The sequence below is a fragment of the Acipenser ruthenus genome, chromosome 19, assembly GCF_902713425.1.
Source record: "Acipenser ruthenus chromosome 19, fAciRut3.2 maternal haplotype, whole genome shotgun sequence".
NCBI classification, from domain to species: Eukaryota; Metazoa; Chordata; class Actinopteri; order Acipenseriformes; family Acipenseridae; genus Acipenser; species Acipenser ruthenus.
The window spans coordinates 5,001-267,500 of NC_081207.1; the positions used below are offsets into that span (position 1 = coordinate 5,001).

Consider the following 262,500-nt stretch of genomic DNA (forward strand, 5'->3'; position numbering starts at 1 on the left):
TATTTCATATCTTTATTTCCTTGCCAGACTTTAAAATTGTTTGTTGCTTTACCCTCTACTATTTGTGGGCTTGTCTTAAATCATTTGCGATTCACTTGTGTGTAGTTTACTGGTGTGTGTGGCATTAAATTTGTTAATTGAGGACCCTCGTTTTTTTTTTGTTTTATTCGCTGTTGGCTGAAGCTTTTAGTTTCAAACCGTTACAATGTGGCAACCAATTGCAAAAGTAGAAGTTATGAGTCATGAAGATAATTTTGAGCCACCCTTTTGACTGTCTGTTCTACTAAAAATATGGTCTCTGTCTCCTCTGTATGCAAGAGTTTTGCTCAAGTTGCTACATGCCCAACTGTCACATAGACAGTTTGTGGAGGTACCTATAAATATCCAAGTTTGGCAGTGTTATGTGGGCTTGTTCTCAAACTGACTCTGCACTGAGTGTTGTGACAGGCTCCAGGTTTGCAAATCTTAATAAAGCTTGCTGTTTGAGAATCTACAGTCTCTCTTCCTTTCAATAGAATTTCCAAGACAGTTATTTCAATAAGTCAAGTGAAATCTGTTTTTTGCAAAAATTTCAAGGAATCTCCAAAAAGGTTCTTTAATTATTCAGGGGTCTAAAGGGTTAAAATGTATAAAAGAAAATAAAATGTATATCCTAAAAGGTTGAAGGGCTCATAAGTGAATGGTCATGGGTCAAGAGGCAATGGTCGGGGTGGGGGGGGGGTGGTCTATGTCCAATGTGGAGGGGCGCGGAGGATGAAGAGGGGCAAAGACGAGCCACGCGCGTCAAAAAGGCCAGCGCGCGCTGGCCTTTTTGACGCGCGTGGCTCGTCTTTGCCCCTCTTCATCCTCCGCGCCCCTCCACATTGTCCCTCTCTTCTTCCCATCTCTCCACCCACCCCCCCTTTCCTTTCCTGGGGGGCTCCCATCTCTCTCTCTCTCTCCAGCCAGCCTTCTTTCTCAGCACTGTATTTACTCACACACGTTCATCTCAGCCACTTCACTCATACCAAGCACAATCACTAGCTCAAGCCACACAGCTCTTGCTATATAATATATAAAGAGTTCAATTGTTATTTATAACTCATATAATTAGTCCAAAGTCTAATTGTGGTTAGATTTTATTACAGTATATTTCTATCTTAAAATGATAAAAAATATTATATTGTCACCAAAGTGGTCATTGAGGATTATATGGTTAATGTTTTATACAATTTAATTCTTTGAAATTAAAAAATATATATCTATATATATATATATATATTACACATAACTTTTCATTTATTCCTCACAAATCAGTATTTTACAATTCAGGATAATTGGGATATATGCTAATTACATCATTCCAATAGCTATTTATAATTCGTATAACCAAGTAAAATTCAATTTAGGGTTACTACCCATTAATTTATATATTAAAATAAGTTCAAATATTATATTGTTACAAAAACGGCGTTTGTGGATAATATATGTTCAATGTTTTATACAATTTTAATTATTAAAAATATATATTTAATTTTAAATATATGTACCTTTCCAGTTAAGTGTCACAAATTGAATTATGGGTAATATGAAAATATACGGGATATGGAGAAACCCATTGAATTATTCTGCCGTAAACACCGCAATTAACCACCAGGGGGAGATGTTCGGAAACTACATGCAATCTTGTATTTGACCAAATGTAAACAATTATCATTTTGTCTACGAACATCCGATCCAGACGCATGATACGTCTTTGGAAAGCCACAAAACGGCTTTTTTAATATAAAAAAATAACCCCTGCATATTGAGCTACAGGGCACAGCACGAGCAGTGAAACCGGGGTCCCCACAGACTTCTATCAGGCGCGTTCACGGTCATAACAAAGCCTACGTCAGCATGCGCGCTTCACAGAATGTCCGCCCCCATGCTTGCCTGGAGTTTCACATCGCAATAGGATTCTCCTCAGGTAAAACAAAACCGTATTGTTATTTATACCTGTTTAAGGGGCTTGTTTTTTGGCTGTACGGCTTCATCTCATCCTTTTTGTTTGTCATAATCGAAAGCGCGCCAGCCTCCGTTTTCTGTGTTTGTTTTTACCCTTTGCAGTCCATTTATTAAGTGCGCAACAGGCACGTCAGGTTTTCACACGCGCAGTTAATTTTAGACGCGCTGTTTAAAAGTATTTGTTTTCAGTCAAACGGGTTTAAATGGCCCTGCATATCAACAAAGCACTCACTAGGCATCTCCAGCCCCGCCCCACCCTTTCGTTTGCTATAGCGTTTACCTATGTAAGAAATAATAATAATAATAATAATAATAATAATAATAATAGTCGTACATACCGATCGATCATCTCCGGATCACTCGTTTTATCACCAAACTCCTCAATAATGCGATCCAAGTCATTATTTTATTACAATAACATCTGAAAAAAGCTCTACAAATGTCCATGATAGTCTCTGTGCGCTGACGCACTCAGCCAGCTTGTTTACTATGAACGCCCCGTTATCTGATACCTGATACCATAATCATGAGATACGCCTTTTTTTTTTTTTTCTTTTTTTCGACTTGTCTCGGCTCCTGTCGCTCCCACTCGGCAATTGAATGGTTTTCTCGGCTTTTTCCGGAGAAAAAACGACTAAACATCCGTTTATTGCGTTGCTATAATGATGTCGGACCCAGTCTGACAAAGGACCTGTGAGGAATAATTGCAATGTCGGACCCAGTCCGACAATGGACCGCAAATTAATGTTGCTGTGTTGTTTTTTGCTATGGATGATTTATCTGATTGCCCCCGCTAATGCTTTATTGTGCACACACGAGGTTGTTGCCTCTTCATGGTTTTAATATCACCGGGTGTGTGTTAATTTCTTTTTATTGTTGGGTGTTCGCTGCACACGAGTTGTGAAGGAGTGGCGTCGCTGTTTTTATTGTTGTTCTTGTTCCCTGCAGCATTGAAATGTATTGGATCATTTTGGGATCCATGGTGGTCGATTACATTAGTCACTTAAACTGTAATTTCTGATTGGAATTCACTGTGTTGTTTATGTATTTGTGTGGAGTTTATTGTTTTAATTAACATAGTTTTCTGTTTTAACAAGATATAAACTGAAAAAACACAATGTGTGGGGTTTGTCAGTGTGTGCCTCGTAATCACGTGACCCACGATTTAAGAATACAGGGGGTGCGTTCACGAGAGGCAGACTTTGTTAAGTCTGCGCAGATTCTGCAAAGATTCCGAAAATTCATTGGCTACTTGCTCCGATTCTGTGCGGATTCTGCGCAGAATGACGGAAGTCTGTGTGTCGTGAACGCACCCGAACTCTCTCCACACACAACACACAGCGTTCTTGCGCCTGCCGTCACTCCTGCACACGTGATCGGAATACATGCAGGCTAGAGTGTCTCACGCGTGTAGGGCTGTGTGTTGAAATGAACCTGGAAACAAATTCAAATCCATGCGTTTCCAGCAGATGTGTCCGTCCTCGCCTCTTGCTTTGCTCGACTACCTCTAAGAGAAATGTGTTGGGCTTGTATCTTCACCTCAGTGTTGCTATTGTGTTTAAATTGACATATTGTTTTCGGCCCTTGTATTAAATGTCGGTTCATCTGTGAGACTGAGAAATAATTCTCACACAATATTATGGCTGTAGACCAAGAGCAAGTTCATAATACTGGTCTGTGACAGTGTGAAGCACTTCCAGTGTATTTATTTATTTATTTATTTATTGCATTTATATAGCGATTTTTGTACAAGCGTTTCACAAAGCACTGTACAGTACAGAGCACAAAAAAAGAACAAACCACAATACATTTCTATAGCATGCCACTCATACAGACCATAATAATACAAAAGCAGCAGTTTTTATAAAAGTGTGTTTTTGCTCTTGACAATACTCGACCGTCCCCTCGCTAGATTGCTCTGATACTGTGTGTGTGTGTGTGTGTGTGTGTGTGTGTGTGTGTGTGTGTGTTCTTGTCTCTCGCCTGTCCGGTGAGGATGAAGATGTGGTTTCAGTGTTTAATGCTCGTCCCCTCACTGTGTGTTCTTGCCTCTTGACAGGTCTGTGAGGATGAGAAGGTCTCCACAGTCTGGAGTCTGGTCTCTGACAGGCTCAACATACCTGTCAATCAACAGGGACTCCTCTACAAAGGCAAGGCGCTGGCAGGTAGGCTGAACAGCACAGCACAGCACAGCTCACCCCTCCTCTCACCCTTCGCCTCACCCCTCCTCTCACTCCTCGCCTCACCCCGGGTCAGTGTAGCACAGCCTGCCTGCTCTTCTGAACAAACACTTCAGCCCTGCCGACGCAGTGAGAGTCTGGAGCAGCTACACAAGGTAACCTGAACACAATAAACACACACACTGCTACACACACACACACAGTGAGAGGCTGGAGCAGCTACACAAGGTAAATTGAACACAATAAACACAGACACTGCTACACACACACAGTGAGCCTGGAACAGCTACACAAGGTAACCTGAACACAATAAACACACACACTGCTATACACACACACACACACACAGTGAGAGGCTGGAGCAGCTACACAAGGTAACCTGAACACAATAAACACACACACACACAGAGTGAGAGTCTGGAGCAGCTACACAAGGTAACCTGAACACAATAAACACACACACTACTATATATATACACACACACACAGTGAGAGTCTGGAGCAGCTACACAAGGTAACCTGAACACAATAAACACACACACTGCTATATACAAACACACACACACACACACAGTGAGAGTCTGGAGCAGCTACACAAGGTAACCTGAACACAATAAACACACACACTGCTACACACACACACAGAGTGAGAGTCTGGAGCAGCTACACAAGGTAAATTGAACACAGTAAACACAGACACTGCTACACACACACAGTGAGCCTGGAACAGCTACACAAGGTAACCTGAACACAATAAACACACACACTGCTATACACACACACACACACACAGTGAGAGGCTGGAGCAGCTACACAAGGTAACCTGAACACAATAAACACACACACTGCTACACACACACACACACACACAACCACACACACACACTGCTACAATGCACACCGGATTTAAATGTATGTTCTGTATTACAGTGCCACATGTCGTCTCTTTTGGCAAGTGATATTTTCAAAATAATATTGAGTGGCAATAATGAGTGCTGACTGTATTTGAACCCGGAGTAACTGTTTGTTAAGGTAGTTAGTAACACTTGTGATTGTATTTAATGATTCTTTATATCCGTGATTGTCTTGATTTCAATGCAGTTAATTAACGCAGAAGTTGTTCTTCCCTGCAACTATTGTAAGGATTAATGCTGCCTCTTTCAACTTGGGGTGCATGCTATGTATTTTTTGGGGGACACTTGTGGGACAGGTAAAGTTGTATATAATGTCCAACTAGGCTGAAAGCATTTATAGATTGTTTAATTTTTTTATTATTTTAGGTGATGAAGTGACACTTTGAATATGGGGCCTGATGAGAGAAGTATCCTTTTCATGTGGTTTTGGTTTTGCCCTTGTGAGCAGGTGTGGGAGACAGCACCGTGTCTGCATGTGAAATAACAAAGTCATCGCAGTGGAGGGACTCTCTGAAGGCTGCTGTTTCTGGATTTGTCTTGTAATGTGAGTGATCTACTGTACTGTGATGCCACTGACTACGCACGCTGCACTGTAGGGGAGACACCGCTGGCATTCACAGGGCATGCTTGTTCATTTAAAGCACGCTGCACTGTAGGGGAGACACCGCTGGCATTCACAGGGCATGCTTGTTCATTTAAAGCACGCTGCACTGTAGGGGAGACACCGCTGGCATTCACAGGGCATGCTTGTTCATTTGAAGCACGCTGCACTGCAGGGGAGACACCGCTGGCATTCACAGGGCATGCTTGTTCATTTAAAGCACGCTGCACTGTAGGGGAGACACCGCTGGCATTCACAGGGCATGCTTGTTCATTTAAAGCACACTGCACTGTAGGGGAGACACTGCTGGCATTCACAGGGCATGCTTGTTCATTTAAAGCACGCTGCTGTGGGATGTTTGCACAGTGATCTTGTATCTTATTTTCAGGTGAAGTTTTGAATGCATCAAGTTGAAAGACTTGGCTTAAGATAATGAACTCCACTTTTCATAATGTAAATTGTTTAGTTTGCATGATTTGATAATACAGGTGGATTTAATTAGACAACAAAACCACCCATTACTCCATAAACAATGACTTGAACATTCATTATCCTGTCTGACCATGTTTCAGGAGACCTCTAGTGGTCAAGATGCGCCATGTGAGGGAATAATGCTATTTTTATTCTCAAACTTATATACCTCCCTTGAATTACTTAACCACAACATTTGCACACACACACACATATATATATGTATAATGTATGTATATATCAACACATGTATATATGTGTTCTTATCTAGTGTCGTGGTAGAACAGACTATTGCTAAGGCCAAAACAATGCTAGTACTTGGAATTGCTGAGTAATTGAAAGTATTTTATGTGTTTCACTGATCTGTCATGAGGGGTGTTTGTGCTGCACTGTGGGTCACTGATCTGTCATGAGGGGTGTTTGTGCTGCACTGTGGGTCACTGATCTGTCATGTGGGGTGTTTGTGCTGCACTGTGGGTCACTGATCTGTCATGTGGGGTGTTTGTGCTGCACTGTGGGTTACTGATCTGTCATGTGGGGTGTTTGTGCTGCACTGTGGGTCACTGATCTGTCATGAGGGGTGTTTGTGCCTCACTGTGGGTCACTGATCTGTCATGAGGGGTGTTTGTGCTGCACTGTGGGTCACTGATCTGTCATGAGGGGTGTTTGTGCCTCACTGTGTGTCACTGATCTGTCATGAGGGGTGTTTGTGCTGCACTGTGGGTCACTGATCTGTCACGAGGGGTGTTTGTGCTGCACTGTGGGTCACTGATCTGTCATGTGGGGTGTTTGTGCTGCACTGTGGGTCACTGATCTGTCATGTGGGGTGTTTGTATTTCACTGATCTGTCATGTGGGGTGTTTGTGCTGCACTGTGGGTCACTGATCTGTCATGAGGGGTGTTTGTGCTGCACTGTGGGTCACTGATCTGTCATGTGGGGTGTTTGTATTTCACTGATCTGTCATGTGGGGTGTTTGTGCTGCACTGTTGGTCACTGATCTGTCATGAGGGGTGTTTGTGCTGCACTGTGTTTCACTGATCTGTCATGAGGGGTGTTTGTGTTTCACTGATCTGTCATGAGGGGTGTTTGTGCTGCATTGTGGGTCACTGATCTGTCATGAGGGGTGTTTGTGCTGCACTGTGGGTCACTGATCTGTCATGTGGGGTGTTTGTGCTGCACTGTGGGTCACTGATCTGTCATGAGGGGTGTTTGTGCCTCACTGTGGGTCACTGATCTGTCATGAGGGGTGTTTGTGCTGCACTGTGGGTCACTGATCTGTCATGAGGGGTGTTTGTGCTGCACTGTGGGTCACTGATCTGTCATGTGGGGTGTTTGTGTTTCACTGATCTGTCATGAGGGGTGTTTGTGCTGCACTGTGGGTCACTGATCTGTCATGAGGGGTGTTTGTGCTGCACTGTGGGTCACTGATCTGTCATGAGGGGTGTTTGTGCTGCACTGTGGGTCACTGATCTGTCATGAGGGGTGTTTGTGCTGCACTGTGGGTCACTGCCACACAGGGTCACTGTATTTTGGATCATGTTTTTTTTAAAAACCTTTATTTAACCAGGAAGTCACGTTAAGATTCAAAATCTCTTTTTGGAGACAGATCTGACCAAGAGGGCAGCAATACAGAAACAATCACACACATTAACAGATTAACAGAAACATTTCAAAAATAATAATACCATGAAACAGTAATTAATCAGGACATTTCATTGTATTATTTGCAACTTTAAAATTAATTAAAACAAGTACATAAAATTTCCCCCCTGATTTTTTTAATCTGTTAATAATGAGATAATTTGACATGCTTTTGAAGGTCGTTCCATGACCAGTGTTTGCTCTGCAGTTGATAGAATGTCATTCGCTTGGTCGTTATTGTTGTCTTTGACAGATTCCTGGAGTGTGTGGCTGTGTGCCTAAGTGACATCCAGAACTTAAGAGAAGTCGTTTCAATTCTGGTTCTTTCTTGAGGAGAGGTGACTTGTAGTGGTGAGTGTCAGGGTCAGTGTGGCTCGCTCCTGTGACTCTGAGCCCTGGAGCTGCTTTTAAGGGACAGTGTCCTGCAGAGTCTGCCTGTCTGCCCTCGACATTGTGTGAGGGCGTTTGTATCTGAGAATCAGGACTAGCTTCTCGTGACGAATGGGATGCTGGCTGGAGCATTTCTTTATGTAGTTCAGCATGTTAGTTCACATGTAGCTGACAGTGTGGACATGCTCATCTTGCATTGCGAGTGTCAGCTGGTTAATTCATGACTACAGTAACCTGCAGGTCACAGCTTGCACAGGTTCATCAACATTGTCAGTTATTGTCTGTACTTGTATCCTCATGTATCCAGTGTGCACAGTGCTGTAGCAGACAGTGAGGAGTAGTGGAGCAACAATCAATCCATTTATCGATCCTCTGCCCTTAAATTTCCCGAGCTGCGATTACATATTGTTGAATCGATGCATGAGATGAGAGCCCAGTTTGGAGTCTGCTGTTGCCGTTGTCCCAGGAAATATGTTGATCAAGCTCTAGAATTTAAAGGGGAGGTTACATTGTTTCTAATGTAACCGAGCCTAGGCTAGGAAATAAGTAGATCGAGCCAGGAAATAAGTTGATCGGATATGTTAATGAAAAATAAATAATTTAAAATTCATTTTGTAGGTATAATTTATATCAATTAGTAGATCGGATTTATTCGTCAGTATGCTGCTTGATAAGATGATGTGAATATCGCTTTAGATCCGATATATTAGCCTAACAAAAATGCATAATTTAAAATGACTTTTGTACGTATAATTTACATTAACATGTAGATCGGATACATTCGACAGCATTATGCTAGATAAGGGAATGTGAATATCGCTGTAATATATATTAGCAGCAAATAAATCATTTAAAATGAATTGTACGATTGTACATTTCTGATTGTGTATTTCTGTTTGTGTAACAAACGTTAACTAGCAAAACGTGTTGCGTATTGACGTTATTTTGCATTTCTGGAGGTGTTTTTGTTTTGGGAAGCACTACAGTTTGGACAGCAGGTATGCGAGCGATTGTCCAAAAGTTAAAGCATGAGTTTCAATCATGGAAAACATTAAGCTCCATGCTGCGATCACTAACTAGGCCACGGTGCACATCAATCGCACGATGTACTTGAAAAACGTTGCTAATACAGTATTATTATTTGATATTTGTTCTTTCATTTATTTTTACATACAGTATTTTGTATAATAAAGGACAGAAAATGAACAGGAAACTGGTTATCATAGTGCATGTATTTCAATTACAAGTTTGGGAAGAAACAATACATTCATTAATTAAAATCTAAAGAGTTAACGTCTTTGCTAAACCGTGGTAAATACCTGTAGTTCAATACGAACCATGATTTTGTGTTGTGAGAGAGATCATACAGTATATGCAGGCTACTATATATCAGCATCATTTTAAAATGGTAAATCCCTGTAGTGCAACAACCAATAAGACATGTAAGGAGAAAGAGATACAGTATATTGAATTAAAGTGAATTAGCACGATTTAAAATATTAGCTATACTAATATTAAAATGTATAAAATATGACTTGCCCTGCTAATATTATGGATGCAGCATGTCATTATATTACTGAAACATTTTAATTTCGATTAAAGATTGACAACATTTTGACATGTAAAATCATTTAATATATAAATAAATCTCTGCGATCACACATAAACTACATCAGATTGACATCGATGTTATAGAAACATAAAAAGACAGGGGTTTAAAACAGTTTACCATTGAAACAGTCGTCGATCACACATTTTAAAGTTCATACGAAAAGACAGTGGCACGAACACGCACCAACATAGTACACGGGCAGATAAAAATAAAAAGCCATGCAGTGAACCTCCCCTTTAATCAAACTGTAGCCCTGCCTTACTTTTGTCTACTTTTAGAACATATGAACGTAAGAAAGTTTACAAATGAGAGGAGGCCATTCAGCCCATCTTTGCTTGTTTGGTTGTTAGTAGCTTATTGATCCCAGAATCTCATCAAGCAGCTTCTTGAAGGATCCCAGGGTTTCAGCTTCAACAACATTACTGGGGAGTTGGTTCCAGACCCTCACAATTCTCTATGTAAAAAAGTGCCTCCTATTTTCTGTTCTGAATGCCCCTTTATCTAATCTCCATTTGTGACCCCTGGTCCTTGCTTCTTTTTTCAGGTCAAAGAAGTCCCCTGGGTCGACATTGTCTATACCTTTTAGGATTTTGAATGTTTGAATCAGATCGCCGCGTATTCGTCTTTGTTCAAGACTGAATAGATTCAATTCTTTTAGCCTATCTGCATAAGACATGCTTTTTAAACTAGGGATAATTCTGGTTGCTCTTCTTTGCACTCTTTCTAGAGCAGCAATATCCTTTTTGTATTCTAGGTGAGGTCTTACTAATGCATTTTAAAGTTTTAACATTACTTCCCTTGATTTACATTCAACACTCCTCACAATATATCCGAGCATCTTGTTGGCATTTTTTTATAGCTTCCCCACATTGTCTAGATGAAGACATTTCTGAGTCAGCATAAACTCCTAGGTCTTTTTCATAGTTTCCTTCTTCAATTTCAGTATCTCCCATATGATATTTATAATGCACATTTTTATTGCCTGCGTGCAGTACTTTACACTTTTCTCTATTAAATTTCATTTGCCATGTGTCTGCCCAATTCTGAATGCTGTCTAGATCATTTTGAATGACCTTTGCTGCTGCAACAGTGTTTGCCACTCCTCCTATTTTTGTCGTCTGCAAATTTAACAAGTTTGCTTACTATACCAGAATCTAAATCATTAATGTAGATTAGGAATAGCAAAGGACCTAATACTGATCCCTCTGGTACACCACTGGTTACCTCGCTCCATTTTGAGGTTTCTCCTCTAATCGGTACTTTCTGTTTTCTACATGTTAACCACTCCCTAATCCATGTGCATGCATTTGCATCCATGTGCATCCCCTGGTCAGCTGTCCAGCTCACTGCTGCAGAAGTTTGTTTGGGGCTGGGACAATGGACTTGTGTGTTTTAGCCATTTGTTAATCTTTGAAGAGGACCTGCAAGTTTGTCTTGCAGTCTTCCCTGCAATAATGATGGACTTTATTTATTTGAGAACCTGTGTTGGAAAATGTGCTTTTTGACGATGAAGTTGTTTTTAAAAAAACAAGTAAAGAAAATGTACATGATCTCTAACTCGCAATTTGACAAATAACAATTAAAAAATGAAAGCCTGTGTGATGCTTATTTCCCTGCAAGCCCTTTTCTTTGCCCACTGGAACACACAGCCTCATATGAGGGTTTGGAACCACAAATCACTGCATCTTAAACACACAGCTCTAGAGTCCATAACTACAGCATGTACTGTACCGTTTATTGTGTGTGTTTTAATGAAGTCTGCTGCTGTACTTGGCAGCATTGGATAAGGAATAGCAAGAGCTTTGTTCTGCCTGTCTTCATAAAGTTCACTGCCTGCTTTGCCCATTGTAACCCGCTTGACAAAGCCACGCTTAATTAATCAGCTCACCGGGGGGGGGGGCGGGGGGCGTCTATTTATTATTATTTATTTCTTAACAGCCGCCCTTATCCAGGCCGACTTACAATTGTTACAATATATCACATTAGTTTTTACATACAATTCCCCATTTATACAGTTGGGTTTTTACTGGAGCAATCTGGGTAAAGTACCTTGCTCAAGGGTACAGCAGCAGTGTCCCCCACCGGAGATTGAACCCACAACCCTCCGGTCAAGAGTCCAGAGCCCTAACCACTACTCCACACTGCTGCCCATATTTGTTTGACTGTGTCAAAGACACAATAGAAGTGACTCTTTTATTTTAGATATTTTCAATGCAGTAATCACCATGTTGTACAACTCATTAGTCCAGTTCAAGTCACAAATGAGTGCAGTGGTACAGCTGGCAGGATGGCTCAGTTGGTAGAGCACAGGGTCCAGCTTCCCAGGGTTGGTGGTCCAACCCCCGTGCACAATGCCTGTTTTTCTGGGGTTTTTTTTCAAGTTGGTTAATTTACCTTGTAGGCAATGTAAACCTAACATCAAGGACAAAGGAAAAGCAATGGGGAAACGCTTTGCGCCATAATATGCTAACATCTATATGGCTGATTGGGAAGAAACAATCCTCCCCAGATGCCCACACAGACCAACTCACTATTTTAGGTACCTAGATGACATTTGGGGAACTTGGACACATAGCATGGAGGAATTTACAAATTTCATCTCGTTACTTAACACAAACCACCAGTCCATCAAGGTAAAATACACCACACATAACAGCAAAGTAAACTTTTTAGACACCACCACTTACAAAGGACCACATTTTTCACAAACACACCAACTAGACACCAACGTATATTTTAAAGAAACTGACACACACACTCTACTACACAAAACCAGCTATCACCCTAAACACACGTTTAGAGGTTTAATAAAATCACAACTACTCAGATTCCACAGAATTTGCACACAACATACTGACTTCCAGGCAGCTACCAAAGTTTTATTCACAGCACTCAGGCAAAGGGGGTACTCCCGTTCCTTCCTCAGAGGAATAAGGAAAACCTTCTTAGAACAAAAGCCTAGAGACAACAAAAAGATTATTCCACTTATAACTACCTACTCACATTTTAGTGTGGCAGCTAATTCACAGATAAAACAAAACCTAACCAACAAATTACAAGACACCAACCTTCTTACAGAACACAAGATCATCTTAGCCTACAGAAAAAACAAAAACTTGACCAACTATTTAGTGTCCAGTAAACTGCCTTCACTTAATCGCAAACCAACAAAAGCATCACGACACTTCAAGCAACTTTCCACCCTCCGGAGCCAATACACAGGCATCACATACAACATTCCACAAACCTTTACACAAAACAGCAGGAACTGCATATAAGCAATACAATGCGATACATGCAAAATAATTTACATTGGAGAAACAGGCAACACTATCTGAGTAAGACTAACACAACACATCTATAATATCAAACACAAAAAAGAATCGCAAACACCTCTAGTAGCACACTTTCTACAACACAACTTGGAATCTCTGAAAATTACAGGACTGGACAATCGGAGAAAGGAAATGGAGAGAAAAAGACTGGATCAACAAACTACAAACAACTTTCCCGCTAGGCCTGAACATTTGAAACTCCACGATAGACCTACACTAGAAAAGGAGATCCAAAACAAAAAAACAAAGAAAGAAATCCAAAAAGAGCCAGATGGCCAGTGCATTTTTCTTTCCCTGAAAAACCAACCAAGTGTGGAGTTCTTAGGGAAACAAAGTTCCTTCCTCACCCTAACCCTGACCCTGACCCTAACCTTAAACCCCAACCCCAACCCCACACCCCTAACCCCACACCCCTAACCCTAACATTAACCCTAAACCCTAACCCTAACCCTATCCTCATCTCAACAACGAGACACGACATAATCCATAAATGCTTTACAATGTATCACACAACACTGCCCGGTAGACCTGTCAGCTACGAGTGTGTGTGTGTGGTGCGTCACTGAGGAGGCGGGGCGGGAGATGACAGGAGCCAATGGGGTATGTGGTTATTTATTAAAGAGATATATTGTATTGGTGGGGCTATATAAACGAACTGCACTGCCGAGCGTCGGCAGAGAAGTGTTGGAGTTTTAAGCAGAGGTATCTATTTCTAAGGAAGCGTTAATGAAGAGTATATTAACAGCAGTTTTAACTGCTTTACACTCGCGAAAAATTATGATCTGAGCCAGAAGCATTGCCAGTTCAGGCCACTCTGGAGAGCGGAGGAAGACTCAGTGGAGTAAGCAGAGCCCACACGGGGCGGGCGAAGACAGCGATTCAACAGCCTCACTTTCAAAGAACACAAGACATTATGTATGTAATTATACAACATATTACTGTGAAATTATACAAATATTAGTACTTGTTTACAAACAAATATTACTTCATTTTTACCTCAGAGTCTATCTAATATACTAAATTATGTGACATCAATATTACAATCTTAAAGTTGTTAATATTGATGTAATCGAAAGTTACATATCCACCGTTAACAACCTAAACTCAGCTGTATACCTGTGTTTCTATCATTTGTGTGGGTGTATATAAGAGGTGTGTTCAAACAGTTTTGAGAGTGCCATACACACAAAACTCAATGTAATCATTTTCAGCATAATCGCCTTTAAGAATACAGTTTGCTCCCTGCTGGGAGTTTTAAGAGCAGCTTTACATTTCTAAAACAGCTAACAAACAAACAAACTGTTCGGACGAGCGGGGTTCAAATGGACCCCGCAATGCACGCAGCGAGACTGCTGTGAAGGATTCACCAGCCTGAGTAGACTGTGGCACTGTCCTGGCTAAAAGCCAGTTCGTGCTGGAGAGCGGAGAGAGGGACCCAGCGAAGTGCAGAGAGAAAGTGATTCAACAGTCTCCCTGACGGAGAACCAGCCATGATCGTCCAGATGTTTTAGAATACATTTCCATTTCTAAACGTCTTCTCTAAAAGAGCACAGTGGTTTTAACTGCTCTAGACTCACACGCGGTGTCTTCACTCGCTTGGAGCACACGTGCCTGAACTGACACCAGTATAGTGGCCAGCTAATGGGGATTAGAATGGACCCAACAGAAGACACACAGCGAGGCAGCCGGCAAGAAGGAGAATCTAATACAAATACCACGTCACAATTACACAAGTATTAGTTCATTTCTACCTCAGAATCTGTCTAATATATTGGGTTGCTATGGTAACATGACATTTTCTTTTCTAAATAGACCAATAGATTTAGGTGTGTGGTTTACTCTTTGAATAGTAATGCTATTAATACCTAAATTATGTAACGAATCAGAAATGTGTACCTGTGTTTCCATGTTTGGTGTGGGTATTTTATACAAGGAATGCATACAAAGACATACAGGAATGAGAACCATGGTGTAATCATTTCAACATAATCAACTTTAAGAATGCACTTTTTATATTGTTTCCTCTTCAGAGTTTTAAGAGCAACTTTACATTTCTGAAAGAGTTGCAACTGCTTTAAACTCGCATATATTGTACTGTCTGGTTTCTTTGTCACCGCCCTGCCATCCTCACCCGTTTGGAGCCACACAAAGCTGGGCACTACACTGGTGTCAGTTTGGACAAGCGGGGTTCGAATGGACCCAACAGCAGGCATGCAACGAGATCGCTGCAACAAGGATGCCCCGAGACAGAAGCACCCGCCGTGACTAGACCGTGGGCTGTCCTGGTGAAAGCAACGCCAGTACACGCTGGAGAGCAGAGGGAGGAGATTCAACAGCGTCACTGACGGACAACCAAATATGAGTTGTAAGTTTTTTTAAGAATAAATTTCCATTTCTAAAAGTCTTCTCTAAAAGAGCACAGCAGTTTTAACTGCTGTAGATGCACACGCGGTGTACTGCCTGCTTTCTTTGCTGGCTTCACTCGCCTGGAGGACACGTTCCTGAACTCACACCAGTATAGTGGCCGGCTAATCGGATTAGAATGGACCCAACAGAAGACACAGCGAGGCAGTCAGCAAGAAGGATCCTGAGCCAGAAACCAGAAAATCCATGTGGAGCTCCCAAGCCATGCTGTGATTGGATACAAGTTGAGATGCCGCAAGGCTGCTGTGATTGGACATGGAGTTTTGAATAATTAAGCACGCATCTAACAGAGAATGTAATGATATGGATATTACTTCACAAGTATTAGATCATTTTTACATCAGCATCTGTATAAATTATTAGATTGCTGTGCGGGCAGTAGTGTGGAGTAGTGGTTAGCACTCTGGACTCTTGACCGGAGGGGTGTGGGTTCACTCCCAGGTGGGGGACACTGCTGCTGTACCCTTGAGCAAGGTACTTTACTTAGATTGCTCCAGTAATTGTATGTTAAAAAAAATATATATGTAAAAAAATAATGTAATTGTATGTAAAAATAATGTAATATCTTGTAACAATTGTAAGTCTCCCTGGATAAGGGCATCTGCTAAAAAATAAATAATAATTGCTATGGTAACATGACATTTTAGATTCTAATAGTAAATGTGTTCTATTTACATGCGTCACAACGAAGTCCAGCTTCAAATCGGTACCGATGGAGTATCTTAAAACTGAAGCTACTTCTTAATTGTCAAAGACCTGTGGAGATACAAGATCACACAGTCAGGGTAATCTATAAGTCACAGCGAAATGTTTGATTGGCTAATTGTGTAGGCCAATCAGGAGCAGGTAATTAGTTTAGGGAGTATTATCCAATCAATGATTATTGATGTATGAACATGTTATTTTGGTATATTGCATTAATATAGCAGTTTCTATTAATCGCCACCGGGTGGCAGCATTGGTCAGGACTACATGAAAGAATAGTACATCCATTATGCCTTACACAATGAATTTGTATATCAGTACACCGTACCTCTTGTTAATGGGTAAGGGTTTTTTTTTTTTTTTTTTAAATACAACCTCGTGCTACCTTTTTTAAAACAATAGATTTTGAGCATTTTATTTGTATATCACTGTACCTGTTACTCGGGGTAAGGAGTTTTCAAATTCAATAAGAGTGCTCCCTTACTCAGTAATATGTAGCACGTGTAACATTGCTTTCCTTCAATATTAAATGTACTGTTAACTGCATGTGAATTATTAACATGCATATGCAATTCAATAAAGGCATCGGTAGTAAAAAGGGGAAAATAACAATTTGGAGAAAATAAGGCAAGTAGTTTTTTTTTTGTTTGTTTGTTTGTTTGTCTGTTTGTTTTTTTAACATGAAATAATAATGATACAGCAACGCATGGAGTAATAACTAACGCACAATAATCTTTGGGTCTTTGTTTTGTGCAGTTTCACCATGACATCTTAAACATATGTTTGTACATCCGTAATTTCTCCTGAACTGGGTTCGTGGAAGAATCCCAGATCTGGCTTGAAATGTTCGTTGAATGGTGCGCTGATCCTTGCGCTCTGCACTGCGGCAGTGCCCTATTGCATCACACGGGGGTTGGAAAGGGCAGGTGCTCCGATTGATCTTGCCATCCGATTGGATTAGCAGCTGGAATTGGGCCTGGTTTCCACTTGTGTTTTTCTTGCTGTATTGTTAGTTGATGACAGAACTATCGAATCGTTAGAGTTGTTCTGAAAGCGCGATTATTCTTTGGATTCGTGTGAAAGTAAGACGGTGTGAGGGCGACAGAGATCTCGGAGCCTTCTAGTCTTGTAGGGTCTGCTGACTGAGCTGACTATGAGGAGAACAGGATATTCAGGTAAGCACCAAACTAATTCAAACAAACTTTGTTTTAAGTGTTTCATACCGCCGTTTTCCATATTAATATATAGACAGGACTTGAACAATTTGGATGAGTTGAAAATACTGTAATACAATAAAATCCTTGATCGCTCAACTGAAATGACCTTCCAAGCTGTGATGAAAACTGAGTTTTCTGATACATTGGGAAAGTGATACGTGTTTGTCCCAGTTTTAGTGTTAGCCTGAAATGCCCGGTACAGTAGTATATAACAAACAGTGGACTTAGTAGCGAGTTTATTTTGTATGTGGACTCGGAGGGAGTGACAGGTTACGTGTTCTGCTGAGTAATGAGGTTATTAATTAAATAAACAATTCCAAAGTAAGCTCCTGTAAAACAGCTATTCAGTTGAGGAAGTAAATAGCCTGCTCACAAGATCGGCTGCTTGGTGGTGTTAACGTATCCAGCTTCGAATTCAATAGATACAAAGTCAGTATTAGTTGGCGCTTTGCACCGCTCTGGCTTCCTCATACCATGCTTGTGTTGGGACCTGTTGTCTGCTTGTATTATTCAGTACAGTACTATTATGTGCAGTAGTTTAACTTTAACTCGGAAAAGGAATGGTCTTTGTATTTGGTGACATCATCCTACCCCGCACATGAATGTGAAAACAAAGGGGATTTAGCTGACCCCTCCCTTCAATGTGAACAACCAACCTCTAAAGATCGAAATTCTATTCCTTTTAACGACTAAACATACAGACACTCCCAAACTGCACAGAACAGCGCTGCCATAAACACGGTGCAAAGTCTGCGCACTGGATTTTATAAAACGTACGAACCTTACCCACTGCATACGTTGTTCTTTCAATCTCTATTCAGCATTTTACAGTAAATGCTGAACTGGGGTTTTACAAAGACAGCTTAGTGAAAGAAATGCAATCGTAACATATAATGTACAAATAAGATAGAGTGGCACCAAGGGATTTCAGATGCTGTGTTTTCAAGAAACTTCTGTATTTAACAGGCGTTGACTGTACTGTTTTAATGTTGTTTTGTGGGTCAGAGTATCAATGCTAGCTTTAAGAAAAGGTAGGTGTGAAAGGGTAGTGTCCTAGCTGGTAACCACCAGGAAATAGACTCAAAGCTGCAGTTAAAGCACTATTGGACACATTAATAAACAAAAACACAGGAACAAACAAGTAGTTTAAACTAAGCAAGTCATCCAGAACAAAACACTTCTTACTATCAGCTGGGCAGTCGCAGTACCTGCATTGTCCTGGTCCTGGGTGGGTGTTTGCTGGGTGGGGGACTTTACCCCATCCCTGCCAAAATGACATTAAAAAATAATCAATGTTTATTTACACAACACAAAAACCAAGCTATTCACACAAAGGACATTGTTAATCTGAAAGAAAAATGTCTGCCTTGCCCAACCTTTTCACTTTCAGAATAAATTATAGAAGGGTTTTAAAATGATAAGATGTAATGAGCCTCGTAAAACCAGACTGTCAGATGTACATAGAATAATCTTCACACCTGATCTGAACCCTGCTATTTAAACATAAACCAGCCTGCTAAGCAAACACATGTCCATTAAAGGATAGGTGAGAACGCACACAGGGCTGCCAGGATCCCATTCATCTGCAAGTCTTGTTAATGAATAACTTCCCCAGTTGACAGGTTGATTTACTCTGGGGTTGAATACAGTGATGGTCTGACAATAAAACATTCTGCAACAAAAACTCAGATTGTTTCAGCAAAATGCAGCGCTTGGTTCATTGATGAAAGCATGCACTCAGCACACTAAAGCTCCCTTAGACAAACTGGTACAGAAATCCCTTGTATGGTAAAGGTTGGCCATTTTTGCACATAAACAGAAATTGAATGTAGGGCAAAATATCTACTTCTATAATAGTCTTCCAGTTGAGGTAATAATACTATCTGATTGTTTTAACACACCACAGCTAATTCCATTTGAATGCATGTTTTATAGCAATGTCGCTTGCAGCATCGCTGGTTGTTCAAAGGTTAGCTAAAACATACCTTCTTTCCTTTTTCAGGAATGCTATTGGAAGCTGTTTTTATGAGCTCAATGTGGTTGGTTTTCCTTGATACTGCAATTGTGTAGCAGCACATCAGTGCCAGGGGTTTATTTGTGAAATGCATTGCCACCCAAGTGAAACAGTTAAGAACATAAGAAAGTTTACAAACAAGAGGAGGCCATTCGGCCCATCTTGCTCGTTTGGTTGATAGTAGCTTATTGATCCCAGAATCTCATCAAGCAGCTTCTTGAAGGATCCCAGGGTGTCAGCTTCAACAACATTGTTACTGAGCTGCACGTTAATGCATCTGATCAGTAACAAACTGTACAGTGACAAAGAGACTCTGACACAGGTTTCATGATGTTTCAGTTAAGACCCAGAGTCATTGCTAGGTTTCCTTGCATTTTGGTAGCAGTGATCTGATCATTAAAGACATATTGGCCTGTCTGAGATCCTGCTGGTAGATCCTGCTTTTGCACTTTGTGATTTATTGTTGGCTTGCTCGCTGTGTCTCTATGTTTGGTACCCCATGGTCTGCAATGATGACAGACCCTGTACATCATCAGCACAATGAGGGTAAGATACACACTACATCATCAGCTCAGTGAGGGTAAGAGACACATTGTACATCATCAGCTCAGTGAGGGTAAGAGACACATTGTACATCATCAGCTCAGTGAGGGTAAGAGACACATTGTACATCATCAGCTCAGTGAGGGTAAGAGACACATTGTACATCATCAGCTCAGTGAGGGTAAGAGACACATTGTACATCATCAGCTCAGTGAGGGTAAGAGACACATTGTACATCATCAGCTCAGTGAGGGTAAGAGACACATTGTACATCATCAGCTCAGTGAGGGTAAGAGACACATTGTACATCATCAGCTCAGTGAAGGTAAGAGACACATTGTACATCATCAGCTTAATGAGGGTAAGAGACACATTGTATGTCATCAGCTCTATGAGGGTAAGATCCTTGGGTCCACAGTGGGGGAGTGACTCGTATTGTGTGTCCTGGCCTGGAACGCTCTGGGGCCTGTCTGCAGTCTCTGTGGCTCTGATCTAGGCGCTGCTCACTGCAAAGTGAATTCCAGTCACTAAAACCAATGGGCCTCTGTGACTAGTGCCTGCTGGTCGGGGTTCAGGGTTCAAACATGCAGCATGTGTTTCATACTCCCACAACAGCCTCATTCCCTTTCCATTGCTCATCACTTTGTTTGGTGCTGAAGGGCAGAGACACAGAAAGTAACACTTGAATTGTTCTGTCAGCTGTCTTTATCAGTATCGTACCGTTCAGCTTGGAGATGAAACAAGTTTTCATGGTCCTGTAGAAACTCCTCTCAAAGAGATGGACTATAAAAAACCTTTCATTTACATCACTGGCCTTTAAATGTGAACAAAATAACCAATTCAGGATGTTCATCTAAAACGTTTAAATAAAGTCATGTTTTAACAGTGACATAACTGTCACTCACAGAAGAAGAGCAAAAATGTGTCCAAAGTATTGCACAGAATAACGATGTCACATGTAAGAGGTGTATCACCAGTACTGTATGACTAACTTTGTATTTGTTCTAGGGATTGCAAGGACTCCTAGTGGGAGGTTAAGGAAAATCTCAGATCCCACGAGTCCAAGTAAGTCAAGTGTTTTATGCCTAATCCATAGTTTTTATTTTACATTTCACTACTAATGTCATGTTTGTGACGGCACATATTTCTGGATATTTCCCTTGATTGTCCCCCGTTTTCATATTTAATGGTGTCGTGTTGCTATTGGCTGTTGCTCAGATTTGATATGCTTGTGCAACATGACCCAGAATCTTTCTGAGCTGTCCAGTATGCAGCCCAAGTTTACACAAAGACATATTATGTAAAAACATGCTTTTACTGTGAGTAGTCTGCTTGAGTCATCTGCACAAAACCCCAGGAATCATGCTGCTAAAAGTGAGTGTCTGTATCCAGCTATTTGTCCCACTAATTGCAGACTTGGGTTAACTATGGACATTTAGCTGCAGTTAAATTGGGAGTCTGTCTCAAACCAAAGTAGCATATGAACTGAAACACATCCAGCTGAACTGCTAAAATAAACACATACAGCTGTGCTTGTATTTCGGGTTGTCTGTACTGTGTGTTTTTAAATAACCCTCTTGGTCTCTGTGAAGTTCAGAGGATCACACTCTAGTGCTGTTTTATTCATGTGTTCTTAAACTAACCAATTAAACCCGAGTCAGGGCCTCATGCAGTTCACTGATACATTATACCTGCTCTACCTGGTGTAGACTGGACCTCCAGGACTGGGGTTACCCATCATGCAGTTCACTGATACATTATACCTGCTCTCCCTGGTGCAGACTGGCCCTCCAGGACTGGGGTTACCCATCATGCAGTTCACTGATACATTATACCTGCTCTACCTGGTGTAGACTGGACCTCCAGGACTGGGGTTACCCATCATGCAGTTCACTGATACATTATACCTGCTCTACCTGGTGTAGACTGGACCTCCAGGACTGGGGTTACCCATCATGCAGTTCACTGATACATTATACCTGCTCTCCCTGGTGCAGACTGGCCCTCCAGGACTGGGGTTACCCATCATGCAGTTCACTGATACATTATACCTGCTCTCCCTGGTGCAGGCTGGCCCTCCAGGATACTTAAAGCCCACATTTTAAACTGTTTTTATTTAAATAGTTTTGTAAAATTATTTGTGCTGAGTGAAACAGCATTGTGGGCAAAGGGTCTGTAGAGGCGTGTTTCTAATCGCCTCACAGAGGAAGCACAGCTGCATCATCAGGAGTTTTCTGAGCAGAGAGGGTTATTTTAGGTTGAGGAGTACAAGTCACGTGACCCTGGTTTCCATTTAAGACACAATGCTGCTTCAGTGTCAGGCAGAAAGGGAAAAAAAAAGGAACTCCATATGATCAGCACATGGCAGTGCAGTCATTGTGCGTGCCTTCAGTATCCCAACAGATTGAAGGAATTAGACTATGAAGGGATAGAAAGAGAGAGCGAGTGCATGTGCGTGTATGTGTGTGTGTGAGAGAGAGAGAGGGAGAGAGGGAGGAAGTGAGAGAGAGAGGAAGTCTCTGAAGAAAGAGGCATCGCTCCATGTGACTGGTTGATTGTGTAATCCAGTTATGGAGGGGGACAGGATTGCAGGTAGGCTCTGGGTATAATTGTTGCTTCTGATTTAGTGTAGAGCTGCTGCTGTTTCAGTGTAGAGCTGCTGCTGTTTCAGTGTAGAACTGCTGCTGTTTCAGTGTAGAGCTGCTGCTGTTTCAGTGTAGAGCTGCTGCTGTTTCAGTGTAGAGCTGCTGCTGTTTCAGTGGGGAGCGGCTGCTGTTTCAGCGGGGAGCGGCTGTTGCTGGTTTGAGTGGGGAGCTGCTGCTGTTTCAGTGTAGAGCTGCTGCTGTTTCAGTGGGGAGCGGCTGCTGTTTCAGCGGGGAGCGGCTGTTGCTGGTTTGAGTGGGGAGCAGCTGCTGTCTCAGTGGGGAGCAGCTGCTGTCTCAGTGGGGAGCTGCTGCTGTTTTAGTGGGCAGGCGAGCTCCTTGTCTGGATTGCATTGGGCTGCATTGTGGAGAAGTTCAAACGCCACACTGTATGCTGGAGCAGGCAGAGCCAGTCTGCCTTTGAATGCCACTAACTGGGATTGTACAGGCTGGGTTAACTGGTGATGTTGAGGGAATTTAGAAGGAGACTAGATGGAGCCATCAGACGTAGGGGACTGTGAGTACACTATGTGTTTCATTCATTTGTTCTATAAATATTTAAAATGCTGTCTGAACATCTGTAGTTATTTTAAATGATTTATTTGTAGCTATAGCCATGCACTTATGGCTGTCTGTGTGTATGTATACTAAAGCTATGTTTTTGTACATATGCTGTGGGTACAAGACTGGTGGTTAGTGTCCTTGTGAATCCCAACACATTGAAATGTATTTCCTACGAATGTGGATGTGTTACAGTACGTGTCATTTTATAGATTTGAACATGTAAAATGTACATTGAGATTCTGACTTTATGTAACAGAAACTGCTTCAGAAAAAGACTTTACTGTTCCTGTTACTGGTATTGACAAAACAGTATGAGCGTTGGCTAAACATGGGAGAAAAAAATCATAAAATTGTACATTAAAGAAATGATGTATACGTGTGAGGGAACAAACACACAGGACTGGGTGAGCAGGCTTTAGGACCCTGGGGAACTCAGCAGCCTGGAGCCATCCCAGCACCAGCGGTTCTACAGAGCCAAGATGGCTGCCAGCCACAGAAACACACATTTCAAGGTGCAGGGCCTCTGCGCTGACACCGTCTCCCAGTACTTGTGCGAATTCTGATTTATGAAGCACATTCCCAGCTGTTGCGTGTGTCTCCAGTGAAGAGTCTGCATTATTGGATACTGAACAGAACTGAAGAAAGAAGAGTGGAGTCACACAATACTGTACAATCTGAGAAGAGCAGAGTCACACAATACTGTACAATCTGAGAAGAGCAGTCACACAATACTGTACAATCTGAGAAGAGCAGATTCACACAATACTGTACAATCTGAGAACAGTCACACAATACTGCACAATCTGAGAAGAGCAGAGTCACACAATACTGTACAATCTGAGAACAGTCACACAATACTGCACAATCTGAGAAGAGCAGAGTCACACAATACTGTACAATCTGAGAGGAGCAGATTCACACAATACTGTACAATCTGAGAAGAGCAGTCACACAATACTGCACAATCTGAGAAGAGCAGATTCACACAATACTGCACAATCTGAGAAGAGCAGAGTCACACAATACTGTACAATCTGAGAAGAGCAGATTCACACAATACTGTACAATCTGAGAAGAGCAGAGTCACACAATACTGTACAATCTGAGAAGAGCAGATTCACACAATACTGTACAATCTGAGAAGAGCAGATTCACACAATACTGTACAATCTGAGAAGAGCAGAGTCACACAATACTGTACAATCTGAGAGGAGCAGATTCACACAATACTGTACAATCTGAGAGGAGCAGATTCACACAATACTGTACAATCTGAGAAGAGCAGTCACACAATACTGTACAATCTGAGAAGAGCAGAGTCACACAATACTGTACAATCTGAGAAGAGCAGTCACACAATACTGTACAATCTGAGAACAGTCACACAATACTGTACAATCTGAGAGCAGTCACACAATACTGCACAATCTGAGAAGAGCAGAGTCACACAATACTGTACAATCTGAGAAGAGCAGAGTCACACAATACTGTACAATCTGAGAGGAGCAGATTCACACAATACTGTACAATCTGAGAAGAGCAGTCACACAATACTGTACAATCTGAGAGCAGTCACACAATACTGCACAATCTGAGAAGAGCAGATTCACACAATACTGCACAATCTGAGAGGAGCAGATTCACACAATACTGTACAATCTGAGAAGAGCAGAGTCACACAATACTGTACAATCTGAGAAGAGCAGATTCACACAATACTGCACAATCTGAGAGGAGCAGATTCACACAATACTGTACAATCTGAGAACAGTCACACAATGCTGTACAATCTGAGAACAGTCACACAATACTGTACAATCTGAGAAGAGCAGTCACACAATACTGCACAATCTGAGAAGAGCAGATTCACACAATACTGCACAATCTGAGAAGAGCAGAGTCACACAATACTGTACAATCTGAGAGCAGTCACACAATACTGTACAATCTGAGAAGAGCAGATTCACACAATACTGCACAATCTGAGAAGAGCAGATTCACACAATACTGCACAATCTGAGAGCAGTCACACAATACTGCACAATCTGAGAGGAGCAGAGTCACACAATACTGTACAATCTGAGAAGAGCAGAGTCACACAATACTGTACAATCTGAGAAGAGCAGAGTCACACAATACTATACAATCTGAGAAGAGCAGAGTCACACAATACTATACAATCTGAGAAGAGCAGTCACACAATACTGCACAATCTGAGAAGAGCAGATTCACACAATACTGTACAATCTGAGAGCAGTCACACAATACTGTACAATCTGAGAAGAGCAGAGTCACACAATACTGCACAATCTGAGAAGAGCAGAGTCACACAATACTGCACAATCTGAGAGGAGCAGTCACACAATGCTGTACAATCTGAGAAGAGCAGAGTCACACAATACTGCACAATCTGAGAGCAGTCACACAATACTGTACAATCTGAGAAGAGCAGAGTCACACAATACTGCACAATCTGAGAAGAGCAGATTCACACAATACTGCACAATCTGAGAGGAGCAGATTCACACAATACTGTACAATCTGAGAGCAGTCACACAATACTGCACAATCTGAGAAGAGCAGAGTCACACAATACTGCACAATCTGAGAAGAGCAGATTCACACAATACTGCACAATCTGAGAGGAGCAGATTCACACAATACTGTACAATCTGAGAGCAGTCACACAATACTGCACAATCTGAGAAGAGCAGAGTCACACAATACTGTACAATCTGAGAGCAGTCACACAATACTGTACAATCTGAGAACAGTCACACAATACTGCACAATCTGAGAGCAGTCACACAATACTGTACAATCTGAGAAGAGCAGAGTCACACAATACTGCACAATCTGAGAAGAGCAGAGTCACACAATACTGTACAATCTGAGAGCAGTCACACAATGCTGTACAATCTGAGAACAGTCACACAATACTGCACAATCTGAGAGCAGTCACACAATACTGTACAATCTGAGAAGAGCAGAGTCACACAATACTGCACAATCTGAGAAGAGCAGATTCACACAATACTGCACAATCTGAGAAGAGCAGATTCACACAATACTGTACAATCTGAGAGCAGTCACACAATACTGTACAATCTGAGAAGAGCAGATTCACACAATACTGTACAATCTGAGAACAGTCACACAATACTGTACAATCTGAGAGCAGTCACACAATACTGTACAATCTGAGAGCAGTCACACAATACTCCACAATCTGAGAAGAGCAGATTCACACAATACTGCACAATCTGAGAGGAGCAGATTCACACAATACTGTACAATCTGAGAACAGTCACACAATGCTGTACAATCTGAGAAGAGCAGATTCACACAATACTGCACAATCTGAGAGCAGTCACACAATACTGTACAATCTGAGAAGAGCAGATTCACACAATACTGCACAATCTGAGAGCAGTCACACAATACTGCACAATCTGAGAGGAGCAGAGTCACACAATACTGCACAATCTGAGAGGAGCAGATTCACACAATACTGTACAATCTGAGAACAGTCACACAATGCTGTACAATCTGAGAAGAGCAGAGTCACACAATACTGCACAATCTGAGAAGAGCAGAGTCACACAATACTGTACAATCTGAGAAGAGCAGAGTCACACAATACTCCACAATCTGAGAAGAGCAGATTCACACAATACTGTACAATCTGAGAAGAGCAGATTCACACAATACTGCACAATCTGAGAAGAGCAGAGTCACACAATGCTGTACAATCTGAGAAGAGCAGAGTCACACAATGCTGCACAATCTGAGAAGAGCAGAGTCACACAATACTGCACAATCTGGATTAGTATAACATCCTTTTTGGACCAATTACAACATCTCTTTGGTGCCTCACCAGGTACGCACGAGGGAGGGACGTTAACAGAATAATGTTAGACTGCTGCTGTTTTGTTTTTTGTCTTCTGAGTTTACGATATATACTGTATTATTTAGATTTTGTTGCCCTTTGAGAGAAAAATTGAAATAATAAAATGCCTCTGTAGTTGAGCTCCATAGTTGCGAGGTGCCATGTACAAGTCAGCTGAGCAGAGTTGATGTAAGTCTTAATGTTCATGCTTGAAGCACTTTTCTAGTGTTCAGGCATCTCTTTAATACTTTGATTGGAAAGGCCTATCTACTTTGAAGACGTGCTCTGAGAGCCCGACTAACTCTGCTCCACATTCAGAAAAGAGCAAAGCAAGCATAGCAGGCCCGTTCTGTGCACTGCACCTGTGGTTATAAGATGCAAATCACCCTTGACTCCCACCTCCACCTCATACCAGCTGCAGTTCACCTCTGTTGGAAATCAGACACAATTAACCAGGTAGCTTGGATTCCCTCTGACCTGACTGCTGCTGTGCAGCACAGAGATTATTATTATTATTATTATTATTATTTATTTCTTAGCAGACGCCCTTATCCAGGGCGACTTACAATTGTTACAAGATATCACATTATACATTATTTCACATATCACATTATTTTACATACAATTACCCATTTATACAGTTATAGAGATGATGTGTTTGAGAGATTGTGCTTTGTAGAGTTGCCTGCAGCGGATGCACAAGTTGTTATCTCAGCAGTCATAATAGACTCATAGAAAAAGGAATTGTGCAGTCCGTTTCTCAAACACTTGTTCTTGTTGTTCCTGGACCACATGTTATTAACATATTGAAAGTTAAAGACAGATGCAAGAAAAATGAGAACTTAATATTGCAGCAATGCTAGAACCATCACACAATAGACAGGCCATCCACTCTCACGCAGGACTGATTAGTGAAACACCATTGTAGCATATAGCTAAAGCACAGCCTGCTTTGTCTGAATGAAACTGATCCACAAGGTGTCACTGTTCACCAACACTGCTGAGAGCGCACTCCGGTGTTTTCTCTATCATTCACGAAGGCTTCCGTGTTCTCCTCACAGTGGTTGTGGATCGGCATTAAGCCCAGATAAAATTTTTAATCCGAAGACTTTAAACACTCTTTCACAAGACATAGTTTTTCTAAAAGATTATTTAAACACATTTAAGCACTGCAGACTAATAGTAAAAGTGTGCTTAAGGCATTTGGATAAGGGCGTCTGCTAAGAAATAAATAATTTGTCTGACGTCTGTTTTCCATAAAAGTATAGGATTTCCTCTATGACTCATTTTGTGCACAAGTCTTTTCCCCAAGTAGATGAAACACCTTCAGAAATAGTTTTTACTATGCAGGAAGCCGGGGCTCTGGGGACTTGGAAGCAACACCTTTGGCAATGAAAACAATGTTTGTTGCCACTATTCTTTTAAAAGGGAATAACAGGTGAATCCCACTCTGTTTCACTGGAGTTACTGGGAAGGGGAAAACACTGTGATGAGGGAAGTGGGGTGTTGTTATTTACTTACAGTTACAGATTTTGTGCTTGATGGTGTAAAGGCAGAATCTATTAAGTCTGTGGTGCTTCAATTAAAAGTATTTAAATCCACTGATGCATGCTGATCTCATTCAGTCTGCAACTCAAACACATATCCGCCAGTTGAGAAATAAAACAACTTCCTTTTGTTAAATACAAGATCAAAGGGAATGATAAGCATGAACAAGGAAATGACCTCAATCACACCACAGATAACATCGATGAATTGCTCTGAACAACTTAAACAATCTTACCAACTAAGTCTGCATCAAGTGTGTATGGCTGACTATTAGTGGAGACTAGATTGTCTATTATACTTCATGTACAATGTGTTAACTGAGCCAAAGTTAAGGATAACAGCAGTGTGGAGTAGTGGTTAGGGCTCTGGACTCTCAACCAGCGGGTTGTGGGTTCAATCCTAGCTGGGGGACACTGCTCCAGTAAAAACACAACTGTATAAATGGATAAGCGTGTGTAAAAATAATGGAATTATATCTAAAAATAATGTGATATCTTGAAACAATTGTAAGTTGCCCTGGATAAAGGTGTCTGCTAAGAAATAAATAATAATAATAACTGCAGTATATATACTGTAAAGTTTGTTTAAAATAAATCCTTTTTTATCACAATACATTTTCAATGCAATTTTCTGCTTTGTTTTATTCTCCTGATGAATTTGCTGCAGCTGTACTAAGACCCAGCCAATGGATTTAACCATGAGCCAATGCTAGCCTGGGCACTGACATGTTTGTTAATGCATGTTCCAGATCCTTGCTTGCTACTATTGTGAGGGTCTTTAAGGTGACTGGACAGAATCAGTGAATCTTAGTTTCTCTAGTAGTGAAAGTCTGGTCGTCTCATGATGAAGTCAGCTGTGAAGCAAAAAGCTTAGTTCATCTTAGTTCAAAAGCAGTTCAGACTCTGACTCTACATGAAGAGAGTTAAGGGGGTGTATCAGGTCCCCTTAAAAAAGCAAACAAATCAGATCTTCAGTTTAAAACTAAAGCCTTTTAAGAGCTGTCCTTATTTTTGTTTCGACACGCACACATACTTCCTGCATAAAGCTGTACATTCGTGCACAGCTTCCTCTGACAGATAGCTCATTCCACCAGTGTACTGCAGTGGCCAGTTCTTTATAAACGTAAGTGTGTGTGAGTGTGTGTGCGTGTGTGTGGGAGGCAGGAGGGATGGAGTACTTGCTGGGTCAGTTCCTCCCTTCTAAGAGGGGAGGGAGGGAGGGAGGGAGGGAGGCGGAAGGGGGGGTGCCTTCTTTCACTGCAGATGTGAGGCTGCAACGTAGAACAAGAGGAAGAGGAAAGAAAAAAGTGTTGGACCTTTAAGAGAGTTTGTGGGCTTGGACCTGTGAGCGTCTGCGTGTGTGGGGGGTGTTTTTTTGTGTTTTTTCCTAATTTGGGATTTGTTTAAATCCAGTGTGCTCCTGTGAAGTGTTCCTTGATTGGAAGAGGATTTCTTTCCATGTATTCAGATCTCATTATTTATTTATATCTATCTATATCTATCTATATATATAAAAGATGTCTGATTCCACTGTTAATACACACTTGGAAGGAATTATATCAGACTTTGAAGGTTTGTCATTTCTTTTTCTATTTTAACCGTGGATTGGATGAAGGGCTGAAATGTTTTGGTGGTTGTGTATGTGAGTGTCCAGATGATTGGAGTTTGTTATTTTTTTCTTATTAATGTAATTGCAAGCTTTCTCCATGTGTTTAAATGTGTTTCTTTCAGCTGGCATGTACGTCTGTTTGCACTGTATGAAGCAGTGATGGTGCTGCCCTCATGGATTGTGAACTTTTTTATAAAGAACTGTAACTGCGCCCACATTCCCCAGATTGGAATGTAATATAGAAAAGCATTATTTAAAAAGTGTGTCAGAGTGTGCTGAGTTTTCAGTCACTTTTGAATTGTGTTGAATGCTATGTAGTGGGATGAATTATAGTGCTAAGCCCAAGGCAGGATATGCCCCAGTGCAATCTGTAACATGAGAATTTAACGAGATCAACACAGTTGGAGCTTACTGGATAACTAGCTTGCTTCTCCACTGCTTCCTATTTTTGGATCCTTCGTTGTGTTTTGGCTGTGTTGTCTTTTACATCTCAGTGCTGTTTTTTGTCTATCATCTTTAAGATCTTCTATTCACAATAATCATATCAACAAACTACAGTGATTTTTATATTGAAATGCTGACCCTCACACAGCAGTATCACAGTAACTATTGTATTATTATTATTATTATTATTATTATTATTATTATTATTATTATTATTATTATTACTATTATTATTGTTCTATTGAAATGCTGACCCTCACACAGAAACACTGCAGCACTCGGATGGGAGGAGAGTTGGGGTTGGAAAAGGAATTTCCATGGGAAGCACACATTCCGCGGTGCACAATGTCTGGGTCGACGCGCCTTTTCAATGCTTTATGTTTCCTGATACATTTCTGTAAATGGAGATGACTCTTATATTGGCTCAATAGATATGATACTGCCCACTGATTTGATGAGGCAGTTAGATTTCTGAAAGGGAGGGGGAGTCACCTTGTGTCTTCTTAGATAAAACTACCATTGCTTTGAATTTCCTTGGATTTCTAATGATAGTCTAACTGACTGAAATAATGCCAGCATTTAATACGGGTCATTTACTGATTCTTAAAGGGTAAGAATTGTCTGCTGTTTTTTATGGAGCCCTTCGTGATATAAATGTTTCTCACATTCAGTGCATCAGTGTTTTTATCCTGTGTATCTTATGAAGAAGCACTGATTGCCAGTTCCTACATGCCATGCATCCAATATGGAGCACATTTATATCGCTCAGCTGACCTTAAAAAACTATTGGACTCAAAGTGTAAAAAAAAAACACAAATATTTTACCAGGTGTTTTTTCCCAGATTTAACTTAAATCATGTCATGGTTCCTAGATTTAACCTTTTTTTTTTTTTTTTTTAGGTTTTGCTTAATACTTAAGCAACAAAACCTTATGTTAACAAAACCACACTTAAAAGGTTTGAAATGTGTACTTTCAGATATATAATTTATAAATATTGAAAATGCGTATCACCAATTCAACATTTAAAGTCACTATGACAATTAAATCTGGAAAAAAATGCTTCTGCCCTGTCTAAAGGGGAACATGTTCGTTCCTCTTCTCTATAAATTCGATTATGTTTTTTTTTGTAAAAAGAGACCCAAGCTTTTAAACTCTTCACGCTGTCCCTATGAATTTACTCATGTTTCCAATCATAGCATAACATTAAGTGCAGTAATGCTATTTCTCTGGTGCAGTAATGCTGCTTCTCTGGTGCAGTAATGCTGCTTCTCTGGTGCAGTAATGCTGCTTCTCTGGTGCAGTAATGCTGCTTCTCTGGTGCAGTAATCTCTGGTGTTCTCAGTGATACAGACTTCCCCACATTCAGGTTAGTGTGAATTTGTGTGAATTTGAGAATTTGCTATTGTTTTGTGTGTTTCTTCTAAACTGAAATAATTACTTGACTTTCTGCTTTTTTTTAGATTGAATTATCAAGGCAAAGTCCTCTTTGCAGTCTGTAGTTTAAGCATGAAGTATAAAGTAAATGTCGAATGCAAATACTGAACGAACATATGGTGTTAGTCCTCAATATCCCTGCTTTTAACAGGGAGTGTGCACAGATCACCACAATGCAGACACACACACACACCCTCACACACACACACGCACTCTCACACACACGCACCCCCACACCCACACCCTCACACACTCACACACATGCACACGCACACACACACACCCTCACACACACACTCTCACACACTCACACACTCACACTCACACACACACACACACACACACACACACACACACACACCCTCACACACACACACACACACACCCTCACCCCCCCCCACACACACACACACCCTCACACACACCCTCACACCCCCCCCCACACACACACACACACCCTCACACACACACACACACACACCCTCACACACACACACACACACACCCTCACACACACGCACACACACACACACCCTCACACACATCCTCACACACACACACATCCTCACACACATCCTCACACACACACACACCCACACACACGCACACACCCCCACACACTCACACACACACCCTCACACACACACACACACACTCTCACACACACCCTCACACACACACACACTCACACAAACGCACGCACACAAACGCACGCACACACACACACTTCTCCCCAGAGAACACAGAGGATGATAAGGAGCTGCTGTGTACAGCACTCATTTCCTTTCACTGCAGTTGAGATTGCTATCAGATTAAGAAGTGATGAAAGGGATTTCAATCTACAGCTATGGCCAAAGGTTTTGTAGCACCCTGTAGCATTAACAAAGTTTGCTTCATGAAGTCAAATGAAACCTGCTGAAAAATGTTACGTTAACATATTGAATTACACACCGCTTTGTAGTTTTGAAATATGTGACATTTTGAAATCTAACATGAATTACTGTACTATTATTGTGTCTTCCGGTAGTCTTTTGCAATGTCATTGTGTAGTGTCCTTTGATTACATGATATTAAATAAAATATCTAAATTATGTTAATTTAGTTTTTTAGTTATATCTCAATCCTAAAATTCTAGGTGATGCAAAGCTTTTCACCTTTACCACAAGAAACACAAGCCTGCATTACATATGTCCACTTCTTCAGCAGGGCACTGGGTGAGGGTTCACTTTTGAAAGTATTCAAATCTCTCCTTTTATTGGAAGAGACATGATCCTTCCAAAACAATGACCTGCTAGTGTGCACTTGATAGGATTTGAGATTGTGCAATGTTAAAGGATTGCTGAGATAAAGTTTGCCGTTGTCTATGCTGAAGGTCTGAAGGACCCTGGCAGATGTGCTGAAAGGTGTAGGATTTGAAATTCCTGTCCCAGTTGTTTGGGAGAGGAATGGCTGGGTTTCTGTTAAGGTACTGGAATAAGTTCACTTAGATTTTTACACTTTACACTACCCTTTATAAACATGTCTGTGTGCTTCAATGAAATGATGTATAACATGATTAATAGAATATGGTACATACAGCATATGTTATGTGAAGTACTGTGGTATGATTTAAATTGATTGAATATGCTGATATTAATATATTTAGATGAAATGCCCCCTGGCACAGTACAAACCCTTAGTGTTGGTACACAGAAAGGGCATGTGACTGCTCTTGTATGAAAGCAATAGAAACCTTTCATAACCCTGAGGGCTTGTGCAGACCCAAAGGGATGGGCTGGATTAGTTGCAGTTGTATTGGATAAACTAAAACCCTGGCTGCAGTGTTTATGGCCCTGACAGAAATCAGCTCAGTATCATGAGGGTATGATGTAGGCTGATTCCCATCCAAGTGCAGCTCCAGCACTCAAAACATGAATCCGCTTTGCACTTTTCTAGTCCTGCCAGTGAATCCAGTCAAAGAAACCAGCACAAAGTAAGTGTTGCCTATTATTCACTTGTTTCTTTTGCTACTAGAGGCAGGATCCCTTTGGTGGGGGTTCAACTCATTTATTACAACAGCGAGATCGATCCATGGCACGGAAATATGTTTTCTGTTAAATAAAACCACCCTTCTGAATGTGGGATGATAACTTCATTTCAAACAGACCTCTCGTAGAAGTCCTTCAAGGGAACTGAGCGACGGGATGCAGATTACAGAATCATGATCACCCTTGGGAAGGGTCACTTGATCAATGTGTGGCACAGACTTCCCAGCTTAAAATGGTCTAGAGCCACACCTTTCTTGGGCTTTTCTTTGTAATCATTGGGAGTGATGGTGAATAATATATTTTTCTAAAACCATTTTGTGTGTGTTTTTATTTCAGCTTTAAAAAGATCTTTTGAAGTAGAGGAGGTTGACACCCCAACGCATCCCTCCCTCCCTTCCAGAAGAACAGCAAACCCTCTCCTGAGGTCTGCAGTGTCCAGCTCCGCACAGAGATTCCAGGACTTGGGAACCAAACACTCCTCGGAGCTCTCAACACAGAGATCCCCCAAGACGAGCCTGAGGAGAGTGGAGCTGACAGGCTCCCGGCTCCCTGAAGCAGCCTCCCGGCGCACTGAGATCTCCATTGACATCTCCTCCAAGCAAGTGGAGAACACCAGCCCAGGGGTATCGAGATTCGGACTTAGGAGGCCAGAGGCCCCGGGTCACAAGCCCCCGGAGTTGATCCAGAAACGGGCAGAGATATCCGTCGGCAAGCCCCAGGAACCCCCCCTGAGACGCACAGAGCCTCCCTTCTCCAGGATCCCCGACCCGCATCCCAGGAAGACAGAGTTTACAACAGCCACACAAGCTGAGGTGCCTTCAAAACGTGTTGAGGTTCAGGTCACAAAACCTGAAGAGCTCCCTGCTCCAGCAAGGTCAGCGCCAAACAACCTCCCTGCTGCCATCAGTGTGCAGCAGAGCCAGCCACAGCCTGCAGATAAAGAGGTCTTAATCAAGAGTCGAGACGGTACGTACTGGCTTTTCTACTGCTTCTCCATCGTTTCAATTCAATACTGTTTTAATTTGATTGTGTGCAGAATATTAGCATCCAGTTCATGGGTAGTGGGGATCATTTCTACAAGCGGTGCAGTAATGCTGCTTCTCTGGTGCAGTAATGCTGCTTCTCTGGTGCAGTAATGCTGCTTCTCTGGTGCAGTAATGCTGCTTCTCTGGTGCAGTAATCTCTGGTGATCATTTCTACAAGCGGCAAGTGCATTCTGGTTCAAAGATGAATCCATGTTTTAGCAACAGAAGCTGTCAGTATGTTTTTGTATTCGCCAGTATCTTGTTAGGTGGGTCTTTTACTATGTATGCATTGATTTGTTTTTGTGAGGTATTTGCTACCTTTTTTAAACCACCAATGTCTTTGAGCACTGGCAGCAGACAACTAGACTGGCCCTTAGAGTATTCTGCTCTGAAATGTTTGGTTGAATTGTCATGATAATGAAGACAGTTAGAATTTATCCTCTGAAGTTTGCAGACACTTGGTCTGCTGCTTCTTTAGCAAGGGCTTCATCAACAACAGCATTGCTATGAATTATCAACATGCAGTAAGGAATAGGCTGCTTGCCTTTTGCACGCAACCCACAATAGCTGAAGGGTTAGGTAATGCTGTCCAGGCCGCTCTGAAGAAAGGCTGGAGTAATATGCACTGAAACACTCGCTGTAGAAAGAAATGACTCTGTGGCAGTCTTCTTATTTGATGTCACAGGACCAAGCTCCCTGATCACAATCATTTGCAGTAATCTGAAATCCAGGAGTTTTGGAGGCTGTCTGCTACGTGTTTAAATCAGATGTAACCTTCAATGGCTGTTTTGGCTCTGCAGTAGGAAGAATTATTATTATTTATTTCTTAGCAGACGCCCTTATCCAGGGCGACTTACAATCGTAAGCAAATAATGCTTCCTGTATCCCCAGTTTGATTAAAACTCAAGCAGGGTCACAGTGTAACACTTTGTCTGAAGGACAGTCCTGCTGGGTTTGTTGCTGAACTCTGACCCAGTTCCTCCAGAACCAGATGTTAATGGTGGTTTCCCTTTCATCCCTCCACTGATCAAACCCCTCTCCAGAGCAGCCCTAGTTCAGCCCTGGTTAGTGCTTTGTTGTAATAGAAAGTAATGCTATTGTATTAAAAGCTACAGCTGGACGATAGTCATTTATAAATGTATTAATAAACAATGGAGTGTAAGATCAAGCTGTGATGCTGAGCACTGACCAGCTGTTCCATCATTTTCTGGAAACTTCATTAAACAACAAGCCAGTCCTGGTTTTAGTCCTTTGGCTCACAATTGCAGAAAGTATTAATATGTCAACTCCTTGGCAAGCTGAAGTCCCTTCTGATGGTCTGAAGAGAACTTTTCTTCCATTTAAAGAGAGCATAAACAACTTCCCTCCAGCGTTATAATCTCTGCATATCTGTATCTGTGGGTTCATTTCCTTCAAAAGCTGTAGTATTGCTGTCAAGCTTAAACCCCAAGAAACAGAACTACATCTACCACAGTTTATCTGGGAATTACATACTGGAAATATACAGTAAACTGCTATAAAGACTGGCATTTCTATAGATGCACAATAGGTCAGATCTTCCAGAGTTAAAAAAAAAGGTATGAGACAGAGGAGAAAAATGTGGTCCTTAGGGAAACGTTTGAAAAATGTTTAAAACAGCATCGGACACATTTGGGTTAGATTACTGATTGTGAATTTCACTGATCACAGCTTGAGAGGGAAAGAAAGAAGAGAGCCAAATGGATTTGTTTAAACTTCAAAAATTAATACAGTAGAGAGCCAAGCATGAGCTAATGTGGCAACATTGTAAAGAAAACAAGCATAAGAAAGTGTGAGGTTGCAACGGCTTGCACCTTGTCATCCCTAACCCTGCCCCAATCCCTTACCTCCCCTAACCCTGCCCCAATCCCTAACCTCCCCTAACCCTGCCCCAATCCCTAACCTCCCCTAACCCTGCCCCAATCCCTAACCTCCCCTAACCCTGTCCCAATTATTAACCCTGTCCCAATCTTTCTAGTTTATCAACTTGCAGTTTGGATATTTGTATGATGGGGATGATGCTGATGCAATTCTAACAGGAAATGGCCTCACACACACACACACACACACACACACTTTGCTTCCTTCCCCTCTGTGTCTGTGGATCTCTCACAGTTTTGACCCTTTGCTCTGATGACAAGTGGAAGTGATTACACCGTTTCCTGCTCTCATATACAGCAGTGCTGTTGCAAAGAGGTTGCTGTTTTTTTCTTTCCATGGAAACACTTGTAATATTTTGTTTTCTTTTTAAACTTGTGATGGTGTTGGTGCATATTAAAAGGTGACAGATGACTGAACTCCAGATTGAAGAATGTGTGTCTTCATTGAGAAGACTGGGCATGGCCATGCCAGTACAAAAGCTACCCAGAGACTGCCTCCTAACCTTACAACACAGCACAGAGACCATGAACCACACTGACAGAGTTCACAAGGGACTAGACTAAGACTACCAGGCCTCGTTTCACATTCAGTACAAGGGCTGTTCAAAAAGTATAGCAGAAGACAAGCACTCTGATTGCATGCAGGACAACAGCCTTTGGTCCCTATACCACTCCTGTCAATGTACCAAGCTGCATGAGGCTGAATTCCACACATGTAAGGTAACTAGAATGGCATACATGGTGAATAAGGATGCTTTCAAGAGTGGTAGCATAGGGACCAGCCACATGCCATTAGTTTAGTACCAGCCTGACTGGATACCCAGAGTGTTTTGAGTATCTCATTGTCAAGCTGTGGAAGAATTAGATCATGAGGTCAGACTGAGCCGGCCTGCTTTCCCAGGGGCAGAATGGTCATTAGTCATCAAGAAGGGCATGAATGTGACGAGTATCATTACTGACTCCGCTGGGAAACGATTTAACAGTGATTGGCACCCAGCTGGGAAAATATCTTCTCAGAATGATTTATTTGTGTCAGTTCTGTGCCTTTAGCACAGGAGGTGATCACTGATTTTAGAGTCGGAATAAAAGGTCACCAACACCAGACAGTCTAACCAAAGCTCAAACTGATGCATGAAACAATGTATCACATTTTACTGTAGTAAATGAAATGTGGCTGACCTAATAGTTTAACAGTGCAATTGTTCTACAGGGCATTGAACAGACCAGAAACTATGAGCAGACTTTTATAGTGGTCATAGATAATGAAATATTTCACCTACAATACACTTTAATTTTCAGAAATATTAGGTACCGTCACCAAAGTAAGAAAAAAATAAGCTGTGTTTTACAGGTAGTGCTGCTTTAAGTAGTATAGCTAATGTTACTTCACCTGGAGAGTGATGTTGTTCTTCAGCACCTTGTTTCCTGGAGTTTCCCCTGATGGCTTGTATGGTTTGTAGCCAGAGACATGCTGAGCTGAAACAGTAACGATTACTTGAATGTAAGGCATGCAAACAGATAGATTTCCAAAACATGGCGGGGTACCAGATAGGACTTTTAAAAATGAAAACACATATTTGTCTGTGAAAACTGCGCATGTGAGCTCTTCATAGCTTATGGAAAGGATTTAGGGAACCATTGAATTTGCTAAAATACCTTTAGGTTACACTGTGAGTCAATGGGCTTAATTGGGATTTCCTCCATGATCTGCCACAGCCCAGTTCTTGGCTCTAGCGCATCCACAAGATAGGTGTGCAAGATAATATCAAATGTATATAATATGTACTCATGCAAGTGTGTGTGAGGGTTGGTTTAAATGAAACATTGTGACAGAGACAGAATGATTCTTGGTGATAAATCTCTCTCCCGACCTGTGAGGGTGCTGTGTAAAGGGAACAGAGTGCCCTGGAAGTCGGCCATCTAGAAAGGAGGCTGAGCTACGGTACACTAAATCATCGACCCGGAAGGGAAACGATGTGGCAGCCGCAGATTGGAGGAGTGGTTGCAAGCATTAACCAAGGGGTCATGATTGACAGTATATAAGGAGACGTAGCGAGGTGATCTGTTCCTTTGTTATGGTTAACGCTAAACCGGAAAGAGACCCGTATTGTAATCGTGAGAGTTTGTTTGTTGTTATTAGATGGCTAACATGATCCGGAGCTGTTGCTAAAGGCCAGCACCAAACCCAGACAACAATGCACTTGTGTCACGATTAACTGTATTCGCACCACAAGCACTATAGCACTCACTGTGGACTTGTGATCGTGATTGTGTTACGTGTGGGTGTTTAAATATCATGGATTACAACAGAGCAATACGCAAACCATTGTGTATTGTCTGTTATCATTATTGTTTACTGTTTTGTCATCAGACTTTGGACTATAAAAATAAACCTCCATTTCACCAGTACTTTGTTGTCTGTCATTGTCTTGAGCGCTGCATCTCCCCTACACCTGCGCACTGCCACCACTTTGCCACAGACATACATTACAGTATACTGTGAATGATATGCAATATTACATGCACAGTATACTGTTGTTTGTTTTCACAGACCCTGATTAATCTTGTACTGCCTATTGTTACCTTGGGTAAAATGGTTAAAGATTAATGCAGATCGGGGTCTGTGAAACCAGCCTAATCTGTAATAATATCTGATTCCATGAGCCACATGACTGGTCCATCTGGGAGCCTGAAAGTTGGTGAAGCCACGTCTAGTCAAGAATGGGCTGCTAGTCTCAGCTGGAACTCATTTGTCCGATGCTAGTAATCACAGTGTTTAATTGTATGCCCCCATTGGTCTCAACCTATTACTCAGCAGCATTCCAAGCAGTATAATTACACACATGTCCTGGAAACTCTGTTTGTGACTTCCCTGAACCAGCTGCTTAACCTTCATGTGAACACCAGAGATCTCAGATGAAGGGATCAGCAGTATAAATACAGATCTCAGATGAAGGGATCAGCAGTATAGATAGAGATCTCAGATGAAGGGATCAGCAGTAGTGAGAGATCTCAGATGAAGGGATCAGCAGTAGTGAGAGATCTCAGATGAAGGGATCAGCAGTATAGATAGAGATCTAAGATGAAGGGATCAGCAGTATAGATAGAGATCTCAGATGAAGGGATCAGCAGTATAGATAGAGATCTCAGATGAAGGGATCAGCAGTATAGATAGAGATCTCAGATGAAGGGATCAGCAGTAGTGAGAGATCTCAGATGAAGGGATCAGCAGTAGTGAGAGATCTCAGATGAAGGGATCAGCAGTATAGATAGAGATCTAAGATGAAGGGATCAGCAGTATAGATAGAGATCTCAGATGAAGGGATCAGCAGTATAGATAGAGATCTCAGATGAAGGGATCAGCAGTATAGAACACAGTCTTTCCAGAGGTAAGCAATTGTGGAGCCAAGAGCTTTACAAGCACAGGCTATCAGTCACATGAGAGGGATTTATAGAGAGAGTGTCTGGAAAAGCATAGCTAGGCTATAGTCCCTATTGGTACAGAAGTTCATGTACTTATAGATGTTCCTGGAACCTAGATACTTATGCAGCGTTTGCCTCTGGATGAAGTTACAATGCGTGCTAATATTGAGTTTTAAATATAATTCTTCTGCAATACACGTGCCACACTTTCTGTATCAGTCACAACTCATGCTGTACCAGGACCTTGTCTTGAACCCCAGTGCTTTCTCTTTGAACCGCAGTGCTTTCTCTTTGACATGAACCCCAGTGCTTTCTCTTTGACTGAACCCCAGTGCTTTCTCTTTGACTTGAACCCCAGTGCTTTCTCTTTCACTTGAACCCCAGTGCTTTCTCTTTGACTTGAACCCCAGTGCTTTCTCTTTGACTTGAACCCCAGTGCTTTCTCTTTGACTTGAACCCCAGTGCTTTCTCTTTGACTTGAACCCCAGTGCGTTCTCTTTGACTGAACTCCAGTGCTTTCTCTTTGACTTGACTTGAACTCCAGTGCTTTCTCTTTGACTGAGCCCCAGTGCTTTCTCTTTGACTTGACTTGAACTCCAGTGATTTCTCTTTGACTGAACTCCAGTGCTTTCTCTTTGACTGAACTCCAGTGCTTTCTCTTTGACTGAACCCCAGTGCTTTCTCTTTGACTTGAACCCCAGTGATTTCTCTTTCACTGAACCCCAGTGCTTTCTCTTTGAACCCCAGTGCTTTCTCTTTGACTGAACTCCAGTGCTTTCTCTTTGAACCCCAGTGCTTTCTCTTTGACTGAACTCCAGTGCTTTCTCTTTGACACACCAGCCAGGTTCTTTTGTAGGTTTGTCAAAATGGGTTTTTCAAATAGGCCTTGAAATTGATAGCATCGTATCAGCAGCATTTTGAAACACAAATGCAAAAATCTACTTTTGCTTTGGATTTCATCATGAAAATCCCATCTGTGCTGTAAAGTGATGACTTTTCACCAATTCCCTTCTAGTTTAAATTTAGACTGTGCACAGGAAAAAAACTAAATACATGGTCCTGTGCCACCCTATGGGTTCAGAGGAAGTCCCTTAGCATCTCTGTAACAATGTGAAGAGGCTATTATTAGCAATCCCACAGGGATTCCACAGGGAGGGGATTACTCTTGCAGTGTGACAGGGAGGGGATTACTCTTGCAGTGTCACAGGGAGGGGATTACTCTTGCAGTGTGACAGGGAGGGGATTACTCTTGTAGTGTGACAGGGAGAGGATTACTCTTGCAGTGTGACAGGGAGAGGATTACTCTTGCAGTGTGACAGGGAGGGGATTACTCTTGCAGTGTGACAGGGAGAGGATTACTCTTGCAGTGTGACAGGGAGGGGATTACTCTTGTAGTGTGACAGGGAGAGGATTACTCTTGCAGTGTGACAGGGAGAGGATTACTCTTGCAGTGTGATAGGGAGGGGATTACTCTTGTAGTGTGACAGGGAGAGGATTACTCTTGCAGTGTGACAGGGAGGGGATTACTCCCTCAGTGTGACAGGGAGGGGATTACTCCCTCAGTGTGACAGGGAGGGGATTACTCCCTCAGTGTGACAGGGAGGGGATTACTCCCTCAGTGTGACAGGGAGGGGATTACTCCCTCAGTGTGACAGGGAGGGGATTACTCTTGCAGTGTGACAGGGAGAGGATTACTCTTGCAGTGTGACAGGGAGAGGATTACTCCCTCAGTGTGACAGGGAGGGGATTACTCCCTCAGTGTGACAGGGAGGGGATTACTTTTGCAGTGTGACAGGGAGAGGATTACTCTTGCAGTGTCACAGGGAGGGGATTACTCTTGCAGTGTGACAGGGAGAGGATTACTCTTGCAGTGTGACAGGGAGGGGATTACTCTTGTAGTGTGACAGGGAGAGGATTACTCTTGCAGTGTGACAGGGAGGGGATTACTTTTGCAGTGTGACAGGGAGAGGATTACTCTTGCAGTGTCACAGGGAGGGGATTACTCTTGCAGTGTGACAGGGAGAGGATTACTCTTGCAGTGTCACAGGGAGGGGATTACTCTTGCAGTGTGACAGGGAGGGGATTACTCTTGTAGTGTGACAGGGAGAGGATTACTCTTGCAGTGTGACAGGGAGAGGATTACTCTTGCAGTGTGACAGGGAGGGGATTACTCTTGTAGTGTGACAGGGAGAGGATTACTCTTGCAGTGTGACAGGGAGAGGATTACTCTTGCAGTGTGATAGGGAGGGGATTACTCTTGTAGTGTGACAGGGAGAGGATTACTCTTGCAGTGTGACAGGGAGGGGATTACTCCCTCAGTGTGACAGGGAGGGGATTACTCCCTCAGTGTGACAGGGAGGGGATTACTCCCTCAGTGTGACAGGGAGGGGATTACTTTTGCAGTGTGACAGGGAGAGAATTACTCTTGCAGTGTCACAGGGAGGGGATTACTCTTGCAGTGTGACAGGGAGGGGATTACTCTTGCAGTGTGACAGGGAGAGGATTACTCTTGCAGTGTGACAGGGAGGGGATTACTCCCTCAGTGTGACAGGGAGGGGATTACTCCCTCAGTGTGACAGGGAGGGGATTACTTTTGCAGTGTGACAGGGAGAGGATTACTCTTGCAGTGTCACAGGGAGGGGATTACTCTTGCAGTGTGACAGGGAGGGGATTACTCTTGCAGTGTGACAGGGAGGGGATTACTCTTGCAGTGTGACAGGGAGGGGATTACTCTTGCATTGTGACAGGGAGGGGATTACTCCCTCAGTGTGACAGGGAGGGGATTACTCTTGCATTGTGACAGGGAGGGGATTACTCTTGCAGTGTGACAGGGAGAGGATTACTCTTGCAGTGTGACAGGGAGGGGATTACTCCCTCAGTGTGACAGGGAGGGGATTACTCCCTCAGTGTGACAGGGAGGGGATTACTCTTGCAGTGTGACAGGGAGAGGATTACTCTTGCAGTGTCACAGGGAGGGGATTACTCCCTCAGTGTGACAGGGAGAGGATTACTCTTGCAGTGTGACAGGGAGGGGATTACTCTTGCAGTGTGACAGGGAGAGGATTACTCTTGCAGTGTGACAGGGAGGGGATTACTCTTGCAGTGTGACAGGGAGGGGATTACTCTTGCAGTGTGACAGGGAGGGGATTACTCTTGCAGTGTGACAGGGAGGGGATTACTCTTGCAGTGTGACAGGGAGAGGATTACTCTTGCAGTGTGACAGGGAGGGGATTACTCCCTCAGTGTGACAGGGAGGGGATTACTCCCTCAGTGTGACAGGGAGGGGATTACTCTTGCACCACTACAGAAAGTAAGGGGTTCCCAGAACCTGTTTGATGCTGAGAAGGGATTAGTTATCTCAGGCAGTGTTGTGACAATATTGTACTACCAATATATAAATATGTTAAGGCTACTGGACCCTTGGTTGTGACTCTGACTACAGCTGAGTTGTGTTTTACATGGACCTGGTGCCCCTGCAGTAACGTGATACACCTCTGACAATCCTATAGTATTAAAAGTCTTCATTGCTCAAGGCAACAAAACCCCCTCTGGTGGAGTCATGCGAGATTTGCTATGGAGAAGGTCCGCTTGCTTTCAAGGTGATTGCCAGCCATGTAAGTGCACTGTCAGCAAGCTCTGACACAGTAGAACAGGTCATGGGGGAGATCTATAGGAATTCCACATTATTAGGGTCTGTTGGCCGATCCACAGCAGCACATTATTGCACTCCTGTGATTTCAATGTGCAGAGTATGTGTGTGGGTGTTCTAGACACAGGCTAGATCACAGGCAGACAATAGGGTTAAAAACTCAAGGGCTTCACAAATACAGCTCTTCAGCAATACTAGATTTAGATTTCGGTACACATTCATCATAGTACTGAGGACACATCTTAGGGATTGGTACTACAATGCTATCATGCTAGAGTGATGAAACAAAGAGAAGTGCAAACTAACGGTACTGCTTTCAGTAAAGGACAGCATGGTGATAGCAATGGGGATGGAATTGTAATTCCAATGCAGTCCTGTGTGGTTTAAACAGGATTTCTGTTTTACTCTGTTTGAGAGATCTTAGTAAAAACATGTGTTTCCAATTAATGTTAACCGTCTAAGGCCAGGTTTGGAGCTGTGAGTCTTTGATAAAGTGCAGCTGAGTCTGAGCCCTGGGTTAACATGTTTCCCAGCAGGTCTCCTCTCTGGCAACATCAAGCAGAGCTTACAAAACAGCAGTTCATTATCACTTACATGCAACCCAATGGAGAGCACTCATCTCTCTTACAAAACTGCAGTTCATTATCACTTACATGCGACCCAATGGAGAGCACTCATCTCTCTTACAAAACTGCAGTTCATTATCCCTCACTTACATTCTGCTATGACATGCCCTTTAATATACATGACAATGGGGTACTTGTCTAACTGGTGGCACCGTGTTCTAAGTTAAAACACAAATAAATGAAACTGTCGTTGCAGTGTGTGGTCACAGGGGGCAGACAAACTCCTTCTGCCTCAAAGGATAAAACTGCAAACTGACTTTGCAAATGGAACTGAATGGAAATGAGGAGCTCAGCTACAAGTCCATACAGTACCTTGCTCAGGTGTAAGTGAAAACACATTCTTCATTCACTGCTGAACTGTGTGGTCTTAAAAGTGAGTTCTGTTTCTCCACAATACATATTACTTGAATGTATTACACCCCATATGAAATCAAACTGAAAGCTCACCCGGGCTGTGAGAGGATGAACGGAGATGCCCATTCTCTGAGCTCTAACTACTCGAGCGCTTCATTGCTGGGTGAACAGATACAGGAGAAAGAAAAGGGATTCTGTATATTGAAACATGGTCATGTGATCTCCTGCCACACGCTCCCAGACAGTAAACAGGGCTGTGCGGTCTGTGTACTGTATTGTGTGTGTCCAGTGGAAAGAGCGATAAGAACAGAGCTGCCTTTTGTATCTGCATCAGTAAATAAAATCTGGACTCGCATTGCCTTTCAAGCCACTGCAGAATCTGCCAGCAGCTCTAACAGGAGAGACCCATAAAAGAAGAACATACAGAAAAAACATCTTCAGGATTTGAATGAAATCTGATGTTATAACAGTTATGTCAGACTTCAAGAATTGGACCTTCATTTCAAAAGAAAAGTTTTCTCTTTACCTTTTCAGTTTGTGATGCATTAGTAGACTGCCATTTAATAAAATAAATCGGTAGATTTGCAGCAATTGTTTGAGAAATGTTGAAGACACTGAAAAAGACTTCTAGTCAAAATATTTCTTTTAAGTCTTTCTCAGTGTCTTCAACATTTCTCAAACAATTGCTAAGTATAAAATGGCCTCCGTGCTGGTTATCTTCAGAGCCAGTAGATGCAATACAGGAATTAAACTCTCATACCTCAATGCCAGCTAATTCAGTTTGGAAAGTGGAAGTAGAACCAACAAATTATATAGAAACAAGTTGTCAAATCTAATGTCTTCAGTATTTACTTAAGATGCAAAAAGTTGCTTCCAGTGGGGTCCAGCTTAGTGGAGTCCATTGACTGTGAGAATGTGAGGGGTCCAAGCTAGAGTCTGCTCCCTGTGAGCTCCCCAGTAACGATCTCTACCTCACGATTCATTAACACACAGATCCAGTCTAGTCTAGTCAGTTACAGGACTGTGATCTGTGAGAGGCTGTCAACATGGAGCTGAGCAAAGATGAGCTATCTGTGCACATCTCTCCCTGTTCCATTAATGTGCACTGACTGTAGCACAGTGACTCAGAAGAAATTCCTATGGGTTGGTACGGGTGACAGCAACTGATTCATCCAAAGCACAAACTAGGGAACTGAGCAGCTTGAAAAGCATTCAACTGAAACAGTAAAAACTGGAACGGTAAGCGTTGGTTATTCTACGATGTCACTTGATCTACACTCGAGAATGCACATGCCTGAGCTATCTGTAGCCATGCTGCTCAACAACAGAAGACAAAGGTGTGGGAGCAAGAATAAAAACAATCTAACAATTGTACTCTGAAGGTCCGATGCCTGGCCTCAGTGATTCTGTGTCCTTGTTACAGTATGCAGCACAAAGCCCTATTGATCAGTGAATCAGGGGTGTGGTGTATGTAGCTCCACTATCTGTCACATGCTTAGCTGGTGGGAGGAGTCTGCCTGCTTTAGTGTGTCTCTCTCTTAAGCGCACAGGGAGGATTCAGAGATAGCAGAGCTGGGTGAGTGAGTTTTCAATATAAATCCTTCTGTTACATAGCATTCTGTTTCCGCACAGCTGTCTGCCAGGAATGCTGCTGTACAGTTTCATGTTGGAATGGTTGTGTTTGTTTGTTGCAAGTAAAGGATTATCATCTGTGCAGCAGGGGAGACAGGCAGGACATGGTTGTTATTTCTAATCCAGCTGAAACACGATTCCTGCTGGGTTCATTCAGCAGTCTTGTTGTAAGAATTTAACTTTCTCTTTAAAGTCTCTTCTTAAATGCTCTGTGTGAACTGCAGGAATAGCAGCTTTGAAGTCTTGGGTTGCATTGTTTTGTTCCTGCAGCAATGCAGCTGGGGCAATTAGGGAAACATGCATGTGTTTCACAGCTAATTATCTTTTGATTAATTGTATTCAGTAGAATAAGAATACTTGCGTTCGCAATTTCTTTATAGTCCAGTGATTACATCTTCTCTCTTTATCCTTAATCCAAAAGGATTGTCATTTTCAGTGTTTTGTTCAGAGTAGATTGTATTGGCAATTAAGCATCAATTTGCTAGATATCCTGTTTGTAGACTTTTACCTGAATTCTGCTCAAAGTGGCAACACCTGGGATCTGTGTTGCAGAGTGAGGTTTCTACCAGTGTTCCCTGTTGCAGCACACTTCTGTATTCACATGCGTTCTTATATTAAGGTTTCAGATCACTTCTGTATTCACATACGTTCTTATATTAAGGTTTCAGATCACTTCTGTATTCACATGCGTTCTTATATTAAGGTTTCAGATCACTTCTGTATTCACATGCATTCTTATATTAAGGTTTCAGATCACTTCTGTATTCACATGCGTTCTTATATTAAGGTTTCAGATCACTTCTGTATTATTATTTGTTTATTTAGCAGACACCTTTATCCAAGGCGACTTGCAGAGACTAGGGTGTGTGAACTATACATCAGCTGCGGAGTCACTTACAACTACGTCTCACCCGAAAGACAGAGCACAAGGAGGTTAAGTGACTTGCTCAGGGTCACACAATGAGTCAGTGGCTGAGGTGGGATTTGAACCAGGGACCTCCTGGTTACAAGCCCATTTCTTTAACCACTGGACCACACAGCCTCCTATTCCCATGCACTTTCAGATCACTTCTGTATTCACATGCATTCTTATATTAAGGTTTCATATCACTTCTGTATTCACATGCATTCTTATATTAAGGTTTCATATCACTTCTGTATTCACATGCATTCTTATATTAAGGTTTCAGATCATTTTCTGCATACATGAACAGTAAAGCCAGCTCAATGTTTCATTGCCATTGCTCCACATAAAGTACTTCTCTGTTTGTACTCTAAATGCAACAGCTTAATGTTTTCCTCATCACATCTTCTAAAATAAAGTAATAGAGAAAGCCTTGAGTTCACACCCACAATTACCATCAATTAACCTCAATGTGTTATATCTCTACAGGAAAGGCCCACACACACATTAGTATGATTTTCATTTTGCATGAATATAATTTTCCTATTTAAGTCTGTACTATGTGTCTTCATGTATATGTAGAAACATGTTGCACACTAGATTGTTATCTGATACAGCACAGCAGTACTCACACACAGCAAGACCTGCACACCCTTCTCTGTGTGGTGAGAATGTGTAAATACTCAAAACAGTGTTCAGTATTTCTGACTGAAATGGTTGGGTAGAGAGTGCAGATTGCAAAGAGATAATAGGAAGTGCAGCAGATTGATGGCTTCATTCTGAACTGGTTATCTAATTCAGTCTTCTGCTCATTTGTGGCTTGGAACTGCAATGTGCCTGCAAGCTGTGCCTTACATACTGCATTGCAGCTTAGGGAGGCGGAGCGTAATGGATTGCATGTATTAATAATTGTATTATAGTACCGCTTTGTTGGGCTGATTCCCTTCTCCAGCCCATTTTCACTTATTGTATAAGATTCAGCTTGGACTTTCTGTTTGTCTGGCTAGCTAGCTACAGTGAGGAGGCTGTCCATAGGGCTTGTGACCATTCTGACAGGGAAGGCCACATAGTTCAGTAAGTCTGAGTTCAGCAGAGTCCATCTACCTGATAGTGACAGATTGCTCAAGGTGGGACAAAGCCGTTGCTGTGTGTCGGAGTGTTATTGAGGGCGCAGTGGCTGCTGGGAACCATGTCTACTACTTCTTAAAGAGCCTAGAGAGGCTTCAGTGTTTGAAAGAACCACTTCTTTCCATTTGTAATGCTTAACTTCAATGCAGTAGCTGAATACATGTGGAAAGTGAAGCCCCTCTGCTGAACTACATTTCAGAGATAGGTTTAGTTTCGTGACCATGCCTCAAACCACTGGCTCCTCCTTTCCTGTTGCATCTCCAAACTCCACTGGGAATAAATCATTGCAAACATGCTGGGTTCCATGTTTCATATCAATGTTTAGTAAACTTACTTCAACACAACTAAACACAAAGAATTATTACAAAACGGTCTACACTTCACTTAGGGGCCCTGGCAGTCTGTCTCTTAGCTTACTGTGCTTTTAGAGCCCCTGGCAGTCTCTTAGCTTGCTGTGCTTTGGTATCTTTGTGGATTTGAAACACTACAGTAAAGGATAGCCTGGTGTAAAATGAAAAGGACTTGCATGGTCTCTTTCATAGCTGTACTTGTTTCTGTTTACCAGCTTTGTTCACTCTGTAAAGAATAGATAGATTGAAACAGAGTATGTATGGAGGACCTGTCCAAGGAACAGCATAACAAGCCCAACTCCTCTGCTTTGGATTGCAAAGTGGATTTGATCCCAATCCAATGTGCATGAGTAGAAACCTCCACAGATAGAGACGTGCACAGAAATGTTGTGCTGCAACACAATATTGCAACAGCCAAGAGGTGGTATCGGGAACGAGGCAGAGCTGTCTAATGAACCCTTGTTTTAAAAGGGACTTTCTCTTGTAGCCCTCTCGCTACCTGCATTGAGGGGTTTGGTTTGCATTGCCATCCCCTTTTGCTCACAAGCTCTCTGATTGCATTGGCAGCAGTGTTCTGGATTGTTGAACGTTAGCTATTTGTTAATGACCAGTACAGATTCTCCAACTAGTTTGGAAGCTGCCATCATCCTTATTTGAATGGAGGATGAAGCTTTGTTTTCAGCAGTTTCAAAGCCTTGTTTTTGCACTGCATCGTTCTATTTCCCAGTTGATTGCACGACACATTCGGTGGCTCATGTTGAGTACAGTGTAGGAATGACTGATTGATGTATTGCCAGATAATGACACATTTACACACAATGATTCCTGGAACGCTTTACTAGAAACACGCAGGGCAGGTAATTGCAGGTAAAGCAGAGCTGTTTGTCAGATTAAATGAAGTTATTCGACTTGCCATTTACTTTCCAAACGTTCTCCTCCACACATTTAACTGATACCTGAAAACCGTGGCTTGCAGAATAAAACTAACATTGGAAATGGTGCAGTATGATCGCTGTCCTATAACATATTCAGCAAGAAGGATTTCACTCAAATAAATATGCCTGCAAAATAAAATTGCATTGAAAGATGGCAGGCCTCAATGGTATTAGTAAATGTACACTAACCCTAATCTTGGACTGTCTGATGTTAACTTGGGTAAGGTAGTGCAGGATTACACTATGAAGGCATGGCACACTCCACACAATTGGTTTTATATTTGCTGCTCATCCTTTGGTACCCCTGCTATTGCTAATGGGGACACTATCTGAAGCACCCTCAGCGAATGTATTTATGCCTTTTATTTATGAAATGATCTACACAATGTGCATTTTAACCAAGAGCTGCTGCATGCTTCAGATACAATTGAAAACAACTTAGCTAATGTGTTCTTCAATGGGTTTCTTGCTATAGCTATTCGGTATATAGCATATAGTAATATGTTATTGAAACAGAACACAAAAAATCAAACTAGCTTGTACTTCTTATTGTTGATGCATGCTACATGTTCACTGTGGTTTATTAAGGGGAGCAGCTTGTCACCTGACTGTGTGAGAGAGTCGTTTAGTTTAGCGGAAGCCGGTCCTGACCGCGTGAGGCTTGCTGCTTCCTGCCTAGTGTCTAGTTTTGAACAAGCAAGGGTACCTGCTACTAAAAGCACTGCAATGGGATTTCATACGTGGCTTTGAAAATCAGGAAAGTCTTTTCAATCAGTCAGGATTAAGAAGCCCCACACAAAAAATCACTGTGGAGAGCACAGCCTAGTCATATAAACGTGGACCACAGAACCCTTGACCTCACAAAACAAAAATGTCTAGTTTTATGGGTTTCTGTTCTTTCAAATAAAAGCCATTGAAAACTAACTGAGGTGCATTTAGTTTACAAAAGCTGGGAATACGTGGATAGTTCTATTAAGAGGAACTAGAAAATCACCTCCAAGCCAAAAGAAGCCCTCCCATGTATACTTGCAATGAAAGAGAGAGAGAGAAAATGAAAAGATAGTGCTTGGGGTGGTTCATTGCAGGCTGTTACAGATCAAACCTAGCTCTTCATAAAGGACACTTTCATTTTCAATTTAAGAAAATACTCGTTGTGCCTTTTTGAAAGTGCTGCATGGTTATTGGTGGTAGACAGCGGGAGCCACCAGATCCGTTAGCTCTTCCTGTTCAGGCACCTCCATTTCACAACGGCTCGATTCTCTAATCAGGAGGAACCTGCGCTGGGCAGCTGAGCAGCACAAGGTGAGGTCAGCATGGAGCTTTCTATCCGCAAAACTATGAACACGTTGAAAAGTCAAGCCGTTTTATATGTACCTATTGTTTGTGCGATTGCTGCAGTTAAAATAGCACACTTTGATGTAATTGTTTAATGGGGTGAGAGCGCGTGCCTGGTTTCACTGAGGCTGTGCTGATGCTAGGAGCAAATGATTTAGCTGGAGGGATTGTTACCTGCATCTCTTTGCATTTACAACAGTCAGTTTATTCGACTGTCACTGTTGGTTATCCGCAGCAAATGAAGTTGGCTGACTTTCCGATGGAAATCTTGCTTTTGTTTGACTTGTTCCTGTTCGTGATGTCTGTATGTGGAGCGTGGCATGCTGTAGTTTAACAGAAGGGACTGCACAGCAGTTTCTGCCCACTCTGTCTGTTTCACAAAAAGCTTTGAACCCCTCCTTGTTAACTAGGGTTAACGGTGGTCATATCTAGCATTGGTGCACAGGACTGTACGACGCTTCTTAAACAAGCCTTGTTCCAGCGTCGATGGCTCCACTGTGTGGAAAGTTTCCTCCTTTCCTCCTGCCAGTATTACTCTGTGGGTCGGTTAGGGCTGGGCACTGAACCTCAGGGGGAGAGAGACAGTGAAGATGGCCAGGGTGATGTAATAACACAAACTAAATACAAGGCCGGTATGTGCGTGCGTGTGTGAGGACACTCACACAAGAAGGGTTTATCATTTACTGCCTAATGTATAAACAGTTGTGTTTCTCACTGTGGGAACGAGCTGTAAAAGTTTGACTTGTGCCCCATGATTTGTAGCAGCCAGTGACAGGCAGCTCATTAGACAGAGGGGTTCTGGAAAGCCCTTCAGTGGAGATCTGTTTGCTCTGCTGTGGTAGGGAGGGGAGGGGTCTTGTCTGTTCCAGATGCTGTTGTTAACTTCCAGTGCAGAACAATGCATTCGGAACGTCAACTCCAATATGTTAACCCAGACTGCTTAAGAGCATCTCTGTTTCATTTCATCCAGCAAAATTCAAACCAATGTAGCCTCTAATGAAAATGTATAAAAAATAAAAAAGCAAACGAATGCGAGGAACGTCGGTGTTCACTGGTAACATCCTTACTCAATTGCATTTCTGTTGCTGTACAGCAGCAACAGCATAGAAATAGATGTAATTGGGGGTATACCCTAAGTGCTGTAGAACTTACCTTTTTCAAAATGCAAAAGAATGCTAAAGCAGCAATATACAGTTTTACAGGATTATTACAATTGTACAAATATGAAGTCTTTATTTCGTGAAGTTTTGGGTTCACGGTGAGTATGTTTTGTAATTTGAGTTTAATTGGATAGTCTTGACAGCATCTATACAGCTGCATTCAAGCGCTACTCTGTACCAGAAAGCAGCGTTAAACTCTCTTATCTCTGTCCTATCTTCTCATTTCCTGCTAGCTCAGCAACCACAGCTCTGACAGCAGGCAGCAGCCCGGTCTCTCCAGCTCTCGCTCTGACTAGCAGCTGCACCATTCTGTCTTGCCAATGATCTGCATCATAGATCCCAGCGCCATTGAAATGGGCTCGTAACGGCACTCCCCTTCCTGGTGTACTCCCACCACCGCATTGTGTTGACACTTTATAATTGCTTCATTTCTGATTTCTATTTCAAAATAACCACACCATGCTATGAAAGTTAAAAGTAATTATTTCATAAATGACATGGCAAATAAAGAAATAAGGTGAGCTGCCATCTATAAAGCAATCTTTATTGGGGAAGAACCAGTCAGTTTTAGAAGTTTTGTTGCACTCAGTTTGATACCAGGGGCGCCACACTATTAGGAACCCTTGCTTTGTTAAGGCAGTGTTTACGCTGCCATTGTGCGTAATCACCCTTGTTCTTTCCACTGATCCAGTGCTGGTCCATGTGGTTTGTGAAGCAAACATGCTAATTAAATAGTTCCATTGACCTTGAACATTGCTTTCAAATATTCCAAAGTCATACGCAATATACATAGTGAGAGAGACCAACAATCTGGCTCTCAGAACTTCCTTAATGGGGGCAAACCCAGATCTCCCTAAGAAGGATTAAGAAGCCTTTACAACATAACCCACAATGCTTGCTGTTTTAAAGCTTCCCTTCTTCCATCCTCTGTTTCCCAACAGTGCCAGAGGTAATTCCCTGCAACACAAGCACCGCCATGGCAGAGCCTTCCAGAGACCCGGCCAGCAAGCCAGTCCCGTCGGTACGTGGCGAGAGGCTGCCCCCCGACTTCAACTACGTGGGTATCGATGCCATCCTGGAGCAGATGAGAAGGAAGGCCATGAAGCAGGGCTTCCAGCTCAACATTATGGTTGTGGGTGAGTCCCTGCCTTGCATTCTCCTAACTTTACAAAGCCTCATTCGTCACCCAAACACAGTAACTGATCTGTTTAATCCTCCGCTACCCAAGTGTATTCTTTCAAAAATGGGAATTTTATTTTATTTTATTTATTTATTTATTTATTTTTGGGGAGACTTTGTTTGTTTGTTAAAGTGGTGTAACTGGGGCGCTTTGGCATCTCATTTAGTTTTATTCTAGTGAGTGAAAGTTGAAAAAACTAATCGGTAAAGTCACTAATATAGAAACTGATATAAAAAAAAAGCTTTTAGTTTTATTATTATTTCTGAAAGCAAAGGCCGTAAAAGTGACGACAAGGTTACAATTAACAAATAACCGTACACTATAGAGATTGATAAGTGAGCTCTACCCTGTTATACAAAGTTGAGGCCATCCCTGGGGAATTCATCGAGGCAACCACTTTGCCCCCGCAGTTTATCTATCAGGATTTGATGTTGAAAAATAAAAGCTGTTGCTTTTTAACTGAACCAAGTTTGCCCTGTAAGGCTGGAAGTTTGAGCAGATTTCTGATGGGAGCTCAGCTGCGGGCGCCGTGAACCTCAGTGAATGGGCAGCCTGTGCTGTGGGTGATTAGGAGAGGGATCTGGCACATGAACGGATTTTAATGGGCCCAAAATTCAAAAGCTTCTCCGTAAAGTTTCATCACACTGGCGAGTACATCTAGAAAGAGTAATAAGAGTCTCTCTGTCTCTCTGTCTCTCTGTCTCTCTGTCTCTCTGTCTCTCTGTCTCTCTGTCTCTGTCTCTCTGTCTCTGTCTCTGTCTCTCTCTCTCTCTCTCTCTCTCTCCTTCTCTCTGTCTCTCTGTCTCTTCTGTGCGCAGGTCAGAGCGGACTGGGAAAGTCCACGCTGGTGAACACTCTCTTCAAGTCCAAGGTGAGCCGCAGATCCATGCAAGCCACTGCCGAGGAGAGGATCCCCAAAACCATTGAGATCAAATCTGTCAGCCACGGTGAGAGCATCACACAGCCATGAGCTTCCACTGAGGCACATGTTACTCACACAGGCTTTTAGAAAGATGCATTCACATTCAAACCAGAACAAAATGAGCCACAGGGCTCCTGTACTTCTCTGACCATGCCTTCAGTGAGTGTGTACTGAATGTGAGACTTGTGTAGGGTCCAGTTTATGCTGCTTTTAACTAACTAATAGATCGGTCATAAGTAAAATACAATACAAATCAATGAAATATTCCTTGATGCATTGTGTTCCTGCTCATCCGTGCTCTCATTCTTTCTCTTATCCTCCCAGATATTGAGGAGAAAGGAGTCCGGATGAAGCTCACTGTAATCGACACGCCCGGATTTGGAGATCACATCAACAATGAGAACTGGTAAGTGTGTTTTGGAGCAGGTCTTTGTTCTCCTGAATGATCATTGATCCACTTAAACCACCACTTAATAAGTGAACTATTACATGATATAGCAGACTTGCCAAGCCCTTGTGTCTGGACTATATGAAGAGTGTTTCTCTGCCTGATTCCTGTTCTCTACCTCTTGGAAGCTGGCAGCCCATCATGAAGTTCATCAATGATCAGTATGAGAAGTACCTTCAGGAGGAGCTCAACATTAACAGGAAGAGGTGGATCCCGGACTCCAGAGTGCACTGCTGTATATACTTCATTCCCCCCACCGGACACTCGTGAGTACCCCACTGTCATTAACACAGTATGGAGCATTTCACACTCGCGAGTACCCCACTGTCATTAACGCAGTATGGAGCATTTCACACTTGTGAGTACCCCACTGTCATTAATACAGTATGGAGCATTTCACACTTGTGAGTACCCCACTGTCATTAACACAGTATGGAGCATTTCACACTCGCGAGTACCCCACTGTCATTAACACAGTATGGAGCATTTCACACTCGCGAGTACCCCACTGTCATTAACGCAGTATGGAGCATTTCACACTCGTGAGTACCCCACTGTCATTAACGCAGTATGGAGCATTTCACACTCGCGAGTACCCCACTGTCATTAACGCAGTATGGAGCATTTCACACTCGCGAGTACCCCACTGTCATTAACGCAGTATGGAGCATTTCACACTCGCGAGTACCCCACTGTCATTAACACAGTATGGAGCATTTCACACTCGCGAGTACCCCACTGTCATTAACGCAGTATGGAGCATTTCACACTCGCGAGTACCCCACTGTCATTAACACAGTATGGAGCATTTCACACTCGCGAGTACCCCACTGTCATTAACACAGTATGGAGCATTTCACACTCGCGAGTACCCCACTGTCATTAACACAGTATGGAGCATTTCACACTCGCGAGTACCCCACTGTCATTAACGCAGTATGGAGCATTTCACACTCGTGAGTACCCCACTGTCATTAACACAGTATGGAGCATTTCCTTTCCACAATATTCAGAGATGTGAGAGAGCTCTGGGTATGTGAGAGAGCTGTTCTGAATTCTACCCTGCTGGTGGAGCTGTGGGTATGTGAGAGAGCTGACTGTGCTGTCAGCTGCTCTGAAGGCTTAGCTGTGTGTTCAGGCTTAGCTGTGTGTTCAGGCCTGTCTCTCACAGGGCTGTGGTTTCCTGTCCATGTGACTGGGGAGGACACAGCTGGCTGTAGACGAGCCGAGGAAGCACAGAATCATGGAAACTCTGAGCAGGACGTCAGGAAGCAAAGAGGGGAGAGGAGGGGAGGGGAGGGCAGGGACGGGGGGGGGGGGGGGGGGGTTTCTTTGCCAAATGGAGTCAGCATGCTCTGTGTAATTTGATGTTGAAATTTCAAATTCTGTGTTAAAATGACTCCTGACTTTTACGGTACCTGTGCTTCATTGAGCACCACCTCTGTTAAATCTCGACTGCGATATTCATGGTGCACGGATTGCTTTGTGTGGAATATTCATGGGAAGTCTGTTCATGTCACTGAGTGCACAACCTCCCAAAGGAACATACTTTCTCTGGCTGACGGGGTGCATTGACCCTTGACCTTTTCATTTGATTATCTTCTGCCTTAACATCTGCATGCAATTGTGTCGACTCTGTTCCACTCCTTTTCATGCAACTCGTTTATCACTACATTAAAAACCTGAGCCTTTAATCCTTTGGTTAATATAGGCAGGTAGGTTGATGCATGCCATACAGTCAGTCTAATAGCCTTCTTGAATTCAAACAGACTCCTTGTAGGGAGTGAGATCGACACTCTGCAGTTACACAACCCTCCCATTCCTCAAGCCTGCTTGACAGTAACTGATCAGATTACACACTTGGATATTTTACCTACAGGCTCCCCTGTAAACATGAAGCCTGCTTTCATATAACCTAGATGGTTTCACGTCACCACTGAATGGTGTCTGTAGCCTCACACCTGCACATGACTCTCAGAACACAGGCCAGGTTCAGTCACAGTTCAGACCCCAGTAATCGGGTCTGAAGCTCTCCTCTGCAGCACTGCAGATTGTATGCCAGACTTGCTGACTTTATCATGCACAGAAACTCAGAGGATTATCCCCACTCAGACTGAACACAAAATAGTGGCACCTTTCATTTTCGTGAGATTGCACATTTCGTTACTGCTAGGAAACATAATGATCTAGAATCCTCTTGACTGAGGCCAGTAATAGTAGAGATTCCTAAAATGGAAGTCCCATTTAACATATTCCTGTAGTATTCAATGTTTATCCAGCATCATAGATTTCTATCTCAAGAGTAAAAAGCTACTCAACAGCTGCTGGGCTGCTTTGAACTGTGATACTAATTGGTGGAAAAAGTCTGCAATAACCAGATCCAGTACTTTACTGGCATTATATAAGCTAGTGCCAAGAGTGAAAGAAAGAGAGTATAAAAAAAGGATGAAACAAACAAGCCTTCTAATATTTGGTGGATATTCGACAGTCATAGCAGGGGCGCAGTGTTCAAATCTGGATGAAGAATCTGACCCTTTACATGAAGGATCTCTCAATACACTTTCATTGCATGTAATGACACAACACTGTGTTAATGCAGTGGAATTACAAAAGACACTTGGTTGCAACTTAAGCATGTACTAAAATTACTGTGCTATTACAGTATAAATAGGGTCATCTACTTTCGCAGAAGGGAGGATCACATCTGTGAGCTTTACGCTAACTGCATCTGTTTTCAAGTAACAAGAAGATTTTATTCCTGTATATATCTACTTTGTGTTTATTCAATTTCCACGTAAGTGCTCGTATGTACATAAGCAGTGGTTCAACTGGAACTGTGCCACAAAAAAGCTTTCCTCTTGTACAGCTATGCAGCGCATACACATGTGATTGTTGCTTCCACACGTGCTTATTTACCAAACCAAGTGATTGATTCCCTACCGTCTGTTTTCATGAATGACTGATTTTACATACAAATGCAGGCAGTAGCGTATGGGTTCATAGGATCACGTGTTTAAACTCAGTTGTTTAGATTCCATTGCTGACTAACCTGTGTGTGTTTTTTGTTTCCCTGCTCAGCCTTCGACCCCTTGATGTGGAGTTTATGAGGCGTCTCAGTAAAGTGGTCAACATTGTGCCTGTGATCGCAAAGGCAGACACGCTGACTCTAGAGGAGAGGGACTTCTTTAAACAAAAGGTACATGACTGCTGCGAACCTACCAGATACACAGCACTGTGTTATAGCAAATCCATGGTTCAGTGTGCATGACTGCTCTGAACTTACCAGATACACAGCACTGTGTTATAGCAAATCCATGTTTCAGTGTGCATGACTGCTCTGAACTTACCAGATACACAGCACTGTGTTATAGCAAATCCATGTTTCAGTGTACATGACTGCTGCGAACCTACCAGATACACAGCACTGTGTTATAGCAAATCCATGGTTCAGTGTGCATGACTGCTCTGAACTTACCAGATACACAGCACTGTGTTATAGCAAATCCATGGTTCAGTGTGCATGACTGCTCTGAACTTACCAGATACACAGCACTGTGTTATCGCAAATCCATGGTTCAATGCCAGACTTTATTCACAAAGCTAACAATATGCAGGAAAGGGTTGAGTCGTCCCGTCCCTCCCCCCCATCATGTGTCTCTTTAATAATTAACGAGATACAGTAAAAGATATTCTGAGTGGGAGTGCTGCTCTACAAGTAACCTTTAAAAGTCCTGTTCAAACACGGGGCACAGTGCCATCCAGTGCCTGTTTATCTGACTCCATTCACTGCAGTGTGCCTGCAGGCTATAAAAATAACCCCTTCCTTGTGTTGCTCTTGGACTGCACTCTGAGCTGAGTGAATGTGAAGCAGAGCTGGCATTCACGTCTTGCTCGTTCTGGCTCTCCCAGCACAGCTTTACAGTAAAGGCTGCTTTTGGGGTCTGTTTGAACTTTATTTCCATGTGCTCCTCTGTTGTCTCACTTACTCCTCATTGCTGATGTGGCAGTGGGCGAGGCCTGCTGACATCACTTCCTGGGAAGCTGGCCCAGTCATTCCTCACAGCATGAAGCCCAGCCTGCCTCAGTGCATTGGCTGTACATTTGAACATGTTTATTAATAGCAGCATGCCTCTCACATCATACTTCATTAATCAGGGAGCCTGTATCTATCTAGGTGTTTTTTCTTCCCCTTTTAGCTGCCATTTCACATGCTGCAGCTGGTGATGGCAAAACAGTAAAGTGTTACATTTCCTGAAGCTGAACAGTCCATGACTTCAAATGGATTACAATCCCACACATTTCTATGAGCTCTTTGTTTCCTTTTTCCTGGTGTGTGTGTGTGTGTGTGTGTGTGTGTGTGTGTGTTTGTGTGTGTGTGTGTGTGTGTGTGTGTGTGTGTGTGTGTGTGTGTGTTCTTTTTTTTTGATAGCTGTGTTAACTATTAAAATAATCGACTGGTAACCCTTTGAATGAGGGCCTGTGTTGGGATCTTGTGAATAGGAACTGTATTGCAAGTTCCAGCAGTTCTAATATACTCGACATCGCCATTTTGACACAATGGCAATAAATGTGAGCAGTTTGAAGAAACATTCAGTTGTGTGTTTGTGCAGATCGGGGAAGAACTCGGAGCCCACGGCATTGACGTTTACCCACAGAAAGAGTTTGACGAGGACACTGAGGACCGCATGATCAATGAGAAGATAAGAGTGAGTGTCTGCCTGATCACTGAAGAGACACGGCTGTGTGCAACTAGAGACTCATGGAGAGGCGAGCTGGCCAGCAGGTTTGGCTCCAGTGGCTGCTGTGCGTTACAGCACAGCACAGCACAGGAAAGAAAAGGAAAGCCACTTTAGGAAATTGATTGATTTGATTTCTTCATGTAAATAGTCAGATAATCATTTTTTTTTGGTTCATGTGACAGTTTCTTTCTCTCTTACTCACCCGCCTCTTCATGCTTCTGTTTCACTCTCCAGGAAATGATTCCATTCGCTGTGGTCGGCAGTGACCAGGAGTACCAGGTGAATGGGAGGAGAATCCTGGGGAGAAAAACGAAATGGGGCACCATTGAAGGTATGTTAATGAGTAAATATGAAACAGGATGCGCGATGCAGTGGGATGTGGTCTGTATATGTGCTCATTTCAGGCTCTGCTCTGCTTAAGGATAAGGATTCTTTTCTTGGGCTGGCAAAGACAAGTTACCAATGAATAAGCTTATGTTATTACACAGTGTGTCTCCGGGTGCCGCACGCAAAGTGCAAGCTAACCTGACTCCACACACAAGCCATGCACAGCATGTGTGCAGTTTCCTTTGTTCAGAACAAAGTTCTTATCAGTAAACCGTACCTGTAGTAATGGAAGCAGGTACTCTGGGCCACTGCATTACTGTATATGGTTATATAACTTTACCTCCTCCCTGGAAAAGCAATGGTCTGATTCCTGAGAAGTGGTGCCAGAGAACATTCACAACATTATACTACTGCCAAGTATCCACCGAAAATGAGATGTGAACACGCTGTAGAGCGATCCTACAAGAACAGCTTTTTAAAAATAAATCAGGTCTGACAATGGAAGCCAATTAGAACGGGGAGAACATACAGACTCCTCCTCCCCCCATAAACGCTGTTCCCAGACCCTGTTTGTCCAGGTTTGTCAGAGCTGCACATGTTTATACAGTTAGGAGATGAATGAAGCCAGGAGGATGCCTCAAGCAAAGAGAGAGACTCGAGACTTGCACTGCTGTGTGTTCTTAGAGAGTACAAAGACTCCTTTTATAACCAGCCAGCCCTGCTGCTCTATCAGTGCAATAAACAACCCTTCACTACAGAGGCTGTGTCCCCATCGGACTGAGTCTACCTGTTAGGGGTCCCAGCCAGGCGCATCCTGCATATCAGGCAGTGCACCAAACCTTGAAGGAAAGAAATGCAGTTGTCTGCAACATGATCTCAATTTTCTTCACTGAATGTGTTTCTCAATGAGAATTGTTTGTCTCAGGGAATGTCCTTAGATTTTTCTGCAACGTGTGAATTGTCTTGTCTATTTTCATTCAAAGAATGTGTATTGTCTCTGACAGAAGGCTAGTGTACACTCAAGCCTTTGTCTGGGTGGATACTGTGTGTCTAATATAAAGATACTATTTACATTATCTGACTGTATTCCATCATAAGGCCACTGTAAGCAACAGCAATGTAACTAACATGTAAAATCTTACATTCCTGCCTATGTCCTAGGTGCAGTTATACAAATATGATTTTCATTTCCAAACTGACATCATCTAAAATGCATACATGCATTCTCACTTGTGAAGCTAATGCATGCTTGTCCTGCATTTTGTCAAGCCTTCAATCCTCTCTTGTGAAACGGTTTCAACAAAATGAATTGCTCAGAAGTTGCTCTGTGATTTCTGATCTTTGTGACAGGAATCAATGTTAATTGCATACATTTTCTTGGTCTGTTTTGCATTGCAAGACTGCCCTCTAGTGACAGCTTTGGAATGGTGCAGTAAAACGAATTCACAGTCAAATGCGCCACGTGAGTCTTCCCACAGCATCACAATAGCAGCTAACCGCAGGGATGCTGCTCGTCTTGAGAATCTGCTCATCATTTTTAGAAAGCAATATTTCATTTTGTAATTTTTTGTAATGTGCAGCATTGTATGTTTAAGTATTAAGCTTGACTTTCCCTTGGGTAACTGGGTCAGTCAAACTGCAGCCTAGTGACTGGGGTGGAGCTGCCACAGGGCAGGGCTGGAAATACAGATCTGCTTGTGTCTTTAACAGGAGCTCATGATCTCTTAAATCTTTGTTTTTCAGTTGAGAATATTGCACATTGTGAGTTTGCATATTTGCGAGACCTCCTGATAAGGTTGGTATTCATTCTAAATTGTACTTTGAGAATAATGACCCTGTTGCCTGGTTTTTTCATAATGAGCTCCCTCTAGTTTTAATGATCCATTATAAAACCTCTTTAAATGAAAGACAGGTTTTATCTGTCTAATGTTTATAACATCTTGTATTAAACATTCATGGATTCATTTGATTGTTTAACCAATACTTAAAAACTTCAGTGTAGCCTAAAAAAACGAAACAGTGTGGTCCCTATTATAAATGTATACAATATTTTAATGGCATAAAAGTAGCTAGGAAGTATAATTAAACTGCTCAGACCCCTCTGACAGTTTGCCTTTGCTTCACAATAGGACCCAGTGTGTGTGTTGTAAGACGCTGCTACATTGACAGCAGTGACTGTAGCGGTGGCTTTAAGCTTCGTGTTGTGTTTGTTTTATTACAGAACACACATGCAGAACATAAAGGACATCACCAGCAGTATCCACTATGAGATGTACCGTGTGAAGAGGCTGAACGAGAGCAACGCGTACTCCAATGGGGTTTCTGAACAAGACGCTTCGACCAATGAAATGTAAAGCAGGCTTCGCAGGCCACACCCCTCCGTCCGCCTGGATAAGCCAAAAAGAAAACCAACTTGAACAAAGTGCCAAATGTGACCAAATGTGTGTGTAGAGTAATAGTGTCTATGAGCTCCCACTCACTCTGAAACCCGCCTGAATCGCACTGGGGACAAACTGCAGCAGCCTGACGAGAGTCTAGAGGCTGGGGCCGGGGCAGACTGAGGTTAAGCTTTGCTTTGCTTTGTGTGTGTGTGTGTGTGTGTGTGTGTTTGTGTGTGTGTCCATGGCATTTTGAATTTGAATTCCTAGTGGATCGTTTCCTCAGAGCAGTAAGAGATGTGTTCATAGAGGGGAATGTGGCAGGTCGTGATGTGGGGTGCTTGTTTATAAAAGTTGCTGTGAGTTTTCAGCAATAATGTTCTGTTGCGTTTTATAACAAGTTTTCTGAATGTTGGGCAATTTTCTAATTTATTTGTAGTACTTTGCTGTTAAATAAATACTTTTAGCAACCAGTATAACGCAGCTTCTAAAACACACACAGCAAGCTTTCCTAAGTAAGGCTGTTGGGATGGTTTGAGTTGAGGGGGAAAGAGAGCTTGGTAAAGGTTTTGGTGGATTTAGTAAATTGAGAGATGGGGACTGCTTGTCTAACTGGACAGGTGAGTTCAGAGTGATTTTATAGAATTGCAGTGCAGACAATTGGAAGAAACTGAACGGTGTAATGTGTGTAGCATTGTGAGGAGGTTTGTGTAGCAGCGCTGACAGGGCTGTCTTGTGTGTAATGTGTTTTGTTGACAGGGCTGTCTGATTGTGTGTTGTGTTGACAGGGTTGTCTGGTGGTGTGTAATGTGTTGTGTTGACAGGGCTGTGTGATTGTGTGCAGACAGTGTAGAGCAGCATTTCATTCATTGTTTTCTGGACCTTGTTGTAAACTGTCTGATTGCTTCTTCAGTGCTGTTCAGTTGCATTTGTCCTTGAATATTTGTCCTGTTTTGCGAAGGACGGGGGGGGGGGGGGTCATAATAAGTTTATTGGTTCTGCTTTCTGTGCCTTATGTAATTATTACCTAATAAGAGCTGTGTTATTTTTCCTCTAAAGTAAAACATCTATAATTTGATGTAATAAAAGATCAACTCTTTGTACTGAATGGAAAGGTATTGCCTCTGAATGCAGATCATGGTTGGTGAGATCTCCTCTTCCAGGCGCACTCTTTATGATCTGTACTGATGATGACTCGCTCTTATTTATTTTTCCTTTGATTAGCACCTTTCTTTTTCTTTAGGGGGCGGGGGGGGGACTAGCTCGAGATGGATCCAGTGTGTTTAACATGGTCTTCAGCACAAAGGACACACTGTTGGATCACAGTACAACATGATGCGATTTGCACAACCTGTCTAGCTGTGCCTTGCATACTGATCGTCGTGCTGCTTCGATGTACAGTGTGTTTCAGTTCAATAGCTATAGAAGTGCAGCAAGCTCCTCTGTGGATCATGTATTTGTCAGTGTGCATTTCTGACATCTTGAATCTGTTTACTAAACATGATGTCACCTCACGCCCTTCCAGGGGCATTGCATCCGAATGCAAAGCTAAGAGCACTTCTGGCGGGTGGGGGGGGGGGGGGGATTCATTGAGAGCATTTTCTTGTTAATTTCTTTTCTGTTTTTGTTTCAGCAATTCAAAGATTTAAGCATATCTTAAACTTTTCAGTATGGAATCTATTAATTGTGGGTAATAATAATAAAAGTATTAGGCTTTTTTTGTTAACAAATGATGATAAATAACACATTTTTATGTTTTTATATCATTTCCTAAAATAAACATTTGCAAATTGTGTTCTGTTTTATTTATTTATTTTTTGTTAACCTATAACATTTATCCCAGATGCAAAACTATGGGACTTAATTTAGCAAACCTGGCCAATTTCCGTTTCTGTCCAGCATTGCTGCAGTGGTGATGAAAGAAAAGGCAACAATAACATCCTTCTACAGGAGGTGTGACCAGTGAATACGTGGCTGTATGTATTGCATGCTGAACATATTTCCAGGTAACTGGCATTCTTAACGTGTGTGTGTGTGTGTGCAACATCTAATCAATCTGCAATGGATTTCGGACAACCAGTAGGTAAGTGTCGTATCCACTGAAACATTCAATAACATCACTTAGACTATAGTTTTTTCCATTATTTGTAGGCATATTTAAAAATGGGATGAACACATTGATTTTTCCTCTTGATCATGTTATTGTATTGGCGTGGTCATGCTGCCTCCTGGGTGAAGTACTATATATTCAATTCTGTTTGCTGTCTGAATGCATTTTTCCTCAAGCGTTACTGTGTTGCTTTCAAGAGCTTCTTGAACATGTATGCATTCCATTAGGATTTTAATCCTGACAAGAGTTAGAGAATGCGTTAAAGACTAGAGCCTGGCCTGGGAAACCTCAGCCTCTGTTTGAACACCTCTTTGTACTGACCCTGAACCTGTTTCCAGTCCCCTCATACTGATACACCTGCCACGCCACTGACACCCCTATCAGTGTATTGATTCAAAGCACATGTGATTGCATTGTCATTATTGACTCGTTTCCTTGATTGCTTGCCTCTCAAAACTCATCAGCTTTGTGCACTGGGCTATTCTTTCATGGGAGGCAGATAATCAATTCAAGAATGCAGTTTAGTATCCATCTGGCTAAGGGTAAGAATGCATGTGCTCAGTGAGAGCACCACAATGAGCAGCTTTGTCTAAATGCGATCATCTGGTAACACTCATTAGGAGACCTGACCTGCACTAAGCATCACTTTACAAATTGACTTCCAAAGGCAATCCTTCCTCCAATCTGGCTGTGTGCGGGGGCCAGGCAGGAGTCCTAGCAAGTGTAGTAAATCTAATAATCGGGGCGGCCTTCAGTTGCAGCACATGAACATATCCAAGTAGTCATGGTGTAACCCTGCTTATTCGTTCTCCTCGTTCCAGGATCCTGCTCTTCAGGATCTGTACAGAAACGCTGTTCAGTGTGGAGACGTTCTCCTCGTTCCAGGACCCTGCTCTGCAGGATCTGTACAGAAACGCTGTTCAGTGTGGAGACGTTCTCCTCATTCCAGGACCCTGCACTGCAGGATCTGTACAGAAAGGAGGAGTAGGGAGTAGGGTTATTTTCTTTCTTTTCTTCTAAGGGAAGTTATGCACGTGTGCAGATCATGTTACAGCAGTAAGTAGTAAGACTGCACACTCATTGGATGAAACCATATAATAGCAGATGCACTTTCCACAGATAGCAATGCGTTTAATGACTAGATGGCAATACAGTACTTGTTACTAGCAATGCCAGCTATTCGGCACTCCTGGAGAGCTGTTTGAGCAATTGGTTGGGACAGACTGCCAAGGGAATCAGAGACATGTAGGAGTTCTAATTCTGCTCTGTGCAGATTTCCTGAATTCTGTCTTGGATGAGATGGAGGGAGAAGAAAGGGGGGGGTCTTGGGGTCTGGAACTGGCTCTGCACTTCAGAAGGGACGGATGCCGAACTCTGATTTGGAGGGGCCACAGTTTGGTCTGAGGGATGGATGGATTGCACTTGGATGATGAAGTCCTCTGATTTGGAGGGCAACAGTTTGGGTTGAGGGATGGATGGATGGATGGATTGATTGGTTGCACTTGGATGCTGAAGCCCTATGATTTGGAGGGGCAGCAGTTTGGGCTGAGGGATGGGGTCCTAGAGATTATAGTTTAAAATCCCACCACAGTCTCTGGGTGACTGTACCAGACTACAATGTTTTGGAGAAATAAGGAAAGCAGCGAAAAACAAACTCATGGTGGCAACTCCAATGTTTGAGAAATTACAAGTTCCTTCAAAAACAAAGCCAATGTTGCTTGAATAAATGCATCATTATTGTACTCATTTGATCAAAATTGGATCAGTTTTCTTCTCATTCATTATGTGTATTGATTGCATTTATCATTTCCCAACATGCTTTTTACAAGAGAGAGAGCAGAATGTTGTAAAGCAGTCGGAGTGCAAGCACAATGAAAGGCTGCTTTGAGCAGAGTGTTTCCAAGGCTGCTCTAGGCAGCTGCTACGGCAGGGATGCTCTCACAGAGCAGTGGCTGAGGGTGATGGGAATGCAGTCCTTTTATATGCGCTGCTTTCATATGCAAGGGATTCTTCCCTCTGGAGCAGCTTCACTCTGGCACTCCTTTCTCTTCTATTTCCATTTTATTCTATGATACGCAGGAGCTACAAAAAAGAAATTACGCAGAAAAAAAACCTATAGAAACCCCCGCCGTGGAGCTGCTGTGAGCCTGCCCAGCTAATCTGCATGAAGGTAATGCCTCACTAATTAATTAGCGGCGGCTTGTGGAGGGCCTTGGAATCTGAGCATGTTTTGATTATTTATATATTTTTTAATAAAGCCACTGAAACACTAATAGTTTGCAGCAGGACAACACACAGGAGAGACAGCACTTTCACATCGCTTCCTCTGCTTGTTTTCTAAGCTCGTCTGCGTTTGCTTTTCTGTTTTTGTTTCTTCCATCCATCCGTTTCATTATTCGTTTTTTTTGTTTTGTTTCTGAAGCCCCCTTTGGGTCCCTTTATGCCAATCTCTTTGCATCAAGGCTATAACATCCGCCTCGATTAATCGAGTAAAAGGCCGCTGTCAATTCAATTCAAAGAAAGGGGGGAAAGTTGCTGGACTGTTTAACAGTTCCAATGAAAGAGAGAGAAATGAATGCGTAATCCTGCCAATGAAAGAGGGGGAGCTGGGAGTGGGCTGGGTTGCATGCTGCTCGGGGATTCAGGAAAGTTGGGGTGTCTGGTGCTCTTTAAGAGCTGATAGTTCTTTGTAAGAAGGAAACACTTTGACTCCTGTTTTGACACCCAGTACTTCCTGGATTTCCTGTTTTATGACTGACTAAAGATCAAGAATATTAGCTCAGACTAATATTGCATTCTTTTTTCAAATGTACTTTAATTGTGTTATTGGCAGCTGGGGTTACCAATACCAGGTATAGACCCCACTGCTTCATTGCCTAGCACTGTTACCCCAAGGGTTCATTTCCAGTGCGAGAGATGGAACATATTCAGACATCAGCCTACAGTCAGGATGCAAGATGCTGGCATCTATCCAGGGTCCTAAGAATGTACAGTGGGGGAGGGGGGCTGTATAATGAATCTGGCAGCTGAGTCTGGTGTGGAGCTCCTATAGGAGAAGGAAAGAGATGATGGGGTGGGGAGGGGAAGGTAGGGGGGCTTCGAGGTTCTGCTGGAGAGAAAGGAGCTTCTTTTTCCCCACGGAGCCACAGTGCGGCTCCCTGGATTTATGATGGGAGGGGCTGGGATGACCAGATAAACATTATTTATGTACAGCATGTCTGTGTGTGTGTTTTCATTCTGATTCAGCTGCAGGATCTGTCTGGGTTATGAAAGACTTAAGCCACTTTACATACATTGTTTGATTTCTTGATTTGATTTCGGTTGCAATTGTTTTTACTTCCAGTATGTTTCCTTTCATTGTCACATGGGTTTGAGTTTGGTTTTGAGTGCATATTACAAATGAAGGGTGTGCTAGCTGAAGTATAGCCCTGCTTGAGTAATACAGTGATTGTGGTTTTTGAACAGGAACACAGTTCCTCCTCCAGTCCAGTCTGGAGTTGGCTGATGTTTCTCAAAATGTTCCCCAAAAACTCAACAACACTGCCACCCAGTGGTATGGCTTGACTAGTGCATTGTGTTTGTTTGTTTTGTGGAAAGCTGTAGATGCTATTAAACATTTAACAGTGGTAATGATCTTTTTTTTATCATAAATGTATTATTTATCATAATAATTGTAGCCTTTGAGGAGAAGTACTGTTTTTCTACCTATATATGCATATATAGGCCTAAGAACAGCATTAACCACTGTCTATGTTTTTTAGCAGAAGTTTAGCCAGACAGTTTGGTGTTGCTTTGAGGCGTAATGACCTTGTACTGAGTAACAGATTCAGACAACAAATGGTTTGCCTTCTGAAGTTATTGGTAACATCAGCATTGTGGCAGAGGTGCTTCTGTCAGTTTGCATTAGTCACGTCTGCTAATAACAGGGCACATGTGTACGATGATATTTTAGGATTACAATAACATCTTTTTTCCTATAGAAGAAATATAAAAAGTATGCAGGCTCTACGGCACGGTAGCTGTTGAAATCACTGTGTCTTATTGAATGAAACACAAGCAGAGGGTCTGAGCTGTATGAAATCCACACAGCATGAAGCTACACTTTGTTCTCGTCGAGTAAATTGGTCTCTGTGAGCATATGGGCCACGCCAGTCTTTATTCTGGAGAACAGGAGAGATGTCTCAGGCTGTTACTTTAACCGGCACTCTGAGCCAAACCTAATAATATGATCGGCTAATAAGGAATTCATTTTCCACTTGACTGCTCCTTGGGTAGAGTGCTGATAATTGAAGCTGTGGCAGCTGAACCAGGGCTTTGCGTCTCCTCCCTGCTCACTTACAATGCAGGATTCAGGTGAGCAGCTTTGAGGAGGAGCGGGGCTTCTTCTGGTGCTCAGTGGTGCACAGATCAGTAAGTGTGCTCCTCTTGTGAACGGTCCTGAATCGATGCCCTGCTACCTGAAGCCTCAGTCTGCCAATCAGTTTTGCTTTTGCTCTGCACTGCTCCACCAGTGCACCGTAATTCTAGTCTGGAGAAGCAGGAGTATTGTACCCTACACAGTGCACAGTAAATTCTATAGCATTAACTGCTTAATAATCGAATTTAATTGAAGTGTTGCTGGAATCAAAGTGGTGACCTTCATGTTAAAGGCCTCATGTCTATTGTGAATACAGTCTCCCCTCAGCTCTGTGCTCCAAGCTTGGCTTCACAGTCCCACTGGTCTCCCTGAGCCTGTGAGCGCAGTCAGAGCTCATAGCATTAGACTATCTCAATCCCTAACCCTGATCCGGAGCGATCCCTCCTTCTATCTCAATCCCTAACCCTGATCCGGAGCGATCCCTCCTTCTATCTCAATCCCTAACCCTGATCCGGAGCGATCCCCCCTTCTATCTCAATCCCTAACCCTGATCCGGAGCGATCCCCCCTTCTATCTCAATCCCTAACCCTGATCCGGAGCGATCCCCCCTTCTATCTCAATCCCTAACCCTGATCCGGAGCGATCCCCCCTTCTATCTCAATCCCTAACCCTGATCCGGAGCGATCCCCCCTTCTATCTCAATCCCTAACCCTGATCCGGAGCGATCCCCCCTTCTATCTCAATCCCTAACCCTGATCCGGAGCGATCCCCCCTTCTATCTCAATCCCTAACCCTGATCCGGAGCGATCCCCCCTTCTATCTCAATCCCTAACCCTGATCCGGAGCGATCCCCCTTCTATCTCAGTCCTGGCCTAGTGTGTCTTCCCCTGCTAGATTCACTACGAATGCTGCTGTGAATGCAGAGAGATCAAATCAATGTATTTTTCTTTTAAACACAGGAGATGGAACTGCCTGCGTGTAACATAAATGCTAAAGAAGATTAAAGCCTCTCCAGGAAAGAGCAGGTATTATTATTTTCATATTAAAAGAATCGGCACGCAGGGAGATAATTCATTATGGGATCTGTGTGCAGATTCCTCAGACAGCTTTATACACAGGTGTGATGTTTCAGGTTGACAGTCATGGTGGAGAGGTATTCATTCAGTGCCTGTGCTGCACAATACACATACTGTAGATAAACACCAAGTCACACGTTCATCAGCACAGTCTGTGTTCCTGTCTGCCTCATCTCAGTGTCTACTTGTAAACCTGTGGCAGCCGACAGAAGCACAGAGAGACTGGGAGGAGTGACACCATTGGTGATTATATTGATTTCCACCAGGCTGGGGGTGTAACCCACAACTGCCCTTACTCCTTGTACTCCATAGCCATTGGCTGCTTGCTGATACAGTGCCTTGTGCAGATCCATTAAGAAACCATCGCCAGGACTGCGGCTCCGATGCTCCCCAGCCAGTGTTTAAGAGAATATCAAACCTGTCGTAGCTCATCTTTAAAGTGTTAATTCCTGCAAGTGCTTTTGCTCAGGCCATTTCATTTAATCCTTAAATAAAGTCCACAGCATGCGGCTCCCAGCAGCCTGTGTGTTTTCATTGGAGCTGCAATCCGCTCAGTCCTTGAGGGGAGTTCATATCGGAGGAAGACAACTAGAAGATATTAAGCAATAACAGGGACTCTCATAGCCAGCAGGATTGTAATTTTTATTACCAAGACACACATGCGCGCACACACACATTCACACATACACAGACACTCCCGCACACACACATACACACACATTAAACATACTGTAAATGTGCTGGGTACACATACTTTTCTTGGTAGGTATTTAATTTTCTTGCATGGCTTGAGGGGGCACTGTACTTTTTACAATGAAGCCCCAAGCCTTGGTATACAGTGTGCCATGGTTAAATCAAAGCACAGATATAATAAAGCTTAGATAAGCATGGCTATATCGTTTATATATAGTTTAAGGATAGTAAACTGCTAAATTTCAATGGCAAACTTTCATAAAGGCTGAAATAAAATCCCAAAAATGGAAGTGCAGAGCACAGCATCTATCCCTTCAATAAATGCATTGTGGTGAATCAACAAGTGGATCCCGCTGTCCCTAGTTTATACTTCAGAAGCACCTGGACTATAAATGGAACATGAATCAGGATCATAATATTTCAATGGCCCTTTCATTGACTGCCACTCATGAGCAGAGTTTAGAAGCAGGACAAAAGACCGAGCTCTTTAGCTGCCTGTCCTGAATGCCTGTAAAATGATCCAAGCTTGATAGCCAGGGACATGGTTCCAGCTAATCGGCTCCCGTCCTCCACTCATTTCTGACCTGAATACTCTTGGAAATTGACCCTGTTTCTGCTGCTCACTATGATATTTCTCAGTGTCAATAAAAAGAAGAGAAGGGTCTTCAATGAACAAGAAGAGTGTGGAGTGGAGGACTGATGAACAGGAAGAGCGGGGAGTGGAGGACTGATGAACAAGAAGAGTGTGGAGTGGAGGACTGATGAACAGGAAGAGCGGGGAGTGGAGGACTGATGAACAGGAAGAGTGTGGAGTGGAGGACTGATGAACAGGAAGAGCGGGGAGTGGAGGACTGATGAACAAGAAGAGTGTGGAGTGGAGGACTGATGAACAGGAAGAGTGTGGAGTGGAGGACTGATGAGCAGGAAGAGTGTGGAGTGGAGGACTGATGAACAGGAAGAGTGTGGAGTGGAGGACTGATGAACAGGAAGAGCGGGGAGTGGAGGACTGATGAACAAGAAGAGTGTGGAGTGGAGGACTGATGAACAGGAAGAGTGGGGAGTGGATGGCTGATTAACAGGACTTTATATTTCTAATTGAATCTCTTATTCCTGTCTTGCTGGCAGCAGCATTATTATGTAGCCGCTTATTATTTTTAACAAGGATGTGATCTTTGATTTTTTTGATGGGACTGTCAAACCCCCAAAGTGTGAATGAAGAACAATGATTAATGTAGATGTAACCCTGCAGAACGTATCAGATCACGCTTTGCATTTCAACAAAGATGACAGCTTGTGCCTGGCTGTGCTAAAAGGGCTCCGCTTATAAAACTGTACCAGGACAGAATACCATGAGAAGCACTGTGAGCAAAGTATCGAAGCCTCATGATCTCGCTGTTGATATACACTGCTGTACCCACGCTGAGCTGGCATTGTACACCACACTCCAGGAACATGATCTCGCTGTCGATTATACACTGCTGTACCCACGCTGAGCTGGCATTGTACACCACACTCCAGCAACACTTCTTCCTCAGTTTGGTGCAAAAGAGCTTTGGTGCTTAATTGATAAAAATCCATCTTTTATTGTATTGCTATAATTGTTTTAATCTAATTTAGTGATTTTGTATATACTCCAGAAAACGGTTATTCAAACTTTTGTTATAGAAGAGAAAACAAAATGCAATATTGAGAAAATGTGTCGCATCCAGAATAAAAGTAGGACAATTAACAGACTTGTTCAGTTTGGAACAAAGCATTGCTAATGGATTAGCAAATATGAGTGTGTGTTATTATTATTAATGGACTAGCAAATATGAGTGTGTGTTATTATTATTAATGGACTAGCAAACATGAGTGTGTTTTTATTTTGGTAATGAACCCTATTGTAGCCATTGTGCTCTCCCAGCTTTTTAAAGGATACAGGGGATAGGTACATTGATGGGAATGAGTGCAATGAGGGGAACTGACTCTCACCCAAAACGATGTTCACTTTAATAAGTCATGTCTCCCATGTCCTCTATGGTTGTTAAAAGGTGCTGTTCTGTTGGCTGATTTTCATAAGCAAGCCCAACTGGAGCAGTCAGAACTGGGCAGACTTATTGATTTTAAAAGTATTATAGGCTGAATGCCATTCATAAGCAATGTGTTTTAAAATACTGGCACATAGGAATTTATTATTATTATTATTATTATTATTATTATTATTATTATTATTATTTATTTCTTAGCAGACGCTCTTATCCAGGGCGACTTACAATCGTAAGCAAATACATTTCAAGTATCACAGTACAAGTAATAATACAATTAAGAGCAAGATAAATACAATGACTTTAGTTCAAGCAAGTACAAGTGTGACAAAATACAATTGTATTCAACTGTTCTTATCCAGACTGTTGTTAAACACCTCAGTGCCATTTTCTCAGTACTGGATTTCATTATTCACTTTGCCCACATTGCTACCTGGCTAACTATTTTGTGATATTATGCCCTTGTATTTAGCAAACCTGTTTATTATTTGTTTCTGTTTTTTGTCTGATGAAAGAGAAAATATAATTGTGTCTTTGAGAAAACTGGGAGGAAAGAAGAGAAATGTTGCTCTTCGAGTTTCAATTTGTCTGTGGGTAGGGAGAAGTTTTAATATCTCTAAAGCAGTTGTTCTATATTGAAAGTGTCACTAATTGAAAATGATTTAGTGCACTGTGCTACATGGCAATCATATAGAAATTCAGTAGTGAAAGCCATTTGAAACTCTCTGCATTTTGACTTCATGAGCCATTTGCATGTGAGTCTTGGAGAATATAAACCATGGAAATTATCTTGTGTGTTGCATAGTGACCCCCAGGAGAAATCCAGGCTGCTCTGTGGGTTTATAGCATTAAGCCCTTAACTATTCCTATGGCACTGCCCTTGGACTCATATAGACAGACAGCCTTACCCAGCTGGAATACTAAATCATTGGGTCAGCTGTATGCAATTACTCTGTGCATGCAGTTAGCACCACATAATATGTCTCTCTTTATCCAGCCCCAAGTTCCTCCTACACAAGCGCATTCTCTCTGTCTCACAGACGCACACACACACACACACACACAGACGCACACACACACTCTTGAGCAAGGGGCCTATGTGTGGCTGAAATTTACGATCCAGATAAACCATCTCCAGCAACTCCTGGCATCCCAGAGCTGTCAGGAGGGGTAATAAAATGAGCCTGAACTCGATATCCTCGTGTAACGGCCTTTCAGTCCCAAGGGCAAGGACATCATTGCGGTAACATAGGCTTGACACAGATCAGAAATGCTGTCCCTTATAAACCTGCAGTGAGGGGATCACATTTGGTGACTGTTCCTGTGAAATAGTCCCTCAGCTGCAGATGCAGTCGAATCTCCTGCTGCTGCAGTCCATGCCTGTTTACTTCACTCAGAAGCCATGTGAATAGGTTTGAGTTCAGGTTGAACTTGTTTAGAAGGGGAAACTATGGAACAAAGTAGCCAACAGTAACCCAGAGATCACACTGGGGTGCAGAAATAATGCTGATTGTTGGACACACTGGCTCCTTTAGAAAGACCCTTCCAGGACACATTTCAGTGATCCATTGATTTGTGAGGGAGTACTTGAGTATCCCTGCTCTCACAAGACGCTTCTCATTGATTGTACAGCAAAGCTGCTCTTGAAATGCAGATGTCCATGAGAAATCGTTTCATCTTGCACATCCCAACATCGCAGTTAGATGGGCCTGGGCTCAACCAGGGCTCCGACAGGGGTGGAATAAGCATGGGCACTTTTACTGGATTTCAAGGAGCCAAAAAGAAAAAACAGTAGGTTAGTATGATGTCTTGTACTGGGCCTTCAAAATGAATGAGGTATAGAAAATAATCAGAAGAATGGGTCCTTCCTGTATGGTCCCAAAGCACACTGCTGAGCAGATCAACAAGGGTGTAAGCCACCTGCTTTTCTCTTGTGTTCTGACACACTTGAAGGGAAAGGAGCTTTTCTCCGGTGCTATGATATAAATATTTTTTATATTTATATATTTATATATCTAAACACACACACAATACAAATGTCAGAATGGCAGATGCATCCTCCCACCATTCTCCTCTTCATCACAAATCAATAGACTTTTATTTTGGTGCTCGGCTATAAAACCACGACATGTCCACAAGTTCACCCTTTTCAAGCTCATCCTCGTTTTGACATTTTGGAGGGGAAGCAGCAAAAACCAAATCTCCCAACACCTTGACAGCGACTCAAATAAAACACAATTACTTTAGATGTTTTGAAAACGATAGCCATTCGTTTGAAATGTTAGTTTGGAACATTCCCCAGCGTATCTGTGCTGTATGTGTCGGTGGAAAGATTGGAGTTGAAATGATACGCGGCAGCTGTGCGGTGATAATTTTAAAGGATGGGCTGCATGCTGTGGTGACAAGTGAATTCCATCTCCCAGCTCGACACATTGCTCAAGAACAGACTTGTTTCCAATAAGCACCAGTCCTTGGATTAGATTACCCTTTTTCATAAGGTAATTACAGTAGAAGTCAATATTTGTGTGGTAATGTAAGGCAGTAAACTGAGAAGGGAATTCAATAAAGAGTCTATAAAGGAAACGAGTGGCGCACAGTGCAAACCGTTTACAATGTGTAATTCTTCTCACTTCTCTGGCCTTGTTTTCATTCCCAGTTTCATTGTAGTGGCTATGGAGTACATTGTAATGTGTGCTTCCCCAAAAAGAGCAACAAATGTCACTTTAGCCATTCAATAGATGTGATACATGAATGATTGTACTGCAGAACAAGTTACTGTGGATACCCAGTGCATTAATAATAATAATAGTAATAATAATAATAATAATAATAATAATAATAATAATAATAATAATAATAATCAGATAGAATAATCTCTAGAAACAATATTTACTTCACCCAAGATTCTTTACTAAAAGCCCACCTTATCAAACTACACATTAGTCACAGCCCTAACTTTATTACGTTGCAGCTAGGCAATGGCTCCCATAAATAATTCACTAGCCTGACTCTCAGAGTGGCTGATTTAATTCTCCAGAATGGAGTGCTGAGCACGGCTGCATTATGAAATAAGAGCATCTCACAAACCTCCTATTGGTTGTATCACCCTGATGACTTTCTGTCGCGCCACATTCCCAGCCGCTAGGTAGAAACACTGCATCCACACACACATACAGACCACATCAATCACCAGCTCAGACATGACAAGGAGCGGAGGGAAGGGGGCAGAGACAAAGAGCAAGACCTTACAAACAAGTTTAGGTCTGAAAAAGTATTGCACTTGTTTCAGTGTGATCTTAATAAACCATGACTCTGACAATGATGCATTGATGTGGTCCAATCAACTGGAATGCGGTAGTCAGATGTTTTTATGATGAAATCTGAACACACTGTGTCATGTAGGCATTGCTGTTTAACTTTACTGCTAATAGGAGTTTTGCTGAGATCACACAGCTACAGAAAGAATTTATTATTTGTATTATTATTCAGATTTAGAAAATATAAATTAAATCAATAGAAAATACCATTTCTATACTATACACTCACATTCTTCTGTGATTAACTTAATCACAAAGATCATTGCAGTAATAGCCTAAGCTAAAGTAAAGGAGAATTGTCTGCAAACCTTCTTGATTGCTGTTTTTCACTCTATTCTTCCAGTTCCTTCTCTGTACGTCCCGTCTTTGCAGAAAGACGTAGCAAAACGATCAGCTTTCATGAACCACAGCAATGCTGATGATGTGGCAATTCCCTGGCAGCTCTGCAGGCAGTGTTGTAAGAAGAAGAAAACACAGCAGCAGAGTGAGAGTAGCTGTCCCTTATTAAACAGCAACAATATGGCACAGCACTGGCAGTCCTGTGAAAGAGATCACATTCATTATAAAACAAGGAAACAGTGACAATACGGCACAGCACTGGCAGTCCTGTAAAAGAGATCACATTCATTATAAAACAAGGAAACGGCGACAATACGGCACAGCACTGGCAGTCGTGTAAAAGAGATCACATTCATTATAAAACAAGGAAACAGTGACAATACGGCACAGCACTGGCAGTCCTGTAAAAGAGATGATGTGCATTATAAAACAAGGAAACAGTGACAATACGGCACAGCACTGGCAGTCCTGTGAAAGAGATCACATTCATTATAAAACAAGGAAACAGTGACAATACGGCACAGCACTGGCAGTCCTGTAAAAGAGATGATGTGCATTATAAAACAAGGAAACTGCGACAATACGGCACAGCAATGCAAAACACTGAACTTCACAAAGCAACAGGGCTGCAACAGGGAGCCATATTAATACTTCTTAATCATCCAAAGCTAAACAGGAAAGCATTCCTTGTAATTCCAGTCCAGTCCATTTAGAGCACTGAGTAATTCATCTACATGGTCCTTAATGTTTTATGTTCTTGTTCAAGTCATCCTCTGGAACCCTAAAGATCATTGACGTTTGTCATTGTTCAGGAGAGCCTGCATTTAATAACAATGTGTTACAAGCCTTTAGGAAGACAGTGTGTTCTTCTCAAGCTGCTGAATGCTATACAAGTGTGTATATATATATATATATATATATATATATATATATATATATATATATATATATATATATATATATATATATATATATATATATAATCATGTCTTTGTGCATGCGGGTGATTGGGTGCTTGTGAGAATGTACTTGTTTCCTCCTGGGATTAGTAAGAGCACTGATGACCCTAATGCAAATGGATTCAGTACTTCAACATTCTCTCCCCTAAATCAATGTCTTTTGGTAGCAAAGAAGCAACCAAACCTAGTTGTATTATTCAGGCCAGTGTTGAACCTTTCAACAGAGCTGTCTGCAATGCCCTTTTGAAATGTGCTGCTTTTTTATTTAAACAATCATTGGCTTGTCTGCTGAAGTCAGGGAGAGTAAAAAGCAGACTGGTTATGTGAACCTACCTTGCAATGCTTTTTATTTTAATGTCCATGAAATAGGTAATGGTTATTAAATTAATTCTAATTCTCGGCTCTCTTCTAAGCAGACTGTGAGAGACGTTCCTTTGCCAGCTCGTAGAACAGAAATCTCTCATTAGAGATACAAAGCAGGCTCTCAGGAGAGGGCAGTGAGTGCAAGAGTTGGGATAGGGAGGGGTAATTAAGGGTAACAAAATAATACAAAATAATGCGTTATTCTCCATAACGACCACATAATTGTGTCCCTGACTAATACTGATTACTTTATTGACTGTAAAAATCCATTCATGGATTCAGATATGGCAAAGTGCACTTGTTTCAATGGAATTATCTGACGTTTTTGTTCATTCATGTTCATATTCTCTGCTGATACGGGTTCAAGCTGTTTTGTTCTCTGTTCCTGCCCTTCACTCCATTGCTGCTGCACTCTGTATTTACCCTTTCATCCTCTCAACATCAGCTGGAACCTGCCTCAAACACTGGCTGCATGATCTCTGCTACCAGAGAAGAGGGTTCACTCATTTCATAGTCACAAATGTAAACCAAACCCTAAACCTAACCCTGGACACATAACACATTGCACTGTATTGCAATGGTTTGTATGGTCATCGGAGGGCTTTCTGTGTCCGTTTTCTGAGTGGAATCTTGTAGATTTTGTACCTCCTGCTGCTGCTGGTGCTGCTGCGCGCTTCCAGTATTGAAGGGTGTAAAGCAGCCTACTATTCAGTGGCAGGCCTGCATGGGCACCCCCTGAAGATTGCAATGCAAGCAATAGCAACAACATTAGGGGGAAGGGAGGCACTTTACAGAGAGCCTATGTGCAGTTTCTGATTTGTGTTTTCCTTTTCTTTTTTCATAATGGTGTTATAAAGATATGCTGCCAAAGCCTTTTAAAGGCCACTCTCCATGGAAGCCCGCTGAGATGTATGAGTACCTTTAGGGCTATGGGTGCAACAGCAGAAATATCAGCATGTTATGCAAATTTAGATATTAAGAACAATATATTGCATTATGAGCAATAAATCTGCCTCAGCGTCGCCACTGATAAGCTGCCGTGCAGTTAGGTATTGAAGGGAGGCATTGGGACCAGCCCAGCCATTTCATATTAATAAAACTGAAATATTGTGTGCCACAGTGGATGAATTGGGGGCCTGGTGCCCTGATGGAAATGAAGTATTGATGAACAGTCTTTCAGTTTTGCCCGACTCTTTTCTCTTTATATATTCCATGCTCTTTTCCACCATCGTTTCAATGCTAGTTGTGTGACAAGATTATAACCATTTCATTCCCTTGGGGGTGACTCTCATGAAAACGTGGGTTTAGGGTTCTGGGTTTGCTCCAATGAAAATAGAGGATGTTTTTTTTTTTCTTTTTAAGAATGCACAGCTGGTATTTTTCAACGGCAGAAAACACTATTTCTGTAACACTTCAATCCATTTTTAACATGGGCATTAGCAGATGAGCTACTTGCCATTATAGAGGATGAAACATTTCCAGAGTCTGCCTCAGAGCTGTTTTATTATAAACAATTTTCAAATCTTACATTAATCATAATAGCCAAGTAGTGTGGAGTGGCTGCATTGGAACAGCTCATCTACAGAGAGTGATGTTTCAGTGGTCCTTGCATGTCACATTCTGTACTGCATACATTATGGACAATCTCGTCAGCCATGTTTGGAACATGAGTTTAATGACCCTCATGTCCAGTACCTTAATAAAGCAGCCCCAGCCCCACAATGCCAATGTATTCTCGTTGGAAAGCAAACAAAGCTCCCCTCTGCACCAGCACCTTGTCTAGAGAGATGCTGCAGCACAGCTGAAAGAATGGCATGCAGGATGTGTCCTCCAGACTCCACTATCTGCTTCCTGTTTAAGAATGAACACACATGACAGCGGAGGGGCACCCAGCACCCTGCAGGGAGGCAGTGCTCTGGGATAGGAGCTGCACCTCATCGTTTAGGATCAGAGAATCACATTGCAGGGAGGCAGTGCTCTGGGATAGGAGCTGCACCTCATCGTTCAGGATCAGAGAATCACATTGCAGGGAGGCAGTGCTCTGGGATAGGAGCTGCACCTCATCGTTCAGGATCAGAGAATCACATTGCAGGGAGGCAGTGCTCTGGGATAGGAGCTGCACCTCATCGTTCAGGATCAGAGAATCACATTGCAGGGAGGCAGTGCTCTGGGATAGGAGCTGCACCTCATCGTTCAGGATCAGAGAATCACATTGCGGGGAGGCAGTGCTCTGGGATAGGAGCTGCACCTCATCGTTCAGGATCAGAGAATCACATTGCAGGGAGGCAGTGCTCTGGGATAGGAGCTGCACCTCATCACCTCATTCAGGATCAGAAAATCACATTACAGGGAGGCAGTGCTCTGGGATAGGAGCTGCACATCATCATTTAGGATCAGAGAATCACATTGCGGGGAGGCAGTGCTCTGGGATAGGAGCTGCACCTCATCGTTTAGGATCAGAGAATCACATTGCAGGGAGGCAGTGCTCTGGGATAGGAGCTGCACCTCATCACCTCATTCAGGATCAGAAAATCACATTACAGGGAGGCAGTGCTCTGGGATAGGAGCTGCACCTCATCGTTCAGGATCAGAGAATCACATTGCGGGGAGGCAGTGCTCTGGGATAGGAGCTGCACCTCATCGTTTAGGATCAGAGAATCACATTGCGGGGAGGCAGTGCTCTGGGATAGGAGCTGCACCTCATCGTTTAGGATCAGAGAATCACATTGCAGGGAGGCAGTGCTCTGGGATAGGAGCTGCACCTCATCGTTCAGGATCAGAGAATCACATTGCAGGGAGGCAGTGCTCTGGGATAGGAGCTGCACCTCATCGTTCAGGATCAGAGAATCACATTGCGGGGAGGCAGTGCTCTGGGATAGGAGCTGCACCTCATCGTTTAGGATCAGAGAATCACATTGTGGGGAGGCAGTGCTCTGGGATAGGAGCTGCACATCATCGTTTAGGATCAGAGAATCACATTGTGGGGAGGCAGTGCTCTGGGGTAGGAGCTGCACATCATCGTTTAGGATCAGAGAATCACATTGCGGGGAGGCAGTGCTCTGGGATAGGAGCTGCACCTCATCGTTCAGGATCAGAGAATCACATTGCAGGGAGGCAGTGCTCTGGGATAGGAGCTGCACATCATCATTTAGGATCAGAGAATCACATTGCAGGGAGGCAGTGCTCTGGGATAGGAGCTGCACATCATCATTTAGGATCAGAGAATCACATTGCAGGGAGGCAGTGCTCTGGGATAGGAGCTGCACCTCATCGTTTAGGATCAGAGAATCACATTGCAGGGAGGCAGTGCTCTGGGATAGGAGCTGCACATCATCGTTTAGGATCAGAGAATCACATTGTGGGGAGGCAGTGCTCTGGGATAGGAGCTGCACATCATCGTTTAGGATCAGAGAATCACATTGCAGGGAGGCAGTGCTCTGGGATAGGAGCTGCACCTCATCGTTCAGGATCAGAGAATCACATTGCAGGGAGGCAGTGCTCTGGGATAGGAGCTGCACCTCATCGTTTAGGATCAGAGAATCACATTGTGGGGAGGCAGTGCTCTGGGATAGGAGCTGCACATCATCGTTTAGGATCAGAGAATCACATTGCAGGGAGGCAGTGCTCTGGGATAGGAGCTGCACCTCATTGTTTAGGATCAGAGAATCACATTGCGGGGAGGCAGTGCTCTGGGATAGGAGCTGCACCTCATCGTTCAGGATCAGAGAAGCAGTGTCTCAGAGAATTGCAGGGAGGCAGAACCAGGGGCCTGGGGAACTCAAAATGAGGAAGTGGAGATTGCTCTACCTGGCTGAAGATAGATCACTTGAAAGGGAAGTGCGTAATCGTTAAGAAGTGAAATGGTAGCAATCTAACAAATCCATTGAGAAACCATCCATGAAACAAACTGTGTTAATGTCATCTGTCAGAACAGGCACAAACACAGAGGAGTGCTGACTGTGAAAAACAGGCTGAAAGTGCAGCTGGCTGTTCTGTTGGAAAGCTACACATGATCTTCATTGTAACTGCACACTAGATTATATATGAAAGTGAGTTCAGTCACCGCTAATGAAGCTCTCTAGCTCTCTTTGTAATGAGTTTTTTTTTTGTTTTGTTTTTTAAATAATGAATTCAAAACAGAATTTAAATTAAGAAACCCTTGGTACATTGTACACGCTTGGCTTGTCTTCGCTGTGCACCTTGGCCCTTTGATAATGCAAAGCTAGCTTCCCAGGCAGCGCTGCTCACTCAGTGGTGCTTCACAGGCGTAACCATGGCAACAGACATCAGGCCCACTGCCATAACCAGGAGCACCTCTGGCTGTATAAGGCTGAGAAAAGGCAGTGCTGTTTGTGAATGGCAAGGTAACAAGGTAACAAAAAGCAGGTGATAGACAGTGCTGTATTACATACTGTACAGCAGTCTCCCTCCTGCAGCTAAGCACTGACCGTGTGTAGAGCAGGGCTCTGTAACTCAAAGGATAGATGGAGAGATCCTTGAGCTTGAGTTGACAATGTGTTTAATCATTTACACAGCAGTGACAAACGTGAGCAACACACAACACACAGCCTGTACAAGTGTCTATTGTGTAATTATTAAATGGGTGTTGTGGGCTGTGTCTGGTTTTACAAATCATTACCTGGCCGTGTTTATCATGATGCAAAATTCACTATTCAATAGTTATGGTGTGTCTTTAGTGTTACTTTTATGTCTGCCTGAAAGCAATGGTTGAAATAACTAATAAAGAGGAAATAAAATAACTATAGAACACTGTTGTCTAGCTGAACTGGGAGCACAGCGTCAGACTCCCACCCCCCCACACGCGCTTTATCTCTGGCTGGCAGTGTCCGTGCCCGACGCTTCATCAGGTAAAACCCCTGCAGAAGTGCCATTGTGCCGCAGGTCTGTCGCTGTGGAGATTAGACCCACAATCGCCTGGAGCGATGATGAGGAGACCAGATCACTCTTATTGATATCTACTTTCAAAATGAGCTTCATCCCCCCTAGGAATACACTTTAAATGAACATTGCAATTACTATTGATCAGCTGCTTGAAGTGCAGTCTCTTCCCCTGTCCAATGTCTTGTGAAGTTTCCTTTGAAAACTAATATAGGTACCGTTTCTAATATATTCTCCAACATGCCTCACATTGCAGCTCCCATGAAGTAGGTCTTTTATTACTGTGGACTACCCAGAACCTGGACTCCAATCTCAAGTTCCAAAAGATTTCCCCCAGATCAGTTCATCAAGAATGAGAGATCCGAACCTAACCCTAACCTGAACCCAAACCCAGAGACTGGACTCCAATCTCAAGTTCCAAAAGATTTCCCCCAGATCAGTTCATCAAGAATGAGAGATCCGAACCCTAACCCTAACCTTAACCCAAACCCAGAGACTGGACTCCAATCTCACGTCCCAAAAGATTTCCCCCAGATCAGCTCATCAAGAATGCCTAAGCTGGTAATGCCACAGTGTTATTTAATGAGCGTCTCCAACTGCAGACCTGGAGAGATGGCTTAGAAGAGCTTCTTGAAGTGTTGATGGGTTATATATATATATATATATATATATATATATATATATATATATATATATATATATATATATATACAGTGCCTTGCGAAAGTATTCGGCCCCCTTGAACTTTGCGACCTTTTGCCACATTTCAGGCTTCAAACATAAAGACATGAAACTGTAATTTTTTGTGAAGAATCAACAACAAGTGGGACACAATCATGAAGTGGAACGAAATTTATTGGATATTTCAAACTTTTTTAACAAATAAAAAACTGAAAAATTGGGCGTGCAAAATTATTCAGCCCCTTTACTTTCAGTGCAGCAAACTCTCTCCAGAAGTTCAGTGAGGATCTCTGAATGATCCAATGTTGACCTAAATGACTAATGATGATAAATAGAATCCACCTGTGTGTAATCAAGTCTCCGTATAAATGCACTTGCACTGTGATAGTCTCAGAGGTCCGTTTAAAGCGCAGAGAGCATCATGAAGAACAAGGAACACACCAGGCAGGTCCGAGATACTGTTGTGGAGAAGTTTAAAGCCGGATTTGGATACAAAAAGATTTCCCAAGCTTTAAACATCCCAAGGAGCACTGTGCAAGCGATAATATTGAAATGGATGGAGTATCAGACCACTGCAAATCTACCAAGACCTGGCCGTCCCTCTAAACTTTCAGCTCATACAAGGAGATGCAGCCAAGAGGCCCATGATCACTCTGGATGAACTGCAGAGATCTACAGCTGAGGTGGGAGACTCTGTCCATAGGACAACAATCAGTCGTATACTGCACAAATCTGGCCTTTATGGAAGAGTGGCAAGAAGAAAGCCATTTCTTAAAGATATCCATAAAAAGTGTCGTTTACAGTTTGCCACAAGCCATCTGGGAGACACACCAAACATGTGGAAGAAGGTGCTCTGGTCAGATGAAACCAAAATCGAACTTTTTGGCAACAATGCAAAACGTTATGTTTGGCGTAAAAGCAACAGAGCTCATCACCCTGAACACACCATCCCCACTGTCAAACATGGTGGTGGCAGCATCATGGTTTGGGCCTGCTTTTCTTCAGCAGGGACAGGGAAGATGGTTAAAATTGATGGGAAGATGGATGGAGCCAAATACAGGACCATTCTGGAAGAAAACCTGATGGAGTCTGCAAAAGACCTGAGACTGGGACGGAGATTTGTCTTCCAACAAGACAATGATCCAAAACATAAAGCAAAATCTACAATGGAATGGTTCACAAATAAACATATCCAGGTGTTAGAATGGCCAAGTCAAAGTCCAGACCTGAATCCAATCGAGAATCTGTGGAAAGAACTGAAAACTGCTGTTCACAAATGCTCTCCATCCAACCTCACTGAGCTCGAGCTGTTTTGCAAGGAGGAATGGGCAAAAATTTCAGTCTCTCGATGTGCAAAACTGATAGAGACATACCCCAAGCGACTTACAGCTGTAATCGCAGCAAAAGGTGGCGCTACAAAGTATTAACTTAAGGGGGCTGAATAATTTTGCACGCCCAATTTTCAGTTTTTTATTTGTTAAAAAAGTTTGAAATATCCAATAAATTTCGTTCCACTTCATGATTGTGTCCCACTTGTTGTTGATTCTTCACAAAAAATTACAGTTTCATATCTTTATGTTTGAAGCCTGAAATGTGGCAAAAGGTCGCAAAGTTCAAGGGGGCCGAATACTTTCGCAAGGCACTGTATATATATATATATATATATACAGAGTTCAAAAATATGTGATAATAAACAGAGAATATTATAAAGAAGGACCTCAATGAACATAAATATGACCTTGTAGAGATCTCCTTTATCCAGGATGGATGGAGAGATCCTTGAGCTTGAGTTGACAATGTGTTCAAATAAAGTCCCTCTGAGCATGTTCCTCAATCACCCGGCACTGTGTAACAGAAAGGCCATGTCTGTCAATAGTGGCGATGTGTATGGGAGCCAGGGCTCCAGCTTGCAGCTAAACTGCTTGTGAACTCACTCCAGTGCTGGGAGATTATTCACCCTGGATACTGCACTTCAGCACAGGCACAATTAGCCCCAGCAAAGTAATCTTGTTAGTGTGATTCACAGATAAATGGAACTTGATTAAATGGGGCTTTCTATTGCCACAGCTGGAGATGGAAAGCGTATAGCAGGAGATGAACAGAAAGGAGTAGCAGGCATACACCTGCATGTGGACAAGATAACTCGTCTTTGGACTACTGTATAATGCTGAGTTCTAACCAAGGGTTAAATCCATTTTAACACAAGCAACACAAACTCCCCTGATAGTAAAATTCAAATAAAATAGGGGCTCCCGAGTGGCACATCCGATAAATGCGCTCAGCGTGGAGTGCAGGATGCGCCCTATAGCCTGGACGAGTCCAGGCTATTCCACTGCCGACCGTTGATGGGAACTCTCAGGGGGTGGCACTCCCAGGGTGTCCTCGGCTCACTGCGCACCAGCGACCCCTCTAGACTGGCCGGGCACCTGCGGGCTTGCCTGTAAGCTGCCCAGAGCTGCGTTGTCCTGCGACGCTGTAGCTCTGAGGTGGCTGCATGGTGAGCCTGCAGTGTGTAAAAGAAGCGGTCGGCTAACGGCACACGCTTCGGAGGACAGCATGTATTCGTCTTCGCTGCTTTCGAGTCAGTGCAGGGGTGGTAGCGATGAGCTGAGCCTAAATACAATTGGACATTTCAAATTGGGAGAAAAAATGGGGTAAAATTAATTGGCGACTACTAAATAAAAAAAAAATACAAATAAAATAACAAACTATAGATATAGGGCAACCTAGGGGAGCTGTATCTTGGTCTTGGAGTTCAGAGCTGAGGATCAGGGTGCTGTTCCCACAAGAGATGTTTTTATTATAGAGGAGCTTGCAGCTGTGTTTACACTCCATCTTTAATGGAATGAAAAACTATGAGTATTAATAGCCTCAGAAATTGTGAGTCATAATACATGCGCTCCCTCGTTATCTCACTGCTCGATAACTCACTCATTGGGTTCATTCACTGTGAGAATGTTGACAGGACTATAGTACTGCATTGTCCTTATTTACTGTTTCACAAATCAGATTTGCAAGAACAGCTGCCAATAATACCACAGTTAATTAGGATTAAACCGTTTTTTAAAAAGTAAATAGTTTGAAATTGAACTAATGGAGTAATTTCTTCTTACTATTAGATTCTTCTGACATTCATTTATTATACAGCTCTTTGATGTGAGACGCGTTCCATTTTACTGATAAAGCAGCTGAGGCCAGATGACACAGCAAGCACAGGGATGAGATTCTAGTCTGATATTCCCTTGCTACCATGTCTTTCTCTCTTTCAGCTGCACAGAGGCACAGAGGAGAACATGCATCAAGCACTCAGGTAAGAGCTGATGAGCTGCCTGCTTAAAATAATGTATCCCACCATGATATAGAAGCAGAACAACCAGGGGAGCTGCTTCAGTACAGCTGTCTGAGAGAAAGAGCCCCGTACAGCACAGTCCCTTTCGACCCTTATTCAGATGCACTCCCTGTTAGGGGAGCTGCTTCAGTACACCTGTCTGAGAGAAAGAGCCCCATACAGCCCATCCCCTTCGACCCTTATTCAGATGCATTCCCTGGAAAGCTGTACGCATGGATGAGGAGGCTGGGTTACGGCAGCAATAATGTCAGCAATGGAAGGTTCTGTGCCCTGATGTGCTTCTCCCAAGCCATGCAGCCGCTTGCTGAGTTTCACACAGTGCTGTTCATTCAAGCTCTCCTGCAGGCCACACACATACACTCCGCTCATTGGATTATCAGACAGTAATGCACTACTGGGCTTTGCACAAACTAACTCATACGCTGTGAACAGGAATTAGGCATATCAGTTGTGAGAAGAGATTATATTACAATGAAGTAAGTGGCAGCCCCTTTCTTAATTTAGTCACTTACTCCTCTATGAGCTACTGTACTCCTGCAGTGCCAGCCAGACAGCAAACACAGCCTTCTTACTGCAAGAGGCGTTACAGTTAAACCTCCCTAATTATTGGCTGTGAATACAGTCTGATTATTAAATACAACCACATTCTCAACTGTCGAATCTCATCCGAGTCTAGCATTCACATGGAGGAGGTTAAAAATAGAATATATTATTCATCAATGTGTGCATTCAATATTATATTGTACATGTAGCTGCAATTCCTCAGTCTGGGTATTATAAAGGACAGCTTGAATAAATACATTTAATTGAACAGTCTGGAATGAATGGCATGTCTTTTTAATTAAGTATAGGGAACAGTTTATAAAATAAGGATCTGTCCCAGGCTGTGTCCTGACTCAGCCCATTAAAGAGAGAACATAATGCCGGAATTTCAGGTTCTGTGTAATTAGGATGTGAAGAGATCAGGTGCAACAGAAAAGCAGAGGGAGAAAGCGTGTCACTCAGATCTGTATACAAGAACTAAAAGCATACCTTTTTTAATGGCTGGAGAACCTACTTATAAAATAATGACCCCCGCCCTTCTCTTGAAGTTATTATTTGAGATGTAATTACAGATCGCTTTTCGCTCCCTCTCCCACCCTTTCAGATTCATTGTCAATCAAGATGAGAATGTTGTAATTTGGCTTTGTTAGAAAGCTGACACTGAAGCCCGTATGTTGTTTAATTGGGGAGATGCCTGGCTGATTTCGCGCATATCTGGAAATAGGAGTGTGGGAGGTTGCTGTGCCAAGGGGACTGCATAATAACTGTGCAAAGTAGACACTCACATCCAGATCAATAGCTCACATCTTTTGACGTGCCTCTCACTTGTATGCCAGCATTTGTACCAAGAAATAAAAGAGCTGGCCAGAATCATGTTTGTTAGAAATTCCATCACACTCCATCGCTGTCCGGCGCTGTCCAACTCTTGGAGGTTTGAAGCAGATCATAATGGTAAAAGTGCTTTTGAACAGGGTTTGAATAATTCTTAAAATCAAACAAACAAAAAACTACAACATCACACACTCTGGAGTGAAAACTTTTCTAGAACTGCACCACTGCAGTCTCAAATGCAAACGACGGCATCACACACTCTAGAATGAAAACTTCTCTAGAACTGTACCGCTGCAGTCTCAAATACAAATGACAGCATCACACACTCTAGAATGAAAACTTCTCTAGAACTGTACCGCTGCAGTCTCAAACACAAACGACAGCATCTCACACTCTAGAATGAAAACTTCTCTAGAACTGTACCGCTGCAGTCTCAAATACAAATGACAGCATCACACACTCTAGAATGAAAACTTCTCTAGAACTGTACCGCTGCAGTCTCAAATACAAATGACAGCATCACACACTCTAGAATGAAAACTTCTCTAGAACTGTACCGCTGCAGTCTCAAACACAAACGACAGCATCTCACACTATAGAATGAAAACTTCTCTAGAACTGTACCGCTGCAGTCTCAAACACAAACGACAGCATCTCACACTCTAGAATGAAAACTTCTCTAGAACTGTACTGCTGCAGTCTCGAATACAAATGACAGCATCACACACTCTAGAATGAACACTTCTCTAGAACTGTACTGCTGCAGTCTCGAATACAAATGACAGCATCACACACTCGAATGAAAACTTCTCTAGAACTGTACCGCTGCAGTCTCGAACACAAACGACAGCATCACACACTCTAGAATGAAAACTTCTCTAGAACTGTACCGCTGCAGTCTCGAACACAAACGACAGCATCACACACTCTAGAAAGAAAACTTCTCTAGAACTGTACCGCTGCAGTCTCAAACACAAACGACAGCATCACACACTCTAGAAAGAAAACTTCTCTAGAACTGTACCGCTGCAGTCTCGAACACAAACGACAGCATCACACAATCTAGAATGAACACTTCTCTCTGTTTTCAGCTGGCTTATTAACTTTGCTTTCTCAGGGAGCCTATTCATTTGCAATATGCCCTGAGGGCCCATCTTGTTCTTTGAATCACCTTCTCTGCTACATCGTCTGACCAGCCTTCTCTTGGTCTTGTAATAAGTTCCTTCTCTTGGTCTCGTAATAAGTTCCTTCTCTTGGTCTTGTAATAAGTTCCTTCTCTTGGTCTTGTAATAAGTTCCTTCTCTTGGTCTTGTAATAAGTTCCTTCTCTTGGTCTTGTAATAAGTTCCTCCTCTTGGTCTTGTAATAAGTTCCTTCTCTTGGTCTTGTAATAAGTTCCTTCTCTTGGTCTTGTAATAAGTTCCTTCTCTTGGTCTTGTAATAAGTTCCTTCTCTTGGTCTTGTAATAAGTTCCTTCTCTTGGTCTTGTAATAAGTTCCTCCTCTTGGTCTTGTAATAAGTTCCTTCTCTTGGTCTTGTAATAAGTTCCTTCTCTTGGTCTTGTAATAAGTTCCTTCTCTTGGTCTTGTAATAAGTTCCTCCTCTTGGTCTTGTAATAAGTTCCTTCTCTTGGTCTTGTAATAAGTTCCTTCTCTTGGTCTTGTAATAAGTTCCTTCTCTTGGTCTTGTAATAAGTTCCTTCTCTTGGTCTTGTAATAAGTTCCTTCTCTTGGTCTTGTAATAAGTTCCTTCTCTTGGTCTTGTAATAAGTTCCTTCTCTTGGTCTTGTAATAAGTTCCTCCTCTTGGTCTTGTAATAAGTTCCTTCTCTTGGTCTTGTAATAAGTTCCTTCTCTTGGTCTTGTAATAAGTTCCTTCTCTTGGTCTTGTAATAAGTTCCTCCTCTTGGTCTTGTAATAAGTTCCTTCTCTTGGTCTTGTAATAAGTTCCTTCTCTTGGTCTTGTAATAAGTTCCTTCTCTTGGTCTTGTAATAAGTTCCTTCTCTTGGTCTTGTAATAAGTTCCTTCTCTTGGTCTTGTAATAAGTTCCTTCTCTTGGTCTTGTAATAAGTTCCTTCTCTTGGTCTTGTAATAAGTTCCTCCTCTTGGTCTTGTAATAAGTTCCTTCTCTTGGTCTTGTAATAAGTTCCTTCTCTTGGTCTTGTAATAAGTTCCTCCTCTTGGTCTTGTAATAAGTTCCTTCTCTTGGTCTTGTAATAAGTTCCTTCTCTTGGTCTTGTAATAAGTTCCTCCTCTTGGTCTTGTAATAAGTTCCTTCTCTTGGTCTTGTAATAAGTTCCTTCTCTTGGTCTTGTAATAAGTTCCTCCTCTTGGTCTTGTAATAAGTTCCTTCTCTTGGTCTTGTAATAAGTTCCTCCTCTTGGTCTTGTAATAAGTTCCTTCTCTTGGTCTTGTAATAAGTTCCTCCTCTTGGTCTTGTAATAAGTTCCTTCTCTTGGTCTTGTAATAAGTTCCTTCTCTTGGTCTTGTAATAAGTTCCTCCTCTTGGTCTTGTAATAAGTTCCTTCTCTTGGTCTTGTAATAAGTTCCTCCTCTTGGTCTTGTAATAAGTTCCTCCTCTTGGTCTTGTAATAAGTTCCTTCTCTTGGTCTTGTAATAAGTTCCTTCTCTTGGTCTTGTAATAAGTTGTTCGCTCTTTATAATTTATTTCATCCTAAAAAACATGTATGCAATCATTTGTTCTGAATGTTGTTCAAGAAAATCTTTAAAAAAAATTATTCTAGTTGCATGGATGTGCCCTGGGGCAGTTTAAGATGTATGAAAACCTACTGAAGGAATTCAAAACAGACTGCAAGAGACAACCTCTCTCTAGTGAGACATTGAGCAATTGGCTCTGATCAGGAAGCCTCATGTAAAGCATTAAGAAGAATGAACCCCCCTAAATGTAACCCAAACCCTAACCCCCACACACATGTATTAATAACCCTACCCCCCCCCCCACACACACATGTATTAATAACCCTACCCCCCCTACACACACACACGTATTAATAACCCTACCCCCCACACACACACACGTATTAATAACCCTAACCCCCCCCACACACACACACACGTATTAATAACCCTAACCCCCCCACACACACACACACGAATTAATAACCCTAACCCCCCCCCCACACACACGTATTAATAACCCTAATCCCCACACACACACACAAACACACACGTATTAATAACCCTAACACACACACACACACACGTATTAATAACCCTACCCCCCCCCCCCCCACACACACACACACACATGTATTAATAACCCAGCAGTATAGCAGTTTTAGAGCTATTGAACTTCAGTGTTATAAATCAGTACTGTGAAAAGCGGATTTCCTGAACTCAGACCTAGGTTAAAAACTCTTCAGGTAATTATAAGATGTTCAATTAAGCAGCTGCCTACCATATAATATAGTACAGTATTATACTGATATTATAATAAAGATGCTGTACCACACGAATCCTGTGGACTCTACAGGTAGATCTGCAAATCCTTTAACATGCTCTGAGTTCACATATACACATATAGGGTGGAGCCAGTGGCTTGATAAGGCTGGACTGCTTTCTCTTTTTATTTCCTTGTGCCTGGCTGTTCCCCTTGTTTAATACCTCGCTTTAAAGCCCTTTTTGTGTGACTTTAAGAGGGAGCACTCTTTTATTGCCAGCATTGATTGCAAGTCTGCACAGTGGAGCGCAAGATCAATATTCACATTAGGAGCAGTGCGCCTCTCTCTGTTATCTGCCCTCTAACCTTGTCTCAGAACCTGAATGAAATTGTAAGAAAGGATGGGGGGTGTTTTCCAGGTAATGGTACAATAACAGATCCAGCCAGCGGTGCTTCAGTATCTGATCTGATCGTATTCGTCAGCAGTGAACATTACCCCCCTCCCCCTCCCCCTCCCCCACTCCTCGCTCTGTATTCTATAAGCTTAGCTACACTTTATCTACATGACAGGTTCTATTTCTCCTGCTTGTTGTTGCCTAGGAAACACTCACGGGGGCCTGAGCTGGTCGCTGATGCCCTTTGGGTTGCCTGTCTCCGTGTAACCTTCTAATAACCTGAAAAGGGTGATAGGCAGTCCTTAGAGAATCTTAAAATGGAAAGGAAAGAAATGTGTTTGTTTTATCCAGAAAAAAAAGCACAGCCCACTGGCACCTCTTGCAGGGGTTACAATCAGGGAGTGCGTTAGACTTCCCAGTGTTGATCCTCCTCCATGAACCCTCTTATATATCAGATCTTCACTCACCTCCTGAGCCACACTTGCTTTGCATTGGACTTCTGGAGACAAAACATTCTATTACTGTACACAAAGCTACAACCGATGTCTTACATGTTGCATCCCTCCATGCTGTAATGTTACACTGCAGTATTTACCAAAGTAGAGCCACTGTAGAAGTGTGGAACAAGGGGAGTGGGCCAGTACTGGGCTAGGTGGCTCTGTGGAAACTGATCAGTACCTATGAGCCGAAGGTGTTGCTGGCGCACCCTGTTTGATTTGGTCTGAAAGACTGTACAAAACATCTTCAGGTTGGGTTTAAGTTGAAACAAAACAAACCCCCAAGTACCTGAATGTATTTTAAAGTACCAGAGCTAAGAGGAGTGTTATCTCACTATGACATGCATGTTGTTTTTTGCTGCACATCTCATTTGCATTAAAGGCCCTGTTTCATCCCATCTAGAAGCACGTGTGAAGAGACACTGGTTTCTGTTTATGGGGGGCAGACCCATTGTTTTGTCATCTGATTCGGGATATTCTTCAGAACCTGCATTTGTCTTTTGCTCCATTGATTCAGCTGGATTCAGTTTACTGTGCATTGATGCTGCTCTTCTTTTATGTCACATATTTATAAAGATGGATAATTAGATAAATATACCGAGTAATCAGAGGCTGTTAAACAGATATTGCATAATTTGCTTAATGTGAAAGCAGCTTATTAACATTTAATTTCATTTGCAAGAGAAAAGAGCTCTTTATTAGTGTTCAGGTGGCCCAGATTGGTTATTTGCTTTGAAACCTTGGATGTATCTTATTGCTTAAAATGCCTCCCATTGAAAAACTAATTCTGAGGACATGTGTCCTGCAGCCTTCCTCTACACAAGCGCTCTCGCCTGGGTTTCCTGAAACTATAATTAAAGGCTGCAGCGCTCATCAATTGCACAAAGAAGGGCAAAGCTTGCAAATAGTGGAAGAAGGTCTAAGCAGCTTAATAAGCCCTTCTTTCCTGCTCAAATGGAGACATCAAAGCCCTTTCTAATGGGGAGGAGAGGGGGCAAGTAGCAAAATAAACATGTAACCATTTGAAAAGAGTCTGTGGTGGAGTAGAAATGACCTGGAAGGGAGCTGGCTTTCTGCGGTGGGTCTGAATGACATTAATGAGCTCAGGCATGTGCCAGGAAGGCCAGATTCCTTTCCTCTCTGGGCACTTCTTCCTCTTCAAAGCCAGCGCTCATTCTAGTGGAGCAGTGTTGCTTTTCACAGTTGATGCTGTGACCCCAATATTACCTGATAGCTACGGCAATGCTAATTAAACAGGTGCACCACGCCTTGCAAGGAGGACTGGAAGGTATCATGCAATTACAATTGAGTTATCCTTCGCACCTAAGATGCAGCATCTCCAGCTTGAGGTCATGTAGCTTTGAAAGGAATCATTGTGTGCATCAGAAAGCTGTTTCATACCCTTATTGTTTTATTTAATTTCCTTTGGTACTGTACAGGAAATGCTGAAACGGTGGATGGAGAACTGTACTGTACTGTGTATTCTGTATTATTATTATTATTATTATTATTATTATTATTATTATTTATTTCTTAGCAGACGCCCTTATCCAGGGCGACTTACAACCGCAAGCAAATACAAATACATTCAAGTGTTACAATACAATACAGTAATACATGCCAGAAAATGAACTTTATTTGTGTTGTGCTCCACTGGTTCAGTACTGAAAATGCTCAGGTTTGACCCGCATCATTAAGGCATCCATTTGATGGCAGTGGAAACTCTCTGTCCTTTTTCAACATGCTTCCATGAAAGATGGATTTAGCAACAATTTGTCTGATACATAATTCAGAAAAAGATCCTGATTTCTGCAGAAGCATGTATGAGTGATTAGGCAGGCTGGCATGCTAACTCAATACGCTGAAGTGGGGGACAGGCAGCGGAATAGCTTGATCTCCACTTGATCAGCTCACTTCAGAACTGATAGCTGGCGGTTAGCGCTAATTTAAAGGGCTGAATTTAGGATTACTTTCTAAAATGATACTGAAATTGAGCAACATCTGGACTGTAAGTGGTTATTTAGATTAAAAAAGCCCTGACTGCAGTTTCTGAATGTTTTCTATTGAACCCATCCCCACATTGCACTCAAGAGCTAAACTGGTGAGCTGGAAGCTGTCTGGTCTGGACTGTCAGTTTAATCTTACTTAGTGAAAGACAGAAAGCTGCTGTTCTTTAGCGTTACCTGGTTTTCTTCATTATTTTGCACTGGCATTAGGCAATCTGTTTTTCTGCTTGATTTCCTTGTAATTTTACAGTAACTCTGATCTGACAGCTGGTCTGTAAAGTTCACTCTGATCCAACATTAAGCTTTAAAGCACAGCATCTGTAAGTAGCTCTGATTACAGATTCAAATACATGTTGGCTCCCAGACAGCTAGGAACAGCATTCCTGTTTAAAAAGGCTTGTGGTTAACCACAGAGCAGTTCCTGCCTCAGCGCTCAGCTGGAGATGAGACATGGCTGCATCGCACCCCCTCCAGGGAGCATTGCTGTTGAAGGAACAGACAGCATGGCTCATCCATAGCATTGCTGAGAGCCATACAAACAGAAGCAATGATGTGCCTCTAAACAAAGTGACAACACAAGGGGTTGAGTCACTCCTTTAGAAAACGACACCACTGCCAGCAAACAAGTATAGCACTGAAGACAGTGTGTGCACTGACTAATAGGAAAGGATGGCTTGAGAAAGCGGAGGTGTTTGCTAGGGGACTGCTTTAGACATAGATATACCAGTACTTTAAAAACCTGTATTATTACTATAATGATAAACTAAAGTCCCTCCCTGTGTTAGCGAATGCCCCACCACACACACGCACACGCACAGGATCCCATTTCTGCTATATCCACTAACTCTGTGCTGCCTCACCCTGATAGAGAGCAGTGAGTGGTGCTGAAAGAGCCACACTTCAAACTGGCACAATCCATTTCTGTGAAGCAGAGAGGCTGCGCTGGTGCCTGTCAGCCCGTGAAGAAGTTTAATACATTTCATGTCATTCTAAAGAGCCGCTAGCAGAGAGAGGCCTGAGGCTATTAGAACAAGATAAGCCTCTGGTACTAGGAAAGGGCTTGCATTCACTCGTATGATTGTTCCTTAATACCTCTGAAATTAGATCCGGTGTCGGCAGCACCCAATGTGCAGCGGTGAACCCGAAATCTACTGTGAGAACTAAGGAGTGCCAGTCTGATACCAATTTATTCCTATTGTCTGAGTACATAGGGACAGGCTCTATGGAAGGACTTGTTTCTGCAGCTTTCGCTCATCGAAGTCCAGCCAGTCTTCCACCTGGCTCCTGTCACTATGCTTCTGTGCACCCATGTAGCTCAGCGACATTCTCTCATTGTATTCATTGTTAAAGCACAATGGTATTTCTAAGTATAAGGATGTGTTCGGAGAAAAACATGGCCTACATATTTCAAATACTAGCGCTGTACATTATAGGTGCAAATCTTAAATTGCGTTTACCAAATTCCCAGCAGGCAAGAACATGTTTTTAACATGCATCCTGGTCCTCACATAGTGGATGAACTGGGCACCTGTGGGAGCCAACCTCAGCAAAATATATCCGATAATCAGGATACCAGTGGGCATGCTCGTGCAGCTCATACTACTAATAGTGCCTTGGCCAGCGGGGGTGGGGGTCTGGTCGTTGTGGGTTAAAGGGAGGCCGTGAAGAATCAGTTACCCATTCCTCTCCAGCACATTGTATTACACACACAGTCTGAAGAATCGGTTCCCTCGTTCCTCTCCAGCACATTGTATTACACACACAGTCTGAAGAATCGGTTCCCTCGTTCCTCTCCAGCACATTGTATTACACACACAGTCTGAAGAATCAGTTCCCTCGTTCCTCTCCAGCACATTGTATTACACACACAGTCTGAAGAATCAGTTCCCTCGTTCCTCTCCAGCACATTGTATTACACACACAGTCTGAAGAATCGGTTCCCTCGTTCCTCTCCAGCACATTGTATTACACACACAGTCTGAAGAATCGGTTCCCTCGTTCCTCTCCAGCACATTGTATTACACACAGTCTGAAGAATCGGTTCCCTCGTTCCTCTCCAGCACATTGTCTTACACACACAGTCTGAAGAATCGGTTCCCTCGTTCCTCTCCAGCACATTGTCTTACACACACAGTCTGAAGAATCGGTTCCCTCGTTCCTCTCCAGCACATTGTATTACACACACAGTCTGAAGAATCGGTTCCCTCGTTCCTCTCCAGCACATTGTATTACACACACAGTCTGAAGAATCAGTTCCCTCGTTCCTCTCCAGCACATTGTATTACACACACAGTCTGAAGAATCGGTTCCCTCGTTCCTCTCCAGCACATTGTATTACACACAGTCTGAAGAATCGGTTCCCTCGTTCCTCTCCAGCACATTGTATTACACACACAGTCTGAAGAATCAGTTCCCTCGTTCCTCTCCAGCACATTGTATTACACACACAGTCTGAAGAATCGGTTCCCTCGTTCCTCTCCAGCACATTGTATTACACACACAGTCTGAAGAATCAGTTCCCTCGTTCCTCTCCAGCACATTGTATTACACACACAGTCTGAAGAATCGGTTCCCTCGTTCCTCTCCAGCACATTGTATTACACACAGTCTGAAGAATCGGTTCCCTCGTTCCTCTCCAGCACATTGTCTTACACACACAGTCTGAAGAATCGGTTCCCTCGTTCCTCTCCAGCACATTGTCTTACACATACAGTCTGATTGCATTTAAGAGTAGAGCAGCGTGGCTCTCGCCCATCCTGCAGGGAGGAGATGATGCAGCCGTTTCCCCTTCTGGTGCTGTTGGAGAGGCTCCATTCCCTCTATTCATGTGACCTTGGGGGTCATTGAAAGGAAAGCAGCATTAATCAATGTGACACAGGGACGTGAGGCAGACTCTCAGCACAGCGGCATGCAGATCAAGCAGCTCCACAACCCTGCCAATGCAGGGATCTCATTGCACACCTCCTAAAACTAATGAGATATAATAATATATATGCCATGCCTACAAACTGGAAATCTATCTATCTGAATGCATCTAATTATCTGGCTCTATATACAAGAGTGGACAGGGTTCACAAGGGTGGTGTGGGAAATGACTGAAGCAGCACATTAATCTTATCTGTTATTAAAATATGTAAGCAAATAAATGAATATACTAAAACATGAGAGCTTTCATCCAGTAACAATAATAAAAAATACATTGGAATGATTCGAAATTGCAGCAAATGTAAATACTTCCACTGCTTAAATACATGAAAGCAGGATGAAGAATGGATCGAATCATAGCCACAGATTGATAGAAAAGTGTAGCATCTACAGTAGACACATCTATTATTATTATTATTTATTTCTTAGCAGACGCCCTTATCCAGGGCGACTTACAATCGCAAGCAAATACAAATACATTCAAGTGTTACAATATAAGTCATACAATAAGAACAAGAAATACAATAATTCTCAAGTGTGACAAACCACAATTCAATAATACAGCAGATAATAGTGAAAGTTACATCAGGATATGATTAAGTACAAAATACTACAGATTAAACACTTGGCAGATTACAATATTCTGAGGTACAGGATTAAATGCAGTAAAATAGGGGGCGGATAAGAGCAAAATAAAGCATATTTAAATGAAGGGTGATAGTGTCCCAGGATACAACAGAGGAGTTCTACAGGTGCTGTTTGAAGAGGTGAGTCTTAAGGAGGCGCCGGAATGTGGTCAGGGACTGGGCAGTCCTATAACCTGCAATAGAAGGCACTGCTACATTCTGTCTCCAGTCTAATGTAGACATTTACTGAAACCCACATATTAAAAACTGACAGGAGAGTTTATCTTCCTATAATGCCAAACTTGCTTGTTGGAACTTAGGGAGGCTTTGGAGATGGAGTCGATCCCCTTTATAAATATTTTGTGTCCCTGTCTTTAATTGAAGAGAGAGACAAACACCACCTTTATCTAAGAACACAAGACACACCAATAAATCAGTCCCCATACATCTAGGAACACAAGACACACCAATAAATCAGTCCCCATGCATCTAAGAACACAAGACACACCAAATAAATCAGTCCCCATGCATCTAAGAACATAAGACACACCAATAAATCAGTCCCCATGCATCTAGGAACACAAGACACACCAATAAATCAGTCCCCATGCATCTAAGAACATAAGACACACCAATAAATCAGTCCCCATGCATCTAAGAACATAAGACACACCAATAAATCAGTCCCCATGCATCTAGGAACACAAGACACACCAATAAATCAGTCCCCATGCATTACAATGCAGTGAATTCATCAATATGAATGCATCTGAATTGCTGGCAGGTCTTTCACTGAAGGAAAGTGGCAGGATTAGGAAATGCATGGAGCTGCTGATGTGCTGAAGATTGTGTTTAAAGAATCTCCTGCTCTTAGATGCTGTAGAGGTCAGAAATTTCAAAGTGGTCACACGTGACAGAGCCTGGTTCATTACTAAATCAATCACCCATTGGTACAGCTATACAGATCTGCCTGCTATCCAGCACTCATTCAGCAGCAAGGTGTACAGTCAGTGTCATACAGGGATCTCCCATAGCAGAATGCTACTGACACAGTCAGTGTCATACAGGGATCTCCCATAGCAGAATGCTACTGACACAGTCAGTGTCATACAGGGATCTCCCATAGCAGAATGCTACTGACACAGTCAGTGTCATACAGGGATCTCCCATAGCAGAATGCTACTGACACAGTCAGTGTCATACAGGGATCTCCCATAGCAGAATGCTACTGACACAGTCAGTGTCATACAGGGATCTCCCATAGCAGAATGCTACTGACACAGCAAAGAGCAGTCTTACTGAAGAGGCTTCATTAGTCAGCCAGTCAGGTCAACACACTCATTATTATAAACACACACTCACAAGTAAAATGATAGTGTGACTCCACCTGCAAAAATGCTTGTTTGTTAAGAGTGTTCCTAGTAAATTGCAGGATTTGTTTTGAGCAATGCTAAATCAGAATAACCATTACCCTGCTTGATGAAGGTCAGTCTCAAGGGGAGCCTGTGTGGAAAGTGAAGGTTTACAATGAAACGGGTTCAGAATACAATGAAACACCTCGCAGAGAGCACAATACGCTTTGAAACAACAACAGCTACAGCTTTGTTTGCATGACCCAGTGCGACTGGCTCTCTCACTAAGAGTGTGTGGGATCAGCAGAAGCAGTGAAGCATCGAGCTCTGGCCATGGCTGGGATTGCTAACAGCCAGCATGCAAAGTCAGGTATTAGGAACTCATGGGGAGCAGTAAACACAGACCTGATTAGCCTGCTGAGAGTCCTATCCATTTTATTTGATTACTCAATGTAAGTTACCAGACTGTGTAAATCAGGTCCATACCGGACACACATCCATTGGGATCATGTTGACTTGCATGTAGATAAGCTCCTGGAATCAAAGCAACCCCTCCTTACTCCTTAACCACCTGGGCATCGGAGTGGAAACAAATCACAAAACACTTACATATGATGCAGTTTGCTGAAAAAAAATCATTGCTGACAGTTAATTATTCATTTAGATTCATAAAGGCAACCCATGTAGTTTAAGTATGCAATAAATGTGATTAAGCAGCCCCCGAGACATTAGGGTTAGGGTTAGGGTTGCATTGGAATGAACAGTCTGGGAGGGGTGAGGGTTAGGGTTAGGGTTAGGGTTAGGGTTGCATTGGAATGTACAGTCTGGATGGGGTGAGGGTTAGGATTAGGGTTAGGGTTAGGGTTGCATTGGAATGTACAGTCTGGGAGGGGTGAGGGTTAGGGTTAGGGTTAGCGTTACGGGTGCATTGGACTGTACAGTCTGGGAGGAGTGAGGGTTAGGGTTAGGGTTAGCGTTACGGGTGCATTGGAATGTACAGTCTGGGAGGGGTGAGGGTTAGGGTTAGGGTTAGCGTTACGGGTGCATTGGAATGTACAGTCTGGGAGGGGTGAGGGTTCTGCTGCAGTGAGTTGCATTGGAATATACTATCTGCCAGGTAACAATTCCTGGTTTACCTTCAAGTTCAATAGTTGAAATAGTTCACGTGATGAGCAGTATAGAATTTGGTATAAATAACTACTGCACTCTTGAGGGTCTGAAAAGAGTAGATGGAATCCAAATCCTAATCATTGGTACCACATTTAATAAAGCTACCTGGTTTAACCGCAAGCCCGCAAACCCAGATACACCTTTGAATTAAACTGTCCAGCATGCCCTCGTCTCCATAAACGTGAAACTCCTTCCTTCCCAATAACTGGCAGATTAATCTCCTAGGACTCTGCATTCAGCTGAAATGCAACTTTCCACCAGCGCTGCCTCCCGAGGGAAATCAGCGAGCTGAGACGCTAGCTACACTCAAAAGGCTGTAAAACATGTTTATCTTCAGCCCTGCCAGTAACACAGTTTGATTCCTTACCTACAATAAGTGCCTTGGGTTGATTTGCTTTATGTAAAAAATACAAATTTAAGTTTTTGCAAATTACCTTTTTTATATCTATTACATTACCTAATGCTATTTGTTACACTACAAGTCATATAACCATTACATCACGATCCTTACATTGTATTTATAATGCTGACCTTGTATTAATAACCATTACATCACGATCCTTACATTGTATTTGTAATGCTGACCTTGTATTAATAACCATTACATCACGATCCTTACATTGTATTTATAATGCTGACCTTGTATTAGTAACTTTGACTCTTCCAACAAGATTGCATCTGAACTCTTATACAACCAAACCTAGCTAGCACTAATCATACAGCACTTTCCTAACCCTAACCCTAACCCTAACCAAACCTCCCATACAGACATTCACAATAGCTAGCACTAATCATACAACACTTTCCTAAGCGTTGTCCCTTACCTAATTAAACACTGACCCTCTCATTGTGTTTACATCAATCATAATATTTACATTAACCAGTGGCATCTTACCCATGACTTGCAGGCACTTACACCAGTGGCATCTTACCCATGACTTGCAGGCACTTACACCAGTGGCACCTTACCCATGACTTGCAGGCACTTACACCAGTGGCACCTTACCCATGACTTGCAGGCACTTACACCAGTGGCACCTTACCCATGACTTGCAGGCACTTACACCAGTGGCATCTTACCCATGACTTGCAGGCACTTACACCAGTGGCACCTTACCCATGACTTGCAGGCACTTACACCAGTGGCACCTTACCCATGACTTGCAGGCACTTACACCAGTGGCATCTTACCCATGACTTGCAGGCACTTACACCAGTGGCACCTTACCCATGACTTGCAGGCACTTACACCAGTGGCATCTTACCCATGACTTGCAGGCACTTACACCAGTGGCATCTTACCCATGACTTGCAGGCACTTACACCAGTGGCATCTTACCCATGACTTGCAGGCACTTACACCAGTGGCATCTTACCCATGACTTGCAGGCACTTACACCAGTGGCATCTTACCCATGACTTGCAGGCACTTACACCAGTGGCATCTTACCCATGACTTGCAGGCACTTACACCAGTGGCATCTTACCCATGACTTGCAGGCACTTACACCAGTGGCACCTTACCCATGACTTGCAGGCACTTACACCAGTGGCATCTTACCCATGACTTGCAGGCACTTACACCAGTGGCATCTTACCCATGACTTGCAGGCACTTACACCAGTGGCATCTTACCCATGACTTGCAGGCACTTACACCAGTGGCATCTTACCCATGACTTGCAGGCACTTACACCAGTGGCACCTTACCCATGACTTGCAGGCACTTACACCAGTGGCATCTTACCCATGACTTGCAGGCACTTACACCAGTGGCATCTTACCCATGACTTGCAGGCACTTACACCAGTGGCACCTTACCCATGACTTGCAGGCACTTACACCAGTGGCACCTTACCCATGACTTGCAGGCACTTACACCAGTGGCACCTTACCCATGACTTGCAGGCACTTACACCAGTGGCACCTTACCCATGACTTGCAGGCACTTACACCAGTGGCATCTTACCCATGACTTGCAGGCACTTACACCAGTGGCACCTTACCCATGACTTGCAGGCACTTACACCAGTGGCATCTTACCCATGACTTGCAGGCACTTACACTGTACAGTCAGTGTGCTGAACGTTTTTTTTAGTCACACTCTTGACTCTCAAAAGTCTCCACGTATAACTTTGCTGAATTCACTTAAAAGAAATGCACTTCAAGCTGCCTGACCTACAAGCTTGTTAGATGACTGAGGGTTCTGCTTGTCATCAGCAGCTTCCCCTGTGCTTTCTTCTTCTGAATGGAACTGGTTGAGACTGGAGGCAGTGCTGGTGAAATTGCTGATGTTCATTGGTAATGTGTCCCTGCATAAGAACGATGAATTCATTTGCAGCCTGTGAATTAGCAGCGTCACAGGAATAAGTTCCCTCTGGAGACAGGAAGGATGAATGAGCAGGTGAAGCAGCAATCCAACGTGCCATCAAACCTTTCATGCAGATCGGAGCGCAGTCTTAATGAAAGCGTGGTGGACAGCTGGCCGTTTCAGTTAAACCATCCAGGGCTGTATCAAGAACTTCAGGATTTCCTTCAGAGACCTCCCGGGCCTGATCTTGAACCCGAGGTCAGTGGGCATGAAAAGATGAGTGTTCTTGCAGAGACACAGAAGCAGAGATGTTTTCTTTATTACAGCTACAGTTTGGGGTAGCCCTTGAGGTGCTATAGTAACACAGGTTAATACCTCTGTATTCCATTGAAGAAGAGCATTATTATTCTCACACATTTCTTTTTAGCTTTAAATACATGGAAGATTCTTCATGCTGTATTGCACTTTGTTTTCACTGAGTGCTTTTTTTATTTTATTATTTTTACCAGTAATTCATCTTTTATGTATTTATTTATTTCTATTATTGCTAAAATGCAAAAGTGACTGGACGCATGAAGCTACACTTGATTCACATTTTCGTGCTTTGTTATGGTTGTGCCAGCTGCTTGGTTTGAGACATAGATAATGTCAAGTTGCTGTTTTGATAACTTTCAAGTACTCATTTCCTGGACTTGAATCGACTGAAAGAGACTTCACTGCTGGTTCACTTAGGCAGTACTGAATCAGATTCAAAAAAAGAAATGTGCATTCCACAGGAATATGGTCTGGGTTTGTTGCATTTCAATACAGCTATAAATAAGTGAGCGTTTCAAGATTGTATCGTGCCAGGAGGACTCGAGTTTGCAGCCTGTCTAGTGCTACTACTGGCTTTCTATAAGGGACGAGCATCAGGGACATCAAGGAACAGCTCTGTCAGATTAGCGCAATTGCGCGATTACTGCACGGGGTCATTTGTAGAGTGCTGCAGCTGACAAAGCTTATTTTTGCAGCCGAGAGAGAGGTTGGCCAGACCACAGTCGTCAAGGCAAGTACAAGGCGGAGCGTGTCGGAGGAGGTTTATTTTGAGAGCCTAGTTTGTGTGTTGGCTGCGATCACGTGATGAGCCGCTGGAGCAGGCGGGGGGGAGGGGCACTTCCTGTTTGAGTTCATCTCAGAAGCGAGCTGCTGTTGTCAGTTACTACAAAATGGCTGCAGGAGCACCGTTACAGATAACTCAGTGACGCTTTCTCATTGGGATCTGGGGAGACTTTAGGCTCCAGCAATTGGACGCTTCAAGAATTCGTCTCTCGGATATAAAACGTGCTTGTGTGTTTTTTTTTTGTTGTTTTTTTTTTTACATTTTTTTGCACTTTAAAAATGCATTTGATTTCCTTAATGTACATTAAGTAGAAACTCGGCTTTAAGAAAAAAAAAAACCTGACTTGTTTTTCCTTACTCTGCGTATGATTTGCTTTAACAAATAAACATCTGATGGGAATTCGTTTTTTTTTTTTTGTTTTTTTTTTTGCACCCGTTGTTCTGGCTTGTCGTCCCCAGGGAATTTGAATTTGATCCGCTTCGCCAGCTTCGGATACGAATATTTCATTGCGATTTCTTCTCTGCCACATCGTGAGCATAGGAAAGAAGCGCTTCAGTGAATATACGACTGAAATCCTGATCTGTCAAATTACGGGTACTTTTCAGAAGATTAACGAAAAGAGTGTTTCGTTTTCTTCCGGAGAATCTGAATATTAGACTGCCAAAGCTAAGCCTGGGGTAGTTGAGATTAAAAGAATAACGAGGTAAGAAGTTGACCCGGGTATTCTGTAGTAGCTGGAGTAGAGAACTGTGAAGCCAGGATTTAAATGTATTTTTTGTAGCAGATGTGTTGGTGGGCGGGGCTTGCTAAGTAACCTGCGGGTGCTCGTTATAGTTTCTCATGCAAAAAAACTGAAGAGCAGGTATCGAAGCGTTATGGCACGCCCCGTTGTTTATTTTCATCATGTGTTAATGGAAGTTGGTGTGTGTTTTACTGGTTCACGTTATTATATACGCATTGGTTTGGTTAATTGTGGTACAAGGTTATAAATCGTAATTTATCAATGTCAAACTGCTTTTGAACCAAGAACTCGAGATTTGACCTAATCCGCGTTGTGGATGAATCTGGATCGGGTTGCTTTGCATGTGGTTTTGGTGGTCAGATTTGACCCGTGCTGTTCTCATACGTGAGTCATTGGTTGAACCATGTGCTGCTGTACGATGTATTAACACATGAAGAACAACCGAGTCACTGCGATTTAAAGCTCCATTTTGACGCGGAAAACGCGAGCAATAAATGCCAGCCTTGGTTTCTCTCAGGGTAGATCATCTGGGGTCTGCTGTGTATAGTTTGGGATGTTGCTGTGCTGTAGCCTCTGCTGTATTAGTTTTTCAATGTAGTATTAAATCCGCGGTTCAGTCCAGGGATTTGCAGACCGACTGAAAACGAAATCACTGCACTATTAAGATTTTATTTCCATTAAAGTGCTGTATATGTAGCTTAGTCTAGCACTCACCACCTCGCTCTTTGTCTCTCAAATATATTAACTTTGCATTTAAATATTATGGTGTTTTTTTTTTTTTGTTTTTTTTTTTTGGGGGGGGGGGGTAATTATTATATGCGGATAATGGCATAAACCTCTAGACACCTTGCAGACTAGTTCAGAGTGGCGCACACACCAATGTTATGGCGAAGTACTTTTTGATAGAGATTCGTTTACTCCTTCTGGGGAAAACTTGATAGTCCATTGACAGGGCCACTAGTTAAGAATTCTTTTTGTTAATTTTTATGATGTAAATATAACTACGCCGTTTTAAGACCAGTGTAACTGCTTTCCTAATACATTGCACTAACCGCATGATTCAATGCCTCTTTATCTCCGGATTCAGAGAAGGCACTAATAAATCTAAGCTGTAGTGTCATTTATGCCCAGTGAATGGTCTGAGATTCTTGGTAGCATTTTCATGAACTGTGGTTTGTTGGTTGGTTTTGTACAATGTGTATGGTCAATGAATGTGCTTATGTGCTATGTGCACAGTAGTGCTTATGTGAAGAGATGGGGTTAACACTGCAGTGATACAGAGCTACTACTTCCACTCCAGTCTCCCGAGCAGGATGCTGCTGTTGACAGTCACACAGATGCTTGTGCTGTTAAAGTCTTTGCTCATCACTAGGTATCTATCTCATAGACACCTGCAGGGCCAACCACTGGCACATGGTGACAAGTTAAACAGAAAACATCCACATTGCACAGGCCGTCTTCCCTCCTCGCAGGATCCTACACGACTCTGCAATACTAGCGGCAGCCTTGTTTAGCTTGTCTGTTTTCCCTGTTTCTTGAAATCATAAAAAAGCAAGTGGAAGAAAATAAATAAATAAATAAATAAATAAATCGATTTCTTCAAAAAGTAGACCATTTGAAGATCTTCTCACGTCAGTGTGGCCGCTGGTACTGGGATATTGTAACACGTGTGCACGAGTACGGTTGGGTCTCGGTGTTTAAGCATGTCCAGTTGTGTTTGTAGGTAGTGGTAAGGCACAGAATGTGAGCGAGCCGCTGTCTGATTCAGTGTGGGGCCCTGCAGCAGTGCAGTGTAAAAGACACTCCCGGCTGAACTGGAGTGAAGCATTACAGCTTGGACAGAAAGTCTTAGCCCAGGGGACTTTGAAAGCATGGTTTGGTCACACATGAAAGGATATTGTTGGCCTCAATGCAATCCTAGATTCCGTTCCGTTAAGCCATTTCATGACTTGGTAGGAAAAGAGTTAGCTGCACTTTGTGTAGCACAACAATCTCAGGTGTGCAATTGAGCTCAGGTGTGTTCATTGCTCTGCAGTGGGTGGATTGTTTCCATGACTGTCGCAACTGCTGTGGATCAAATCAGACAATCCAATCGCACTCTAACCCAAAGAAACCCCTATCTGTCAGTATATCACCATGCTGCTGCTTCATCGTACATGTGAGAGTTACCAGTAGAAACTCACCTGTACTGAAGCGCTCTCGGGGTCAGCGCTGTGGGTTTGTTGAGATTCAGTCCTCTCCTGGATAATCTGCCTGTACTGAAGCCCTCTCGGAGTTGGCGCTGTGGGTTTGACAACAGAAACTTTTAATTAAGAGGCCTGGTAGTTGTAGTGCCTGGCGGTAGCAGTACAGACATGCTCTGCAGGTTGCGAAGAGCCAGATAGGGAAGGCAGAGGAAGATATTGAGATATGCACATGAGATTACTGTCACCGAAACAGCTGCACCTGCTGGTTAGTATTTGTAAAAAAAGGTAAAGTGAACCATTTGAATAAGCAGCATTTTCTCAGATGCATATCGCCCTGTGCTGCAGTGTAGGCCTGTGTACATACTGCATGTCACACTTTATTAATGAATTTCAGTAACAGCAGGGGGTACTGAGGGAGACCTTCAGTATGGTGTGTCAGACACATATCAGCTTAAATCTGAGCTTTAAAATAATAAAATCCCCCCCATGTTTCAGCCTCTTGCTTGCTTTCTGCTGCTTTGAGGCATGAAACCGATTTTCATGTAAGCAAATGTTCCCTTTCATCCTGAGGCCTGAGTAGCCATATAATGCCTTGATGCAGACAGACAAAGCATGCAGATATACAGGATTATTAGTATTATTATTAGTATTATTAGTATTATTATTAGTATTATTAGTATTAGTATTTTATTTTTTTGTTGAAGATCTTTGGACTTTTGAGGGGAGAAACAAATGGTACTGCAGAAAATTGTGGATGTTTATCCCTTGCACCATGCACATGCTAATAGAAAATAGAATCCCTGTTAAGTACCCTGTGATCTGCTAATCTGTCCTGGAATGTATTCTCTCCTGGATCAGGCCGGTTCCTCCCAGCTTGTTAAGATGCGCAGGCCACGGTTTATTTGAACTTGGCACTTGGTGTGTGTCGTAACTGACTGTCTGGTTGGCGAGTCTGTGCATCTTTACACAGGACTAGGACTCGCATTTTGCAGTATGCTTGTTTCTTAGTGACTCTAAACAGTGTTGCTCCTCAGGCATCAGCTTATTGTTTTGAACAATTGAACCCCTTTTAAGGTATGGTGGGTTACTGTAAGAGTCGAGGGCAGGGAGGCGGGTTACTGTAAGAGTCGAGGGCAGGGAGGCGGGTTACTGTAAGAGTCGTGGGCAGGGAGACAGGCTGGTCAGACAGCGAGATCCAGGAGCTCTAATGGACTGTGGGGGAATTGGTGCTTTCTGCTCATTCCTCCAGGCCATCAATACAAATTAAATAGTAATGCAGAGTTCTCACAATAAGGATTGTATTCATGAGACTACGACACTGCTGTAAACGCCTTGCAGAATCTCTGGGTTTACCCCTTGCCAGCGGCTTCCTCATGTGAGAACATGGCACTGGAGGAGCTGCCATTGATCGCTGCAGAGTCCATCCTTTCTGCGTTGTTGTTTCTAGCCAGACAGCTCACGGGAATGCAGTGCTCAGCCTGTCTTGCAGCACTGGCATGTTTGGCCCTCTGCCCAGAATGTCTAGTTGCTCTGCACACAGCCCTCTAGTTTGTCTCTTGCTCACAGAGAAACACACACGGCATGGCTGAAGGTGGAATGAACTCTTAATAAACCACCTTGCCACTGCTTCTCTCTCCTTCTCTTCCAGTCTCCAGCATCGCACAGCCAGCCTCGTATTCCTTCACAGTTTCTCTGTGAGACCCCGACCCCTGAATAAAAAATGAATTCCATTCCCCAACTGATTCACTTTCCTCTGCTCTTACCATTATTATAAAACTAGCAATAAATAACTGAAGCATCACCAATGAAATAGCTGAAGCATCATCAATGAAATGAATGTTAAAAACTGGGGTAGCATTTAGCTTCAGATCAAATAAAATTCCTGCATGTGTTTACCAGGCTACTTTCTGAAGTCATCTAAAAGTGAGTGCTTTGCACTGGCTGCAGGGATGGCTTCTGCTTGATTCCCTGGTCCGTTTCCTCCAGGATCTGTCTTCTGTCCTCTGCAGCTGTTAATCCATCAGTCAGTCGGAGATCTGATAGACAGTCTGGAATCTAGGAGAATGCATGGGAGCGAGATTGAGGCCTGCTGGCCAAAGCACTGCGAGACGCTGTGATACCGGCCGTTCAGCACGTCCTTATCCTGTCCTACAGGATTCCCCAGTCTCCTCCAAACCATACAAACAGGCTGATGCAGAGACTAAAAGTACAGATGTCTACTTGAACAGCTGGGTTATAAATACTTTCAAATCTGAATCGCTAGTATAAAAATAGCAGTCGCCGGGTGTCATCGTGCTGAAGAAAAGTCGCGTGTCCGGTCCCGAAGGTACTCTTGCGTCCATCATCAGGTTTGCAGCACCCTGTTCTTATGGCTCCTTCATATGCATTAGGATTGCTACCTGTTTTAGATCTGCTTGGAAAGGTTATACTGCTGAAGGCAACCCTGGGCTGGATTAAACCCTGCCATTGCAATCCAGAGGCTGTTCCAGGGTTAAACCCTGCCATTGCAATCCAGAGGCTGTTCCAGGATTAAACCCTGCCATTGCAATCCAGAGGCTGTTCCAGGGTTAAACCCTGCCATTGCAATCCAGAGGCTGTTCCAGGATTAAACCCTGCCATTGCAATCCAGAGGCTGTTCCAGGGTTAAACCCTGCCATTGCAATCCAGAGGCTGTTCCAGGGTTAAACCCTGCCATTGCAATCCAGAGGCTGTTCCAGGGTTAAACCCTGCCATTGCAATCCAGAGGCTGTTCCAGGGTTAAACCCTGCCATTGCAATCCAGAGGCTGTTCCAGGGTTAAACCCTGCCATTGCAATCCAGAGGCTGTTCCAGGGTTAAACCCTGCCATTGCAATCCAGAGGCTGTTCCAGGGTTAAACCCTGCCATTGCAATCCAGAGGCTGTTCCAGGGTTAAACTTGTATTTCTTTACCTCTGTGGATATGATTAGACACCTAATGCTTTCCCAGCCGGTTCCACAGGGATCATAGGGTTTGCAGGTGGAACTGTACGCTTAGCCTGAGCTGCTGCTGCTGCTGCTGTCAGATCTCAATAACTCCAGATGAACTTTACAGGCTAGTAGTTGGAGAGGAATACTGAGAGCCAGGTGACACTGGATTTGAAATCACCTGTAGAGCTGGAAGCAAGCGGAGGTCTTATGGAACTGATCCTGAGAGAACCTGATTGTAATAATGCAGTTTTGTAAAGTGTTGTCTGTTGGTATTTAGTTCCATTTGTATAGATACATAATGTTGGAGAACTCAGGGATAATGATTCTAGGACATAAAATATTCCATACCTTGACCAATGGTTTGGATGTCTTTATGCACATTTCCACCAATAGGAGATTGGCAGTGTGCCCCGCCCACGTGTGTGTTATGTGTTAATGTTGGTGTATAGGTATTGGTGCATGGGATATAAATGGGTCTGTGTAGCGAGTGTTTTAAAATATATAGTTGTATTTAGGCACAGGGATTGCATAATCACGTCACGTTCAGATAAAGTATGTAATAGTATGTGAGCACGGGATTGCACAAATTAGTTCACGTGTCGAGATTCACGTGAATGATTAATTTGGAATTGAATCTCGGCACAGCTGTATATATAGAGGCACGAAGCACTCACTCGGGTTTGTGTGTTCGAGAGTGGGGAACGGGAGAGAAAGAGAAGTAGAAAATAATTAAAAGCAAAACAATTGCTACTCATTTGAGAGGACTCGCACGATACTTGTTTAGTGGTGTCCACTGTCTGTTTTGTTTGTCTATTTTGGCCTCTAGTGCCGTGTTCTGTTTTGTTCAAACCTTTTTTTCTGTGTGTGTTAATAAAACACTGAGTGCCACAGCGTCTTAGTTTCGCCCGCAGTTGCTGTGTGTTTTTGGTTTAATTTCTTGGCCTGACGTCACCCCTACAGCCAGCCTGTTCACAGAGATATGTGACCCAGTCCAGACTGCAGGTAGAGGATCCCGCAGCTGCCTGTCCATCATTCTGAGGGACTCCAGTATTACTGTGGCAGCCCGCTGTCACTTTTACTGCTGGCCCTCTTGTCCCTGTGGTGAGGCTGGGTGAGAAGAGGAGTTTAGGGAGGGCATGTTTAACCATGATCGCTGCGCTGCTTTAGCTGTCAGGAGAGAAAGCACAATGAGGCCTATTGTAATGGCCAGGCCTGGGTCTCGCTTACAGACCGGCCTGAACAATGGGGAGCTATTCCTGTCGTGGTGTTGGCTATTGAGCTGCAGGCAATTGGGTTTCTGGGAGCTGTTCTGTTGTGTAAAAGCAGGAAGACCCAGGTGGGGTGGGGGGTGGGCTGCAGATTAAACAGTCCTGTCAGAACTGAAGCATTTAACCTGGCAATCTGAAAGAGAACCATGCCATGTTATGTGCTGTATAAGCTTGCAATATGTTCTGGATATTTTTTTTTTTTCTTTCACTGTGAACCTTACAGTGTACTGAGATGACAGACAGACCTTTGGCTACCAGCAGAACTGACTACGTTTGAAGAAATTTGCAGATGCTTGATCTGTATCACTGCGATTTTATCTCTTTCAACAGCTGTTTATTTTCAACAGAGAGAAGGAACAGGAAACGCAAGAAGAGAACCATTTGATGGAAGAAAAGAAAAAGAAAAAGCAAGAAGAAAAGAAAAAGAAGGAAGCGGCTCACAGAAAGGTCAGCGAATTGGTTTTACTCCCCATTGAAGGGCTGTGCTTCGTCCACAATGTGAACCAGCTGCTGCTGTGAGCGTGCCATTGCAGGACATGTCTGATTGTCATGTTCCTGCTAGAAAGCAGTGCCTGCTGTTGTGGAGGGTTGCACCTCTGGGGCGATTGCTTGTTGATTGCTATACGAGCCTTGAGAAGCAGTCATTAATTAAGGGTTTAGTTACTGTGCTCTTGCAGTTTATTATTCTGAGATTACTGGGTAAGAGGAGTATTGTGCCAGTGCAGTTATTACTGCCTGTAAGAGAGTGCTCAGCCCATATATTTCCCTTTGATTACTGGAATAGGGCCAATATAAAGTGTATTCTTTAATGACTAGACCAGAAATTAAATGGTTTTAGCAGTGTGCTAATTTACTGTTAATATAGGCATGCTGTATCAGAATCTGTGTTTTTTATACTTCTCATTTATCTGTGTTTTTATACTTCTCATTTAAGGTTTGATTTTGAATCTTATTCTGTAATCTGATCAGTGTGTCTGTGGGGCATTTCAAGGCAGATTTCCTACTAAAGATTGAACCCTATCGATAATCCCTCCTTGAAATCTCAACATGGACACAGCTGGATTCTCCGTGTGTAAAATTTGTATTTGTTTTTGTTTCTGTTTCAGGCTGCGGAACAGAAAACCAAAGGTGAGTTGAAATATCTGTACTACTCTGACTGGCATTGTTTGTGTATGTCTGTAAGTTCTATTCATTCTTTTTGTGTATGTTTGTGAATTCAATTCAGGAGACAGGATGATGGTAGTTAACTGAAATGCAGTTAAAATAATGATTTAGGGTGATCCAGCAAAAAGCTAAATTAACTTCAAAAGCTGTTTTGGCTATAAAGCCTTGATAAGTTAAACGTGCCAGGCCATGTGTAAGTGATATACAGAGACTGGTAAATAATCACTCTAAAGGTTATCGTTGCCAATTGATGCTGCACAAATTAATTATTTAGAGATTTGCAGCAGCAGTTGTTTTAATTTTGTGTGAGTGTGCAGAAAAAAAAAGACATTTTGAGAAGTTATATTTATTCAGATTTTATTAAGAAATGATCAGTGATGTGATTATTCAGTCCAGATAACCAATGAATAGGAAGCTCCGTGTGCGTTTCTGGGATGTGGTTTAGTTTTTGAAGGCAGGGCAATCTGATTCCTGATGCAGCCTCAATGGATTTCAATGGATTCACCAGAATGCCTGCTTACCTTCGGCAGAAATTATCCATTCACCCGGTTGTATGGCATGTTAATGAATCTGCTGGGACAGATTCTGGATCTGGGTCCCATGTGCGCTGTGCTGCGCTGTGACTGCAGGGGTCTGTACTGCGTGTTCACTAGCACCTCCATGTGGTGTACTTGTGGTATAACCCTAACCCTAGCCTTGGGTCAGGGCTGTAAGGAAGGGCATTACCAGCATGTTGAAGTAGCTGCTGATCCAGGAAACCCAGCCTTTGTGTCGTCTCACTGGGGGAGTCGTTTAGTGTCGTGTCGTTTAGTGATCCAAGAACGTTTTTTGTGCGTTACGTTATGGAAGTTTACCATGTTATTTTGGGATGTTAAAGTCTGTGTTTTAATTTAATGTCAGGAGGACAGACAGCAGCTAAAATCTAGAAACATTAGGGCAACTTTGCAGTAAAAAAAGCAAACATTAAAATCATATGCTTGAGTCCAAATAGTCATGTAAATGAAATAATTATGTGTTTGCATTTTTGTCCCTCGTGAGACTTCAGCCTCTACAAAGTGCTGCACAGTTACACAGAGCACATGACTTGTAACAGCATTACTTCATAGCAAGCATGTTGTAATTCCATATTGGATTCATTTGCAATTTCACATTCAATTAATTACATCAACACTTTTGCACCAGATTTCATGAAATGCAATCTAATTACAAGCTAATTACTGTAGAAAGTTCTTTGTAACTGTCGCATTTATAAATTCAATAAATGAATCTCGTACACACAGTGAATGATGTTTTCCAGGTTGATTAGTGCGTGTAGTGATTCTGTTCATTCTGTACGCATGTGAAGTGAGAAAGGTCTCAGATTTGAATAATGCATTTCTGTCATTGCTGCTGGTGCTATTGCTGATACTCGGATGAATGCCTTTTATAAAACGGTTGCACTTTGGAGGAATTGCAGGTGCAGTTCTTTCGGTTGTATTCGTGCTGGTGTGCGTTTATTTATATGTGAGTGAGTGTTGGCCCTGTGTGTGAGTGCAGCTGTGGGTGTGGTTTGGTGCTGGTTTAAGCGTTGTTAGTCTGGAGTGGGGTTGGTTAGTATGTTTACCTATCTACTGTACCGCATGGTGTTGGAGAGGCTTCCTTCATTGTGTAGAACACTGCACTTATTTGTGCATGGGGATTGTATTTGGTGTGTGTGTGTGTGTGTGTGTGTCCCTTTCTCGGGGATTGTAATTGGTAGTTAAACACTAGAATAGCATGATCAGTAAGTGTAGTAGATTTATTATTATTATTATTATTATTATTATTATTATTAATTTATTTATTTGGCAGACACCTTTTTCCAAGGTGATTTCCAGGTGTTACAGGGCAATACAAAGTTACAATGCAAGCTTAATATATAATAGAGTATAGTTTACAGTAAGTGCAAATAATACCACTAAAATACAATGTGAACTAGGATGCAACAAGCTAGGAGCACAACAAGTTAAATCAACGATGACATACTCATAGTGCAAGGATAGTGCATTAGCTGAGGATCCAGTAACGTGGTGTGTAGATCAGGGAAGTCCAGTGCATAGTAGGGGAGGTAGATCAAGAGATCTACAAGTGCAGTCTAACAGGGGGGACAGGGGGAGGTGGCGGAAGGCAGTGAGAGACGGGATTGTAATAAAGCACATAAAAGGATGGTGAAGCATATTTAAAAAAATGACAGTTAATGCAATAGCATGTAAGGTGTGGTGACCTGTGAATCTACCTGCTCAACATCTCTTGGGGGAACTATAAGACTACAGTAGAAGGGAGGTTCCAAGCGGGTCCTGCTTTTAGACACAATGCACACCCCAGGTAAAGAGCCTTGACACAATGCACACCCCAGGTAAAGAGCCTTGACACAATGCACACCCCAGGTAAAGAGCCTTGACACAATGCACACCCCAGGTAAAGAGCCTTGACACAATGCACACCCCAGGTAAAGAGCCTTGACACAATGCACACCCCAGGTAAAGAGCCTTGACACAATGCACACCCCAGGTAAAGAGCCTTGACACAATGCACACCCCAGGTAAAGAGCCTTGACACAATGCACACCCCAGGTAAAGAGCCTTGACACAATGCACACCCCAGGTAAAGAGCCTTGACACAATGCACACCCCAGGTAAAGAGCCTTGACACAATGCACACCCCAGGTAAAGAGCCTTGATAGAATGCGGTTTCAGCTTTGCCACCGCAGGAGAAGTGCTTACTCTGAGGACAGGGGGGTTCACAGGGAGCAGTGAGCAGCCAGCATTTCCATGGCAACAGCCTGGTATCTGGAGAGTTGTCTCGGCCTGCATAACAAACAGCAGGGCTCAGCCTCTCTCAGTGCTGTCCAGGCCGCTGCTCTGCAAACACACTGACAGATGGGCTCTGTTTGCTGTTCACACAGGAGCTGTTTTCATGAGTGCTGGTGCAGTCAGGCTGCATGAAAACCTGCCTACGCAGGGTGATGAGGGCAGCGGCAGGGCCTGGGCTGGAATGACTGGGGCTGGAGCAGATCCCCCAGTTACACAGATCCATATACCAGTATACACACAGGCATCTGTGCCATTGCTGGAATATATCAAAGTGTGCTATCAGTAAAGAACAGGTTTCTAATGTTATTTTTTAAATGACTTTACATGAACCCAACCCAACAAATTCCTTTCATTATGTATTATTTATGCATCAAATATTCTGTTTTAACATCATGTTATCAGATTCACAAGTAAGGAAGCAAGCGTGTTTGAAAGAGCCGTGCCAAGGTGAGCATGCTTCGAGGGTGCTGCTGTCCCGGGGCGTGGGCTGACAGCTCTGCAGTGTAACGCAGGTCTCGTCTGACCCTTGCTCTCACTTAAAATATTTTGTTAGTTTTCCATGTGCGATTACTCTGTAGAAAATGCAAGAGGCACAACAATGAAATCTACTGGGCTGTATGATTGAACACTTTGTCTGCTTGTGAGTATGTAGGTTGTAGATGCTATAAATAGAAAGCTGATCAGTGATATTCATTGCCCTGGTGTTTAATGGGCTCTTCAGCATCGGCAGACCATTCACAAGATTGGAGAAGATTGGGGAGAGTACTTCAGTCAGACAGTTTCATGGAATTGACTGCATATGTGTTTTAATGTTACATTAGATAATATTAAAAGCTTTGGTTTACCTAGGTGGAAATTATATATTTAGATCAATATTTATAACATCAAAAACCATCTCTCTCAGTTTGGCTTAGTGGAGGTCAGTCTTAATCTTTCCAATGGGACAGATAAGGGTTTGAACTGATAAGATTATTTATAAAAGCAGATTTATGCACATTTCTACACATTATAAAACTGTAATTTATACCAACAGTAGAGCTGCCTGTTTGTTTATTGAGAGGGCAGGTGCAGGTGCTGCTAGTGCTGCTGGTGCCTTCATCATAAAGGGGAGCCCGAAGACCTGACATCCTGCCATTTCACATACATACTTCAGTGACAATAAAAAGAATGCATTGTAAAAACAAAGCAAGTTCATGCACATTGATTGTAATCACGCTTCTAATAAAATAGCAATTACACCACTACAGAATTACATTTTTGTTAACGGTGTAATTGCTGGGTAATTACTCCACCTAATATAAAGTGTCATCAGTGAGAACATGTTTTTTTTCTCCCATGGGGTGAAACGCTGCACACCATCAATAAAGGGGTGAAGTATACAGTAAATACTGGGGGATTTCTTTCTGCTTCCCTGGGGTGTGCCCCTCCCCTCCCTGACCCCGCAGTCGCTGTGAATGCAGGCTGTGCCTCTGCTGGCTCGTCCCCCCCCCCCACTGTACCACTCTGATTGGAGAAGGAGGAGGCTGTCTGCTCCCCCGAAAGCTTCCAGAAGGATCCACGGCGGAGCCAAGATTGAATTACCGGCTTCAGTGATGAGCTTTAAAAAAAGAAAGGCAAAGAAAGCAAGCAGGTTGCAGGTTGTCCAGTAGAAAGCACTGAATTATGGGATCCATCTGCTTCCTGTAATATATTCATAACGACCTCGAACAATGAGCTGATTGAAATCCTGTTCGTTTCACCCAGTGAGGGCCTGGCCTGTTATTAATCAGGGATTCACTTCACATACAGCTCCCTGGGATGAAGCTACTCTGCAGGTTAGAGCCTGGTAATGAATCCTCTGTGAAGGCAGGGGATTGGATGATGAGAGTGTGATGTGTGCGTGTGCGTGTGCGTGCAAGGTTGGGGGTGTTCATGCTTTAGCCGGGTTGCAGTATTTAGAATTCTCGAAGCTCAAGATTTTTGCACAAACCAAATTGTATGGGTTGGGATTTAATGCTTTAGCTGTGCTGCTGATATGCAACACTGCCTGAATGGTAGACTTTACTTAATGCAGGTGTGTATGTGGGGGCTTCGTCTAAAGTTTAAGCTTAACTATTTTCTAAGAATACCTCCAAATGATAGCAAGTTTTCAGAGTTCTATAGCTGGTGAATTCATCATATGTCAGACTGCGCTTCTGTCTGTGTGTGTTTGACATGAGCTAAGATTTCAAGTTCTCCGAACTTGAGAGTTTACTACATTATGTCCTTGCACACATACTGAGGGAAGTGCTTAGATAAGCCAAGGTTAAGAGGCACAGGAGCTGGAGATTTCAATATAAAACTGCAGAAACCCCCTCATTTTGAGCTTCAGAACAGCCTTGATAAGGCAAGTGATTAAAGCAGTTACCCTGGGTTTGTGTAACAGCTTCCCAGCTGTCATTTAGCTGGGCTCTGAAGGCACTGAAATGTGGGAGCGTGGGGTGGAGTGAACAGGGTTCTGTAATGACTGGCTTGTTAGGGAGTTCCTCACCCAGTTCCTTTATTCGCTCCCAGGTGGCTACATGCTCTTGAAGACCAGGTTCATATTGATGGAGCTTCTTGTTTTTACTGGAGGTGTTGCAGGGGCTGCTCTCAAGCAGCTGTGTCTGTGAAGACCGCTCTGGCATTTTGAAATTCATCGTCTCTCTGCCAATCTCATGGAGCCCCAGGCAGGCACAAACGAAGTCTGGGATACTCAGTGCTTTACAAAAGAAAGAAAGAAAGAAAGAAAGAAAGAAAGAAAGCAGCTTGTTCTGTATAAAAACCAGGCATTTCTAATGCACGCTTACTGACAGACACACTTTACTGAGTCGTACACAAGCACACACACGTATGCATGTGAACATGAAGATTTGCTGACCTGTTGACACTTGCTTGCATGCATTCTACGTTTGTTTTATTATTGATATTTTTAATTGCTGTGTAGTTTTGTAATTGCTTTGCCAAGTGGAATCATGCCTCAATGTCTCACCTCTACCTACGAAATGCAAACGCATTAATAACGTTGCTGTCTTGTATTCACAGTGCCAGTATCTGCCAAGCTCAGCCCCAGCTCTCCCCACCCTGCCAATCCCAGCGTGACTCCTCCCATCCCCACGGTTAGCAGCAGTGGCAATGGCAAGCGAGCTCCTCCCAGCGCCCAGCAGCAGCAGCAGCAGCAGCCGCCGCCGGCAGCCCCGCGCTTCCCTCCCCGCGAGGTCCCCCCACGCTTCCGCCAGCAGGAGCACAAGCAGCTACTGAAGAGGGGACAGCCACTGCCAGCAGGGACTCTCGCCACCACGGGACAGCCAGGGGCCAGCTCGCCCCCTCAGACCCCCGCCAGCCCCAGCAAGCAGCACACAGGTGAGGACAAGGCTGCATGTTCTTCAGTCTCTGCACTCTTAGAACAGGCTTTAACAGAACATGCATTTCTACATTTACAGCAACTTGCTTATTCCCCTGCACAGTTAAAAAAAAAAAAAAAGTTTGAACATTTTGAGTACTGCTGAAACCCACTCAAGCTTTAAAACCACAGCTCCTTGTGTTTTGCAAATTATTGACTATGGGTTAACAAAACTGTTAAAACAGGTGATTTCTGATGCAGGGTGAGACACTGGAGGTGTTGAACAGAGCATTTGATAAGTTCCTCTGGTCAGAAAAGGATTTTATAGTCTAGTAGTTTGTTTTGAGGTTTTTGAATCCGGTATCTTCATCACTACTGTAGTTAGGGTGGCACTGTATGTTATGTGTAGCAGCAGTACAGTTACCTGTGGTCTATGAGGTTCTAACACTCTGCATGGGAAGACCTTTCTTTTTATAAGGGACTGACTTCACAACCACCCGTATTATATATCACACTGTGGATGCTTGTGCTCTGAGCAGCTGGCCTTGGCCTTTTGAGGAACAGTGGCTCCCAGTGAAGGGGAAATTCTTATATTTCAGTGACTCCGCAGACATGCAGATCCAGCATGCCCAAAAATGAGATGCCTAGAAATCTGTGGCACTGCACCAGCCTTGTGGATCTTATGAGTCAGAGTTTACTGTGAAAGTGTGTGATTCATTCAGCTGAAGATGTCTGCCTCTGTTCTGGTTTGTGTTCCCCTGAGCGAGGCAGCAGTCCTGTTGAATAGTGGCACACTCTCCTAAGGCCTTGCAGGGAGAAGGCTGTCCTGGGAGTGTGGAGGAGCAGTGAGGGTTTACTACGTCCACATTCCATTAGAACGCTTCTGTAAAAATATCTGGGCTTGATTGACAGAACAGGTGTGCCTGCATCCACCCGTGCCCCACCCCGGCTCCTAATTCAGTCCTGAAAGTAAGGATGCATTTCATTAGTTCAGCACTGAAAGAGCAAGCCCCCTGTGGTGTTGACATGCTGCCCTGCCCTGTCTCTCAGACTTGAGTTCCCACCACAGCCAGCCTTGTTAATATCTCATGGAGGTGTCCCGGACCAGCAAGAGGGGACTGTGCTGTCTGGGTGTTCTGATTTGTGTCGTCCTGCATTTTCATCATGTGACTGGGTGTCATGTGACTGGGCTCGGCTCTGTGCTGCTGTGATTAGAGCAGTGGTTTTCAAACTGTAGGTACACGAGCTCTCATCGGGGGGTACGCGAGAAAAATCCTGTAATGGCGGACAACGTATTTTTTTACCACATTGTAGTACTTTGCGACTTCTTGGGCGAGGTTAACTCTATAAACACCCAGAGGGAGTGAGCGTTGAGCACACACATGGCTAATTTACATATTTAAACAGCAGGGCGGTGGTTCTGCAGTCTGTCGGCTATCATTGTATGATGTTTCTTCTTTTAAAAATGTGTAGTATTTACTAGGTAAGTTTACTTTCTGAAGTTTAACTGTTCAGTGTTTGTCGTTTAACCAGTTCAGTGTTTTATCTATGTTTATATTTTTAAATAACAGTATTATTGAGTTGAGCAGGCAGCTGCCGCCCTGCTTAGAGACTCACTTGTTCTGCGCTGGAGTGACAAGACTGTTCTCTTTACTTGCAATGTTTGTGTGTTTTTTTTTTTTCATTAATAATGAATTAGTTGAACTCTTTGTCATGTGAGGGCATTACCCTATGCCTCCACACCGGTAAGTATTAATAAAAGCAAACGCAATAAATATTGGTTTGCGGTCTAATTGGCCTCATTCTAACACGCCATTGGCTTCTAGAGTTAAGAGGTTTTGCAAGTGCTGTACTTAATTTAGTAGTTAGAAAAGACCATATTCTTTCCTGTTTTCATAGATATATTATGGGGGTATGCGGTAGACTAGATTATTTGGAAAGGGGTACGGGCCTAAAAAATTTGAAAACCACTGGTTTAGAGGGAACTTCATTGTCTTTGCATATCCAGGCAACTCTGATCAAACGAGTTTCATTGAGACCCAGCTGAGACCTACTCCTCATTCAGCTTCATTCAGTCTGGGGAAAAGAAAAACGCCTTCCTGATCCGAGAGGCTGGGGATTGATAAAAAACGGGGATTTAAACACTTGGCAGTAATTTAAAAAAGTAATATTACATCAGTGCATGTTTGGCTTGGGAAGCATTGGCACTGAATTAGCACAGAAGAAAGGCCTCCTCTCTGTAGCCTTTAATGAATTGTTTTTGTGAGGCAGTGGAATCACTTGTATACAATGAAATCCTTCATGCTGTAAGCCAGCTCTCTGTCCCTGGCCCCCTCTCTCCACTCACTCACTGTATGCAAAACTATTTAGCATTTGGCCCGGTGCCCATTTCTCTTCTATTTTTTCCTGTTTTTAAAAAAAAAATAAAAAGGCAGCACAGGAATTCAGAGCATACTTGTTTTGATATGAACACAGAACATAGCTTTTCTGTGTGTGTGTATCTGTGTGTGTGTGTATATCTGTCTGTGTGTGTGTGTGTGCGTATGTGTATTTTGGGAAGGAGATGAATTAAGCAGAGTCTCGTTTTGAGGACACCCAATCAGAGAGCACAGCAGCTTTGTTTTTGGCTGTTATTCAGAGAGTGAGTGCTGGCTGTACCTCTAATTGCAGCCAGAGTGGAGGAGGATAAATATTCTCTGACAGCACAAAGTAAAGGGGAAAGCAAAGGAAGCCCTTTGTTTTGTTTTGGTTTAGACTGGGTTGTTGTTGTTTTTGTTATTTGTCTGGATCGTGCCATAAAAGTTCCACCAGTGTGAAGGTATTCTTACCCAGAGCAAAAGGACACCTTCAGCCTTTAGACTGTGATAAACAGAAAAGGAGAGAGAGGGAGAGGGAGAGGGAGAGGGAGAGGGAGAGGGAGAGGGAGAGGGAGAGGGAGAGGGAGAGGCTCTGGGGTTGGATCAAGCCAAGCCAGCCTGGGAGCTCTTGAGGGGCTGGCGTTTGCACACAGAGCAGCAGCTTCTTGGCAGGCTCACAGAATTAGGTTGAGATGCTGTGCAGCAGACACATTGAAGCAGGGATGGGCACAGCTTCACACAGAAGGTATCCTCTCTCAGGACAGTCGGGTGGCACCGCTCAATTATTTCATCCCTATCACCGCCCCCCCCCCCACCCCCCAATGTTAGCATTTCTTTTCTTTTTTTCTTTTCAGTATTTCAAAGTTTAAGTAATCAAACATCTGCCTGCGTTCTGTTGTATGATTAATTTATCGCTCAGCCTTTCTGAGTGAGAAGCAGCAACTCTAAGCTTTTGGCTTCCGTTTAGGTTTGATAAAATGGCGTCCTTACAAACAGAGTCGCTCGGAGGAGGACAGTGTGTGTCTGAAGTGTGGAGTCCATTTCCTGTTTTTTCGGGGTAGCGGGTAAACATGGTTCATTGTTGCTGCTTCTGGTTTTAATGAGAACAATCCCATACACGCACGCACGCACACATTCACAAAAACCTGAAACAATGCCAAATGCCAGGGGAGTGCTTGCCAAGTGTTTAACACTGCAGGAAATAATGTTGCCATGATGTAATAAAGGGCATCTTTTTTGTTATCATTTTTCAGATGGTTAGGAATGTTCTGATGTCAAAAAACATCTATCAGTCCTGAGCTGAGGAAGCGGGGGGCTAGGATTCCAGTGACAAGAATCTAGATCAGCAGAGCCTAGTGGATAGAGCTGAGGGTTAGCGTTAGGGTTAGAGCTGAGGACTAGGGGGCAGTGTGGGTTAGAGCTGAGGACTAGGGGGCAGTGTGGGTTAGAGCTGAGGACTAGGGGCCGGTGTTAGAGTTTTGAATATATCTAGAGAAGCGCTCGTCCAGCAGAGAGGGGGGTGGGGTTGGATATTTGGATTCTGACCACAAGGTTTTATAGGATCTCTTCTCTAATGATGCTGCTGATGTTGAACTCATTTAAATAGGTCCCCTGGTGCATGACATGCGTTCCTATCCTGTGGCTTGTTAGAGATGCTTCTATAACCATGGCCCAAGATCAGACCAGCTGCAGTATTGGATGTGCTGCTGTGTAGATTATAAACAGGGCTTCTGTTGTGTATGTATGTGTGTGAGAGTGCTCTAGTGAAGTGGAAATTCAGACAGAACCCGCACTTCAGAAGCAGCAGCAGCAGCATTGCAAGCCTGCAGCTCAGAGTTGTGATTGGCTAGACTGCATTGCACATTGCCTGTCTCCCATCTTCCACAGTGATGCTGCTGCTGCCCCCCCCCCCCCCCCCCCCCTCCACGCCGGCTTGGTTACACGCCAAGCACAGCCTGTCACACTGCTCCCACTACCATTATTAATAAATACCTGCACCTGCAGTCCGGTCCGTTCGTTAGGTTATTTATTTTTTTAGTCAAGTTAGATTCATTTGTATGGCCCTCGCAGAATAGTCTTATTTGCTAGGAAATGTAGTAGTGTTATATATATATATATATATATATATATATATATATATATATATATATATATAATATATACATACTTTACTTGATTTATGCATGTAAACCCAGACAAACTGCAGTGGCAATGTGCTCTATTAATACAATAGCATTTCTGCCTGTTAATTGACTAGCTGTCCCTTGGCTCCTGATTTGATTAATGATGTGGTTTGCAAAGCACTTTTAAGCCAGCTTATATATTTATTTTGTATGTATTGTTGGCCAGTCGAGCTAGGGAGCTGTGTCAGAAAAAGAAACATTTTATTTGCAAAACAACTGGTCTGTATCCTCAAGATCAAGGGGGTCAACAGGGCTAGGCATGAGCGATATTCTCCTCTATCGTTTCTTTTCTTTGTGTTGCAGAGTTGCCACACCAGAGTGGCCTGGGAACCCAGTATGAGAATCTCCACTGGGGACACCAGCCCAGCAACCGCATCTGGGATCAAGTAATCATCGACCAGAGTGACACGGAGGCGTGGCCTTCCATTTCCTACAGCGAGAGCCACGCCGCTCCAGAATGCACCACAGATATTGACTGTACTACAGAGATAAGCAGCAGCAACATGAGCATAGCCACGGGGGCCGGGCAGCAAAGCCACTTCTCGGCCCACCACCCCAGCAGTAAAAACAGCAGCAACCACTCTGAAAACATGGTTTCCAACCAGGGCGGAGCCAGTCGGGGCTGGGGCGCTGGGCCCACCCACTGCCCCTCTGCCATTAGCAGCGAGGGGAAGACAGACAGCATGCCAATGGGAGGGAGGGGTCAACCCTGCTGGGGGTCCTCCAACTTTAACTTGAACCTGAACCCTAACGCCAACCCGGCTGCGTGGCCAGTACTGGGGCATGAAGGGGCTGGAATGGGGGGCGGTGGCCCAGGAGGCAACAACCCCCCTCCTCCCCTAAACCTCTGCAGCCCAGCTAGTGCCCCGTCAGTACAGGAAAGGGGCGGGAGTATGGGCAGCACCAATGGGAACCCTGTAGGGGGCAGTGGCAACAGTGCCTGGGGGAGCATACTTCCGCCAGACCCAACAGAGTCACGACACTCACCGTCCACGAATGTGTCTTTCAGCGTCGAACCTCAAAACCTTAACACTGATGGACCAAATAACACTAAACAGCAGTCCCTCAGCCCCATCCACGGCCTGCCAAGCTGGGGTTCTGTCCCTGTGGACATGGGGCCTCTTGTGCAACCACAGGTCAATGGAGAGGGGGGCTCAGTGTGGGGTAATGGAGACGCCAAGCCAACAGGTTCCAAGGATTCAGCTTGGGATTCTGGGCCACCCAGTGGCCCTGGAATTCTGACGCCTTGGGGCCAAGGCGGCAGTAATGCAGGGGCCTGGGGCCGATCGGCCTGCAGTGGAGGTGGAGACTGGGGCAAGCATTCCAGCGAGGCCAAAGGGTGGGAGACATCAGACTCCCCCCGGCAGGAGCAGTCCGTTTCCTGGTCCAACACCCCCGCCAGCGAAGGAAGCAACGACAGCCTTGAAGGGAGATCCCGCAGGATGGAGAGGCCACATGGGGAGCTCGATGCTCCCCCTTCCCTGCCTAGGCAAGACCTGGACCCACGGGTGCTGTCCAACACCGGCTGGGGCCAGACCCCTGTCAGGCAGCACACAGCCTGGGAGCTGGAGGAGATGGCACGGTCTGATCGCAAGAACGACACGGGGGCCGACTCCTGGAGCACAGGGTCATCTTCATCATCCTCGTCCGGCCCCCCACCAGCGCCTGCAACCGTCAGCGCGAACCCTGCTGCTGCTCACATGTCTAACTCAGGTGGGAAGGGTAAAGGGTCCAGTTCCAATACCTCGGCAGCTCCGGGCTGGGGAAACCCTGCCCTGGTGATAGCCACACCAGCCTCCAGCCAGCCCAGCTCCAGCTGGGGTGAGGCCCTCAGCAAGAAAGCACCCAGCGGGCCTGGAGGATGTGCAGGGAGCTCCAACTCTACTGGACCCAAAGGTGGGATGTCCTGGGATCAGGAGGAGAAGTCTCCCAGCTGGGATGACCCACCTGCCAAACCCAAACCTCAGAGCTGGGGCGAGGGACCCAAGCCTGGACATGGCTGGGGTACAGGGACGAGTGGGGGAGGGGATTGGGGGGAGCCCAGGGAGGAGAAGAAGAACGATGTGACTGCAGCCTCTTGGGAAGAGAACCCCCGGAATGCTGGGTGGGGAAAGCCAGGACAAGGAGCAGGAGCAGGAGCCGGGGTTGGGGGAGGTTGGATGGAAACACAGAGGCCCAGTGCTCCGGTGCAAGGATGGGGAGGCAAGCCCCAGGACAGTAGTAATAGCAACGTAGAGTCCTGGGGGGGAGCAGGCACAGTGAAGCAGTGCGGAACGGGCTGGGGGGGGGGAGGGGGAGGAGGAGGAGGACGAGTGGGAGGGGGGGGTGGGAGCAAGCAAGAGCAAGGGAGCGAACCTACGGGTTGGGAAGAGCCCTCCCCTCCCTCCATGCGCCGCAAGATGGAGATCGACGACGGTACCTCGGCTTGGGGAGACCCGAGCACCTACAACAAGACTGTCAACTTGTGGGACAAAAACAACCCTGTGATTCAGAGCAGCCCTGGCAACGCTGCTGCCAGCAACAACCACGGCAACGCTGCTGCCAGCAACAACCACGGCAACGCTGCTGCCAGCAACAACCACGGCAACGCTGCTGCCAGCAACAACCACGGCAACGCTGCTGCCAGCAACAACCATGGCAAGCATGCTGCCAGCAACAGCATCCACCACCATCACCACAGCAGCCACGCCCAGAACCACAGCCATGCCCAGAGCCATTCCCAAAGCCACAGCCAGACCCAGAGCCACAACCACACCCCGGGCCACAGCCAGAGCCACACCCAGAACCACAGCCACACACCCAGCAACACCCACAACAGCCCGCATGAGCAAACCACACCTCATCAACCAAGTGCCCCCCAGAACAGATCTGTACTCGCTGGGCCAGGTAAATCCTCAGATCCTCTGATTTCATTGTTTCTGTACTCGCTGGGCCAGGTAAATCCTCAGATCCTCTGATTTATTGTATATTCCTTGCATAGTAATGATGAAAAATAGAATATTGCTTTATAACCTATATTACTCCCCCTGCTTTTTGGAGACTTTTTCCAGAGTGGAGTTACACCGATGTTTTCAATGAAGAGCTTATCCAGAGGTTTGTATTCGTGCTTTTGCAGGGCTGTGTTCAGAGCATGTTCTCCTGTGTCTGGCACTAAAGCCCAATAGAAAGAATGTGGGATCCCAAGTAGGTCTGGATTTTTGTCAGTGTGTATGTGGGCCAGCATGAGGTGGCTGTGCTGAAGCAGGACAGTCTGTGTTCCTGCTGGCATGGGCAAGTGCAGGGCAGCAAGCTGGCCTCTGTCCAAAGAGGTGCTGATAGGGAAGTGAAGCCGTGGGCTTGGAATACAGACAGGTTTAATTTAGCATGTACCAAGATCCATCATTAACATCTGCAGAGCAGCCTGGAGCCTTGGTTTAATGTGAGCTGCAGTAGAGGGCAGCACAGACAGCACAGTGGTTCCCAGCTACCAGATCTGCTGCTAATAAAGTACACTGAGTAGCACATGAAATAGGAATGTTGCATCTGTATATATAGTACTAGAAAACTGGAATACACTGTCCTGTTCATAATAGAAACAGCAAATTACGAGCTCTGTACTAGTAGACTGCCATCTGTAATTGGTCATGTTCCCATTGCATTGAGCAGACTCCCCCTGCTGACTGAAGTGCACCTCAAGCCAATTGAGGGATTAAGTAACCCATGCAAGCGGAGGAAGGCTGCGGCTCATTCAGTCTGCACTGAGCAGTTTATGCCAGCATCTCGCTGAGAGTTCATTTGGCACAGGACAGGTTTTTTAAAGTTCAAATGCATTAAACTGAAGCAGCCAGACTGGGGATTTGAACAGGAGAGTGCTACAATGCTGCTGAGAATCTGTTTTTATTGGCTGAGAGGGGATTCAATGATATAAAAGAATCTAATGTGAGAGCAGCCTCTCATGGACCTGTGCCTCTCTTTCAGGATGGGGAGACTTGCCCAGCGCTCGGCCGAAACCCGAGCCCTCGTGGGGGGAGCCCGTCTCCCCGGCAACAGCGGTGGATAACGGGACCTCGGCCTGGGGGAAGCCCCCTGGCAGCTGTGGGGGGTGGGGGGACAACCCCTCCGATCCGTCGGGGCCCTACGGCAGGGTGAACCCCCCCTCAGGACCGGCCCCCTGCAAGCCAGGTACTGTGAAGCTCCTGAGACTTGCATTGCTTTCTGTGGGTTAATACTGCCATCAGCTGGCAACAAGGTGTAACTGCTGAACCACATTTATACAAACATCTGTACTGCTTCATTATTATTGCATGAAAACGAACTGTGAGATAAAAAAACGTGTGAATTGACTTATGGGATTGGTCCATGTTTTTTAATCACAGATAACCAATACCTTAAGATACATCTCATGAGTTATACTGAGCTGTTTTTTCATTCCCTGCACTAGCCTCCAAATCTATGCAAGATGGTTGGGGAGGCAGTCCGGACGAGCTGGGCGGTTGGGATCGGGAGGAGGGGGATGTGTGGAACAGCGCTACTTCCCAGGAGAGCAACTCGCCCTGCAGCTCCTGGGGGAACCTCCCCAAGAAGGGACCGCAAAAGGTGGGAGAGGGCCGGGGCTTGCAGGAGGGGCGCTTACACTGGAGCCTGTTGGATTGTAAAGACCTTTTCACCTTGTGTCACAAGCTTGTGCATTTAGCACACGTATCAGTCCAATAAAACGTATCACAATCCCACTGGTAAAAAAAACTTTTTGTGTTCAGTGCGTATCCATTCAAGGCCGTAGCATGTGAACTCGTAAGATAACAGACCTACCATATGAACCCATTGTGTTAAACGGGCAGCGTCTCACAACACATGATCTCCGTCCCATCTCCCCAGGTCATCAAGGTCCCCAGCAAGCAGGACGAGGCCTGGATCCTGAGCCGGCTGATCAAACAGCTCACAGACATGGGCTTCCCGGTGAGTGACTGCGCCCCGACAACTACACTGACACTGTTAACTTGAACTGCCAGTGGGGTGACATTGAATATGCTGCTGGGCCCCGGTTTGCTCTTTGATTGTCTCTCTTCCCTGACTGCAGCGGGAGCCGGCTGAGGAAGCCCTGAAGAGCAACAGCATGAACCTGGACCAGGCAATGAGTGAGTGACTGCAGCAGGGTTAGAACAAAACAGCATGGTGGAAGAGCATGGGGGGCTTGAGTCAGTTCACGTTAAAGGTCTGATTACACTGGGCGTGGTAATGGAAAGCGGTAATTTCCATCTAGACTAATCAACTGAATTGTTGTTGTCTTACCTTATCTGCACTGTGTACAGTGAGAGATGGCAAACAAAAGACTGGTTTTACAGAGTACAAAACTGGGGGGTCGTGGGTTCAATCCCAGGTGGGGGACACTGCTGCTGTACCCTTGAGCAAGGTACTTTACCTAGATTGCTCCAGTAAAAACCCAACTGTGTAAATGGGGAATTTGTATTGTTTTACACTCACTCTCCCAGGCGCCCTGCTGGAAAAGAAGAGCGAGCTGGACAGGCGGGGGATGGGAATGTGCGACTACAACGGCCTGCTGTCCAAACCGCTGGGCTGCCGCCCCCCCGCAATCTCCAAAGAGTCTTCCTCAGACCGCTCCCCTTTCCTCGATAAGGTAGGCAGGTTCTTCAGCCCCTGCAAACACACACAGTCGTCAATGTAACTGCTGATTCCTGGACTCTTTCACGACTTAATGCCTTGTCTTTGTCCTCCGATCAGGACGGCGGCCTAGTGGAAGACGCCCCAGCCTCACCGTTTTTGCCTTCTCCGAGCCTGAAGCTCCCGCTCTCCAGCAGTGCCCTGCCCAACCAGGCCCTGGGCGGGGTCCCCTCGGGGCTGGCCATGCAAAACATGAACAACAGACAGGTAGGAGAGAGGAGAGAGATAGAGGAGGGGAGGAGAGGAGAGGAGAGGAGAGGGAGGAGAGGAGGGGAGAGGGTTTGTTTCCTTGTTTCCACAAAGACGTTCACATTTGCCAAGACGGGAACATTTCCTGAGCACACAGGGGAGAGAGGGCAATGGGAGCTCTGTGTTACAACAGCGAAGGGATCACGACCTCGGTTCTGATCTCATCTGAAGGACATGTTTGTGGAGTGCGTAGGGAGAGAGGTAGTTAAATACCCACATGCAACATTACAAAACTGTGTGCAACACAATCACTGTCAAAAATAGAAACAGTGGCGTACGTTTATTTAATTTTCTGAATTCTTTCTTTTTTCTTACCAGTATTTGTATTTATTACAAACATTCCACTAGGAGAGAGTCACTGAGAGGAGAACATTTTGATTCCACAAGCATCCCAGGGGGGCAGCCTGGACAGAGGAGCTCACAAAGTCATAGCACTGCATTCAAGTAATGCAACTTCACACTCAGCACAACACAACACGATCTCTCACACCTGACACTTTATTATACAGTGCAGCCAATATCACAAAACCATTTGTACAACACAACTAGAAGAAATGAAACCTGATTCAGTTCTTGGGTACAACTGAACTTCTTCACTCTGACCCAGAGAAAAATCCTCTTTTAAGAGAAGAAAAGAAATTCAGATGTAAAACAATAAAGCATCTACAATATGCAACCACCAGGTGTCTGCAATCTAGAATTACAGTTTTCTCAATTGCTAAAGCACAATTACTAAAACTATTACCACAGTCACCAAAACAGATAACACAAAAACCAAAACCGTTCCCTCATTTAAGAAACTGTTCATGCATTTGCAAAATGAAGTACCCATTTCGAATTGTATTATACTTCTTGCAAAACCAAATACTTGCACCAAATCATCAACTCCACAGATATGTTGTATTTAAGGTTTCATAATATCATATTAGATTGACACTATAATGAATATGAATTCTAGATCAATTATAAGCAGTGATTAAGCAGGCTACTTACATTAAGCAATTTAAATGATGCATATTTATACTCATTCAGGGTCACGAAGGCTCTCAATCCTTTCGGAACACACATTTGCATCCACATCTCGGTGGATAATCTCTCTGGCAATGCACCGAGGAAAGAATCGTCTGGCGTGACGGATCCAGCCTTGACTTTCCCTTGCCGTGATGTCATTACAAGCCTCACCCATGGCCTGGAGAAGTGTGGCGTGTTCATGGGGATTGTGATCATACACCTTCCACCTCCAGGAGGAGAAAAACTCCTCGATTGGATTGAGAAAGGGGAATAGGGTGGAAGGTACACCACAGAGGAGCGGGGATGTGCAGCAAACCACTCCTGCACCAGCACAGCCTGATGGAAACTCACATTGTCCCCAACAGTGGCAGTAGTTGTGGGCTGTGTTCCTTTCCTGCATTCCAGGATTGCTTCGTCGGCTTGGACAAGACGATCGTGTAATTCATCAAGAAAGACTAGCAGCTGTTCTGTATGGTATGAGACAATCATCAGACTCAGTTATGTGAGATGGCATCACACACAGTGATGTTCCCTCCATGCTGTCCAGGCACATCCACAGGCATCACACACAGTGATGTTCCCTCCACGCTGTCCAGGCACATCCACAGGCATCACACACAGTGATGTTCCCTCCACGCTGTCCAGGCACCTCCACAGGCATCACACACAGTGATGTTCCCTCCACGCTGTCCAGGCACCTCCACAGTGGCATGCTGTCAGATGATGTTTCGACCACGTTTGCGTCTTTTTGCTAAAGTGCAGCCTGCCTCATATTGACATGTAACAAAGGTGAAATGCTGGCATCAAGCTCCATAATTCTCTGTAAACATAGACAGATACTTTCTGGTGTGTTGTTCATCAGAAAGTAGGTTGAGACCAGCAGAACTCACTTCACACTCCTGATCGCAATTCCTTCTCTTTCACTGTTCCTTTCAAAAGGAACGCTGTAGATTTGTTTCATTTGAACATTGTGCCTCTTCAGGACGCAGTCAGTCGTTCACAAGCTGACATTGTTTACATCATGAAATGCATCGTCGTCGTCTTCGGTCTTGCTCTGTATCTCACGAAGGTGTCATTTTTGGTAAGGACCATCTCTTCTACTTCAGTGAGGTGATGACCACGGCCACCACTAGAAGATTTCTTTTCAATTCTGAAAATTAACACTATGCATATTCATAATTACAAATTGGTACGTTCTGGAAAGTGCACTTGCCTATTCTCAGTATGAAATGTACGAATGATAAATGCAACCGTTGATCTCTTCAGATTAGGTACTAGCCCTGCTTCTCTCGTTGTCACACCTCTGTTGATGACAGGGTCAATAATCGTTGCCCGTATTTCATTTGAGACGGCAGGACGCTTTCATCTCCCCTGTCCGGGCTGTCTCCTGCCCAGAATACCACAACCAGCTTCTTCTGCGGGCTCCAGGGCTCCAGTCACATTGCAACGTGTTCCTTCCTTCAGGGTTCACTACCTTTTATTCACAACATTAACATTAAATACAAGAACTAGCAGTTGTGCTATTTGTAGTTCAGGAGCATTGATTGTGAGCAACAGCAATACGATGTACATGTTTAACAAACAAGACATCCCCCTGTGAAACTTGTATTGGTGAAGTGCATTAAGGGAACCCGATACATATATTGGAATTTTGTTTGTAAACTCATGAAATGTGTGAATAGTTTTGTCAATTAGCACTCAGGTTCGCTGTTTGTGGGAAATGTTTTGAGAATTGTGTTAATAGTTTCAGGAATTAGCAAAGGGTGGAGATTTTAAGAGATGGCTATGCAGACTTCAATTTGCTGGAATTGACTCCTGCACAGAAACCGAGGGACTGTTTGTTTTGATGGGACATTTTTCAACATTTGGATTTCAGTGGTCCTGCGCTCCTAGCAGCTGCCCCTCTGTTCCAGCGCTGCCTCTAACAGCCCCTGCCCCTCTCCCCTCTCTCCTCTCCCCCCAGATGCAGAGCAGCATGTTTGGCAATAGCGGAGCAGCACAATTCAGGGCCATGCAGCAGCAGCAGCAGCCAGCAGTGCCGCCTCTCAACTCCTCCCAGCCTAGTGTTCGCGCTCAAGTGCCTCAGTTTCTCTCCCCTCAGGTCAGTGAGTAGGACTGCACGCTGCACTTGTAATTCTTTCTGTGTGTTTTCCACTCATTGCTTTTCTAACGTGATTTCTTCCTGTTTTCAGGTTCAAGCACAGCTCTTGCAGTTTGCAGCAAAAAACATTGGTCTGAACCCTGCACTTTTAACCTCACCAATGAACCCTCAGCACATGACCCTGTTGAACCAGCTCTACCAACTGCAGCTGGTGAGTCCTGCCCTGCCCTGCCCTGCCCTGTGTGATCTGCCTCTGCCAGGCTCTGTCCCTGTGTGATCTGCCTCTGCCAGGCTCTGTCCTGTGTGATCTGCCTCTGCCAGGCTCTGTCCTGTGTGATCTGCCTCTGCCAGGCTCTGTCCTGTGTAATCTGCCTCTGCCAGGCTCTGTCCTGTGTAATCTGCCTCTGCCAGGCTCTGTCCTGTGTAATCTGCCTCTGCCAGGCTCTGTCCTGTGTAATCTGCCTCTGCCAGGCTCTGTCCCTGTGTGATCTGCCTCTGCCAGGCTCTACCCTGTGTGATCTGTCTGTGTCCCTTCTTATAACAAGTGCCTTCCAAGTATGCCAAATAAATGTGTAGTTCAGTGAGGAAATTTTAAGGCTACATCAGATACCATATTCCTTTGAATTTAAGACTTTTTAACCATTTTCTGCTTCTCAAAAATAGCCTGCATCTTTAATTCAAGTACAGTATAGAGAAGCATGTATTAAAATCGCCAACAAGCAACACGACTTTCTGAGTACACAAGCAGCAAAGTGACTGACTGCCGAAAAAAGACGAACCAAAACATTACTGCCCGAATCATCCATGACATACAGGCAGCCATTTTCAAAGAAGCGTCATTAGCTTCCTGAGGAATTCCAAGAGAAGCTTTTACAATTTCAGCATTTCTAACAAATGGTACCAGCTTGAACAGATCAGAAATGCTGATCAGACCCCCGTATTTGACATGCCAAGCAATACCACAGTTCACAAATTGGGAGAAAAACAGGTGTGAGTAATCACGACTGGAAATAAGCATAACTGTAATGCTCTGTGCGATTAGCAGATGGCCTCAAACTGCCTCCATATGCATCTTTGAGGTTGTATCTTTGTAAATGCATATTTGATGTATTTTTTTCCTCAAATTTGAGGGTGGGAAATTTGGGCTGCGTCTTAAATTTGATGGAATACGGTAGCTTTGTTATGTATTTATTCCCAGCACTGAGCACTGTGCCTGCACTCTTGTGATCTCTCTCTCTCTCTCTCTCGTCTCTCTCTCTCTCTCGTCTCTCTCTCTCTCTCTCTCTCTCTCTCTCTCTCTCTCTCTCTCTTTTCACAGTCGTACCAGCGTTTACAAATCCAGCAGCAGATGTTGCAGGCTCAGCGCAGTGTTTCCGGTCCCATGAGACAGCAAGAGCAGCAGGTGAGCCCTTTCCGATGCAGCTCGGTTATCAGAAGCAGAGCCCTAGACCAGTCCATCCACACGTATATTATTAGTATGATTCTTATTAGTTGTTGCAGTTCACAATATTTTGTGATGAATGATGTTCAAGTATTGTCCACAAGGGAGAGCACTCTCCTTAGAAACTAAGTAGTGTTACATAGTGTTTCAGAACCTTCTCATTACAAGGGATGGTTAAGTAAACTGGTCTTAGCTAATTCTGAAGTTTTTTCAATTCTGTTTCGGTTTGTGGTTGAGGACCAGCCCAACGTTCTGTGGTTTCCCTTTTCCCCACCCCAGTAAACAAACTACATTGTTGCTTAAGCTGGTTTTGTGTTCCGCCTGCCGTTAAGGGACATTAACACTCTGCGTCATTAAGAGGTTATGGGAGGCGTCTTTGTTAACAACACAGATGGAGAAAATAAATTAAGTCAAACTTAAGTTGAGTTTTTGAATGAAAGTTTTTGAGTATGTTATATTCGTTTGCTATCAGAGTGCTGATTTATAATATTGGTTTCAGTGTCATAGTGAAATTAAGTGGGGTGGCTGTGTATATGTTCCACCACACCCCACAGTGTCGGTTTGTTGTGTGAATTTCTCTCTGCTCTTCTTGCACGTAGGTCGCACGTACAATCAATAACATGCAGCAGCAAATCCAACAGCACCAGCGACAGCTGGCCCAGGCCCTTCTCATGAAGCAGCAGCCTCCACCTCATCCTGGCATGCACCCTGGTACAGGAAAATCAGCCCTGGATAGCTTTCCACCCCACCTCCAGGCTCCGGGCCTACCTGACCTGCAGACCAAAGAGCAGCAGTGTTCCCCGAACTCCTTCTCCCCTCACCCACTCTGTGAGTATAAACCCTCCCCCTCACCCACTCTGTGAGTATAAACCCTCCCCCTCACCCACTCTGTGAGTACAAACCCTCCCCCTCACCCACTCTGTGAGTACAAACCCTCCCCCTCACCCACTCTGTGAGTACAAACCCTCCCCCTCACCCACTCTGTGAGTACAAACCCTCCCCCTCACCCACTCTGTGAGTACAAACCCTCCCCCTCACCCACTCTGTGAGTACAAACCCTCCCCCTCACCCACTCTGTGAGTATAAACCCTCCCCCTCACCCACTCTGTGAGTACAAACCCTCACCCACTCTGTGAATATAAACCCTTGGTGTGAAACACACCACATTGTAACATTCTGACTTGTAGTTTTTATCCCTGCAGCTGGACTGAATCCAAACATGAATGTAAACAGCATGGACGTGGGTAGCGGACTGTCCATGAAGGACTCCTCTCAGTCTCAGTCCCGTCTCCCGCAGTGGACACACCCCAATTCCATGGAGAACCTCTCTGGCACTTCCTCTCCTCTGGAGCAGAACCTCAGCAAGCACGGTATGGGTGGGTGTGTGATTGAAGAAATGTGATAGGGGGCTTCTTTATGCACCAGGACACCAGCAGAGCCCCAAACACATCCGAAATACGGGATCTATTGTGCACAAGCCCCTCGAGGTGAACACCCCTGCTAGTATTGGGGATATTACCAGTTAACCATGATTACCCCTTAATGCAGCATGAAGGGCATCTGCTTTTCTACTGGCAAGAATAACGGAGGGGAATGCTGCAGAATCACTTAGACAGCACACATACACATACTCATACACATATACACACACACACACACACACACACACACACACACACACACACACACACACACAATAATCCATTGTTATTCCTGAGAAGTCAGTGGTTCCAGTTTGGAAAGGTATGTATTTAGGATGTAATGCATTGGGATGTGGGTCTCTTCCCACGGTGTCTCGGTACAGGGGTGCAGGAAGTCCCTCAGAGTCCATTTCCAGCTCTGTGTCTGATTGTGTGAGTGTGTATTAAACAGGGCCGCACCCCACAATGTGTGTGCTGCTGTTGTGTCCTGGGAGCTTCTCCTGCTTGGTGGGGCAGAAGGTGGAGTGGTTGCAGCAGGTCAGACAGTAAGTCAGTGTCTTAGCCTGGGTTTCAAAAGAGGATCAAGGTTTTCTGAGCTTATTACACAGAATACCTCTCTGTGTTCCCAGGGGTCCTCGGCCAAACCTTCATGTGTAACCACACTGCCACTCTATGAATGTGTATAGCAATGTCTTTACTCTAGACCTCCCCACACAGCCTTCTAGTAGAAGTGTAGTGAACGCTCTGTTTCGTGTTGCGTTTGTGTTCCTCTCAGACCTGTGTCTCTGTTCTGGCCTGGTTCTCAGGTGCTATCCCTGCAGGTCCCAGCATCGGCCCCCCAGGGAAGTCCCCCATGGATGACTCCTACAGCCCCTACAATCTAATCCCCAGCAGCGAGTCTCCGGCCAGTCCACTAGTAGCCCCAGACAACTGGACACAGGCCAAATCCGCTAATGACAAAATCTGCAACGGCACCAACATCAGCTGGCCACCAGGTTGGTAAACGCGACAGCAGGGGGGCTTGTTTAGTTTACTGGATTTGAAAGAGCCCCCCCCTCTCTCTGCACTGCTTTTAGATGTGTTAACCCTCCCCCACCCACCGCCTTGTGATAATTAATGAATTATAAACCCAAAATTCAATCATACCGCCATGGGAAAGGACACACGCACAATACAGCAAGAATAGAGCACACATTTCTGGGCAGGTCCGTTGATCTTTTAGCCAGTATGTTGGGTGTGTCTGAAAGAACACGATTGTGTGCTGGTGAGGAGCTACACAAAGTCTGCTTTAAGCTGGAATTAAATATGTCCTGCACTCCAGAATAGTGTTGCACGGTTAGTACACCACACTTTATATGATGCTGTTCCCATATGTGGAGACTGTGAAACTGAAACTGTGAAGTCCTTCTTCTGTTTCCCATGTGGTGGATCTAGGTTTGTCACCTAACCTTACCAGCCCCTAGGTAGACCCGTTAAGACCTCTAAGACAGAGTCTCACAGCCTCAGCTCTGACCACTGGGCCACACTGCCTTACTGTCTTCAGCTCCAACCACTGAGCCAGATTGCTTCCCTGTTTTACGCTGTAAACGGAAGGCTACAGTAGTTTCCTGCTTGCTTTGTTTGCGTGGTGTGTGTTCTCTCACTCACGCTTTTCTGAAGGTTTTGTTCTTGGTGTGTTTCAGAGTTCTGTCCTGGCGTTCCCTGGAAAGGACTGCAGAATATTGACCCTGAAACTGACCCCAATGTGACCCCAGGAAGTGTTCCCAGCGGCCCCACCATCAACACCAATATCCAGGATGTAAACCGCTACCTGCTCAGGGACAGGAGTGGAGGTAGGGGCACAGAGGATCTCTGATATACTGAACTGTGCACAGAGGATCTCTGATATACTGCACTGCTGCACAGAGGATCTCTGATATACTGCACTGCTGCACAGAGGATCTCTGATATACTGCACTGCTGCACAGAGGATCTCTGATATACTGCACTGCTGCACAGAGGATCTCTGATATACTGCACTGCTGCACAGAGGATCTCTGATATACTGCACTGCACAGAGGATCTCTGATATACTGCACTGCTGCACAGAGGATCTCTGATATACTGCACTGCTGCACAGAGGATCTCTGATATACTGCACTGCTGCACAGAGGATCTCTGATATACTGCACTGCACAGAGGATCTCTGATATACTGCACTGTGCACAGAGGATCTCTGATATACTGCACTGCACAGAGGAGCTCTAATATACTGCACTGTGCACTGAGGATCTCTGATATACTGCACAGAGGATCTCTGATAAATTGCACTGTGCCAGGCTGCAGCACAAAGCTGTATGCTGGGGTCTCAGATGCTGTGAAGATGTGACACACAGCTTTCAATACACTTACAATACGCTGTGATGAGGTTACACTGTGAAACTGAAGCAGAGGCAGCAACTTGAGGTTCAAGTGACTGCAGAGACGACACAGAAGCAAGTAAGGTTTCATTTCATCTACACCAAAGGGTGATTACTAACCATGTTGTAACTTCAGTGTGAAATTTGATCCAGCGGACCTGTAGGACTCATTTGTAGGCCTTTCATTATAAAAATTCATTATGGAGAAGAAAATAATACTTTTGAAATAATTTCCACATTCGTCTGCTTTTTGTTACTTGCATTACAACAATTTCTTACTTTTAAGGATCCATTAAAGTGGGATTCATTGCATTCTGGTCCTGTTCATTCACAGAATCAGTTAGGATTCATAATATTCAGTGTTTTTTATTGGGATGCTTTACGAAAGCACACCATTGTATTGTACCACAGCAAGATAGATTGTGTCTCTACACTGGGTTTAGCCATCACTTGCAGAGAGCTAATCCTTTACATGTACTGCAGTAGTGCTGTGAAATCTGGGATCTTAGTTTAGTCCTACAGTATCCTTTCTTTTTCTTTTCTTTCTTTTTCTTTTTTGTACTGCATCACCTCCCCCTTCGTTCTGGCTGAGTGGATGATAGAGGAATCTTGGGGTCCTTGTCTCCAATTTCTTGTTTTGTTTTTTTTTTCCCCATCGCTGGCATCATAGGCTCATCCCCCACATCATCTCAGAATACCACGCTGCCTTCACCGAGTGCCTGGCCTGTCAGTGCCTACACTAGCTCTTTCAGTATGTGTGAGTCTGCAACCAACACTGCAGGTACTAACACCCCTCCCACCAGCCAGCCAGCCAGCCAGCCAGCCCCCTCCAAACCCCCTCGCTCCTGACCCCCTCTCCAAACTCCCTCGCTCCTGACCCCCTCTCCAAACTCCCTCGCTCCTGACCCCCTCTCCAAACTCCCTCGCTCCTGACCCCCTCTCCAAACTCCCTCACTCCAGATCCCCTCTCCAAACCCCCTCGCTCCTGACCTCCTCTCCAGATGCCCTCTCCAAACTCCCTCGCTCCTGACCTCCTCTCCAGATGCCCTCTCCAGATGCCCTCTCCAAACTCCCTCGCTCAAGACCCCCTCTCCAAACCCCCTTATTTCTGACCCTCTCTCCGAACCCCCTTTCCTGACCCACTCTCCTGACCCCTTCGCTCTTGGCCCCCTCCAGACACCCTCTCCAAACTCCCTCACTCCTGACCCCCTCTCCAAATTCCCTCGCTCCTGAACCCCTCTCCAAACTCCCTCGCTCCTGACCCCCTCTCCAAACTCCCTCACTCCAGATCCCCTCTCCAAACCCCCTCGCTCCTGACCTCCTCTCCAGATTCCCTCTCCAAACTCCCTCGCTCCTGACCTCCTCTCCAGACCCCCTCTCCAAACCCCCTTATTCCTGACCCTCTCTCCGAACCCCCTTTCCTGCCCCCCTCTCCAGACCTCCCCTCTCCTGACCCCTTCGCTCTTGGCCCCCTCTCCAGACACCCTCTCCAAACTCCCTCGCTCCTGACCCCGTCTCCAGACCCACCCCATCCCAACCCCTCCTCCACTGCTGTACCTCCCATCTGCCAGGAAGCAGCGAGGGGCCGAGCTCTGGGGAATGTGCAGTCGACCAGCTACTGCATTGCATCACAGTTTATACATGACAACACATTGTTCTGTAGCGCCTTGTATACATCTGCAGAACAGGTATCTCTTTTCAAACATTCAAACTGCTCAACACATGGGCACTCACAACATCCAATCAAACTACATGGAAGACAGCATGCAAGAGGTTTGAGTAAGAGATTAAGCATTCCGTTTTGCATGTAGACAGATAGATTGATCAAAGGGGGGTGTCGTCACTTACTGTACAGTAAGTGTCTTCCAGTAACAATGGGCTTGTTGCACCTTTGACAGGTAAACTATCAGACATGAAGTCGACCTGGTCCCCTGGCCCCATCTCTCACCCCCAGGCCTCCCTGTCCCATGAGCTCTGGAAGGTGCCACAAGGCCCCCGAAACCCTTCTGCTCCCACGCGGCCCCCCCCAGGACTCACCAACACCAAACCATCATCCACCTGGGGGGGCAACTCACTGGGCTTGACGCCAGGCTGGAGCAGCTCCTACACCTCCGGTAAGCACCAGTGTCTTCCCAGATTACTGCCACCTGCCTGTGCACACAGCTCACTGCACCTGACATGACCAGAACAAGCTTCTTAAAAGTGTTGTGTTTTGGTGCTTGATTTGTGTCTGGAGTCTTGCTGAGATTCAGTCTCTGATTCCTATTCCAGGGACCACCTGGAGCACTGACAGCTCAGCAAGAACGAGCAGCTGGCTGGTTCTGCGCAATCTCACCCCCCAGGTAAGAGACACTGCCCTGCCACTCACACCAAGCAGCTCTGTTCAACATGCACCATTCCTTATATCAAATAAGATGTAGCATTTCTGGCATATTTCTTTCTTTTTTAAAGAGGTTAAAAAGTGTTGTAATAAAGTTCTGGAACAGGACCTTGTTTGGTTCATAGGTATCGTAGGCTCCAGTACTGCCAGTCTCGTCATTCCTGAGCTTACCAAGAATTTCCTTCCTTGCATTTGTTTGCTGCAGATTGACGGCTCGACTCTGCGGACGTTGTGCATGCAGCACGGCCCTCTCCTTACATTCCACCTGAACCTGACTCAAGGGAACGCCGTTGTCCGCTACAGCTCCAAGGAGGAGGCAGCCAAAGCACAGAAATCCTTGCACATGTATGCACACATCTCTCCATGTGTATTCTTCTGCCATTCCTGTGTGTATCATTTCTTCAAATCCTTGTGGGGTAGATAATTGTTCTTTTTCTGCCCTGTCCAGGTGCGTTCTGGGTAACACTACCATCCTGGCAGAGTTCGCCGGGGAGGAGGACGTGAACCGCTTCTTTGCACAGGGTCAATCTCTGACCCCCACCACCAGCTGGCAGGCCCATCCGGGCACCAATCAAACGCGTTTGGGAGGGGCGGGGCACTGGAACAGCGGCGGAGGGAAGGGGGGCAGCGAGCTGCTGTGGGGAGGGGTCCCCCAGTATTCCAGTCTCTGGGGACCCCCTGGAGGGGAGGACTCCAGGGGGATCGGGAGCCCCACCCCCATCAACACACTGCTTCCGGGAGACTTGCTGAGTGGAGAGACCATGTAGGGATGGAAAGCTAGCCAAGCAAATCACATGGAGATAATCCGTGGATGAGAAAGGAACCATTGCTCCGACTCGCCAATGGAAACAAACGGAATGTGGCGGGCTGGAGGCTGCTGACTTCCTTTTTTCATTTTATAAGTATTCAAAACTATTTAAGAAGAGTGGAAAAAATACATAAAAAAGGAAAGAAAACATTTTAATGACGTATTTCTACTAATTCTGACATTCAGTTTGAATTGTGTTTTCAGGAGAACTGATAAAACAAGCTGCCATTTTGACCTTTCCCTCTAGCCCCTCCCCATCATGACCCCACCCCTTCAAGCCCCTCCCCTCAATACTCCATCATTCTGAGCACGCCCAGTAGGAATGGTTCACGTACTGTCTTCAGCACTAATATTAGCCTTAACTGCTCTCCAGCCCAGTTCCTCATTTTTGTTTTTTTGTTTGTTTTTTTAATTTTGAAGAAAATCATTGATTCAGTTGTACAGTCCCATTCTGAGTCAGCACATGGAACAGAGAACAAGTTTTAACAACAGTGATGCTAAGATTTCTGTTACTTCGCGACTTGAGGGTCTGTATACCTATCGCAAAATAAGCTGCAAGAAATGTAATCAAAAACGGTGTCTTATGTGTAATGGGTGGGATGTGTGTGGATCCATATGTACCACTGTCTACCCATTTATGGGAAACACATCTGAAAGCTCTGCATTGGCGTGTTGGCCTTGTTCTCTCAACGCTGTCACATGACCTACATCTTCAGGGGACGTGCAGCAGCATCTTCATTTCCAGACTCTTCCGTCCGCAGCTTTCCTGGGCAGACGCTGCTTTCTGTGCTGCCATCACCGCACACAGGGTTTTTGAGACACTCCGGTGGACTGCGAGGCAGGAGTTTAGTCACATGACCACCCGCTGCCCGTCCTCTCCCCCTCCCTGACTGCAGTGTTGGTCACATGACCACCCGCTGCCCATCCTCTCCCCCTCCCTGACTGCTGTCCTGGCCACATGACCACCAGCTGCCCGTCCTGGTCACATGACCACCAGCTGCCCATCCTCTCCCCCTCCTTGACTGCTGTCCTGGCCACATGACCACCACCTGCCCGTCCTCCCTGACTGCTTTTAGTGTGAAACTTTCTACTGGACTGGCTGCTCAGCAGCTTTGGGAGTGGGAACAGTAATCCGCCGTCAAACCAAATCGAGGGTGTTTCTTATAAAGGTGTAGGCAAGAGTGCATATATATTGCTTACGTACAAATGTGTAAATTGAGACTTTGTTCAACCTTTTCAGTTGATTATAGCACTTACAAGAGCAAGACACTCTTACTCTGCGATGCCAGTGAGTCTAAAAACAAGCAGTGCTGTAAACCGTGAAAGAACCACTCTAGCGGATCAAGCTGCTGAACAGAACGACTCCAGCGGATCAAGCTACTGAACAGAACGACTCCAGCGGATCAAGCTGCTGAACAGAACGACTCCAGCGGATCAAGCTGCTGAACAGAACGACTCCAGCGGATCAAGCTGCTGAACAGAACGACTCCAGCGGATCAAGCTGCTGAACAGAACGACTCCAGCGGATCAAGCTGCTGGTTCCACTGTGTTTTCTGTGCACTCTGTTGGTTTGAAACTACTTGTAGAAGATTATTGCAGAATATGTTTTTAAAATATCAAAGTAAATACCACTGTTACATCAAAGATTTGGACTCCTTTGAGATGCTGCACTTGTAACGTTACACAGAAGATCAAGTCCCTGTGACTCTACCTTGTACTGTAACAGCTGGTCATCGGGTGCCTGTCTGCTGTGAAGCCTCTCTGAAAATTCACTTTGATTAGTGGCACTCCCGCTCAAAGCATTTGGCTGCCATTCTGTGTAGTGAGGCTGATCTGGGTTCAGCGAGGCTGCCAGTCCCAGCTCAAGATCAGTAAAGTTTCCATTGCTCACTTCACTTTAACGATCAATTATAACAGGCTCCAGTGTTTTATAGATGAGTTCAGTGTATTCAGTGTTTGCAGCTCATTGGCTCCTCACAACAGTACTAATCAGGGTGTTTAGCAGTGTGCTGTACCTGCTCGATCTCATGGGACTATAGTGTTAAGCATGACCTAGTGCTGGAGTGACATCTCCTGGTTCCAGTGAGGCAGGGCATTCAGGAATCCCAGGGCTCTGATTGGTGGGCCAAACTGCCTTACAGAGCTGCACCTCCAGTGAAGATTACTAGGCTCGATATCCAGATCAGCAAAGTGGTCTTCACTGGTTATCAGCACTGCAGCCTCCCGGACAGTGGGGGGCTAAAGCAGGGCCACCAGAAATGAAACAGAGGCTGACCTTTATATATCTAGCTGGTGCTTTTACAACGTTTTGAAAACATTAAGGATTTGGCCCAAGACAGACATTCTCAGTTAAACCGACACAAGCCTCTGTTTCTATGCATTGGAGTTAGTGTGGACAGCACCACCCCCCTGTGATCATGTGCCAATACCAGCTGCTTTGAGGAGACACTGTTACTCAAGGATGCTGGACACGCTTGTGCATACTCATCTCTTATGTGAAAGTGGTAAAGCTGGGGTAGAAACTTGAAAAAAAAAACTGTTGTTAACTAATGTGGTATTAGATAGGTGGGGTCCGCACCATCATTTACTTTAGAAAGAGATCCCAGGGGACAGATAGTCCGTTTCCAAGTGCTTGGCAAGCAGTGGTAAATACAGCTTCCTGTTTTCATGCTCGTCTAGTTAAATGATCTTTGCACAAATACACTTGGAGCCACGCTGCAGGCGAGTGGAGGCAGGAAGCAGCATCCATTCCATTCCAGTGCTGGGAGGCAGTGAGGCCCATTGATTAGAGTCAAGCAGGCAGAATGTTTCATTGGTTGATGGCAAGGTTGTTAAAACAAAGCTAGAGTGATAGCTGGGAACTATTCATGGCAAGGGGAAGGAGTGATCAGAGTTGTGAAGATGACTTTGATAACCTTCTCATTCTCTACAATAAGAACGCACTGTTGTAGGCGGGCTAGCCGAGTACATATTTTCTTTATACCAAAAAGATTGTTTTCATTTTGAAGTTTGGTGTTTGGGCTCTGCCATTGCTGGAAGGGGGTCCTAAGCCTGTCCTTCCCTAAGCAGTGTCAGTGAGCCCGCATGAGCCAGCATGCAGAGTCCGAGATGCCCTTGGGAACTGTATTAACTATATTATTCTGTCCCTAGGGTAACGCAGCACTTACCTCAACTGCAGTGTTCTGCAAGTTGCATTTAGAAATGTCTGTTTTAAAGACGCTGTACTCCCTGCCCTGCCCAGGACTTCTCCAAGTGTCAGGCTTTTGAAGCTTTCCTTGATGTAATGACTGCACCAGCAATGATAACCTGTCACAGTCGCACGTCACATCCATTAAGGATTGCAGTTCTGAAAGAACAGGTGTGTGATGATGCAGCAGGAGTTTGATATGTTGAGTGCATGACCCCCAGACTCAGTGGGGTTCTTCACCAGCAGTAGTTTGGTATGTTGAGTGCATTACCCCAAGACATTAAGAACCTCATCTTTCTTTTTAAGGGCCTGGGTTGAATATGCATGTGCTGATTATTATTATTATTATTATTATTATTATTATTATTATTATTATTATTATTATTATTATCATCATACAACTCCCCCTTCCTTTCCCCCCAAAAAACTAAAAAAAATCATAAACATATCAAAACAAAACAAAAAAATACAAATACTTGAATCAAAAATGAAACGCCAATAATGTAATGTGAACACTTTTTGTAATGATCTTGTCACTCGTATACTTCCGAGCTTTTGACACACCAGTTCAAAGGGGGGTAAAAAAATTAATCTGTTTGTGAGTGTTTGCACAGAAGTGAGTGAGAGAGAGAAGAAGCGTGTGAGTGTGTGTGAGAGAGAGCGCCTGTGGCAAGACACCAGTATGAGTGTGCCAGGGTGGGTGAATGTGTTTGTGTTCTTATTCAGCATATGCTTTTATTTGCTTGTTTGTAAAGAAACGCAGTGATGGATATTGTTATTCTTGTCATTAGCACTGTGTCTGCTGCCCCTCAGTCGGCGATCGTTAAGTACAGAGGGGACTCAATGACACTTCATGTGGAAATGTTTACTCAAGGACTTAACCAATCTGTAAATGTTTATCTACCTTACAGTGGCTTTTATTGTGGAAACGGATTAGAATAAGAGTATTGCACCATTTAATTTCTTTTTTTGGATTATAAAAATAAAAAATAAAAAAAATAAAAAATTCTTATAAAAAAGACAAAAAAAAAAGGATTTTTGAAGAACTGTGGCCATAGCATGTCCTTCGAGAAGGAGGAAGGCTCTCTGTGTTGGACAGCAGAGTGAGGCAGGGAGGCAGGACTCGGGTTCCAGAATGAGACTCATTTCAGAGGTGCCTACTTTTTTTTTTTTTTTTGGAAGGCCACCTACAGTTTACAAACATTTAGTTTTTCTGAACTTCACAGAAAATTTATTACAGGAGCGTTTGGAAAACAAAAAGGACAGATACTCTTCCAAGAAAATGAAAAATGAACTTGTTTTCAGAATGAAGATTCTGCTACTTTCAGAACTCTGGGATTGAACAGTGTTGTTGTGTACTAGTTCACTTTGATTTTGATCGTGTTGTGTTCTAGTTCATTTTGATTTGATTTGATCGTGGTGTTGCGTGCTGTTTCACTTTGATTTGATTGTGTTGTTGCTATTGATGTTATTGATGTTACTGATTTACGGACTATCGAGCCTGTATGTTTTAATTGTTATGTTATTTTCCTTTGTAAAAGAAAACATAACTTGCTCATTATCTTGCACACAAATAAAACGTGGACGATGTCTCAGGAAGGCTAGGGTTCCAGAGTACCAACTCCACGCCATTTTAATGTACATTTTTATGAAAAGAAGAACAACATAATAAAAAAAACCCAACTCCAAGCACTGAAGGTTATGGATTTTAAAATACCATTGTTTCTGAATCCGTAGCAGTTACATATTTACCAAATAATGGACTCGAAATGAACTTTTAAACAAATTGAGGAGTACTTTATATATAAATCTATATATTAAAATAATTGCTTTACATTTTAAACAAAATGCTCAATGCTATTTGATTGTTTTTAAAGGACAGTGAACTAACATACCATGGCTGTATGTTTTAAACTGTTGTATTTTCTTACACAGAGGTCCCTTGCCTGCTTGATCAGGAACATTGTGCTTTACTTTTCTTTCTCTCTGTCTGTCTCGTAGTGTGCCGGGTAATAAAGAATACTTTATGAAAAGCTGGGTTTCTGCAACACATTTGACAAAGCTGGTTTTAAATGGATCGTGAACTATGCACAAACTGGGGTTGAAGGCCTGCACTGTTCCTTATTTATCTCTCTTCATTTAGGGTTGTGTTCAAGACTCTTGTTTCTGCTCAGAAGCTGTTTCATTCTCCTCCCCCTCACCCTCTCTGCTCAGAAGCTGTTTCATTCTCCTCTCCCTCTCTGCTCAAGCTGTTCCGTTCTCCTCCCCCTCTCCCTCTCTGCTCAAGCTGTTCCATTCTCCTCCTCTTCTCCCTCTGCTCAGAAGCTGTTCCGTTCTCCTCCCCCTCTCCCTCACATCAAGTTGAATCTTGCATCACATCGCCGTGCTGTATATTTCCAAACCAATGACGATTTCTCAGACTGTAACGGTGTGTGTGGGGGGGGTTGAGGACGGCCCAGCAGTTTGGAGGGCTGTGTGTTATTTATCGGTTTGAGGGGGGAGGTCTTTTTTGCCTTTTATTTTAAAATGTACAAATGTCTGTACTATGAGATTTAAAAAAAAAAAAAAAAAAAAGAGAGAGAAAAAGTGTGGCTTTTAATGTGTTTTTTTTCTCTTCTAGAATGTGATTGTTAAAAATGTGCACTGAAAACGTGTTTTCATGAACTATGGCGCTTCTTTCAAACTATTAATAAACTGCAGCTTTTTCTTGGATGTTGAAAAACAATGCAAATAATTCAAATGGCATGCAGGCTGCTGTTACGGTATTTAAGCATGTTACGAAACGTGTGCTGTATCTTGCTTTGACGTTGTTTTATCCATTTATACGTTTTATCATCACCCAATTATCCAGCTGTCCATCTTGTACTGTCCTCACTGACCGTATAAGATGGGCGCTGTTGCTTCTTGGCTGAAAATGAGAGTTTTACCAAGCGGTAAGTCGATGCTCACAAACACGAATACACAAACCCACATGAGGCACTGCTGTCGGTTCTCTGAAAGATGGACAAAACCACAAGCAATTCATTTCCTGTGCTCCATCTGACCACAGGCAAAGTGAAATGGAACATTTCTGAAGACATTGCCAGAAACTTCTTGCAGCCTGCTTGTTAAAAGCATGACGTGACTTGCCACAGTGCTTCAGGCAACTGTTTATTTAGTGTTGTAAAACTATTGAGCATTGACTTGGAGGTAGCAAACAAAAACAAGCATTCAGTCTGATGAGCAGTGCAGCAGTGTGGAGTAGTAGTTAGGGGCTCTGGACTCTTGACCGGAGGGTCGTGGGTTCAATCCCAGGTGGAGGACACTGCTGCTGTACCCTTGAGCAAGGTACTTTACCTAGATTGCTCCAGTAAAAACCCAATTGTATAAATGGGTAATTGTATGTAAAAAATAATGTGATATCTTGTAACAATTGTAAGTCATTCTGGATAGGGGCGTCTGCTAATAAATAAATAATAATGATGCTTTAACATGAAGCTCTACACATTGAGAGGTAGATGTACGAAGATGGGCCAGTCGCAGCACAAGCATAGCGCAACTTGTATTTCTGTTGCAGCTATAAGCAAAGTATACATTTTGTCGTATGTACTAAGAGGAACTATGTTTATAAAGAGAGCTGCAATCTACTAATTGAATTTTTGTTGTGTCATCTTAGCGAGATCTCTGGCATTGCGAGAGTCGTGCAACATTTTTTCGGCTAAATAATGAAAGGCAGTTTAATCGGATTTTACAGTAGGCCCCCCACCTTCACCCCCAAATAAAAAATGTGTTTCTATCAAAAAGCTTTTCCTAATCATACAGTAGCCCCTCGCTAAGCAGGACATGTTTTAAATGTATAAATCATTGCGCTGAAATAACTTTCATGTGTTTTGGGTAGGCTACACATTTCATTATGATTCTGTTCAGTAGTAAAATCAAATTAATGCATAGCACACTTTTTACTTTAGCCAGCAGGCTACCGGTAACACAAAATAAATCATGCTGCTGCATTGTATACATGGGTGTACAAAGATCATTTTTTTATTATTATTATTAAATAGGTCATAGTGCCTTATTGACAACTTATGATACTTATAATGATACTTTATGATACTTATTACGAATTTCAAGGGACCTGCAACACATTTTGCATTATACCACTAATTCATATTATCATTAGTAGCCTATGAGCCAAATGTATACTGTCAGTTCATATTGAAGTTAGTCAGGGGTGCTGTGCTAAATTGTGCACAATTACAACCACCTGCACATTAATAGAATATGTGTGTTTCCTATTCCTATACAGAATGAGCTGGAGGGGTTAGCAGCACCTGTGTGCAGTCTAACATGTTGGTGAGTCTTGTTCATGTAAACTAGTAAATGTGGCTTTTAATACAACTATTACTATTACTGCTCATTAACAAACCATTAGTGGTTAGAAAACACCCCAGGTGAATCCTTCAACTCCAGACATGTTTATATGGGATCGCTCCACTATACTCTGTAACGAATGTTACTGTTTGCACTCCACTATACTCTAACGAATGTTACTGTTTGCACTCCACTATACTCTAACGAATGTTACTGTTTGAGCTCCACTATACTCTGTAACGAATGTTACTGTTTGCACTCCACTATACTCTGTAACGAATGTTACTGTTTGCACTCCACTATACTCTGTAACGAATGTTACTGTTTGCACTCCACTATACTCTAACGAATGTTACTGTTTGCACTCCACTATACTCTGTAACGAATGTTACTGTTTGCACTCCACTATACTCTGTAACGAATGTTACTGTTTGCACTCCACTATACTCTGTAACGAATGTTACTGTTTGCACTCCACTATACTCTAACGAATGTTACTGTTTGCACTCCACTATACTCTGTAACGAATGTTACTGTTTGCACTCCACTATACTCTAACGAATGTTACTGTTTGCACTCCACTATACTCTGTAACGAATGTTACTGTTTGCACTCCACTATACTCTAACGAATGTTACTGTTTGCACTCCACTATACTCTAACGAATGTTACTGTTTGAGCTCCACTATACTCTGTAACGAATGTTACTGTTTGCACTCCACTATACTCTGTAACGAATGTTACTGTTTGCACTCCACTATACTCTAACGAATGTTACTGTTTGCACTCCACTATACTCTGTAACGAATGTTACTGTTTGCACTCCACTATACTCTGTAACGAATGTTACTGTTTGCACTCCACTATACTCTGTAACGAATGTTACTGTTTGCACTCCACTATACTCTAACGAATGTTACTGTTTGCACTCCACTATACTCTGTAACGAATGTTACTGTTTGCACTCCACTATACTCTAACGAATGTTACTGTTTGCACTCCACTATACTCTGTAACGAATGTTACTGTTTGCACTCCACTATACTCTAACGAATGTTACTGTTTGCACTCCACTATACTCTAACGAATGTTACTGTTTGCACTCCACTATACTCTAACGAATGTTACTGTTTGCGCTCCACTATACTCTGTAACGAATGTTACTGTTTGAGCTCCACTATACTCTGTAACGAATGTTACTGTTTGCACTCCACTATACTCTAACGAATGTTACTGTTTGCACTCCACTATACTCTGTAACGAATGTTACTGTTTGCACTCCACTATACTCCAACGAATGTTACTGTTTGCGCTCCACTATACTCTAACGAATGTTACTGTTTGCACTCCACTATACTCTAACGAATGTTACTGTCACGGCTGACCCCGAACCAGTTATTATGTGTAGTAAGAAATTGGATTCCTTTGCATGGAGAATTTCAGTGGCTAGAGTTCAGGGCTCCTCGATTGATTCAGATTCAGTTGTATTAAGTCTGCCCACTAATAATGTAGAGCAAAATAGGTATTGTGGTGTTTGCAGAGCCGACCCGAGCTGAACCCAAGACAGAAGTGGAGTCCTGCTGGGAACGAGCTGAAACATTGGACACGGACTGGATGATTTAAAAATGAAATGTATTAATGAGATGATATGTGCTGTAACCATTTGTAATGTTTGAATAATCTTTAGTCTGTAACAAATACTGTAAAGTGCTCTCTCTGTAAGACCGAAAAACAGAATCTGGTACAACTTGATACACTGGCCGGCCTTGAGCAGTCTCTTATTAAAATTGGCACGATTCCCAGAATTTAGTGCTGAAATCTCTGTTAAGACTTTTCAGCTTGAATACAGAATAATGCTGTACTAATAGATGTATGTTAATATGTTTGCTTTAAATGGTATAGATTGCTGTGGTAACATATAATCATAGGTAGTGATAATTATTGTTAGTATGAAATACTATGAACAATTTTTATGTATAAGATCATATGATTCACTTTGCTTAATATGATAGCATACCTGAAGCTGTTTTCTATCAAGATGAGCATAGTTAAAAACTGAGTCCTAATTCAATGAAAAGAATTACTGTGTGCTTACATTCAAGAATTATAACTTCTGAATATAAAGGGAAAAGGAGTTAGGAGTATTCTTAAGGGAAAGAGAAAAACAGAAAAGGATTAAAAGACCTCGCTTTGAGTAGGTTTCTGCTTGTAATTCAGTTTTAAAATAAGTAGGTGGGTAAGAACAACCTAGAGTAAAAGCAGACTCTAACTTAAGAAAATAAGCATTGTCAGAAGATACACCACAACTAGAGAGCAGAAAAATTGAATAAAATCCTATTGTAATATTGCGGATATACTGCTGCTAGCAGAAAGTAATAAGGTTAGCAGCCATACGCTATAAGAAGTAATGTACTAGTTTGACTCTGAAGTTAAAAGACGCAGCATAAAAAGATGTTGTGTTTAAAATACAAAATAAAAGGATTGAATAAATAATGAAGAATAAAAGCAGGAGATCGGTTTTAGGAGAGTAAACTCTATGTGACCTGTCTTCTTGAACTCTCTATCAGCCTGCCCTTGGAGAAATTAATATTAGCTGCTGGAAGGCCTCTTTGGTGGGAAGAAGCCGGAATTTTTTTATCAGAAGGCTTATAGTATCGGGCCGGACTGCAAAAATAGGGAGTTAGAACGGATGGTCTTAGCACCTAAGATAGTTAGTTGCCGGGCGGAACAAGCATGTAAGATACAGGTGTAAGGAAAGTTCTAGGGAACATTAATCACTATTAAACTTGGCAAGAAAAGAGGTGTCTTCAGCAAGCTGGTTTTAGCCAGTATGTGTATAGCTGAAAAATACAGGGTCATCTGGATGTCAATTAAGTTCAGGCAATTGGGGCCCATAGGAGAGAAAGGCATTACAGCTTTACAGCTCAGTAAAATAGTTAGGTTTTCCATAAGGAGAAAACTCTACATTAAAAAGATATAAGATGGAAGTTCCCTATAATACCTGCTAAACACACACCTGTAAGGAAAGAATGAAATTAATTTGAGAGTGAGATGACATGAGGGAATATATTTTTGAAAGCCAAGTTCATGTAATCAATTATAATCATTATAACTATAACTGCTATATTATGATATAACTATTGGTGTTGCATATATTCAAAAAAACACCACTTTTCTTATATTGGTGTTGCATATATTTAAAACACCACTCCTTTTTATAATGCACCCATATTAAGTAGTGAATCAAGGTTGCAGGGATTTTGTGAACTCTGCTTCACCTAACTTTTCAGATGAAGGAGGGGGGCCAAGAATGAGTGGATGAGAACATGGGCTAGTGTTGATTTGTTGGCATATGACTTTAATTGAGTCTGAGGAGTTGGTTGAATTCTTTAGAGATTACTGTTTGCCAAGAGATAAGGACTGTCAATATAGATTGATGACTGGATCTAATTGGGGCTTCCCATTGCTTTCAATGGGACGAAAATTGTATAAAAACCCTGGGCCGATCACACTGAGACCACCACAATCAAGCTTGGCAGAGCTATGTGTGGTCCATCCTTTGCAGATCTCTACAGAACAGTCCTTCTCTTTTGTTCACGCTACTCTTCCTTATAATAGGAGGTAAGCATATTAATGGTATTATTGTATCTCGCATTTATTGGTTATATTGCTATGAGGTTTTGAAACTATGTTTTGGTATTAAGAGTGTTATATTGAATGTGCTAAAACATAGCAGTGGGTGCTTGTAGGCTTTGTGCTTAACCAGCCTGAGGGCTGCACTGAATACATATAATTGTATTATGTTATTGAAGTATTAAATGCTGAAGCTTGTAATAAACTTAGGATTGCTAATTATTGTTACATGTTTTCGGGTTTTGGTAGTATGCGCAAACTACTAAACCAATATTAAAGGCATTTTAATAAAACGAAGGAGCGCTGATGTTGCTCTGATTCGTGAAACTTTGAATAAATGAGTCTGAGTGATTTTCTTGATTAAATAAAAAGGTTTTAAGGACACACCGCTCGTCCAGTGCTCGAACATAAACCACTAGGAGTTTTAAACATCTCTGTCCTCCTTAACGTCTCCCCTGAGTTAAGAGTGTGTGCAGAGCAAATAATATAATAAAAGAGAACGTGAAAAGTGAAAACGTGACAGTTGGCGCCCGACCGTGGGGCGAGCGAAATAAACGGTCCGCAAAATAAACCTAATCTAGAAAACACTAATAAATACAATCGACCAATAATAATTAAAATTGTTTAACATTTTGAAACGCGTTACTAAAATAGTTTAAACATTTTAATTCCATCACGTAATTTTGTAAAGTGAATTGCGTATGGGTATTTAAACTCCGGAAACCCGACGTTGTGACGCAACCCCAGATGCGGCAACCTCACTTGTGCACAAATCTTCCGGTAAAATAAAGTCTAGCAAAAGAGGGCGTTGAACGGGCTATTATAAATAGTAAAAACGGGCTACTCTAAATGGCATCTACAGGGAGATTCATAGAAAAACTCCTTGAAATAATTTTGTGGAAGAAAGGGTTTATGCAGTTATAAACAGATTGTCTCAGACTATAGACAGAGAAATGAATATTGATGATAATCTGGAAAGCGCTTCGGATAGGGGGGAACAGGATGAGATGGAGTCTCAACTTTCCTCCTCTGAGTCAGAAATGGGGGAAGAAACTGCTAACAAAAAACGAGTATGTGAAAGTAAGCTGTTACTTGCCTTAATGTGTCCAAAGAAAGAAAGAAAAATAAGTTAAGCAAGCAAAGGAATAAATCTGATGAAAAAAAAAAACTGCAAGAGAAAACTCAGTAAATCTGCCTTGGGAAGCTGCAACTAGCAGAGAGGAGAGAGCACCGGCTCCACCCACTAATTCATGTGACTTGCGATCATCAGGTCCTAAAGGGATACGAGCACAGAAAGTAACAAACTCTGAAAAACTTAGAGCGCTGAATACGTTAGACAACCAATGTATAATTTATTGGCTGTTACAGCTAATGTCTGCCAAGAAATAAATAATAATGAAAACCTCTTACATGGAGGAGGTGTGGTTAGAGCCCTGTCTGATGCAAGCGGTTTAATAATTCAGGAAGAAAGTTACGATTGGATTTAAAAAAAAAAAAAAGGTAAAGTTAGAAGTGAGGAATGGATGTAACTGCAACCAGTTTGTTACATGCATTTCACTTGCTATGATTCATGTAGTCCTAGAGAAGGAATGCTGAATTCAGTTAAAAAATTTAAGTGAAGCAGTGTTAGCAGCCTTGATACAGCCTCTGCTTGTAATGCAAGTGAGGAATGTTTAGTTCACCCAGAGGGGCGGTAACCTGCAGGGAGAGAGAGAGAGAGCTCACAGACTGGACCAGCTTGTGAGTATGAGGAGGGGGTCTTGGAGAGCCCAGAGATCGGGAATGCACAGAGAGCAGACCTAAAATAACAGACTGAAAGACATAGCAGACGTTCGATTTTTAACCCATTAGCAGCAGAAGCAGCTGAGATTATGATAGAGAAGGTGGAAGATTATTTGAAATATTGGAATTAATAAAGATAATGATACAGAAACAAATAATTATATTACATTAAATAATTTAATACATTTAAATAAAATAAATAAATAAATAAATAAATTAGAATTAAATTAAATTAGATTAAGCATCAGGGTATGAAGCTGAGTACAGCCTTTAAAGAAAAAGTTAGCAGTATTTCTTCCCCAAAAACAATAAAGCAACTCCAAGCCGTGATGGGGTTGTTTAATTATGCGAGAAACACTGTAACAGGATACTCAGTCCTGGCAGCCCCGTTGTATCGAAAGATTTCCCACGGTAACGCTGAGGGAATAGGGGTCTCGTGGACAGAAGAAGACGAACTTAGGCTAACGCAGCTTAAGACGTTAATACAAGAAGCGCAGGATATTACCACTCGAGTCAGTGGTAAGTCCTTGGAAGCCTACTTCCATATTGGTGAACAAGCTGCAGTAGGGGTGAAAAATAAAGGGGATGAAATGCCAATAAAGAATTGGGGTTTCAATTTCACCTCACAGAACAGCAGTTTTGTTATGAAAAAAGGATGCTAACCGCTCTTGCTAGAGTAGCACCGTCCTTATTCAACCTAGCTCAGGATGATCTTATTGAAGTTTTCAGTGATACCCCAGGTCTAGCTACCCTAACAAAGGGATCACTGATAAACACGAAAGCGCTTAAATTACGGTGGGATAGATGGGTCACTTTGCTAGCAGACCCTAGAATAATCTTCACTACCGTCTCCGAGCTAGCCTCTAACCTCAGAAGTAAATTCCTTCACCTTCCCTCGTTTGAAAAATGGGAGGAATGAACTGCCCCAGCAGGACAGCCGTTTGTGCCTGACTGGTTAATCTTCTCAGATGGATCCATTCCAGTTTGTGGAATAGGGATATCCGTCGGAAGAAATCGGAATGGAATTTATGAGGAAACGTAACACCACTCTGAAGTGGTATCAGGTCGATCCGCTTAAGTAGCAGAAGCTAAAGCCCTATTGAAGGGATTACAAATGGCTCAAAGTTTGGGGACGCCCAGTGAGACCATATTATTGATTACAGACTCAAGTTACTGCACCCAAGCATTCAATATTCACTCTCTAACATGGAAAGAGAATGGTTACTCTGACCATAAGGGTAAGCCCATAGCGCATGCCAATATATGGAAAGAGATTGAAACATTGAGGAGCAACAGGATCAGTGTTCAGCATGCAGCAGGTCACCAGAAGGGGAAAGAAGTAACTATAGTGGGAAATAATCGCGCTGATGAATTAGCGCAAGGAGCAGTACAAGGTCATCAGCATCAGCAGCAAAACTGATCAATTTGCTAGCTGATAGCCAGCTGTTGTCTGAGTTCCCCCTGGACGGGGACAGATACCAGTTGGAACAAGGGAATTCTATACCGACTGTTTAAAACAAGCAAAAGGATAGTACCCCCTAAAGCAAGCTGACAAGCCATAGTACTGGCAGCTCATCAAGGAGCAGGTTCCTTGCATAGTGCACTTAAGGGAACTTTGCATCAGTTGCGAGATTAATGGTGGACTGAACTGCATGCTGAAACTGTGGAGATCTGCAGAAGATGTTTGCCCTGCCTACAACACATTCAGAAACCAAAAGGAACAAAGTAAGAATTGCACCTGGAAATATTTCATTAAATATTTTCATGAATGAGTTTTTAAGAATCAAATACATATTTGAATTACAGACTGCATGAAAAATCAAAGACTTTATTCATTTGACAATGATTAAGGAAAAGAAAATATACAGTATACTATTTAACTCTAGAGTATACATTAAATAAATGTAATTCTGTTTATAACAATTTAAAAAGAAAAATGTTATTGCAGTTTACTAGTAATTCTGTAATGGTTATAAGTAAAGCCTAGCATGGTTTCATCTTATTTTATTACATGAATTGGAAAAACAAAAATAAGAATAAAACTTAAAAATAAATAATTAGTAATAATACATTTGAACAGTAATGAAAGTAAAAACTTTTATATTATAAATGTGATTATTTTACTGGTTACATCGTTAAAATAAAACTAAAGCTTTTGTGTTTTGTTTTTGCAAAAGGAATGTAACAGAATTGTTGTCTTGACTTGACAGGTAAAGCAAAACCATGCAATGAGAATGATAGGGATTTAAGAGAGCAGTTTGGAAAGTACAAAATGCTTATGACTGTTTATTGAGAAAGTGTGTTAATATACACTTTGCTTTTGAAACACAGAACGCAGCTTTTGTATTGCAGAACTATTGAAAAAAAAAGTACAATGAATATTTTTTTCTTTTAACACTTTCTTAAATTCAGTTTTGATGTACTCTGGGTGTTTTTGACAAATGGAAAAGATAAGAAGCTTGGTCTTTGTGTCTTAAATATATACTAACTTTTGTAAGTCTGTAACCAGAACTGAAAGGAGTGAACCTTGCTTGGAAACCATGACAACACTGATAAACAAGTCAGCTGAGAGCCACTTTAACTCTTTAGGTGCAGGTATAGTGGAAGAAGTTGATAGGTATGCTATTGCAAGCAATGAAATGTTATACGTTTGAAAAAATAACTTTTAACCTGTCTTGGTTTTAGTGATTATATATAATTGATTAACAACTATGGGTTTTTGTAACATCAATTGATAAAATAACATCAAGAAATGTGGAAGTTTATTCTTTAAGTCTCGGTGATATATTCATTTTAACAGATATATCTGCTTGTAATAAGACAAAGAAAAACTTGCACTCATATTTCAATAGAGACCTTGTGAATAAATAATCAAACGATGAAACAGGTCATTGAAGGAGAAGCAAGCGCTTTTTTCTCTGTTACGAGCTGATTTCCAAGAGAATAATAATAATAATAAAAATACATTTAAAAATTATAATATAAAATAAAATAAATAAGCAAGAACCCATAGCATAAGCATTGGAAATTGCTGAACAGGTTCCTTATGACCCGGTGATTTATAGGGATTCATTTACATAGGATGATATTTAAATACTTTTCCAGCAGACCCTACTGTATAGACAGACATATATTTATGAGCAGGGAATGACAAACATCCATTTCATAAAGCAGCAGGGATTCTGGAAACTGTTTGAAATATTTAATATAACAAGAATAATGAGAATAAAAAAAAAACATGTGAACAATGTTGTTATACTGCACCTTGGCTTTCCTCTGTTCGTGTTCTTTATGAGGAGCAGGAGCCGGTGTTTGAATCTGAGTCTCTCGAGGAACCTGAAGGGGGATCTGTCACGGCTGACCCCGAACCAGTTATTATGTGTAGTAAGAAATTGGATTCCTTTGCATGGAGAATTTCAGTGGCTAGAGTTCAGGGCTCCTCGATTGATTCAGATTCAGTTGTATTAAGTCTGCCCACTAATAATGTAGAGCAAAATAGGTATTGTGGTGTTTGCAGAGCCGACCCGAGCTGAACCCAAGACAGAAGTGGAGTCCTGCTGGGAACGAGCTGAAACATTGGACACGGACTGGATGATTTAAAAATGAAATGTATTAATGAGATGATATGTGCTGTAACCATTTGTAATGTTTGAATAATCTTTAGTCTGTAACAAATACTGTAAAGTGCTCTCTCTGTAAGACCGAAAAACAGAATCTGGTACAACTTGATACACTGGCCGGCCTTGAGCAGTCTCTTATTAAAATTGGCACGATTCCCAGAATTTAGTGCTGAAATCTCTGTTAAGACTTTTCAGCTTGAATACAGAATAATGCTGTACTAATAGATGTATGTTAATATGTTTGCTTTAAATGGTATAGATTGCTGTGGTAACATATAATCATAGGTAGTGATAATTATTGTTAGTATGAAATACTATGAACAATTTTTATGTATAAGATCATATGATTCACTTTGCTTAATATGATAGCATACCTGAAGCTGTTTTCTATCAAGATGAGCATAGTTAAAAACTGAGTCCTAATTCAATGAAAAGAATTACTGTGTGCTTACATTCAAGAATTATAACTTCTGAATATAAAGGGAAAAGGAGTTAGGAGTATTCTTAAGGGAAAGAGAAAAACAGAAAAGGATTAAAAGACCTCGCTTTGAGTAGGTTTCTGCTTGTAATTCAGTTTTAAAATAAGTAGGTGGGTAAGAACAACCTAGAGTAAAAGCAGACTCTAACTTAAGAAAATAAGCATTGTCAGAAGATACACCACAACTAGAGAGCAGAAAAATTGAATAAAATCCTATTGTAATATTGCGGATATACTGCTGCTAGCAGAAAGTAATAAGGTTAGCAGCCATACGCTATAAGAAGTAATGTACTAGTTTGACTCTGAAGTTAAAAGACGCAGCATAAAAAGATGTTGTGTTTAAAATACAAAATAAAAGGATTGAATAAATAATGAAGAATAAAAGCAGGAGATCGGTTTTAGGAGAGTAAACTCTATGTGACCTGTCTTCTTGAACTCTCTATCAGCCTGCCCTTGGAGAAATTAATATTAGCTGCTGGAAGGCCTCTTTGGTGGGAAGAAGCCGGAATTTTTTTATCAGAAGGCTTATAGTATCGGGCCGGACTGCAAAAATAGGGAGTTAGGACGGATGGTCTTAGCACCTAAGATAGTTAGTTGCCGGGCGGAACAAGCATGTAAGATACAGGTGTAAGGAAAGTTCTAGGGAACATTAATCACTATTAAACTTGGCAAGAAAAGAGGTGTCTTCAGCAAGCTGGTTTTAGCCAGTATGTGTATAGCTGAAAAATACAGGGTCATCTGGATGTCAATTAAGTTCAGGCAATTGGGGCCCATAGGAGAGAAAGGCATTACAGCTTTACAGCTCAGTAAAATAGTTAGGTTTTCCATAAGGAGAAAACTCTACATTAAAAAGATATAAGATGGAAGTTCCCTATAATACCTGCTAAACACACACCTGTAAGGAAAGAATGAAATTAATTTGAGAGTGAGATGACATGAGGGAATATATTTTTGAAAGCCAAGTTCATGTAATCAATTATAATCATTATAACTATAACTGCTATATTATGATATAACTATTGGTGTTGCATATATTCAAAAAAACACCACTTTTCTTATATTGGTGTTGCATATATTTAAAACACCACTCCTTTTTATAATGCACCCATATTAAGTAGTGAATCAAGGTTGCAGGGATTTTGTGAACTCTGCTTCACCTAACTTTTCAGATGAAGGAGGGGGGCCAAGAATGAGTGGATGAGAACATGGGCTAGTGTTGATTTGTTGGCATATGACTTTAATTGAGTCTGAGGAGTTGGTTGAATTCTTTAGAGATTACTGTTTGCCAAGAGATAAGGACTGTCAATATAGATTGATGACTGGATCTAATTGGGGCTTCCCATTGCTTTCAATGGGACGAAAATTGTATAAAAACCCTGGGCCGATCACACTGAGACCACCACAATCAAGCTTGGCAGAGCTATGTGTGGTCCATCCTTTGCAGATCTCTACAGAACAGTCCTTCTCTTTTGTTCACGCTACTCTTCCTTATAATAGGAGGTAAGCATATTAATGGTATTATTGTATCTCGCATTTATTGGTTATATTGCTATGAGGTTTTGAAACTATGTTTTGGTATTAAGAGTGTTATATTGAATGTGCTAAAACATAGCAGTGGGTGCTTGTAGGCTTTGTGCTTAACCAGCCTGAGGGCTGCACTGAATACATATAATTGTATTATGTTATTGAAGTATTAAATGCTGAAGCTTGTAATAAACTTAGGATTGCTAATTATTGTTACATGTTTTCGGGTTTTGGTAGTATGCGCAAACTACTAAACCAATATTAAAGGCATTTTAATAAAACGAAGGAGCGCTGATGTTGCTCTGATTCGTGAAACTTTGAATAAATGAGTCTGAGTGATTTTCTTGATTAAATAAAAAGGTTTTAAGGACACACCGCTCGTCCAGTGCTCGAACATAAACCACTAGGAGTTTTAAACATCTCTGTCCTCCTTAACGTCTCCCCTGAGTTAAGAGTGTGTGCAGAGCAAATAATATAATAAAAGAGAACGTGAAAAGTGAAAACGTGACATTACTGTTTGCGCTCCACTATACTCTGTAACGAATGTTACTGTTTGAGCTCCACTATACTCTGTAACGAATGTTACTGTTTGCACTCCACTATACTCTGTAACGAATGTTACTGTTTGCACTCCACTATACTCTAACGAATGTTACTGTTTGCACTCCACTATACTCTGTAACGAATGTTACTGTTTGCGCTCCACTATACTCTGTAACGAATGTTACTGTTTGAGCTCCACTATACTCTGTAACGAATGTTACTGTTTGCACTCCACTATACTCTGTAACGAATGTTACTGTTTGCACTCCACTATACTCCAATGAATGTTACTGTTTGCACTCCACTATACTCCAATGAATGTTACTGTTTGCGCTCCACTATACTCTGTAACGAATGTTACTGTTTGCACTCCACTATACTCTAACGAATGTTACTGTTTGCACTCCACTATACTCCAACGAATGTTACTGTTTGCACTCCACTATACTCCAATGAATGTTACTGTTTGCGCTCCACTATACTCTGTAACGAATGTTACTGTTTGCACTCCACTATACTCTAACGAATGCTACTTGAAGAGAAAAGGTCACAATTACCCAATTTACATGGTAAAAATATTCTGGATTCCAAACAAATATTCAGAATATTCTGTTTGCTGTACTTGCCAACCTTGCACTGAGCAAACTTGCACCAAAGACATAGAAAGTGACAGATTCGAATTATTATTATGATTTGGAAAGGAAATGAGGTTTCACCCAGACCACAAACCACTTGCACAGCAAAGTACAGCACAGCACAGCCCTTCCTCCTGTGCTATCAGGACCACAGATGTTTGTTAGGGGCGTTCTCTTCTCTAAATGGGTTATTTGTCATTCAACTTGCTTTAACTTTAGATTGCTGATTATATTTACATAAGGTGATTTTTTTTTTTAAGAATACACTTAAAACTACCTCCAGACTCAACCATGTGCATAAAGAGCTCAGTGCAGTACATGGGATCATTGTAAACACAGAGATGCATCCATATTGTAGGTCTGGAAAGCTGTGAAATGTGCAGGCAGGCTGGTGCAGTGAAGCCCTATGGAAATGTGCAGGCAGGCTGGTGCAGTGAAGCCCTATGGAAATGTGCAGGCAGGCTGGTGCAGTGAAGCTCCATGGAAATGTGCAGGCAGGCTGGTGCAGTGAAGCCCTAAGGAAATGTGCAGGCAGGCTGGTGCAGTGAAGCTCCATGGAAATGTGCAGGCAGGCTGGTGCAGTGAAGCCCTATGGAAATGTGCAGGCAGGCTGGTGCAGTGAAGCCCTATGGAAATGTGCAGGCAGGCTGGTGCAGTGAAGCTCCATGGAAATGTGCAGGCAGGCTGGTGCAGTGAAGCCCTAAGGAAATGTGCAGGCAGGCTGGTGCAGTGAAGCTCCATGGAAATGTGCAGGCAGGCTGGTGCAGTGAAGCCCTATGGAAATGTGCAGGCAGGCTGGTGCAGTGAAGCCCTATGGAAATGTTGCTGAGAGGCTGGTGTCGGGAAAGGGAATAGTCAAGATGCAGAAATAAGGTATTTCAAGTATTTTCCCCCTAAACAATCAGCTGTTACGAAGGTCATGTCTCCCCAAGTCTGCTCTTCTCTAAATGGCTCTAAGAACTCTATAAGAACACATCTGAACCTGGCTAACTCCTCCTCCCCTGGCTAACCGCCACCTCTGGCTAACTCCTCCTCCCCTGGCTAATTCCTCCTCCCCTGGCTAACTCCACCCCCTCTTGCTAACTCCTCCTCCCCTGACCAACTCCGCCTCCTCTGGCTAACTCCTCCTCCCCTGACTAACTCCGCCTCCTCTGGCTAACTCCTCTTCCCTTGGCTAATTCCTCCTCCTCTGGCTAACTTCTCCTCCCCTGGCTAACTCCTCCTCCCCTGACTAACTCCGCCTCCTCTGGCTAACTCCTCTTCCCTTGGCTAATTCCTCCTCCTCTGGCTAACTTCTCCTCCCCTGGCTAACTCCGCCTCCTTTGGCTAACTCCGCCTCCTCTGGCTAACTCCTCCTCCCCTGGAACAAACCTTCAAATAAGAACTGTACATTCCCACTAAATACATCCATTTATATTAAAACAAACAATAATAACTTTTCCCTTTTAAAAAAACTACTCTATTACTGAGAACTGTACGCTTTCATAGTAATGGTCACACACCATACATTCACTTTCTCTTTTGCAGGAATCATTCGGAGTGGCAAGACATCACATTAAACAGGCAAGCATTCATTTTCTCCATTTACATTTGAAGCATTAAGTAAAATGTAATCAGTTTTGTTCATTGAGTTATCCATTATACCATACACAAGGAATAGGGAGAATAAGTCCAGCAGCCTTAATAAGCATTGGCGTGTTTCAGAAAGAACTGACCCAATCATCAGCGGGGGTCCACTTTGGAATAGAGTTTGAAGTCAGTGTGTATCGTCACTGGGCTGGCATAGTGGGTGTTCTCCAGTCCCTTGAAGTGGTCCACAGCGCCCCCTCAGGGTAGCCCTGTCATTATTATTTGTTTATTTAGCAGACGCCTTTTTCCAAGGCAACACACAGAGACTAGGGTGTGTGAACTATACATCAGCTGCAGAGTCACTTACAACTACTTCTCACCCGAAAGACGGAGCACAAGGAGGTTAAGTGACTTGCTTAGGGTCACACAATGAGTCAGTGGCTGAGGTGGGATTTGAACCGGGGACCTCCTGGTTACAAGCCCTTTTCTTTAACCACTGGACCATACAGCCTCCCTCATTACCTCATATATTGGGACCGGGGCTGGAGGCTGGGGGCGACAGCACCGCTGAGCCTGAAATAAGAAAGAAAATCAAGCTCTCACTTTGGTGCCATCATACAAGAAAACACTAGTGTTGGGTAAGAACACACACGCACACGCATACACACACACTCACACTCACACTCTCACACACACACACACTCACACTCTCACACACACACACACACACACACAAACGTATTCATCTCATATGTGATTACTCAGACCATCAGGAAATATCGGCTAAGAAAAAAATACTAGTGTTATCCAACAGGTTGCTTTGAAGCCAGCAAGCTTGTGATGCCCAATCAACACTCAGGACTGGTTATTAAATTAATATTAAGCACATTTCAGCTTTTTGTTCTTATGGATTTTAGACTACAGAACCGTCTTTTGTGTTTAAAAAAAAACCATTGTGCTGCTTTGCCAGCTTGATGCAATCATAATTCACATGTTGATAGACTTCATCACCATGACAAGTGCAAATGAGAAGAAAAATATCACTTATCAGAATGAAGGACTGTGGTGTTTATGAGGGGTTTATCTTTTAATATCAAGCAGCTTGCAGTGTGAGTGTCTAATTCAGACCTGAATGTATTTTCCATTTCAAATATCGGCAACATTTGTGCATATTCCTTCTCTAGTGTCTCTATCACATGTGGTCATACTTACGAACTTTACCAAAGCATGAGGGTGATGAGAATGAGGAACAGGGCCACTGCTCTGGAGATGGCAAAGAGCAGCATGGAATTGTCTGAGCAGGGCTGAGAGATCCTTGTAGAGCTGCACAGAGATCACAGACACAGAGAGTACACAAGGAACTCAGTGTGTTGTTTTCATCTCACTTGTGTATTGATGTTTTGCTTCTTTCAGATGCAAGAGATTGGGAGTCATTATTTATTTTTTAATATTAAATATTCATAACTTCTTTAAACAAAAGTGTTACAGATTGATCTAACTTCTATAGTGTTACAGACTTCCCTTGAAACCTGGGAAAGAACTGTCAGACCAGCCCGCCCAGGGAACTTTGTTCTTGCTGCTTAGTGCCCTCACAGGTCAGGAGGGAGATTTACAACCAAGAATCATTGTATTTCTGTCACAATTGTATATAAATCCAGTACCCTGTATATGTGTGGGTTTACAAAATCACACTTTTACACGAATAACAACTGGGTAAGACATCTCTCTATAGATTGGAAACACAAAGGATTGCATTCATAAAGTACAGTCAATCTATAGAACTTATCATTTCTAATATAATTACTGCCATGCTGTTTGTGTTAATAAACTCAGCCCTAGTAATATTCAATTTGAAAACACTTTTATTGAGAAATGCAGAATATCAAGATCACAAATATACATACCACAATTTATTTCAAGAAAATATATATCAAAAGTTATTTACAGTGCATGAAAGCGTACAAAGTCAAATTCTGAGATGTGTTTTGCCACACACAGGCCCTAAAAACCAGTCCCTCACTTTGTGTTTATTTGTGAAGGCTGTGAAGATGAGAATCCCACAAAGCAAGCCTCCCCATACAAGCAGGGCCGCCGTTAACCCCTTCTTGGAGCTCGCTCCGTAGAGACTTGCCTGAGCGCAGGAATTCCATCCTAGGATAGAACAGAAAAAACGCCTCCAGCTTCAGAGAGAGACAAGACTGCTCACAAACTGCTAGGGATCCTACATAGTCATGTGGGCTCAAATATGGATGTGCTGAAATTCATTTATTTCCAAATCTCCCTATATAGAAAAAAACAAGCACTTCTCCAAACATACAGATATTGTAGGATTAGGAGCATCACAGCTTCCCTATTGTCTGATACTGTATCTATATTACTCCAATGTGTTTGTCTGGAACACACTTACCTGAAGAGATTTGCTTGGTTGCTGAGTAACCTGCAGACCTTGGAATCCACAGGGAGCAGTTGTAGGAATGGGATGAATGGTTTCCTATGTGGTAGGAGCTGCTGATGTTAAATAGACCCTCTCCTGTCTCGCTGCAGTTGTTGGAAGCACGGTCCGTTACATTGTTGCCCTCCTCGTCAAACCAGTGGATCTCACCCTTTGGATACCCTCCAGAGAAAACACACGTGAGCTCTTTCACCTGGATCATGCAATCGGGTGAGGAATCACTGTAGGGGGCTAACAGAAAGAGAAACGTTATCTAAAGCCTCTTTCACACTGGCATGCTCTACCCAGGTCGGGATCCGGTGTCATGCAGGTGGGCTATGCGATGTCACACCACTTTTAATAAAGCAGGGTTGACCTGGGTGACAGAAATAAATGCACAACACGTGTATCAATGCCCCAGAAGCAGCACGTCACATACGCTTCCATCCAAGCTTCTCTGGATTGAACCACAGCAGTGGGTCTGAAAGGGCTCATTAAACGACTGCAGCAGGGAATACTGAACGAGAAGAGATCTGCTCGGACCAAATACACAAGACATTCACTTCATCTTCATGAAAAGCATTGGAGACAAACCCAGCTGAGACTCACCCTCCAGCTCCACCGTGACATTTTTAAATTTCATTCCATGCCCTGTCCTCACTTTGCATGTGTAGTTCCCTTCGTCTGAGGGTTTCAGTTGGTTAATCGTAAGAGAGACCTCAAACCCTTGTTTGACCCAGGATATTCGTGGGGAGTGCTGGGTTTCATGCCCTTTTCTGAACTTGTACAGGATTGTGTTCGGAGGGCGTAACCACTCAAACAATAGCAGGGTCATGTTTCCTTTGGACACGGCTTTGCAGTGCAGAAGGACGCTCTCGTTGTATCGTGCGATCACTGAATTATTCAGCTCCAGTTCCATCAGAGCTGCAAATCAAACAGGAGATATCATTTACTCAGCTTTAAAACAATGCAAAAGCTTCATGCAAGTGGGAGACTTTTCCCACTTCAACTTGAGTCAAAGTAGAATCTGTATTAGAAGTATATTATAATCCAGATTATAACCAAATTAACTTTTAAAAAATCGAGTCTGTTACCCCCCTGAAAACAATCCATACAAACATCCATTCAGTGTTACCTGCATATACTTGTAAACTTTCTTATGTTCTTATACAATACTTCTGTTTCAGCAGTCAGGTTACTTCAGTAACATAAGATCCTTTTGATGCAATTCAACAAAGACTCTTTAGATTTATAAACAAAATGTTTAAAATAGTTTGTCTGAATGTACTCTTTTAAGAACTCAAATTGCATGCATACGAAAAATACTTCAGTATTGATACATAAGTATGTATCTACAAAATACATGTGTATCTATTACGTTAAGTCATTTATCTAACACAATGTTTTATTTACATTATGTCAATTTTTCCCAGCTAACGCTCACTATTCTCTTCTAAAGAGCCTCTGTGTAACTTGTTTTTAATTTTTATATTCCTTATGACTTGCGCACAGTCATACGTATTGTAATGATTACAATTTGCTATATCCAGTACGTTGTTCAGAGTGTGTTTGTTTGTTTTATGACAGTCATTTTAAAAACTTGTTTGACACGTTTCATAAATGAATTGCCAGACATACAGTTAAACGACTGTTTCGCAAGACAAGAGAAATAAATATACAGAGTAATATACCAACGACTAATATAACGAGCAATAGAACGCTGTGCTTTTTAATGAAGCAATAAGTCAGGACATTATATTCGTTTTTTCTGAAGTAACGAGTAATAAATGACTTTTTTTCAGTAACGTGACCAACACTTGTTTTCAATTCCAAAGTAACTATGAGCATTTCTTTAATGAAGTGTACAGCCCACTTCAATTCTGTTCTACTCACTCATCTCAGCGGAAGCAATGTAGAGAAAGGACAGGAGGCACAAGGACTTTGTTTTCCAATCACTCGTTTCCATTCGAGCCATTGTCTGGACCTTATCTGCAATACAGATTACAATATTGTAGCTGTAGTTCTAAAATGGCATATTCCTGAACAAACAAGACCAGTAAATCTGCTCCGTTTTACTGTCAGAAATGCTAACCTTATGCACAGAGAGGTACAGAATTCCTGTCTGGTGATCTTCAGAGAGGTACAGTAACCCTGCTGGTATGTTCCAAGCAAAGGGTGCTCCTGACATGCCCCTCCCATTTATCCTGTTCACACTTCTGAAGATGTTTGTACTCCTAAGTTAACAGGCAAAGACAAGCAATTACGCTTTTGTTATTGCCAAGAATGTGAAAGATAGCCTGAGAGTAGAAGGCAACTTTCCCAATCCACATTAATGCAGAGAAAAAGGTCTAGCTCTGCTAATAGCAGAAAAATACTTGAACTGAAATGTTTAAACTGAGGTAAGCGTACATTTTTGTGTAAAATAGCTGCAGTAATGGCTACCAAGGTTTTGCCTCAGTGAAAAGTTTGCTGCACTTGTGAGATTTAAGAATTCGCCCCAAAAGAAAAGGTAGTTTGAATGTGTCTTCAGTGAGGCCTACAGTGACTCTTCCTTTAGATTCATATATTATCACTTTACCACAAAACTGCTCTTGTGTTTAGTAACTTTGGCAGGATCCTTAAACCGATTTACTGAATTTGATGTCTTTCCGTGTTTGTTTTTTAATAGCAGCGCTTGAAGACACCCCCGAAACAGTATCAGCTGTAGAATTAGTAGAACACATACAGTATTATAGACGCAATATCAACGGTCACACTTTATACTAAACCAGCAATAAACTACAGTCCTCCACAGAACAGCCAGTCGAGTGTGTGTCTCTGTTTCCAGTATCACTTAATGACTGTTAGCCTAAGATAAGGACAAACATGAAAGGTAGAGCAGTACAATGGTATAAAATAGGATTTATTGTCTGAACTTTGATCAGACATTGAGTTCGAGTTTAAGTCCTGATGATTGTTATCATTTCTAGTAAACCAATTCATTTCAAAACAATGTATTCATAAGAGTTGCTTTCACTTTGAATGGAACAGTTTTACGTGGGCAAGTGGAAACAAGTGGGAGGAATGGAATGTGGAACAGCGACAACGGCTGGCAGCACCACTTACTGCTCAACTAGCAGCACATCAATCTAGATCGCAATCCTAATGCAATCACAATCAGATTACACAAATTGCCCAGTCTTCACGTAAGAACATCTTGTTGTACAATACTTCTAAGAACATACATTAGCTTCACACAAATATGTTATTTGTGTTCAAATTATTTACGGCGCCCGAACCGCTAAGAAGCAGTAAGAGTTTATTCACCCTGGAGAGGTGCTGTGCAGCTGGAAGTGGAAGTGTAAGGACTGTGTTGGATTGTGTGCACAGCAGAACGTATTCCCAGGCTCTTTCACTCTGCGTCTGCTGACACCAAGTGGCCATTAGAAAGCATTGCCTCTATTAGACACTGGAGCCTGCAGAGCGAAGGAATTGCTCTGCACACAATAGAAAGCTGATTGTACTTTTAGCAGGCTACTAAAAGTGTTTCATTGATTGCTCAACTGTTAAACTTCAATAGGAAAGTCTTTATTCTCCACCAGCTTTTCAAGAGGAAATCCAGGCTTTAGTAACACCTAGTCCTTGATAGAAACATTGCTTTTCAATTCATCATTTCAGTTAGTATTTGCAGTTAGTATTTGCAGTGATTCGAAGCGCTCAATGCAGACTAGTCTGTTTGAGAAAGAATCGAGTCCTAATCCTAGATATGATGATAGTGATTCCTCACAGGAAGGTATTTTAGATATTAAACTACCAGGAGGGTTGGGTTATTGTGGGTCAGGGTTGCGCAGTCGGCGGGTCTCCTGGTTGGATGATCACTGTGACTCTGCACCCAGGAGCATATTAGACACCCTGACTGTGACACTGCACCCAGGAGCATGTTAGACATCCTGACTGTGACTCTGCACCCAGGAGCATGTTAGACACCCTGACTGTGACTCTGCACCCAGGAGCATGTTAGACACCCTGACTGTGACTCTGCACCCAGGAGCATGTTAGACACCCTGACTGTGACTCTGCACCCAGGAGCATGTTAGACACCCTGACTGTGACTCTGCACCCAGGAGCATGTTAGACACCCTGACTGTGACTCTGCACCCAGGAGCATGTTAGACACCCTGACTGTGACTCTGCACCCAGGAGCATGTTAGACACCCTGACTGTGACACTGCACCCAGGAGCATGTTAGACATCCTGACTGTGACACTGCACCCAGGAGCATGTTAGACACCCTGACTGTGACTCTGCACCCAGGAGCATGTTAGACACCCTGACTGTGACTCTGCACCCAGGAGCATGTTAGACACCCTGACTGTGACACTGCACCCAGGAGCATGTTAGACACCCTGACTGTGACTCTGCACCCAGGAGCATGTTAGACACCCTGACTGTGACTCTGCACCCAGGAGCATGTTAGACACCCTGACTGTGACTCTGCACCCAGGAGCATGTTAGACACCCTGACTGTGACTCTGCACCCAGGAGCATGTTAGACACCCTGACTGTGACTCTGCACCCAGGAGCATGTTAGACACCCTGACTGTGACTCTGCACCCAGGAGCATGTTAGACACCCTGACTGTGACTCTGCACCCAGGAGCATGTTAGACACCCTGACTGTGACACTGCACCCAGGAGCATGTTAGACACCCTGACTGTGACTCTGCACCCAGGAGCATGTTAGACACCCTGACTGTGACTCTGCACCCAGGAGCATGTTAGACACCCTGACTGTGACTCTGCACCCAGGAGCATGTTAGACACCCTGACTGTGACTCTGCACCCAGGAGCATGTTAGACACCCTGACTGTGACTCTGCACCCAGGAGCATGTTAGACACCCTGACTGTGACTCTGCACCCAGGAGCATGTTAGACACCCTGACTGTGACTCTGCACCCAGGAGCATGTTAGACACCCTGACTGTGACTCTGCACCCAGGAGCATGTTAGACACCCTGACTGTGACTCTGCAACCAGGAGCATGTTAGACACCCTGACTGTGACTCTGCACCCAGGAGCATGTTAGACACCCTGACTGTGACACTGCACCCAGGAGCATGTTAGACACCCTGACTGTGACTCTGCACCCAGGAGCATGTTAGACACCCTGACTGTGACTCTGCACCCAGGAGCATGTTAGACACCCTGACTGTGACTCTGCACCCAGGTGCATGTTAGACACCCTGACTGTGACACTGCACCCAGGTGCATGTTAGACACCCTGACTGTGACTCTGCACCCAGGTGCATGTTAGACACCCTGACTGTGACTCTGCACCCAGGAGCATGTTAGACACCCTGACTGTGACTCTGCGCCTCGCTGTCCCTGCAAGGCAGAGACTCTCATGCAGCTCCTAGCTTTACTGTGGCAATGCTCCAGAACGTCACCCTTTCCATTGCAGCCCCCAGCTCCCTGCGGGCTCGAACTAATTGGAAAACTTTGAAATGTCTTAATGCTATTTGAATTCCTCTGTCGAAAACTTCAAGTCATGAAAATTGATCACCAGTCTCCCGTCATCACACTCCCACCTCAGCAACCCACTTCCAGACTGAAGCAAACACAGCAACTAACTCTGCCCACAGCAGAGGAGGTGATGTATCTATTATTATTATTATTATTATTATTATTATTATTATTATTATTATTATTATTATTATTATTATTATTATTACTATTACTCATTCATAGCCATTGCTCTGCAGCTTCTATCTGATTTCATTTTTAATTAAAAGCAACATGTTTTAACCTTTACTCTCAGTCTTTTCTATGTTCAAAATAAAAATGCAACACAATTTTAAATCCCATTTTTTATGTTCATAAATACTGATCCCCCCATTCCAAGAACACTCATTTCAGTAAAATTACATTTGAAACTGCTGAGTTATTGACAACACAAAAATCCATAACATAATGAAACTAGGACTGGGGTCTGATTCGATTTGTATCCCTGATCTGTAATGGAGGTTTCACTTATTTAGCAACTCCAGAATATAGGAACTGTGTTCACCCCTTTGGAAAACCACAAAATGACTAGAAGTAGTTTCTGCCAACGCCAACAAAGCCAGTCAATAAAACACTATTGCCCTTTGACATCACAGGCTTAATAGAACAGATATTGACTGGAGTTTTCACATTATAGTAGAACTATACGCAGTACTATAAAACATAAATAGAATCATGCCATTCTACAGCGATGGAACTGCATGGCTAGGTCTTACACCTATACGTGTGTATCTGTGTGCCTGTGTTTAAACAAAGACGTTTTAAATCTAGACTTTTCTTTCTAGCTTCCCTAAGTTGGAGTGTTCTAGCCTTGGGATTGCTGCATTGTTTATTCCAAGCTGCAGTAAAACAAGGATTTTCAATTCAGTGGACAGCATCTGTTCCACTGCACTTGTCATAAAGGATGTAAGCATTGTCTTCATAGCTGATAAAAAGAGAACACTTGCAGGGAGGCTGGGCTGCAGCTTTATGGTCACTGAAAAATCAGCAGCGTTGGGGATAAATCTTTCAATGGACTTAAAGTTACAGTATCCAGATTCACAGTTCTGGGTCTTCGACTCGTTTAGACACAGACTGGACTCAGAAGGAATGATTTAATAAATGTTAGAGTGCATCGTGAATGCCTGTTGCATTTTTACAAGGAACAGCCGTAACCTCTAAAAAACAGGACCAAGACATCTGAGAAGATAGCAATGGAACGTGTGCAGCGTTACATAACCTTTGGTCCAAGGGCTATGAATATCATGAAGATGTAGAAACATTATCACAGCTAGTAATCCACTCCCCAGGCGATTGGCATTAAAAGGTGTTTATTACTGTGATGGGAGGATATCTAGTCTGGAGGTGTACATATAATTGAATTTTAGAGGGGTTGGCCATGTGTCTTAAATATCTGCATATGGGACCTGAAACCGTTCCTACGGCAACTAATGGGAGATTGGAATGAATCCTGCAGTATAAGGTTTGGCTGCTAGCTCCATGGATCCTGAAAGATGGTTGTCCAACCTGAAAGAGCTGGCTGTTAGCCCTGCAGGATGTTGGCCACAAATAAAGGTCGTATTTACCAAAATGAAATAGTCCAAATTGCTGCCATAGCAACTGTGTCTGACATCATCAGTCAAAGCTATTTAGAAGAGCCTGGACCCTACAGTATCCCCTCTGAGGCACTGCATGCAAACAGAGATCACGTGGAACCACTGCAATCCACAGTGTGAGCTAATTATATCTCAGTGCTGTAAATGAAATGAAAACAAAAGACCTGCATGTTGTAATTGCGATGCTCCTCCTCCCCCGACCCATTCTGATTCCACTCTGTTATCAGCCTAGCCTGGTGTGCTTTGAATGGACATTGTGTTCAATTAGATAGCAGCTTCAGGGCTGCATGCAGGCGTGTCTAACACAGGTAGGACAGCAGGTCTCATTGTCTTGCTGTGAAAATGGAACCCCAGTGTGACCCATGACTGTCCTCCCACGTGGAGCATGCATGCGTGTTGTTTTCTAACAGTGAGGCTTGGACCAGTTTGCATGTTAATATCGCTGCTTGCTTGCATGCTTCCGCAGTACCATTTTATTTTCCCGTTTCCCAGGCTTTCCGTGTGATTATTGTGCATTACCAGTGCTTTACGCTGGCTGTGTCCACAGCAAGACCATGTTATTGGAACACTGGGTGATGTCCTTTTAGTTTCACTTTAAATGGTCAAGGATCTTTACTTTCAAATTGGGTTTGTTCTCAACATTATACAGCTATAGTCAAAAGTTTTGCATCACCCTATAGAATTTTGCTTCATAAAGTCGGATGCAACCTTCTGAATAATGTTACGTTAACATATTGAATTATATGTCGCTTTGTAGTTTTCCATATACTTAACAAAATCTTTTGCGATATTATTTTGTTGTGTCTTTGATTACATGAGGTTAAATAAAAGATCTAAATTATGTTCATTTTTTTTTTTTTTAACTATGTCTCAGTCCTAAAATTCCAGGTGATGCAAAACTTTTGGCTGTATCTGTAGAGAAAGAAGCAGCCAGTCTCGTCTGTTTGTCTTTTCACTGCCACAGTGCACAGCACATGACGGGGCGGGGAGGGATAGTCCTGGTAGGGCAGCAGGGCTGGAGGGATAGTCCTGGTAGGGCAGCAGGGCTGGAGGGATAGTCCTGGTAGGGCAGCAGGGCTGGAGGGATAGTCCTGGTAGGGCAGCAGGGTTGGAGGGATAGTCCTGGTAGGGCAGCAGGGCTGGAGGGATAGTCCTGGTAGGGCAGCAGGGCTGGAGGGATAGTCCTGGTAGGGCCGCAGGGCTGGAGGGATAGTCCTGGTAGGGTAGCAGGGCTGGAGGGATAGTCCTGGTAGGGCAGCAGGGCTAGAGGGATAGTCCTGGTAGGGTAGCAGGGCTGGAGGCTCCAGTGGTACCCTTTGCTATTCTGCAGGCAGCTCTCCTTTTCAGATCTGTTTTAGAAGATGTTAAATCTTAGGGAAAGACAAGATCAACTGCCACCCTTTCACAGGCAGGTTGCCAAGTCAGATTCATTTATTTCATTTCCTGCCTGTTGGGACGGATGCATTTCTTCTTTATTGACCTAATGTAGAAACAAACCCTTTAGTGCATTGCCAGTGATAACAATCCTCACCAGTCACTGTTCATTTGGGATGTTGATACATCTCTGGCTGCTTCACCTGAGTCTTCATTCATTGAGAACGATTTCATTCTAGAAATGCTGGCTGAGTGAGTGCTTAGTCTACAGATACAAGTGTTTAGGAGATGTCATTTTGAACCTGTGTGGAACGTTCCTCTAATATGATATCAGTGTTTAATAAAGCCTTTAATAAAGACTTCTGATTGAAACCATTTGACCCCATATAGAACACACACGCACACACCCACCCACACACAATCATGTACACACCCACAAACACTCACGCACACACACACCCACCCACACACATGCATGCAGAAGCACACTCACACACGCACACACACACACACACACACACACACTAAAAGATTTCAGAGATGCAAAGATTATGTTCAAGGTTCAGGGATTGAATCTTGATTATGCCACTGCTATCCTTAAAAGCTCATGTTCATTGGCTCTTTTTGCAGTTTCAGTGTCATCTCCTCTTTGCACCGGTGATGCTGATTGGGCACTTCTTTAAATGGGCTCTATGGGCAGCGGAGGCACAATTGAAATCCCAGATTCTGTGCACAGAATCAACAACCTTCAAAACTCAATATGAGTACAGCAGCTTCACTCAGTCATTTATGAAAGTGCTTTCATTTCATATTGTTAATTTAATGAAAGATTCATATCAGCTCAGCCGGTACCAAGTAATTAATGGATTAGGACCCCAAATTAGACTAGCAACGGATTTATAATTTACTGCAGCACATTGTAGCTGTCAGACGAAGTCTTCAGGGATCCTCCAGTTTAATTGTGCTGTGAATCTGGCAGAGGCATCACGAAGCCTGTGGATTACTGCGCTGGGGCCCCTATTCAAACTAAAGACAGGGACTTCTCTGTCTTTGAAAAAGCATGGACAAGGAGAGAACGCATTGTAGAATGATGCACTTTGCTTGGTGGCAGCCACACCTTCACTGATCTCCATGTGCCTGATTACCTCACACACGATACCCATTGCTATATACTGTGATGCCTTCACTGGGGTAGAATGCAAGAGGCGCCTGTTCTAGAAGGAATGTACCCTGTGGCTACTCAGGCATGCACGTCATACACAGGGGGCACCTTCTCATAGCTGCTGTTCTGTTATCACAGAGAGGATGATAAAACACGTCGAACACAGGGAGTGCATTGCAGCTCAATACAACTAAAGAACTGCCGTGGACTGTGCATCTCAATCTCTCTGATCAGGTCTGAGATAGATGCAGACAGAGCAGGAGTGTGCTTGCACATTATTACCAGACACCCAAGGCTTTGGCTCCTATCAGTTAACCAGTGTATCTTCCTGCTTTCCTTGGCGTAGTTCCAGAAGTCAAGGAGATGAGCTTGATACAGGCTGTGGGTTCTTTATGTCCCGGAGTCTTGGACAAATGAACTGCATGTAATTCTCTTCAACATGGTTGGTTGTATTTCACAAACTGGTTTCTATTACTGATTTATAAATGCAGTGGTAAGAGATTTATTGGCCACTAGAGGGCATTGATTGAGGCTGTAGTTGCAGGATTTTCTTTGAAATCCACAATCATTTTAATGGGAAAGAAATTCTAAATGAACAATTTTCACTGCTATATTTAATTGAACGTATTTGGACAACGTGATGAGTTTTATTTTGTAAAGGAAGGTGTGACAGTATCGCAGTAATGTGTCAGTCTCGCTTCACTGACCTCTTTCTAATCAGAGCAAACCTGTTATTATAATGATGGATGTAATTATGAGTTCAGGTGCATCGCAGAGTGCTCACAGCTTGGCTTAATACAATCTCCATGCAGATTTAATAAAACCAAGCCCCACTAAACATACTGAAGTCTCTTTTACTGACACTTTCTATGTTTCTTCTTTAAGGTGGGGATCACCTGCAGGAGTCAGAGTGCATCCTGCTCAGCTAGAAGCTTCATTAAACAAGCCTGCTCCAGGGAATGAAGAAGTCAGTGTGTGTCCTGCACAGCTAGAAGCTTCATCCAGCACCTTTCTATAATGCGCTGTTGTTTCAATTTAGATCCTTCTTGACCTGACCTCTTATCTAATGTCCTTTTATAACCATAGGGCTGATTCTGAAAAGACTCCAACAAGCTGAATTTCTGAAGACATGTCATTTTTATAACTTAACACTAGGGGGAGGTGCATTCGTGATTTCGGCCCCCTCTGTAACGGAGTATTTTCAGAAGCAGACACAGTTGTTGGATTTTTATTTCCACTGGAATAGTTAGTAAACCTTGTAAATATTGAACTAAGTAGAAACCATAGTGAAGAATTACAGAGAACACCACTAAAATAATATTTAAACGGGTAAGAAATGACACATTATATATATATATATATATATATATATATATATATATATATATATATATATATATATATATATATATATATATTCCTTAATTGAAGCCACTATACTGAATTCTTGCACATCCCATCTCTGTCGCTTCGTGTTTCAAAGCCAAACTGCCACATTACTGTGCATGTCTGCATAGCGCTGGCTCAGGCAGCGTGGTAAACAGCAGGAAGCACATTTCTACATCAAGGCTCAGAGCATTCACCCAGAAGACTCTGCTCTAACTCACTTAGAAAAGTAACCATAAGGGAGAGGGATTGGCTGTCTAGTTGCCTTGGTAACAAGGATCAAGGTGTGAAGCACACAGCATGAGGCTTTATTGGTGTTCTGTGTTTCTGTTTTCATGCGTAGAGACAGCTTGAAACCACAGATCATTCAGACAGAGCTCTTGTGAAAGTGCAAAAGTGCAATTTTGACTTGTGTTCACGTTTCATTATCTGCAATACCATTTATTAGCATCTTATTATATTGTGGATTACTTTATTGCTTTAAAGAAAAAAATTGGTTCAAAAAATAAATAATAGAAACTGTGCAAACTAAAAATACCTATCAATTATGAATATCTTAATGAAAAATAATAATACAATAAACTATTGTACCTCACTGTTTTTAGAAACAGAAGAAGAGGAGTATTTTTTCTTGAAACTTTTTTTTACAATACGATTTGGAATCTATTAAAATCTGTCATCGTAGTTATTAAAGAAAAAAGAAACATAGGCACCTATTTTAATATCTGAATAGCACCATCATAAAACTTAGAACGTCTAGTTACATAACAGTGTGGAAATCAAGTGATTCTGTGGAAGGATGGCCCGTGCAATGCTGTCAGCACAGCCTCTTGGTAGAATCACAAACAGTTTGCTGATGTTCACACTGGGATGTAAGGGTGCAAATACTGTGCAATCTGTTCAAATTCGTTTCTATATTCAGTGCAAACATTTTTCAAATGGATAGCAAACAGAGTGCTGGACTGCATTATATTTGGAATACATAATGCATTCTGTCATTTACCAATAGGGTTACAAAATACACTGAAATTCACTTCAGCGTTTCCCCCAGTGTTAAACGTCACTTCAATTCTATACAGATCAGGAGCAGCAGCGCATGTGCCTTTCCCCTCTGGAAGCCTGGCTCTCTGCAGGAGCAGGGCTGTGAGCAGAATCAAAAGGCTTGGAAATGGAGACAGTGGAGGCAATAACCTGGAAATGCCAGCTTCATTTAACTTCCATTTCAGGCTAACAAGGGGGTTGCTGTCTGCTGGGCTGCTCTCGGCTTTGGTTGATCGCTGAATAATAATTCTAATGATGTTAGCAGCCCATTATCTTATCGGCAGAGTCTACAGGCTTCTCAGGGTTTGATGGATGTTGGTGTTTTCCTGTCACTCTCTGAGAGAGAGAGAGAGAGAGAGAGAGAGAGAGAGAGACAGAGACGGAGAAAGGCTTGAAATCTCCAGTGCAGACAGAGCCTCTGCATGACTAATCTTCTTCTCAGAATACATTCAAGTGTTCTCTTTGTCAGGTTTCCCAGTCCTGATCCTCCGGACCCACTGTGTCTCCTGGTTTTCATTCCAGCCGAGTTCTCAGTTGCTTTACTGAACCCTTAATTCAACTAATCATGTGTTTAATTAGACCTTTTTAATTGTTCTCAGCCCCTAGAAAGTTACTGATTTCAAGTTACTTCTAAAATTGTAGAGTTAACTTGAAATCTCCACCTAAGCTGAAAACAATTAAAAGGGTCTAATTAAGCTAATGAATAGTTAAATTAAGGGTTCAATTATGTAATTGAGAACTCGGTTGGAATGAAGAAAAGAGCATGGAGTTGGGTAGGATCTGGATACTAAGCGGCCGCAAGCATTATAATGTGATGTAAGAATTTTGCCTGCAGAAAAGGATAAGCCAATACATATCATTTCCTAAGGTTACTCGCATAACTGATGTTGGCTGTGGCTTTTCCAAACAACTCCATTTCATGCTGAGTGACCTCAGCCGTAAGGACTCTCAGCTCCTTCTCAGAAAACTTTTCTTTTTTTCCTGTGCGCCAAGAGGACTTTGCTGGCCTTCCTCTGACATATATATATATATGTATGCATGTTGAGTAATATGCATTGCTCTTAAGCTTACACAGGCCACAGTGCATCACCCCCATCGTGTAGTATCCGGGTCCTGCTGAGAGAATTGATGTCTGTGCAAGTCTCTTGATGAAGCTCAGAAGCAGAGGGACGCCCCTGTTCTGCTTGCACATCAGTCTGCTCAGGCAGGGATTTTATTTCTGCTGTTCGTTTCAGTTTATGGAAATGCACAGCGTGAGTCCCGACAGACTAGATTGGATATTGTTTTAGTATAGAGCATCTCCAGGGTTATTTATTCTGATAGTACTGTGGTCTTGTTTCAGTATAGAGCATCTCCAGGGTTATTTATTCTCATAGTGCTGTTTTGGCAGCCTGCTCTACCTGTGTTTTCAAGCAGTTTTCTACCCCTGTGAATTGTTTTGATGCCTCCATTTGCGGGCCCCATACATCGCAATGCAATTCATAAGCAGACAGGAGACCCCAATGGGCCTCCCTAACATGTCTCTCACTGATTTGATGTGTGTGTTTTTTGAAACGCTGTGTTTTGATAAGAGGAAAGCTGTGTTGTGTGAGGAATGATGCCTGCAGTGTGGTTATGGAAGTGAGGTGCCTTCCAGTTGCTCAATCCCCAGGGTGGAAGCAGATGCCTCTTCTGTAGTACTGTAATCATCTTACAAGAGTAAAAATAGACAAATACAAAACGCTGACATCGCTAAGTGATAACCCTCAAATGTTCCTCAGGACACCTAGAGAGTTTAGAGGAGGCTTCGTGATGATTTATTCTTTTAATCACTTTTGTGAGGGGAGACGGTGGAGCAGGAGAGCAGAGCAGCACTTTTTGACACACTGCCTTGCTGGGGACCAGTTTTTCATTTCTACATTTTACAACAGAGAAGAATTGACCATCACAGGGAGTGTGTGTGTGTGTGTGTGTGTGTGTGTGTGTGTGTGTGTGTGTGTGTATGTGTGATGTGTGTGTGTGTGTGTGATGTGTGTATGTGTGATGTGTGTGTGATGTGTGTGTGTATGTGTGATGTGTGTGTGTGTGTGTGTGATGTGTGATGTGTGTGTGTGTGATGTGTGTGTTTGTGGTGTGTGATGTGTTTGGCTATGTGTATTGGGATATGTGTAGCTGACCTATAAGGTTAACATGTTTTGATGCTGCTATTTTGTCTCAAATAAAACAGAACCTAATCTGTAGCCATACAGATGTGCTGGAACACAGTGAGGGTTTCAGCGTTCCAGTAAGAATCTTGCAGACCTTCACACTCTAACCCACTGCTTGGATTTGAACTGGATTGAATTAGAGGTCCACGACTGGTCTGATAGATACAGGATAAGTATCAGCAATGTCTGTCCAGTTTATGTAAGGCATGGTGTATCATTGAACTTTCACACTTCGTAGAGTTTGTTCAGCTAATTATACATCATATACAACTGTGTCTCATATAGAGAAAAACGGCAGGGCTTTGTTAATGAAAGACATGCATGCTCTCTTTGCACTGGGGAACCGGTTTCCAGTTCTGAATCTGAGGTGTATCCGAGACCGTGTAAAATAGATAAAGCTGTTGCCATACAATAGCGTCCAGTTATTCATTTCTGACATTGAGGACACAGTGGCGGTGTCTTATTTCAAAAGCGCTATTCTCTTTCCTGAATGTTTTATCTTGCCTTCTTTTGCAAATGTCATAGCTGCGCTAGTCCTTTAAATTCAGCCAACGCAGATACTTTCATTTGCTTCAATCTATTTGTCAGTTACTTGCAGCTAAACCACTGCTCTTAGTCCTTCCTTTGAAGAACTTGTTAATCAATGTGCCGCACCAAGCAAACAGCATTCGAATACTGAGTGCAAGTAGAATTACATTGAAGCAACTGAAAATCAAAAGGACCCATGACTGAAGAGTGTGCTGAAACTTCAGTGTTTTAGAACTCAACGATGGAAGTTACATTTTTTTGTTGTGCAACATTATGTGCCATTTATCAAGCTTGGTTCTAACCCATCTAGCTCCTTGTGTTGACCTGTACCGCGTGGCACATGAAGAGACTCCACTGTCACTGTGCTGGCACTGCTAGCCCCTCGGACAGGCTAAGCAGTCTGGCCCATGCAGTTCTCTGTTCTTCAGTTTGAGAACAGATCTTTTCTCAGATATTAAATTATTTAGTCCTTGATGTGCAGATCTGGCGGAGTCAGTGTGTTAATTAAATGACTTCATCTCGCATGCTGTGTGAAAGTGTTGGGAGCATTACCATTGCAATGTGGAATTCTGTATAGTCACCTCTTCAGCGATCATTCCAGGAGCCGTACAGGACTCCCATTAAAAGACTGTTCTTGAAGAGTTTGTGAAATGATCTGTCTCCCAGTTCTATACTACAGGTTGCAAACCTGCACGCACACGTCATGTTATTCCATGCTTTCCCACTTTGCCTCACTCATTGGAAGTGCCTAATCCATACACTATGCAGACAGCTTCTTCACTTAGGATAAGTGCTAATAATGTTCCGTTAGCTTTCTTCCTTTAAAAGGCTGGTTATAAAAGTGCCTGGCTGTGCTTTTAAATCTTATTTATGGTAAATCCCAACGCTGTTCATCCATCAGAGCCCAGTTTAAAACATAAGGACGAGTTCTCCCTCGGGAGAGCTTTTGATTTGCATTCTGTCTAATAGTTTTTATTAGCCACAGTTGTCGTGCTTATTTTGCAATTCATTTAATGAAGTTTAGGTTGGTTTTGTCGTTTCTTCTTCAGTCCCAGTCATGCATCGCCTCGTCTCTGTGAATCACAGCAAATCTCATTCCGCAGTTCGTTCTTGTTCTTTTATTCCCTCGCCTCCAGATGAATTGTCAACAGCAGCCCCTTTATTGAGAGAGAGATCATTAAACATATAGGGGGGCGGTCCAGACACTGCTGGTATGGGCTATGATGGGGGGGGGGGGGGGGTCCAGACACTGCTGGTATGGGGCTGTGATGAGGGGGGGGCAGACACTGCTGGTATGGGGCTGTGATGAGGGGGGGGCAGACACTGCTGGTATGGGGCTGTGATGAGGGGGGGGGGCAGACACTGCTGGTATGGGGCTGTGATGAGGGGGGGGGGGTGATGAGGGGGAGTCTGCTTGGTATCTCATTGCTTGGGGGTAGTTTGTGGCCCACTATACCCCTGGGACCCCATTGTAAACTTGATGAGCAATTGTATCTATACAGAAGTACAAAAATAGAAGTTAGTAATATATTTAAGCCTTTATCTTAATATCATTAAATTACCAAATAGTTCTTTTTGAAACATGTGTCTAAGTGTATTACTAACACTGAGAGACAAAGGAGCCATTTATTTCTAAAGAATAGACATACTGGAGCATGCTTACCAATGCTGCATGGACCTAGTGGGTTGTGAGAGAACAGTGAATTCAAGCAGCATCCAGGCTGTGACTGGCAGGGCTCCGATAGCAAAGGGCCTGTCTGGTGATGTGGACTCTTCAGAAAACAGGGACGCAGAAAGACCTCAGGGTCTACTGTAACAAGATGTTTAGAGAAAGAAAAATAGCAAGAATGGATTTGGGTGCCGTGCCTTAGAGATACATTAAAACTTCTTGTATAATAAGCACAATTAAACTGGCTCAGCAGCTGCAGAAAAGTCCATCTTGGCAAACACAGATTCCCCAGAGACAAAGTGACAATGTTTATCACACCAGGCAAGGGATCAAACTGCTCATTTAAACACTCAGCTTGTCTGGTACGGCACCTTCTTTTCCAAGTCCATAATCACTTTCCACAGAACACAGGGATGAAATACGCTGTGGGATTTCAAAGCAATTTGCTTACTTCTTTGTATTCTGATTCAGCTGCACCTGTACTAAACAGAAAGCCATTGCTTTGGCTCTAAATCAAATCATAACCTTTGCTAAAAGAAAGGGACTCCGGTGAATTAGTTCTAGTCTGGAAAAATCTGAACACAGGAGATAAAAATGAATTTGTCTCTCCTCTGTGCTGATCCACACTGCCTCTTGTAAAGTAACAAAGCCAGCTTGGCTGTGTAATTAAGTCCACAATGAAGGGACAGCTGTTGGCACACCTGTGTTTGTGTGTTTTATTGTCTATTTACTGCCTGGAGAATGATGGTAGAAAATGAGGAATGTGATAAACAACCACATTCATTCTCTGAAGGCTTTAGTAATTAAACAATAAAAAAATTAAGGATGCTAACACGATACTCACTTCTAGAATGATTTGTACATGCTGCTTGTCAAGCAGAGAGATCCTTCATTTACTGTGGCTTATCATTCTTCATGAGCAGTGAGATCCTTCATTTACTGAGGCTTATCATTCTTCATGAGCAGTGAGATCTTTCATTTACTGAGGCTTATCATTCTTCATGAGCAGTGAGATCTTTCATTTACTGTGGCTTATCATTCTTCATGAGCAGTGAGATCCTTCATTTACCGAGGCTTATCATTCTTCATGAGCAGTGAGGTCCTTCATTTACTGTGGCTTATCATTCTTCATGAGCAGTGTATGACACTCACCCTTGATGGAATTAGGAGGAGGTCATGCAGAAACATTGTTGATTTTTTCATGGACTTGGATTGCTTTGTTCAGCCAGTTATGACCGACAGCCTTTTTTGAACTGCCATAGGCCTACTGGACAATTCCAGTCATAAATGCATGACTGTGGTGATTTGGCTACCATCACCGCTGACTGCTTTATAAATCCTATTCATACAGTGCCGGTGTGCAAGTCCTCTCACCACTGAGCCTCTGCTCTGGGCTGAGATGGCAGACCAAGCCCTGAGGGTTTACACAACCTTCGTAAAGCTTGAACTGTTTTCAACTGCAAAATATCAAAATACAGAGCTTTAAAAATGAGGCCATAATATCACCCTGCCTGTACCCTTACACATCTCATAACATCACCCTGCCTGTACCCTTACACATCTCATAACATCACCCTGCCTGTACCCTTACACATCTCATAATATCACCCTGCCTGTACCCTTACACATCTCATAACATCACCCTGCCTGTACCCTTACACATCTCATAACATCACCCTGCCTGTACCCTTACACATCTCATAATATCACCCTGCCTGTACCCTTACACATCTCATAATATCACCCTGCCTGTACCCTTACACATCTCATAATATCACCCTGCCTGTACCCTTACACATCTCATAATATCACCCTGCCTGTACCCTTACACATCTCATAACATCACCCTGCCTGTACCCTTACACATCTCATAATATCACCCTGCCTGTACCCTTACACATCTCATAATATCACCCTGCCTGTACCGTTACACATCTCATAATATCACCCTGCCTGTACCCTTACACGCCTCATAATATCACCCTGCCTGTACCCTTACACATCTCATAATATCACCCTGCCTGTACCCTTACACGCCTCATAATATCACCCTGCCTGTACCGTTACACATCTCATAATATCTGCTGTCTCCAAGGTCCAGCCCAGGCTTGAAAGAAGAGGTACAGCTGTTCTGCATTCCTGCCTCCTGGAAGCCTTCGCCTGCTGATTTTCACCAGGGTCTAATTAACAGAGCTGTTGATTTATGTAAGGATTTTAAATTACCCCGGTGCTCTTACTGAATCTCGGGTAGATAATCACAAAATGGTTGATTGTGTTCTGGTAGCTTTCGTTTATAATGGATCTGTTTTACCGTTCTAGTTAAACAAACGTTTTTATTGATTTTTTAGTTGATTCTGTGGAGAGCAACTCGACAGTTCCTACAGATGGCCAGCAGGTGGCTCCCCCTACACCCGCACAGTTACAGCAGTCTTAGTAAGAGAGCTGTCCGTGGTGCTGAACCTGTGTTACGCGAGTCAGATGACTTAACCCCGACTTCACCGAGAGGTACAGCAGCAACACAGTTCCAGACCTGTCACAAATATTTACTATACCAATTCTTTCTTTCTTTCTTTCTTTCTTTCTTTCTTTCTTTCTTTCTTTCTTTCTTTCTATTAAAATGTTACACTTTTTGTAGGACTTTGACTGCAGTGGTAATAATTGAGTAGAGAGCATTACAGGGGGTAGCCGTATTAGTGGTGTATTTAAAGGAATAGCTTGAACAACGCGGGTAGATGGGGCTGTACCTATATTTAAATACGAGCATCCCCATCTCACTTACGCTTTCTCTCTCTCTCTCTCTCTCTCTCTCTCTCTCTCTCTCTCTCTCTCTCTCTCTCTCTCTCTCTCTCTCGCTCGCTCGCTCGCTCTCTCTCTCTCTCTCGCTTTCATTCGCGTGCGCGGGAGAAGGATCGTTTATAGTGCAGTAAGAGCGGAACCAGCACGGGACCGGAGCTCCGGAGGAATAAGGAAGGTCTAGTTTGTGTGCAGGGGTATCGCTGTTGCAGTTGCTGTTGGGTTGATTGGACAGCAGCACACCAGCGTGCGGTTAAGAGCCGCTTTCAGGAGTACCTCACCTGTGGTGGATGTTTTTCTTCTGCTGCACTAGACTAGCGGGGTAGATTGGGTACTCCCCCACCGGTACGGGTAATATTAGAAGAAAAACTAAACTAAACATTGTGGCTAAACATTTAGCTCGTTTTTGAGGACTGTATTATATTATCAAACCAAGAAGCACTGACCTCTGCAAATGATTGACACGACAGCGCTGATCTGCCCCGCAGACAGAAGGCTTGAAGGTGTATAATACCTGCCGTGCATCCTGTCGGTCTGTCTGTCTTTACCTCGGAACATGGTTGCAGTTCCACACATAGACGGTAAAATAATGTTCCGAAGATGCCTGGTCACGTTCAAACCTTTTCGGTAAGCACGCTCTTCCATTTCTTCAACTATTCTGATAAATGTGGAAATGTGAGGGTGTCATGTTTTGAGAGACATGCATATTTGCGGGACTGTTGCTTGTTAGTAATACATACTGTACCGTCCCGTAAGGTAAGGCATTGAAGAATAACAAAATACATCAAGAGTACAATGTTAAAACATTTACTGGAGGTAATGAATAAATCATTGTCTAAATGTAATGACTTTAATTGCCATTGCATGCACAAAACCAAAGAGTAGGCATGTTTCCAGATTATTATTATTATTATTATTATTATTATTATTATTATTATTATTATTATTATTATTATTATTATTAATTTCTTAGCAGACGCCCTTATCCAGGGCGATTTACAGTCGTAATAGTACGTTTTTAAAAGTATTACTAATTACTAAAATAGTGAGTTTTCAGTTTGTTACCTTTCTTCTTCGTTAGTAAAGACCTGGCTATTATATTAACAAGAGGAGTGGCACTTCGTAGACTTGGTGATACTGGCACAGAACATCACAATTAGACTCATCATTGTGTAGGGCATGTGCCCAATCGCCAGAGAAAACTCCACAGCATCCAGAACACCTTGCTGTTCAACTGTACATTTGTGTTATTGCTTTTCTTGATGATGTTAATGTTACTGCTACTACTGAATAACTAAATGCTTTGTGCACAGTGTGGATAGGACAATGCACACCTGGGTATACGTACATAAGTCTGCTGTGTAATCTGTCTAATCCATACTGTAATGTCACAATGTGTTTGGAGTTTTGCTGAGAGCACCAGTTAAATTCTACATTTCTCTTAACCGTGTGTCTTCAGTTTCTCTGCTCAGTTCCTTTCAGGAGTCTCACTTAATGAGTGCTGAGGGTTTTTTTCACCCACACAGAACAAAGCAGGTTCATGAGAGAAGTCTTCCCAGCCTTAGTGGTGACATCCCGATGCTCCCAGAACTCTGAGATCAGTAGTGTCTATCAGCACTTTAGGAAGCCAATTACACTGCCATTAAATTAAACACCTATAAGGTACCTAGTTATAAAATGGTTTGAGCTTTCAAATAACCCTGTATTGACCTGTTACTGCACTGTGGGTCTCTGAAAACACCCTGGTCATCACCATAGCTCTTGTTATCAGTGCAGTCAGCTAGTCTCTTTGCCCAGCTCACTCAATAATATTTCACACATCTCACTGACAGCCAGGTTATTTCAGGGTCTAATGAGAGGTTCTGAATTAGCAGCAATGGGGCCTCACTGAAGTGTTTGGGATATAAGGCATTTAGCCCTAAGTTAACAGCTTTTTCTAAACAGAAACCAATGTGCATGTTAAAAAGCTTCAAAAGCTTCAAATGAATTCAATTAAAGGAGATCTATCTATCTATCTATCTATCTATCTATCTATATATATAGACCGCTATCTATCTAGAGTAAGTTTAAAACACAGGCTTTTAGAATCGGATCCCTTCCTTTTGAAAGTGAAATTGAGAATAAATTGTAAGGACTGCAGTGAGGAAGTTCTGCACCATCATCATCTCTGCAAGCAATCTCTCTGCACAGCAATGGGCAGCCTGTTTACTTTACTGATTTATTTTAATGGAAAGTTTAAACTATATTAATACCTAATACACTGTGCTTTTTATTGTGTTTTTTAGTTAATTACACAAGACTTGGGCAGGAATGCAACATTCTTTTTTTTTCCTTTCAACGTTGCTTAATTGTGATGGATCATATCAGCATTGCTGTTTCCTGAGCAGCTGTTCTCTGATGCTTTTTGTTGAGTTAAATAGGAGTTGTATTCCCAACTTTATGTTCAATCCAGGCCTTCTAATTAATAATATACAACACTCCCAACAGTATGATACATAGGTATTGAAATGTAATGAGGCTCCCTGGTAAGAGTGTGGCATGTCTCCAGGGTAGAGGAGCGAGGATGGAGTGGGCGCTGTGAATCTCACTGAATCCAGCATTACTGTGTGTGTCACTCTCTTTAGGAAATAATGTAAGAATTATTGAAGTGTATTTTTTCATAGAATGACATTGTAGCAATCCACCGTGAGCTTTCTGACAGGAGCACATACACAGAACAAAGCACTGTTGGGACTAACAAATGATCAGCATGAGATGTAGAAAAAAAAGCAATAGTTTATATCTAGACACACTTACCCTTGACACATGGGGCAAATTGCAAATATTAGTTGATGGCAAGCTGTGAATAAAGAAAGGAATGTTTTGTCTGAGGTAGCAATAAATAACCCTGCAGACGTCAGCCTTCACAGGACAAATGTGTACAAATGCCATTGCCATTTAGGAAACAAGATTTTAGAAAATAGAAACTATAATATAAACATACATCTCAGCAGAATAATCACATTAAACATTAAAATACAAAAACAACAGTGTGATTATACAATGCAGTCATGCGTTTAGTAAAAAAAAAAAATTGAACTAAAGATAAACAGTAACACTCTAAAGGTAATAGATTTTATGTAAAACGTGGAGTCCCCGATAATAAAGAAGGGTGTGAGCCGTTGATTTTCTGATATGAGAATTGCAGGTGTTGAGCTCACTGTTCTAGTTTTAGATTTCAGAGCGCTTTGCCTTTAACAGATTGTTTCACGCCTTTTTTTTTTTTTTTTTTTTGCAGGATCTTTGTGGTGGGGATCGGATTCTTCAGCCTGTGCTTCTTAATGACGTCTCTGGGGGGGCAGTTCTCAGCCAAGCGACTGGGAGACTCTCCCTTTACCATCCGTGCAGAAGGTAGCTGACTCTCGCTCTGTTTCAGGCTGTGAGCCTGTTTGTTCCCTCACAGCTCGGAGCTCGCTGTATGTTTGTGTTGCTTCTGTTTGACTGCAAAGAATGGTGTGGAACAGATATGAAAGGGAAGGGGGAGGAGACCTCGGCACATGGAGCATTTATTTATTCACACTTTTATTTTGAAATCTTTTTTTTTACTTCATATTGGGGGACTGCCACTTAAAATATCACAGACTGGGTCAAAAGGAAAGGCAAGGGACTTACATGTACAGGTTTATAGCATCTTTTACATGAGAAACGTCACTGTCACTGATTAATCACTGACAGGAGGCCACCCCTGTGCATCAATAGTGCCGGTTTCTGGAACCCGGAAGGGGTGTGCTTTAGCCAGGACAGAGCGTGCCATCCCTGCTCCGCAGGGGGAGCCAGCAGGACCTCGCTTAAACATCTCATCCCAATTGCGAGAATGGAAAGCCAACAACAAGTGAATTGGCATATTACCCAAAAAGAATGGCTCCATGTGGGAAAAAATGGGTTTGACATCTTTTCATTTCTCTGCAAAGGCACTGAAATAAATATATTGTGATTTCCTTTTTTTAACAGGATGGCAGGATTGTGGGGCTTTAGTGTGGAGAAAGTGGATGAGAAGCAGTGGAGGGTTGCAGCACTTATCTAGCATTCAGTTTAGGGAGATAGTAAAGCATTCAGAGGAGGCTGGGGATCATGGCTGAAACATGGATCTCATAACGTTTTAAAAAGGGATCATGGGTTATACATCCAGTGCATATTGTTTGAAGACTTGGCTTTGTAGAAATAATCATTGATGTTAAATCACTGAGCTCTACCACAGATTCGAGGAGCCTTGAGAAGTGGATAATTGTTGCATTCCGGGTGTTATTATGTGCCATCATCTAGTTTACATGCATTGCCACATACTGTATTACAACTGTACTAGTTTCAACACGGATGCCTTGTAGTGCTAATGCAGGTTTATTTTGTATTACAAACCCATTATAGTTATTTTTTAGTACATTCTGAACTCGGTAGACTGTTTGCACCACAGCAAGCCTGAAAATAGACACTGCGCAATAACTTTGTACTTCATCCATAAAAAACATATAATCTCCTTGTAATATATGCTGCTGCTACTGTGCCGGCCAGTTATGGAGCCACCAATGCCTGATTAATGAACTCATCAACCACTGAGCCAGCAACGCCTGATTAATGAACTAGTCAACCACTGAGCCAGCAACGCCTGATTAATTAACTTGTCAACCACTGCAGTGAGGGGAAACACCTGGACTGGGCTCATCAGTCACAGGACAGGGCTGGACCTGGGAGACTGGTACACAGGCTGTGTGTGATAAGCACAATGGATGTTTACAGTACTGGCATCAGGATGCTCTTGTAACCCAGAATGGTAGTGACCATAAGACAAATATGTCTGGTGGCATAGGGCTGTCCTAGTCAGGGATCTGCTAATGCAAGCTGTCCTAGTCAGAGATCTGCTAATGCAAGCTGTCCTAGTCAGAGATCTGCTAATGCAAGCTGTCCTAGTCAGGGATCTGCTAATATAAGCTGTCCTAGTCAGAGATCTGCTAATGCAAGCTGTCCTAGTCAGAGATCTGCTAATGCATACTGTCCTAGTCAGAGATCTGCTAATGCAACCTGTCCTAGTCAGAGATCTGCTAATGCAAGCTGTCCTAGTCAGAGATCTGCTAATGCATACTGCCCTAGTCAGATATCTGCTAATGCAACCTGTCCTAGTCAGAGATCTGCTAATGCAAGCTGTCCTAGTCAGAGATCTGCTAATGCAAGCTGTCCTAGTCAGAGATCTGCTAATGCAAGCTGCCCTAGTCAGAGATCTGCTAATGCAAGCTGCCCTAGTCAGAGATCTGCTAATGCGAGCTGTCTTGTGTCCCAGTGGCCATGTGAGGCTCCAGCTCCTGTGGATGGTTAGTTTCTGTTTTGCTAATGTGGAAAAGACTATTCTTGCTCAGAGGCACAGTCATCTGATTACTTCCCTTCTGGCTTGCTTTTTAAATGAACAGCTTTTTGTAAAGGCATCATGACAAATTGATGTGTGAATCTGTGTGTGTTATTGTTCACAGTGAAATATCATCTGCTGTTGTCTATAAATAAGTGGAGTTTTGATTTTCTGTCTAGCGCAAGTTAATGGAACGGAATCCATTAAATTCTGTGTGCACTTTGACTTAACTATTTGTGTGCGGATATCTTTGACTAACAACTCAGCTGAAGTTTTGACTTGTTGCCTCCTCAACTGAGCTTCAAAGAAACGCCGTTCTAACAGCCCCACCCCCGGGGAACAAAGAACCAATTAAGTGAAAGTTCCTTCAGTCATACAACCAATAGCAAGACACTGATGTACCACTAGATCACTGCAGACTGCGAGAGGACGCATCATAGTCCCGATTCACAAACTGAAGAAATAATGAAAAATAAACATAAGAAATTAAAAGATACATAAAGCAACTCAGTACAAGCAATGTATAAATGTAATGTGCCACAGCCCAGGTCAAAATATCAGATTTCTTTTTACTCTCGTTAACCTGACCTCTTCAATCTTACTGTGGCTTTGCTTCGCTCTTGAAGGTAAAGAGGCCAAGATTAACTTGGGCCATGGCACATCCTACACCCTGTTGGATATATATATATATATATTATATATATATATATATATATATATAGATATACACACACACACACACACACACACACACACACCCAACAGGGATCTGGATAGTATTGGATCGTCATATAGTCTTCTTTATTTTCTATGCAGAACACCTGCATGAAGAACTCCTTAGCAACTCTACATATTGGATAAACACTGCTGATAGTGACTGGTAAGGAATCACAGGACCCACTTACAGGAATGCTGGTGTCTTGAAAGCAAGCTACAGCTTTTGCTTTGCACAGACAATGGGCAGCCACAGTCCATTAACCTAGAGACCTGATGTGTGGGTGTTCCTGCCCTACAGTATCTATTTGCTCACTTGTTCTGATTCTGCACAGTCTCTGGGAGAACGGCACTCTTTTTCTTTGGTTTTGTTAAATACTGTGAGTTGCCAACCTTTGATTCCCCTCAGAGCCATTATCATTTAGAAGGGAGAGGAAGAGTGCTCCCTGAGGATCAATGTTTCTGAAATGGATTTGGAGGTTAGAGCTCTGGTGTGTTCTTTACTGTAATGATCGAATACACATTTCCAATTGAGTCTCAGTGTGTGTGTGTGTATGTGTGTCAGTGTGTGTGTTTCAGTGTGTGTGAGTGTGTTTGTGTGTGTGTGTCAGTGTGTGTGTGTCAGTGTGTGTGTGTGTCAGTGTGTGTGTGTCAGTGTGTGTGTGTGTGTGTGTGTCAGTGTGTGTCAGTGTGTGTGTGTGTGTGTGAGTGAGTGTGTGTGTGAGTGTGTGAGTGTCAGTGTGTGTGTGTGTGTGTCAGTGTGTCAGTGTGTGTGTGAGAGAGTGTGGCTCAGAGAGAGGGTTATTTAGTGTCATGTTCCAGAGCTGCTATGCTTCATACAGGTAGATAATAATTAGAAAGGCTATATCACTATAAAAAGCATCCAATAAATCCTGTCAGTATCCCTGCAGGTATAAATGTCAAATTAAATTAAAATAAAATTGCTATTCATTTTGTCTGGAGCATGATTAACAGAGGGCAAAAGCAGGCAGGTTATGAAGGAAATGGTTCAATCTTGAAGTTGTTCTTAGCTGACTGTGTTAGGTGGTGCAATACCCTGACTTGCAGGGCAGAAACTGCAAATCTACCCGACAGCCCAGAGTCTGGACACTCAGGATTCTAAGGGCAACTGACCATCCAGTATAACAAAGTTTAATACTGTCAGCTGGGTTTATAGTAACAGGCAAAAAGCATAACCCATGTGTTTGGGGCGAGGAGAATGATTGAGGCATACAGTGTACTGACTGTGGTGCAATAGTTCAGATATACCTCATGAAATCTATAGCTTAAAGATCATTGTCGTCGGGTCCCAGCTGCAGAGTATATCTTCTTCCATGGTTTTTTATTTGAATAATTGCATGGCTGTGACAATCAGTTCTGTGAAAACTGTGTATCTTTAAGGCATTCAAGTTTGCAGCTTGCAGCTATATTGCGAGTGCCTCAGGCCCTCAGTGCAAAAGAACAACCAGCTCCTATAAATCTGCTTAGGAAACACATCCCATGATGCAAAGCTTAGGAAGCCTGCATGTCCACTTCTTAATGGTGATGCAAACCAGTGCAATACACGGCAACAAACATTTTAAATGCTTGATATATCTTTTAGTATTGGATGTTATTTATCATGCTATATCTAAATGTGGTAATTGGGTCCTTTTTGTAAGCACTATGTTGTGCTGATGATAGGCACAGGAACATTGTGCTTGGCTCGCTTTAGCTGCAGCACTCCAAAGCCTGTTATTTCAGCCCCTTCTCCGTAGTAAAGAAAGCCTACAGATGCAGGGTATTCAATGCCTTTGTCAGCAGCTTGTTTAAATGCATCAGCTCCCCGTTTTCTCGCAGTGCAGGTCTCTGTTGTCGTTTTGATGCCCTGCTCATTAGGGACCGCTTAGAGCGAGCGTCTTTTAAACAAAACAGAAATATATTAAAAATAAATAAATAAGGCGAGGCAATGATGTGTGTTATTTGGCATAATTGAGGAGCATTGCCAAGGCTTTTAGCAGAGCCTATGTCTGACAGTTGCTAATATATTCACTGAAGGGTGAATTATGATGGGAAACGGGGGTGGAAGCAAAGGAGGGATTAAAAACTGCAAATGTGACAGAGGAAGGAACAGCAAAAAGAGTGATGTGGGAGCGATGGATAACCCATTGAATATCTTTCAAACAAGCAAGACCACTCACTATCTGACAGACACACCATGTTAGTGTCTGCCCAAGCTTCAGCAGGGGGAAGGAAAAGGGGCACCTCCCCCCCCCCCACCCCCCCCCCCCCCCGCCCCCACCACATGTTTACTGGGCAAGCTGTTTTAAGGAGCCTTGATAAACTAGGGTATTGGACATGCATTTAACTCCTTCCAGACTCAAAAAGGAGACCACTCTCCCCCGCAACATGTACAATAACCAACGTGCATGTGCCTGAATCAAGATCTTACAAGAAGCCCCTTGTTTCATAAAGAGTTAAGCGTTGTTTAACTTGGTAATAAATGACATGTGAGTGGATGTAAAGGTTTCTTTCCTTTAGGAAATATTTAGATTGTCCCTGCCAAGTGTAAGAAGGTTTGTTTTACCCACTACCGACTCTGAGGCTCTGAACAGCTATTAAATCTACTTAAGCAACAGCAAGCGGTGTACACTGGATAGTCCTCTTGGGAATGTGTATTTGATAAGATTGCTGAAATGATTCAAGCAGCAGGAGACATCATGGGCTTGAGAGTTCCATTCATTCATCTCTAACACAAAGCATGGCCAGGGGAGTGAAGCCCTGAGAATGAGGCAGAGCTGCTCAGAGATCAATTGCATGAATGCAGGTAATTGTTTTTTCTTATGTGCCGTCATCTGCTTTGAAAAGAAATTATACATAAAGGATACATGACAGGAGCTGTCAGCTCTAATGGACCAGGTTCTTAAATGTTCCCCAGGTTTTGCAGAGAATAAAGAAACTCAATTAGTTATCCATCTAATGAGTGCATTAGGAGGGGAACAGGTACACTGACAGAATGTTTGAGGGGCTGGGTTGGTGGGTTGTGTTGACAGAGTGTTTGAGGGGCTGGGTTGGTGGGTTGGTTGGTTGTGTTGACAGAGTGTTTGAGGGGCTGGGTTGGTGGGTTGGTTGGTTGGTTGTGTTGACAGAGTGTTTGAGGGGCTGGGTTGGTGGGTTGGTTGGTTGGTTGTGTTGACAGAGTGTTTGAGGGGCTGGGTTGGTGGGTGGGTTGGTTGGTTGTGTTGACAGAGTGTTTGAGGGGCTGGGTTGGTGGGTTGGTTGGTTGGTTGTGTTGACAGAGTGTTTGAGGGGCTGGGTTGGTGGGTGGGTTGGTTGGTTGTGTTGACAGAGTGTTTGAGGGGCTGGGTTGGTGGGTTGGATGGTTGTGTTGACAGAGTGTTTGAGGGGCTGGGTGGGTTGGTTGGTTGGTTGTGTTGACAGAGTGTTTGAGGGGCTGGGTTGGTGGGTTGGTTGGTTGGTTGTGTTGACAGAGTGTTTGAGGGGCTGGGTTGGTTGGTGGGTTGGTTGGTTGGTTGTGTTGACAGAGTGTTTGAGGGGCTGGGTTGGTGGGTTGGTTGGTTGGTTGTGTTGGCAGAGTGTTTGAGGGGCTGGGTTGGTTGTGCAGCTGGTTTCTCTCCACAGGGTGGATTCTGTCAGTTCCTGGAGGTTGTGCTTTTGCATGTATATAAAGTTACCTTTGCCTGATTATTGATGTAATCTGATCTGCATCATGAACTAGTTAACTAATCCTTAAGGGGCACTTCCTATGGAGAAGCTTTTCTTAATCGACTTCTCATATTCACGTCCCTTGATGTGTGTTTTTTAAATTGTATTATATTATTATTATTCTCTACAGGTTTAGTGGTGCAATAATTATTTTTCATTTGAATTTTTTTAAAACAGGAGAAATGTGCCTGGTTGGAAGTTAACTACAAGCTCTCACTCTAGAAATAAGTCAATTAATAGACATTTCCATGTTATCATTAGGTCACTCGAGCTCCTTCTAGACCAGGGAGGTACCTTAGAGAAGTGTTGTTTTTCTTTAAAGAAATGTTTAATGTGCACCCATTAATCTGTGCTTGAAAAAAGTTTCATGATTTGTATTGCACTTGTCATCATTTCTAAAACCTGTGTTGAACCTGAGTATGGCAAGTCATGTGATTTACTAGGTCTTGTAGGCAAGGTTAATTACATAAGCCATCCTTCATGAGAACCCGACTGTGTGCCAGAGGCTCATATTTACCCGATTAAAGCTGATATTCTTTGATGCGCTTCTCGGTCTAATACATCATTATGTCCCTCTCTAAAACTCCTGACACAGACACATTTCTGTGGTTTGATACAGAAATAGCTATTGAGACACTTGATCCAATAAATTACAGTATCATAATGTGTGCGTATCATCCAACAGTCCCCTAGTGTGGTTTGAAAAGCGCATTATAAATACATTCCTGTTGAAATGACCCAGTTTCCTTGTTTCCTTCCAGTACTCGGGGGCCTAGAGTCCCGAGGGGTGCTGCGGAAGATCAGCGACATGCTTGAAGTGATAATGAAGCGAATCGACTCCCTCTCGAAGCGGGACAACATGAGCGACACACGCATACTGGACGAGCTGAGCTCCGCCATAGACAGGTACAGGTGAGGGGGGTTGAGCAGCGTCCCTTAATCACATGATACACAGGTACAGATGAGGGGGTTTGAGCAGCGTCCCTTAATCACATGATACACAGGTACAGACGAGGGGGTTTGAGCAGCGTCCCTTAATCACATGATACACAGGTACAGACAAGGGGGTTTGATCAGCATCCCTTAATCACATGATACACAGGTACAGACGAGGGGGTTTGAGCAGCGTCCCTTAATCACATGATACACAGGTACAGACGAGGGGGTTTGAGCAGCGTCCCTTAATCACATGATACACAGGTACAGGAGAGGGGGTTTGAGCAGCGTCCCTTAATCACATGATACACAGGTACAGACGAGGGGGTTTGAGCAGCGTCCCTTAATCACATGATACACAGGTACAGGAGAGGGGGTTTGAGCAGCGTCCCTTAATCACATGATACACAGGTACAGACGAGGGGGGTTGAGCAGCATCCCTTAATCACATGATACACAGGTACAGACGAGGGGGGTTGAGCAGCGTCCCTTAATCACATGATACACAGGTACAGACGAGGGGGGTTGAGCAGCGTCCCTTAATCACATGATACACAGGTACAGGCGAGGGGGTTTGATCAGCATCCCTTAATGACATGATACACAGGTACAGGAGAGGGGGTTTGAGCAGCATCCCTTAATCACATGATACACAGGTACAGACGAGGGGGGTTGAGCAGTGTCCCTTAATCGCTCTGAGGCTGTGAACTGAAGCCATGAGTTCAAGAACAGGTAATTTCAAGTCTTATGAGCACGTTGTGTGAACAAGAGCCTCTGGTGTTAAGATATCAAAGCATTCTGAGCTGCGTTCTGGTACCTAGTCAGGACAAGCGCAGTCCATCTGAAACGCTCAGATGTGTTAATCTTTGCTCCTGAAAAGCAGGACTGTGGTATCAAGTACTTGCACTGGTGGTTTCACAGGGATTTTTACTTGAAAAACGTGAGCAATTCAAACTGTGCCACAATGGAAATGAAACACAACAGAAGACACAGTAAACTGCACTGAACAACTATGAAGCAGATGGGACGTCAGCTTCGTTCCCATTCAAAGGGTCGCCGCCCCTGTGTGCCAGCACATGTGGTGGTTGGTAGACTTATTCATTTTACCCAGAGATGAAAGTGCTAAATAAAGTGCCACCAGCATCCACTGGCTTGCAGGGTATGAGCTGCTGCATAAGAGCTGGTCATTGTAATGAGCCTTTGGCTTGTGGCTCAGGCAAGCAGAGCAATGCAAAACTAGTGTGTTGCCCTGAAGGGGCAGACATGGCTCCACCAGGCAAGGTCAAAGAGCAGATTGCACCCCATCTATGTGCTGTACTGGCTGGACATGGACTTGTTAATAAACAGCTTGGTTCAGCTGTATCTGTGCACAGAGCTCTTTATCCAGACTATTCCCACAGTCCTTTGTTTTGAGCGGCCAACAGGATCCTGGGAAGAAATGCCCAGTCTGAATTTAAATCTCCTTGCTCTGAGACTGATTTATCTTTAATTAGAAAGTAAATAGATAAAGTCTTGAAAGGGTCACACTGGTCATGCTCCAGATTTTTGTCATTTTGACAGTCCTTTTAAAATACCATCAAAGTGCAATTTAGTGCCTGGCCCCATTCCTACCTGTCTAGCGGGGAATCGATCGAGATGCAGACAGACAGTTAAAGGTGACTTTATGAAGAGAGAAGAAGAGAAAGGGACATGGGGAGAGAGGAAATGTTTGTGTTGGATTATTTCAACTTCAATTGCTTTAAAAGCATCAGGGTGTCTGTATTTGAAGCTGTCTCTGGCCGCGTCTTTGAAGTCAAAGCGCTGTGGCTCCTCCCCCTCTCTGACAGTCGAAGCAGCTACACTGTATCTTTCCCTGCGGAGATGATGGGGCTGCACTGATAGGCTGGGTGTGTTTAACACTATATCTGATAGGACTTGAAGAAAGGAGAAACAAAAAAGTGTGTCATGCATGAAGATAGTGGAGCGCCTCTCGCTGAAACACAAACACACACACACACACACACACAGACCAACCACAGGACAGGGTGATCCCAGGAATAAACAGACTCATACTGTACAAGGACACCAGGTTGTGAAGATGAATTATATGTATTGTTTTGTTTTATTATTGATTAGGTTAAGGATAGAATTGACGCTCGAGTTAATGGAATACAATGGGACACTTGTAATCACTGCCCAGTTACATTGTGTTAGTGGTCTCAGCTCCGCTCAAGACTCCAGTTTCTATGGTTGCAGAGCACCAGATCTCTACAGTCTCACCTGCAGCTCCCCCGCTGTTTGCTTCTCTGCGGCTCTATTTTTGTATTGAATGAGTCCTGTGAATATCGCATTATTCACTGTTGATTAGCTTCTGTGATCCTGGTGGACACATCATAATGAGAAATAAAAGATTATCAACAAGCCTCTCCTTGACAGCAATGTCTCCTGCTCCCCTGTTCTGTGTGATTAACCATCTGTATTGAAAATGAAATCCTAGCTAGATGGGATGCACTATTCTAGTACTACTATGCCTTTGATCTGAGCATTGCACCACTATTAAAGAGATCTCAATGATGGAGGGAAAAAGAACAATGTAGCTGAGCGGGCCTGACCTGCAGTACCACGCCTGCCTGCCTGTGGTGTGAACAGCTTTCAGAATGCTTTGTACACGATTCCTCCTCTCTCTGTTGGTGTAGACATCAATGCCTGCCTGCTGTGTGTCCCCAGTCTCTATGGTAACGGAGCCCATTCAAACATGGCTGTCTGTGAGGGTGTGTCACCTTTACTGCTGTGTGCTGCTTTCTCCAGCCCCTCCAGAGTGTCTGTGACTCGGCTTCACTCTCCTTTACTGCTGTCTGCTGCTTTCTCCAGCCCCTCCAGAGTGTCTGTGACTCGGCTTCACTCTCCTTTACTGCTGTCTGCTGCTTTCTCCAGCCCCTCCAGAGTGTATGTGACTCGCCTCCACTCTCCTTTTCCTCTCCTCTCTGAGTCAGATGCCACTTGTACTGGAATGGGCTTGATAGCACAGTAGGGTCTCCGCAAAACGGCCACTTCAAATCCTATTCAAGTACTCTGGGTCTGTTTAGCAGGAGCTGTGTGAAGAAAAGTCTGATTCAATTCACTTACTGCTGATGGCTGTGTGAAAAGCATTCTTCATTCCTGCCTATAATGCTTCCACAGATGTCTGTTCTCCAAAATGAGAAGCAGCTATTTTGCATATTGCAGAATGCGTGTCAGGATTGCATTTGCATACCTAATTGCTCCTGTGAAGGCCGTTTCTATACTGCTCATCGCAGGTGGTTCTGAAACAATGTGTTGAATGGACGGATCATGCTGCATGCTCTCCCTCTTTTTCGCTAGGTTGTTATTTGCTTCGGATTCCTGCCCGGGAGCTCTGAACCTGGGCAGCACTGCTATACTGATTGGCCCTGACAGCACTTGGTCCCCACGCAGTTACAAATGAACCATCTCTGTCAGGGACTCTCATTGACGCTGACACATTTGCTTGTAAGGAGGAATTGGATGTGATGTCGGAAGTCTGTGGCTGTGATTTACCTGCACGTTTGTTGCCTGCATTAGGAGGAAGTGAGGTGCAGAGGGAGGCACACGAGCTGCTGCTGCTGCTGCTGTTTCTGCTTCCTGGAAGTTTTAGGACATTATAGGGATAGTCTAGAGCTGGTGTCCAGAAACAACAGAGCTTTTATTTGAATAAGTGATCAGATGAAGAGAGAAGATGATGTCTGCCCACACATGACTAGCTTCCCCAGCTCTGAAAATATCAACCTTACACAAGAGTGGTGCCCATGACTGGCATGGCAGTCGAGGAGTTAAAATTGTTTGTATTTTTATATTTTTTACATACAGTAGGCTCTTTGTGTGTGTGAGAGAGAGAGAGAGAGAGAGAGAGAGAGAGAGAGAGAGAGAGAGAGAGATTACTTTTCTTTGAGTACTGCATCATTTCCCAAACTGACAGGGAATTGGAGTTGGAAGTAAATGGGTAAGTAGGCTCCAGGAAAGGCAGTGAAAGTTAAATTGAATCGAGCAGAGAGGCGGCAGGGTCCTCCACTGTGCACGCCAACTGACAGTCTGCATTACGAGAGGTCACCAGTGTGGCTCGCAGGGAATATCTGAAATCATCAATTTAAGATGATGTAATGCCAGCTGTTGAACTGGAGAACTGGTGAAAAAGGAGACACATTAACTGTGAAATTATTTTGAGGCACCCACTGTTGTGACTGACACTCAATTTGAAAAAGAAGGAACGCTGAAAGGCTTGGCTCTTCCACTAGGTAGTACTGAGCACTGCAGCCGAACATGTTACACCTACAGTAAACGCAACACAAACAGTCTGAGAATATCGAGAAAGTTTAGGAGGTCAAAATGACCAACAAGCTCTTTAAACCTGCAGAGCTGCTCATCCCTATGTCCTGTTGTAATGCTGCGTTTCACATCTTGGTAAAGCATGATGCCACACTCACGGACCCCGCAGTCCAGAGGGTGATGGAGCACTGTGTTCAAATACTCATGGACCCCGCAGTCCAGAGGGTGCCGGAGCACTGTGTTCAAATACTCATGGACCCCGCAGTCCAGAGGGTGCTGGAGCACTGTGTTCAAATACTCATGGACCCCGCAGTCCAGAGGGTGATGGAGCACTGTGTTCAAATACTCATGGACCCCGCAGTCCAGAGGGTGCCGGAGCACTGTGTTCAAGTACTCATGGACCCCGTAGTCCAGAGGGTGCTGGAGCACTGTGTTCAAATACTCATGGACCCCGCAGTCCAGAGGGTGCTGGAGCACTGTGTTCAAGTACTCATGGACCCCGCAGTCCAGAGGGTGCTGGAGCACTGTGTTCAAATACTCATGGACCCCGCAGTCCAGAGGGTGCTGGAGCACTGTGTTCAAGTACTCATGGACCCCACAGTCCAGAGGGTGCTGGAGCACTGTGTTCAAATACTCATGGACCCCGCAGTCCAGAGGGTGCTGGAGCACTGTGTTCAAGTACTCATGGACCCCGCAGTCCAGAGGGTGCTGGAGCACTGTGTTCAAGTACTCATGGACCCCACAGTCCAGAGGGTGCTGGAGCACTGTGTTCAAGTACTCATGGACCCCGCAGTCCAGAGGGTGCTGGAGCACTGTGTTCAAGTACTCATGGACCCCACAGTCCAGAGGGTGCTGGAGCACTGTGTTCAAGTACTCATGGACCCCACAGTCCAGCGGGTGCTGGAGCACTGTGTTCTTCTCACAGGGCAGCTGACAGGGCAGGATGGAAGAGACCTGGATTGAGAAACAGCGCTGTACTGATCCAGCTCTGTGACGCTCATTTGGACTTTGTGTTCCTGTGGGGGGCACCTGGCAACAGCAGCTCACATTCTTACAGCTCATACCGATGGAGAGATATAAATTCTTAACCAATGACTAAGAGCAGTAGGGTTCAAATAGCATCTCTATTGAAATTGGTCATGTTTTAGTTTAAGGGTCTATTTTACATTCTGAAAATATTGTGCCAAAACGGCATGGATTCGTTGTCCATTGCAAATGACAACAATACTGCAGCATCAATACTGAAAAACAAAGTGGATCTTGCTGGGAGTCCCACACGCTGTCAGCTTGGTTGTGTTAGTGCAGAGCAGACACTACATCAAAGCATTGCAGCAGTAATTGAAGGGCATGCTGCAGCGCTGTCACTGAGAGCCTGACCAGGAGAGGCGGGCTGGGGGGGCTGACAGCACCTGAACCACTGCAGAGGTAATTGCTGATCCGGGTACCATGCCCGCCCTGGTCAAGCTGGAATAGGGCTGCCATCAGGAAGAGCAGCCACTAAACAGCCAGTCCTGAGCCCAGAGCTTCTTCTGCTCTCTGTCTCTCAATCCCTCGATTTTCACGTACCCTTATATTCGCTCTCTGTTCTTTCTCATGCATCTTGGTCCCTCTTTTCATTACCCCTCTCATATCTGAATTCATTATTTAGTTTTTCTCTTATTTTTTTAAAAGCAGAAGAGGAAAGCGTGCACTGCATGCTACATGACAAGAGACTGATGCCTTCACTGCCACTGCTGCTCTCCAAGCTGCTGACCCCCCCCTCGCTCTGTGTTTCAGGTTCCAGCCGGCTGGTCTGATCGAGCGAATCCAGGCGATCGCGCAGAACGTGTCCAACATGGCAATGAAGGTGGAGCAGATCCTCCAGAACAGCCTGGCTGCAGGCAGAGGTACTGTCATCATAGTACTGTCCATGGCATTCACACACCTACCAGAGCCCCAGACACATTCAGTTCTATTCAAAGCTGTTCACACTTCAGATCTGCATTGATGCAGTGATCTGCACATTCACAACGAGGCAGCCACACAGGCACAAATCAAGCAGCAAGTTTGTAACAAAGGTGTTGATGATTCTCTGGCTCAGTAGACAGGCAGTCAGAAGCACATGAAAGAACATTTTAACAGGAGCCCTGCACGTGAAGTGTGGGTTTTGTGTATATACTGTAAATAGTATTGCGTAAATATGTGTAATTATTATAAATGATTAATGAAGTACCTGACGCACCTGGGAGAGCCTGCCTGCTGGGTGTGATTACCAGCTGTGGATAATCAGCGGGTAGGTGTGTTCCAGCACGGCGTCGGGTATAAAGAGGTCCTGTTTGTTCACCTCGGGGCTGCTGCAAAGCCACGGACAACGGGCTGAAGATCGTCCATGCTACCCGAACATAGAGACATAGCGGAATACATTGCTGAAATCCTCCTGATGTCCCACCTTGCCTCGGCAAAATGCAGCGAATTCCACTTCTGACACCACATGTAACAGGGTACTTGCTTGTGGGTGCGTGCATTCGTTGCTGAGTGACAGGCAGGAGATCGAGACAGAGGTTGAATTTGACACGCCCCACAGGCACGCCGGTTTATTTACACACACACACACACACACACACACACACACACACACACACACACACACACAGTGAGAACAGCTCACGTGACACTACCAACAATGGTAGCTCACTGAGGACATACGGCCAGCATACAAAAAGCAAAATAAACACAATACAAAAAACTATAAAATAAAGGTGCCGTAAAAATGGTGTGTGCTACTCCTAATGCATGGAGGTCCCGCCTGCACTCCCTAATGCATGGAGGTCCCGCCTGCACTCCCTAATGCATGGAGGTCCCGCCTGCACTCCCTAATTCATGGAGGTCCCACCTGCACTCCCTAATGCATGGAGGTCCCGCCTGCACTCCCTAATGCATGGAGGTCCCACCTGCACTCCCTAATGCATGGAGGTCCCGCCTGCACTCCCTAATGCTGCTTCAAAAACTTTCCTTATTGCCACATAAGATGCTAAAATTGTTATCCAATACCATACCTGTCAAGGTCCCAGGACAGTTGACCAGGAGATTTTATGTAACGGATAGTGTTAAGCGGGTAACGAGGCACGGAGTAGAGTTAACCCCCTCCTGCAGGCAACCTAATGATGATGGTGTTAAATCATGGCTGTGGTCTGTGGTGCATGTTATATGCCCAAGTGGCAGACTTGCAGTCTCTCAAGGCTCTGTCACTGATGTTGGAATCATAACAGCGGGTCCTGACCTGAAAACGGGAGGGTCCTGGTCAAAACGGGAGACTTGACAGGTATGCAATACTGATAAATAATTGAAAAGCTTGGGTCAGTCAAATGCTCATGTGTTCAGTTAAGATCTACTTGTTGCACAGATAGGCTTTTCTCCACACTGCCGGCTCTTAATCACTGCTGTCCCATCACATCTTTTGCCCTGTTAACAACTCTAGCAAGCAGTAGATCTGTGCACACAGCCACAAAACATAGAAACACAAATATTACTTTGTGAACCCCATTAATATAATTCCTGGAGTATTTAAAACTGATTCACACACTTTATAGAGTTGAGGCTGTATATAAAAAATATATGCTACTGTACATTATTCCATTTACTGCTAGACTTTACAATGGGCCAGATTGTTCTTGTAAACACTTTGAGATTCCCTTCCTTCTTCTCAGTCCCCTCACTTCTGTTTGCGTTCCAGTTAGAGATGGAAGAGCCAATCGCTGTGAGGCTCCTCAAGATCCCAAATACCCCGACTGCACCAGCAAACTGGATGTGAGTAATCAAGCCTGTGTGTCTCAATATCTGTGCATGTGTCTTTCTGCACACCCCAGCACAGGACTGACTGCCAAAGCAAGGGCTCTCTGTGTCAGGATTTTACAATACGCTGTGCTATTGTTCACCTTTCCTTTGAACTATTAGGTAATTACATGGTATGACACTGTAACAACAGTGGAGCACAAATCCCTGATTTAGCAGATCAGTGTGCACTGTGTTTCAGTGACTGTGGTTACTAAAGAGATCCGCTGGGTTCTGTGTGTGTTTCAGTGGATGAGAGCCCGCTGGACCTCGGACCCATGCTATGCTTTCTATGGGGTGGATGGCAGCGAGTGCTCCTTCCTGATCTACCTCAGCGAGGTGGAGTGGTTCTGTCCGCCCTTGCCCTGGAGAAACCACACCGCTCCGACCACCCCCAAACCCAGGGGCAAGCGGCAGGTGAGGCTGCCTGGGAAGAGAAGCTGTGCTACAGGGACACGGAGACAGCACAAAATCACTAGAGACTGAAGCTGACATTGCCTCCTAAAATCATTGAAAAGCATTTTATACTTATATATAATTAGTTTACATTGCCAGGGGGTTTATTCCTGAAGGAAATCATGCATTTCATGGTCACACCACCAGCACAGAGCAGATTTGCCAACTCTTTACTGACTATGATGTACACCGACACCATGCTGGTCTATCAGTCAGCGTTTATCAAACTCCACACTGTAACACCAGAGGACACAGTTGGAAATTAGTGGTGGTGATAGACATGAGATTAGAAGACACTTCTTTATACAGAGAGTGGTGAGGGTATGGAATGGGTTATCTAGCCATGTTGTTGATGCTGAATTATGCTGGATCCTTTAAGACCCAGCTTGACAAAGTTTTGAGATCAGCTAGCTACTAGGAACCAGACTTGCACAGATGGAATGAATGGCCTCCTCTGTGGTTCGTACGTTTTCTTCTGTTCCTGTGTGTATAAATCCTGTGTGCTTCCTGTGCAGGCGGCGTTCCGCACGGATATCGGGGCCCTGCTGGAGCAGGTGGGCACTGGGAAGGAGTCTCTGATCTTCATGAAGAGGCGGATCAGGAGGCTGGCAGGGCAGTGGGGTCAGGCTGCAAACAGACTGGGGGAGAAACTGAAGAGGAGCTGGAGGGAGAGGAAGAAGGTGAGAGCTTCTAAAATCCTGAACTCTCCTTCTGCCTTTCAGACAGGCATCTAGGAACCCGAAGCAGCGAAAAAACTAAACTCGCAGGTGGGAGGTGTTTCCATTCTAGACAGTTCAATGAAACTGTGAGGGTGTCACTGTGTCTCTCTCAATCTGATTGCGTTAAGGAGGGCATTAAAACCCACCCTTATTTACTTTGGTTTGCAACACACATGCTTTAAAAGTCATAATAAGTTTAATCACATTTAAAATTAAAAGAATTATTCTATGTTGAATCAGTGGAATAATCAACCCTGTATTATTTCAGAGATCGATTCTTGTATATGTGCCTCTTAAACAATTTGTAATTGAACAGAAATGCATTAAAACGAGTGAGCACTTTACTGTACGTGTTGCACTGTGTTTACACCTAGACCGGGCTGTATATGCACTGTGCTTACACCTAGACCGGGCTGTATATGCACTGTGTTTACACCTAGACCGGGCTGTATATGCACTGTGTTTACACCTAGACCGGGCTGTATATGCACTGTGCTTACACCTAGACCGGGCTGTATATGCACTGTGTTTACACCTAGACCGGGCTGTATATGCACTGTGCTTACACCTAGACCGGGCTGTATATGCACTGTGTTTACACCTAGACCGTGCTGTATATGCACTGTGTTTACACCTAGACCGGGCTGTATATGCACTGTGTTTACACCTAGACCGGGCTGTATATGCACTGTGTTTACACCTAGACCGGGCTGTATATGCACTGTGTTTACACCTAGACCGGGCTGTATATGCACTGTGTTTACACCTAGACCGGGCTGTATATGCACTATGCTTACACCTAGAGCCGCCTGTATGTGGGCGTGTTTATTAATTGCTCTCCTACCATGTAGAGCCTGTGGGGCCACTAGCTGGGCAGCTCTGATATAATCGACAGCAGCAGCGCACAGCTGTGGGGTGCGAGAGGAGAGATTTCTGAGCTTGGGAACAGATGTCGGCACCAAATAACAGATGGCTATGCCTAAGCAATGCCCCAATAGCACAGCTCTTTCATGCATGTGCGTGTTGAAGTGTATTCGTTTTTCTAGATCAATGAGTTTCACCATCCTGTTTGTGATACATCTGCAGAGTGTAAACCAGATCAGGCTTTTTGATAACTCCATCATTTGATAAATTCCATCTGCCAATAGACACAGCTTCAAGCTGTAGCTTTCCTCCCAAAGCAATCAAATGCTCGTGGCTGTAATAAGTGGCTGTATCACTGTAGATGAGTAAATGAAATACATTCATTTTATTTATTTAACCAGTCGATTTACCCATCGAGACCGAGGCCTCGTTTATAAAGGGGTTCCGTTTTACCCTCCAGCTGTATCTCTCATTCTCTGATTCAGGGTGCGATTTGTCAAATTTCCAGTGGAGGGATAAAATGGACAAACAACAAAACATCATGGCAAGCCTTGATCCATCTGTAGTACACAATTTAAACAGTTAAGAGAATCACTAAGCTACTTATTTATTATACCGAATCAACTGCTAAAATCTTTAGGAATCACACATTTGCCATCATGCAGGATAAATGCAGTTACTTTTTATGGATACGGTCATACTTGCCAAGATTTAGAAACTGTTCAGCAGGACATTGATCATATATATTATCAAATAATAGACGTATCCCCCAACTCAACACCACACCACCATCATGACAGTGAAAATAGACACAATGAAGCGCTCTTACCTTTGTATAAGTTAGTGATCAGCAGATGTGTCAGCCACACGAAGAGCACAGCGTGTGGTTTTCACTAACTCTACTGTGCAGAATAAATGACTTTTTTCTATGGGTAAATATCAGGACTCTCTTCCTATGCATCGGGACGAGGGATATTTGCTAGGAAATCGAGACTGTCCCGACCATATAGGGACTGTTGGCATGTATGTACGGTATCAAAAGACAATAACAAAAACTACCTACATTACAGCAACTAAAATAATGTTAAAACGCCTTCATGACAAGTACTTGCATGGCTGCACATAACCTCATTGATAACTGCACAGAGTGTAACAACAATAAATGGAACATAATACAACATCCGTATTTTAACAGCTCAATCTGCAGGAGTTCATTGCTGTTAATCTTGGCCTTTTTTCCAGTCTGCTCAGCGGGTGATTCAGTGGGTAAAAGTTCCAGTCTTTGGCTCTAGGGCTGTTTAACAAAAGCTACTATGGATTTTTAGTATCCTGTCTCCATTTCTTTTTTCTTTAGTATAGTATGCACTTCCGATGATAATAAAAAATAACAGTTTGAAATACAGCAACTGAATGACGTTGACGTACTTGATTTTCATTGGTTAATTTGCCTTGCTACGGTGTGTACAGCACTACTGTTGGATGACAATGACGGGTGAGTGGAATCTGAGTCTGATCCACTTTATACAGCCAAACTGTATGATCCGGCTCCAGTGAAACTAAACTCCATTCCTTTTTTTTTTAACTCACATTAATACAATGTGCTACTGATCTTAGGTCTGAAGTGCTTAAACCAAGATTTTTTTTTTTAAGTCAGTTTGCGTAAAAACGATGCAGCATACATTTATCATTATTTATTTATCATCATAAAGTTCCCAAAGAAATCATTGTAAATTCAAAATCTTTTATTGGGGGGGGGGGGGGGGATTTAACCCCCCCTGGGGTTAAATTCCAAAGCACACCTCAAACATCTGCTGTCAAAACAAACATCCTCTGCAAAACTGGAACTGAGGTACCACTTAAACAGAGCCCGTTTGATATAACAAAAGAAAACAGCCGCAAATGTTGTTCTTGACAACCAAATAAATGTTAACATATTGTATAGAAGAAGCAACAATTCCATTCCATGCATGTGTCCTAAATCACTAAGCCGCTGTGACTTGTTTAGAATGTCAGACATCCCCCTCGATTCTGAGACAAGCCTGACGTTCTCAAAGTCAGCACCGTTAGAGAAGTTCCTGGTTTCTGCTCTCGGGAACCATATCCCAGTGCGCTAATCCTTCTGACTTTATTAGAAACCAATCAGAAAGCTATTGCACCACACAAGCAAAACACAAATCTATCTGGAATTGAAATATGTAGATAAGGTTTAAAATAGCAGTAAAGGCTCAGTTTACTGGTTTCTAATTGCAATAAAACCTTGATTGCCAGGCATTACGTTAGCTGAACTTGCAGTAGGCCAGCACTAGACAGTATTGACCCTACTGGTCCCACTGAACCCCATTATAGAGCAACAACACAGTTTAAAGAAGTTTATTAAATCAGCACAGTACTCATTCTAGTGCTGTTCACAATAACCTGACCTGCAGGCTTGTTGAAACTGCTTCCTACACAGCCTGGATTAGGATTATTATTATTATTATTATTATTATTATTTATTTCTTAGCAGACGCCCTTATCCAGGGCGACTTACAATCGTAAGCAAATACATTTCAGAATCACAGTACAAGTAATAATATAGCTGCAGTGAGTCAGAAACGCAGGCTCCAGGATTAGAATTGAAAGTGCTCTAAATTAGTAGGGCAGACAGGGGAAGCTCTCAGCTAACAGCCCTACTGATGCAGAGCCACAAAGGCAGCTTCAGAGGAAACTCCTGTGCAGAAGTATACATGCAAAGGTGTTTTTTTACCACACTTGAACGCTGAATTCTCTAGAGACTCTACAAGCTCTGTAACGTTTTCCCGATGTTTTGCATATCGTTTTGGTTTTGTTTCTGTAATGCAGTCCCTACTATTTTCCTTACCGCGCCCTCTTACATCATGACACAAGGACAGTCAGACAGTGTATGTGGATAAAGAAGTTACTGTATGCATGCTTTTCACAATGATGCATGACTTGGGTTCCTCGAGTGAGAAACACCATTCTAACTCAGCGCAGGAAAAACCTCAGGGGATTTTAAATGGACGTTCCTCACGAGAAAAAGTCTTGTCTCTTAGCAACAGGCACAGTATACTATTCTAGTAAGCTTATTGACGCCTGGTCTCCTGGTCTCCCAAGGACCTTTCACAATGCATTGTGGTATAATCCGATCCTGTGGACTCTCTGCTATGCACGCAATGGTTTATATTGAATTTGAATTCATGCATGTTGATTGGGCATCATAAAGGTTTTTGAGGAAACCTGTTTATAAAATCAGGCAAACTTCTGTACTAACTGCTCTTATCTGTATTATGATATTCTGTAATGTGATATTTTATAATTTGTAACAGTTATAAGTAGCCCTGGATAAGGGTGTTTGATAAGAAATAAATAATAATAATAATAATAATAATAATAATAATAATAATAATAATAATAATAATAATAATAATAACACATATTTATGCATTATTAATTGTTTATAACATGTGTTATAACATGTGTGTATACATTGTAATATGCTTCTATATATAGATGCACTGGTAATGGTGTTTATCGTACCTGTTATAACTCATGTGTATTTGCATTATTAATGGTTTCCCTTTTGTTTGGCTCCAGATTTTGGTGCACATTGGGTTCCTGACCGAGGAGTCGGGGGACGTGTTCAGCCCCAAGGTGCTGAAGGGGGGGCCGCTGGGGGAGATGGTGCAGTGGGCAGACATCCTGACTGCTCTCTACACACTGGGGCACAGCCTGAAAATCTCCATCTCTGCCAAGGAGCTGCAGGGGTGAGTGTGCACCACTATCTTATTCCCCGTCCACATGTATAATACATACAGGAATATGTCTGTGTTTGTGGGGACCCTCTCAATGAAATGTCTTGTTGTGGTCATGCTTGTTAGTGTTTATATATATATATATATATATATATATATATATATATATATATATATATATATATATATATATATATATATATATAATATATATATGGGTACATCATTCTGTCAGCGTTAAAAGATTGTAACCTGTGCAGCTGGTATGGTGTCACAACACCATTTAGGATGTATATGTTGCTTTGTATGGAACACTATTGTTTAGTGTTGTGTAATGCTTTGCAATGCCTGGCATGGGTCATTTTCTCTTACCAAGTGCATTGCTTTTGGTCGGGTTTGCAAAAGCACTCCAATTAATTCTGTGATGTCAGCAGTCAGTGGTTCTGCAATAACAGAGCAGCTTGGGGGAGCTCTACTCAGGCATAGAAACACTTGCAGCAGCTTTTATAGAGTCGGAGTCATGAAGCATCATGCCAGGCAGGGCCATGCTCCCAGAGTAGAAGCTGCAGAACATGAGAAATCATACCCAGAGTTAGAATAATTAATGGAGCAGTACAGACTGGGGGACAAGCCTGACTGGATACAGCGTGCCAGGCAGGGCCATGCTCTCACAGTAGAAGCTGCAGAACATGCTTGTTCATTTTCCTCATAAAACTCTGTAAAGAACTGTATTAAATGCTTCTGGTTGGTAATTCAAATAAGAAATAAACCGGCATAAAATTCTGAAGGAGGCATTTTGAATGGGTTTGCATTACTAGGAAGCCCCCCAAGGCAAAGTCTGTTTTAAAAATCCATTAGAGCAAGTTTATGTCATAGACATGTGAATCTACAAAAGAGTTCACTCACTGTGACAGGCAGTGCCGGCTATGACTACTGCAGCAGCCTTTTCATTGAACAGACACATTATCACCAGTTTCTCCATCCCATGTGGTTTATGTACCATCAAGAGGAAACACCTCATTTAAAAGTGATCCACTTGAGCTGGAATGACCCATACTATATATGTGTGCACATGTTTCATCACCTGAACATAAATTTAATGGCATGCAAAGAGAAGGAGGCTTATAGAGATTCATTGTGAGGCAATAATCAGTAGGTGTGAAACAGAAAGATAGCTAAAAGGAAGGTCAAAGAAAACCCACACATGTGAATCCAGACACTTCCGTTCAACAAAAGAACCTGGGCTCAGAGACTGAACCAACCCCTCACAGAGAACAGTGGCTTTGTCCTTTCTACCTTCGCCAATTAAAACGATCTATTCTGCTTGTTATTATTTACTACTTTAAATATCTCATGTTCAGTTTTAAATACTCAGTAACAAGGTACACAGTGCGGCAATAAACCTGGCTGTAAAATCAGGATTGCATTATGCATGTTACGTGCAGCAGCACAAACCAATGTGTATCTCATTTAAATGTTCTTCTACCGCTGTGCAGAGGAATGTGTATATATTACCAGGGGGCCCGTGGATCCAGCAAATTCACCACAGGACCGGTTAAACTGTAGATTGAAAAAAAAAGACCAATATTATGAAAATGAGCTTCAATTTGAAGAGGAATTGGATTTCAGAGATGTAAGGAGTGGAATAGGAAAGAAAATGATAATATGTCCTTTATATTTACAGCCCTACCTGCCTAATAGACAGGAAACAGAGTAATTCATGCTGCCCATAACCTCCCCTGCCGACCCAGTAATGAGCAGAATCAAATTGTTTCTCTGAACAATTCTGTTCAATTCGCTCCTAACTGACACGTCGTTATGTAGACTGACTTGGTGCAAAGTGGCCAAGGGGAATATCTATTTCAATTTCATTTCCTGGATTTATTCTGAGGTGGAATAAAGCTTGAAAAACATGCCATGGCCATTTCCAGTATAGTGACATTAACGATAGCAGCCTCAAATAATAATTATACTGCACAAAACAGAGGCTGCTGATGGGTGTGGAAAAGCACATTGAACTGTTAGTCTGTGTTGCTATATTGTGGACTTCTTTATGCTGTGTTGAACCTGGTTTATCAACGCTCTCTTTTCCTTTGTGTCTGCCTGATTAATGTAAACGACTGGAAGTGAAGATTGAGAGAAAGCTGTTTAACAAGTGATCAATCGTGAACAACTGCAAAAGTCTCTGAGAAGAGCGCCTGCATCAATGGAGCTACTGCCCAGTATCTGTTCTCTTTAACTTTATGACCATTATCTTTGAGGCTTGGTGTGGACTTCACAAACAATGTATGAGTGCTCTCTGGATATTTCTCTGATATCTCGATAATATTCTGGATGGGTAAGTCAGCATCAGAAAGAATGTGATCCATCCACACTTAAATTACAATGCCGACTGACCCACTTTCTTGTCTGATGGATCCCTCCTGTCGTGCAAAAGCTCAGCTATTCAAGGGGCAAGGGTCTCATTGAGAATGAGGTTTGTTAAAGTTGATTTTAATGTGTTTGACATTTTATATGCTGCTAACAAAAATGGCTTGAAGCAATTCAGTCAAGCGGCACTGATAGCTGCTCTTTGAAACCGAGGTAATCTCACATTGTCTGGAGAAGTGAAATAATTAGAGAGAGGCAGTAATTGACAGGTGAGTTTTCAGCATTTACAGAGATGCATCAGAATTCCTCAGATTCAGGTGTCTATTTTCTAGAAGTCTCTGCTTTACTACAGGAGAGCCGGGTTCTGATTTTTACTGCATTCTTTTCTTTTCTCAAACACAAAAGCATTGCATTAGCTTCAAGTGCTAGCACAATACCCCCTGACATGTTCTCTAACATTCTCACCCCGGAACATACTGCTGTGGTTTCCAGTGCACTAATGCGTTTGAAATGAAATTAAATGCAGAGCGGTATTAAGTGGCTTAAGGTAACAGAGCCAGCAGTTGATTTGCATAAAGTATAAACGCGTTAATGAGAATTTCAATTAGCAAGGGAATAAAGGATTTGCTGCTAATGCGTACACTCCCCAGAAGACAGTGCCAGAGTAGGTAATGTTTTGTAAAGGCTCTGATTTGGTGTTTTTCCATGCAGGTACAGGTTTGTGCATCAGAAATGTTGGATGTGGTGTATGCATGGATATATGTGGGGTGTGCATGGATATATGCGGGGTATGCATGGATATATGTGGGGTATGCATGGATATATGTGGGGTGTGCATTGATATATGTGGGGTGTGCATGGATATATGTGGGGTATGCATGGATATATGCGGGGTGTACATGGATATATATGCGGGGTGTACATGGATATATGTGGGGTGTGCATGGATATATGTGGGGTATGCATGGATATATGCAGGGTGTACATGGATATATGCGGGGTGTGCATGGATATATGTGGGGTATGCATGGATATATGTGGGGTATGCATGGATATATGCGGGGTGTACATGGATATATGGGGGGTATGCATGGATATATGTGGGGTATGCATGGACAGCCACACGTCCTTTCAATGTAATGGTTGAACAAAAAGAGAATTAAACATTGGCGGAAATACACACTATGTTTTACGTGCCAGGAAGCAATGAGCAAATGTTGATTGTGATTCCCACCATGCCAGATACCCAGCGTCTCGCTAGAGAAGATTTCACAGATCATATTCAGCGGGACTCTGTTTCTCTTTGCCCTTGAAAACAAATTCACACAGAAGGCTCTGAGCTCAATGCTGCTTCACTTCAGGAGCTGGAGCACTCAGGCACTAAATGGAACTTGGGCAGGAAATGGTACTTGCAGCAGGACATCTATCAAAAGCAATGCACAGAACTGCATGAGCAACCCGAAACACCAGCGATTCCCTGGTGCAGAAATGCTTGAAAGAAAATAAGACAAGTGGAGCAAGGGGATTCTTAATGTGCTTCTGGTGGATCAATGTGCGAGTTGTATAGGCTCATGGTAATTGCTGCCTTTGTGTTTATTTCTTTATTAGTTAGGGCCAGTCCTTTGTCATCACAGTGTTCTTTATATGTAGTTTATTGCCTGACAAGCATACCTCAAGCTCCACTGAACTTTTGTACGGGGGGGCAGATTCAAACCCTGTCCAATGAATGTACAGATTCTAACCCAGGACTCCACTTTCACTGGATAGTATAATGGAAACATTACACCCTTAAAAATGATGGATCATGTTATCCTTCAACAATGGTGGAAGTTTAGTACAGTGAGCATTGGAAGAACACAGATCTCTTCCTCGCTCCACTATATTGAATGAATCATTGTGCTGGGATGTAGAAGATATCGAATTCGCTATTAAGGAGTCCAGTGTTTATTCCAAGAAACACACCATTTCTCATCAGGATTTCCCCTCAACAACTGTTACATGCATTCAAAATGATCTGCATGTTCTACCATTTACTGCATTCGGATTAGACTCTAATCAGCAGTGGTTCACATAGAACTCCTCCGAATGCATAGTAAATGAAACCAGTCCAATTTAAACCCCAGTAATGGCACACTTTAACATCAATCAGCATGTAAAGGGGAGAAGCAGCCTAACTGGCAAGGATTTAAACCCAGCCCCACAAATCGAGCTGCTGTAAGGATCATGTGTTTGCTTCCGGGCAGCAGCATCTGGTGATTCCATTTACATAATAATTACATAATGAAAGAACTGAAACAGGTGAAGAGTGAATAAAAATCCTGCACCTCTCAGCAAATGTTATTATCAGTTCAGCACCAATTTCCATTGCTCTGTATAAAAAAACAGCCCCATTGTAGCTCAGCCAGGCTTGAAATGAAGCTGAGCAGGAGATGTGTTGATTCCAGTTACTAATGGGTCTGGCACTTCCACATGCACTGGCTTCAAACTGTGTCTGTAATTGAATTATATACATCAAAAATAATATATATATGACAAATAATAACTCTCAATATTAAAGAATCTTAAATATAAGTTTATTTTTGATAATTCAGGAACAGTGAATTAAACTGGGTAGATAATGAATTGCAAAAAATAATGTATTTTTAAGGAAAATGTGTTTCAATGGGGTATTCTTTTTTTTTTATTCGCTGTCAGAATCTAAGATTTGTGTCACTCGGTTGGTTGGTGCTCCCGTTGGTGAAGGATGATTGTAAATCTTCACAGAGACAGATTTGTCAAAAGTGCCAAAAAAAAACACGAATTGTGGGTGTTGTCGAGTGATTGAAATTTTGAAATTCATTGACAAGAATGTCTTTAATTTCCTGTTCCTCTCCAGTTTCTCATTTTGTTGATCATTCATGAACATTTCTCTACTGTGGGTGTTGTCAAGTGATTGAAAACGAGACATTTTGTGTTTAAAATGAAAGTGATGGTCTCAAGGGGTCAAATGGGTCAAAGTTCAAGTATATTTTCCTCAAGAGGAATTGTGACATTTTGTGGTCACTGCTGTGCTATTATGCCTTTTTTTTTCAAATGACTCAGGATGCAAATATAGCCTTCATCCATGTATTATATATATATATATATATATATATATATATATATATATATATATATATATATATATATATATATATATATATATATATATGAAGGAAAGCTAAACAGCAAGCCAAGCGCTGCAACATTATTCAGAACCTCCCAGGCTCATGATTGCAATGTGCAAAGCACTGATCATGAACCCATGAAGGAAAGCAAAACAGCAAAGCACTGATCATGAACCCATGAAGGAAAGCGAAACAGCAAAGCACTGATCATGAACCCATGAAGGAAAGCGAAACAGCAAAGCACTGATCATGAACCCATGAAGGAAAGCAAAACAGCAAAGCACTGATCATGAACCCATGAAGGAAAGCGAAACAGCAAAGCACTGATCATGAACCCATGAAGGAAAGCGAAACAGCAAAGCACTGATCATGAACCCATGAAGGAAAGCGAAACAGCAAAGCACTGATCATGAACCCATGAAGGAAAGCGAAACAGCAAAGCACTGATCATGAACCCATGAAGGAAAGCGAAACAGCAAAGCACTGATCATGAACCCATGAAGGAAAGCGAAACAGCAAAGCACTGATCATGAACCCATGAAGGAAAGCGAAACAGCAAAGCACTGATCATGAACCCATGAAGGAAAGCGAAACAGCAAAGCACTGATCATGAACCCATGAAGGAAAGCGAAACAGCAAAGCACTGATCATGAACCCATGAAGGAAAGCGAAACAGCAAAGCACTGATCATGAACCCATGAAGGAAAGCGAAACAGCAAAGCACTGATCATGAACCCATGAAGGAAAGCGAAACAGCAAAGCACTGATCATGAACCCATGAAGGAAAGCGAAACAGCAAAGCACTGATCATGAACCCATGAAGGAAAGCGAAACAGCAAAGCACTGATCATGAACCCATGAAGGAAAGCGAAACAGCAAAGCACTGATCATGAACCCATGAAGGAAAGCGAAACAGCAAAGCACTGATCATGAACCCATGAAGGAAAGCGAAACAGCAAAGCACTGATCATGAACCCATGAAGGAAAGCGAAACAGCAAAGCACTGATCATGAACCCATGAAGGAAAGCGAAACAGCAAAGCACTGATCATGAACCCATGAAGGAAAGCGAAACAGCAAAGCACTGATCATGAACCCATGAAGGAAAGCGAAACAGCAAAGCACTGATCATGTCAGTAAACCAATAAAAAAAACAATGGTTCACCTTGAACAAGTCAAGCAGGCGTCACACGTCGAGCAACAACAATAACAAAAGGTTACACAGTAGCAACTTTTCAGTCCAGCAAATAAATGTAATTCGATGCAGGGATCTTTGAAAAAACAAATTGAATAAAGGGAAATGAGTTCTGTTGTCTTAGACCTAGCAAATGTGAGAAAAATGTACTGTTTGATATTTGATTTTACGAATTGCTTTGCAACAATAATGAGCAAAACACAAAACAGTTTGAGCACATTTCCGAAACTCATTAGAGATCTTTTTTTGGAATGCCATCAGGAATGAATTAGTCTGACAGTCTTTATTGTATTGATTCGGGTTATTAAAATGAAATCAATGTTGTGTTACCAGGAACAATAAAGCTAACGTTTGCACTGGTTTCAATGCGATACAAAAATGTTGGATGTGATTTTAGAATGTTAACATTATTAATAATATATCTATAAATGTGATATAAAGATGTTAGATGTCATATTAGAATGTTAACATTATTAATAATACATCTATAAATGTGATATAAAGATGTTAGATGTCATATTAGAATGTTAACATTATTAATAATACATCTATAAATGTGATATAAAGATGTTAGATGTCATATTAGAATGTTAACATTATTAATAATACATCTATAAATGTGATATAAAGATGGTAGATGTCATATTAGAATGTTAACATTATTAATAATACATCTATAAATGTGATATAAAGATGGTAGATGTGATATGTGATATTAGGATGTTAACATTATTAATAATAGAGGATCTTGTTACAGCTTTATAATCTGTGTAATTAAAGCATTGTAAGAAACATTATATTTCATAAGATGATATGACTGCAACTTTCCCCCTTTCAGATTTAAATGGCTGTCCCTTATTAATAATCTTCAACACCTTAATTAGCATGTGTAGAGATACTTAATAATAGATGTTTAAACTAGTGTGAGGGACTATTTCAGCTAAGTGCAACAGCACAATGGCACCTAGTATTGGTGATGTTTTGTATGTGTTCTGCTGGGATTATACTGAAATGCATTGCAATTATGTGCAGTAGGCTTACTGTTGGTGATTTCAGTGGTGCTGTTTAACCAAGACCTTAGCTTTGATGTTAGTAGGATCAATACAATGATTTCACTATTGAGGTCTTTAGAGCTGTACTGGTGTATTCAATACAGTGAACTTGGAATCTCAGTGTTTGTAAATTTAGAACAGGGAACTCAATACTGCAGTCTTAGCAAATGCAATACTGTGTTGAGAACTCGGTGTGAGTAAATTGCAAGCATCCAATTCAATGGGGGAAAATTCTGCAGAGGGATTTTAAAGGCAGCAAATCCAATGAGTGACACAGGCACACAGTGCTGGGATCTCGGTGGATGAAAGTTAATAGAGAGAACATACTGTAGAATTGGGATTTTAGAGCATGATAATTCAATAGAAACAACATTGTACTGAGGGTTGAAGCCAGGGAATGTAACATTGAAAATGCCGTAATTTCTTAGAGACAGAAAATTCAATAGTGACAGTGGAGTGCTGAGATCGCAGGGCTACTAAATGCAATACTGAGAACTCAGTCAAGGGTCTTAGAATCAACAGATTCAATACTGAGAACTGTCCAGCGCAGATTCAACACTGAGAACCCAGTCCAGGGTCTTAGAGTCAGCAGATTTAACACTGAGAACCCAGTCCAGGGTCTTGGAATCAACAGATTCAATACTGAGAATTCAATCCAGGGGTCTTGGAGTCATATTTTCCATTTTCTCTTAAATGACAGTCATTTCCATATTGCTTCCTATTTAAACATGGATAGTCAACTCAGATGATGGGGCATTTTCCACACAACTTAATAAAGGAGGGTGTAAAATCCAGGCCAGTGTTCCGTGTGATGGATCTTGAGAATCGGTATGTTCTCATTGATCCAGGCCAGTGTTCCGTGCGATGGATCTGGAGAATCAGTATGTTCTCATTGATCCAGGCCAGTGTTCCGTGCGATGGATCTGGAGAATCGGTATGTTCTCATTGATCCAGGCCAGTGTTCTGTGTGATGGATCTTGAGAATCGGTATGTTCTCATTGATCCAGGCCAGTGTTCCGTGCGATGGATCTGGAGAATCAGTATGTTCTCATTGATCCAGGCCAGTGTTCTGTGTGATGGATCTTGAGAATCGGTATGTTCTCATTGATCCAGGCCAGTGTTCTGTGTGATGGATCTTGAGAATCGGTATGTTCTCATTGATCCAGGCCAGTGTTCCGTGCGATGGATCTTGAGAATCGGTATGTTCTCATTGATCCAGGCCAGTGTTCCGTGCGATGGATCTGGAGAATCGGTATGTTCTCATTGATCCAGGCCAGTGTTCCGTGCGATGGATCTTGAGAATCGGTATGTTCTCATTGATCCAGGCCAGTGTTCCGTGTGATGGATCTTGAGAATCGGTATGTTCTCATTGATCCAGGCCAGTGTTCCGTGCGATGGATCTTGAGAATCGGTATGTTCTCATTGATCCAGGCCAGTGTTCCGTGCGATGGATCTGGAGAATCGGTATGTTCTCATTGATCCAGGCCAGTGTTCCGTGCGATGGATCTTGAGAATCGGTATGTTCTCATTGATCCAGGCCAGTGTTCCGTGCGATGGATCTTGAGAATCGGTATGTTCTCATTGATCCAGGCCAGTGTTCCGTGTGATGGATCTTGAGAATCGGTATGTTCTCATTGATCCAGGCCAGTGTTCCGTGCGATGGATCTGGAGAATCAGTATGTTCTCATTGATCCAGGCCAGTGTTCTGTGTGATGGATCTTGAGAATCAGTATGTTCTCATTGATCCAGGCCAGTGTTCCGTGTGATGGATCTGGAGAATCGGTATGTTCTCATTGATCCAGGCCAGTGTTCCGTGTGATGGATCTTGAGAATTGGTATGTTCTCATTGATCCAGGCCAGTGTTCCGTGCGATGGATCTGGAGAATCGGTATGTTCTCATTGATCCAGGCCAGTGTTCCGTGCGATGGATCTTGAGAATCGGTATGTTCTCATTGATCCAGGCCAGTGTTCCGTGTGATGGATCTTGAGAATCGGTATGTTCTCATTGCTTGAAGTGCAGCCAGGTGGAGAGCATATTCTTCTTTTGGTGCTGAGTCACTGGATGAAATCTTTGGGGTCACTGGGACATTCCCCGCGGAGATATTAATTAAGGGTGTCCCAATACTTGGAGGGTAGTGTATTGTAGTGAGATCTCTATACAGAATCGTTCTAAAGATGAAACTCCTTCATGTATAAATGTATCAATGTTAACATGACAAAACTTTTGAAAGCTGGTGTTCAGCGGGGCCCTGCAGGGAAGAGAAATCTCTGCATGTTAAATCAATGAAAGAGTAAAACAACTGCTCCTGTAAATGTTTAAACAGATAACTGATCTCATGGCTGTGACTGCAGTCTACTCCTGAAGAAATGCGAGAGGTTGAAGTTAAACATATCAAAGGAAATAGAAACACACAAAAAAAAGAAAATGGGTCAATCGCTGACCATCGTTCTACTGTAAGAAAGAATCTGAAGTGAATGTGATGAATCAGGAATGAATTATACATCATAAGCAATCAACATGCAACAACTGAGTTAAAGCATGCTGTAGACTATTGCTAAATTACAATTATAACTGAGTTAAAGCATGCTGTAGACTATTGCTAAATTACAATGATAAAATATTAAAACACCAGATAGATAAAAACACTTGAACAAAATGTGCGGCAGTAATTTGAATTATGCATGTTCAGCAAACAATGAACTGCATAGTGGAAATCAAATTAAATTAGCATTGCGATGCACTGATCTAGGGTTTCCAGATTCCTTTAGAACAGTTTAATCTCCTCATCTGTCTCTATGCATGAATAAGAACACCCAGCTATAGCAAGTGCCTTTGAGTGTGGTATTGTAAGTTTCTTACTTGGATTCAATGGAAGCCAAATAGTTAATGAATTGACTGAATAATTTAATTGTTCAAGTTGCTGAATTTATTGATTAAAGATTTCTGAATGTTGAACAAGGCTTGTCAAGTGCAATGATGGTCAACAAGCTGGTCAATACAAGTGAACCCTTGACTGCTGTATGCCTTATGAGACAGAGAGCCCTGAGCTGGTCATCAAGGTGTGAGCTCACAGCGCTGGTTACCCATGTGTCTTTGAGCTCACAGCGCTGGTTACCCATGTGTCTTTGAGCTCACGGCGCTGGTTACCCATGTGTCTTTGAGCTCACGGCGCTGGTTACCCATGTGTCTTTGAGCTCACGCGCTGGTTACCCATGTGTCTTTGAGCTCACAGCGCTGGTTACCCATGTGTCTTTGAGCTCACAGTCCTGGTTACCCATGTGTCTTTGAGCTCACAGCGCTGGTTACCCATGTGTCTTTGAGCTCACAGTCCTGGTTACCCATGTGTCTTTTTGCCCACAGTCCTGGTTACCCATGTGTCTTTGAGCTCACGGCGCTGGTTACCCATGTGTCTTTGAGCTCACAGTCCTGGTTACCCATGTGTCTTTGAGCTCACGGCGCTGGTTACCCATGTGTCTTTGAGCTCACAGCGCTGGTTACCCATGTGTCTTTGAGCTCACAGTCCTGGTTACCCATGTGTCTTTGAGCTCACAGTCCTGGTTACCCATGTGTCTTTGAGCTCACTGTGCTGGTTACCCATGTGTCTTTGAGCTCACAGTCCTGGTTACCCATGTGTCTTTGAGCTCACAGTGCTGGTTACCCATGTGTCTTTGAGCTCACTGCGCTGGTTACCCATGTGTCTTTGAGCTCACAGTCCTGGTTACCCATGTGTCTTTGAGCTCACAGTCCTGGTTACCCATGTGTCTTTGAGCTCACAGTCCTGGTTACCCATGTGTCTTTGAGCTCACAGTCCTGGTTACCCATGTGTCTTTGAGCTCACAGTCCTGGTTACCCATGTGTCTTTGAGCTCACAGCGCTGGTTACCCATGTGTCTTTGAGCTCACTGCGCTGGTTACCCATGTGTCTTTGAGCTCACAGTCCTGGTTACCCATGTGTCTTTGAGCTCACAGTCCTGGTTACCCATGTGTCTTTGAGCTCACAGCGCTGGTTACCCATGTGTCTTTGAGCTCACAGTCCTGGTTACCCATGTGTCTTTGAGCTCACAGCGCTGGTTACCCATGTGTCTTTGATCTCACAGTCCTGGTTACCCATGTGTCTTTGAGCCCACAGTCCTGGTTACCCATGTGTCTTTGAGCTCACAGCGCTGGTTACCCATGTGTCTTTGAGCTCACTGTGCTGGTTACCCATGTGTCTTTGAGCTCACGGCGCTGGTTACCCATGTGTCTTTGAGCTCACGGCGCTGGTTACCCATGTGTCTTTGAGCTCACAGTCCTGGTTACCCATGTGTCTTTGAGCTCACGACGCTGGTTACCCATGTGTCTTTGAGCTCACAGTCCTGGTTACCCATGTGTCTTTGAGCTCACAGTCCTGGTTACCCATGTGTCTTTGAGCTCACAGTCCTGGTTACCCATGTGTCTTTGAGCTCACAGTCCTGGTTACCCATGTGTCTTTGAGCTCACAGCGCTGGTTACCCATGTGTCTTTGAGCTCACAGCGCTGGTTACCCATGTGTCTTTGAGCTCACGGCGCTGGTTACCCATGTGTCTTTGAGCTCACAGTCCTGGTTACCCATGTGTCTTTGAGCTCACAGCGCTGGTTACCCATGTGTCTTTGAGCTCACAGTCCTGGTTACCCATGTGTCTTTGAGCTCACAGTCCTGGTTACCCATGTGTCTTTGAGCTCACAGTCCTGGTTACCCATGTGTCTTTGAGCTCACGGCGCTGGTTACCCATGTGTCTTTGAGCTCACAGTCCTGGTTGCCCATGTGTCTTTGAGCTCACGGCGCTGGTTACCCATGTGTCTTTGAGCTCACAGTCCTGGTTACCCATGTGTCTTTGAGCTCACAGTCCTGGTTACCCATGTGTCTTTGAGCTCACAGTCCTGGTTACCCATGTGTCTTTGAGCTCACAGTCCTGGTTACCCATGTGTCTTTGAGCTCACAGCGCTGGTTACCCATGTGTCTTTGAGCTCACAGTCCTGGTTACCCATGTGTCTTTGAGCTCACGGCGCTGGTTACCCATGTGTCTTTGAGCTCACGGCGCTGGTTACCCATGTGTCTTTGAGCTCACTGTGCTGGTTACCCATGTGTCTTTGAGCTCACGGCGCTGGTTACCCATGTGTCTTTGAGCTCACAGTCCTGGTTACCCATGTGTCTTTGAGCTCACTGTGCTGGTTACCCATGTGTCTTTGAGCTCACGGCGCTGGTTACCCATGTGTCTTTGAGCTCACGGCGCTGGTTACCCATGTGTCTTTGAGCTCACAGCGCTGGTTACCCATGTGTCTTTGAGCTCACAGCGCTGGTTACCCATGTGTCTTTGAGCTCACTGTGCTGGTTACCCATGTGTCTTTGAGCTCACGGCGCTGGTTACCCATGTGTCTTTGAGCTCACAGCGCTGGTTACCCATGTGTCTTTGAGCTCACGGCGCTGGTTACCCATGTGTCTTTGAGCTCACGGCGCTGGTTACCCATGTGTCTTTGAGCTCACAGTCCTGGTTACCCATGTGTCTTTGAGCTCACACGCTGGTTACCCATGTGTCTTTGAGCTCACAGCGCTGGTTACCCATGTGTCTTTGTTTTGTTTTGCAGCTTCCTGGGTGTGCCACCAGGACGAGGAAGCTGCCCCCTGACTGGACCATTGCCCTTTGATCTCATCTACACTGATTACCACGGGCTGCAGCAAATGAAACAGCACATGGGCCTGTCCTTGAAGAAGCACAAGTGAGTAGACAGGAGGCAGATTGAACCCAGCAGCTTGGGAAGGTGCTCTCAGTGAACATGTGCAAACAGTGCTGTGGTAAAATGCTTTACCACACCTCTTCTCAAGCACTAACATGCCATACTTCTCAAGCACTATTAATGATGTCTTTAAAATAAATGAGGAATGTGCACAGAACCTCAATATCAGTGCTTAGTGATTCCTCCCTGTCACAGTCACGTCAGAGCAAGTCAGGTGTTCACTTAAGATTATTTTGGTGCGAAGGGCAAGTTTAACTAGTGAAATTGCAGACAGCCTACATATTTTTTTTAAACCTGCTGTAATCGTGATCCACATTTACAGTCTGGCACAGACATCATTTAATATTTGGTACTGGAGTAAAAGTTTATGATCATTTTATGTGCTCCTGAAACAGAGCTGTGAAACACTTGAGGAATCATGAATCAGACTCTGTCTGGGGCTGAAGGGCTCAAGTTTACATCAGCCTTGTTAACATTTGTATTCCCTGAGAACCTCTTTTATAGTTTGACAGATAAATGAAAATTGCTCCACAGACTACCTTGTAATTGCCTGCAGCGTCATGTAAAATCTAGTAATGCGTTACAAAGGATGTTATAATAATAATAATAATAATAATAATAATAATAATAATAATAATAATAATAATAATAATAATAACAGCTGCTGTACATTCTTTAGATTGTGCAGGGATTCCTCACATTTCTGACTCAGTGGTATTCCCTTCTTCTTCTTCTTCTTCTTCTTCTTCTTCTTCTTCTTCTTCTTCTTCTTCTTCTTCTTCTTCTTCTTCTTCATTTCTTAGCAGGCGCCCTTACAGTTGTTATTTACAGTTGTTATTTCATGCTAACAATCATCAGGTTCTTTAATAACACATTTCTATGTATTTTGTTAATGGCCTCTGAGCTAAAGTGCTTAAATATTGTCCCAATAAAACCCAATATCGCAGATTTCAATTCCAGTGCATCCTCTTTTTTTTAAAAAAAAGTTGTGACTCAGTGTATAGGAGCTTCAACACTGTTAATTACCTGTATTTATGTCCACATCCACCGAGGTCTATTCATTGTGCTTTCAGAGTTGTATATATCCCATACTTTGATTTCAGCATGAAATGCACAAGCTGTTTAAAGATGCTGAGTGTGATAGAAGGCAGCCCCAAATCAAAACTAACTGATAACAGCTTCAGCTTATTGATCAGTGTGCAATGAATGTAGTTCACTGATAAAGAGGGCAGCAGTGCTGGCTGTGTTATCTGTCAGCTCACAGGTCTTCTTTAACCCCTGCACTGCTCAGAGTGCTTCCAGTCCCATATAACTATCAGCTTTATTCCATATTGCACAGCTGCAGTGTACCAGGCAGCTACAGAGTGATTACTGAAATGGAATGATCTTGTAAAACTGAGTTATAAAGGCAATGTCATAATCAAGTATAATACAAATATTTATATTAAATAAAAAGCCTGCATGTAATTTTCTTAGGGGTCTGCCCACCATGAATAATTCATTGAATAATAAAAAAAATAAGGCTTTGAAGAAGAGATGAGAGAATGGCTCTCGAGAGACAGAATTAATTTAGCAAAGAAGCCATTGTATCTGTAATGTTTATAATGTATTGTGTAGCTCATCAGCCCCAGCCAGAAGCTTCATTCTAACAGAACGTACCCTGCTTACATGTTTCCAGTGATTTGTACTAAAGCACCCGTTCCTTTATCAGAAGCAGGTGTAGAGACAGCCATTGATACTGTTCTGTAATTATGTAGGGAATGCAATGATATGCTTGAGAGCTGAAAGTGAGTGAAATTGCAAAATAAACAACCTAGAGCATTACAGAATGTTTCAGCCTTATCGTATTGCAAACATGCTTGGAAGGAGTTTTCGTCAGGTTTCATAGCTCTGTGAGTGCTGGCTTTGAAAAGACTGAATCGTTCATTAAGTTCAGGAGGTGTTTTCTGCACAGGCTGTTTTGTGACTGAGTCGCATGGGAATGCGTTTTACTCCCATGGATTGATGTGCTGTTAAAATCAAATTGGTTTTGTAATATGTTTTCTTGTGTTAAAGTTTTGGTTCCGTGATTGATTTGTAAACAGGAAAGCAGTTTTTATATATTATTATTATTATTATTATTATTATTATTATTATTATTATTATTATTATTATTATTATTATTATTATTATTATTATTACAACTTCCTGCCTTTAGAAAGTGTCTTTATTGTGGATTTAAATCTTTAAAATTATAAAAAAAATATAATTGCAGTTCTAACTCTTATATATGGGTTCAACACTCATTTATTTAACGATACTGAAGTTGAAATCCCAAGCATTGCCCCTCATTTAAGCAGTGCTTTTAATATCAGAGGCTAACCCAAATCAACTGGCTACCCTAGTGCTTCCAGAACATGTGACTGACTTCATGATTACACTGCCTCCCTTTACTCTTCCCTTGAGGTGCCACATACGAGTCATTGACACGTTTGGAACGGAGCCCGCATACAACCACGAGGAATACGCCATGCTCCACGGATACCGCACCAACTGGGGTTACTGGAACCTCCACTGCAAACAGTACATGACCATGTTCCGTGAGTACAGCCTGCAAACAAAAACACAAACCAGTGCTGTTATAAATACCAGCATCGTGGGCGGTCTGAGGAGTCTCAGCTTCTGTTAAAAACAATCTGAGCATAAGGACGAGAGCTACACGATCTGCCACTCTAGTACTTTGTGCTGAAGAGAGATGGATGCTGCCAGCTGTACAAAGCCAATGAGACTTCACACATTTAAAGTGTGCAAAGCCCATATGTTGCTCAGTGATACATATTGAGACTCTGGCCCGAGGGTGCAGGAGACAGGGATTGTGGGGAATGGAATTGTGCTCCGAGATGCATTCATGTGTGGACAATGGAATAGTCTGGGATCTCCGAGGATTGGGGACCTGGAGAATAGAGAGCTCTCAGTGTTACTCAGAGAGCAGGGCTGTAGCTGTGTGTTCATCTCGCTTCTAAGAATAAACAGAAGCATGCTCATGTGCTCTTTCCTCTCCGACAGCTCACACTCCAGATAACTCCTTCATGGGGTTTGTGTCGGAGGAGCTGAACAGGACACAGAAGGAATACATTCAGAGGAATAAAGTGAACAACATGGCTGTAGTGTATGGGAAGGAGGCCAGCATGTGGAAGGTATGCAGAGAGATGGGTGGGAAGACAAGTTGAACAGAACTCCGAATGGCAGCAGACAATCCACTTGTCTCCACTGTTGCTTTACCTGCTGCTCTGCGCTGTTTTAGATACATTTTCACTACCAAGAATTACTTTGAGGTAGATTAATAATTTAAAAAACAGCTCTGTATTATTTCTGTGCTTTATACCAATATATCAAACCTCAAGAAACAGGCCCAGGGGATCCCTGACAAAACCTCAAGGTAAAATTCAATAAGGTCATTATTTAAAAAAATAAATAAAAACACAGGTATAATATAATGTATGCATTGCTAAACTGAACTGGCAATGCAGCGTAAAATTCCTGCATTAAAAAAAAAAAAATAAATAAATACGCAATTAACATTAAGAATAATTGCCTTCATTTATTATTAATAAGAGAAATGGTTTAAATGCACAGTGGCTAATGTAACAGAAAGCATGAAGGACTCTGTGCTGGTCACAGCATGCAGAACACAATGTTTAATACAGTATCAATACCAATTCATTTTATTACATAACCACACAAAGTGGGTAGCAGTGTAATGTAACAGAGGTAATATGAAGTTCTCCTAGTTAGGAAATACATTTAAAAGATTCTGCACCACGGGGCTCCCCTTTATTGTACATGGAGCTTTCAGAGCCGTTAGCCACTTCGAGTCAAAGGGGTTCAGAAGGGATCATTATGGTTCTATCCAGAAGAGAAAGGCAAGGGAAGGGCTATTGCAAGGCTCCACCCTGACCCAGATAAAAGGACCTTTCAAAAGAATGAGTATTTAATACACGCAATGGCAAAGGTGTAAGGTGCTGCCTCTTCCTCCAGATATCCCTCACAGAATTCATCCCGGCTCTTAAAAACCCAGAGCCTTCAATGAATTATTCTCTGCATTGTGCAATTGACTGCTATGTAAGTGTAGAACACCTACTGTCACTTATTTATTTCTGCATTTATTTATTCATTTATATCGTTTCTTAATTGTTTTCTTCCTTTGTCTCATCTTCATTCTTCTCAACGGACGGCATTCAGCTTCAGGTAAGGACATTTTAAACTTCTTATGTTTCTTGCTAACTGGTCTTTATGTAGTGTGTTTTTTTTGTTTGTTGGAGATAATACTGTGCAGTATTTAAACTACTAAGAGTTAATGATGCACTAATGAAACATATAAAAAAACACCTTCTGAGGCTTGCATACAGAGGTGACTGAAAAAGGAAGGAAATAACAACCTAGTTTTCATTCCTGACCATTCCCTTCCATGTCCTTCTCTGGTTTCTAAAACTGCTTTGTGTTCAAACCCTTCAGAGAGGCTGCACCCTGCAGACCCTCTGATTCGGTATGGTTCCAGTTTCGGCTTTGTGTTAATTGTCAATTACTGGATGAAAACAAAAAGGCACAGATGTAGCTTCTTAAATGGCTCCCTGACTGTGATCCTTACTCCCAGCATTGAAGAAGGATTTTCAACTAGGTGACAAGATTTGAGCATTCATAATGAACCTTCAGGTACGCTTCAGAAAGATCTTTTTCAGCGGTTTCATAAATTGATGACATAGCAAACGATTTGGGGCCTGCAGTAGACAGAAGGCAGAGCATTGTGGAATTACATTAGAATGGATCTCAAACTCTTTGGGGAAGCTGCTGTTTTTTTACTGGCATATACTGTAGTGTCGTTCTGCTTCTTTGTGAGTTCTGATTTTAAAAGATTTTCAGGTACACACAGTGAGCTAATGAAACACCTGAGGCTTTAGAGTGATAAGCAGATATCTCTTAATAATACACATGGGCAATTTAAACTGTGTGACTGACAGGAGCTTGATGCTCATGATTAATAGAAATGGCTTGACCTGGACCACTGGCTTTAATTGCACCGTTCTGGCAGGGGATGTGCCTCAGCATCCAGTCTGTCACTGCGAGAACATGGCATAGCGACTGAAGCCTCTTATTTTATACAATGTGTTTCCTGTTTTATTGAGCTTTGTTTGAACTTGGTGGGGAAATGAAATACAAGGTAGTGGGTTGGGGGTGTAGCAATACAAATGATGTATCACAGTGTTACCTCATCGTAACGATAGAGTCGGGAACCACAGATAAGACACTGTACAGTACAAGAATAATAAGTGCATTGGCAGTGTGGGGCAAATATATAACCTGCTCCGCGGTGTAAAGAGACAGCTTATAAGCAGGGAGCACTGTACTGTATAGTACAGTATATATCACAATGCATTTTGTCGTTCATGCCCTTTTCTATATGTAATCTATAACCCTTGGGGTATCCCCTCCAGGCTCTCTCGCTGGGGATTTTCATATCCTTCTCTATATGTAATCTATAACCCTTGGGGTATCCCCTCCAGGCTCTCTCGCTGGGGATTGTCTCCGACACAGACACTCGAATCTCCAATCCGTACCCAAAGGCTCTCTCCAGGAATATGTTTTCCATTGGTTCAAATAAAATAAAGGGGCCTGCTTGTTAGACATTTCATTATACCTTTAATTTTGAAGCAGTCCCCGTGGCTTGTTATCCCAGCAAAACATGTCTTTTATTTGAATTCATTCTGCCTGGCAGACTTAGTGGAGGAGATAATCTCCTAATTGGCTCTGCAAACCCTCACAGCAGAGTCTATCGATCCTGCTGCCTCCCATTACAACCACAGGCCATACAACAGAGTGAAAATAAGCTTCTCAAAAGCTAAGAGGAAGTCAGCAGTTAGAGAAAGGCATTCCCAGCCAAAACAGAAAAAGCCCATCTATTGTCTGCTTAGTTCATTATATATTGAGGTATTTTATATTTTTTATCAGCATTTTTTATGTATCGCCATATAGTTGAGGATCCTTGTCATAGAAGCAGTATTTGGGATTAGGAAATAAGCAATGGGGACGAGATTAGTAACTGCAATGAATCGATCATTTTTAAAACTGTTGATTCTAAGCTGTTCTATTCTTGGGTGCTGAGCAGGGGAAGGAGAGGTTTCTGCAGATCCTGCATCGCTCCATGGAGATCCACGGCACGGTGTACTACGAGACGCAGCGCCCCCCTGAGGTCCCCGCCTTCGTAAAGAACCACGGCCTGCTGCCCCAGAATGAGCTACAGCAGCTCCTCCGCAGAGCCAAGGTGAGCCTTCGAGATGGGCTGCTGCCCTGGGGAACCCCCAGCCAAACTGACTGCTGCCCTGGGGAACCCGCAGCCAAACGGGCTGCTGCCCTGAGGAAACCACAGCCAAACGGACTGCTGCCCTAGGGAACCTGCAGCCAAACGGGCTGCTGCCCTAGGGAACCTGCAGCCAAACGGACTGCTGCCCTAGGGAAGCTGCAGCCAAACGGGCTGCTGCCCTGGGGAACCTGCAGCCAAATGGGCTGCTGCCCTGGGGAACCCGCAGCCAAACGGGCTGCTGCCCTGAGGAAACCACAGCCAAACGGACTGCTGCCCTAGGGAAGCTGCAGCCAAACGGGCTGCTGCCCTGGGGAACCTGCAGCCAAACGGGCTGCTGCCCTGGGGAACCCGCAGCCAAACGCCCTGCAGCACAGCACACAACACATGACACGCTTTTAGTGAATTGCATGCTTTGTTTGTTTTATTATTATTATTCATTTTTGAAATACTAAACTAAATAAATCAATGACTTATGTTGTCATTGTCTTCAATATTCTATGTTTTCTCTGCTTTTGTATTTCTTCACATCGTGCTATTAGCTCTGTGCTGGCTTTGTAAGAGCAGGAAGTGACCTCTTTCATTGTCTCCCCCAGCTCTTTATCGGGTTTGGGTTTCCCTACGAGGGCCCCGCCCCTTTAGAAGCCATAGCCAATGGATGCATCTTTCTGCAGCCCAAGTTCCGCCCATCCCACAACTCCCTGAACCACGAGTTCTTCAGAGGAAAGCCCACATCGAGAGAGGCAAGTTGGTTCTTGGTTGAATATTTGTGTGTGTAGAGAGGAGGTTGTCACAGATTTTCTTTACAGCGGTTACTCAAAGTCATTGAGCAAATTAAATCCTGATGGTTATTTTTCTCAGCTGTGTTTCCAGACCAGCTCTGTAATGTGATTTCTGTACAGTATGTACACAAATGCCACCTGCTGGTAATTAGGAACAATTACAGCTCAGTCTTTGAAATTCATTATTTCCATGTACCCAAGTGGATATGAAACTATAGAATACCACTATCTGCCCATAACATTGTGGTCGTTGCTCCCCAGGTCTCATCCCAGCACCCCTATGCAGAGCAGTACATTGGAAGGCCCCATGTTCTCACTGTGGACTACAATAACTCCGAAGAGTTTGAGTCTGCCATCCGAGAGGTCATGACAACCAAGGTACCAGCCAGCAATCTGGGACTTCAATGACAATATTCATTTGATAACCACTTGAATTATATTGGGCCCAATGTCTCATACTTCTCACCGAAGAGCAAGCATTAATGATTGGTGGATCGGGGTAAACTTATAGCTATTCACTCCAACAGGTGTCGCTAACAACAGTTGTGCTTCAGGAGTGATGGTGAAGGTGATGCTGTACATTTTAGATATGAAGGACAACAGTACAGTGCAGTTCATAGCACAAATAGCAGACATGTCATTTCTTCTATAAATTGACTAATTAGCTACAATGGAATTGAAAATTGGTCAGAAACTGTTCGTATTCAAGTCCTTAGAAGTGATATTAAATTGAAATATGAAATACATTCAGAGATGATAAGACTTCACAGGAATAGGAGACACTTGAGAACAAATGAACCGTATCATTTTTTTTTAATGGGAAATGGCAGTCGCTGTGCTTTGAACAAAAAGAAAGTGTAATATTAATGAGAGAAGGAGCTAGAAGCAGGGGTCAGGGGAGAGATTAAATGCTTAGCGCTGCCTCTGTTCATTTTCGATTATCCTGTACATATTCTCTGCGGCTGATTTAATGGAGCCAGCATTGTGCGGTTTAGGTGAGTGATGAGAGTTCATGTTATTAGAGGCGAATGAACCGCAGCCTATTGGAGAATCAGACATTCACAGCCATGCTTCACAGATTAGCTTCAGCGGAGCATCTTCCAGAATGTCACAACACTGAGAGCTGTTTGTTTTGGGAACTGCTCTCTATGCTAGTGCTGTGTGTTTATTATATTAAATGTACACTGGTAGCTTCATAGATACGCTTCTGCTCAGTGTTAACCAGTAACATCCACTGCCTACCAGTGGCGCTAACCAGTTAGACACAAGCCTCCCAGTCCGTGTCCCTTCAGTTGTGTCCAGTAAGACCATTTGTCCCAAGCCATTGGTAATACTGACCACACTAGACCTATTAGGTTGTACTACTACCCAGACATCAGCTGAAAATCCAGCTCAAATCACTGGGCCACATTACAGTATCTGTAAGCCTTGTCCTGTATCCTGTACCGGTCACACTGACTCACTCCGCTCTGCTTCATGTTGCCCGCTAGGACACACCTTGTCCTTAATCGTGAAGACTATAGACAGGATCTTCCAAGGTGTTTCACACACTGCAGTCCTGCCTTCTCGTGTTCCATTTCAGTCTCCAACCTTGTCCTGCCTCGCCTGAAACCTATGTCTTACTGTGTCTAGATTAGCTATTGAAACGCCACTCTGAGAGGGAATTGAATTCATGCTTCAGTAAGTGTGTGTGCAGCAAGAGGCATCTCTTATTTGAAGTTCTGTGATTGTGTCTCTGGCTCCACATCCTTTAGCAGTTTGGTTCACCTGCTAATCATACAGAGAGCCGGTGTGCCCCATCCGTTACCCCTGGCACCCAGGATCAACACTCTCTTCACTCACAAAGGACGGGAGTTTCTTTGGTCTGGGGTCAGAACCGATGCTGTGTGTGGAAAAGTCTTCATGGTGCTTTTCCATTCAGCAGTCCAGGTGCAGAACTTCAGATACCCGCTTAACTCTAACACTCAAACATTTGTTACGTATACTGGAATCACTGATAGATAGGTGCCATATTTATGCAGTGGCACTCTGAAATAGAAGTTCCTTTTATTAGGAATGTTGCACAGTTTCAGCTTTTGAATCTGCAGTGAATCCCTGGGAATGCTCTGTGTGTTTGTGCTCCTCAGGTGGAGCCTTACCTGCCCTATGAGTACACATGTGAGGGGATGCTGGAGCGGGTCCACGCCTACATCCAGCACCAGGTCAGTATCAAGCACTGTCCGCCCCCTGTCCGAATGATCTGCAGTGTTAATGAAGAGACACAATGGTACAAGTCATTGGTAGAATGGCACCACAGTGGTGAAACATGCATATATAAAGATACTAATGCTATCCAGATAGTAGAAATCATTGTGCAGTAGTTGTTCCAAAGCCATTGTTGTGCCACTGCTGGTATTGCTGCTATGCCCTAATGATTTAAATAGGGCTACAGGTTAAAAGCGTTGGTAGTAAATGCCATTACTACTGTGCCTTAAATATTGGATACACAAATGCAGTCTTAATCCCAACAGTGTGTGAGCAAAGTTTTGTGGTGTTAGTGCAGGCTCTGATCCCAGCAGGGCCACTGTGAAGCCAGCTGTGCAGCTGTGAAGCCTGACCTGCTTGATTAGCCTCAAGAATCCTGGAATTGAAGCACAAAGTTTTGGAGATTCCAACGCCTGAGCTCACCAGGGCTGTTTGCTCAGCAGCCTCATTCTAAATGAGAAAAGCACTGTGTTCCACCATAGCCTCCAAGTATACTGAAAAGGAAAAGAAGTAAAGTTTCTGTGTGACTGCAGTGCGTTCCCAGCCGTGTAGTGGGAATGCCACACCTTTCAATTCATAAACTGCATCTTATTTCACTTTAACGTCTTAGTGATTTGATTTTGAGATTTTCAACACATTATCTAGGTTTTGCAGGGTAAAGATTTCTGCCTTTGGCTTTTTTTAACAACAGGACTGGAAGTTAAGCAGAGATTTCAATAAATAACTTCATGCTGTGGGAGCAGAGAGCCTTTTAATCTATTTGTGTGAGAATCCTCCTTTAACAGCTCGTCAACAACACCACATGGGGAAGAAAAGCTGCCTCAACAAATATACAACATAGAAAACACTCAGTGTCTAAGGAGCTGTAACACTACTGCTGTACATATTGCTCTCTTATGATATAAACCCATCTGGATATCACCATGAGGTTTCATTTTTCTACTGTGGTAAACCATGCTTGAGAACATATCATGTGCAGAAGTGATTTATCTGTTCACTCTCCCTCATAGGATTTCTGCATCCCAGGTGTTTCCATCGGGAACGATTCTAAAGTCTGGCCTGGGAACAGCTCCAGTCACTTTGTCCGTTTGCCAGACTCCAGCGGCCTGGCCTGGGCTGGGAGTGTGGCCGGCCCCTCCACCTGGCCCCCCCTGAGTGCCATGAGGCTGCTGCTGTCGGAGGAGGGGAAGTCCTGCATTGACCAGTGCCAGGACCACAGTCTGGTCTGTGAACCCACCTTCTTCCACTTCATCAACAACAAGGAGGCTTTCACCCAGTGAGTTCCTTCTCTTTTATCTTTCAGTGAGGTGCAGACCTTCAAGGGGTTGCTCTGCAGACACACCTTCGGCTGGTTGCAGAGGTCATGATTAGCAATGATCTTGGACAGCCTCAGCTACCATCCCATTGCGTGTTGTGTGATACGAGAGATATCTGCTTGTAATTTACATAGCCTGTAAAGCAGAAGCACACAATCATCCTTTTACCAAACCTGGATAATAATACCAAAGGTGATGACAATAATAAGAATAATAATCTTCAGATAAAGCCATATATAGCATCTTACACGAGTGTTGTGGACTGAGAGTCGTCATAATGGGGTGGGCTGCAAGCTACTGAGATCTATCTTCTTTCCTTTCAGGCTCCAGATCCAATGCGATGCTCTCGAGTCTGAAATGAATCACATCTACCCAGCATTCTCCGTGAGCAGGCGGGACTGCTGCCTCCAGAAGGAGCCTTTGCTGTTCAGCTGCGCCGGGTTCCACAGCAAATTCCAGAGACTGTGCCCCTGCAGAGACTTCCGCAAGGGCCAGGTGGCGCTCTGCAGGGACTGCTTATGATGGAACCCCTGAGAGCAGGGCAGCCCTGCAACACGGGGCTCCTGGACAGCTCTGAACCCCTGAGAGCAGGGCAGCCCTGCAACACGGGGCTCCTGGACAGCTCTGAACCCCTGAGAGCAGGGCAGCCCTGCGACACGGGGCTCCTGGACAGCTCTGAACCCCTGAGAGCAGGGCAGCCCTGCGACACGGGGCTCCTGGACAGCTCTGAACCCCTGAGAGCAGGGCAGCCCTGCGACACGGGGCTCCTGGACAGCTCTGAACCCCTGAGAGCAGGGCAGCCCTGCAACACGGGGCTCCTGGACAGCTCTGAACCCCTGAGAGCAGGGCAGCCCTGCGACACGGGGCTCCTGGACAGCTCTGAACCCCTGAGAGCAGGGCAGCCCTGCGACACGGGGCTCCTGGACAGCTCTGAACCCCTGAGAGCAGGGCAGCCCTGCGACACGGGGCTCCTGGACAGCTCTGAACCCCTGAGAGCAGGAGGGTCTGTCCACATGGGTAGCTCTTTGAAACTTTGACGCAGCTTGACAAGCCAAACTGAAAGTAACAACAAACTCATGAGGTCATCACACAGCTGGTTCTTCCACTATTTCAATCCCAGTTCCAAAACACTGCTCAAGCTGGATACAACCTGGGCATGATCAGAGCTGCACTGATGCACACTGTCCCTGCCCGCAAGGGCTGTCTGACCCCCAGGGATCTAGGCAGCTGCTGGAACCCCTCCTGGAAGCATTACACATGAAACATCACTGTTTCCTTATCAAAGAAGGAGCACTTTGTTACTGTAAGGAAAAGGCTTGTGGTACAATTTGAACCTTACAGACTGAGAGAAGATATTTTTGGAAATCGCACGTTGTCTCTGAATTGAACTGAAGGATTTGGAATTTTGGGTTGTACAGAACAAAAGGGAACAAATATTATTTTATTTTATTTACTTTAGTGCTTCCAGTCAGTGCAATAATGATAATATTGATAATAATAATAATAATAATAATAATAATAATAATAATAATAATAATAATAATAATAATAATAATAATAAAAAGTATAACTTTTTATGTAATTAACAATGTCATAAAAATGTCTTTTTGGTTTTAAAAGAAACTGTCTTTGTCCTTCATTGAATGCTTGAAGATTCTGGTGTCCATCAAGCACTGCATGCAAGTTTTAAAATTGGCCGATGCTTTTCAGTAGATTCCTGGTGTCTTTAAACCCCAAACCTCCGAATATGTCAGGATTGGGTTTACCTCCAAGCAAATGATCTTCCATGTCAACTCAGTGGCACTGGCAATGGCAGCAGCCACAACATGAGCCATGGGTTCAAAGATACAGCAGTGTTATTATGGTTATATTTCTGTGGTAATTCAGAGTTTGCTAATGGTTCTGCGAGGGATTCTTCAGCACAGCACACTGGTGTTACAGTGGTATTCCAGTCGCATTTTGCCGTGGTGGAAAGCTACTCTCTCACACAGAGAGATAGTAATGTATTGAAATGAATCTCCAAGCTGTGTTAAGAGTGAGGCAGCAAGCCGACGAGAAGCCGAAGATTAAGAATTCTTCAGTCAGTTTGAAATAATGGATAAGGAAAAAGATTCAGAAGCTCAAATTGCTCCTATTACTCTAATCCCAGTGACCTGATTCTATCAGCACTCACATTTGTCAAACTTTTCTGATCTTTCAGGCAGGCTAAGAAAGTGAGCGTGACTTGCAGGGTAAACTAAGGGCTATGATATTATCTGCACTGTACATTTCATTATGTGTTTATTTAGCAGACGCCTTTATCCAAGGCGACTTACAGAGACTAGGGTGTGTGAACTATGCATCAGCTGCAGAGTCACTTACAACTACGTCTCACCTGAAGCACGCAGCACAAGGAGATTAAGTGACTTGCTCAGGGTCACACAGTGAGTAAGACGGGATTTGAACCGGGGACCTCCTGGTTACAAGCCCTTTTCTTTACCTACCACACAGTCAAGCATGACCCATTTCAAAGTCACCCTGTCCCTCATGCTGGGTTGGAATTTATAAATTCATAGTCTACATGCTTTTATATTATTTTATACAACAGCTGGACCCTGAACATATTTCGGTATGATACAAGACGTGTTTCGGCTTTGTGCACACATCTACAAGGGATATTCATCCAAGGCATTCCATTGATCTCCTTGGGGAGAATCCAGTCAGGGCATCAGAATTCATCCTGTTCCTCAGCAGAAACTAGGGAATGTATGCCAACCACTGAGCAGACCAGACCAAGCAAACAGGACAGATCTGTCCTGGAAAATGGTTCATTTACACAAAAGCTAATCTTAGAACAAAGCGTAGAATAAACCCATCAAACCTGGCACTGATCCAGCCTCATTGTGTGTGACCCATGAGTAACTCCTCTCGTTAAACAAGGGAAGCAAGTGGAGAGCAGGGTTGACCTTTCTATAATCTCTAAATTCAACAGTCCTGAGCAAGTCTTTTTGTTTTGATTAATAATGCAATTCCTGGCTGTGAGTCTGCATGTGTATGACATGGGATTGATTCTACTGATTTCTTACTGTCAGTCCTAGGGAGTATTGAGCTGGTGCATCATGAGACAGTGAGTGCTAATCCCAGCTCAGCTGCTCAGCAAAGCGCTTTGAAGAACATTCTCTATTCCCCTTCCATACATCTGTATTACTGCCTTACTAAAGAAGAAGGGGAGGGGAGTCCTAATCCCCACCAAGTTCAAGGATGAGGATCCGGTGTCATCAAATAAGATGTTCTTTAAAGAGCGGAGTTATAGTTTCAGTCCAGAAACAACCAATACAGTGAGGGATGAGTGGAAAGAAACATCTTTGTGGTCAAGAAAGTTTCTTTTGTTTCAGGTTTTATGCCAGAGTGTTTGAGTTAAGGATCAATACTGATGGCATTGAAAGATTCATTGCAAATACAGCCAGACAAATCCAGACAGACAATACAGACAGACAAATCCAGCCAAACAATACAGACAGACAAATCCAGCCAGACAATACAGACAGACAATACAGACAGACAATACAGACAGACAAATCCAGCCAAACAATACAGACAAACAATACAGACAGACAATACAGACAGACAATACAGACAGACAATACAGACAGACAATACAGACAGACAATACAGACAGACAATACAGACAGACAATACAGACAGACAATACAGACAGACAATACAGACAGACAATCCAGACAGACAATACAGACAGACAATACAGACAGACAATACAGATAGACAAATCCAGCCAGACAATACAGACAGACAATACAGACAGACAATACAGACAGACAATACAGACAGACAATACAGATAGACAAATCCAGCCAGACAATACAGACAGACAATACAGACAGACAAATCCAGCCAGACAATACAGACAGACAAATCCAGCCAAACAATACAGACAGACAAATCCAGCCAGACAATACAGACAGACAAATACAGACAGACAATACAGACAGACAATACAGACAGACAATACAGACAGACAATACAGACAGACAAATCCAGCCAGACAATACAGACAGACAATACAGACAGACAAATCCAGACAGACAATACAGACAGACAATACAGACAGACAAAGCCAGACAGACAATACAGACAGACAATACAGACATTTATTTTCACAACAACTTGCTCTAGCTAATAGGAAGAACAATTCCAAGTGGAAGACTGGAAAAAGATTTGTCTGAAGACAACGCAAACCCAATGATTGGTGTCTATAAACACATGTCTTGCAAAGAAGAGGTTTGTGTCTTTGCTAATCCATTATTACCAGGAGAAAGTGATACCTAGCTTTTCTACAACAATGTGTAATACACCTGGCTTCAGTAAAGGCTGTGTTGTATCTCAGGGGGGGTTGGGTCCTCTATTGTAATCACAATCACTGTTTTGGTGTCATGGCAACCATTTCCAGTTCATTTCAGAAATGGTACACTGGTATATCAATACTATGTGCTTTGTAGATTGGGAGCAGCTTTAAAATGCTGTAGCTATTTCTGTCTGAATTCTGACCAGCTCATTGGAAATACAGGAGACACGAGGAATGTGCTTATGAGAATGAAATGATCTACTGATTTTCATTGTGATATTTTTCTCATTACTCTGAAGCATGCAAGTTGGATAATGCACGATGGGTATCCTTGACACATTTTGAAATACAATAAAAGAACCAATTCAGCTTAATCACAAAACTAAAAAGGTAGCGATGCAGTCAGATAAAGGACTGAAGAAAATGTGTGATGCAGACAGAGAGCTACAAACAGATGTATGAACTTGACAGATAATCATGCACCATCACTAAAGAGAACAGTAGGGAAAAGAAACAAGTTCAAGTTATTTTTAAAAAACTGCATCAAACAGTAATCAATGTGTACTGTGTATTTGTCAAGGTTTCTACAGACACTTCAGCACTGTAGCGAAGTACAAGCGAACTCATCACTGTCCTTAGGGGAACAGCGGCAATGACTGCTGATTTCAGGTAGTGTAGACAGCAGATTACAAAGAGCCGCACAACTAAAAAGAGAGACTCGTGCTTTAAAAAGTGTGCAATACACCTGCAAAGATCATTCCTCCCGCAACTGAAAACCCATCCAAATCCAGTGCATTTTGAACAATAGTGTCAAAGGCTCCAGTGACTGCAAGAAGCAAGCCTCGCTTTGCAAGGTAGGTGGAAGCAGGTTTGTTGTGCAGGGAGCAGCCATGTCATTTTTCACAGCACCTGCTGCTCTTAGCAATTGCTCAGCAGTTACCTCCAACTTTATGTGCTGCTAAGGGCAGCTTGTGTCTGTAGTCTGGCATGTAGGGAACAGAGTAATAGATTAAATGGGTACAAGATACTGATAAAGGAGTATACTGCATGAACAAATATAAGAGAATCCTGATTAGCTAACCTTGAGCCTCTGAGAATCCTTCCCATCTCAGCTCCACAGAACTGTGATGAGAAAAAGACTCATCATCATGATTAAATAAAAGTAGCAGAAAAATAGCAGGCTAATGCAGAAATATTGACAATTCCCCAGGGCATTGTCCCCCAAACGGCCTGGAAAGCATCCAGTTTATATTGCAGCCGTGCTCCAATCCGGTCCCGCAGCTGGCAGCGCAGTCCGGTAATGCACATTATTAAAAACAACATTGTAGCTATTTTAAGTGAAAGCCTCAGGGGACTTTGTGCAATCGTACCACAATAAGCTGCTTTTATTTAGTGTTTCATTTTCTGCTTTTTTTCTGCTAAAAATCTAGGACAGCAGGGACCTAAGACTTGAATTTACAATAATATAGAAGAGAATTGGTATGTGTGGCTGATAGCAAGTGGTGTTCTGTCTCGTAATTACATTCAAGGTTAACAAGAAATACAAGACATTTCATATCATGATTTCCCCATAGAACATCACCAATAATTAAATATGATCTATTGCTGATTAATAAAGGAAAGACCAGGAGTTCCACGGGGATCTTAAACCAATGGCAGGAGTTTCCCATCCCCTAAATCTAGCCCCATTTCTAACATATGTAACCTCATTGTGGGAATATGCATGAGAAGATTTCTCAGAATGTCTTATATTTTCACTACTAAAGGAGTTACTGTAATGACGCAGTGACTGTGTTCACATTTACTATGGGTAAGTGGACGGTTTTTAAATAAGTGTTTGAAAGTCCATTCCTAATCTGATCGCTGCAGCAGTGTGTTTCACATGCTAGCAGGTCTACGCAAGCTCTTCTCTTTTTACCTGTTTCCACTGTTTGTTTGCACAGCATTGGTCAAAGTCCTTCGCTTGTTTTTTAAGCAATGTTTTGTTGACCTAGTTGTGCTATGAGTCAGTCTGTGCAGCGTGAAATTCTGTGATTACTGTGAAGATGACTGCAGCCTTCCTCGGGGAGAGGGGCGTGCACTGAAGGCTCATTCCAGGTCACTCATGTTCATTTCATTTCTATGTATTGGTTTAGCTCATTTGCACAAGCATATAATAATAATAATAATAATAATAATAATAATAATAATAATAATAATAATAATAATAATAATTGAATCACTGCACAGTGCAACACAAAGGGATCCTCTGCTTGAGAAGGGTCCAGAACAAAACTCTTTCTTCCAATGATTTCTGTCGACCTCACCTCACAAGCTTGCTTTGTTTTGAGTGGCAGTTCCACTTCTCTCCCCCGACAGCATTGCAGAAATGATCCCGATGTCTCCTATATCTCCAGCAGCCATTGCTCTTGATGAGTAATAGGCACTGTCGAATCCAGACGAGATCCATCCTGCCGGCAAGCTGCAGAACCAGCTACCGTGCACAGTAATAAATAGGGATTCCACATCTTCCTGCATACAGCCAATTGATGTCCAAAGCCTGTTTGTAATTACTCAACGACAAGCGACAGGAATGCAAACATGATCCCAAGAGTCACCATGTCACCGGGGCCAAAAACAAAGCAACAAAATAAAATGGTGAGCTTCTGTCTCTTCTAAATGAAACCTCCATGTTCTATTATGGGTTAGAAAGACCAACATTAAAAAGATGATATTTTCTTTTCCTTTTGTTATACAACTAACGTTCCATACGTTGCTGATCTAAACCGGTTTGTGACATCACACCTGTAAAGAGGCTGCACTTGCCTGCCTCTGATTGGCTGTGCAGAGCTCCATTCTGCTGGTAATTATTTTGAAGGACCCTCGCTCTGGCAAGGTCTGTAGAGCCTAATGTTCCTATTGTCATTCCGAGGCAGTCCAGTAACGCACTGGCCAGACACAAAGTGATTTGTACTGTAAATGCTTTGATAACACTGAGCCGTGTTTATCCCAACCAAAATCAATAGCCAGGACTGGATTCCATCTTAACCAATGTGTTTTACCCAGTCCTGTCCAAATCCATGGAACAGCCGCAGTTTATATAGAAATAGCAGGGTGCTTTCAGGGCACAGTCTCGTGAGAGAGAAACATCTTTCTCTTCTTCGAATATTGGGAATCTGAATGAATAAGAGTGAGAAGGTTGCATCCTAGCTCCTGTCACACAGCACTGGAACTGGTTTGAAATGATACAGAGAAAGGGGTCATGTGTAATTTCTTTGTATTTGTTTTGAATTAAAAGGATGCCCAAGATTCCAGGCATTGCATTTGGAGAGTCCGATTCAGGTCTGGTTTAATAATTGCACAAGGTGTGCAAGCTGGCTTTCTCATGCTTGGCTGCTCCCTGACCAGTTACTGGACTGCTGGACAAAAGAACCCTCAGAACAGTAGCTTGCACATTTCTGTTTCATTCCCAGTGGTTACTTTAATCACAGCCTCTTCCACTCCTCCACAGCAGATCAGCCACCTTGGTCTTATCACAATGCATTTCTCAGGCATCTTTGTGTTGCTGATGGGAGTGTGAGGCTGGCTCCAGTTATTTAGAGAGTCTGGAGTTCATTACTATCTTAATACTGTAAGAGTCCCCTGTGAACTGTTTTAACAACATGTAGAAAAAAGAAACAGGTGTTTCCTCAGCAATCAGAAACCTTTAATAAAAAACAAACACACTGAGCACATTCGTTTTCCAGAGCATGAACACTTGAAACCCTGTTTTCTCCAGCGAGCTCCCCTGGGGAGCAGCCATCTCTCCTGTTCTCCAGCATTGTTTAAGTTGTTTTGTATCGGAACATGTTTGCTTAAAAGCCAAGCAGATGGGTATTGGTTTTCAGTCACTGCATTCAGCGCATTATTTCAGCAGATTTGGTCTTGGTGATGCAGAGACACCTCCATCTTCCCAGGGAGGATTGGCCATTGATCGCCTCACTTCTGATTGGCATTCTTAAACTCAAAGACTTTGAGCTGGTGTCAGATCTGCTGTGCTGAATAAGGTAGGGTACGCATAACTCTGTAACCAGTAACCTATAAATAAAACCAGATCCTTACCTTCATTGCAGTTCTGTTCACCTCTAGCCCTTCAGCTCCCCTATTTCTGCCCTTGCATTGCATAACTTATTTTCTAAACAAAGAAGATAGGGGGTTTCAATTGCCTCATCCAATAGCAAAGTGTGTTGGAGGCAAAAATGTCACTGTAGACAGCAAGCTTTGCAGTGTCTGTGCTTCCTGCTGTGGATTAGAGAGAGTGGGGAGAGGTGTGGATCTATGCTCCATGCTGGCAGGTTTTAGATGCTGTGAGGTGTGGATCTGTGTTCCATGCAGGCAGGTTTTAGATGCTGTGAGGTGTGGATCTGTGTTCCATGCAGGCAGGTTTTAGATGCTGTGAGGTGTGGATCTGTGTTCCATGCAGGCAGGTTTTAGATGCTGTGAGGTGTGGATCTGTGTTCCATGCAGGCAGGTTTTAGATGCTGTGAGGTGTGGATCTGTGTTCCATGCAGGCAGGTTTTAGATGCTGTGAGGTGTGGATCTGTGTTCCATGCAGGCAGGTTTTAGATGCTGTGAGGTGTGGACCTGTGTTCCATGCTGGCAGGTTTTAGATGCTGTGAGGTGTGGATCTATGCTCCATGCTGGCAGGTTTTAGATGCTGTGAGGTGTGGATCTGTGTTCCATGCAGGCAGGTTTTAGATGCTGTGAGGTGTGGATCTGTGTTCCATGCTGGCAGGTTTTAGATGCTGTGAGGTGTGGATCTGTGTTCCATGCTGGCAGGTTTTAGATGCTGTGAGGTGTGGATCTGTGTTCCATGCTGGCAGGTTTTAGATGCTGTGAGGTGTGGATCTGTGTTCCATGCAGGCAGGTTTTAGATGCTGTGAGGTGTGGATCTGTGTTCCATGCTGGCAGGTTTTAGATGCTGTGAGGTGTGGATCTGTGTTCCATGCAGGCAGGTTTTAGATGCTGTGAGGTGTGGATCTGTGTTCCATGCTGGCAGGTTTTAGATGCTGTGAGGTGTGGATCTGTGTTCCATGCAGGCAGGTTTTAGATGCTGTGAGGTGTGGATCTGTGTTCCATGCAGGCAGGTTTTAGATGCTGTGAGGTGTGGATCTGTGTTCCATGCAGGCAGGTTTTAGATGCTGTGAGGTGTGGACCTGTGTTCCATGCTGGCAGGTTTTAGATGCTGTGAGGTGTGGATCTGTGTTCCTTGCAGGCAGGTTTTAGATGCTGTGAGGTGTGGATCTGTGTTCCATGCAGGCAGGTTTTAGATGCTGTGAGGTGTGGATCTGTGTTCCATGCAGGCAGGTTTTAGATGCTGTGAGGTGTGGATCTGTGTTCCATGCTGGCAGGTTTTAGATGCTGTGAGGTGTGGATCTGTGTTCCATGCAGGCAGGTTTTAGATGCTGTGAGGTGTGGATCTGTGTTCCATGCAGGCAGGTTTTAGATGCTGTGAGGTGTGGATCTGTGTTCCATGCAGGCAGGTTTTAGATGCTGTGAGGTGTGGATCTGTGTTCCATGCAGGCAGGTTTTAGATGCTGTGAGGTGTGGATCTATGCTCCATGCTGGCAGGTTTTAGATGCTGTGAGGTGTGGATCTATGCTCCATGCAGGCAGGTTTTAGATGCTGTGAGGTGTGGATCTGTGTTCCATGCAGGCAGGTTTTAGATGCTGTGAGGTGTGGATCTGTGTTCCATGCTGGCAGGTTTTAGATGCTGTGAGGTGTGGATCTGTGTTCCATGCAGGCAGGTTTTACATGCTGGGGAGGTAATACTCTGTGTTCTATGGTGTCTGGCGTCTCAGTTTACTGGATCCTTGCACTGCCATATGGACGAGCTAACACACTGCATGCACAAGCTTATGGTTGCACACCTGGTGCCAAGAAAATACAGAAGACAATTTATATACCCAGCATTGTTTTGTTACAGAAAGAGAGCAGGTTAATAACGATTACAATAATTGTATACAAAAAAAAGGCCTTTGAAAATGTTTTATTCCCCATAAAAACATCTACCAATAAAATATAAAAATGTAATATTTTGCTTGATTAATTTTAGTGTAGTCGAAGTATGAGATTCTAATAATAGTACAATTTGAAGCAATTAACACAGCATGTAAAATGCTGCAATTCATTTGCCACACGCTCCATGCTGTGCTTTTGACAGTGTCGTGAGTCTGCCTGTCCTGTCTACTGACTCCATGGAGACGTGCCCTTCTGTCCTCGGGGGGGTGTTCTGCCACTCACACTGTCCCTCATGCACAGGCTTTTAAGCTCTCAGAGGGCAGGCCCTGTCAGAACAGAGCCCAGGCTGCAGCACATTGCTGGACAGTTTCAATGTGATTAGGTATGCAGCACAAACACTTGCACAAAGCTGTCATATTTCTAGATTCAATTTACAAGATTAGATTTTTCTGCTGGGAAATTAAATTGGAAAGAGGATTTTTTTCCTTGGTGACTATTGTGCATCTTAGCCGTGTTGCTTAGTTCTTTCTGAGCTGCATTTAAGTTTTTTTTTACTCATTTAGCCAGTAATAAATTAATTAGGGGTCAATGTATGTAATGGGTTGGAGAGGGTTTGGTTTGAAACCAGAGCTTGGTATTAACTTGGCTGTGGTTGAAGTCTCAGGTTGTGGTTGAAGTCTCAGGGGTTTGGAGGGCCCTGCCTCGCTCGTTAGGAAGGGAACCCCCTCATTCTGCAGAGTAGATGCCACTGGGAGCTGTAAAAACAGCATGCGGTCTGAGCCTTCACAGTGCTGAGTGACATGCCAGCAGCAAAGGAAATATATAATATGAAAATGAAAAGCACAATGGCTGCTGTGACAGGGGGGAATAGCCAGGCAATGTTCTGCAACTTAGCGGGGGAAAAAATGATATATACAAACGCCATTTATCTTCATAAGCATGCAAATACATGAGTGTGACAGTCAGAGACAGGCAGAGTTTGTTGGATAATTGCCGGGTGGCATGCCTGGAGTGCTGTTTAAGTGCAGTGCCATGGCAGGCTGTCTGCTAATCAGAGTAGTTGAAGATTGTTTCTGAATTGCTGTCTGTCCCGTCTTGTCAGTGACCTCCCTCTTACTGATGCGCACACTTCACTGTATGTGTGTGTGTATATATATATATATATATATATATATATATATAGACAGATAGATAGATAGATAAATAGATGTTTACTGGCTGAAAAACACACCGTTTCTCGAGATGAAAACAGAAAGGCTTCACACAGTACCTTTTTAATACGCTTGAGCACACTATCAATCAGGCTTCTCCACAGACTGAGCAGACTGATGGATCTCTATAAATACCCTGCACCTGGCTCTAATTTACAATGATAGCCAGGTGCAGGTGATGGCTAACAATAAAATAATAAGACAATACACGTTTGCACGTATTTTGGCAGGGGGGATTTTAACCCCCTCCCTGTTGTGCTACTATATATATATATATATATATACACACAGTAGATATAGATATAGATATACAGTATAGATAGATAGATAGATCGATAGATATACACAGTAGATATAGATATAGATATACAGGATAGATAGATAGATAGATAGATAGATATACACAGTAGATATAGATATAGATATACAGGATAGATAGATAGATAGATAGATAGATAGATAGATAGATAGATAGATAGATAGATATACACACACACTGGGCACAGATCAGGTGATAAGCACAGGCAACACGATTAGCTCTGCCATGTATCCAAAACCACTTTAAATCAATGTAAGTAATGCATTTTTTTTTTTTCTTCACATTGTGGTGAAAGATTGCTTCTCTTTCATACGGACCGTTGCCACGGGATACCTGTGGTTTTCTTCTGGAACCTTCTATAATCTCAGAGCTGTGCACCTAATTTAGGGGAAAAATAGCTTATCAAGCCAAAAAGTAATATAGATTTCCCATTATGACTTGGAAAATAAGCTTTCAAAGCTGAGTAATGAGAATCCCATTATCACACTATTGAGTAACATGCTGTTATATCACGGTGTCTTTCAAGCTGTAAACCTAATTGTAAAATGAAAAGGGGTGCATAATTCAGACAAAAATACATTGCAAAAAATGAACTGTACAGTGCAGTGCAGTACAGTGCAGGTACATAGGAAACAAAGCTCTTTGTCTCAGGTTATGTTTTGCAACTAAAATTTTAAACTAAAATAATTTAGTAACAAGCAAGCACCACACACTTGTGTGACACAGACACACTCACACTGACACTGACACACTCACACACACACTAACACACTCTCACTCACACAGACACACACACACTCACACTGACACAGACACACACACACTCACACTGACACAGACACACTGACACACAATCACACTGACACACAATCACACTGACACACACACACACACACACACACACTCATACTAACACACTCTCACTCACACTGACACACTGACACACTCTCACTCACACTGACACACTGACACTCTCACACTCACACTGACACACTCACACTCACACACACACACACACACACACTCACACTAACACACTCTCACACTCACACTGACACACTCACACACACACACACACACACACTAACACACTCTCACTCACACAGACACACACACACTCACACTGACACAGACACACTCACACTGACACAGACACACTGACACACAATCACAATGACACACGCACACTCACACATACACACACTCACACTAACACACTCTCACTCACACTGACACACTGACACACTCACACTGACACACTCACACTCACACACACACACACACTCACACTAACACACTCTCACTCACACTGACACACTGACACACTCACACTGACACACGCACACTCACACACACACACACACTCACACTAACACACTCTCACTCACACTAACACACTCTCACACTCACACTGACACACGCACACTCACACACACACACACACACACACTCACACTAACACACTCTCACACTCACACTAACACACTCACACTCACACTCTCACACTGACACACTGACTCACACTCGCTACTGAATTGGATGAAGTCTCCTCTCCTTCTGCATGGTTTCTAGACACATTAAACCAGAAGAGAGGCTATGTGTTAATTATACAGTGTGAAATTTGAATGAATTTACCGTGCCATCCTGTATTAGTCCACAAGCTGTCTGTCTCAGCGCTGGAATTGGAGGTGCATTCACATTAGGGCACGTCTCAGGATTTGTATATTGTTAGTGGCGCTGCAAAACCACATTGGATGTAGGATGCAGAGTTAATTCCATTAACTGTAATGGAATGTGCAATAAATCAATATGAGTCAAATAATATGTGGTTATTATCAGAAATGAACGTACAGCTATGACGTCTGGTGGCGTATTTAAATGAGGGACACACATTGAAACACGTGGATCTCTCCAGTTCAAATAAATATAGTACAGCTTTATAACATGAATTTGAAAGTAGGGAACTTACAGTTATTGTGCTTTCCTGTGTGAGATCAGAGGCCAAATGAAAGTAATTAATATTGAGCAATATGCCAAGGGAATGGAGACAAATGGAGGTGGTGAGACTTTGAGCTCCATTACTGAGATAGCTTTGCTGTAGGAGCTGTTGGAAGCAGAGCACACGACCCTGCACTCAGAGCCAGGAGCAACTCATTCACAGGGTCACCTTTGAAAAGAAGACACTGCAACTCAGCAGGTCTGATCCGTTAAGATATCCTGAAATAATGACATGAATACTGGTGTAGTTATCCCTCATTACATTTCTACTTCATTAGGTACATATATTTCCAATACAGTGCCTCTTAGTGGCTAAACAGTGTAATTGTGGCAAAAAACAAAAACAAATTGTGTGTCTCAAGTTACCCTGTTTGAGAGGAATCCATTCCAAACACTGACGTTTTATACACGTGCACACACACACACAGTGAGCTTCATACAACCTCTCACACAGACACACACACACACACACACACACACACAGAGCTTCATACAATCTCTCACACAGACACACACACACACACACAGAGCTTCATACAATCTCTCACACAGACACACACAGAGCTTCATACAATCTCTCACACAGACACACACACACACACACAGAGCTTCATACAATCTCTCACACACACACACAGAGAGCTTCATACAATCTCTCACACAGACACACACACACACACAGAGCTTCATACAATGTCTCACACATGCACACACACACACACACAGAGCTTCATACAATCTCTCACACAGACACACACACAGACACAGAGCTTCATACAATCTCTCACACAGACACACACACACACACAGAGCTTCATACAATCTCTCACACAGACACACACGCGCACACACACACACACACACAGCTTCATACAATCTCTCACACAGACACATACGCACGCACACACACACACACAAACACACACACATCAAGAAGAATTCTATCTGAATTGATTTTTTTGTCTCATTTTAAGTTTCTCAGAAGCACACTATCCTGTTTTCAGCCCCACAGTTAATGGAGTTCTATTGTTCGGGGCTCGTTTATACCTCATAGGATTAAACCATTTATTTGACAGGCAGCCCAAATAAAAACCAATCTCGTCGGCGGCATTTATGAGCACAAAAGAAACTTAATGAACTGAAAAATGGTGGAAAAGAAAAGAAAAAGTAGAGCGAGCCCTCGGCTCCCCCCAGACGTGATCTCTTATATCTGGCAAAAGAGATTGAAGTCTGTTTGGGCCCTTACGAGAAGCCATTGAAAGTGCTGATCAATACCAGCACACACACAAACACACAGAACAGTGCACTGACAGCACGCACACACACAAACACACAGAACAGTGCACTGACAGCACGCACACACACAAACACACAGAACAGTGCACTGACAGCACGCACACACACAAACACACAGAACAGTGCACTGACAGCACGCACACACACAAACACACAGAACAGTGCACTGACAGCACGCACACACACAAACACACAGAACAGTGCACTGACAGCATGCACACACACAAACACACAGAACAGTGCACTGACAGCACGCACACACACAAACACACAGAACAGTGCATTGACAGCACGCACACACACAAACACACAGAACAGTGCACTGACAGCACGCACACACACAAACACACAGAACAGTGCACTGACAGCACGCACACACAAAAACACACAGAACAGTGCACTGACAGCACGCACACACACAAACACACAGAACAGTGCACTGACAGCACGCACACACACAAACACACAGAACAGTGCACTGACAGCACGCACACACACAAACACACAGAACAGTGCACTGACAGCACGCACACACACAAACACACAGAACAGTGCACTGACAGCACGCACACACACAAACACACAGAACAGTGCACTGACAGCACGCACACACACAAACACACAGAACAGTGCACTGACAGCACGCACACACACAAACACACAGAACAGTGCACTGACAGCACACACACAAACACACAGAACAGTGCACTAACAGCACGCACACACACAAACACACAGAACAGTGCACTGACAGCACGCACTGTCTCTGTTTGAGTCTGGTGTTAGGGATGTTTCAGTAGCTTCTGAACTGAATGAAATGAGTTCTCATTGTGCTTGGTTTCTGTGCAGTTTAAGAGCAAAGCTCTCCTTCGCCCTTCCTCCAGGGCATGCGGTTAAACAGGCGTTTCTATTTCATTACATTATTAGAAAGAGAGCTGGACGCAGATTCTTTCCTGCTGTCAATCACAGGCTGGCAGGTGAGGCTCAGATGTTTTCATATCCTTGCTAAAGGAGAGAAACACAGAGAGAGGCACCTCTGTTTAACCTACTGTAAGAGTTTAGAAACTCCTGTCCTTCAATAAAAAGCCCTTCACACATTCTGGAGCGTGGGCGCTGGACTTCACTGATGGCTTCTGTCTTCAATTCCTTTCTCAGCAGTATTTGGTCTCATCTAAATCAGCTGAGGGGATGCGAATGGAATTGGTAGCTGGAGCTGTTTTCCATAAGAAATGTAGTCCATGCTCCTTGCACTAGAATGACGAGAAGGGACAGACCCCAGCTGTTCATGGCTGTCGTTGCACTTTTTGCACTTTTTCCTTTTGACCTGGCCTTGGCCAAAATAAAGTGGTTAAATGCATCTGTAAATGGAATTCTTTTCCTGTGATGTACTACAGATAACCCTGGAGTGGCTGCAGCACTCCATTCTAAGTAGCACTGAACACAGGCCAGGTAGTGTGCAAGTACACTGGGGTTACTTTAGTATTGAATGTAAGTTTTATACAGATAGATTGCACATGTGTGCATTAATATCCATAGTGTATTTTATTTTTATAAATGGCATATACAGGATGTGTCAGTATCAATAGTATTATCACTGTATTTACATAGAGCTACTGTGGATTTGTCCTAATGCAATAAGTGGAGATAACAAAGGCGCTGCATGTTCCTAAAGTTACGCTGATGGAAAGTATTATGAAGTAGAACCCAATGGAGGTCATGGATGCCTTGACCCTTTGCACGCACTGTTAATTGATGCAAGCCAGTGACACACTCAGATAATTAAACTAACCTCTTTTTTCTACTACAGTTTGCACCACTGTCTGTTTTTATTTCTCTGACAGTTCACTCGGTGACCCGTCACCTCTCACGGTTTCAGCCTCTGGAGAAGTGCGTTGGCTTTATTTCTTTGTTAGCGAGACAATCTCTTGGAGGTATCCTGCTTCTCATGCAATAGTGTTTCCAGAGTCCCAGGTGACCGTGGAGGTATCCTGCTTCTCATGCAATAGTGTTTCCAGAGTCCCAGGTGACCGTGGAGGTATCCTGCTTCTCATACAATAGTGTTTCCAGAGTCCCAGGTGACCGGTCACAGCAGAACAGGCACTGACTGGAGCCAAACAAGAGCACTGCAGTCACTGCACTTACAATGAGCTCCTATCAAGCCTTTCACTCAAGAGGAGAAACATACAAACAAACACAGAGGCTATTTGATTGAAGGCAGTTTCACTACATTGGCTTGTTTATTTCCCATGAATTAGCAGCAGTGTGGAGTAGTGGTTAGGGCTCTGGACTCTTGACCGGAGGGTTATGGGTTCAATCCCCAGTGGGGGACACTGCTGTTGAGCAAGGTACTTTACCTAGATTGCTCCAGTAAAAAAACCCAACTGTATAAATAGGTAATTGTATGTAAAATAATGTGATATCTGTATAATGTGAAATAATGTATAATGTGATATCTTGTAGCAATTGTAAGTCGCCCTGGATGTCTGCTAAGAAATAAATAAATAAATAATAATGAACCTTAAAGCTTTGAAAATCATTCCCAATGTTTTCGCTCTTGGGTACAGAACTAAGAGACGATGGCATAATCTCATTTCCTTCGAAAAAAACAAACACAAAAAACTGCTTAGCAAAGCAAGTGTTTCCCACTGGAGATTCACAGGCGCATCCAGCTTGGATGTAAAATAGTATTGGGAAATGGGGTGTCGCGGTATCTATAGATACTGGGGACAGATTTCAAGGCTATTAGCAGAAGGCTACATTGCTTTGGGTATGAGCTTTCTGGACAGACTCTCTACAAAGGCAATGCCTGATAATCAGGGTTCTAGTGCCATTATAAACCATTGAAATGCTTTAAAAAAGTCAAACTTCATTCCAAAGTGGAACAGAGAAGATGCACGTGGCCTGTGTTGATAGCACATAGATTCCAGCTTGTTTAAAAACCAAAAGATAAAGCAGACCCCTTCACTGGCTCCACACGCTCACTCTATTAGCCTCGCTGTTCTCTTATTAGGTGTGGACTCTGGCAGCTGGGATAGGGTCGTTAGATGCTTATTAACATTCATTTTGTGGTGAAAACAGTGGCGGTCGATTTCTTATATGACTCTCAGCAGCACGTTGGACCCAAATGACCTCCAGATGAGAAGGATTGAACTGAGCTCAGGCTGTGCCTAGAATTAAACAAGAGCAACAGCTAAAGCTAAGATATTAATACATCTGGGGAAATATTTTCCGATGAGCTTGCTGAGTTCAGTGTTTTATTTTTTAAAGAAACAAAGCTTCTTAGTTCCCTCCAGCACAAATCTGTGTAATAGATACATTCTATACAGCCACGTGTGCAGAATCACTCCTTTCCAGTCTCTAACGGAAAGCCCTGCTGAGAAGTGTCAAGCTGATTGTTTAAAAGTAACAGAAGCGAGGAAGCATCAGGGCCATGTGAATAAGACTTGGCATGTGTTTCACATGCATAGCTGACAGATTGCTCTTTTCCTCTGATTGCACAGAAACCCCATTACAGGCTGCACAGGGACCTGTAAGGTAAGAGGGCTGTTTAATGGCACAGCACTGAAAGGAGTTCTTTTGCCACTAGAAGTTCTTAGTTTTTTCTCATTTTCAGGTTTTTCAGCTTTTGAAGTTGTTTTAATTGGCTCCCTGCTATTCAAGCTGAGCCCCAAATAGCAGCATTGAGCCCTGAGGTAGAGAGAGGTTGAGAAACACATCAACAACAGGAAGGCTTGACGATGCACTAATAGATTCATCTGTTTGCAGTACTTGTACTGTGTAGAAGAAAACTCTTCACGTGTCAATTACTGTATTTTACTAAAATATTGTATTACTGTATTTTAAATTATATTTTACATTCTTTCATAAGAAATCATTTGTAGTTGCGTTATCGCTTTAATATAGACCTTGCCCCCAGAAATATTTGATCTGTTTTAAAAAAAAGGTTTGAGATAAGCAACAACCAGCCTATATATAATGCATTGCATTTGCAAAATCAAAATCAAAACCATTAACATCTGAAAGATGTATCGCACCCCTTGCAGTTCCTGAATGCAGTTAGAGGCATTCAGGGGCTGAGCTGCACACGGATAGCAGAGCAGCAACGTGATTTCAATGGCCTGCTGAGAGTCCCAGCTTTAATTCTGCCAGACCTTGTGGCAGTGTGGCAGGGCTTTCACACGTGTATGTGTTGGTGTGGGGAAGAATGAGTTCGCAGGGAGGGGGTTAAATTTTTCCCTGTCATAACATGTGGAAATGTGGCTGGAGACGTGAATTGAATACTTGATTAAATCGTGAATTGAGGCTCCAGCCACAGGTGTATAAACAGGGTGATCATCACAGGTGCTGGACAGAACGGTTAGCGCTGGTGTTGGTCTGCCCCGTCTTGTCTGTTTACGTCCTCGTGAGTGTTTTTGTAGACGTTTGGTTTTGGCCTTTGTGCCGTTTTATTTTGTTAATGTGTTTTGTTCTGTGTTCTGTTTAGTGTTTGTTTATTCAGTGTATTTTGTTATTAAACGTGCGCCTTGAAACCTGCCTTCCTGGTGGAAACAGTGACGCTGTCCTGTCACAGACCTCAACAGCAAATAATTCAAATTAATAATAACAATAGCACACGCTCCCTGAGAAAGACATGTTAACTACACCGTAACGTGAGTGGTACCTGTATACTGTGGGATACGTCTTCTAGACAGTAATAATAATAACAATGCAACACTCTAAAAACAAATCTAATAAGAAAATAATTATTAATAAGAATAACTTTATTAACATTCCTGCTTTCAGCACCACCCGAGTGGACAGCTCCATGTAAAAACCACAAGCAAATGGCCAGGACTGCTTTGTTGTCGATGGTTAGTGAACCCTACTGTAGCTTTGATTGTTAACAGCGCTTTACCGGTGGTCTTAACACAGACTTGGGGCATACCTGTATGTGTATTGTCTTCTCAAACTTACTCTCTGTCTCACTAGTCAGGGCTTGAAAAGAGCTTCTTTCCATAAGCGAAGCAGAGTTATTAAAGCATTCTGTTGAGCTGATAGGACAATACCCAAGACACCGAGGCACAGGTCACACCGCGGGCACTGAAGCTTTTTCTTTCCATGCGGCACCAAAGTACAGATCTATAAAACCTGTAACCCAGCTAGGAATGCAAGGCAGAGCTTGTGAGAAACACAGTGATTACTCACACAATTTGCACATTAGAGTCTGCTCAGGCAGGCATGAAGACGATGATAAATACATTGCGCTAGGATGCTTTGTATAAGGTCAAGACCAATTTGTCACCGTCTTGTAATTCAGATCCCAGTGGGCGAGCAACTAAATTATTGTTTGTTGTGGTGTTGATGCTGTAGGGGGGGAACACATAATACAGCCCATCAAGTGAAATAGAGAGTTCAATACAGTTTAGTTTTTGCTGTTTAGTTTAATAGCTAGAAAACAATCCATAAGGGTTGCTGCCCAGTCCGGTACTCTGGGAAAAGCATTCTACTTCTTATCTAGAATGATAATGAACTTGCAGTGCAGTGGGAATAAGAGACAGTTTGCTGTTGCTACTGTCTGTTAGTTATATATTTATATATTCATTTACACACCAAGCCAGCTTTACAAAAATGAAACAACATTGAATCTGTTCTTAATGTTAGTGTTGTGTAATAAATGAAACAACATTGAATCTGTTCTTAATGTTAGTGTTGTGTAATGTACTGCTGATTACAGTGAGGTTCGAATGAGCCTGGTGCTTTTGTACAGCGGTTAAGAGTCTCTCTTGCAGGGGGTGTGTGTGGCCCGCGCTGGTACACTAGCATTGCCTGTCTCACTGTGGCTTCTATGGTCATCTCTTTTAAAAATAAATGTACTTTCCTTTCACTGTATTAATCATCTCAGACTTTACCACCAGCACCTCTATTGGATGACCTCTCTAATCCAATCAAAGGCATGACTGGAAGCTGCGGAGAATGAAGTTCATTAATCCCTCTACGATACATGAGGTGAGTCGAGCCCCAAATATTCACCCCATTCATGCAGCTGGATGGTCACTTCATCATGTAGTAATAGTGGAACTGAAGACTGTAGACTGCAATGGAGCAGACATCAATCTATCAATCAATTTTTATTTTATATAGCGCCTTTCATAGTGGACCACCATCACAAAGCGCTTCAATGTCACACGCGTGCTGTTCTCAGAAGATACTGAGATAGCCTGGAGGACTGGTTAGCACAGAAGAGCTCCACAATTCTGTCATCGTCTTTTCTTTTTACAGGATCTGGGCTCCAGTCATGTTCAGGCTGCAGAGAGCAGGGTTAGTCTTTTCACTTGGGATCTAACACAACATTGGAATTATTTCTCATGATGACTTTCTACTCACCTCTTACCTGGATGACGTTGCAGAGAATGCTTCATTATGGACAGTGGGCAGCAGGGTACAGGACAAGGTGTAGTTAATAAAGTGAAGTCTGGGTTGTCTTCACTGTAAAGTAAGACACTAATGCTATGTAAACGGATTTCTACATTCACGAGGTTCGTTTCTATTAGAACCGTGAAATTCTCATTAAAATGAAGATGGGAAAAAATGATAAAGTCTAATCTTCTCAATAATCCATAAAATAATTAGATAGGATTTAATTGGTGCTGGGGGGGGGCACTTTCTGCAAACTGAACTCCTGACGAATTACAATAGCTTGTGTTTATGTACTGAACACAAGACGGCAAGCCTTATCCCTCTCCAAAGAATCTGGAATACACACTGCACCCCTACCATGAATACTCTGCAGCATCAAATACTTCTAATCTCTGCCTTTGATCAAGCCTAATGCTCCTTATCTGAGTCCATTAGAAAGCTTTGACTCGGTGCCCAGTGCTGCTGTAGATTCGTCAGTCCCTCGAATTCCGCACTCAGATTCTGCATTGTGTTTCATTTACCTGGTTTCTCTAGTCCTGTTTGTGGTTCATTCCTAATCGCTGACCCCCCCATTAAAAATACATTGTCTTTATGTCTCTTCAAATATGGCCCAAGGGAAGCACATAGCAGCCCTTTGTGGCTTTGCTATTGGCATCAAAGACCCTGAACATCATTTTCCACTGTAGACATGCCTCATCTCTTTATTTAGAGTGAGATGGGTCCCCTAAGTAGCCGGTGTCTTTGTGGCTGCAAAGGAGCTGGATTTCAGATAACTATCCCTTCAGGAATTCTGCTTTGTTTCTGTGAAAGATGAAATGCACGTCACGTGAACAGATCATCTGAAACCCTTCATTTGATATAAAGAGCCTGTTTTTTTGTGTTGTTTTTTTTTTTTGATGACAGCATAAACACTGGGAAATGGGAACAGGGCAAATGAAGCTGAAAGAAAGAGGAAAGGAGATGAGGGGTCATAGAGAAAAGAGAGGAGGGATCTACAAAAAAAACATATTTGAAAAAGGAGGGCACAAAATTGAAAAGATGAGACGAGAATATAATATAATAATAATATCTTAAATTTTATATAGCGCCTTTCATAGTGGACCACCATCACAATGCGCTTTACAGAGGTAGGCTGTGAACTTTGTGTTATATGCAGAGTCACTTACAATAGGACATTGATTTAACATCTCATCTGCAGGACGAGTCAGTCAGTGGCAGAGGTAGGATTTGAACCAGTGACTTTCTGGTTACAAGCCCTGGACTTTAACCACTGGACCACAGTGCAACGTCACCCAGTAAGGGTGAACACTGACAATGCAGCTCTCCCTAGGACCACACAATGTTTCAAAGCAGGGCCACACACTGGAAAAGCAACACTTAAAACTGCTCATACAGAAACTAAACCACAAGCAACGACAGCATTGTACAGTAGCAATACTGTAAGCACGTTGGCTTCACATTAGCAATTCCATGCAGAAGAATAATGATCAATGATGTTGCTTTACAGGGGCAGTCATTTCAAGGCAAAAATACAACAGTGTTGTCTGCTATTTTGTAAATGGTACAAGAGACTTTGTCAGAGAAGCAGTGTGGCATTTACAGTACCTGATAATTAAGACAAAATGCAATGCTCAAATGGAGATCATTAAAAAAAAGAGCTTTAAAAGGTCAAGGTAGCAAACGATCTCTCCTGTTTATTGAGTCTTGGAGGTCCTTCTTTCAAACCTGTCTTATTAATTGGTATTTCTCTTGTGTCAACATGCCCAGGACTCAGTCCTCGCCCCCCCCCCCCCCACCCCACCCCACCCCGCCCCCCCCCTGGGTGAACTTATTATTCTTAGTGGCTGTGCTGATATCACATTGCTCCAGAGCTCTGCTCAATATATTTCTAGTAAATTATTCAAAGCCCTTAATCAGCTTTTATACAAGCACAAAACTGTGCAATGTGTTACTTCTCTTAATACTTTGCACTGATTGGCTTTGTTTTGGTCTGACGAGCATTACGGAAGCTTTGTCTCATAAAGGGACAGTGGATCAGTTTCGGTACATGTGTGTTTGGGTCAGCACTGGCGGGACGGGGCACAGAGGTGTACTGCACACTCCCTCACTTCTCTGAATTCCTCAGTGACTTCAGCATTCCTGGGGTGAGCAGTCAGGGACTAACAGAATTAGTTCAGTATCATTCACTGTGACGCTGATACATCAGGCAGTTAAAGACCTGTCTCGGGGAATGAGATGGAAGATTAGAGCATTAGAGGAACCGTTTCACTACAGAGCCCCTGATTCTGCTTCTATGTCTTATTGAACATGTTAACCTCGTAAGAAACTCCATGATGTTCAGAGAGCGTTCTCCAAACACCCAGGGATCAAACTGGAAGGAAGCTGGTCACACGATAGCCCGCAATGGCAAGTCACAAGGATTCAATGCTGTGCCTGACAAGACAACCCTAACCAATGCTCAGATGAAGAGGAGTCATGTGATGGCAGATGTGTGCTGATGGCTTTTATTCCCCCAGTCTGCCTGCCCAGTAATCAGTTCTGTGTCTTGTTATCTATTCAGGAGCCACACACTGCTCTGCAGGCTTGGGCATGTGCAGGCAGCCAAGATAACAGCTTCTGAAGAGTCCTACCAATTAGCTACCGCAAACTCAGCACCACATGTATATACATATCTATATAGATACTGCAGATATGCTGCACCTGTCTCCAAATTCAGAGTCTTACTGAGCAGTGGAAGCGAATCTGTTCACATGTACATTGAAATCTGCTGTAAGCTTGCAGTGTTCATTCTGCATTGTCAGAATCATCGTTCATGTCAGTTAGACGACTTTATTTTCATGATGATATAAAGATGTTTTTTTATTATTATTCCAGGTTTAAAGATATTTTTATGGCAGTGAAATATTACATTTACAGTTAAATAAATAATAGAATTTATTTTCACAGACAAAAAAAATTCCCATCACATCTTCTGCAGCATATATTAATATAACTCTATACATCCCACAATTAACTGCATACAGTGTCTCAGGGCATTTAACCTGCTTAGCAAATGAAAGGAATGCTTAATGCATCATGCATACAACCTCTGGGTGTTCTTGCTCTGAGGGGGCTCCTTTCTAATCTGACCTGTCTGGATTTTATTACTGAACTAGGACTGGATGAATACGAGCGTCCCTGAGGTACCAGGCAGTACATTCCTCAAACCGCCCCCTCGGTCTCAGGTAGGAAATGTTTACACTGCTCGCTAATCCGCTCCCTGAGGACATGCAGAGAGAGGAGTTTGTAAAATAGCAAGCTGGGTTTCTTCAGCAGGAGGCAGCGCTGGTACCAGACTCTACCCTGGTCACCCAGCCTGTGTCAGGAGAGCTGCTGGTGTGGACGCTGGGAGCAGATCAGAGGTGTGATCCTTCCATACAGATTGGACTGCAGTCAGATATAACCTGGACACAAAGAAATGCCAGAGCATTCTAATAAAAGACCTGTGAGACTTGTATCTGACTGGATTCCTCAAGCGGTGGAACTGCTAAGGCACATTTCACACATTAGTGCTGGCTTCTTACTGAATAACGATGCAAAGACCTGACACTTCGCTAATTTAACACTAAAACTGCAGAGCACAGATCTGCAGCAAGAATGCTTCATCTGAACAAACAGGACCTTTTAAAGCAATTCGAGACTGCTGACAGATTGAGGGCAGTGCCCCGCATGGCGCTTTAGCTTCGAGGACCCATGAAATCTGTTCCAAAGCTGTCCACTGTAAATGCCAGTTAAATATTGCAATGCTTCTCTTTCGAAAGCTGTGTGGTTATCTGTTATGAGATACAATGGGTGGAGATACTATAATGAAGGCACTATTGTAGCCCATGGCACAGAGCCGCTCATTCTCAGGTGTTTCCTCTCACTTGCGAGAGGACACACATTGGACCTGTACTAGGATTTACCAGTGATATCAGTGATGACATGTAATTAGTGCAGTGCTTGTAACAGGATTTACCAGTGATATCAGTGATGACATGTAATTAGTCCAGTGCAGTCGGTGGTTCTGGTTCCAGTGCAGTCGGTGGTTCTGGTTCCAGTGCAGTCAATGGTTCTGGTTCCAGTGCAGTCTGTGGTTCTGGTTCCAGTGCAGTCAGTGGTTCTGGTTCCAGTGCAGTCGGTGGTTCTGGTTCCAGTGCAGTCGGTGGTTCTGGTTCCAGTGCAGTCGGTGGTTCTGGTTCCAGTGCAGACGGTGGTTCTGGTTCCAGTACAGTCGGTGGTTCTGGTTCCAGTGCAGTAGTTCAGGTAAGTCTCCTTTTACTATATTCCCAGTCCTGCTCAGTTACCAGCTGTGAAGGGCTTTTGTAGGACTTGACAGAGTAATTATTTTCCCATTAGCTCCCAGTCACGCTCACTTCATTACTAGCAGAGTTATTGTTCATGCAGTGACCCCTGCGCATGCATTGTCAGTGGAAGCAATAATGTTTCAAGCTGAAATTAAAGTGCAGAACAGGTGTAATAACTCACTTTTCATACAGCTGTTTGCAGTGTATCCAACGCGTACTCCTCATTGAGCAGAGCTCTTGGTTTTTGGCTTGCATGGAGACACTGCAGTCTGCATACAGAAGGGCTGCCGGGAGCAGTGTGGCTCCATTGTAGCGCTCGGTGGAAGTGACTGCTTTGAGATCTGCACTCGTTTGCACAGGGTCGAGCTGCAAGGGAGCCAAGCACAGCAGCAGCAGCAGCCTTGGGAAGCAAGCTCATTATAATACAGCGGCTAACTGTTAATTAGAAGATGCTATGCAAGTCAGACCACATGCTATTTTAAAATGATGTTGTTTTTTTATATAAATGCTGTACATATACTTTGGTAAACTTTTATAAGGGTGATTAAATAGTAGGGTAGTTTCTATTAATGCTGTATTCCCTGCATTGCAATGCAGAAGCTGTGCTGTGTTATATTAGCGAGTGACTAGTTTCAGCTCTTCCCAGCCAGCTGATACACTAGTATGATTTCTCTTGGCAATAAAATGTGTTGATATTTTTGTCCAGCCCACAGGGATTGTTAGGCAGTGGAAAGCGGGTTCTTTTTATTATGTTAAGATTGGTGTTTGTTAAAGCTCTGCATGCCATTAAGACAATAAGCACAATTATATAACAATGCCACTGAACAATGGGCTTGATTTTCAAAAGCGTTTGCTCTAGTCTGTCATTCTCTCCTGTGTCTTAATCATTTTAGAAAACAAGAACCAAACAATGAAGTAGCATGAGTCTCTTAAGAACTCGGCTGCTCTTTACTATCATTTGACTGCGAGTTCACAGGTATTTTAGTGGATTAGCTGTTTTTCTGCTGTGTTCCACTTAAATTCATTAGGAATATATTCATTTCAAATGAACCTCAAAACTTGAGCAATTCAGACTCCACTGAAATCCTTTGCAACTCTATTTAAATTCACATGAATTTACTAACTTTATTTTCAAGTTTAGGATCCCCAGGTGGCTTACCTGGTAAAGGCTCGGCCCGTGGTGTGCAGAGGGAGTCTTACACACAGGGTGGAGTGCAGGGATTCCAGAGGGAGTCTTACACACAGGGGGGAATACAGGTATTCCAGAGGGAGTCTTACAGTATTACTGTCCTCTCCATGTATTCTTTTCTAGTTTCTCTCTCTATGTAAGCTGTCTATACAGTGCAAGCCAGTGTGCAATAACAACACTCTCTACTGCAATCACACAGAGGCTCAGCAGAGCACAAGAAAGCTGATTGCCTCAGCTAAGGAAACCATCAGCTCTCACTGTACTTCATTGCACTTGTCAAAACTGACTCCGATTTATAATTATCTGCAACCAGAGAGCTTTTCAAAATGAATTTTAATGATGCTCTGTAGGAACATTCACTGTTACCTGGGAAGCTCTTTGGGATAAATGCTGGCGAGTAATCAGTGCAAAGTGCAATGCAAAAGGGTTCTGTTGAGACGAGCAGTGAGGCATCAGCACCTCCCTTACAGGCATGTCCAGCTGCCCAGGATCTGCAATCTGATGACTGATTCCCCTGTCGTGCTGCTGCTGCTGCTGGATGGGTATAGGGATTGGAATCAGTCATCCGCACTGCCATGGCATTTCACATTAAATACATACAGGACTGGAATGTCTTCCTAGTAGAACAGAACAGTAATCGCCTGAGCTTCTCACTGACGAAAGACCTGCTGAACAGGGAAGCTGAGAGATTACTTTCCCTCGGGCGTTCGCGGCTACCAAGGAGATGATAAATGAAGAATGTTACCAAGGTGATGAGAATGTCATGTTGCCAGGTGGATGGGTATTAAAGGAAGTCATTGGGATCTGAGAGCAGCTGCACTGTACAGGGAAATGATCTGAGAGCAGCTGCACCGTACAGGGAAATAATCTGAGTGCAGCTGCACTGTACAGGGAAATGATCTGAGAGCAGCTGAGCTGTACAAGGAAATGATCTGAGACAGCTGTGCTGTACAGGGAAATGATCTGAGAGCAGCTGCAGCGTAGAGGGAAATGATCTGAGAGCAGCTGCACTGTACAGGGAAATGATCTGAGAGCAGCTGCAGCGTACAGGGAAATGATCTGAGACAGCTGAAGCTGCACAGGGAAATGATCTGAGAGCAGCTGCAGCGTAGAGGGAAATGATCTGAGAGCAGCTGCGCTGTACAGGGAAATGATCTGAGAGCAGCTGCAGCGTAGAGGGAAATGATCTGAGAGCAGCTGCACTGTACAGGGAAATGATCTGAGAGCAGCTGCGCTGTACAGGGAAATGATCTGAGAGCAGCTGCTCTGTACAGGGAAATGATCTGAGACAGCTGTGCTGTACAGGGAAATGATCTGAGAGCAGCTGCAGCGTAGAGGGAAATGATCTGAGAGCAGCTGCACTGTACAGGGAAATGATCTGAGAGCAGCTGCAGCGTACAGGGAAATGATCTGAGACAGCTGAAGCTGCACAGGGAAATGATCTGAGAGCAGCTGCAGCGTAGAGGGAAATGATCTGAGAGCAGCTGCGCTGTACAGGGAAATGATCTGAGAGCAGCTGCAGTGTAGAGGGAAATGATCTGAGAGCAGCTGCACTGTACAGGGAAATGATCTGAGAGCAGCTGCGCTGTACAGGGAAATGATCTGAGAGCAGCTGCGCTGTACAGGGAAATGATCTGAGAGCAGCTGCAGCGTACAGGGAAATGCAGTAAAAGTAATTCAAGCCAAGTTGTAGGTTTTCTCCCCCCTTCATGTGATAAAGTGTAAAGCATGCAGCAGACCCCTTTACTATTATATCCTGCAGGTACTGCAGTGCAATCCTGCCTCTGTTATTAAGCAGGACAAACCCACCAAACGTCATGAACAAAAGCAATAACAGGGATTTTCTTCTGTTTGAAAGTGTGTCACTAATGCAAGCAGAAAACTCGACTCGTACAACCACTGCAGGGGATGACTGTCTTTAAAGGGGAGGTGAGGGTTAGGGTTAGGGTTTCGGTTATTTCTAGAAATGATTAAGCACTGTGATGTTGTGCAGTCAGTTTCATTACATACAAGAACTTTAATGAGCTGTTCCTTAAAAACAGGAGATCACAGGGACAGCCTGCCCTGTACCTCCTGCACCGAAATGCTTTCAAAAATGTGCGTCAAATAGCTGATCAAAGTGCAATACAGGTGACAGGCAAGGTGCAATCACACACACACACACATACATACATATATATATAGATATATATATATATATATATATATATATATATATATATATATATATATATATATCTGCAGCAGCCCATTGTATCAATCCAATATAATGAAGACAGGGATTTGCATATAATAATTACAATAATAAAATAAATAATAAAGTGGAATTGAAGCAACATTGCAGCCCAAGGCTTTCCTTAGGAGGTGCCTTTGAAGAGAGCCGAGAATTGGGTGAGAGTCGGCTGCAGTGTGAAGGGTACTTATGGAGGAAGATGAAAGAGAAGAGAGAAGCAGAGGTCAGGAAACATGTTGAGAGGAAGGGGGGGCTCAGCTCAAACAATTTATTTGTATTTATTTATTGAAATGTATTACACCAGCCGACAGCCCGCTGAGACACAGCTTGTTTCAAAGTCTGAATTCCACGCAGGACAGCAGCCGCAGAGCACACACTGATACTTTAAAATGTATAATAAGGATGAGGCATTATAGTAGCAAGAGAGTGAGAGTGAAAACGATAGATAGATAGATAGATAGATAGATAGATAGATAGATAGATAGATAGATAGATTTGTACAGTGTGGAGGGTCAGTTTATAAACAGCTTGTGGATAAAGCACCCAGGAGACCAGAGAGAAATCTTGCGTTTGATTTATTAACTGTCTGAAGTGGCGAGATGAGTTTGCTTTATTAAATATGCCGGCTGTTTACTGGTTCAGGGATCACAGAGCTAATTAAAATGGGCCTGTCTCAAATTATTAAAAAAATGAAGGTGGCTCGAAGGAGTTCTTATATTCAGCGTTTCTAAGAATTTTGATCTAACAGCAAGTGTCCCCAATCTATCCCGCGGATGGTGCTGGCATTCAGAATTAGACACTATACAGTATTGCACATGGTCCAGACTGGGAGGAATCACATGTAAAGAAACTCTGCAGTGTTATGCTCAATCATCAATTAAAGGCTGGCTTTAGGTTCTATCTACTACATATATGATTATGCCAGTGGTTTTGTAAAGCAATGCTAAGATGTT

At 43.2% G+C, this 262,500-nt stretch overlaps 4 protein-coding genes and 1 long non-coding RNA gene across 16 annotated transcripts in view; 4 read left to right on the forward strand and 1 right to left on the reverse strand.

Moving 5' to 3' along the window:
- Positions 1-11,393, forward strand: part of LOC117968859 (uncharacterized) — a 12,036-nt gene extending 643 nt beyond the window's left edge. Inside the window, exons 2-4 of the long non-coding RNA XR_009307730.1 lie at positions 4,046-4,151; positions 5,447-5,624; positions 10,341-11,393. This is a non-coding gene — a long non-coding RNA (uncharacterized LOC117968859). The remainder of the gene's footprint in view (positions 1-4,045; positions 4,152-5,446; positions 5,625-10,340) is intronic.
- Positions 11,394-17,188: 5,795 nt separating this feature from the next.
- LOC117424542 (septin-9-like) lies at positions 17,189-64,399 on the forward strand. Of its 7 annotated transcripts, XM_058992210.1 has the most exons (12): positions 17,189-17,435; positions 21,043-21,099; positions 34,528-35,157; positions 53,552-53,746; positions 54,609-54,737; positions 55,037-55,118; positions 55,289-55,426; positions 58,239-58,356; positions 59,771-59,866; positions 60,134-60,230; positions 61,970-62,021; positions 62,448-64,399. In XM_058992210.1, the coding sequence occupies exons 1-12, from the start codon at positions 17,414-17,416 to the stop codon at positions 62,578-62,580; spliced, it is 1,749 nt and encodes a 582-aa protein (XP_058848193.1). In that variant the 5' UTR covers positions 17,189-17,413; the 3' UTR covers positions 62,581-64,399. The 7 variants fall into 7 exon arrangements, with proteins under 7 accessions (XP_058848193.1, XP_058848196.1, XP_058848195.1 ...); XM_058992213.1 differs by lacking the exon at positions 21,043-21,099 and having other exon boundaries at positions 17,190-17,435; XM_058992212.1 differs by lacking the exons at positions 17,189-17,435; positions 21,043-21,099 and adding an exon at positions 22,463-22,626.
- A 39,557-nt stretch (positions 64,400-103,956) lies between these two features.
- Positions 103,957-147,225, forward strand: LOC117424435 (trinucleotide repeat-containing gene 6C protein-like). Of its 5 annotated transcripts, none has more exons than XM_058992219.1 (23): positions 103,957-104,153; positions 111,417-111,516; positions 112,176-112,197; positions 118,107-118,424; positions 123,248-125,830; positions 126,902-127,105; positions 127,365-127,519; positions 127,799-127,879; positions 128,001-128,058; positions 128,413-128,558; positions 128,663-128,809; positions 131,826-131,963; positions 132,055-132,174; positions 133,282-133,365; positions 134,004-134,232; positions 134,607-134,774; positions 135,632-135,820; positions 136,508-136,657; positions 137,895-138,005; positions 139,123-139,338; positions 139,496-139,566; positions 139,810-139,949; positions 140,053-147,225. In XM_058992219.1, the coding sequence occupies exons 2-23, from the start codon at positions 111,454-111,456 to the stop codon at positions 140,369-140,371; spliced, it is 5,712 nt and encodes a 1,903-aa protein (XP_058848202.1). In that variant the 5' UTR covers positions 103,957-104,153; positions 111,417-111,453; the 3' UTR covers positions 140,372-147,225. The 5 variants fall into 5 exon arrangements, with proteins under 5 accessions (XP_058848202.1, XP_058848200.1, XP_058848201.1 ...); XM_058992217.1 differs by lacking the exon at positions 103,957-104,153 and adding an exon at positions 104,170-104,629; XM_058992218.1 differs by lacking the exon at positions 103,957-104,153 and adding an exon at positions 104,170-104,629 and having other exon boundaries at positions 111,421-111,516.
- Positions 147,226-161,772: 14,547 nt separating this feature from the next.
- LOC117424037 (butyrophilin-like protein 2) lies at positions 161,773-166,338 on the reverse strand. Of its 2 annotated transcripts, XR_009307731.1 has the most exons (6): positions 166,257-166,338; positions 166,058-166,153; positions 164,774-165,088; positions 164,141-164,416; positions 162,946-163,884; positions 161,773-162,306 (listed from the first exon to the last, which is right to left on the reverse strand). XR_009307731.1 is itself a non-coding variant. In XM_058992222.1 (4 exons), the coding sequence occupies exons 1-4, from the start codon at positions 166,137-166,139 to the stop codon at positions 163,700-163,702; spliced, it is 858 nt and encodes a 285-aa protein (XP_058848205.1). In that variant the 5' UTR covers positions 166,140-166,308; the 3' UTR covers positions 162,807-163,699. The 2 variants fall into 2 exon arrangements, 1 of the variants encoding a protein (XP_058848205.1); XM_058992222.1 differs by lacking the exon at positions 161,773-162,306 and having other exon boundaries at positions 162,807-163,884; positions 166,058-166,308.
- A 17,199-nt stretch (positions 166,339-183,537) lies between these two features.
- On the forward strand, positions 183,538-233,867 carry LOC117424748 (alpha-1,6-mannosylglycoprotein 6-beta-N-acetylglucosaminyltransferase B-like). Its single transcript, XM_058992224.1, has 18 exons — positions 183,538-184,065; positions 186,716-186,828; positions 193,993-194,137; positions 200,243-200,352; positions 202,179-202,252; positions 202,526-202,693; positions 203,248-203,412; positions 207,910-208,079; positions 221,434-221,565; positions 224,029-224,162; positions 224,629-224,759; positions 225,805-225,810; positions 227,723-227,881; positions 228,514-228,660; positions 228,961-229,077; positions 230,826-230,900; positions 231,954-232,219; positions 232,583-233,867. Exons 1-18 carry the CDS (start codon positions 183,995-183,997, stop codon positions 232,779-232,781), a joined length of 2,382 nt encoding a protein of 793 aa, XP_058848207.1. The 5' UTR covers positions 183,538-183,994; the 3' UTR covers positions 232,782-233,867.
- The last annotated feature ends 28,633 nt before the right edge of the window (positions 233,868-262,500 follow it).

What these genes read in the sequence shown, in the direction of transcription:
- LOC117424542 (XM_058992210.1), top strand. Translation starts at nt 17,414, where the DNA reads ATGAGGAGAACAGGATATTCAG. An exon ending in TGATCAATGAGAAGATAAGA is followed by an intron (nt 59,867 to 60,133) that starts GTGAGTGTCTGC and finishes TTCACTCTCCAG; the next exon opens with GAAATGATTCCATTCGCTGT. An exon ending in GAAATGGGGCACCATTGAAG is followed by an intron (nt 60,231 to 61,969) that starts GTATGTTAATGA and finishes TTTGTTTTTCAG; the next exon opens with TTGAGAATATTGCACATTGT.
- LOC117424435 (XM_058992219.1), top strand. Translation starts at nt 111,454, where the DNA reads ATGGAAGAAAAGAAAAAGAAAAAGCAAGAAGAAAAGAAAAAGAAGGAA. An exon ending in ACCGGCCCCCTGCAAGCCAG is followed by an intron (nt 127,106 to 127,364) that starts GTACTGTGAAGC and finishes TCCCTGCACTAG; the next exon opens with CCTCCAAATCTATGCAAGAT. An exon ending in AGCTCTACCAACTGCAGCTG is followed by an intron (nt 132,175 to 133,281) that starts GTGAGTCCTGCC and finishes CTCTTTTCACAG; the next exon opens with TCGTACCAGCGTTTACAAAT.
- LOC117424037 (XM_058992222.1), bottom strand. Translation starts at nt 166,139, where the DNA reads ATGGCTCGAATGGAAACGAGTGATTGGAAAACAAAGTCCTTGTGCCTC. An exon ending in TGTCACGGTGGAGCTGGAGG is followed by an intron (nt 164,417 to 164,773) that starts GTGAGTCTCAGC and finishes TCTTTCTGTTAG; the next exon opens with CCCCCTACAGTGATTCCTCA. An exon ending in AACCAAGCAAATCTCTTCAG is followed by an intron (nt 163,885 to 164,140) that starts GTAAGTGTGTTC and finishes GTTCTATCCTAG; the next exon opens with GATGGAATTCCTGCGCTCAG.
- LOC117424748 (XM_058992224.1), top strand. Translation starts at nt 183,995, where the DNA reads ATGGTTGCAGTTCCACACATAGACGGTAAAATAATGTTCCGAAGATGC. An exon ending in CTTTACCATCCGTGCAGAAG is followed by an intron (nt 186,829 to 193,992) that starts GTAGCTGACTCT and finishes GTTTCCTTCCAG; the next exon opens with TACTCGGGGGCCTAGAGTCC. An exon ending in ACAGTACATGACCATGTTCC is followed by an intron (nt 224,163 to 224,628) that starts GTGAGTACAGCC and finishes CCTCTCCGACAG; the next exon opens with CTCACACTCCAGATAACTCC.